This window comes from Odontesthes bonariensis, chromosome 9 (genome assembly GCF_027942865.1).
Source record: "Odontesthes bonariensis isolate fOdoBon6 chromosome 9, fOdoBon6.hap1, whole genome shotgun sequence".
NCBI lineage: Eukaryota > Metazoa > Chordata > Actinopteri > Atheriniformes > Atherinopsidae > Odontesthes > Odontesthes bonariensis.
Genome location: NC_134514.1, coordinates 34,134,699 through 34,389,277, shown reverse-complemented (window position 1 = coordinate 34,389,277; position 254,579 = coordinate 34,134,699). Strand labels below are relative to the sequence as shown.

At 41.3% G+C, this 254,579-nt stretch overlaps 2 protein-coding genes across 9 annotated transcripts; both read right to left on the bottom strand.

Moving 5' to 3' along the window:
• Positions 1-14,306: 14,306 nt before the first annotated feature.
• On the bottom strand, positions 14,307-217,772 carry LOC142388626 (chloride channel protein 2-like). 8 transcript variants are annotated; one of them, XM_075474102.1, is made up of 27 exons: positions 217,045-217,772; positions 128,449-128,599; positions 115,210-115,260; positions 100,441-100,572; positions 99,330-99,458; positions 98,935-99,068; positions 96,220-96,297; positions 87,893-87,916; positions 86,505-86,583; positions 85,160-85,285; positions 83,570-83,654; positions 80,267-80,368; positions 79,427-79,511; positions 77,832-77,987; positions 60,402-60,471; positions 59,941-60,051; positions 53,735-53,948; positions 46,861-46,994; positions 40,527-40,717; positions 38,270-38,381; positions 36,642-36,703; positions 36,108-36,182; positions 34,637-34,669; positions 26,032-26,070; positions 23,900-24,004; positions 22,483-22,569; positions 14,307-19,156 (listed from the first exon to the last, which is right to left on the bottom strand). In XM_075474102.1, the coding sequence occupies exons 1-27, from the start codon at positions 217,045-217,047 to the stop codon at positions 18,962-18,964; spliced, it is 2,763 nt and encodes a 920-aa protein (XP_075330217.1). In that variant the 5' UTR covers positions 217,048-217,772; the 3' UTR covers positions 14,307-18,961. The 8 variants fall into 8 exon arrangements, with proteins under 8 accessions (XP_075330217.1, XP_075330214.1, XP_075330216.1 ...); XM_075474099.1 differs by lacking the exon at positions 217,045-217,772 and adding an exon at positions 180,620-180,964; XM_075474101.1 differs by lacking the exons at positions 34,637-34,669; positions 217,045-217,772 and adding an exon at positions 180,620-180,964.
• Positions 217,773-228,209: 10,437 nt separating this feature from the next.
• On the bottom strand, positions 228,210-243,733 carry chrd (chordin). Its single transcript, XM_075474503.1, has 21 exons — positions 243,335-243,733; positions 241,202-241,305; positions 240,981-241,107; positions 239,373-239,519; positions 239,086-239,203; positions 238,769-238,856; positions 237,662-237,803; positions 237,337-237,474; positions 237,042-237,124; positions 235,470-235,617; positions 234,200-234,306; positions 232,769-233,048; positions 232,415-232,656; positions 232,207-232,320; positions 231,261-231,446; positions 230,985-231,078; positions 230,757-230,813; positions 230,503-230,606; positions 230,065-230,328; positions 229,543-229,636; positions 228,210-229,156 (listed from the first exon to the last, which is right to left on the bottom strand). The coding sequence occupies exons 1-21, from the start codon at positions 243,477-243,479 to the stop codon at positions 229,092-229,094; spliced, it is 2,847 nt and encodes a 948-aa protein (XP_075330618.1). The 5' UTR covers positions 243,480-243,733; the 3' UTR covers positions 228,210-229,091.
• Between the last annotated feature and the right edge of the window lie 10,846 nt (positions 243,734-254,579).

Here is a 254,579-nt window from a genome sequence, read left to right as displayed (position 1 = left end):
GTCTGGCATAGCAAGGAATCAAACTGCTGATCTTTCACCTGGCAGACAACTTCTCATCCTCCTAAGCTACTGCACAGCAACCTCATTAGCTGAGGATTACAATTGGGATCAGGTTTAAGAGGTCCCAAATCAATGCCGATCCTTCTGTTGATTCTGCCTCTTTATGCAGTTTCAACCAGTTAGAAATTTAGTCTGACAGAGTTCTGTCTCCCACATGGACTTCTCCTGCACTCCAAATATCATCTCTCTTGTAAGAAGCTTAAGGAGGTATTCTTTTATAGTCAATGCAGCACAGTTTCAACACAGTTCATTTGTTACGTGAAGAATGATTGTATTTCTTTTAACAATTTCCTGCTTTCAGAGTACAGAGACTGCACTTGTCAAGACTCCTTATGAACTGCGGCTGACTACAGAGGAAGGGGACTGCTTGGTTTGAGTTACTTTAGATTTCAGTGATTCCTTTAATACAGTAGATCACAGTGTTCTGTTACAGCTGTTAGAAGGAATCAAGATTATACCAAACCCGTACATTTGCGTTCTCATCACAGAATGTGAAATATCAACCTTGGTCCCCTGCACAAAACATTGCCATTTCACAATAGAGTCTCAGAAAATCTACCATTACTATGTTGTGCTTTGTCTGTTCTCAATAAATCAGGCCTAAACTTGGAATTTCAGCATATTGCTCTTATACATCTTTATACGTGCCAGTGTTAACTTAGCTATAAATACTCACACAGAGGAAGAAGGAGATGATGCTAATCAGTGGACCTTTGTGACAAATTCATGCTTCATGATTTCCCATCTGTGATGTCAGTGCTGCGGATAGAGATGGATTACCATCTTCCAATTTACAACCATGGACTATGCATTGGACAAGTGCACAAATGCAGGCATTACACAATTCTGGCGAGACTGGACAACACTGTAACTTCTTTGATGCCTCAGCTGAATTGTGGTGATGGACTGGCGACCTGTCCAGGACGTACCCCGCTTCTCGGCCAATGGCAGCTGGGACAGGCTCCAGCTCCACTGCAACCCTGAGTTGGATTAAGCAGGTATAGAAAATGGATTGATGATTGCCTGTTGGCCAGCTTATTCAAAATAATAATTTACAGTGATACTTTATTATTGATAGCACACAATTAAAAAATCCACATGACCTAGCAGCTCAGCAGCTTGTTACTTCCAGGGTGTTCAAAATTTCTTTGAACTGAACCTCAATATGCTTTAGGTCGTTCTATTTGCTTTCTCAAATTCAGTCAATTCTGTTAGTGTTAATCTTTTTAGTCCATCGACCATCAAGAAGACTGCAAGAAATTTTTTGTGCAATTAACCCCAATCATATGAAAACAAAATGGGCCAAAAAGATAGCATAACTGGAACAATGATTTCAAACAAAATTTTTCTTGCAATTTCCTAAACACTGTAAAGCAAATCACAGAGGAAACTGAAGCATTGTGGGGGAAAAGGGCCATGAAAGGGTGAACAGAGAACAGAGACCAATCTTCCTTTTTTGTCGAAAGTTCTCAAAAAAAATAGTTGCAACTTTGTGATCGTTTACACAGAAATAGTCTGTTTGAAGAGTTTCAGTCAGGATTCAGAGTGCATCATAGCACAAAAACAGCACTGGTGAAAGTTACCAATGATCTCCTCTTAGCCTCTGATAGCGGACTCGTGTCTGTGCTTGTCCTGTTGGATCTCAGTGCTGCATCTGATACGGTCGATCACAGCATTATGTTACAGAGACTTCAACATGTTATTGGGATTAAAGGAACTGCTTCAGCCTGGTTTAAGTCATATTTATCTGATAGATTTCAGTTTGTTCTTATAAATGAAGAATCTGCCACGGTCTTGGTCAGACTACAAGCATGTCTTAAAGACATAAACACTTGGATGACTCAGAACTATCTGCTTCTAAATTGTTGTTATCTTTGTATAGCTATATAGTTACTATGGTATTTCCTTAGCTTCTAGTAGGCTACTACAGTGAGGAACCTTGGAGTTATTTTTTGACAGAATTTATCATTTGACGCACAAATAAAACAGGTTTCTAGGACTGCTTTCTTTCACCTTCGTAATATTGTTAAAATCAGGAACATCTTGTCTCAGAGTGATGCAGAAAAACTAATTCATGCATTTGTTACTTCAAGATTGGACTACTGTAATTCTTTATTATTGGGCTGTCCCACATATTCTCTGAAAAGCCTTCAGTTGATCCAAAATGCTGCAGCCAGAGTTTTGATGAGAACTAACAGGAGAGATCATATTTCTCCAGTTTTAGCTTCTCTTCATTGGCTCCCTGCTAAATTCAGAATAGAATTTAAGATTCTTCTCCTTACATATAAACCTCTTAATGACCGAGCTCCATCATATCTTAAAGATCTCATTATAAGATATTTTCCTAACAGAGCACTCCGTTCCCAAACTGCAGGTTTACTTGAGGTTCCCAGAGTTTCTAAAAGTAGAATGGGAGGCAGAGCCTTCAGTTATCAGGCCCCTGTAGTGTAGAACCAGCTGCCAGTAAATGTCCGGGAAGCAGACACCCTCTCTATCTTTAAGACTAGACTTTAAGGCTTAAAACTTTCCTTTTTGATAAAGCTTATAGTTAGGGATGGCTCAGGTGATCCTGAAACATCCCATAGTTAAGCTGCTATAGGCCTAGCCTGCTGGGGGTCCTCTTATGTTACACCGTTCCTCATTTTGCTCTCTTTTTTTCCCCGTTTAAATCTCAAATGATATTATGTACATTTGGTATTAATTTGGTATTAACTTGTGTTTCCCTGTTCCAACAGGTATCCGTTGTATGGTGTTACAGTGTTTGTTGTCCCCTCTTTTCTGTCTTCTCAAACCCCAGCTGGTGAAGGCGGATGGCCACCCTTTCTGAGTCTGGTTCTGCCAGAGGTTTCGCCTCAGGCACGCTCAGGACGGGAGACTGGACTGATGACAAGTTTCGGTGCAATCTGTTGGTTTCCTTAGTTAGGAAATTGTTTTTGAATTGGCTCTGTACGTATGAATTGGATTATTTTTTTTATTCATTGGGTTTAATTGTATTATGATAACAATGAATTGAAATCCAATTGTCTTGTATTGGACTACATTATTGAAGTGCCTTGAGATGACATTTGTTGTAATTTGTCGCTAAATCAAATAAACTGAATTGAATTGACTTGAATTAAAAGCTGCTTGTTGACTGTGTAATGTCTTTGCATTTGTATTATAAAAAATGTATTTGTATTATGGGATAATTATTTATATTTATATTATAAAAAATAAACCCAGTATGATCACATCTGTTGTATTCACTGTACCTAAAGTTAGATGAAGTTGCAACTTCAAAATGCATAATTTCTTACTTATGTTTGATTCTCAATGAGGGGAAGAAGAAGATGCCTGCCTACAGGTTGATTTTCTATTTGCAATTTTGTTGTGAGTTACTGGCTAGGATATATGACTTCAGGTGGTCTACAGATGTTCGAAGTAAATTGACCCCACTCTAGATTCAATTTTTAACTAAACTAAATTCATACAATGAATTATTCATTATAAGGCCATGAAACTGAAACAGTGTCCTCCAAAAGAAAGACAGGGGAAGGGGAAAAAAGAAGAAAGAAGGAAGATAACAGTGTGGTGACAGTTGGTGATATCTGAGCTTTTTGAAGTTATTTTCTTATGTCTTACTGGGTTGTGGCTGGAGGTCATGAATATAAAACATTTAGTTATTTTATCTAAAAGTTGCCATCTGACAGGCCAAGATTTCCATTCATACAGTTCACAATATATCGAGTATTACATTTAGAAGCAATTTTGCCGGAATTATGCACAAATTCTCAGAACAAACAGCTACAATTAAGAAGTTCTACGGTCTGCAACAGAGTTACAGCATTAAAAATACATTGGCATAAGACACAGGTTGATTTGACAATGATTCAGTGAAAGCCATCTCTGGCTTCTAGGTGTACTCCTTGACTCATTAACACCATCATTTTATCTCCTCTAAATTCAGCGACTGCATATCCACTGAAGGTTCACCATCTGTTAGAGGTAAGGACAGACTCCAGCGTCCATAATGTGCCATGAGGGAGTAAAAGTATTCCCTTTGGTGATACTGGATCTCGAGTGAGGGAGCCTATTACGTAAATTCCTCCACTGCTGACATTGTGGAGCTGAGGAAGATAGCAGAGTATATGAGCAGTTGTATTTCACCCAACAAAATATGATTTTATGTTATTTGCGTGGGATACTCTTCTATTAAGGGGAAAACAGCACCGCTGAGTGACAGAAAACAATGGTCACAAAGAAAATAAGCATGCTCACCTATCAAGCAAGATAAATTACTTACATGTGGCCGTGATAAGAAGTTTTCTAGATGCTATTCTGGTTGACTCATTGACATAAATCCTGAATAACCTCCAAATGCTAGCCTTGTAGCATCAAAAACAATAAGGAACAATTTCCCCATATGTCATCCCATATGTCATAATCACACAAATAATGTGATTAGTTTATTAATCAAATTAAGCTATCATTTATTTAATAATTAGGAAATTTGACAAATACTGACCAATGTATGTATTCCTGATTGAAATGCAAAAAAAACTCCAGTTGAAGTAAACATACTTTTTAAATAATCAGGTTGACTTTCTCCGAGCCTGTGATTGGTTGGAATTGTGGAACACTGTTCCATGTTGAACGAGCGCGTGGAGGTAACTGAGTAGAAACTTTCCAGAGCGCGCGTGTGTGAAGGCGTGAGCAAGCTTCTGAATAAAACTGAAAGGAAATTATATCGTTATGTGTCCTCAGACAGAGGTGCAAACACGAAGATGAATTTTATGTACTCAGAATGACTTTTCTTTGCTCAAATTAAGTTATTCTTTGTGTGAAAATATTTTCTGCTCACACTGCAGAAGATGCGCTTTGTCAGTCTCCCACTGCTCATGCAGGAAAGAGGCACAAATAGTCATACCACACATTATTATGTTATACTTTTCAAGCTTTATAAAGTGGTCATGGCATGATCATTTCCAGTCATTTCATTCTCAACCTCTGGTATCTCTAGCTTAATTTTGCACAATTCAAATCTCCATTTAGTTCAGAGAGGGAGAGCTTTTTCTAAGGGGAAGCGTCCTATTGAGATCAAGAGGATCTGGCTAAAGTGTCTTGTGTTTGGTCGAATTCCCAAGGTTCGCAAATGATTTTTTACACGATGATGGAGGGACTGCCATGTTGATGCATGCTGCTTGTGAGAACTAAATGTTCCTGTAATGACTGGGGCTTGAAGGATTAAATAAAATGCAGCTGAATGCAATTTTTCATATCAGGAAGGTAAACACACGCATGCAATAAATGTATTGATGGGACAGTCTTGAATGTCATGTTGTTGTGTTGCCCAGTTAGAAAAACAACTGTGCCGTCAGCAGGTAAATGTCACAACAATTAAAGGATACATGAAGGTTAACAACGGGTGTGTTTTTGTTGGCTTTTGTCACAGGAAAATGAAAATATGAAATCATTCAGAACATTGCTATCTTGTCCTGGATTCTGTCCCTAGAGAAAGTACTCTTCGTTTCTGATTTGCACTGCAGAGCATAGCCGTTACTCCAAAAGCAGATTGGAAGAATGTAAAACGGCAGTTTTATAAAGCTTCACATTGTGTGCAGGGTCAGTCTAACGGCCAGCCTGACCTCTCAAGTAGTTTGCTATTTTTGACTACATGCCAGAACCATCTCCAAGAGCTCCCATCACTGTTATCTGAATGTGTGGGTGTCCATGTGTGCGTATGTGTGTAAATAAGAAGGGGTCTCCACTCCTTATCAGTTAGTCCGTTATATTCCTGGTCCAAGTGGTTAGATAAATTGCCATTTATGGCTGAATGTAGAATGTGATAGAGAATAGCTCCCGCTTTGCTCCACAGACCCATAATGCATCAGGGCTTTATAAAACTCCCCGGCAAAGCCCACAGGATGGTGAGTAAGAGGTTCTAGCTTCTGGTAACTAAGTTCTTTGTAAGTGTTTGATGAAAACTTGCATTTGAGGATACCTGGCCTGAGGTTTCGTTCATCAGGAGCAGAAGTTTGTCTTCTACACCACTACGTCACTTTGAAAGGCTACAACAAATCTTCAGCTATGGCGTCGCTGACTTCTTCCAGCCGCAGATCTTCCTCATCATACCGCTCCTCATCACACTACAGCACTACCAGCCTCTATCGATCAGAAGGATCACTGAATGGATCATCTGACTCTCTTGATGCACTTTTTGAGCCTTTTCTTGATTCTGCCAATTGTTCCAATCTGTTTCGAGATGAGGACCTTGGGGGACCCAACTGTCTGGCCCCCTTCAACAAGGCCAACAGACCCCCATATGGACACGAAGGTAAGGAAATCAAGCATTCACTTATCCTTGTGCTCATTTCTTACTGTTAATATACATGTAAAACATTTATAATGTCTAGAGTTTTAGTGTTTAGTATTGGTCAAATTAAACCATCTTCATTACAACATGTTAAAGTAGAATCTGACAATCTATTCTGACCTGTTTTAAATATCATATGGTGTGATTATAGTTCCTATCTTATAATCTGATTATGTTGTTCTGTAAAAAGTCAATTATGTTGCCTTTACGTGAAACCACCTGTGCTTAATTATGGTTGCTATGCTGCTACTGGACAGTGGTTAAGAGAGAAGTGATTTTACAATCACCATCAGTGATTAATCAAATGTATTAATCAAACCATTTCAGGGTCATTGTATAACCTGATAAATGTTTATCTATTTGATCTTTACTTCAAGATACTTAGCTTTTTTTTTTGAGTGGGTGTCCACAAGCAGGAAAGAGGTATTTGTTCCGTACATTATAGAGTTGGCTAATTGGAAGAAAAACGATGCAGAGAAGAAAAGAGTTGAGGCTCGGAAACAGAAATGAGCTAAACTCATGAGAGCGTCTGTGTTCAGTGAGACAGTCTGCATGGCTGCAGACGTCGTCTGCTGGGTGTCATAAAGAACTTGTAGCGAGGAGAAACATTACAGCGAGGGCTGAGTGCCAAGATAAAACACTGACTTCACACCATGTGTTAAAGCGCTGCAGTAATGACCAGAATAAAAAAAGGTTTATGATGTTACAGGCAGATTAAAATACAATCAATAATCAGCCTTTAAATGTGACTTCACTAAATATTTCATCATCTTTAGTAGTCATTTGAGGATGTTTCTCCCAATATTACAGAACGTTGAATCAAATAAAAAAGAATTTCAAGGCTCCTGCTGAGTGTCGTGGTTGAGATGGCAGCTGAAAAAAACCCAACAACTTTACATTAATATTGATCACATGAGGCATTATGAATAATGAGGATAAACTGTGTAGAACTGAGAAATGAACTGATCTGTAAAACTATTTTATCTTCTGCAGTCTCACAGAATTTTTTTCAACTTTCACGACGACCCGACTTGTTATACATTATTATACTGACTCTTGGTCAGGAGTCTGCTGTACCCGTTTTGAATGTTCATAGAATCATTTCTTTTTAACATAGTGGTGAGGTAATAGTTGTTTTTTTTATTTGTTTCCGTGGCAACATGGAAAATGCTGACAAAGCTTTCTGCAATGAGAGTTTAAGATATGAATGTTTGTCATGTGTGTTTTATACTATCCCTTGATGCAATCCTAACCTTAGCCTAGTTATTTTCTTGTGTAATGAAGTAGAGCAGTAGTAGAGGGAATGCATCATTTACTAATTTAGAAACCTTGCCTTTTTACACTTTTCTCTATGACATTCATCATGACAAAAATCCCCTTAACTGACATTTAAAGTATATTGTTATGTTACGCTACTCCACATTTCCTATTTTCATTTGCGTTTACATGTATATGTGTTAAAAGTTTGACCAACCACGCAGACATACCTTTTCTTTACTCAGCATGTTACTCAGCATATACATTCTGATTCCTGGTAACCCTTCTCTGTTCTGGATCTGCAGCTCCTGTAGATGGCACTGTGTTGGGCCGGCAGACCGGTACAGGCAGTGTGGTGCGATGTCTGGGTGACACCTATCATATGTCAGCTGATGTGAGCCAGTTTGAACCACATGATATAGTTGTGATGGCCTACAATCATCATGTTGTCATTCATGCTCAGAAGGTGAGTTAAAAAAAATGAGCAGAGGAGTGCGAGTGGGAATTAAAAGTGCATGTGAACATGGAACGTGTTTTATAATCATAGTTACCGTATTCATGTTTGAGCCCCCCAATTTCAAGTAGCAATAATAAAATTATTCATATAAAAAAAAGTCCCTAAAACTGCAGTAAATGTACTTGCTCACATTTCCCATCAGATGTCAAGTGATCTAAGTCAAAATGGCTGTGAGCTTTTGAATTAGTCAGTAATGACAACAATGATTAGTTGCAGCCCTCATGTGCGTAACACTGCAGATGTTGAGGCAATCGTAGGGCCTTAAAAACCAGCACATACTGACTGATTCCACAATCAGTCTACAGAGTATGTTGTATTATATGAGTCATGTCAGACTCAGCTGATCTGCAGACATGATATAGCCTGCTGTCGGTCCTGTCTCCTCCGTCTTCCCTTCTAGTCTGACGTTTGTCCTATTTGAAAGGTAGAAAAGTAGGAAGAGTCCCTGCAGTACAGGAGCGTGATTTTAACAGGGGTAGCTGACAAACAGGCCAAGACAAAAAATTCACAAGTCTTTTCGAAGGTCTGAAGCAGGGATTACGTGTCTTAAGAGAAAACTACTCCGGGTTAGTTTCTTCTCTTTTCCCTTGCTGAGCAGCGCTGACCTCTCGGCTTTTGTTTCTTTCACTGGTTCTCACCCTCTTTTCTCATCCTTGGGCCTCTCGTGGCCTCGTTGCTCTTCTCACTTTCTCCCTCCTTCAGATTCTGGCAGATGGTAATGTCAGTGACACTTTCACCCACAAATCCCTGTTTCCAGAGGATATGGATCCTCTGACAGTCAGTGCGACCCTTGATCCTGACGGCATCCTGTTGGTGACTGTTCGACGGAGCACAGCACAGGATGGGCCGGAGCCTCCGGGTGTCCCCACCTACTGAGTGAAACTCACTTTTGACTTGTGATGGCATCTCAACTATAATCGTTATAATTTTCTAAAAATCTTTTGTATTGGCATTTTATTATTGTTTGATGATACTTCTTTACAGCAGTGATTTTGGTGGGGCCCTGGCTCCTTTTTCCCATTCAATTGAATGGCATCTTTAGGTAAACTATCAAAGTCAAAGCTGTACAATTGTGTCAAGTGGCTAATTATAGTGCCGCCATTTGCATTTTTAAGATGTGAAATCAACGTTTTTGTAAAAATACATACTGAGGAAGCAGTGACATGCATTACTTCACATGCTGCAAATATTAAAAGCTTTACTAAACGTTTTCTGCCCTTTTTTCACAAGCAGACACACTTCCCTGAGGGAAACGTCTGTGACATGCTCTGGTCAAAATATGAATGAATGTGAAGAGAGACTCACCCTTTATAAAGAGTCGTTTTACACCTCTTTTCACAGCAACATGTTTTAGAGCTTGGACAGAGAAACTTTACACACGCTCAGATTCAGTTAAATTAATTGATCTGAATTCATTTAACAATTGTCTCATAATATTCAGTAGTTACAACTATAAAATGGCTACAAACTACACTTATTAACCCATGTTATTAGTGTTTCAGCGAGCATTCCGTAACTAGCCTGAGAGCTAATACTGACCAATCATCAGAGCACTTCATCAAACCTCACATTTCCTCCCGCTGCAGTCTGACCACAAACAGTTGTACTGATTTCTCTTTTAGGCACAGTCTGTTGTAGTAGTGAGTAATATGTTGAACTGGGCCAGGTTATTTAAACACCGCACTGCAGTAAAGAATGGTAGAAGTAAAGTACGGTTGATAGGCAGCTAAATAATTCCTCTCACAAACATGAATAATATTAATGTCAATATTGGCTCCATAAACCTCAGCTTTCCTGCATCTCATTCCTTTGTGTTTGTTTAAGTTTTTGGAGGCTAACATTAGGAAATGCATTTTGGGCTACTTTTTACCAAGGTTTGTACTGAGCTCCTCATACGGTGCATTCACAAAAATGCATATCAATATTTCTAGTTTCCAACTAGGAAAAAAAAAGAAAGAAAGAATGCCTGTTAGAAGGTGGAACTCTAAGTCTGGATAAAACGCATTGCACTAAATATTGAGTATTTTCAGCTAATTTCTTCTTGCTGATGAGACAAAATGACATTTTCAGACCTTGGCACAGAGACGGTGTTGTATTTTTTCTGAGATTTTGAGTTGTTCATTACTTCAGAGACCCAAATATGTGCTCTCAAACACAGAGAAAAAGAAATACTTTCATAACTTGACTCCCATTTCATGTGTGACTGTCTTATATATTTGATTCTAAGTACTGTTCCCATTGAAACTCAGCTTTGGTCGTCATCAACTTCTGACTGTGATATTCTGTCTCTATAAGACTAACAACAAACCTGGAACCAAGCTTTATTCAAACATTTTGCTCAGCTCAAGAAACATTTTATCATAAAATAAATGTTTTTTCATAGTAATAGTATGTAGCTACTGTACACTGGTCTAACCAGCAATTCATAGAACAAGAAAGTCCAATAATACAAAATCCTGTATTTCTAGAGTGAGTGAGATTATTGAGGAGCAGAGCCCCCCCCCCCGCCGTCTGCTTCATTAACATCAATCTCATAAAGTCCAAATGGGATCATCAGGATTTTTCAAAGTGAAATGATATATTTCATTTTGCATCAAGTAAAATGGAAGTGTTTGGGAAATCCTCCCATCAGCCACAGGCGGTCTGTGAAGGTAATGAAATAAAAATGTGTGGTTGATGTGAGGCCACTGTATATAATTGGTGCAAATGTCTGCCTTTTTATAAGGCTGGATGAAGGTGTTGAAAAGTATGAAATGTTCTCATCTGTGACATCTGCTTGACTTATTTAGTGCCATCATTTTCATTTCAGCATTAAGAAAATGACAGCTATTTTCCAAAAAGTCTCTTCCTGTAAATAGCACCTGAGTGGTGAAAATGGGAAAGTTCTTTCAGATCTACTTTTATCTGGAAGTGTGTGCCTCTGTGCTCCTTCTGAGAAAGGTTCAGCTGTGCTGTAATACAGAACGGGGACAGGAGAAGGACAAATTTTTAGTCCCCTAACACAATTCAAACCTCAAATATCTAATAAACAGTTAATATTAGTATCTAATAACAGTTCACAGTTGTCACTGTTCTCAACCAACAGTTGTTCAGGGAGCAACGCTGTTTCACAACATGGTCCAAGTCCTTCTAACTCTGATGCAGTATTGATGTCACACTGTGCCACAATTAAAGATGCCCACTGATCACTTCAGCATTTGGCCAAATCAAAGTGAAATGAACTGATTCTATCACAGCGAAAGCTGGGCTGACTCACAAACTGGACTCAAGAGCAGATGCAGACTGAGAGAGACTTGAGTAAAGACTTGGTTTATTTAAAAGGTAGATGCAGCGATGAGCCAATGAGTGAAGGTTTTTCCTTACTGAATCCAAGAGGTTTCCAGAGTGGAGGGGAGGGTCCTGGCTGTGGTGAAGAAGGGACTGAGTCAATGGTGGGGCAGGTGGTGAGAAGGCAGGTGTCTTGGAATCCATAGTAGAGAGCTCGATCCTTTAGCTTGGAAACCCAGAGTGCAACAAGCAGCAAGAGGAACAGACACTAGGAGCATAAGAGAACAAGTATCATATCAAGTACGCAGAGGGTTTCACTTGGAAAGAAGCACAGAAGTCAGCCAGATTACCACCAGAGCTGTGAGAACAATCTGGCAAAGACTGGTTGCTCCTGCCTTATGAAGGCGCCTTGACGAGCGCAGATGGAAAAACAGGTGCGAGTGCAGGAGCTGAACCAGACACTGCCCCCGGCTTCCTGGAAAAACCTGCTCAACCCTGCTAAGACCCATAAACCAAACAAACACCACAGCCAAGCATGATCATGACAAATTCAGCTGATTGAGCATTCTCTGTGATACCAGTGAACTAAAAACTCTGGCCTCACCTCTCGGAACCATTAATCTTGCTTAATTGTACATCCATGTAGAGCTGGTTCATCAGAGCTGTCACACACTGCTGCTGATACTGACAGAGTGAGGGGCTGTGTCTTTGATGTATCTGTTCTGGCAGTGACACATGTACATAATAAATGTCCATCCATCTATAATATCTTAATCAACTCCGGGTCACTGGAGCCTATCTCAGCCGTCATTGGGCAAAAAAGCAAGGTACACCAGTCCATCACACCACCAGTGGCATACACGGACACAAACTTCACTCACTCCCAGGGTCTGTCGAGAGTTGAAGCAGCTGGGAGACGGAGGCTCTAACCAACACACCACCGTGGAGCCAACAATGAATGTCACATGCAATACATGCAGCTACTTGTATGGTTGTGTTAGCTAGATGTTGAACAGACTAGTTGGTGCAACTCACCAACTAGTCATATGGATGATGGGGAATGAGTAATCCAGAAGAAATGTTGCACCTAAGACTTAAATAGTTTTGTGAGCATTAATGAAGAGATTGCATACACTTATTTTGTTCAAACAGTTTTAATGTTCTGTCAGTCCCGCCATGCCAACATAAACATATGCGACTTCATTGGATGCAGGTATCACATGTACAGTATGTGTCATGCGAAAGAGAAAGTTCACTCTTTTTCACTTTTAAAGTTACATATATTTTTTTTTAATTTTTTTTTAAAATCATGTGGTCCCAACGAGGTCCATAAATGAGGTCAATCCAACCTCAGATAAACAACAGAACTTGACATATTACACTGTGTCATTATTTATTGAACAAAAACTGAGACAAAACACAAGAGCAGTGTGTGAAGCCCATCCAATGAGCCAACAGCTTGTAGAACCACCTTTAGCAGCAATAACTTGAAGTAATGGTTTTCTCTATGATGTCATCAGTCTCTCACATGGTTATGGAGGAATTGTGTCCCACTCTTCTTTCCAACGTTGCCTCAGTTCATTGAGGTTTGCAGCATTGGTTTATGCACAGCTCTCTTAAGGTCCCACCACAGCATTTAAATCAGGTTGAGATCTGGGCTTTGACTGGACCATTTCAACACCTCGATTCTTTTCTTTTTCAGAAATTCTGTTGTAGATTTGCTGCTGTGTTTGGGATCACTGTCCTGTTGATGACCCAGTCTCAGCCATTTATCTGTCAGACAGATGGCCTCACATTTGACTCTAGAATACTTTGGTATCCAGAGGAGTTGATGGTGGACTCAATGACTGCAAGGTGCCCAAGTCCTGTGGCTGCAGAACAAGCCCAAATCATCAGCCCTCCACCACCGTGCTTGATAGTATGTGGTGTTTGGTTTTAAACTCAACTTTAGGTAATAAAAGAAATGGCAAAAAAATAACTGGCAATGACCAGATGATCTTTCATTATTTCCTGACATGTACAACCTTGGAATTGAAAGAGGGTGTAATTTGTTTTCTCATACCTGTATACAAAATAATATATAGTACAACATATGTGGGGATATAAAGTTCTTCAATGTCACCAAAGTGAGTGAAGTCTGATCAATGCCTACAGGAGTCAGTAAAACTCCTTTCTTTTTTTTTGGCAGAAAGAGACTTCCTTTTTGTTAAAAAGGAAATCATTGCAAGTGTACTCATTCATGCTGGGCTCTGATGGGGAGGTCTGCATCACTGAGATCAATAAGCTCATTAGAAACACTGGCTCAGTGATTGGTTTAACCTCACACACACTCACAAGAGATTATTGTCCATCCATCCCTGCTTCAGCCTATTTACAGCATCACTAACTGTAACACTGAGCCCACAACCCAAAAGACCTAATCCCAATGGCCCGGTACAAAACACTCAGAGGTACTGTTGCAACGTCCTGATGGCTGCAGTGGTATTGAAGTGTTGGCTAATCCAATGAAAGAGAAATGCTAAATTGTTAGAAGTTTTATTCTCTCATGCACCGAGGCATATTATGCCAGGTTGGATTTTTGGGTATAAACAGACAAGACTACAATGAGTAACCATCAAGGTCCTTTTGTTCTATTAAAAGTGGAACAAATGTTTAAAAAAAATGCATTTGACTCTTGGGACAAAATGAACTAATCTGAATGTTTTTGCAGTACTTTGTGTGCCTCTCCACAGAGAATATCTGTGAAAGACAATGCTCCAGGTGCTCTCCAGCTGTTCCTGAAGAGAAAGACGAGGGCAGACAGGAGTAAAGCACAGCTGCAGAAAGACAAAAAGCACTCCATGACAAAATTAGTCTTTGTTAAAATCGTATTTATTCATCATCGATGTACAAAAACAATGTTTCAATTTTCGCAGTGAAAAATAGCACTGGATTTTGTTCAGCTCTCTATGGTTTGGCCCTCAGGGTTCGTAGTAATGTACATTCCATATGGAGTGGATAAAAGATGAGCAGCTGGTGTGAGACTCTAGTCTTATGAAAGCCCCTCCGACTGAAGGAGAGGACGGAGGAGAACAACAAAAACAGACTGAGATACAGTGCTTACAAATTAGGGGGGCACTGTATTAGAGTGCCAGCTACGGTCCATGCAGCAGATTCACCGTACAGTCTTTTAAGGAGGTTCCCCACATGCCAAAATGTCAAATTCATTTTGCCTCTTGAACCAATAGGAGTAGGAGTGCAAACAGTGATTTTAATGTTTTGATACTGGTTCTAGTGAACTTTTGTGGAGGCTTTCAGTAAACCCTCCCCTCTCCCCCTCATTCACTTCATCACACTTCTAGTTAATCATCTTTTCAGCCATCTTTCCAAAATATGGATATCTTGCATTCGTGTTATCAATGTAAATGGGGTTACAAAGTGTGATGAACAAGTTATTGCACAACTGATTACACATAAAAAGATCATCAATAAAATGAGAAAAAAAAAAAAATGTACATCATCTATTCTGATAAATCTACCTCACTCTGTGTCTCTCTGTTAGCAAATGAGATGAAGCTCTGAAATGTCTGTAAAGTGAGGGGATCGGGCAGAACAATTAAAAAAAAAAAAAAAAAAAAAAAAAAAAAAAAAAAAAAAAAAAAAAAAAAATCGATGAAATGCACAAACACATTAATCACACCAAATCAGTATTATCACAGTCGGTCTCCGGAGCGAGTCTATGCACAGGATGCTATAGTGACAACTGCACGCCGCTCGGAAACATCATCCACGCCACTTACAGTGAATGTGTGCGAAAAGTGCCTCATCTACATGCATATGACCAGAGAAACCAGCTGCAAACACTTAGAAATAAATTACTTATTCCAACTGATTTAGAGGAGTAGGCACTTGTGGAATGAAAAGTCAACAACAGACCACAACCTGGTGCCTTAAACAAAATTTCCCTGACTTCATTATCACATTTCTTATGCTTTGCCATCAGAGAGCCATTGGAAGCCTTCACCCTGTTAGTGTTACTTTTATTTTACATAAAATCTAATAATGGAAATGTTTCAGACAGCACGTTAAATATATCAAACAAAAAAAACCCATTAAGGACAGCATGAAAATCAACTTTTAAAATCATCAAATGTGATAAAAATATAACAAATATTATAAAACAATCCCAAACTCTCTTCCAGAAAGAGAACAGTCAGCAATTAAGGATTGGTTAAGACATTAAATTAGGATTTTATATTACAGGAATAATATTAAATATATTAATCTGTAAGTTTCCGAACCCAAGGATCCCTTTCCCAGTTCAAAATCAGGCATTGAATAAAGCTCAATGGATAAGTGGAAAATGTCAGAAAATACAGGCACAAAATGGCAAACATGCAACATTGTCCTCTCATCCCTTATTCAAATCTGGCAAGCAGTTGTTTTTGGTACATTTTGATTATATAAAAACAAAAGCTACATGCACTCTCTCATGCGAGGCCATGCTTCTTCAGTGCACAGCATTCTAAGTTCAGTGGATCAAAACAAGCAACATAATTCAATCCACTGCATCCGGTGAGTGGATTTATAATAGAGGTGTGCAAATTTATCAATTCTCAGATGCATCTTTATGTGGAAGTGAATGATTATACATTTATGCAGGGACAAAGCATTATCAAAGGTTGGCAGCCTACCAAGGTTTCAAATAAACAGTCACTAATTAGTCATTTATTGACGCAAGCAACAAGGTTGAGGAAGTTCAAGAAGATGTAGGTAGGCAGGATTAAGATGGACTTGATGCATTAAAGCTTGACAGCTGGAAGCGACAAACACGTATGAGATCCAACATGTGATCAGTCAGGCGATTTGATCGGCTTGTGCCTGCTCTGCTGCTTGAAAAGAAAGAGTAACTTTTCTTAAGATATGCTGACAAAGTAAAGCGATGGACCCAGAATTCAGTTCGACATCACCCTACTAAAAGTGAAAGAGAAGTAGGACCACTGAAGCCAAAAACAAACAATGCCATGGTAGTTTTAAAGTGATATGTTGGGTAAATCTTTTTCAATCACTACATATAGTGATATAAAAAAAAAGTGCTTATAAAGAGGGAAAAAGATCACACTTAAGATTTTTCTGAACTCCCGTGGGAAAGCACAAACTAGATGAGACGTATGTGGTATATAAACTCTCCCTTGCAAAGATGAAATAAGTTGGTACGATAGTGGTTTCACTCTGACCAAGCATCGGAAACCACAGGGAACACAGCCAGCCCAACCAATAAGGCAAAAAATTAAGACATCGTAAAACTTTGAGGAGTAGCCTTTAACTGCAACCTGTGGGAAAGTGGGGTTGAACCGTCTAAGTATTCAGAGTAAAAGAGTTCAGAGTTTGTTGAGTTGTAGGGAAACCTGCTGTCAAAGACCTGGGGGCCGCACTACAATTTGCTTCTATCCCAACTTCCCTTCATAGAAACGGCTTTACCTGCACTCTGCAGCCAAATTACAGCCTGGGTGAAGGACTCTGTGAGTAATGCTAATCGATCAGCCATTACCTGTGATGTGGGGGGCCTTGAATGTAACATACAGTATATACTTTATTGGGGTTGGTCACTCAGAAAGATGCATCTTTTTAATAATCAAGACAACTGTCTGACTTGAAAGCACAAAATAAAAAATAAATCAAGGTTGATCTGACTGTATTTATTTATGAGTCAGTTCGTACAAGTGGCCGATTAGAAATTTGAGGATGCATGTCATAAATATGCATCTTCAGTTACATTGGACACTTTACATCAAAAACATGATAAAATCTAATCATGAGGCCAGCAAAGATTCAAACCTCAATTACTTCAGTGATCAAAACTGGTGCAAAATATGCAGGGAGTAATGGGCTTCCTCGATTGCTTTTAAATCAAGTACACGGGGGGTGGGGGGCTAACATATAAAAAAAAGGATGCATCTAGGCTGGCCGATGCAAGTTCAAAAACAGGAGGTAGAAAGGACAACGAAAGATGGAGGGCTGGAGGAGATGGAAATCAAGTCAATATATGAAAGAGCAGAGAATGCGCTGACAAAGAAAAGTAAAAATTATTTTATGTTATCTTTCATGTCAAAAATCAGAAACCACAATGCTGTTAAAACATTAATGCCTCAACATCCTGGCTGAATGGGTTGAGGATTTAATCTAGTGGCTGGTAAACTGGCTGGTATTAATAAATTACATCCTCAAACTCTACCTGTCGGTTATTCATGATTTCTTGAAGTTGTTTTACGCCACTATATCCGACAGGACGATTTTTCAATTCACTCAAATGACTGGTCTACATCAATCCACTCACACATCATCATTGAGAACTATATATGTTACCAGTGTGGTCTACTCCACCATTAAATCATAACTGTATATGTTTGGCTTGTGTCTCTGAGAAATGGTAATGAAGATTAGTTATCATGGTGATCAAAGAAAGATGGATGAGCGGGCCCACGGCAGCTGTTTGGGTAATGATGTCTTCATTCTTTCGGCCTTCCATTTGCTTTCTGCTCTCTGCATACACTTCAGATAAACAGAAAACATCCATTCTAGGAGTGTTATGTGCGTTTCCATGCATTTGCCTTGCATTATGTAAGGTAGTAGCTACAGTATGAGAGGAGTGTACATTATTAAAAGGGCAACAAGTGCCGCCAACACTGCTAACAGGCATGTCTACTGGCATAGGCTGCACTGTCAACCTGACCATTAAGACTCGCAGTAAAGGGATGAGCATGCGGAGGAAAACAGTGGTGGAAAGAGTCCCCGTATGAATTCGATGCTTGTCAGCAGGACGACCTGTGTCATTTCCAGTCAAACGCACACCCCCTGATCAGTCCGGAACAAAACGAGTTACACAAGAAAATAAAGACTGAAACGTTTTCTAAAGGTAGTAAAAAAAGTCTCACAAGATAAAGTCATTTGCTACCTCTTCTCGTCATGCACACTCACATTTTCTCATTTCATTCTTTCGCATTTCCAGTACACGCATACAGTACAGTAGGCTCCATTGCCATCACTGCAGAATTTCTTTACTAAGGTGGAAGACTCGTTCAAAAGATAACTTTCGCAGGTTGACCCAGACTAAAGATACACAAGAAAAACAGAGTCGACTAAAAAAACATCCCTTTTTAACAAAATTTCAATTCACCCCCAGCTTTGGACTCAATTAATGTGTTCTGTTGTGGGATCCCAAGGGTAAATGGAGAGCAGGGCACACTTGTGTTCCACTCATCCTGTGGAGTGTCTGGCTGCGTCAGTGCAAAGCTCCTGGTTATGCACTGGCTGGGCCATGAAGCAAGGAAGGTGGCTTTGGAGGAGGTAGAGGAGCAGATAAGGACAGAGGTGAGAAGGAGGCTGGCGTAGCAGTAGATCTCTTTTCATAACTAAATATTGATCCTTAGCCCTGAGGATTTTTACATGTTTGTAGCTTTGGCGGATAAAGACCTCTACACATGCTCTTCCTCCACCTGCTCTTCTTCCTCCTCGTTCTTGACCGTCCCTCATTGGGACTTCTCGTCGGACTCTGAAGGGATGTGTTCACGTGGCAGCGACACGCTCTTGTGGCGGTCCCACAGCTTGTGGAGCTCAGTGGCCTCATTCTCGCTGCTGCTGGTGCCACTGTCCCTGAAGCTTGCCAAAGGGGGACGCACCTTCACACCTTTCACAGTCACCGAGCCCTCAATGGCTTTGCGGAGCTGGATGAAGAAAGACAAGACAGTTAAAGAAGAAGGTACAAAGAGGCTACTCACACTTCAGATTTGCATGTCAACAACACTAACACAGTAAGGAGCTAACGGAGTAAGAGGTCAACTCCCCATTTCCACCCAAGTAGACAAATTTTACAACAAGCACATCTTTACAAGCTTTTTTGGAATACCGGGTTACAGTGTGAAGTTCATGTGTTCAGACATTTTTGGACAATAGGAACCTATTCATAGGCCTTAAAACTATTGAAGGAAGTCCCTCCTCTTATTTGCTTCTGCACTGCAGGAACTGTTGCTGATTGTAGTTCATAGAGCTTCTTTTTTGGAGTCTTCTATCATTTTTTATCTATCAACCAATCAGGTTTCACTCTGTCGAACAAAGTACATGTAACTCAGTGTCGAAAAACATATAATCTATTATTTACCAGACTGTTATTTTATTGATTTATATATATAGTAAATACAGTATTGGTCAAAAGTCTTGAGCCACCCCTAATTGTGTCTGTCTTTTGTTCCGTTCTCTGCCAAGATGTTCCCACACTGCTTCAGTAATGTTGAGGTCCGGGCTCTGGGGAAGATTCATCCCTCCATCAGACCTGCTGTCACTGATTTTCAGTCCACTTCTTGTGTCATTTGGCACAGCTCAGCCTTTTCTCCCTGTTTCCCTTCCTTACGAACGGCTTCCTGACAGCCAGCTTGGAGCCCATTTCTGATGAGGCTTGGGCCAACAGCAGATGGATCAACTGAAGGTCCAGATGCATCTCTCAGCTCTTGTGTCAGGTCTTTCCTGGATTTTTTCCTCTTTCTTAAGGATATCACTTTCAGATACTGTTCATCTGCTGTAGATAGTTTTATAGGCCTGCTACTTTCTTCTTTTGTCCTCCACTTGTCCAGTTTCCTCAAATGTTTTAAGGACACACTGCACACCATGCTGAGATATGCCAAGTTTTCAGCTAACAGCTCTTTGGGAATCACCTTGTTGCTGCAAAAATACTATTTTCTGTGTTATCTTTGGTGTTTTTCATAGATGCAACTGTATGCATTCATACATATGTTGTTTATATGGGGATATGTTTTTCCAATATTTACAAGTGTGTTTTTTTCCCCCTTTTTTTTTTTAAAAATGTTTTATGATAGAAACAGCCAATCTTTTTCTAAAAACTTCAAACGCAGAGTAATGAACCGACATTGAAGGATGGGGTTCACTGATCCATTACTAACAGCAATGGAGGAATTACAACGTATTTCAGAATCATCTATCAACCCCCAGTTGTCTGTTACACCACTTCAGAGTTTCAGATCTAATGCAATCAAAGAAACTCATGATGCTATGTTTTCATTCGGAACACTAACCACTCTCCTTAACCTCCAGCAAGGCCTTGATCTTTAGATCTGATGCAAAGGGACACAAAGGATTTTGTTTTCAGACTGGAATCCTTCCTGTAACATGTAATGGAGGAAGAGACCATAGTCAGAGGGTAGATGGCACTGAAGCGTGTGGTCAGTGACTCGGACTTTTGATTTGGTGAGTTGAAACATGTCACAGAAAATTGTTTGTGCTTTCCTTAAAGGGATAGTTCGCCTCTTTTGACATGAAGCTTCATATCAATGCGTACGGCCGCCTATAGCCACACCTGTCATGGTGTTTACTGCTCGGAAGCAGGGGACTGCTCGGTCTGCACTTCGGTCTGCATGGTTTACACAGCCCGTAGTGATAAGGTAGAGAGAAATAGCGCCAAGCGATTGTGAGGTCTGACTTTTTTTGTTATACATTTGCGTCACAAAATCGTTCTACTCTTTTGAACACATATTGTTTTGAGAAGCAAAACGCTTTATTTTCGTGACCCCAGCCAACTAGCCGGACTACCTTCGTCAACGCCAAAACGAGGCTGGAACTCGGCTCACAGGACGCAGCAGGGTGCAAGTCGAATTTAATAAATGATATTGCTAATATGGGATGTCAAAAGAGGCGAACTATGCCTTTAATCTCTGCAGGCTTCTTTGCCACATTCACATGGCAGGAATAGAAGAAAATGGAAAAAAAGGTCCTGTGCAATGCAAAGTTCAGAGCTGCTTCTGCCTCAGCACACGCTGTACTGCAGCCCGACTTATTGAGGAACACATGCCATTTATTACAGACAACCAATACATTATGTATAACCAGAGAGGTGTGGTCTGGTCTTTAGACTGTGAGTATTGTCTCCACACATTGTCTCACCAAAAAACTGCCACCTCTGAATTTGAGATATTACTTTTGGCTAACTATGTTTAGCTAACTTGAGTTGTATTTACATTTTTGATAACTATGATATTTATTGCCAACTAATTTTAACTATGTCTATTCAAAAACGAGAAGCGTTCAGTTAGAAAGCAAACGCTGAACATCTTAATTTCCTGAATGGGGAATACATTAACATATTTTTGGTGATACGAGTCCACTGGCTGTAAATGGCCTCAGTGTCTGACATTAGTCTGAGACTCGTGAACACATTGGAGCAGTGTCAAAGTGTGTCAGGACGCTTAAGTCACCTCCAGCCCCTCTCTCTGCTCAGAGCATCAACTAATATTCGGCTTGGTCAGGCCAAGTTTATTATTTGGCTGATGGGTGAAGGGTCTGGGTCTAACAGACCTTATGGTAGCAGTAAGAAGAACAGTCTGCCTGCTGTTGGGAAGAAATAATTCACTATAAGAATGCACACCAATGTGATTGTTACTTTTCCATATGGATCAGTGAGGCTGTGATACAACAGCATGCCTGTGTGCTAAAAATGTGCTTTATTTGCTTTTACCATTTAAAGAAAAAAAAAACGTGCTGCTCGTCTGCTGGTGGAAAAAAAAAAAAAAAAAAAAAGGATAAATGTCAGGGAAAGGCACGCAGCACTGCACTTAGCAGCAATCCTCTCTCCAGCTCCTGGCCAATTCACAAAGAGTAAGTGGTTTTCAGTTGTTTGTGAGGCAGGAGAGGTGGAGGGAGAGGGAGGTGGGCAGAGAACCGACAGAGACAATAGACAGAGACAGAATATTCAGCAGCCTTTTGTCTGTCGCAGTACATCACATGCAGAGGGAGGAGAAAACATTATTGACGACTGTGTACGTGTGTGCGCGCATGTACAGCACTGACAGCACACTCCTGATGATAGCGACAGTGATTTTATAATACAATGCAATAATGCTATGTCACAACTTTAATAAAAAAAATGGAACTGACAATGACAATAGAAGGTCAAAAGGCATGGAAGATTTAAAGATCTTATTAGGAGATTTTTACAGCTATGTCAAATACTACAAATTGCAGCCTCCCCCAAAAAGACTCTTACCTCTTTGAGGGACACCACCCCGATGAGGCGTCCAATGCTGGTGACATAGGCGTGGTCGAGGCCCAGCAGGGAGAAGATGGTATGAGTCTGCAGGAAGACGAGAAGCGAAACGCAGAATGAAATTTTAGAACAAACCCAAGGCAGCACTGTGACTTGAAACAAAATGGAGCTCAGAAATGGAAACGCAGCACACAACATATCCATTGAGCGATACCAATGTTCAGCTAAATGTGATGAGTGGGAAATGTGGCCCAGGGTTATACAGAGTGCTCTTTCTTGTAAAAACAAAAACAAAAAAAACATGCTACCACTGAACTGATGCTGAATCACAGCTGTTAAAGGTAGTCTGATCAAAGAGGAAAAACTTTTCTCTCCAAACCTAGTCTGTGGCAGTGCTAAGCAAAACAACAACTAAATTTCCCATAAATTGTAGGAACAAAGGAAATATCTTAATCCACACACAGATGCCAGGAAGTCGTTAATCTGCTGAAGGAGGTTGTGTGTGGTATAGGGTTGTGGCAGTGTGCAGTGGAGGGAAGGGAGCAAGATGGATTGGTGCAGGATCTCTCTCTTAAATGTTTAAAGAGTATTCACAGAGCCCTGAGGACAGTGGACAGAGGAGGTAGCGTTATGAATGGAGGACATTACGTGCTGCCACAGCTTTTTGTGCACGTATGCTTGGTGGGAAGTGAATGTCCCAACACTTAACTGTGTATGTGTGTGTGTGTGTGTGTGTGTGTGTGTGTGTGTGTGTGTGTGTGTGTGCTGAAGACAGAGCCTCCTCCCGGGTGTAAAAAAGTGCTGCAATAAGGAAACAAAATCAACACAAGTTCTGAAGAGCTACAGTTCATTTCTTTAAACAGAACTTTCACTTTCTCCTTCACTCAGTAGGGAGGAACTATGACTCGAGTGTGTGTGCTTTTTTTTTTTTTGCAAGTAACCTCGAGCCACTACACTCCACAGCAGCACTGAGAGAATATGGAGTATTGTGGTAGTTTATTTTCAAAGTGCTCCAGTCTTCACTGAAGGAATGAAGCTCGACTAAATATCATTAAGTCGGTTTGCTCATTGGGGAAAACAAAGCTTATGGTGATACCAGTGAGTTTCACTTACATTTCATTACACTTAAACCTGTCTCCTTGTAGTCAATTGGACTATTTCATTAAAAAAAAAAAAAAAAAGAAAAAAACCCAACTTTAATCTCCTCACTGAGACTGTGTGGGTGTGTTTTAACCAGATTTCAATGACAGTTTCAAACAGGTCAATAGTATTCTGACGTTGCATTGAGGCTGTAGAAAGTGCACAGTTCAAATCTGGAAATCTCAGATATAAGTGATCTAACTTTAGCAGAAAAAAAGTGTATATATGTCATTAGAGACACACAAAGGTTTAACAGGGATAATATCTACAATCAGACCTTATGCAGTGATGTACGTTCCACCAGCTGGAAGGGGGCGGGGTCGATCTTGCATGTGTTGAAGTTGACCTGCTCATCAAGCTGCCTCTCCTCCCACTCTGCAATCTGCAAATCAAACACATTTTGGGGATCACTAATGATAGAAGAGGGAGCAAAAAACGGAAGGGCTCTGCTACATTAAAGAACCTCAGTAACATTTGGTAGAGTATTAGAAATAAAAAAACATGGACCGACGGGGCATGCAGTGGATACTGTTGACAGATGTCTTTATGAGTGGAGTCAGCCACTAATTAGAAGACAAATAATTCAAGTGACATTCTGACAAATGCCATCCCTCCATAGACAATCAAAGAACCAGGAACGGCACAGAATGATATGATAAATCACATCAAACCTACAGTTCAGTGTGAGGCGTGTGCTACTGACAGAGAGGAAATGAGAGGTGCTGTTGATGGATGAATTATAAATGATGTCATATCCAAAAATATAAGACTCCAGGGTAATTGACCTATCTGGGTATATTGAGAAATCTGAAAAGCCAAGTCTGTCTGACTGATGTCATCAAGTGCAAACTGAGATTATGGCAAGATAAATGTAGATTTATGAAGGCCCATTTGACCAGATGACCTTGCAGAGCTACTTCTACTAACAGATACTCTGTACATCCAGAGCATGAAGTGAATTATTCTTCTGCCCCATCACCATTAAATAAAGCAATGAACAGGGTTTCATCCCCTTGTATAAATAGTCCCCAATAAAAAAATAAGTCACCTTTTCACTAAATAAACTACAGTGCCTTGCAGTAGGATGCTACTGAGCCTTTTTAGATATCCAAGCTACACTTTTCGTGACACATTTTAGTGCACATACTCAGCAGAAAACTTTTCAAATTAAACAGTCCGAACTGAGGCAGCAGAATCATTAATACCATACCCATAATGCTACGCTACAGCATCCAAGCTGGTTTAAAGATTCGGTAGAATGAATCTGCTCTGTGAGGAAGTACATCTGTCCCTCCTCCAAACTCTTCTTTTGGCCAGAATTTACATCTCAAAGTATACAGTATACAGCCTTTTCACACCTCACTGATGAATATAATCTGGGATTTATACTTAACATAAATCTTAATATTCTGACACCAGGTAGAGTGCTTCTGTCTATTATGATGAAGATGCTGAGCACTGAGCCTCACTGAGCAGGTTCCAACAATTCCTGTTGTAATTTATGCACTCGTGGGCCATAAATCTCAGATTAACTTAAACTGATGATATTATTAGACAACAGTGACATAAACCCAAGGATCATCATTTTCAAAAAGTCATTCTGGTCTCTGAAAACTCTCATCTCCAGATAAAGTTTTCATCATTTTCCAAAGGTACAAGAACAGCTGTGATCACTTATTCCTGAGCGGGATCACAGACTGTGTGGAACACTAGTTCATGTTTTCACTTTAAAATAACCACGAGGGAAATCATTTCCATAAAATCTAAACTTTGTTCTGAGATAAGCCCCAAATTTCCCCCAAAAGAGTAACATTTTATGAATAATTTCTGGAAAAGGTATTCTGCTATAGTCATCTGCAAGATCAAAACTGATCACAAGTTAGCCTAGTAACTGAAAGCCCATGTGAGTACTGCATCCTGAGCCGCCTGATCCGGACCCGACTGCCTCCTCCAAACAGACCGGAGCATACTATTGCACATGTCGCCTCGAGCATGCTCAGGACGAGAAGTTTTGATGGAATCTGTTGGTTTCCTTAGCTCGGCATCTTTTATCTTGAGATTGGCCTGTATGAAATGGAATGGACCAAACTAGATTCTAATTAACTTGATTTTATTTGGCTTGAATTGGAGTGTGGGCCTTGAGATGAGATTTGTTGTGATTTGGGCTAAAATATACTTCAGTGCCTTAAACTCTCACCCAGTTTATAATCCAAGTTTCCTGCTATAAAGCCCAAATTGAGATAACCTCATGGTATCACCATCACATGATCACATGTACTCCCAACAATGATTCAAGAGATTGTCTCGGTTTTGACTTAACAGCCTCTCCTCGACAGATTTGCTTTGTTCCCATTGGTTGTGAGATGCGCGTAAATATATAGTATACTTGTGTGACTGGCTAAACCTTACCTCCCTAAGGGTCATGTCATCCTCCACATCTCCGTCATCCTGTAGACGAGAGGCGACACATGAACAGTGAATACAGAAAAACTATTCAGTGTAAACAGTGCACACAATTAAAAAGAACATTACTGTGGGACAGACACAAGCACTGCTAAACACTCAGGCTACAGCACACAGTGGGTTATTGTCACAATGAACGTTTGTTTTTTTTCATTTTCAACTGCACCCTATTCACACATGTGTGCACGGAAGACATAATGACACATAAGTGCCCATGCATCACATCGGAAGTGTTATACTATGTTGCTGTCTTGTGACAGATGGACAAAAATGGGATGGGTGGCAAACTGAGCGACTACAGAACATTTAATGAGTGCGGGGGATGTGATGTATGGGATGTCAGAGCAGATGATCATTATAATGATGGATCTGCGGTGAGCTCTGAGGTCACTGCCCAGAACAGAGTTGATGCCACATACGCTTACACACTGTAGTTGAACCAGCAACCATAAGCTTTGGAGAGGGAAATACTGAGTGAGACGGAACTGGGTGGATGAGGATGCTACTGCAGGGTGTGTATGCATCCCTCTGTGTGTGTCTGACAGACTGTGAAACATGGGTGTTTAGTCATGTGTTGGAGTACCTGCACAGGACTGAATGAAGGAGAACATATGTGTGAGAGAGACAGAAGCAGGGGGAATGTGACCCAGGGGCTGATAGGAGCTTTAAGCTAATCTATCCTCATTTCTGTTATGGCCGACCTAGTGGTAACCGTAGCAACTGTTGACATGGGGCAGGAAGAGGTGCCCTACAGTAGCATTATGCAAGCATAGGCCAGATGTGCCCGGAGTTTAGGAGACAAAAACAAACAGGAACTCAAACACCTCAGAGCAGCCATCTCACTAAGCAGTCCACCTGACACAGAACACAAAGCAGCGTGAATGCACACACTGCTGTTCCAGCTGTAAAAGGGTATGGGTAAGGGCAGAGCTGGTGTGTGCGGGTGTGTGAGAGACACATTTGTGTGAGTGCTTATAGAACAAGCTGTCTTTTTCACAGAGTTAGGAACTATGAACGCAACATAAGTGTAAAGAGTAGAACAATTAGCTGCTTCACCGAGAGAGCAAACCTTAAACACAACTTAACGCAGAAGAATGTGTGCGTGTACACGTGTGTGTGTGTGTGTGTGAGTGAGACAGAGAGAGAGAGAGAGAGAAAAAACACACATGTGGAGACACATGTGAGGCAGTCAGACTCAGAGTGCTAACAATGGGCCAATGAAGCCGAGTTGCTTGACCAGATGACAAGGAGAACGGCTCTTCTTTCCTTCACTTTCACAGTGATACATCTTTACTCCCAAACAGTGGTTAGCCAATCAGTGGACACCTTCCATCACAGGGCAAGAGAGAAATGCTAATAAGTAGCTAAAAGAAGCAGTGCTAGGCCAATTTTCACAAATCACAATCTCAAAACTGTCTGTATGGCTGCTGGACCAACTCAGTCCAAAGGACAAGACTGATTGTTTCAACTATTTCATGGCGGAGGGAAACAGAAATGACCCCAAAAATGTCCAGTTGAAAAAGCTCAGCAAGATAAACCGTGGTCATCACGAGGTCCCCGCTACTCTGCCATCTGAACAGCAACTGCTGGCTGCACTAAAATGTGAGAGGAAAACATCACAGCAATTGTGTCTTTCCACTAAGTGCAACCAATCAGCTGCTGAGACCCGCTTTCCTTATTGGTTTTAAATTCCATGACTGCTTTATCCTTGTATCTGATGGCGAGGACAATAATGTTGCTGTATCAGAAGAGCTTTGGGAGTTGTGAGCGGTGAGAAGCAAATCTTGAGGATTCATTATGCCATGTTGGTCTGGTGGAGACGGATCTTATTGGTAGGTAAGCACACTTTGGGACTGTGCCACGGAAACTTGGAATATTGGGCTGAATCGCAAAGTTCTTTTAAAGTCGTGAATGACAAATTCAGCAAATGCCTGCAAAATGGCACAAAATTCCCTTTTCCTTAAAGTGTCCGATATCAAAATCAGGTCATCCTCAAAACGAGTTGAGCTTAGTCTGCAACACTCATTTTCTTCTGATGTCACAGTGTTCTCTGAAATTACACAAGAAATGGCTCCATCGTGTCCCCTGAACATTCTCCCTTTCAGATGCGTGAAGGACATTTTTAAAATGGGTCAGTGTCTTTGTAACAAGTATGAATCTGCTTCCATTGACTCTATGCTGACGGCAATAACACCTGGCTGTGATTCCTTTAAAGTCATACTTAGCAGATTATTCCCTCTCAGTAGTGTCTGATGACCCAGTAAAAGTTTGTGCTGAAGTAATTCTGTGCAGAAATGTAGACCTCTTATCATAATGCTCTTGTTTAGTCTTATTTTTCTGTGTTTAGGAGAAAGGACCTTCATGGGATTGCAAATGAGGACTGGGCAGAAATATCTGATTGTGCTTCTCTAAATCAACATTATTCGATCAATTCAGTTGATTTTCCCATGAGTCAACATGGCGACATTATCTAGATTCAATGTTTGCAATTGATGCACTTGTGGTCACTTTTAAATTAATTCAATAATACATTCATATAAGGAATGAGATTTGTTAATGTCCAATCATTTTTAAACTTTCTTCACCAGATATGGTCTCTGTGGTCAAGCTCCCAGAAAGCTCAAGATGCCAAATACCGAACGCAAGGTCACAAAATCACAGTTTATAAACCAATGGACACAATCAGGGTGGATGCAGCCAGGTGAGTTTGTATTGTATATTTAGTACATTTCGACTGAGCACACACTCTAATGAGGCAAAGTTACAACTAATGACACAACTGGGTCCTGAAGTCCAAACCATACCTTTGCTGACAGAACAAAATGAAATGTCAGCAGAGTTCTGAACCAAAGAAAGAAACAAAAAGTACTTTACAAACTCCTTTTCTTAATGGACGGTCCCATAGATAAAAAGATCATCTATGCCCCAATAAATAAATAAATTAATTGATAAATAAATAATACTGATTTGTGTAAAATGGCCAAAGCAGTTGGAAGCTCCAGATGTTACAGGAGCTGAGCTCTTCACCTCCCAGTTTTTTTTTCATCATGTTGGACAAAAAGGAGTAAAATCCTGCTTTCTTCAGGTTAATAGGGTGATTCTATGGAGTCTTTTGTGTTTTTCTTCGCTTTCAACTTTACTTCTTCTTTTTAACGTTTTATGCTGTGCTGCTCTGTGAAACAATTGAAGGATTTTATTTGTGATTGCTGTCAAAGACGACAAGCGATCTATTACACATCTATTATAAAACAGCAGTTTTATAATGTAAAGTGATAGTATATACAGCAATATAAAGTTTTAATCAGTCCAGTAATCATATTCCTTGTAGTCCACACACCTTGTTTAGTCTCTTTCCCAACTGACCCTGATGCAACCGTTGTGTACAGCTAAAAATCCATTGTCAATACCCTCTCAATCCAGTTCAGGGAGGGGGATGGAGCCTAGCTGTTATTGGGCAGAGGTAGGGTACACCCTCCACAGGTCGCCCGTCCATCACAGGGCCACAAAGAGACAAACAACCATCCACACTCACTCCTAGGGACAACTTAAGAGTCACCAATTAGCCTAACATGCATGTTTTTGGATGGTGGGAGGAATACAGCCAAACAACTACCCAGATTTCAATTTAGGAATGGAAACTACAAGAGGGTCAATTACACATATGTACACATAACAGTGTTAGGGTGACAAGCAAAGAGGAAACAATCCTCCACCGACATGTTCACGCAGTATGTAAAGAAAAAAAGTGCACATATTCATCATTGATCCAAATAATATGCTAAGAAAAAAAAAAAATTGGGGGAAGGTGAGGTGTCAAGAAATTACGGCCCACAACCCATCATAGATAAAGCATGGGGGACGAAAGTGTGGAGGAAAAATACTAAGAAAAACAGCAAGAAGGGGCCGGGCAGCATTATTTCTCTGCAACAGACTACTGATGTCATTTACCCTTCATCAATATTTCACGGCCTGGATAGAACGATGGAGAAGAGTGAGTGGTGTGAACCAATGATGGAGATAAAGAAACAGGAAGAGGGTCTGAGAGAAGTTGTAAATATGGACTTGAATGTGTGAAAGTGAACTGCAAAGAAAAAAAAAAACAACATAAAAACAACCAGAAATAAAAGGAATGAAAGAGCTGTGAGAGAGGAGCTGACGTAAGGAAAGAAGAGAAGTCATAACTTGATTGATCCTCTACAAGCAGGGCTGTGAACAAGGACAACGCATGGTGACGAGGGAAACAAGCACACGTACCATGTTTACTGTAAAAGCACACACATCTGTGTGTGCAACAAGGGCTCATTATAAATTGGCTCACTGCAAGGCATTAATGACCAACATGCTTCTTGGCCCACTTAACACATCCAAAATTCACTGTACTACTACAGCACCATCTGTTTCAGCACTGACTGTACAAAATGCTCCACACGGGTACACTTACCCAGTCACTGCACTCCTTTAAATCATATCAGGGGCAGATGCTCCACTTAACACTTTAGAAAACCATCAATCGCGCAAAAAATGTGACAGATGCTAAAAACCTGTCCGCTGAGGTCAAAGTAACTTTGGCGGTTTATACATCCTACATACATCCAAATGTCTGCACAATTTCCTATTTAAGCCACTTGCTTCCGTTTTAGCTCGAGACAAAAAACAGTTTGAACCGAGAGCCCTGGACTGGTTTCAGATGTGGCTCAGATGTCTTTGATAAATACAATATTTCTGCCATGACATACATTATTTGATCATTCCTAACATCGAAAAAAAAAAGATGGAATGTGCCTTTTTCTCTAAGTGTATGAAAAACAGGAGTTTGCTGTACATTTGTTTTCAACCCTGAGTGTCCACAAGATGCATCTCTGGGTTAAACAATGCGCATCAAATGATCAGCCGGTAGCTTATGTGGAGCATGTGTGAAAAAGAGTCCCTCTTCCTCAACAAGACAGGAATAAGAAAAAGATATTTTCTCAGATGAAAAGTTAAGTAGACCAACTTTAATCACTAAAAAGTCTGAAGTCTTTTTATGTCAAATAACTTTCCATTAGAACCTCCCGATGGGACCGTCGTGAGACAGGTTAGTTTTACCCTACCGGTGATGTGTTGCTGCAATATAATCCTATTTGATGCAGGAAACACTTTATTTGAAAATAAATGTATTGTTTTTGTGTGTCACTTCACAACTGTCATAATAATTCAAAAGTGCCTTTAAAATACAGAGAACATGGATCTCAGAGACAGCTGAAGTCCTGAATACAGCACTATCAGGTGCATGTAGTGAGCTTAATTTATTCTAACTTACTGGGGAAATTCCTTTGAGCTTTTAGTCCAGCAACCCACCCACACCCCCCTGTACTTTCCCAGTCTCTCATTTATTGCGGATAAACCAAAAGGATTATTTACCACTTGGATATGGATATGGACTGAGTGGAGTTATGGCTTTCAAAATCCTACCACAATAAAACTCACGCTATTTTATTCATTTAGAGCTCATAAACTGCACATTTCATCAACCATTTTTCACTTGACCAAGGGAATCACGTTAAGGGTACTTTTATTTATCGCCAGACCCACGTGTATTGTCCGCTGAACTTTCTGAGAATGTTCGGGGAACAAGGCGGAGCCCATTCATCTGGCGAGTGTCAAGTTAAATCAGTCTAAACGAAAGTTACAGTGTTAGATTCGGTTCTTTTAGTAGGAGGCTCAAGAACGGACCAAAGTAATTCAAGTGAAAATGAAGTGTTTATTCGTAGTCACACGTCAAAGCATATCAGCGCTGGGCTCAGTGGAACAGAGCTCCCGCAGGAAGTCTGTCAGACTGCGCCCTGATTTCCGGGTATCATGTTTATTTATAGTCTCATAGGTTGGACTCACATTCGACCGAGTATGATTGGACATGAGTAAGTTCAACATGCTTCGTCATATTCGCTGGATCAGCCCAAAACAATGTGTGTGTGTGAATCTGCCCTTGCTTTCCCAGGCTTTCCTAATTGTTTTGTCTTTCTACTCCTGGCTCACTTTAGGTCATAATGGAAAAGTACTGAGACTTATTTCATTCATACTGTCTAAGAACAAAGCCAATTTTAACACAGGCTACCCCAAAACGTCACGTTTATAACCCATTCGTTACATTCAACTCTATCTAAATGGCAATTTCACACATTGCCATGTCTACACTGGCTTATTTAAAAAAAAAAAAAAGGTTTTTTGGGGGGGGAGGCCCCCCCATTCCTGGGCCCGGGACAAAATACCCGTTTGTCCCCCCCTATCAGCGGCCCTGGTGACGCCTTTAGAAGGTTTACAGAAGTGTGACCTTTGAAGCAGCTCCTCATCAGGACAGTCACTGTGGAGAGCTGCGTTCTGTGCAGCCACTGCCTCAAAGAGAGACCGACTATGTAATGAGGGGTTCTCCTGTTGGTGTGCGACACAAATTTTGTTCCGATTAGTCGCTTTCATTGCAGCAGCTGAAAAATATGGTTTAATCATTTACCTCATTAGTGAAGTTCCTTATGGGCACAGCCTTCATGGCCTCATAGTGCAATGCGACTCAACAGGAGAACTGTGGTATTGTGTTGTGAAACACATGCCCCAGGGTTCACATTATACTTTACTAAATGAAAAAACAAACACTATCCAAGCGTGTCTTTGCTGTAACTAATTTTGTACTTTTCTGTAAGTTTCTTGAGGCAAGCTTCTTATGTAGTGTATGTGTGCATCATGGACCGCATATCGCCGCCAAAATATTGGACTTTAGGACCTATATGAAGGAGCAGAGTCGGATTGTAGATAATTTACAGTGGATACGGTGCAGGGAGAACACACTGCTAATCTGTGTTTTTCCTTACTTGTCAACAAAACTGCTCCATGATATTAATCAGTTTCATACCAGAGGTTTTACACACAGAGCCCGAGGTGATTGATGAAAAATGATTTGATACGGATATTCTTTTGCTAGACTGAAAATATGTACAGACTGCAATCACTGGACTAATGGAGTTCTTTCAACACTTCCAGTCATTAATCGTCCTAAAATAGTTACACCAACACAATAAGAGCTGAGAATCTGAAGGAAGAAAAGTTTGTTCTTTTATCATAACCAACTGATGTCAAGAAAAAGTAATAAGTTCCCTTAAAGCCTGGGGTTAAAAGGCAGGTCGTATAACTTTGATCCACTTTTTTTTCTTTTTTACAGTCACGAGGAAACAAAAGTACACAATCTGTCAATTCTACGGTTTTACACATTATGACACAATAAAAAACTAAATCATCTGGTCCTCACCAGGTCTTCATTAGGTCAGTCTCAGAACAACAACACACTGCGTCATTATTCATTCAACACAAACTGAGACAAAACACAGAAGCAGTGTGTGGAAAACTAAGTGAACCCCATGATCCAACAGCTTGTTGATCCATCTTTAGCAGCAATAACTTGAAATAATGGTTTTAACAATATTTCATGTGTTGTTGTTCATCTGAGGTTGGATTGACCTTAATTTAAGACCTGGTAAGGATCAGATCATTTTCATTGTATCCGGATTTGTAAATATTAAGGGTTCAATTATTATTTTTTTTATGAGACCACAAAGAACTTTCAATCAATCTAGTTATAGTTTTAGTTGACAAATTTTTTTTGGCAGGATGTGTTTTTATCATTTCTGCTACTAAACAGATGCTCAATGCTCTGAAACTGAAAGTTCATTTTCTATGCTATTTACAGACAGTGGAACAAAATGGTTTATGGCGAGATATAGTTTGTGCTGGGAAGATCACATAACCATGACAGGTGCAGCTGGACCCAGTGAGAGGTTAGTGGTGAGTAAATTGGAAAACAAATACATAATCATTATTTTGTGGTGTAACCTAACTAATAAGCAAAAGCAACTTAAGAGCAAATTTCAGGAAGCAGGAGTTCTGCTAAATGCAACCTTTATGGACATTTTCTTTGTTAGCATCCTCTGTTTCAACTTTAAAATGTTTCAACTTGACTGAAAGCTTCACAACAAGTATTATAACCAAACAAAGAAAAAGAGGGAAAATGAAAGTTGTACAACCACGTTCAACACGTGCTCGATCTGCTGCAGCGCAAGATAAAAAAAACATTAAAAAAAAGTCTATTTACTCTGAAACTGAGGTAGCGAGTTAAATCACTAACTTGTCAGATACTCTAGAACACTCTGCTCCAGATTCCCCACAACACACGTGCTCTTTTGAATCCTCCGTCTTTATTTTCTAAGGTATTCAATTTGTACATTACGAAAGAATAAATGATTCCACTAGTTTTCCGTACAGTCTTCAAAGTGTACAGCTGGTGCAGTACACTGGCTGATTATTTAGGATGGCTCACCTGAGTGGAAAAATGATACAACAACAGTGCAGTTGACAAACCTTTGTCGTACCAGGAAATCAGAGGACCTGTGGCGGCACTGAACAGCCATGACTGACATAATAAAAATAACTAATCCCAGATATCCACTGTGTATGTTAAGATGCTGCCTGTGCTTCGTCATGCAGGCTGAACTGAAACAGAAATGTTTTGAAGGGTAAATGTGCTCACCCCAGAGAAACTCTTTAGGCCAGGTGGTGGCTCCTGGTGAACAAGATGACATCATATGTGATGAGTGTAAAACAATATGAATGGATTTTGAATGAATTACGGATGTTAACAATCAGACAAATGTAAGCGTATTCTGACAGAATGCATGATCACGTGATGTGTAACGGGGTTTGATTTTCAGGAATACAGGCTGTTGTTCATGCAAAGCTGGGTGGTCTGCTACGGAGGAATCATTTGTCTTAATTCAGAATTAGACACTCATTTTACTGATTGACATGCATCACTGCTGAGATAATTGGACAGCAGCTTACATCCCAGTTTGAAATGACATTTTCTGATCTCTTCCAGCACTTCTCAAGCATCAGCATCTCATCTGAGCTGGCGCTGGAATGCTGTCGTTCAAATACCTGTCTGATCCTAATGAAGAGACACGATGATCCTGTCCCGATATTAAAGGCTCCCCCTAACGATCAAATACCTGGGCTACCAGATTTATTTCAGTAACGGCAGATGAAATCGGATTTCTGGGTCACTCCAGGAACAGGGTGGGCCTGCTCTGGGAGGTGGTCATTGATTGGACACCTCAGGTGACACAATTGATGATGGACAGCACAGCATGCTTGATTGAACAATGTCAACTCTTCAGAACACTTGACCACAACTCAACCACATCTCTGTTGTGTTATTAAAGCAAACCCAAAATTTCACCACATCAACGTGGCTTTCTGGTAAATATCTGCAAATCGGAGAAAACTCAAGTTTTGAAGCTTTTTGTGGGGAAAGATAAATGTTAGTAATCACACAAATAAAGACGGGAATGTATATTGTAATCATGTACTTAAAAGAATATCATGTAGATAAAAGCAACAGATTTCTGTTTATCCATTTATTTCAGACGGAAATAACTGAAATGTTTTTATTCACTTATCTCCATACAAATCTGTGTTTCTATGTTACTGTTGCATCAGCGTTAAATATTCATCCACGGCTGGTTCATCTTTGGCTTCATGTGATGCACAGGATGTCTTAGTAAATCAATGGCAGCACAATTAAAATGTGTCTTGCCACTATATGCTTGAAATATTTCAGGTAGAAAAAGCCTACATGAGGTCCCAAAGATGCTCTTTTTTCTACCAAGTCATCAGCGCACACAGTCGTGGTTTTTCAGTGGTCAAGTGTTCTGTATAACCTGACCAACAGACCAATGAAAACAGGTTAAATTGAATGGATCCAAGCCAATGCTCACGATATCAGCAACTAGAGGCAGTGGAAGGTCAGAGGTCAGGTTACAGGTTGAACAAGAGGGGTGTGTTTTTGGCACGATGGCACAGACGGGCTTTAGCTGAGCCTGGCCCAGGTCACAGTCCATCGGCTTTTGGGATTAGCCCTGAAATGGAATGGTCGATTGGCTGATGAACCTGTAGCAGAGCGGACTCCAGGCATTTGGGTCGCCCGGATTGGTGGCTCTTACCACAACAGATATCCGAACTCGTTTGGACGGCCTCCTGAGCTCAGGAGACACGGGGCTCTCCACATTGTTGTTTTTCTTCCAGGGTGACCAGAGACAAGCATACAGAGTTAACAACCGTACAGTCACTTTGACTTTGAAAATAAAGAAATAATTGAAAATTATTTGAAAAAAAAAAAAAAAAAGAAAAAAAAAAACTTCACTGCAGTGCTGCGGCAAAATAAATCTTAAATGCTATTATGATGAAACAAGCCATTAGCAGCGTGGTGCAGGTGGGAAGTGCTGCAGGAAGCAAGGCTGAGACAAAGGGAGGTTTTATTTTCTGCTGCTGGAGATACTGAGCGAGTGTGTTCTGTACACATGAGAGTGTGTGTTCCTGTTTGAGTGGGAGGTCCTGTACTGTAGAGCGTGAAGGACTATATGTGAGAGATAGCATAGGACTGTGTGGGTGCACCGAATGTGTGAACGACAGACGAGTGTGTGCGCGTGAGAAGGTGCTGCTGCCGTTGGTTATATTCGAGGACATGTTGCTCTCACCTCCAGGCCTTCCACGTCTGGACTGGCGCAGAACAAGTTCTTCAACGCAATGCCTGATGGGCCTGCAACAGAAACGGACAGATTAAAAACCTATTGGTTCGAACTGAGCAGAGCTCACAATGAAGGTGTGATTTCATTTTGTGAAATTTCGGTTTGAATAGAAACAGATTTGTAAAATAAATAAATAAATAAAAATGAGGAGCCGCCCTGTTTTATGTCATTGCAAAATTAGTGGCTTTGAGATTTGAACTGTTATTTGGAAAAAAAAACAAGACAAGTGGAATGGTCAAATAGTCTAAATAATGGTGTCCTATGGTTTTTTTAACCTTATTGGGAAACATCTTAACCTAAAACATCAAACATCACTGACACTCAGCTATGATGTTGCTCAGCAGCACTGAAACTACAGCTGTTAAACTATAGTGTTCAACCCAATACATTCTTATCACTACCTTCTATTGAGCTACATTAAATCAAGCAGGAGTTTTTTTTGGAAACGGGTTAATTATTTGCTCATTTTTTAACAATTATACAACTGAATGATGGGCATAAAAAAAAATGAACCCATCCAACTTCTTCTTTTTGTAATGTAATGTGCTTGTTTTTAAGGTACAGTGGTAAAGCAAAACCAAACTGGACCCAAAGCTCCAGAGAGCTCATGTCATAGAATTATTTTTTCTCCAAAACTACCAAACCACGTGGTCACAGAGCAACTTCACAGTCAATAGCTCAAAGATGCTCAAATAGTTCAAAGATGTTTAACATTCTTTATCCTCTAAAAGACAACTCAAACACATCAAGTCAAGTGAACACGTAAAACTACCATTGTAGGCGATTTCAGCAGGACTCTGCAGTCTAAAAGGAAATCCCTATGTAGCTCCTACACAGACCTCTGTAAGACTTTTTATTTGGTACTGCGATGAATCTCAAAGGATGATTCTTACAAAGGTGACTAATCTCCCCTCCCATCTCTGTGTTAGCACTTTCAAAATCGTGATGACAATTTAGACTGTGGAATAAGGGCATGTGCCAGCTACTCTAACCCCCAGCACTAAGGAGCACTTCCTTCAGGTTGCAAACTCCTCTAATGTAGTATCATCAAAAAATCAAAATGGAAACTTGACCAAGGTGGTATTTTAAGAAGCTAAACATGCTATTATTAACATATGGAAATAATGAGTCAACATGTTGGCACACTGAGGCTGTGCTGAGCCCAAGAACAGCTTCAAAAAGCTGTTTGAATGGTCACTGGTGCTCAGACTTGTTTTTGACTGAATTCTATTTATACTGAAATCTTCATAGAACCTGCTCTGGCATCAACCACACTTAATAATTCATTAGAGTCGTTATACTTTGGAATTTTACAGTGATCATTTGAAAATGGTGATTTGAGAAATGGCAAAAAAGCCGGTCGTGTTGAAATGGAGCAAAATTGGGTCCTAAAATAGCTCTGACATCATCTGAGGAGCAGAGGGAGAGAGAGGTGCTACAGTATCGGTGAGTTAAGAGACAAAGGGGCCATTACCTACGCTCCTCATAGAACTATTCAATTTCCTTTTCCTCTGTGTGGCCTGATGTGTTGTTTAAAAACTGTTGTCTGTGTGCCGTTTTGCAGGTGCATTTCTTACTGGTGGGAAGTTCAGTGGGTCTCTCCACCACAGAGGATCTCTTCAGTGCAGGTTTGAGGGGTTTCTGAGGTACTGGACGGGTGGGACTGAAGGAGGACTCTTCAGTAGAGATCTGTACACGCATACAGACACACAAAAGACACAGCTCTAAAACTCTCAGTCCTGCTTTGGAGACCTTCTCTCCGACATTCGACTCAATAGACAAATGGTTGTACTTTCTGCGGTGCGATGAGGTGGAGACGAAACAAAAGGTGGAAGGAGATGAAACGAGGAAATGAGTTGAAATGGGCACGACTGTCGGTTTTGATGTTAAATGTGTGATTCAATTCATTGAAAGTTCAGTAAAGTTGACTATTTGCAAATGTATTAACTTTCCCCACTGGGTTGACCTCAGCTTTTCAATCTAATGTTGAACTGCAATGTAGTAACAGCAGTGCATCTGTCTTTTCAAGCTGAATGAATCTTTATATTCCATCGTTTGCAAGTGAATTGGAAGATAAAAGTGTTTCTCACAACGTTTCCATTAAAGGGACACTGTGTAATTTCTTCCCCCATCTAGTGGTGCAATTTTATTTTGCAAAGTCGAATGAATTTGCTCTTTAGCGCCTTGCGTTTTCAAATGTGCGTTGAACTACGGCAGGCGGTATGTGTCAAGATTCAAGAAGCTCACGTTGCCTTTTCAATTCTCTTTTTCGCTTTTTTGGTGAAGAGGATCCCTTCTCCTGTGGCGTGGCATAACTATGGTCTTCCATTGCGAACAAAAGTGCAGGTCGTTCAGGCTGGTTTATACCAGAGAATGTCTAATGGCGTAGACTGGCTCTGTTTATACCTGCGTGCAAACGTGACGTCAAAATGGGGAAAAGGTGATAGAGCTTGCCCGCTCTATGTAGATACAGACAAGTTATTCTTCCCTCAGGAGGATAATTGAGATTTTTGACAGAGATAATTTTATACCAATGAGGACTAATTTATGAATGAATATATTAATTTGAGCTAATAAATGACTTAATATATTACATAGTGTCCCTTTAAGTAGACCATAGTGATGCCACTATGCCCTACAGAGTAATCACAAATAGAATTCTACTTTTTTTAACCCATTAAGTCCTGAGATGTTCCACAAACATGGAAGCAGGTAAACCCCCATGTTTAGTTGAGTGGGTCAGGTCTTGATGGGCTGAAGGAAAATGTTTTAAAATGCTGTTCCACCGGTTTTGTGGGAGAGCAGGGCCTTGACGCTGCTCGAACCATATATTGTTTGAACAGTCCGAGACTGGCGCCACATCTTTGCCATTATCTAGACAGAGTTCATCCTGACCTCAAACAATATATGGTCGAGGCCCTGCTCCCTCACAGTTTCTGCTGTGTCATCATATAGATACTAAATAGAATGACACTATAAGCTTATCTATTAAATTACTAGCCTTTCAAAGCTTGACACAAACAGTAGGACAAGGAGTGAGAAAGCATGAGGTCAGAGAAGTGAGGAAAGATGATGTAAATGAGCATGGTGCACCAACACACTCCTTCTTCCCATTTCCTTGCCTCGGGGTGTTTTACTCAGCCATTCACTACGAAGTGATGAAAGAGAATTAAAGGAGGAAGAAAAATGGATACACTGATAGTTTAGCTGGATTTAATTTAGAGATCTACATTAAACCTGGCTTAGAACACACAAACTGCCTCATACATATCCCTGTTTTTGATGGTTTAATAAGGGATTTTGTCGTAAAAAAACTGCCTTCACAAATTTTGTTTCACATGAAACAGAAAAGTAACTCCAAAGCAAGTTTGGGGTAATGAAGTTTCAAAGATAATCCATCCATTCATCCATTTTCTATACCAAGTGGGTGGGGGTGGCTTGTGCCTATCTCAGCTGTCTTTAGTGTACACCCTGAATAGATCCCAGTCCATCACGGGACCACAAAGAGGCCAACAAGACATACAACCATGCACGCTCACACTCACTCTTAGGGACAATATAGTCACCAGTAAACCTTTTGGACAGTGGGAGGAAGTACCCGGAGAGAACCCACTCACACAAACTGCTCCTTTTTTCCTTCTCTATATTCCTTCAGTGAAAAGTTTATTTCAAGATTAGCATCTTAAAATTTCATGGAATTTTTCAAACTACAGAAGATCTACATCTTTAACAGCTTGACTCAAACATTTCAGCTCTTTGACCCTCACAGGCCCACTTTCTGCTAATGATCAGGTATACATCCCTTCGATCTGTCCACTTCTCACAACTTCTCACCTGGAAACGGACCTCCTGGCTCGCCCGCGGGCCGGCATCCTCGCTCCCCGCATTTGACACCACAGACAGGCGTTTCTTCTCTGCGGCCGCTCGCTCCCTGATGTACTCCAGCCGCTTGGGGCGACCAAGTTGCTGGGAGAGCAGTGACTGGAGCTGGGCACGCTCGATGGAGCCCAAAAGGATCATCGACTCTGGGACAGGATACACAGACAGAGGGGAGAGGTTAGACGTAGAGAAAAAAAAACCAAGAGAATAAATCAGGTACGAGGAAGTTCTGTGGAGGAATGCTGAGCAAGCGAAGGAAAAATACAAGAAATGAACAGAGTGAGTGGAGGAGTGGGTGAGTAGAGTACAGGGGATTCCAAACACACATAGTAGTGTTGCAGAGAGCTCAGCTGAGCTGCATAACAAGAGGCCCAGATGCTGAAAATGTGCGTGCTTGCTTAAAGTAATTGCCTGTGTGACAGTACCTGCTAATTAGGCATTTGGTTAAATGCCGCAGCTAATTGTTCCTGCACAACTGCAAAGCTGCAACAGTGTTGGAATACCTCATTTGTACAGATTTATTAAGTTGTGGTCAGAATGGGTCTCCTATGTACAACAGTCACGGCCAGATTTCATGGAGTTAACAAATTGATAGATTTGGTTTTTGTGGTGGCGTTTTGTCTTTTTGTTTGTTTTATTTATTTTTTAATTCTTGGGATTCATTTGCTTTGTTTCAGTTTTTCTCATAATCTGATACACAGCTCTACTGTCTAAGGAAAAGGTTGCTCGGTCTCCGGTTTATTTTATTTAATATTTTACTTAATTGTTTAAAGAAACCCAGATGTTTTCAAAAGAAAAGAAAATGAAAAAAAAAAAAAAAAAAGAATACCTCATTTGCAGCTCAGTGAGGTGGCCACTGCTATCAGCAAGCCGTTTGTCAGTCAGTCAACAACTCATAATGACACCGCACCAAGGTCAGAGAAATTTGTGTTGTTTACTGAATGAAGGGGACACTTAGTCCAACAAGATCAAAGAAGGACATCCCTGACACATCAGACTACCGTCAACTCCTCAGATAAATATGCAGCTTTTCAAGCCGTTGTCCAAAACTCTACAGCGAGTTTTTCTGAAATACTGCTGTGTGCTATAATTGGAAACAAGAGTGACATGAACTCAGCTGTAGGACAAGACATTTGACTCGGTGAGCTTTTCATTCATAACACACAGAGCTGGAAGAGTGATTGTGAGGTTGCTCCTCACATTACACTGTTTTTGATCCAGTGTCAATATGACTAAGGGACAGATTTACAAGATATTTAAAGTGTTTTGTCGCAGTGCAGAAAGAGCATCAGTTCTGTGGGTCTAACTATGAACACACCATCACCAGCTATATTCAATAAAGACCAAAGCAGTCTGTCAGAGGCAGCAAAAGTAGTTCCAAACAAGAGAATCTGTAGACAATAAGGAACTAAACACAGGTGCAGCGGTTTTCTCCTACAGAAATGTTTAGTTGTTGAGCCTATTTCAGCTGGGTTATCTTATTAAAAAAGAAAATAAACTCACTTTAACACAAGTTTCAAAAGACTTACTTATTGACTAACTCAGTTTATATTGCACTTCATAAGCAGAGGTGCAACACAAAGTGCACGGAATAAAAACATAGAAAAGACTAAAAGACTAACAACTCATAAAAGCAACTTGTCAAATTTCAACATGAATAACAATAAAAGCAAAGTTTATAAAGTATATAAAAGTCCAAACTAAAAACCTAAGAATAAACACAAAAGACCAGCAAGTCAAATGGAAGCTCTTTAAAGAGGTATGTTTCAAAGTTAGTCTTAAAAGGACAGAGGGCATCTGTGACCCATACACAAACCTGCGGCTGGTTCCACAGGCGAGAAGCATGAAAACTCAAGGCTCTGCCGCCCCCAAGTTTCTCAGGATAACGTTGTAACAGGAGGCTCCTGGTTTTGGTAACATTCACCAAATAAAGGAGGACTGCTCTATAGAGGTGTTTGCGCATCAGACTTAAAAGACAGCTCCTGATAAAGAATTACTCTTAAGCTCCTCAAAGCCAAGGTAATGCCATCCAGAGTAACTATATGATTGGAAAGTATCTCCCTGTCCATGGGTTGTTCAGGAGTGAGATCATAATAAGGTTTTTAAAGCCTGATGTCATGTAATGTAACAAGTATAAGAAAAACCTATACCTATGAACCAGCTGTTAACACAAGTTACTCTCTGTAATAGGCTGCAATTTCACAAAATTAAGGAATGTAAACCTGAATGCTTGAACCTTCACTGCTTCAAAAAGATGGCTAGAACTGTGCATCGACTCGTCTTTTCAGCGAGCAGCTGAATGTCTCTCTTTTTGCTTGTCTCTTTAATCTTTTATCTTTCAAAAGAAAAGAGCATTAATTAATAATTAATTTGTCTTTTTTTTGTTTGTCTGTTTTTTTTTTCTTCCATCAAAAATGGTAATGAAGACTGACTATTTTCCAGAGTATTTGTATCAAGTTTGAAATGAAAATTTTGGGGCAACTCCAGGGTCTCCAGAACAGTCCCCAGCACGGAGCCAGCCTTCTTTATCAGTCTCTTTGAGTCTCTGGCTCTGATGCTGCTGCTCCAACAGCTGCAGCAAAGCAGTTTACACTCTCCACCAGAAGATATATAACATCTTGGTGCAGACATCGAAGGACCTAAACTTCCTCAAGAAGTACAGTCTGTTCTGTTCTTTCTTGTAGGCACCCTAAGTGTTGCATTTACAGTTCGGTCCGTTTGTCCAATCTGGTCAAATAGACTCCCAGATATCTGTAGTCCATCATCTTTGTTTTGTTCACATTCTAAATAACGTGACTGTTCCAACACCATGTCACAAAGTGATTGACCAATTCCCTGTCCTAAGTCTCTTATCCGTCACTGCTATACCCAACAACCGCTGAGTCACCCAAGTATTCCTGTAGATGACAGGACTCTGAGGCTCTGTTTACATTAATTAATTTCACCATTTCTTCGTGTCGGCGTCTTGCAAACTATTTACATTTACACACAAACGGGGATCGGCTGATTCGCTAGTCACATGACTAATCAGCCATCACATCACATGATCGCCCTTGCTTTATTATTTATTCTTCGGCGACAACAACTTGGTCCACAAAATTGTCCCACCATGCGCTGCTTCTTCCCGGTCTAACCCAAAAGCGGCGCTCCATGTACGGCTTGCGTTGCTGCAGTGGCTGGGTTCTCATCATAAAAGCTTGTTGAATCTGGTGCCTCCTTGCCACCTATTGTTGTGCACAGCGTACTACCAGCAGTAGGACATGGAGCAGGCTCCCATGCTGATCGTGGTTGTCCATGATTTCCATATTCTTCTCGATGACACGAATAGAAAGGAAGTGTGTAACTGAAGTGAAGCACGCCTGTTTGTTTTTAGTTTCCCAGCACTCAAGTCACATGACCAACGATACCAGCCTAGCGAATCAGGGAGGAGTACGTCCGCAGTAGCTAGAGCTCAGCACTGCGGATCCTCGTTTCTCCCCGTTTACAACTGCTAAAATCAGCATCGTATGCGAATGCTTACGTGGGCTCCGGCGTCTTTGAATCCTTCCACCTATGAAGTCGTATTCCAGTATTTTAATGTAAATGGACAGTGCATCCGCGATAGAAACGATATAGAAACAGATTAGTATAAATGGCACCTGAGTTGTACTAGAAGTCTGAGGTGTGCAGAGTGAAGAGAAACAGTGAGAGTACAGTCTGCTGTGGGGCTCCTGTGCTGCCGGCCACCTTCTCAGACACACAAGCCTTTAGTTTCACAAACTGTGGTCCGTTTGTCAGGTAGTCAATAACCCAGGCATTTGTGGAAGCATAAACCTGTATTTTCTGCTGCTTCTTACATAACAGAGATGCTTTAAAAGCACTGGGGAAAATCAAACAGGATCCACACTGCACTGCCTGCTTTGTCCAGGTGAGAGTGGGCTCACATACAGTTCTTGAGAACAAATTTTCAGAATGTATGGATGAACAAATTTGTTCTCAAGTCCTTCTTGCACAGTTGCACAGTGTTGATCTAATCTGAACCAACTGAAATACATATTCAGCTCACCGACTGTCCAGTCTTCCATCAGTCTGATCCCCTTTCACCTTAAAGCCTGTGATCCCCTTTCACCCCTGATCACACATCTCTCACATTATTTTGTTGGAGCTTTCTTTCTGTAAACCTCCTTGCTCTCTGTTTTCTTCTTTTTCAACATTTTTTGAACAGTCCTCAAAAACTCCCCATCTCCCTCCTGAAGGCTTTCTTTTTCATTCAATAGCTTTTTCAGGTCACTGGTGATCCAGGGTTTGTTTGTTTGTTTGTTTGTTTGTAAGGAAGCTCCTTACAGTCCTTATGGGACTAATACTCTCCACACATAAGTTAATGTAATCTGTCACACACTCAGTCATGGCATTGATATCATCTCCGTGTGTCTCACAGAAAGCATTCCAGTCTGTGGACTCAAAGCATCCCCACAGATATTATTCTACATCCTGAGACCATTTTTTTTAAATTTGAACTGTGACAGATTGCCATGGAACATTGGATATATATAGTAGGAGTTGAAGATAACCAGATTGTTGTCCGATTTTTCAAATGCTGGATGGGAAGAGGAGCTATGCATCTTTTACATTTACATACAATAAATCCAACTTTTTATTTTCTCTGGTGGAGCAGTTGACAAACCGTTGAAAGGTTGGAAGTTTAGTAAAGAGGAAAACGTGGTGGAAATCTCCAGAGATCACCTGGCAACAACTGAGCTGATGACATCACAGTCAGTTTAAGCTGCGGTGCAGGATAAGATATGCACTGCTACCCAAATAACACTGGTGAACTCGCTTCATAGATAATATGGACAGAAACTCACAGCTAAAAGTACAATGTCTTTGGCTCAATTCCTCTTCTTCGCAGTGTCCAGCATAATGCCATCTGTGCTTTTCCATGACATGAGAGGTATAGTATGGTATGGCTTGGATTTTTCTGGTTTTCGATTATGTAAATGTAAATGTATTTTATTTATACAGCCCTTTACAGACAATCCTTACGATGTACCAAAGTGCTTTACAGCAGGTAATAAATAAAGAGAAGAATAAGTAAAAACAAATAAAAACAATAAAAGAACAGTGAAAGCAATAGAATACAACAAAATCAAATAAGATAAAATAAGATAAAAGTGTCATCATATTACTGGGTATTAAAAGCAATCCTAAATAAGTAGGTTTTTAGCCTAGATTTGAAGAGGCCCAGGTCAGAAATAAGACGCAGCTCAATGGGGAGCTTATTCCAGAGCCTGGGGGCAGCGACACAAAAGGCTCGGTCACCCCAGGGTTTGTATTCTGACCTGGGCACTTCCAGCAAAAATTGATTTGTTGACCTCAGAGCTCTACCAGGACTGTTAAAAGCTCAAATAAATATGATGGGGCGAGGCCGGTAAGAGCTTTAAAAACAAATATAAGTAGAAACAGGTATCCGAGGCTAGCCAGTCGAGCTGATACTATAGGGTTACTTGGAAAATGAATGGTCAGAATGAATCCTAACCTGTGAGTGTCTGCATCTCTCTACAGCAGTGCACACACACACACACACACACACACACACACACACACACTGCATGAAGTTCAAAACATAAATCATGGACATCTTATTATTTATTTGTACTTACAGATTGAATACTGTATGTGTGACTTATGAATACCCAAGGATTTTTATTGACCACGAGTATGGATTTCAGCTTGGATTCGACTGCATCTTTCAACATGACATTTGTTGTGATTTGGTGTTATGTAAATAAAACTGAAGCAAAGTTTTTGTTTCTCTGCTGACCGGAGCTGAGATCCATAGCACCCAGTCGTTATCACTCCTAAAAGATATTCAAATCCTTCTGACCCAGAAGCATGTTCCAAACTCATTCAGTGCAATAACTAATCTATTCTTTCACTGGTATGTAGGGATGAGAATTTATAAGATTTTACTGAAACCAATGCCATTATCGATGCTACGCTACGTTATTTATTCCTGACTCAACTCATCAACTCAATGATGACACAAGTATATCACACATGTATTCAGCATCTGGACAGCTGCTTACTATCTGAAATCACAACTAAAAAAACACTGAACTTGGAGAGTGTCTTTGTCAAATCCATTCAGATAATGTGACTATAATATCAAGCTGATAAAATTATCAACAAGCAACTTAACAATTCCAAATTATTTTAGCCAGGTCCAGTCATGTGTGGTCTCTTGTACAGAAAGGTTAGTGATTAGCAACAGTTTGCTGTCCTCTGTGTGGTGTGTGTCTTTTTGTCTCACCGGCTGATTCCACCAGTGCCAGAGACTTGAGGTTGGCTGTCAGCAGGACGTTATGCAGGTCTCGATAGCAGCAGTTAAGCGTGATGTACCGCACATCCCGTACCATAATGTCCTCCACACGAATGTTATACTTCCTAGGTGACATAGGAGAGAAGACAAAAGTGAATGAAATGAGCAAGTGACAGCGGTTATTGTCAAGAGGTCATGGAGATGAGGTGATACAGGTGACTAAGATGGTGGTGCTGGATAATAAACTGGAGTGGTCTGCCAGCATAGAAGCAGTGTACGGGAGGGGCTGGAGCCTCTTCTTCCTGAGACGGCTCAGGTCCTTCAATGTCTGCGGTGATATGATGTGCATATTTTATCACACTATCATTGAGAGTGCACTGTTCTATGCTGTTGTCTGCTGGGGGAGTTGCATTACAGACAAAAGCTGTAGGCGCCTGGACAAACTGGTGAAAAAGGCTGGTTCTGTTGTAGGCAGAAGGCTGGACCCTCTCAGTGCTGTGGTGAAGCAACGGATGAGTAGGAAATTAGATTCTGTTTTGGAGAACAATAAACATCCTCTCCACAGCATCCTGACAGGACAGAGGAGCAGCTGCAGTGAGAGACTCATCTCTCTGCACTGCAGGACTGAGAGGTTCAGGAGGTCCTTTGTTCCCACAGCCACAAGGCTTTTTAACAGTGACTGCTGAGTTCTTCTCAAATTGATTGATTTTTTTTTTTATTAATTTAGTCATTTATTATGATCATTTTATTATTAACTTAATTAATTACTAGTATTTTTATTAGAATTGGTATTATTATTACTGTTGTTGTTAATATACAATCATTGTAAATATATATATATTTTTTTGAGCTACTTGACTAATTTGAATTTCCCCCATTGGGGGATGAATGAAGTATTTTTCTATTCTAAAAAAACAAAAAGGCTATTCGTTTCCCTGAATGGTCCGAACATGGTGCCTTCTAAAAATTTGGACTGAGTTTTTATTTCTCTCAGTCTGCTCGGTCAGAACAACTCATAAAAATGTATAACTTCATCTCTTTGCAGATGACATTGGCAGCACATCCTTTCAGCTGACAGGTCAATCCTGTAACAAGTCACACTGTCAACACATCATCTGAATGTTGGCGTATTGACGACATGACCGTGTATACTGCAGGTGGAAGTGGGTGACATTGTGTGAGCAGTCTATGCTCAGCAGAACTGTACACCCCAGCACACCAGTCATAAACACTCACATTTCTCTTCCTGCTGGAGGTTGCCAAAACCTGCAAACGCGACAGCAGACGCTCAGTGGTTTCTGCTGCCAAGCCCCACAGCCATGCCAGGGCACACACTCCTACCAAGCCTCCACTCTTTTGTGGTGACAACTCAATACACTGACCTCATTTGAAATACAAAGGTAAATTGATGACCATCAATCTCAACTCCAATTCAATACATATAAAATCCCAAAGCTAGTCCAGGATATCGCTTAGGAAAATGAAAGCCTCCTGTAAATACAGTTTTCAACGGTAAAGCTTTGAAGAACGTAATAAATAAATCCTCTCCAGCAACAGCTTTAAAGGGTCAGATCACCTACAATATTAAATAGAAGAATATTTATCCAAAAATAACAACTTTGATCCCGGAAGATTCTGCTAAATGTTGGGTAACTCTCTGCAAGCAGAGTATTTGCTGAATCATACTCACAAAAAGACCGTCTGTGGCGCCTTTTCTCCCTCAATGCATCACTGACACCAGCTTTAATCTATCACTGTAACCACCTCTCACAAGAGGAAAGATTTCCTTTGGAAAGAATTTGCAGAAACGCAACTGGACCTTTCAAGAACACGTCGTTGGGCATAGATCTTGCTGTTGAATGTTAAAACGTTTATTTGTCAATGTCCGGATCACAATAAACAGAATTCCGTTAAGCCCATTGACAAGAAGCGGAACGATTCCTCCACCACCCAGATACTTACAGCTGTAAACAAACTGTCCAGAATAACTTCATTAACTGGATCCAACTTGAAACATCACTACGTTCTATTAGTCTGTGACAGAAAGTAAAAAAAGAAACATGGGAGCAAAAAAACCCCAAAACATTTGAATAAAACCCCACCATCCTTAGATAAAGATTCTTCTCTCCTGTGCATTGGCAACGCTGCTCTCAATTTGTCAGTTGATCTGAGAGAATAATGTATATGCAGGCCTCTGGACCGGCTACAGCAGCTGCCAAGGCAAATTTCCACTAAGATATCAAAGGTAGAAGAAGAAATCTGATCAGTTTCCTCTTAATAGAACCTTCCTGCTCTGTTACTACTGAGCAAAGCATCTGATCAGGCATCTTGCATTGTTGTGAGGTGGGGCCTCTGTGGATTGGACTTGTTTCTAAAACTGTTCCTGAACAATGTATGCAGTGAGGAAGCTAATGTGGTCTGCAATGTTTAGGTAGGTGGAGCCTATGAGAGTTTACCTGACTCCCGCCCTCTGGTATTCGCATACCATCTGGGATGAGCCCACAACCGACATGATTTCAAATGGGGCTATTTTTTCTAAAACTCGTGCATGTGATTGGATGAAGAATCTGTCCGTCATCTTGACTGACACGCCACTTCAGCCACTCCCAATGACTCAACCCGTGACGTAGCTCAGAGCTTACCTGACTCCCGCCCTCTGGAGCATGAATGGGTGGCCATAACGCGGCCATAATGCCGCCTATTCATCCAAAGTCCCACCCAGCGATTAATGATTGGCTCTCATTATTTTCTAATCGGACGAAACACATATGACTCCCAGGCTCCTCAGATGGTTGTGTGAGGAAAGGGAACGCCCCCGCGTGTAGTTGGTGAACGCAGCCAGATGACGTGAGTCAGGTTATATGAGAGTAACATCTGCATAAATATGAGGATGCGGCGAAGCAAAATTTAGAAAAAATGCCTTGCCAGATATTAATATAGATGCATTCTCAATAAAACAGAGGGAGAAAATGTGGGATAGACCTTTTATATTTGCTGTTAAGTATGAGATGCACACAGAAAACATTTGATCCGTGTGTGTGTGTGTGTGTGTGTGTGTGTGTGTGTATCTGCAAAAGCTGCAAAGAAATAAAAGATTAAAAAAGAAAAATCCAATTTTCCCTCATGTCCGTGTGGGTGAATGAACATTATATGTGTGCGTGTGTGTGTGTGTGTCAAACCAAGCGTTACACAAGTGTTCCTGCATAATATGTGTAGCAGTGTGCGTGGGTGAATGTCTGCGTGGGTGTGAGATGGATCATTTCCAGTTTGAGTGGAAAACATATTCCGTTTGGTGGGGGCCTCAGTACCCACAGAGTCTCTTTCCTCCACTACCCCACCCAAACAGTGTGAGAGAGAGTGAGGGGGAAGGAGACAGGATGAGATTTTTCTGCAGACACTCAAGTTCATGCTACACACACGGATTACAGACAGTTTCTCAATCGTCTTTATGTTTCAGCAACATTTGAATTAGGTCATTGTCTCAAGATCCTTTGACATTTCTGATGACAGATGAGCCTGCCGTGCATTATTTTTACCGTGTCCATGCGCACACAATCAAACACAAGGGACATTCTGACACTTCAGAGACCATCTATGCCTTCACATCTTTTAACATTTTGAAACCTTACGTTCATCATTACATGTAAATAATTGCGGGTTTATTAATGATTATCTGCATCTCACCTTGCAGTAACTGTGCATCCACACGTTTCCAAGCACACTTAAGGTAAAACTGGTTTATAACAACTACAGTACTATTTTTCTTGTTCGGACAATCATAAAGCATTTATATTACAATATAAATAGAGTATAAGGATATGCAGTAGAAGTTTAGGAGTTACAGTTAAACCAAATGTCCTAAACTGCTGTTTTTGGAGATAAACCAATCAGTGAGTTGCACCTGAATTGCTGGTCATTCTGTGAGGAATTCAGTCTGATACAAACTTAGAGAGGATGAAATTGTAAAGATAATGGATGGACAAAAAAGAAAAACAAAGCAGCACCACAGCTATAAAAACAGATAAATGTGGTCTATGAGAAAATGATAGACTGGAAACTCTACTGGTGCTACTGAGCTGAGACCAGTGCAGCTCCACAAAAACTGCTGTTCCCAAAGTCGGAACCACTGACGTCACTGGCTTTGGGAGCCTGAGGCCAGAATTGCTCCACTGTCTTGATGATACGTGAGCAGTCCAGTAGGTAGTGATGACACACCCACATGCTGGCTACCAAACATCAGATATGTAATGTCATGTTTGTGCTCTCAAACCTGCAGCTCGTCAATGTGCTCACCAAATGTAGTTGCAGCAGGTGTTTCTGCTTGGCGGCCTCAGGAGGCACCTTTACTTTTGTAAAAAGAATCGGTATCAGTATCGACAAAATCACCTCGAGTTTTACTTGGTATTGGATCGGAATGAAATTTGTCGAATTGCACATCACTAGTTGCTGGTACTGAATGCAGAATAAATGAGGTTGTCAGAGTAAGTTTTAAAAATGGTTGACGTTTCAGCCTGACAACACAGTAGAAGGGCCTACTGGTTTGCTGCTGCTAAAGGTGGTTCTACAAGTTGTTGGATAATGGGATGGACTGGTTTTTTTCCACACACTGCTCCTGCATTTTAATCATTTTAATGACACAGTGTAATATGTCATGTGTTGTTGTTCATCTAAGGTTGGATTTACCCGATTTCAACACCTGCTGAGGAGCAGATGATTTTCATTATCTCCTGATATGTAAAAGTTTCGTTTTAATGTGACTATTTACAGTAAATTGCTGTAAATAGTAAATGTGTTTTTTTTTTTTTTTTACCTATACGGTCTGGTAACTCTTTGGTGATGTTGCTCTGTTTTAAGAGCTCATGAGTATGATATTATCAATACTTCTAGAACTGATAGTTCAATATGTTAAAAAAAAGAAGATCGAACAGATTCCTTCTCTACCACGCACAGAAACGCTAAATCCCATGCTTGCACACAAACACACACACTGAACAGGATGCGACAAAGAGGACATAAGGTTACAGTAAATAAGTGAAAGAGAGAGAGGGGAGGAGAGTGGCAGAGTGTGGGAAGTAAAGATAAGGAAGTGATAGACAGTGATGGTTAACTGAGCTGTTAGTATGGTAAGTGAAGGACTCGTGTAGCAGACAGAAAGCAGACTGCACTCGATGGCCCCTGAAAATGATCAAGGGTGAAATACAAATTACTCTCAATATTCTAAGTTTGCAAATGAAGCATCCGAACCATCTCCACCTAACGATTTGCAGACATCCATAAAAACAATCAGTTCCAAACAATTAAAAATAAAGTGCTTCATATGGATTGTTGGAGCTCTGAGGACACCCAGCACCTGATAAATCCAGTCAGTATTGTGTGATGGTCTAAATTATTAATAAGTGTGAAGGCAATTGCAAGTCATATAATTACTGATCCAGGCACCCTCACCTTCGTTTATCTTTGACAGTGTGGGCTATTTGGAGTTCAGACACTTTATCTAAATTAAAAGCAAGCTCTAAAACCATAACAGTTCACTCAGCTTCTGTTAACCAAAACGATGAAGACTGGCCATGCATACATAGAACCGAACCTATTGTGTGACTAAATTGACAGGCAAAATGAGCAAATAAACCCCTTTACAGCGAACTAACACGTACACCTTCCAGCACAGGAAAGAAAAAAGTTTTAATCCTCAACAACGATACAGGAAGGCAAATAATAAAAAGGTGTTAGCTGGATATTGGTGAATAAAGACCATTTGCTGACGATGGCGTCAGCAAAGCTGTGCCTTTTCTCCTCCATAAATGACTTAATTCCACGTCTTGCTTCACCTCTTATATTCCACTTTACCTCTTCACCTTGCTCTAATCCAAATGCAACAGGAGCCGCATTCACCAAGTGTTCTCTCGTCTTGTTGACCACTCAAAATGCTTTACAATACAGCGAGCATATATCCCTTCCATATATGCAATAGATTTAGAAGAGTCTGTTAAGAAGGTTAAATAAACAAATCAACTGCACTACCACATCTTGAGCACGACAAATTCTTTGTTATACCATTTAAAATCTCTCCTTGAAAGTTGAACTGATAAATCAGCAGGCAGAAGCTTTCCGTTTGTCAGGTGGATATGAGACATATCGTTAACAGAGAATGCCAAGTTGCCATCACATGTAGGTTTGTTGGGACGCCACATTGTGTTCTTGCTTGCTTTGACACTGTTTTTAGTGTTAACAAACTTCAGACTCTAAAATAATCTCAGTCCATTTATAACCGTCATATCCAAATGTTAAACATACATGTCTACTGCAAGTGAGAAAAAAAAAGAAGAAAGAATGATGTTAAACAAAGGCAATGAGAAGGAGCCTCACAAGATGTTGCAACGTTCCAGCATGCAACATGGCGTGAAGAAGCGTCACATTCTCTATAGTTTCTCTAAACAAACCCATTTCCTATCATCATGTCTTTACATTCACATACACCTGTAGGATCTACAAATGGTTTGATGCAGAAATATTGTCGTCCACTTTAAACAGAGAAAAAAAAAAAAAAAAAAAAAAAACTCAGCCTGGAACTGTTTCAGTGCACTGTGGATAATGAGCTTACAGCCTTATGGGGCCAATGACCCCCCCAAAAAATCTGTTCAATGTGTTCTTCCATATTTTCTCATAGTTTCTAACAAAACCTAATATATTAGGTTTAAAATATTTTTATAATCTTTTGTCATTTGAACATTGAATGATCTATTATTACCAGTTGCATTTTGTTTAATGGTTAAATTTTTCTTGTTGTAGCTAGAAAACCGAATACATGTGATATGTATGACAGTAGTGTTTTTTTTTTTTTTTTAGCATATTCTGCTGTACGTACTCATGGTGACCCCAGCCCAGCTCCGGGAGGTAAGGCAGCTTCTTGATCCTGATGATGGAGTCGTAGAGGGAGGGCTGCAAGGACTGGGCCACAGCGTTGGCCAGGATCACGGCTATCATCACAGGCAGGATGTGGGAGATCTGGCCAGTCAGCTCAAATACAATGACTGCAGTGGAAACTGTGTGGGTGACCGCTCCCGACAAGGCTGCTGCTCCTACAGGGGGTGGGTAAAGGACAGAGGGCTAAGCAAAACAACAGAGGATTTGTGTAGTGATGCGATTGTTCAGATCAGTTATTTTCAAGGTGGGGTTGATCTCCAGGGTCCTGAAAGGGAGTTGAAGGGCATCATAGATCAAATTTCAGTACCAGCGATTCATGATCATATCTAGTTGCCGACGTGTCAAATGTCATTTTCGGCCGAATTTTTGAAAACTAATTTCTTTTCTTTTTGACTTTTGTTTTTAAACCTTATATTTCACATCTATTTAATCAAAGGCCAAGAGATTAATAGAATTAGCTTTTTCTCAGAAGTCTTCCACGCTTTTCGATATTTGCGACTGAAACGTGGCACCCAACACTGTACTTGTCCTGCAACACTTCTGCAGAAATGATATAGGTGCAGTGTGGAAGATAGTTAGTTGAAAGGTGGCTTAAAGCAGTTGAAAATGTGGTATTTTAACAACAAAGTGTTAAATATTAACAGTTTTGAGATGATGTCAGAAGTCGATGTAATGTGTTGCAGAGGTAGCAACTGAAGTTAGCATTGTAACCAGCTATCCCAACCAGTAGCCTTGTGTGATACTACTGTAACCATATCAGGATGATCAAATGAGTCAGTACTGCATCTAGTCTGTTCCTCAGGCCAATATTAAAAGAAGAAGCCCCAATAATTATTGGGGCTTTATTCTTCTACACAGGCAACCATAAGGAGGGACAGGCAGCCAAAGACTTTCAGTAATTACAGGAAAGTCAGCCATCCAGTGACCACTGGAAAGACTCTTGTAGAGTTCGTGCTTCTGTTCAAACCATGTATGACGTCCCCATCCCTCAGAGATGAGCCAAAGGACTGTAGCCCGAGTCCCGCAGTGAGTTCAGAGCTGTTTATCAAGCAAGTCATCATGAAGGTTGGCTGTTGAAATTATTTCTATAACAACTGGTGTTTGATCTCTTGTCCATGTGCTGTAGAAATAAAAGAGGCCAATGCTCCTTACATGCCCTGCTCTGAATGGTCAGCTTACAGGTCATAAATAGTTGTGTGCAGCCTCGTCTTTGTTTCAGGTGTGCCAAACTGTAATGCTTAAAGTAACACTGAAGGGGACATATGATGGAAAAATCAATTATTGCTGTGCACATATTTGATTTTTCTAAGTCACTGCCAACTCAACTCATACAAACCCATGTATCTGAAAATGTGACATTCAGTGACCTGTTCATATGTTTGCAGATTCTACAGATGTTTACTTCAACTTTAGATGATTCACAGTCCCACAGAAGAGGGAAGTTGAAATGCTTTGGCTCTTTGCTTTTTATTTGAACATCAAACCTCATCATTATAAGTTATATAGTTCACTTGACTGAAGGAATAAATGAGCTAATAATACTTAATGTTTTATGACCCAACAAGCAATATACAATATATGTGACGTATGAATTATGATGCAAGTTGTCAAGGGTGTTGCTCCACCGCGAGTCCACTTCAAAGCATGTCACAGTCAGGAAACTTGTGACAAAAGGGCAGAATATGTCTCCTTGAAGTAACAGAAGAAAGTCGGGACAATTTACTGCCAAATACAACATATCAGAGAAATAATGACAATCCAAATGGCATAGCTATGATGGTCCACAATGCAAAATGACATTTTACAACTATGTTTTTTACACCTCTATATGTCATCATGTTGATGTTCAATGTCTTCATACATTCTTGATGATGCTTTGCTTGATATTTTCTCATGCCACACGTTCCATGCTGTTTATTTGGTGGCAAAGTTACACCATCTCCATGTAAGACAGCACAAGATTAATCTTGCACAAGGTTTTCAACTGTCCTTTCACTTTTCTATGTCCCTCTCACTCATTAATGGAACCTCATTCACTCAAGTGTTCACTGATGGGTGCCTGAAAAATGTTTTAAAGCACCTTAAGCATCATATTTCAATATGCATACTGTAGGAGGTTTTATGGTCGTCTTACACTGCTACCAACATAAAGCAAAAGAGTAGATCGTATCAATACGAGTTACATAATGTTCCTGATTCAGATCAGATGAACAATATTTGTATTTGTAGTGTCATTAATCCAAAACTCAGCCTTCAATATAAGATCCCTGAGTCACCCTCCTCTTATCAGACGTAGTGACCACCTCTAACAGGCTCTCAGGTCAGCTAAGCAAATTCACATATTCCTTACATAACTTATCTTTTATGCCCATCAGACAAAAATCAACTCACTCAACTGATTTGATAGAAAAAGGGAACCTCAGTATTTCCACCCCCCACCACACACACACTCTAAAACTAGCAACATAAAAGCTGAACATAAGCTGACAGAGCACCGTGGGGTGGAGTGAGCCTTCATACAGAGAGAAAATGGATGACTCCAATTCAAGGAGTTAGATGAAGTGAAAAACCCAAATAAAACAAAGAGAATGGGAACATTAAAATAAAGAGCAGAGCAGAGAGAACTAGATGGTGGTGAGAGTGTGTACACAGACAGCTTTCATTGTTCTTTCCTGTGACTTCATTAAGCCGCACATGTCTGCATTTCCCCCCTCAGATAAATGCTTCTGCTCCCTCTACCCGTCCTCACATTTAGTCCTTGGAGCGAGCTCCGCTGTGAGATGAAAGAGGCTCATCAGAGTGTCAGGCCTGTGAAGGGCTGAGTCATCAGCTATAGTGCTCCACATAAACAGCATCAGCAGACAGAAAAACTGCCTGCGCCAAGCCCAAATAGAAGAATAATCAGCACGGCTGTCAACAAGTAGCACAGTGGAAACACTGCATCTCAGTGGAAACTCTGCATCTCAGTGGAAACTCTGCATCTCAGTGGAAACTCTGCATCTCAGTGGAAACTCTGCATCTCAGTGGAAACACTGTAGCCTGGGCGAAAGCCGACTGTTGACTCTGTCAAACAGTCTGGGAAAACCCAAGAGGAATCCGTTTCCATGGAGGGCGGGACCTTACCCAGCAACTTAAATTCATTGGAGTAACGGAGTTCCCTTAACCAATCATAATGTTTAGAAATGACGTTGGTTATGCGCCGAGGTTCATGCTTACTCTCGCGAGGCTCTAGCTCGCGAATCACGCTTCCCACATCCGCTTTCATTATACCGGTACCATTTGATAAATCAAACTTTTCCCAAAGCCAGTTGGAAGGAGAGCTACGACATCCTTGCCACTAACAAAATTGACGAGGCATTCTCCTCTTGCTCTCGTTTTAATTGTGTAATGATCTCCAGAGTTGAGACAACTTCATGGATAGCTTCTAGCGTTCTTCCGTCGCCACGTTTATTTCCGCTGCGGTTGAACTACAATTATATGGACTACAATGGACTCCGCGCGTGAGTTCTGCGTCACCACTCGCAACTGTTTGCTGATTGGCAAAACACTGAGCGAACCGAGGTAGGGGGATTTGGCCAGACTATGTGCGGAGCCAAAATCTTTGGGCGGAAGTACGTAGGATGGCGTCGCCAGGCTAGAAACACTGCATCTCAGTGGAAACACTGCATCTCAGGGGAAACACTGCATCTCAGGGGAAACACTGCATCTCAGGGGGAACACTGCATCTCAGGGGGGACACTGCATCTCAGGGGGGACACTGCATCTCAGGGGGGACACTGCATCTCAGGGGAAACACTGCATCTCAGGGGAAACACTGCATCTCAGGGGAAACACTGCATCTCAGGGGAAACTCTGCATCTCAGGGGAAACTCTGCATCTCAGGGGAAACTCTGCATCTCAGTGGAAACTGCATCTCAGTGGAAACTCTGCATCTCAGTGGAAACTCTGCATCTCAGTGGAAACACTGCATCTCAGGGGACACTGCATCTCAGTGGAAACTCTGCATCTCAGTGGAAACTCTGCATCTCAGTGGAAACTCTGCATCTCAGGGGAAACACTGCATCTCAGGGGAAACACTGCATCTCAGGGGAAACTCTGCATCTCAGTGGAAACTCTGCATCTCAGTGGAAACTCTGCATCTCAGTGGAAACTCTGCATCTCAGGGGAAACTCTGCATCTCAGGGGAAACTCTGCATCTCAGGGGAAACTCTGCATCTCAGTGGAAACACTGCATCTCAGTGGAAACTCTGCATCTCAGTGGAAACTCTGCATCTCAGTGGAAACTCTGCATCTCAGTGGAAACACTGCATCTCAGTGGAAACACTGCATCTCAGTGGAAACTCTGCATCTCAGTGGAAACTCTGCATCTCAGTGGAAACACTGCATCTCAGTGGAAACTCTGCATCTCAGTGGAAACTCTGCATCTCAGGGGACACACTGCATCTCAGGGGAAACTCTGCATCTCAGGGGAAACTCTGCATCTCAGGGGAAACTCTGCATCTCAGGGGAAACTCTGCATCTCAGTGGAAACTCTGCATCTCAGTGGAAACTCTGCATCTCAGGGGAAACTCTGCATCTCAGGGGAAACTCTGCATCTCAGGGGAAACTCTGCATCTCAGTGGAAACTCTGCATCTCAGTGGAAACTCTGCATCTCAGGGGACACACGGCATCTCAGTGGAAACTCTGCATCTCAGTGGAAACTCTGCATCTCAGTGGAAACTCTGCATCTCAGGGGAAACTCTGCATCTCAGGGGAAACTCTGCATCTCAGGGGAAACTCTGCATCTCAGGGGAAACTCTGCATCTCAGTGGAAACACTGCATCTCAGTGGAAACACTGCATCTCAGTGGAAACTCTGCATCTCAGTGGAAACTCTGCATCTCAGTGGAAACTCTGCATCTCAGTGGAAACACTGCATCTCAGTGGAAACTCTGCATCTCAGTGGAAACTCTGCATCTCAGGGGACACACTGCATCTCAGGGGACACACGGTATCTCAGGGGACACTCTGCATCTCAGTGGAAACACTGCATCTCAGTGGAAACACTGCATCTCAGTGGAAACTCTGCATCTCAGTGGAAACTCTGCATCTCAGGGGACACACTGCATCTCAGGGGACACACGGTATCTCAGGGGAAACTCTGCATCTCAGGGGAAACTCTGCATCTCAGGGGAAACTCTGCATCTCAGGGGAAACTCTGCATCTCAGGGGAAACTCTGCATCTCAGTGGAAACTCTGCATCTCAGTGGAAACTCTGCATCTCAGTGGAAACTCTGCATCTCAGGAGAAACTCTGCATCTCAGTGGAAACTCTGCATCTCAGTGGAAACTCTGCATCTCAGGGGACACACGGCATCTCAGTGGAAACTCTGCATCTCAGTGGAAACTCTGCATCTCAGTGGAAACTCTGCATCTCAGTGGAAACTCTGCATCTCAGTGGAAACACTGCATCTCAGGGGACACACGGTATCTCAGGGGAAACTCTGCATCGCAGTGGAAACACTGCATCGCAGTGGAAACACTGCATCTCAGTGGAAACACTGCATCTCAGTGGAAACACTGCATCTCAGTGGAAACTCTGCATCTCAGTGGAAACTCTGCATCTCAGTGGAAACTCTGCATCTCAGTGGAAACTCTGCATCTCAGGGGAAACTCTGCATCTCAGTGGAAACTCTGCATCTCAGGGGAAACTCTGCATCTCAGGGGAAACTCTGCATCTCAGGGGAAACTCTGCATCTCAGGGGAAACTCTGCATCTCAGGGGAAACTCTGCATCTCAGTGGAAACTCTGCATCTCAGTGGAAACTCTGCATCTCAGTGGAAACACTGCATCTCAATGGAAACACTGCATCTCAGTGGAAACACTGCATCTCAGGGGACACACGGTATCTCAGGGGACACACTGCATCTCAGTGGAATCTCAGAAAGAATGTGAGTATTTTCTACGTCTGATCGTTGTTTGATAGATTTAAAATTTTGCACAAAAAGCAACAATTATTTCTACCACTTATTTATTTGTTTGTGCATCTGGATCTACAGGCAGAACAAAATGACAGATGACCAAATGACCACAAAGTTGACTTTCCTGTTGGTCCCGAAAAAGATGACATTACTGCATATACAACAGACATGACAGGACTCTAACATACCCACAACAGCGTAGCCTCCTGGTACTATGGGGTAGATGGTACCATCTGTGTTAATGCCATCTGGGAACCACGCTGCCATGCTTTCTCCAACCAGACGACCAAATGCAGCCCCTGAAATTTACAAACAAAGACACAGAAAAAACAACAGTCAGTAAAAGGTTTATTCGTAGGACACTATAAGGCAGCCCAATGGCCCCTGATGCTTCGGCTGATGGGTTAGATGACCACTTCTCCTGTTTTGCTTCTTTTTTTTTTTTTTTCATATGAACTATGACAAAACATGATTCTTATAGCTTATTTCCAAGATAGAGAATAGTCATTTTTCTTTTTCCTTTCCACTCTTGCAGACATTGAGTGGGTGTATTGTTTCCAAAAAAACAACAAACAAACATTTCAACCTAACCTCTTTCAAGCAGACAACTGCTCTCGCTTTTCTAATACAAACAAATATAGCTTATTACCAATGACAAACACAGGCATGAAGGCTCCGCAGGGCACTGGGATGGTGGTGGCAAGGGCAGACATCCAGAACTATGAGAGAAAAAAAACAGAAGCAGAAAGAGAAAGAGCAAAATGAAAGAACAGGATGGCATTTCAGTTAGCTTCAGAGCACCATCCGGTGTGCCCCCTGATGAAAACCGAGTTGAAGCAGCAGCGAGGGGGCGGCCATGTGCAGCTTACTGCTGGGGTTAGATTGAACTGTCACATTCACTTTTCATTTGATAAAGACCCTGAAATAAACCCTGGGTAATGAGCAGGCTCTGCCGATTGGCCAACCACGTCAGGAGAGGGCAAGAGACTGCTAATTAGGCCTGACAAACAAAAAAGGGAAATGTCAGCGCTGACAATGTGTGAGCATTACCGTCAGCAAGGAGCGCGAATGTGTGGATGCACCTATCTTTAGGAAGAAATGCGTCTGTAATAGTGTTTGAAAAGAAAAGGCTGCACTGAAACCGTTCAAAAACATCCAAGCTTGCTTCTTTGGTCTCAGATTAGACGTCTCAAAATTCCACTTGCCTTATCCAGTGAGTGCCGTCATGATCCGTTTACATATAGGGTTAGTTTTCAAACCTTCGACTGTGTGGGTGCAACACTACAACTGAGAAGATTTGAACAAACCAGTTTTAAGGCTGATGTTGCAACTGTGGTTCAGAACATGGATTGTTACCTTTGTACAAAATAAACCAGGAGCATGACTCAAGACATTATACAGCCGACAGTTTTGAGTTTATGTTGTATACACTGTACTAACTTATCAAATATGTATCTACATGTCCCTTTCTCAGCAGTTCATGATTTTGTTCTTTTTATTTATTTTTATCTTTTTTTTTTAAATGTACCATGAACATTTATTATATATATTATATATATTATATATATATTGCAGCCGTCTCTGTGACTTAAAAATTGTTACATAAAATTCAATAAGGTGTTTGTATACTGAATGAAAATTGAATTACTTGCCGCCACAGTATTGGCAGTACTGCTGCACACCTGTAAGGTTAATGAACCAGCAAATAAATCCAAACCGCATAAAAACACATCCAGAAGTCAAACTTATTGTTTGGATTTAAATGAACAAATGTGAAAAGAACATCATGCGCACAAACAAAAATCTTTTTTTTTTTTCCGATAATATGGAGCAGGCCATTCATCTATTCAGGCAAACACAGCTGAGACTATCATATTCAACTTTTCGCATGCATAAAGTAAGACGCGTGAATTAGAGCATTGTACAAGCCATTACACAACCCTCATTGCTGTAATAATCTCATGGTTTCAAATAGACTTTTTAATTACTCTCACTGCTTCATCTCCCTCTTCCCTCTGCTCCATCTATAGTTAGCTGTAATTAAGGCTGGCTGCCATGGTGACGTAATGAATTTCCTCCTGCAACCCCACAATGCTGCCGTTTTCACACCCTGAGCAAACACACATATGTGTGTAGGTGTTCACTCAGCCCCACGCACACACCATACCACAGACTCCGAGACAAGAATCAAACGCAAAAAAAATATTTAAATACACAACACAGCGTTGACGGGGGGGGGGGAGCAGTCCATCGTCTCGCCTTGTGTTTTTCTTTCCCTCTTTTCCAACCAGCCAGTAAGACGGTCATAAGAGCTATAAAGGTTGAATGGATCTGTGGACTAGCAAAAGCCTGAATTCAATACAAAAGCTGTAAAGTCTGAAGTAACGACTGCAAAAGTGTGTTAGTCCATGACAGTGTACGTGTTTGGACATTACTTAAAAATTGTCAAAGGCAAACTAAATGGAGAACAGTGCAATCTAATCCAATAGTAAAATTAGAGTCGGTCATGTATGGTCTCAGGATGAAAACTGCTCTTCCTGGTTCTGCTGGAGGTTTCTTCTTGTTAAAAGGGAGTTTTCCTCTCAACTGTCGCCTTATGCACCTTCAGGATGTGGGACTGAATCAAAAATCTGTTGGTTTTCTTAACAAAGCAACTTTTTTAAAATTTGGCAACTAATTTGGATTCTATGGGAATTCGATTTTATTGAATATTTACAACTGACTTGGATTGTCAATGGTTTGAATTGGACTGTATCTGTTGTTATTGCTGTTAGGTACAATATGAATAAAACTGAACTGAATTGAATGTAACACAGTAAGTGAAACCAGGTGACACCTGAAGTGTTTACAGAAAGCTCCTTGGTAAAGATCTGAACAAATTAATTTGCCTAATCCTTAAAGATTATTTTTCTAGTAGTTTCTTATCTATAGGCTGATAGTTTTTGTGTTTTTACATTGAAATATTTTGACTGCATACCTGCAGTCTTCCTCAGAAGTGTCACTTTATGTTGATGTGATGTTTGTAATGTATTTCAGCTGATGTGAGCAGGTTTGGTCGACCTACCTTGATTGACAGGATGACCATCTCTCTGCCCATCTGACCCTCTGTTTAGGACAGAATCCCAGGTGTGTGACAGCATGTATGCTCCCTCATCCTTGGTTTACTGTGCCTTGGGCATGTTTCTTAATTTCTTTGGCTTCCCTGATCCAGCGTAGGATTTTGGTTTTTTTTTCTGTCTCATGATTTTCTGTTTTGCTGTGATCTGAGATGGCCAATTTTAGATTTACACGTTCTGCCCCTTTCTTCGTTGCATGAGTGTGAACTTTGGATGTTTCCTTTTCACACTTATCTAATAATGCTAACGCAAGTCGAGAACGCTGCACGCCAATGCCAGAATGCTTTTATATGTGTGGGTCTGTGTTTTTTGCCCTTGGTCAGCCACTCAAAGTCTTCAAAGTGTTGTGGCATACCAGGGTTAGCCCTGCCTCTGCACTAAGATTAGAGTTTTTGTATGGAAGTTTTTCTGTGCCATCAGAGTTTGAATATGAATTTCTAATATTGAATTTTTACAGCATCAAAATCAGACTTTTAATTGAAAAAGCAACTAAATTTTACTAACACAAATGGCAACTGAATACACTGAATTTTTTGAAGTTATATATTTTTTTAGAAATAGATTTTTTTTTACACCGTTGGTTTTTAAAATCAAAGTCTGATTTTGATGTCTTCCTCATAGTTGCTCTGAGGTCTGCCTAGAATCACTCTGACGCCAAGACTTCTAGCTAGACATGAGCTACAAGAATAAACAATAATATCAGAAAATAATCATGTTGTCACTTGAACATAAGAAAATTAGCAGATTTTTAATCAATGCTTGTGACAAAGGCAGAGCCTGAGTGACATACCGACAATGATTCCTGACAAAAGCTGAACTTTTAAAAACAATCTTGAGCATGGATAACTCCACAAATCAGACTTTTTTTCTGTTTTGACACAATGGTTAAGTTATGGTTAACTGCTACATCTTAGTAAGACAAAAAAAAGAAGAATCGAGCTACTCTGTCAATAAGGGCAGCTTTGTTATAATGGCTACAATAATAACCATGTGGACGTCAGGAACAACTACACCAAAAAAACCACAGAGAAACAGGCAGACAACAGAGACTGAAATATGCCTATGACCCTCAGATTCGACCATTTTGGTTCTCAGGAACTTTTTCTGGAAATAACACTTTGCCGTGCATGTGAATAAGCAGGTGCCTACAGCTGTTATGCAGCACACAGCTGAAAAGAGCAGAGAGCACTTTATTTACTGTATGCAGACGGTGGTGTCATCTGAACCACCCACATGTTTATTCACGACAACACACTCACAAACCCTTGAAAGCAGGTGAGTGTGACAGGGGGCTGCCTGCAGTCTCTTCTCTGTCCTCACAGGACAGCAGCCTGAACCATGGCAACAGCACTGACGTTTACAGTTACACACGAGTAGCCCTCAGCTGGATCGGGGTTACCACAGAGCTGGAATAACGAAATTATCTTGTTTTGACTGTAAATGTGGGCCCGTGTCCATTTTTGCTAGTTGAAGAATCGCGTGCGGAGTGTACGAACAACAAGCAAACACCGCGTTGTACCGTCACATTATAGAAATAATACTTTTTTCCCTTCAGTGTATTAATCTCTCCTCAAATGAGGGTCTCACTTAAGGGTCTCTTGAAATGCATCTTTAGTTGAGGGAAATTGTTAAGGCATTTACTGCTTTTAAGGGGTTTTTAAATGGTAATAAAATTCTACAGTTTCTATGGAGACCTTTAGTTTTCATTCATACTTAACAGAAGCTGGAACTGTGTATCGTGTGACAAAAGAAGAACGCAAAAAAATTCAAAAGAAATGTCAACAGTAAAGATAACCAGAAAACCAAACTGGTTCTTTTATTTTGACGAGTCCAAACTAACTGGACATCGATTGAATGTCCATTCTTTCTGTCATATTACATAATATTATGCACAAACCTATTAAATTAACATATCAAAAGAATTATCTATTTCATATGGACAAAATGTGGTAACGGTCTGCTTGTACACATAAGACTATGTCACCATATTGACATTAAGTGTCACATGCCTCTAAATAAATAAAGCTGTAAATTCTTTTTTTTGTTTGTTTGTTTTTTAAACCTCCTGTTAACTGCAATGCCCCTGAATTCCATAACGTTTGATCCAATCCTCCCTGCCTTTTAATACAGGTGAGTGTGGAGCACTCAACATTTGAGCAGGAAGAAGATCCTTTAGAAAGATCCTTCCGAGCACAACTCACTTTCCTTTCAAGCACTCATATTGCTGCAACTACATTCTCGAAACATGCGTTTCAAAAGGATTAAAATAGCCGAGTCATCCATTAAAAAGGGTCTGAATGAGGACTGGAACAGCTATTTGTGGTGAAAATCATTACCTTGGAATACACAAATACTAACATGACCACCCTTGCTAAAGATGGTGACATCAACAAGCATTATGAAAGCCAATCATCTGAAGCATATGGCAAGTCACAAATTTGTAACTTTATTCAAAAGGAAATATATAATGTGAGGTCTGAAACTATGTGTGGCAACAAGCAAAACAGCGACCACAATAACTTAGGCCCCATCCACACGTAGCCGGGTATCTGCTAAAACGAATATATTTTTCTACGTTTGGACCTGTCATCCACATGAAAACGCATAAAAACGCATCGTAAACGAATGTTTTTAAAAACTCTGGGCAAAGTGAAGATTTTTGAAAACTCCGTTTATGCAGCTGCGTGTAGACAGAGATAACCGGAGTTTTGCGTTTTCGAACGTCACAATATGCGCCAAAACAACAACAAATCTGCTTTAAAGTCTAAAGTGCGACCTTTGTTTACTGAATAAGCATGGATGCCTTGAGAACTGTGGTGGTTATTATTGTGCAGGCGCTGTTTACTGCCTTGATTTTACACGCCCAAGTCGTACTCCCAGAGGAATGGCGTGACAATTTCGCATGTTCCGGTCCTCACTCCTCTCGCTGTCGGAATTATTACGTCCTCATATCGAGGGGCAGTCCACTGTCATGCGATCACCTGTCAGTGTGCTCAAAAAAGTTGCGTGCACACTTTATTATCTAGCTGACGAGGGCAGATTGCGCAAAACAGCAAATCCATTTGGGTTGTCAAGACAGGTGAAAACGCAGATGTTCGGTTATGTGTGGAAGGAGTTTTTTTCGAAAACGAGGTAATGTGGATACAAATTATTTTATAAACGGAGGGGGGGAAACATTCGGTTTTAAAAATACCCGGCTACGTGTGTACATAGCCTTAGAGGCTGGCATTTGACTGTGATGCGCAACACTCTGAACGCGAAGGGGTCTCTGCCTCTGCTGGACTGAGTGTCAGGCCATCATGGAGGAATCTAGCTGACGAGTAAGAGTAGAATGTTTTTTTTTTTTGTCAAAAGAATTCCCAACATTTATGCTCCATCTTAGCCAGAGAATTAGTTAGTCAGAAAAACAAAGGTGAATCCAACTTTGTCGGAACGGCTTTTATTTTAGTTAGCAGATGGGTCCACTTTTGGCACAGCACTTCCTTCTCACTCAATGGGGCTTGGACTTGTTCTTTTAGTCCCTCAATGCCTTGCTGTGTTCTTTGTAGTCATAATCTGTGGAGCTTCAGTTATCGGCAGCGCATTTCATTTAGAGATCCAACTGTACATTCTAACTCAGAGGACAAACCCACTAGAGCAGGTAGAAGAGGGAAGTGGGAATAAATGAGATGTCATTCACCCAATTACAACACAGTGAACAATAATTATGATTTAGAACAGTGAAGCTGTTCACTGAAATGTAAGATACTGTAGCTTTAACACAAGGTGAAAAACTGTGAGGAGCATCGAATGACCATACTGACATAACATGCATACAGTTGTCCTCGCATTCATATCTGACAATGTGTGTCATAATATCATAACAATCATTATTTCAAAACATGCATACAGTTCCTCAGACAAAAAATGCTAGATGCTAAAACTATGTTTCTACTTTGTTTGAAGTCATTCTTGGATTTTAAATGCTTTTTATACCAAAGCTCATTTGTCATCAACCACAACTTGAAACTAGCTTTTGATGCATGAACTATGATAGAAGGCAACAAAACGCACAAATTGACTTTGCTAAGAGAAACGCAAGTTTCTCCTCTGTGCAGGAAGAGGATAACCAAAAGAAAGAATTTTATCTTGCAGGTGGTCTCTCGGCGTGACATGATCGGTCGATGGGTGAAAACGGGAATCAGGAATAATGGCGGCTGCTTGCAAAATACTCTGTGCGAGGTGGCCACAAAGGCACTCTGTGGCAGTTTGAATGAAGCCATCTATATGAGTTGTAACGGTTAACTGCTTAATCTGAAAGAACAGATCAATCAGCTGATCCGGGTCGGCCTGCCTGAACTAACACGATCCTCAGTTTTTATGCCCCAACTACTGTTGTAATAGATTCTCTGCACCAGAAATGACTTCACTTCCCCTGGGAGGAATCATTAATTTTTCATTTAATCTAATAAAATCCACTGACTGTACATCTCACAGAGATAGTGCATGGCGATCAAAATGTACGAGGATCTCTGGCCTTAAATTGCAGAGACTTTGATAAACCCCTCGGGGGAAGCTGAAGCCCCAAAAAGCAGGAAAATAGCCAAGACTTGATTGGGTTGCTCGTTTAATTCCTAGAGCTCTCAAAAACAAGTGAGAGAAGGCAAAAAGTCTTACAGAGATCCTACATCAACATCTTATTAAATATTCTTAATGGACCACATGAATTTTACAGATGGTTTTAATGAGAATAGATCATTCACGAAGCTGCTTCAGGCCTATACTATTTTAGAAAAGAAAAACTAATAAACTCCAATTTTAGTGGATATTATTTAGTAAAGAGTTTGATCAACAACAATCTGTATATGTTTTTGGATGCAACTAGTTGCAAAAAAAAGAAATATCAAAACAGTTTGGACTCCACAGATCCACCGTCTGAAGGTGTTTAAACGGAAGGAATTCAAGAGCAGTGAAAATCTCCCCGTGAAGCCATCAACCACTTCAAGATGCGTCGACACCAAAATGTCATGAAAGACCTCTGAGCAACTAAAAGGTGAAGCAGCAAGATATCAACCTGAAGTCGTTCTACCAAAGAAAGATTGAAGACAAATAAAGTCAGTGTTGAAACAGAGAGCCCAATTAAAACTCCTGAGCATGAAAAGCCTTCAGGCATCCATTTCATTTTAGGTGGTGCTGCCAACATATTTAACCTCACAAAAAGAATTAGTCAGGAAAATGCTCAGTGTTAGTAGATCAACTGTTAAGGACTTAATAACAGACCCGAATTGCAGCAGATAAAATTTGATGGTTTGCAAAAGGACATTTTTTCCACATATTTACTAAGGCTATAGGTAATATATTGAGCATTATTAAGGATTAAGGTGGTTTCAGAGTTATCCACCTAAAGACAGACTAACAATTCGTTCAATTTAAAGTTGGTCATTTCTAACTAAAAACTAGTGGGTATCGTGAGTTAAATCTGTACAAAAATTCAGACTTTTCTTCTGCAGCTGCTGAGCAACACTGATACAAAAAGTGTTCAATAAACTGTAGAGACATGAGTTAGATCAAATAATATGATGAGTGAAATGCCTTTACATTTGCTGCTCATTTTCTAAGAAACTCTGGGACAGAAACCAGACAGAACATGACCCCTTTCATTACTCTCATTATGTATCAAAATCAGCCAGTCCATTCAATCTCAAGCCTGTGGTAGGAGAAGTCTTTCGACTTAACGCTCACTTAAATGCTGGAAATGACCTTTTTCATGATTTCTAAACATGTGATTTTACAGGTCATATAATCACTTACTGTAATCTTCTCTGTCAGAGTTGGTTTTCTTGTAACAGTGAGGGTGACTGAAACGATAATCTATATTAAAGCCAATAAGGGGGCTAATATAACCTAAATGTATCATGACCTGTGTAGCAGTCACAGTGCCGTGTGGATTAAGAGGCCTTCAGTCTCTGACGATACCAACATTCCTGTGGGGGATGTTTACGTATGTGGATAAAAAACAGATCTCCATTTTCTTTCCACAAAGGAAAAAGAGACAGAAACTGCCTAATTTACGTTAACCTTCTACCCTTTTGAGAGTTTTTGGGGAGTCGAACTCGCAACAGACGCTCTCCATAAATTGGGATAAACTCGAATGAACAAAGAACCTTTCTGTTGGAGATGTTGGAGACTTACTATCTTATCTTCACCATAAATCGAAATTGACACTTTAACACCCTTTCCCACCAGAGAACCGACCAGATGGCTACACACGAACTGAGAAGACTTCACTAAGACTCACTTAGTCGAACCTTAAAACTATATTAAATGTGTTTGATAACCGTATACAATTTCTTTCAGGTTTCCAGCTTGATCACAAGACGCATATAGAGACAATTTGTACGATTCTGGCTTAAATATTGACAAAGAACTGATTTTGGTGGAAAATGCCCAACCTGCCTGATGGAACCACATTGCCCCCTAGTGGTCTGCAGTGTTGATTAGTTGAACATTTAAATCCCAGACTCAGTAAAATGGACAAGATATATGCAACTATTAACTTCTAACGATGTCCCTTTGGTATCTATTTGGTATTTGTTTGGTATCCCCATTGTTAACACAGAAAATTAACATTGTGTGGTTCACTATTCATATGTCACGATTTCATAGATATTCATCTGAATTTTGAAAGTCATAATCATCAATTACGTTGTGTGTTATTTTGATGTCTTTATATTGCAAGTCTATGTTATATCTTTAATCTGCATATCTTAACAAGATGTGGTGTTTTCAGAATCACAGAGACAAATGTTCTATGAGACAGAGTAATGGAGAAATAAGAGTTTCTTTGTCTCATCCAGAAATCCCCATATAAAACAGATCATCTTACACAGACACCCAGGCAGACATTCACCACAGTTCAGGCATATCATTGGCTGAAAGAGTAGTGTAAGCTTACGTCACGCCCCGCCTCCGAGAGTCAAAACCCGGAGCCCGCGAAAAACACAGGCTTCTTGTTTTTCTTGCTTCTTGCCTCTTGTTCCAGAAGAGTTTCAACCCAGAGTTTCAGAAGGAGATTTGAGCAGAGAGCAGTTGCTCAGAGAGAGTTGGAGATGGTTTGAGAAGGAGAGAAGAGCTCACCAGAGTTTGGGAGTTTTCCCATAATCTCAGGAGAGAGCGGAAGGACGTGAGGATGAGCGATGCAGAGGACGACCGGAAGGAAGCCCTCCAGAACCCAGTGAGACCCCGGAGACGAGAAAGAAAGACCCTAACAAAGATAAGAACAGAATGAAGTTTTCCTACCCAGAAAGCCAACTCCAAGCAACCTTTTATTAATCTTCTGTGAACTTAAGTTCACTTCATCAGAGAAGCAACGGACCCACTGACACTCGGAAGATTCGATCATCTAACCACAGCCCTCGGCACCATCGTTCCCGTTTCCCGGTGAAAGAAGCAACTTGAGAAGTCCGCTAAAGTCAGCAACCACAACCAGGAAGGCCCAGAGAGCGGAAGAGAAATCCCCTCGGACCCCGCGTGGCCGCTGCCGTGTTCCGAGCTGACAAAGCATTACTTCAGCACAGTAAGACCGACCCGTTTTCACCTTAAAGTGGGTTTGATGGATGTCTCGAGGCTTTCACAGAATGATACATTAACACTAGAACTACCACAAGAGGGTCATTTGACCCTTTGGACCCCCTGCGGACACTCCTTTTGTTGTGGAAATGTGGGTTGAGTGCTGTATCTCTGCATCTTCGTTCCTTGGAGAGGAGCTTCTTTCACCACAAAATTCTTGAGGGAAATGAAGCAGTAGTCCACATGCACTGGTATTTATCCATCTAACAATTGCGATAGATAACCAATTGGGATAGATCAGCAAGGTACATTCATTTGAAAATTGTACTAAATGTAAGCTGATTGTGTTAACTGTAGGATACTTGTACATAGCCATTTGCAAGGATGTACTAAATGATTGAGACATATACAAAAGCATTTGAAATTTGATGAAAGCAATGATAAATGCCATTCTGTTGTGAGGAACTGCAAATTAGTTTTGGGATTTGTCCATGTTTTGAGAATGACATCTCAGTTTCAAGAAATGAGCCAAACCAATGGAGAAAAACTGTAACACACTGTCCGCCAAACTGTGCTATCTGTCTTTGCTGCTGATATCTTCATGCAAGTTGCTATTTACCTGTGGTGATTTTGGAGGCTGACAGCCCTTGGGAAGAAGCTGTCTGTCCCTGTTTGTCTTGGCTGTTACCACTGTAAGGTGTGACCCCCTCACCCCTCACCCCACACACCGCCCCTAACAGCCTCATTACCATAACAAAATGAGTGATTAGTGTATTCGGTAAAAGCCGCCGGGTCAAATGACCCCTCTCTGGTACTTCTAGGTAGGCAGAAAAATCCTGGTAGTTCTAGTGTTAATCCGAAATGTCAGTATTTAGCGTCAAATAGTCAGCCAACCTGAACTATTTGAATACATCCAGTATCTCCCCATTCCCCATATTTTATTTTCCATTCACTAAGTGTTTTATATAATCACCCATATTCAATGCATCTCCTGTTTGTTTTAAAGGTTCATGTTTTGGTCATATCATTTTAATAAATAGTTCATATATCTATATATATGTTATAATCACAGATTGCATCGTATGCTTTCTTTACGTAATGTCTGTCCAACCAAACGAGAACTTTCACGAAAGTAGCGAGATATGAGACTGATCATTAATTGATTATTAATTGATTATTAATTTAACATACCAGGATCGTAAGATTCTAACAGTTTTCCTCCCTGACTGTAACTTAAAGTGAAAATAACGGTAGGTGGTGCCCTAAATTCGAGGTTTAAGATAAATCCTTATATTTGATGCATATATAATTGCCCAAGAACGCTACACCTGCAAAAAATGCATAAAACAAATGTTTGTGGACCAGCTGTTAAGGGTCATATGAACTTATTTTACTTTGTGGAAATACTTGTAGAAGCTATTCATAACAGCTCAGAACTGACTTCCATTTAATAAGTGAAGACCTGATTTATTTCATACACACAAACCAAAAAAAAAACCTTGACGGCTACATACAGTATACAATGTCATTGAAAAACATGAGGACCAAAGCTGAGAGTCACAACTCCCATGCAGAGGTCACCAAAACACAACGCAAAGATGATGAGTCTGGATGGGGTTTGGCCGTCCGTCACTAAAACAAATAGGCTGTTCTCCATGCAGGGAAAAAAAGGCTACGTGTGGTTGTGCTTTCAAAGACTGAGCTTCGGTCACAGTATGAATGGTAATAATATTAAATAGGGGTTACTGTAGTTCAGTCTCAGACATGGCAACATTTGCAGTTGACATTGCAACAAATTCACACTTTTTCTTAATCCATCTTTCCTGCTGAATAATGTTTTTTAAACAACACTCTGCCTCATGAGTTTAAGTGAATGATCATTTCTCACACACACACACACACACACTAGTAATCTATCAGTCTATATAGATATAGTAATTTATCCATCACCATTCATCTGTTCTGGATGTGGATTTTGACTGAATTCTGTATGACAGACAGAAGCCCAGCAGAACAGAAGGCAGGCAGGGAGAAGTGAAGGATACTGATGTCAAGGGTATCACTTCTGACACGCTACCGCATACATTTATACTGTGATTTGTCATTCAGCTGGGAGCCCAGAGTGCTTATATGTGTGTGTCGTTTTCAGAGGACAGTGTATCGCCTGCGGGCCTCAGGGGCCCTTCTTATAATCCCACTCCAATTACTGCCCCACCGTTCGCCATCACTCAAAGAGAGGCGTGCGCACGCACACAGACACACACACACACACCCACACCTGTACTAATAAATGTATTTTTCTCTGAGAGCTGTTGATGTGTGAATAATCTCACACCACTAAAAATAGCATTCAACAACTAAACACAGCAAATTAGTTGGTAGGTGTGTGCATGTGTGATCGTGTCTTTGAGATTTCAGGTGGATTGAAAAGCACAAACAATCCAAACACAAACTTTCTCTCCACCACATCTTCCTCACACCAGGTGCAATAAACTTTCATACAACATGTCAGTGTCTTCATTATGGACAGTCTTGACTTATATCACAGCTTCACTTGGTGAAGCCGACAGCCGACACGAACAAGTCGATTCTAGGCACTGCACGTGCAACTTTCCTCTCAAAACTTCAGCAGATGGAATGATGGTCTTCCTGAAGTTTCAGCATGAAAAAAACAGCAACAAGACAAGATGGCTGCCAAGCAGAATAAAAGAACCATTCATTACCAAGAAGGCGGAGAAGTGAGAGCAATCTCGCCTTTGAAAATCACCAGGCAGAATGCAAGAAAACCAAAGGCTGTAATTAGACAGAGCCATTACAGCTTTACTTTGAATGCTCAGTGTGTGTCATGCAAGTTTCTGTGTGTGTGGGTGTGAGTGACAGCAGGAGAGACCGCGTGAGTTTGCGTGTGCCCACAGACCGATGTTGACAGGTGCTCAACGAGGTTATTGGAATTGTCCACTTCAGGTTAGACAAGCGTGTTGTACCTTATCTATAGGTCACATACAAGAAATGCCGCATCTGTTTTTAGTAACTTTAGTAATCACAAACACGCCGGACAAATATCACAATGAGAGGACTTATCCTGAGCGCTGCAAGAATATTTCTCTGAGGGAAAAGGAGGACGGAACTGAGAGGACAGATGGCTGCTTTTCTCAAAAAAGGTTTACCCAGACAATGGTAACAGACAAAAGGATGGATGAGACATTCCTTGATTGTCCTCGTTACGGAGTGAATCAGATGCTGTAAGACTGCAACACTGCACCATCACGCCCTCAGTCTCTGTTCCTCTTCTCTGTTCTTTACCCACATATTCCGTGGTATTACAATAGAAGCAGTTATGTCTTAGTGTGGGTATGCTTTTCTCATCTTATTTATAGCTATATTAAGCTTAGACACAGAGTGCCATTTACTGGCTTTATCAAATTGGTCCTGGGTCATCTCGTTTAAATTCTTAAGTTACTAAATGTAGGTTTCTCAAGGGGAGTAAACTTAAAACTGACTGTTGGAGGGGTACAGATACCTGGTGTTCAGCTCAAAAACAGACTGAACTGGGAATAAAATATCAAGGGTGACTACAACGATAAATTCTACATACTGTAATCATTTTGTAAAACTGTATATCCATTGCTCATCCAGCGTTCCCCCATGTCTCCCGCACTGAGAACAGCAATGAGCTTATTCATGTTCAGTCACCAAATCAGCCTTTTATCAACTTAAGAACATATCCAGAATTAAGGGTTTCATGTCCCAAACAGATCAGGAGAAGCTGATTCATGCTTTCATCTCCAGCAGACTTGACTACTGTAACGGTCTTCTGACTGGACTCCCCCAAAAGAGTCTCAAACAGCTGCAGCTCATTCAGAACGCTGCAGCCCGAGTTTTAACCAGAACAAAGAGATCACATCACATCACCCCAGTTCTCAAGTCTTTACATTGGCTCCCGGTCAGATACAGAATAGATTTTAAAGTTCTGCTACTCGTCTACAAATCACGGAATGGTTTAGGTCACATGAATGACATGCTAGTAGAGTATAAACCCAGTAGAGCTCTGAGATCTGCTGACTCAGGTCAGATAGTGGAGCCCAGAGTTCAAACTAGACACGGTGAAGCAGCTTTTAGCTGTTATGCTGCTCACAACTGGAACAAACTACCAGCAGATCTGAAATCAGCCACAACTGTAAGCACTTTTAAATCCAGGTTAAAAACATTTCTCTTTCGGTGTGCTTATGGTTGACTTCCTTTAAATAATTTTAAAGCATAGTGCTATAAATCCTCTTAATTGTTTTATATTTTTCTTTTTTCCCTCTTCTTTGATTGCTTTTAACTGTGTGTTTTAATTTTTATTCTATTTTTTTTAATTCTCTTTAAATTGCTTGTTTTTATGCTGCTTTATGCTGTTCTTTTAAATGCCTTGTCTTTATGTAAAGCACATTGAGTTGCCTGTGGTATGAAATGCGCTATTTAAATAAAGATGCCTTGCCTTGCCCTCCCAGACAGAGAAAAGATGTGAATATGCTTCTGCACTATGATCCAGTGACCTACATGTAGTGGAGTTTTAGTTCTAACCCCCTTATCAGAAAGAAAGACAACCCACTGGCCACCGGAGACAATACCAGTGAACTCGTAGACAGACTAGTAAAATCCCTGGTGCAGCAAAGCAGAGAGCAGATAATGGCAATTTCCAGGAAAGTAAAGGGCTCGGTTTCCTTCTCATACTCAATGTAGATTTTTTTTTTTCTTAAAAAACAAAACAAAAAAAAAAACTTAATTTAATTTAGTTTTTTTACTTTTTCTTTCTTAAAAGATCCACACCAAAATGTTGCAGGTTTATGTGCAGGGAACATATCTTTGTCTCACTCCATCAGTCTATTCATCTCTAATCATTTGTGCTTGTTTGTCAGGGTGACGGTGTGTTTTACTGATTTAACATTCAAAAGGTTTGAAATGAAATCCTACCGTTAACATCTTCCTCTGAGCGGATTTTTTGGGATGGAGCATTGTGGACATTTGATAAGTGTGTATATGATCTTGTCTTTTCCATCTATGTAGCTGACACAACCTGCATTGTGTGGATGTTACTTCAATGAAAATCATTTTTAAATTTCACGAACAGCAGCAGCTGCGGTTCAGAAAACCAGAATTCGAATCCTGCCCACAGCCTACTGCCCATGAGCACGCGATCACACAGAACCCCAAACCACTCTATTCTATTCTATTCTGCGCCCACTCACACCTTTGTGTACTTTACAGCTACACGTTAACACGTACACATACGCTCAGCTTTTTGTATTTTAGGTAAGTACATTTGCATATCATACAATCTAATCCTGATACACAGATGGGCAGCGGGGACACTGAGCTCATCTGGGACCCCAAACTTCTGTTGGGAGGACAGGGGGTCAAAGGGAAAAATCAGTATCGATTATGTGCTCAGCTTTTTTCCCCCACTAAGGTCAAGGATTCAGTAGCTTGATTCCAACACTCCTCCTCATGCTCAATGAGGAGAAGTAGTTTCAAAGCCAGGTACTGATACCTCTATGACATGTGTTTTCCACATGCCTCTCACCTGCCCAGAAATGTTGAGATCCAAATATTACTCAAGGATGGATTTTGCCGTTTAACGTACCTCAGACATACAGTCCTGAGCTTACGGAGTTTTCTCAACATTTGCTGTTAGTGGCTGCTGCAGCCACGATTAACGTTAACCTCTGGCTGTGCTCCGTCTTCTGCGTGCTTTTCAGTTTCACTCTCCACACCTGTCGTTGCTGATTAACTTGAAGACAGTGATCATACCACACCCCCTCCATAGCAGAGAGGCTGCTATCCTCCTGCCCATCTGTGTACAATCAGCAGTCAGTCACCTCCAACCAAACGGCCCCAACACGGACAACCTGTTCCCACTCTTCTGTAGTTTTAAAAGAGCATGTTTGGTGCACTCTAAACCCGAAGAGATTTAAAATCGATTACATTAAATCTTAAGATTATTTAATCATGAATATCTCTCTGAAGCTTTATGCTGAATTCCAACAACTTCTTTAGCTTTTTTTTCTCTCGTGCAGAAATGAATGTAACTGGGCTATGATGCCTTCTATGATTTGGATTAGGAAGCATTAAATTACATCAAAATCATATTGGATTCAGTTTACAACATTTACAAGTTACTTACAACTTCAGCTCTGTAATCAGCTTCTGTCCCCCCTGACCGCTCGGCTTAATGAACCAGAATCCAAATAATTTTGGCCAAGTTTGACCAGCCATGATCAGTGACTGGCAGACCAGGCTCACAGACAATGAATGAATCATGAGCAGTGTAAAACAGATGGCCACACACACACACACACACACACACACACACACAACAGTTTTCACCATTAGACAGGGAAAAACAACCTCCAAAATGTTAGGAACAACACGACTCCCGACTCTAAAAACACTGCTGCACGTGCTCAGTGTGATGAAACTTGAGCACACAGCCAGCAGCCTCTGCTGCCTTTCACTGACAACAGCAACGAGAGAAGTAAAGACATTCAAACGGAAATCATGGAATGCTTGTCATGTGATTTCTCTCAGTCCAGGATGAAGGTTTCAGAAAAAAGATATATCACCTGAACCCAATATACCCAACGCCAGTTAACGTGGACGCAAGTTAAACCGTAACACCGGCTGTCTCGCAATGATATGCGGACCTGTTCAAACGATGAGCCACTTCTTCTAAATTTTGGAAGACCAAAGGTTCAACTTCTGTGTCTGTGTGTGCAGCTAAAATAATCATTCTGTCAGTCACAGTGTCTACCCAAAACAATAAGAAGTCATCACTGACTGTATTAATCCGAGCTAAGTCAGCAATTTGCCTCAGTTCACCAGCAATCTCCTGATTGGCTGGATGATAAATGGCAAACAAAACCTTCTTGTATGTGTTACAAGACATATCATGAACAAAATCAACCATCAATGCTGTAGCAGGATTTCTATTTTGAAGCTGCAGGGCACCACCTTCAGTCTCAGGATGGATCCTCCAATGGAGGAACCAATCCTGAGCTGAACAGCTGTTTACCATGTGCCGAAAGAAAGAGCTGAAACCAGAAGCTCGTAAGCGACAGGTGAAGTTAGCTGGGGACTAAAGGAAGTTAACGGCCACTCAACCAGGCCAAGCAGCTGGATGCTGGTTACTGCTGGTGGCCAGAGATGTGGGCGGGGCCAGATTAGCATACTCACATATTCAAAGTCCTTACAAAGAAATTTCAAGGCAATGGATGAGTTTTTCATCGTAAACTAAGAGTTTTGAGCAGATTAATTACTGAGTGGGAATGCCACATTAAACAAGTCAGGAAGTAGCCAGCATAAGTTAAGTGTTACAAATCGAATTATAAGTTTCTTTAAAATCTCAGGCAGACTTCTTAGTTCTTCACTCTTACCTTCATGACGATGAAGAGGACCAGTGTGACGAATACATTGACTTGAGGGTGTTTCCAGGCTTGGGAGTGTCCAATGTAGTCAAATTCTTCAGCAATACCCTGTTTAGCCCATGTTCGGTTGTCCAGTAACGTCACCAGAGACTCCTTCTGAGTCAGCTACAAAGCGCAAAAAATGACATAGTTTAATACATATCAACAGCAGGAGGGGCCTTTCTTTGATGGTGTTAACCCCAAAACACGACTCACTGTAAAATATTCAGAGAAATCACATCAAAACCTGTGTGGATCTGAAATCTGATTCACAACCCAGGCATCAGCATGGGAAATCTAAGATTTGAGACATCAGGCAGGGAGCATAAGGAGATAAATTCATCTGCAGCTGCTCTGCAGACACTGGTGGTGAGGATGCTGCCTGCTGCCAAAGATATGATGATGAATACGTGAAGGGTAGGAGAGACGGATCACAGGCACAGAATTCTGAGTGTGCTCCAAAGAGAAGAGCTTTAAGAAGAGTGGGCCAGCGTGGGCAGAGCTTCAGAGGCCTGAATCACCCCTCATTAGGAGCCAAGACTGAGCAGGAGCTTGTGCACAAGAGCGCACGGCTGTGCAATGCATGTGTGTCTGAAGCCCAAGGATGGACAGACTATTCCTTTTCTAATTCTGATATTTAGATGGATGACAGGGGTACAATTAGAGGGTCACACACAGACACACACACACACACACACACACACACACACACAGAGAAGCACATTTGAGCCTTTGAAACAATCAAACACTGGCATGAATGGTGATCAGGCTGTTATGTTAACAACATCATCAACTTTATCATCAACTTAATGATCTCCAAAGCCGCTCGGCTGGATGAAAACCACAACGACAAAGTGCAACATGTACACCACGGGGACAGAAACCAATAGCATCACATTATTGTCAATCAAGACATTAAAATAAGTTGGTGAAGCTTGTTGGTTTCTTTGGAGGGAAATGCAAACATCTGGGCAAGATGACTTGCATTACTTCCGTGTAGTTCACACTTTTTCATTTCAATCATACATTTGCACATTTGCTTAATGTTTCTTTGTTACTGTACATCGTATTTATAAAAACAAGGCCTACACGTGTATGATAATTTCAGGGTGAATTAACGGTAAATGCATTGTTCAATCCACAAACAAACACAGGAATGAAGAGGTATTTATTTTCACAATACACTGAATATTTCAGGTTCGTATTGCTTCAACTATTCACTTAAGTGATGCCACATTGGGGCTATTTTAGTGTACAGTGTGCGTGGTCAGATTTTCAAATGAGGGGAAATAATTCTCTAAATCTCTATTCAGATGTGTAAGTTTTTTTAAAAATGTAAAACAGTTGTACATTAGTTCGAATTCTTTAGCAACGGCCTGTGGATTAGCCGGTGACAGGTTACAGCACAAACGCTTGTTTTTATCTGAAGATTATGCTTTTGTAGATATTTTCTCTCCAGTAAAAGACGAACAATATGATGCATACACGTACATTTCGGTAATGGTTGCAGTGTGGCTAAAGAATGGAAAATAACAGTACATGTCGAACAGGTGTGGGGAACCTACCTTTCCAGCCATAAACTGTCCAAAGCCAGGAGGAAATGTCAGCGTTGAAATGAGTAAAGTGACCAGTGCGGGATAGAGCAGACGTCTGGCAGGGAGAGACAGAGGAAAGGGAGGTGCATGAGGGAGAGTAATACACACAGTTTCTCCATCTTTACAGCTCATCATTCACCACAATGTGGCAGGCTGCACATTCAGTAAACGCCATGGAGTTAGATGAACCGAATCACTAATATCTCTGTGTGTGCCGTTTGTACAATGCCACGGCTTAAAGGGCCCTTCATCTCAACAGCACAGCCTTTTTCTTAGAGCACGAGCTGAACACACATATGAGAGCCCGTTAGAAGATACAATGTGAAAAAATACAGTGCACTTACAGAACATGGATTTATACCCGTGTGTGTGTGACAGAGAGAAAAATCACTTTTCACATCAGCTTCTTCCCCTGAGATAATGTGTAGAAATATACCGACACTCATTTCAAATTACACTTCCACAAGGAGATGGGATGATTTCCAGATTTCCAGTTTTCTTTACACAGGGTTTAACAGATTTGAAGTTTACTAGGACTCGTGACGAAGAAATGCAGCCAATTTGAAAAACGGATGCTGACAACGTTTCAATTTTTTAAGCATTAAATTAGAATTGGCTGAAAGTATTGTTATACAGTCATTGCTGATAATAATTTCGACAATAAAAGGATCCTATACAAGTTAGTCCTCCCAAAATAAGCCTCTCCTAAAATGAGTTTACTAAAATAAAAAAATAAAAACATATTCCAAAATTGTTGAGGGAATGTCTCTCAAATACAACTGAACCCGCTTTCATAATTGTTGAACCTACTTTTTCATGAGGAATCTGTTGATGGTCTTCTGCTTTCTGATGAACTGGACAATCAGCCGGTTCAGGTAGACAAACAAAGCTCCACCAAAACCACTGGCAATACTGCAGAGACAGAAACAGAGAGTCCGATCTATATTTTCCTACTTGGCATGAGAAAGTACTCTGTGTGATCAAAGCTAAACTAAATGGAATAAATTAGTTCGAGTGTAAACAAAACAACACATCAAGGGTGACGTTTTTCTCTCTTGAACCACCTCTACAGGCTGCCCCCAGTGCATTTGGCCAGAATAATAGCAACGTTAATGTAATGAGGGTCCAAGGTACTGGAAGCAGCAGTCTGTGATGTGATGCGGAGAAGTCGTAAAAAATGTGTACGGCAAGAAACAGAGACGTGTCAGTGAAGAGGAAAGATAGGAATGGAGGAACTGTATAATGTCATCACAAAGAAAACAAATTCATACAGCAACAGGAAACAAAGGCCAAAATGAAAGGATAAAATCACAGCTAAGAGCTAGGACAGAGGGTGCGAGCACAGCGTCAGATTGGGATGAGTGGGTGAGTTGGAGAAAAACGCAGTAAGACAGCTTTATATAAGTGCATTTAAAAACTCAGTGGGAGTGTTCTTTAAAGCAGCGAGAAGAGAAGAAACAGGGAAGAGGTGGGGAAGAAAAAAAAAAAAAAGACTCAGGCAGCTATGCAGGCAAACTAATCCTTAGAAATTTATCTTACTGCATTATTAATTCCATCAAATACCTTTAAATAAATAATGAACGGCATGATGAGGGAGTCTTTGCCCCCCAGTGCAGCAGGAAGAAAACACTGCACGTCTGCCTTTTTGTAATCACTGATGCTCCCTTTAAAAAGAAAAATCACCTTTTCCTCTCCCCGTGGGCAGCTCAGTAATACAGTTCCGGTTTATGATGAAGACTAAAGTGAAGGTTTGGGTAGTGCTTAAGAACAAGCAGGGTGAGCGGTGTGGTCCGGTAATACCTCCGCCTAAAGAGAAACACCAAAGAACTGCAGTGGGTGTGGCTCGCATGCTTTGTTTCACCATCACGAAGGTCCTCCTCAGGAACTTTTTGAAAAGGGGCGGGTCACCACCACTATCACCGTCTCAGCAGCCAGTCAGTAAATGTCAATCACCAATACTGACACCACAAACCCCAACGCTGCATTCTTTACATTACACCGATTGGTCTGAACTTTGGGGCTTTGGCTAAACTTGTAGTTTGGAGCCTGGCTAGATGGATTCTCTCATTAATGTGATCCAATAAAATCAGGCAATAATCAGGCTGCCTTGAAAGGTAACATATCAACACCAGAGATTAAATCAGCACGGTTACTTGCAGAGTTTGAATGGAGTTGACAAGGCAATTTAACTGGACCACACTTCTTGTTCCAGTACACCTGCACAGGAGCAGAATCCATTTATTGACTCAAGTACGTCTGACGCTGTGAACTGTTTGAGAAATTGTTCAAGACATTCTGCTGCTTCTACCTTCCTCAGTGGGAGATCACAGCACATGTGAGTACAGCTGAATTCACTGCACAGATGCTGTCTTTAAGCTACTTGAATGGTGACTTTGTCGGATGAGGCTGTGGTTACAAAAATCAGGATTTTATTAGAGCAGAGAGACAGTCTGGAAGTGCTTTAAATGACCGCCAGTTGACACGTGGTGTTAATGGGCTGATTTTCAGTCCCAGTTTGTGACAGAAGAAACAGAAAAATATGTTAATGAGAGCATCTTTATTGGGAATTCAGCTGGATTAATATATGCTAACTGTTTTTTACTAAAAGATGCAGTACAGGATGCTAGAGTTAATTAGAGTCTGTTTGAATCTGTACATGAAGACATCCTTCCTCAACCTCATCATCAGGGTGTGTTAGTCCAGCTTTGACAAGCTTCCTTTCTTTTGATTGCACTAAATAATTATTTTCAGTACTTCAGTGTTTTCAGATTAGTCTGACTTTGATTAATTAATTGAATATCTTGTCTGTTTAGAAAAAAAACACAACCCTGTTATTTTGTTTGGCACCACCTCAGTAAGAAAACCTTTCAATGATCTGTTTAAATCTGCAGGGTTCTGTTGTATTACAGGACCAGCTCAGGGTAGAATAGCCTCCACTTCTTCATCTGCACCCAATGCTTCACACCTCGGGAGCAAAATTAATTTTTTGTTCAAGTCCTTGTAAACATATGAATAGCTGAATGGATGAAAACTAAGAATTTACAGCTATTTTCTTTTGTCTTGTGTTGAACTGAGTGGTGCTTTTTTTTTAATGAAAACACTGATTATTTGAGGAGGTAAAAACAAATGTAATCGTAGACCTCACTGAGCAACTTTAAGTTGAAATGCATTTGTTTAAATGAGCAAAGTACAACAACAACAACAACAAAAAAAAAAAACGGTATCAGAGTGTTATATAACCGGTACAGATATGGACACAAGTGGTACATTATCCCTCATTTGTGTAATTGTACAGTGCTGCACGCATTTGCTTGTGTGCAGCAATGAGGCTGTATTTCACTCTGTGAATCTCTCCCTTCTGCAGCCTGAAGGTGTAATAAACACTTTGTAAAAAGTGAGCGGCTCTTCAAAGACGTGCCCTTGGCAGCATGTAGCCCAGAACAAACTCTTTCTGCCCTAGTTGAGTGAGACACTGACCGACTTTCCCTGCTTGTCAGCTAGTGGCAACGTGGGAAGATGGAAACTAGCTGAATGATACACACGCACAGATGAGCTGATGCATGAGCACACAGTAAGAGGGTAAAACGTGGAGTTGTGAGTTGTTGAGTGAAGTCAGAAGAAATGAAAAAGGACAATGACAGCTAAAGGATGAACAGGAGAAGATCTTATGAAAAGGCAGGGACTTCCATCTTAAAGAATGATGAAGAAAAGAGCTTCCTTCCTAGGTCTTTGTCCTCATTCACAGCCAGGGAAGAGCCCTGGAGCTAAAGCAGGAGAAAATAAGGCAGCTGTTGCCGGCTAAATTATCCATGTTAGGTGACTCACTCAGCCCCCCTAATGCAACACCTCCAAATGCTCGAGAAAGAGGAGCTCCTAAATAAAACCTCCATTCAAGCATCTGTCATAATCAGTGGAAATCCCTTTTAGAAGACTGGCAAAAAAATGACTGATTTGAAATTATTATTATTTTTATTATTCAAATGGCCAAACTCATATGAATGTCATGGAATGTGACATATTATGAACTTTAGGGACAAAAGGTTGTGAAAATCCTTTTGGATGGTGTTTTACCTTATTAGGACGGAGCTTTGGAAAACTTTACTTAAAGCTTACCCAATGACAGCGAAGGCAGGAAGCTCCTGGAGGTCAAATGGAAAGTCTAACCGGAAACGAGTTTTAAAAAGGGCTGTGATGGTCTCTGTGGAAAAAGACAAAGTACAGCAAGAGTTAGGAAACAGAGCAAGCCGCTGTCACATCAAACAATCATCTCAATCATAATGTGAGTTCTAAGGGAGGGTCTGAACGTGTAGTTTCTGATGAAAGGTAAGTGCTAATCAAGACTAAATTTCAGCTTATTCTGCAGGTGCTGACCAGAACTTCTGACCTCAAAGTGCCGGACAGTTGAAGAAAATTTGTAAAATAAAAAAAAATTAAAAAAAATAAAAAACATATTTTATGTAGGGCTGGGCAACAATTAAAATTTTGAATCTAATTAATCACATGATTTCCCTGATTAATCGCATTTGTACACAAAATCCAAAAATGAAAGTAGTGTATAGCTTTAAGCATTTAGTTTTATTTTAAATGTGCTGCCATATGAATGAAAGTGCCATAACATTTGTTGTGCAAACACACTTTTAACATCAGCATCTTTCTGTAGTTTTTATGTAGAAGCCTCGCTCCACTGTCTGTTTCCTTGAATGACTTGCTGCTATCAGTTGTGTGTTTTGCCTTTAAGTGACATTTTAGATTGGAACTACTACGCTGAGAAGACAATTCAACTTGGCAGTGTTTACAGATGACTTTGGTTCTGTCGACTCCGCCGTCTGGAAGAACTTTAAAATGAAAATGGCCGAGTAAAAGTTCCGTACCCTTCTCCATGTTTGGTGAATCCGCCAATTACTTTCTTTTCCGGTTCCGCAGCAGACAGCAACAGACTTTTACAATAATAAAATAAATAATAAAACCTGCGTTAATGCGCGATAAAATAGTTATTGGCGTTAAATAATTAACAAGTTAACGCGATAATAACGAGTTAACTCGCCCAGCCCTAATTTTATGTGAATGTGGCTTGTAGGGGAAAAGTGCTTGGAGTGGTCGACTAGACAAGAAAAGTGCTGGAAAATCCACTCCATTTATCATTAACACTGGCAACCATAGAGAAGCCTCAAGGAAGTATTCCACAATCAAGTACCTACAAAGAGTAAGGCAGGTGTTGAGGAGTCAGCTGAAAGGAAAGAATAAAGTCAAAGCCATGAAGATGTGTACCCTGCCAGTCATTAGATACCCTGCTGGCATGGTAACCTGGCCAATCTGAAAGAGGGGCAGCTCGGGGCTAGTGAGCATCAGAGCCACTATCCAGGATGAAACAGCAAATATTCAGGAATACATCAGGAATATGGTCCTCGGTGATGAACCGCTAAGTGAATGTCTCAGGCAGCGCAAACCCAGGGGAGGGGAGGAACCATCGTGGAAAGATAAGCCGCTGCTTACAGATTGACAAAAGTGGCTGATATTGATAAAATGCTGGTCCGAAAGACAGCAGAGAAGCACAAATCATGGCAGCTCAAGAACAAGCCCCGAGCACAAGAGCAACTGAGACCGGGGTCTACCACACCAGACAGGACCCCCGATGCAGGCTGTGCAAAGAGGCCCCTGAGACAGTCCAGCACATAGCATCAGCGTGTGAGATGCAGACCATACCTTCATCTCTGTTCCAAACAGCCAGTATTCTGAAGATGAAGGCACTGAAGGTTGCAGCAAAGAAACCTCTCCAATAGTTTCTCACAGCAAAGAATGTAGAGGTTACTTCAATACTGAACAAGACACCTGAAACACACAAACACCAGGATGCAAAAGCACTCTTAATGACAAAAGATGAATATAGAATACAGCACCCTGTATAAACAAACTGTCACTTCAGGACATGTAGAATTCTGTTGACCGCGTTGTACGTGTGGGATGACAACAGGTGACTTTTTTTTTTTTTAATCACCTGTTGTCATAGATGTTCACAGCTTGCTAGTATCTGCACTCCAATGTAACCTGCGTTGTTGGGAAGTCAAAGCTGGACTTCTGTCCCTTTCACCAGTTCACTGTTAACTAGATGAAGTCAAAGAGAGCTAAAGAGTAAATGATAAGAAAAAACTGCTTACAGCTAAACAGATAACGTCAGTCACACCGACATGTTGTGAGATCTGGGTTAGTTGTACGAAGACTCTAAAGCAGGGATGGGCAACTTCCATGATAAAGAGGGCCAACATTTTTTCAGCACTATCATTGGAGGGCCACATGACCACGCACTTCGAATAATTGGATATGAAAGACGCTACAAATGATTCTCAATAAGAACACATTTTATATGAATTTATATTTATGTTGACATACTTTTGATTTGAGGTCTGCTACTACAGCGGCTCTGGCAGCTCCAGTGTACTTCTCATATTTAACCTTATGCAAGGTGTTGCCATGGCGACTCAAGTTGTAATCTTTTAGGGCTGATAATGTCTCCAAGCAAACTAGTCACATTGGTTTTCCTTTGAATTCGGTGAAGAGGTACTCTTCTTCCCATTTTGGCTGAAAAATGCGATTTTCTCGGTCAAGTTTTCTCTTTTTGCCACTGCTAGTGGCCATGGCTCTTGACTTTCCTATTCGCTGTTGCGGAAAGCGGCCCGGGCCCCGCTATTGTTTGCGTATGACGCGCCCCCTCTATCGGTCAACAGTATTATTACAAGTTGTTTTTTGTTTTTTTAAGAATTAAATTATTATTGATCTATTTGCGGGCCGTACTGACTGAGGACGAGGGCCGTGTGTGCGGCCCCCGGGCCGCCAGTTGCCCATCCCTGCTCTAAAGGTAAACCAAAAGTCAAGTCAATTCCTTTCACTGTATGCTCTACTCTGAAATATCAATACAATTGCTCCGTGAACTTCAGTGACATAATATCCTTTAAATATTCTGTTATATGATGTAAAGTTAAGGTTATACGGTGTTTTTTTTTTTCTCTAGTTAGTTACAGTATGTGACCGACCTCTTTCCCTGCAGACTCACCTCCTATGGGGGCAGCAAAACAGCAGCCCACCCCCACTGCACAGGCTGCTGCCAGCATCTCAATGTTCCTTGACTCATTCTGAAATACACACACACATAGTTACAGGTGAGTCAGTCTGCCATTTAAGCATCTTTCAGAACAGCCAATACGGGCAGGACATTCATTAGTAATATTTGACTCTACAGTTTCTTAGCCGCACTGCTGAAATATATAATATATTCATCATTACAGACAGTAATGTAGGTGTAAGCAGATAATAGGGAACAGTGAGGGTTAACACTCTGGGGTCTAAAGCCCACCGGTGGGCATTTTTGACACATCTCCAAAAACACATCTGTAACTCTGTGAGTTTTTGTTATTCAAACATATAAGTGACACCATTAAAAACCTTGAAACTTCTAGTTATTTTAAAATAAATTATATAGCTGGCCCTTTTTAAAGAGAGTGAAGAGAAATCTTTGGATTTTCTGTAGTCTCAGACTGCAGCAGCTTCCTAGGCCACACCTATCGCTATTCACATGTAAAGTACCAGGTGATTGAGTGGCTATTCACAGGTGAGAACACGCCCCATTCAGCCAGCATGTGGGGGAAGGCAGCAATGTCCTGCCAGTGACAGACAATTATCACATGGAGAGTGACAGGGGGGTGGGGGGAATCATCTAATTTGTATTCAACTAACAGAGACACTGACTGGAGTTACAATTACTTTTTTACAGTTTGTGTGAAAACAAAAAAACATTTCTGACTGCACTTTTTACTTTTATGCAGCCAACACTTTTGTTTACAAGGTTCAACCTTCAAAAGTCTTGGCTAGATATATTTACAGTGTGTTTTCTTGCACTGTTTGAAGACCTCTAAAACTTTTTTTTTTGTACAGTTGTATTTCCCCTCAATTTAAATAAAACTTGTTTGTATTACATTCACTTCACTCTCATATTGTTTTTTGTTAGGCTTTTCCAAATACAACCATATATGTCCCTTTTGCATAGATGTTTACAGTTAGTTGAAATTCCTGAAAATGTCAAGGTGGTGACAACTGCCTCAAAGTCTCTGAAAAGGCCTTAGATCCAAGAGGGTTAACTATCTACATTTCTGACCTCATAAATACATTTTAGTCCCCGAGGGAACAGCAGGCATGCATGGGAGCAGTTGTAGCTTTGAACAAACACAGCAAATACAAGTAAAATGAATAATGTATTTTTAATGTATCATAATGTACATCCTTCAAGAAGCGTGGTGATAAAGAGGGGCAAGTGTGTAGTTTGTCATTGTGCTGTGGCTTATCCTGGTTTGGCATGCGGTACCATTTCTATCTGACAAGACACGAGCAGTGCAGGAGAGGGGTCAAGGAATGGGGAGCATACCGGGAACTGTGCGATTGGATTACCTTAACCCCTATAAGAACAGACTCCTTCAGGAAGCATGAGAATAAGAAAGAGACTTACACGAGCAGAAAACGTACCACAAAACTGTGTGTACATCAGCAAACTTTGCACACGATCAACTCGCATTCACAGATCTGATTAAAAACATTTCGATTATATCCGATCTGGAGTCAGCCCTTTTGAAAATAAAATGTGAGGCACTCATCCTTGTTTTTAAAAGTACAACCCACAGGCTACATTAGCACACTGTACTTAAAACTCTGGGGAGGGAGAGATATCACTGTCGTGGGACACTACACACACACACACACACACACACACACACACACACACACACGCTTCGTATTAATATGCTGTAAAATGCAGCACTCTTCAGAGAGGGCAGGGTGAGTGACAGAGGATTACAGAGAGACAACATAATATGGATGAGGATGGTTACAGAGGAGTGATGTGAAAGAAGATGGGCACATAAAGGAAAGGATGAGGGGAAAAAATATGGGCATTGAGGGACAGACTGTTAAGGAGGGTTGTAAACTAATAAATGTTGCTTTTCTATTTGTTTCGAACTACAGCAGCTGAAGTTTATTTACTCCAGCCATCCATCCATTTCCCATAGACACTAGCCCAGCTGCCAGATGGGTGAGAGGCAGGGTGCATTCTGGACAATTTGCCAGTCCATCACAGGGCCCCACAGAGACAGACAACCTCCTTATTGTCCTGATCAAAATGGTGGCGTGTAATACAGATGCAAACATTCTTGGTTTAAGGAGCCCTAACTAACCATCAGGCAGGTGTTTTGCAAATGTTTTCTGATGACAGAGACAAGTGAGGGAAGAAAAGTCTAGACTACACAGCCATGGGCTCCACAGAAAAAAATGGCAGTCTTTCTGGGGAAAACCTGGTCTGATTAGGAGAAAGCATCGATCCCACTTTGGAAGGGGCAGCTCTCATATCTAGAAATGTGGCTGAATTTATTAGGCATTCAAAATCATCCCCAAAACCACATAATGTCTGCTCCCCAACCACCCAAATTTAACAGATCCTGAAAAAATATTAGATCTCTCCTTTCCAAGTCTCTGTTAGTGAATGACTTGATTGGTGATCATCATATTGACATGTTTTGTCTTGCAGAAACCTGGCTGCAGCAGGAGGATGGTATAAACATTAATGAATCAACTCCCTCTGACTATTTAAATGTTCACATTCCTCGAACCACAGGCAGAGGAGGAGGAGTGGCAGCTATCTTCAGATCAGAGTTAATAATCAGTCCCAGAACCGAGACTAGTTTGAGCTCTTTTGAATCTCCGACTCTCAGCTTTTCTCACCCAAAGGTGGAAATCACAAAAACCTCTTCGATGCGTTGCTGTTCATCATCCACCTGGCCCTTATTCCGAGTTTCTGTCTGAATACAGAGAGCTTTTATCATAGAGTACAGATAAAGTCCTTGAAGTGGGTGACTTTAATATTTAGTTTAGTTTGTTTATTTAGAAAATGTATATTTTGAACATAATTTGGGCTGTTTTGATGTCAACCAAGCCCCTAAATTTGAGTGTTTTTTAATTCTTTTTTTTTAACAAAGTGATCAGATTCTTTAGTTAAACCGGTTTTGATCATGATTCTAATTGCTCTTTTTTACAATGTGTATTTGTTCTGTAGGTATTTTCTCACACGTCCCACAATGTGCCATATATGGACGGATAAAGGAACAGTTAAGAGTGTGCAATGATTTTTGGTGTATCTTTTAACTTAATTATATTATATATTACTATTGAGTATTGCAACTCATTATGATTTTTTATTTTGAATATAATTGACATGTGACTTCCAGCATAATCCATTCTGTATTCCCACTCCAAGGAAGCTTAAATATCAACTTATATTCTATATTAGATTCAATTGGATTTTCTCAAAGTGTGCATAGACCTACTCACTCTCTTAATCACACTCTTGAGCTTGTGCTGGCTTATGGAATTGAGAGTGAACAGTTAACAGTATTTCCTCACAACCCTGCCTTATCTGACCTGTTTTTGATAGCTTTAGAGTTTGTGAAGAACTTTATTCATAGTAGGTTTCTATCAGAGAATGCTGTAACCAAATTTAAAGAATGAATTCAATTGACTGCCATGTGCAACAATAGAGGACAGCTACCTAACTTCCACACAACTTTGATGTCTTGTTAACGACACTACAGCTTCAATGCGTACAACATTGGACAATGTTTCCCCTCTGAAAAAGAAGGAAATCCATCAGAAGAGGGTGGCTCCTTGGTATAATTCACAGCTGCATGCTTTAAAGCAGACTGCAAGAAAGTTGAAAAGAAAATGGTGCTCCACTTATTCAGAAAAATTGCACTTGGTCTAGAAAGATAGTTTAATAACATAAACAATAACAAAAGCCCTTTGCAAAGATAGAACTGCTTATTATTCATCATTGATAGACGAGAATAAGAACAATCCCAGGTTTCTTTTCAGCACTGTAGCCAGACTGATTAAGAGTCCTAGCCATATATTTCTTTAACTCTCAGTAGTGATAACTTCCCGAGATTCTTTATCAATAAAATTGTTTCTATCAGAGAGAAGATTCATGGAATCATTCCCACTATTATCATTGATGTATCCTCAAGTACAGCAGCTTTAGAAATATCTTTAGAGCCTGATTTTTATTTAGACCGTTTCTGTTGATCTCTCTGAGCTAACAACAGCAATAGTCTCATCTAAACCGTCAACATTTATTTTAGACCCAATCCCAACCAGACTGTTCAAGGAGGTTTTCCCCTTAATCGAGACTTCCATTTTGGATTTGATCGATCTGTCTTTGTTGACAGGATATGTACCGCAGAGTTTTAAAGGTTCCTGTAATTGAATCTTTACTTAAACAAAACTACTCTTGATCCAGCTAAGTATATCCAATCTTCCTTGTATGTCTAAAGTTATGGGAAAAAATTTTTGCAGCTTAACTTTGTGATAATTTTTTTGTGATCAAGATTGGACAACTGTAATTCTTTACTGTTGGGCTGTCCCAAACAATTCTCAGTAAAGTCTCTAGTTGATCCAAAATGCTGCAGCCAGAGTTCTGATGACTAGCAGGACAGATCATATTTCTCCATTTTTTTGCTTCTGTTCATTGGCGCCCTGTTAAATTCAGAAAAAAAAATAAAAAATTCTTCTCCTCACGTATAAAGCTCCAAATGACCAAGCTCCATCATATCTTAAAGATAGGGGTGGCACGGATCACAAAACTCACAGTTCGGTGTGTATCACGGTTTGAGGTCTACGGTTTAGTACGTTTTTTTGTTTTTTTTTACTTTTAGCCCCATAATACACACCATTACACCAGTGGAACACTGTAATAATCGCTGAAAAGATTTTACTACCAGAAAACTAGTATTTTGAGAGAGAAAGAGGGAAGACAATGGATGCTTTCACAAGCCTGATAGCTTTTCTGCTGCTAAAGCTGCGTCGACGTCACTTCAGGGAGCTGGGAGCTTCAAAGTAAGATGAGGGTTGATCTACTACTGTAGACAACAAAGTATATGCTATATTCTACATGGTTTTTTATGAATTTTTATGTTGTAGAGTTGTGAAATTATTTTATCAATGGAGAAATTGAGCAGCCTTGCTTTGTTGTCTACAGTAGTAGATCAACCCTCATCTTACTTTGAAGCTCCCAACTCCAGAAGTGACGTTGACGCAGCTTTAGCAGCAGAAAAGCTATCAGGCTTGTGTTGATAATAATAAACTCCTGGACTATTTTCAAACTTCCAAATGCATCGTTTTGTGAGTACAGACCATATTTGTACTACTGTAGAAGTTTGGTGTCATGGCATGTGACTTTAGTGTGGTAATTTTGGAGATACGGACCAGGTTCCATTAACCCTTGTACGAAGCTATTCGGGATAACTCAGTAACTCAGCTGATGTTCAGCCAATATCGAAAAAACTGTGGGTGGGCTACTTGGCTGGATATCACGGTTCAAATGACCCCAGCTTGAATCTACTCCGGAGTATCGCTTTCAGCCTCCACCACGCTATAGGGCTGCATGTCCTTCGCAATGAATAAACCAATGGCTTTGGAAATTGATTTTGCGGTGTCCTCTTTGGCTATGGCGTGATCTTTGTGCCACCAGGTTGAGCGTGCAGTGACACTGATTTGAGGGCACAGATCTATCTGAAGGAACAATAATTTTAAGCGTGTGCGTATGAATCTCACACACGCTCGCTCATAGGTGCTCGGACACGCGCTCAACTCTGACAAAACGCTCACGGCTCTGTCTCTGCGCTCGCAACTCTGTTAGTTATATGTAAATGAGCCCACGTGCTAACATGCGGGCTACAATGCGAACGTCGCACGTCTGGACACACAAAAAAAAAAAAAAAAAAAAAAAAAAAAAATTAAACCGTGGACCCCGTACGGTTTGCACACGCCCCGCCCCGTGAGAAGCAAACCGTACGGTTCGGAGCGTCCACCAAAACCGTACCATGCCTACTTAAAGATCTCATAGTTGAATATTTTCCCAACAGAGCATTTTGCTCTCAGACTGCAGGTTTACTTGTGGTTCCCAGAGTTTGTAAAAGTAGAATGGGAGGCAGAGCCTTCAGTTATCAAGGCCCTCACTGTGGAACCAGCTGCCAGTTTGGGTTCAGAAAGCAGACACCCTCTCTACCTTTAAGACTAGACTTAAAAGTGGTCCCGTCCTCTTTGGAGGCCTTTTTCGCACAGATGGGAAGACCGGTTCCTTCTAGGAACCCGGTGATGGCCTTTGTACAGGAGACCTGGTTTAGGGCACACCAACTTATTAATACCAATCCTTATCTTACATCTAAAGCCTCCATTTGGTATAATAAGAACATTCTAATTGGTAAGAAACCATGTTGGTGGGCTCTATGGTCCAGCTCTGGAATTAATCAGGTCGGGATTTGTTTGGACCAAATGTTATGAAATTGCAAGAATTTAATTTAGATCAAAGGCAGTTTTGGAAGTTCCTACAAATTAGACACTGCATCAAAGCTATCCTCAAGGATAACCCAGATCCCTCATCCAGTATTCAGGATATTTGTCTTATGCCTTGCGGTAGTAGTAGGGCATCAACATTTTATTGGGTTATTAGAGAGGCTCAGTCACCCCAGTTGGAGGGGTTGAGAAAGTGCTGGGAGAAGGATTTAGATACTCAAATTTTTAGGAGGATTGGGAGAAGCTTGTTGCCTCTTGGTATATCCGTTCAAGGGAAACACAGGCGCAGATGATTCAATACAAAATACTTAAAAGAAAATATTGGACCCCCAGTAAATTAGTCAAACTGAAATTAATGGATAGGGACTCCTGTTGGAAATGCCAGAAAGAAGTGGGCACCTTAGTTCACATGCTCTATGGCTGTGACAAAAATGATCAGCTTTGGTGTGGAATTATCAATATCTTGAATGATCTATTTCAACTTAACTTGTCTAAATGTATGTATGTATGTATTTGTATTTCGGGTGTGTTACCAGAGAACATTAGTCTATCTGGAAGACAGAGGCTTTAGATACGATTAGCAACCTTAACTGGATGTAGGATAATACTGAGGCATTGGAAGTCAGCTAACATCTGCTGTTTTAAGGAATGGACAGAGCTGATGACAAAAATGGCCTTATATGAGAGGGTAACCTTCAGTATTAGAGGGAGAGAAGATCTGTTCAATCAGGTTTGGGGGGTATTTTTGAATTATATAGAAGACATGACTAGATAAATGTGATATATGTGATATTCCTGTACCAATTTGATTTGCTCAGAAATCAAGGTTTGATATGTGGTATAATGTAGGCACTTTGTTTGTCTTTTTTTTTTTGTAGTTGTTGTTTGTTTGCTCTGTAGTTTGTATTGTGAGTTAATGTTCCTATGATATATTCAAAAGGGACAGAAAACTGGTGTACATCTATTATTTTCTTGATTTCACTGATTTGTATGTTTATCTGTCTGCCAAAAAGATTAATAATAAAAAAAAAAAAAAAAGACTAGGCTTAAAGCTTTGCTTTTTGATAAATCATATAGTTAGGGGTGGCTCCGGTGACCCTGAAACATCTCATAGTTATGCAGCTATAGGCCTAGACTGCTGGGGGTCCTCCCATGATGCACCTCTCTTCACTGCTCTCTCTTTACTCTCCATGTACATATGGCATTGTTGTCATTAACTTGTGTTTCTCTTTCTCAGCAGGTATCCCTGGCCTGGTGTCATGGTGTTTGTTGTCCCCTCTTTCCTGTCCTCTCAACCCCCCGCCGATGGAGGCTGATAGCCTCCATTCCCGGTTAGGGTTCTGATGGAGGTTTCTTCCTGTCAAAAGGGTTTTTTTCCTTCCAAAGTCGACTCGTGCACGCTTAGGACAGAAGATTGGATCGAAGAGAAGTTTTAATGCAATCTGTTGGTTTCTTTTGCGAGGCTACTTTTTTTAAATTGGATCTGTATGAACTGGACTAGTTTGGAATTTAATGAACTGGATTTGATTGGATCATGATTGGATTGCGGTGAATTGGACTGAAATTGGCTTGAATTGGATTGCATCTTTGAAGTGCCTTGAGATGACGTTTGTTGAGATTTGGTGCTATATAAATCAAATTGAACCGACTGTAAATAAGGTGTTTAAGTAATTTCAGGAACACTTGGTTCTGTGGTATGGATTTTGGGCAGTGCAGTTCTGCCGGCCTTCAGCATGCAAAAAAAAAAAAAACCTGTACAATAATATGAGCTGCATGATGTCACTGGGTGGTAATGACCTTTTTACCAATCACTTTATGTTGCAACATTCCTAAACAACATGTTCACTTATTTTTGTTTGAGCACATATTCCATTAGACATGGATTCAATGCTTTATGTAGTTTTTAGTTTTACCACGTACTCTGTACTGTTTTCTTTATAAGGCCATAGGTGATCCAACCTCTGTTTTTTTGTTGTTGTTTTTTTTAGTTTTCAGCTGTGTTTGTGAAAAAATGAAGTAAACGAAGACTAAACTGCTCATTGTTTTAATAAGCCCTGAACTAATTACAGAAAAACTTGTTCCAAGATAACAAAGCTTTTTTAGCACAACTTTGGTTGCTGTTGCAGAAGAGAAAACACTCATGTCTTTTCTCTGTATACAAAATACTGTTAAGTATGAGTCTTGCTGAATGCCATGTCAAAATTACACAATTTTTTCTTTTTCTTTTCATATTTTTGAGTATATGTTGACTTTCATTCATGAAACTCCATCCACTCAGCTAAAAGGCTATGTTAGGCTAATCCTAACAACAGAAATGATAACAATGAGGTCAGATACTTATGTAGTTTAACCTTAGCCTTTAAATTCCATAAAGGAACATTTAGAAGAACCCCTGTCAGCCGACCTATAAAGAAATGCATTTTCTGAAGTTTCTCAAACAAGGGGAAGTCTATGAGGCGAATACGGATGAATGGATGGAGGCTACAAAACATCACATTGTAGTGAGTTTGTGTCTGTCAGTTTTGTGCTTACATACATACAGTACATACAGTACATACAATGCAAAACAGTCTAAGGTCAATTGGGAGTGAATCACAGAAGAGATGAGAGACAATAGAATAAATGCAGTCTCTGTGTTTATTCTTTTTCTCATTGATTGTTAATCAGGCTGGCTGATTCATGGCTGGCATTTACTGCAGGCTGCCCAAAGAGGTCCAGTGATGAATTTGAAATTGACTTGAGGGGTAATTCACATGCGTTGGCTACAAGTTCTTTTTTTTTTTTTTTCAATCCCAGGGTTAACTCCTCTGCTCTGTGTATTGCTTACATTAAATATGAAATATTAGTGTAAAAATGTCATACTTAAAAAAAAGTTTGTTTCAACATTTTCTTTTTGTTTCTGTTCTATTTTAAATTACCATAATCATGCATTTTAAATAACTTATTGTTATTCCTTCCCTTTTTCCTTAGAAGTAGATGGAAACTGGACGACTGAATCAACACTAAAATATTATTGAGAAAATACAAAAAGCCAACAAAAATAACTAATTACATTCACTAATGAGGGCAGGTGGCATGTACTGTCTACATCCTGAGAGGTGAAGCTCAGGGTGAAAATACACAACTCATCACTTACTGCTGCGTCCTCTGGTCAAACACTAAAATCAAGATCTCCTTGATCACGTCTGGGTGATGGAGGCAGGACGTTTTTGATAGAAAATATACAGTAAATGGTTGAAGAATAATAAAAAGGAAAATCGATATTAAATGCACCTCTACACATTTTTCAAGAATCACCAGTAATACACAGTCAGAATAACTGAGTAATGGGGATGAAGTGAAAGAATACACAAGTCATTCAAAAAACAAAAATAACTCACCTCATAGATTCCTCCAAACAGAGACATGAACTTGCTGAGGAGTGCAGCACACAAACTGGCGATGTGTACAAAGGGACCCTGGCAGGAGGAGAAAATAAAGTTGTTAAACAGCTGCAGTCGCTTCAGGTTAAGCACCACTCAACTCCTGTTGATCGCTAGACACATTTGACGGCACATGGAAGCAGTTTGGAGACGCAACAACAAGAAATTCTGCAGAAAACATAAAAAAAAATGCACAGGATTGAGTTCAAAGTGGAACTAACAGGATCAAAAGTGAGCATAAGAGCGGTGATGCACAAGAGTAAGGAAGCAAGAGGCCTGTGGAGAATCTATGGACAATGCATACTGCTGGCTGCAGTGGGGCACAGCCAGAAAGGCCTGAGGTGTGTGCACCTACGATACATTTCACACATACAAGACCTCAGGATATGAACAACATGTGCTCAACAATCTCTCCATTTTTTCTGGGGATAAAAGAGATCAAATATCAAGTCCTGACTGTATTTTTTGTATTTTTTATTCCTCCCTGTCCCCCCATTTCTTCTTATCTCCAATTTTATTAATATTTTGGAATTCATGCAGCAGAGTTGAGGAGGCTGGAATGTGAATGAGCTTACTTATATTATATAGTTCACAGATGCAGTTCTTCAAGGTACAGCTGCAGTCAGAAAGCTCACTTGTTCTAACAGTATTCAGACAATTTGCTTCAGTCTGCATATCTCCAGGCCTTGCTGGGGACAGGGTGTGGTTTTCCAGTGAGCCCTGAACTTCTACAATCATCTGTCAGTGTCACACAGATCATTCAGGTCATTTGCCATTGTCTGCCTTCTGATAACAATGTTATAGGGTTTGGTGCAACCAGCGGATGACCAGACATCCCATATCAAAGCCAAGACTTCCTGTTCCATATGCGGCTCATTTCATGAATGCGAATAACGTTTAAAAACCTAACAGAAAAAAAAGGATTGTTTATCAGGAATAGCTTATAGCTTCCTACTTTTATTTGATGATGTCTTCTGTCTCTTTTGCTCTCCACCTGGACTCGTTAACTACATGTGACCAAAGTCTGCTTAAATGTGACTGGTCAACAGTATTCTTATCAATAATATTAATCAATTCTCCTTATTGTTAGATACTTGGTGACCCTGTTGGCATACTTTAAGCAACAAACAACCTAAATTAAGTAATGTGTTGGACAAACCAAGGCAAGACAAACGTATCTTTGTGTCGGAGAGGCTAAACTATCACCATGTAAAAACAGAAAAACAGAAGGAATCACGGTGGATGTGCATCACTTGAAAGATGCCAACTATGAGTGAAACTGTAACGTGAAACTTAATGTTGCATTTAAGTACATCATTTCAGTTCTGAAGTCGACACGACACCTTGTAAACTTGAAAATCTTTCCTGTAACGACAGTGATGGTTGTTTAGCTGTCAAATTTCTTTAAATTTTACTTTCCATCGTTGAAGTAAATACATACAGTAGTATTTACATCTTAAATGACATTTAAAACTGGTAAGTTGAGAAAATAAAAAAATAGAAAAGTCCAGGAACCAGCACCTGAATAAGCAATGGTTCAAATGTGAATAGTACCAAACCCTAACAGCTGTAAATATTTGTCGAAAAAGAGACATTTGTATTTGTTTCTCCAATACTGTCTGAAATACTGAGATGCAATTTATTGACTGTATTGCCTGGCCCGAGTCTTTGAGTGCTCCATGGGTAATAAAGGTTGCGATGGTACTCTTAGTAGGACAGACCTTATTACACGTACGTGTCTTTTTCAACACAACAAAGCACATACCGTTGCAGTCAAATGAACAGACAGGAACACGGCAGCAGTCCAACAGTGTGGACCAACCTTTTTTACGCTTCGTGGTCTTCTCTGCCTTTGTTAGCTGCAGTTTTGTCCATTGTGTATCTTACACAGCCACCTTACATTTGATTATTTTAACCTTTCGTGATAGTCTTACACTAAAAAAGCAAAAATTGTACCATGATTGTCTCTTTCACTGCTGACGGGTCAGGTAATGTAGCTGGAAGACTTCCTTTAATGCAAACATAATTGGAATATGAACAATCCGGACTACCATATTTATCTGAGATTTTAACAGTCCGCAATCCTGGTAGAGCTATGAGGTCAACAAATCAGTTTTTTCTGGAGGTGCCCAGGTCAGAATACAAACCCTGGGGTGGCCGAGCCTTTTGTGTCGCTGCCCCCAGGCTCTGGAATAAGCTCCCCGTCGAGCTGCGTCTTATTTCTGACCTGGGCCTCTTCAAATCTAGGCAAAAAATCTACTTATTTAGGATTGCTTTTAATACCCAGTAGTATGATGACACTTTTATCTTGTTTCATCTTATTCGATTTTGTTGTATTTTATTGCTTTGACTGTTCTTTTATTGTTTTTATTTGTCTTTACTTATTCTTCTCTTTATTTATTTATTTAAGGGCTGTATAAATAAAGTACATTTACATTTACCAAAGCCTTTCTTCAATACAGGGGTGAGCAGCCTGTAGACCTATGAGTCATGGAGTATAATGACAGACTCACGGACTGACAAAGTTCCAGCATTGTGCATCTTCCCATTCATGCTAACAGTTCCCTTCAAGATTTAATTTCTCTCACACTAACACACACTCACTACACGAAGGACTTCAGCAGGTGGAAGATTTAATCCATTTATGCGTCAGCGTATGTGTACGGGTGTTACCTCCTTTCCCAGGGGCATGCCGCTGCCCAGAGCACACGTGAGGCCGATGACTTTGGCCACAAACGTTTTGAAGGTGAGATATTCCTTCAGCACCACCCCTCTCAGGATGGTCTTCATCTCGGGAATACCAGAACCTACAGGAGAGAGCAGGAGGGGGCTTACAGCTGACTGTACAGCCTCACAACAAATTAACACTTGTTTTCTACAACTGTAAAAATCTCTATCCAAATAAACAAGAATTCAATTTAGTTGATGAGAGGTCAACAAAAAAGTTTAATTATGGTTCACTAGATTGTAATTCCAAGGTTCACTTTTAAAAGCTATCCCAGCTATCTCAAACCAAGAATGTCTCTTCTGTGCTGGCTAAAATGTGCAGGTGTGTGTGTGTCCCGTACCAACAGCCTGCGGGGCGAGGATCTGAGTGAAGCCGGCAGAAAAGGTGATGAGTACCACAGGGTAGGTGACCCAGGCCAGATACTGTAGGAACACATTACTGTCCAGACCGCCATACATCCACTTCTGTGCTGTGGGCATACAGGCGCGCGCGCACACACACACACACACACACACACACAAACACAAACACAAACACACACAAACACAAACAAAAAAAAAAAAAAAACACGGCAGACATGTGAGTAACAATCAAATTAGTGAAAAATCTGAGAAGCAAGAGACCGTGCATGTGAACCATGGATATATTATCTCCTTTACACACACACACACACACACACACACACACAAACACACACACACACACACAGTGAACATCAAATTTAGTTGACTTAAAGAATCCAAAGACACAAACAAAATGCAGTTGCGTGGGTGTTTTTCCCAGGACAGTCCTGTTCAGTTGCGCTCTGGATTAAAATCAAAAAAAGTGTACATCTTAACTGGAGCTGACAAGTCGAGGTTCGCTTCCCCTTTGGAATGAAGCACAACATGCACACAACAATACACACATCCTGTGAGATTTGCTTTTTATGAGAGCTGTTCAGATCAGGCCTGTCTGTCTTCAGTTTTACACCTTATTTCTTCCTCCACTCTAAGTTTCCTGAATCCTCTTTGCAGTTTGTCGGCTGATGCCGTAAGAAGCTATCCACCCATCCAAACTCTTCTTATCACTCTTGTCATGTAATTAGGACTCATTAGTTTTGGCCAGGCTTTGAGAGAACATCATGTCAAGTTCAAGTGAGTGAGTTGGACATTTATTCTTTCTACTTTACAGAAGGTCAGGCTTCTCCCTCCCACTGAACTCCTCATCAATAAACTGTGGAAACAGAATACGCCTGGTGTAGGCTTCCTTTAAATTGCTCTGCATCAGACAGTAAATTAAATCAAAGTCTTTCCAGCTGTTTGTACAGTCTCAACCTTTTTGATCACACGGCATGAAATATTAAGAGGGCTTTATTGTCATTTCCCCCAAAGCACCAACCAATTTTAAACCAACCTTTTTTTAAGCACTTTTTTTGTGAAACCCTGCGCTGCCATTCCTCCCTCCCTCACCTTGTAGACAGATGGCGATGCAGAAGTCCACCACCCAGCTGACCATGGCCATGAAGAGTCCGAGCAGGATGAGGAAGATCCAGTCCTCCCCGACTCGGGAGATCAGAAACTTCTGACAGCGGACTGTGCAGACTGCAGGGACAGCAGGAAGACATAACGTGAGCAGAACCACACGAACAAGTTCATGGCTGAGTTTCCATCCCACTTTTGAAACACTTAGAAAAAAATCCATGAAAAACAATCCGATTCATTTTAACAACTCACTCATGGACAACCCACAGAGGCCTACAAAGAAACTACAGGTTTGATCTGACCTTTGTTTTTTTTCCAGTTCCGTTATTTCTGTAAAAGGTTGCTGGTAAGAACCGAGAGTGGGAGACAGGTGTGAGAATATTAGTTGAGTTGGTTCTTTAAGGAATTCACAACAAGGTTTATCTGCTTAATGACTGAGCAGTTTAAATCTTTCAGAGATGTGTGCAAACTTACTTTCAACTTCCAACTAAGGTGCTGTTTACACATACCCGGGTATTTTGATAAACGAAGACCTTTCCCTTCGTTTTTGCCTTTCGTTTATACACAAACAGAGTTTTTTCCTACGAAAACGAGGCATAAAAAAAACTCCGGCAAAAGTGGAGATTTTTTAAAAACTCCGTTTAGCGTTTGTGTGTAAACTGGTTGAAAGAGACAAAAACGGAGTTTTGGGCAATATCCGCGGTAAAAGACCGACGTCCATTGTTTATCTGGCAAGCATGGAGGTACTAGCAGCATTTCTGTTTTTAAGAGCTATACTCGCTTGTGTGCTTTTGAAAATTAAAGACGTATTAGGGCAGCAATTGCGGAGCTTCTTTTGGCAGACAGAGCCCGGCCATACCACCGCCAGCGACGGCGATTCTGGGTTAGACCCGGACGGACTGCGTATTTATGCTGATCAATGTAGACGTTTTTTTTTGTTTTTAAAACGGGGCTGTGTGCACCTAGTTATTTTTGCAAAAGAAGGTTAGAAAATATGCATTTATCAAAATACCCGGGTATGTGTAAACAGCACCTAAGCTTGTGATGGATTTGAAGCGACACACAAGTTTCTTTAATGGGTGCAGTAGCTCGGTGGAGAATAGATCCGAGGTGTACACTAATAATACTGTCCATCTGTAATGGGGAGCAGTTTCTTTGATGTAAATGTAAATGTATTTTCTTTATACAGCCCTTTACAGACAATCCTTACGATGTACCAAAGTGCTTTACAGCAGGTTATAAATAAAGAGAAGAATAAGTAAAAACAAATAAAAACAATAAAAGAACAGTGAAAGCAATAAAATACAACAAAATCAAATAAGTTAAAATAAGATAAAAGTGTCATGATAATACTGGGTATTAAAAGCAATCCTAAATAAGTAGGTTTTTAGCCTAGATTTGAAGAGGCCCAGGTCAGAAATAAGACGATGTAGTGTGGATTTGTTTGGTTTTAGTTTTGGGTTTTGTCCTTCTTCAGTTTGCTTTTTTTCCTTTGTTATTTTGAAAAGTTCTTCTCTACTTAAACCAGATCGCTTTGCTTCCTCTCTCATTTGCTGTGCATCTGTGTTTGCTTAATTGATTTCCCATCACCTGTTGTTTATCTGCGACTACTCACCCATTCTTCCCTGCTCAGTCTTCCTTTACATGGCATCTGCCTCAGAGTTACTGACAAGATTTCTCAAATAACATTTTAAGACCGAGGCGCCTTAAATCTCTTAAGTACTTCAACACTACCTGTTGATTTCTAAAAAGGTACAGTTCATGCATTTACACTCAACATACCAAACATGTCCATGAATTAAGTAACGGTGAGGTTCAGCATTTAATAATAGAGAATGTCATTTTGGATTAAAGCTGGGATGGAAACTCAGCCAACTGTTATACAAAGACCAAGAGCCAGCAACACAGGGGAGAAAAGTTTGTGACTCTCACAGGGCCAACTAAAACTAGGAGTAGGAGAGGTTATGGCAAAACGTGTTATTACCAAGTGTTGCAAGTACACAACGTATGACACTGAAAACGAAATGCACAACGTTGAGCTACAACAGAGATGAATTTGGATTGAATACAGGCACAAATAAGCAAAACATACACACAGGCAAACATAAAGAAAGATCTGCCATACTCACCTCAAGGCACCAGGAAACTAATTCATAATGCTGATAAACTCTACAACACTTAATGTTATCATGGCTACTGTTGGAACCGAACATCGGTTTGATGGGGACTCGTTCCAATGTGCTCATGCACATAAATGTTCATACTGCCTGTTGTCACACCACATGACCCACTTCCACCTCTTCCTCCAAGCCCGTCCTTGTATCCCTTAATACTCTCAAGGTTGCCGTTTTTGGTCTGTGTTGGGGTTTTTGTCATGGATGCTGAGGCTGATATGGACTGTCAGAGCACCAATGCACGCCATGCCGAGCACTTACTTTTCTCTTTTTCAATTCAAGGTTGTGAAAATATTGAATTCTGCATAGTGTCATTTTAAGGAGTGCCAGTGTCATTTTAATGCTGATAGAATGAGTCGCCCATCGCTTCCCATTGAAGGAACAAAATCCCAACGGCTCAGATATTCTCCAAAATCTTTCTGTTAATACTAACTTTGAATCACATTTTCTAGTACATCAGCTAAGAGGCTATAGAGGAGAAATTGCTTTCAAACAACAGAAAAGCATCAGAAAAGAAACATCTTCAAAGTTGAGGTCAACATTTCTGTTTGACAGACAGACGGGGCGGACAACGAAAGGAAAGTACAGCATAAGAGGGCAGGAGGTGAAAGAGAAACCCTGCAGGGATGGAAGGTTCTCATACATACAGTCATCTGGAGAACAGCCAAAGCTACGTGAGGATGCTCTTTGTGTTGAACACTGAGCTGTAGTTCACGATCATTGCAGACATCTTAACCAGCAAACTGCTCCATCTACAGGCTCCCCCCAGGGCCGTGTGCTGAGCCCCCTACTGTACGCCATGTACATCTATGACTGTACTCCAACCCACCCAACCGTCGCCATCATCAAATGTGCTAAATGGTCGGACTCATCTCATACAGGCAAGAGACAGCATACAAGGCTGAGGTAGAGGAAATGTCCTTCTGGTGCTCAGCAAACAAAATAACTTATCATGGACTACAGGACAGATAGGCAAGACCACATTCCCCCTCTTCATAAACGGAGAGCGTGTGGAAACTGTCATTGCCTTCAGGTTTCTGGGCACCCACGTCTCCGGCGACCTCACCACATCAAGACCCTGGTGAAGAAGGCTCTGCAGTGGCTGCACTTCCAGCGCGTCCTCAAGAAGAACAACCTGGACAAGAAGCTGTTGTGATGGAAGGCCATTCCATCACTCCTCTGAGGAAAGTGTACTCGCATACGGTGTGGGTGTGAGGTGCATTGGCTCCACAGCTGAGGACAGGAAGTCTATGCAGAGGATCATCAACACCGCCCAAAAAAAAAAAAAAAAAATCATCAGGTTCCCTCTTGCCTTCTCTGGGTGACATCGTCCAGATGCCGCTGCCTGAAGAAAACTAGGGCCATCACAGGAGACCCCTCCCACTCTGCCCATCACTTGTTTGACCGGCTGAGCTCTGGACGGTGCTTCAGGTCAATTAAGTCTCACACCAGCAGATTCACAAACAGCTTCTTCCCGCGGGCCATACAGACTGCAAATAATCACGGGCATGTCCCTGCTCACCCACCCACAAGTTTTGGTTTTTTTCTTGACTGTGCGACTGTAAATACAGGTGTGTGTACAGATGTGCATATGTACGTCTATATGTGTATGTATGTATATCAAGGTGTATATATAAATATGTACATATGCTTGTGCGCGCATAGACATGTATATACAATACGTATACACATCTGTATCATTTTTTTACTCTTTATTTTGTTCTATTTTATTTTGTTTATTCAGTGCACATGCCTATGTGGAGCACCCACAATTTCATTGTACCCTGGTGTGCAATGACAATAAAGTTACATACCTTCTCCAATTAACACCCAGAGGGGCTTTCTGACACACATGGCAGCAAAAACTGTGACAAAGGCTTTCACGAGTGCACACACTGAGATTTGCCTTTGCTTTCCATCACTCCACAGACACTTATGTGACGAGCCAGAGAGAAAGAGTTTTGCATGTGTATATTTAGTTGTATGTGTCCCGTTATGTGAGCATGTGTGTGTGCTTGTGCGTCATCTCACCCACGGGCCGTCTGTGTTCTTGGACCCCTTCTGTCATCAAGACACTAGTCAACATAAATGAGCGCTTCTGTGTGTGTACAAGTGTGTGTGTGCGTGTTTGTGCGTGTCGTCTCTTTGGATATGTAATTTAGTTAGCTCAGTCTGTGCCGGTATTGCTTAATAGCTTTTTCTGTAAGTGCACAGACACACACACACACACACAGCTCCTACAGACTAGTTGCTGCCTTTATTATTTGTGGTGTGCAATAAGCAGCAGGCTAGCTCCCAGTCACTCTCATTGCCTTCTGAGTCACCACTTGCATCGCCCTGCTCCCCCTCCCTCACCTCCGTTTTCTTCTAATCACATTCAACCTCTGACTTCCCCTCTAATCTCCTCTTCTCCCTCTCGGCCTTATCAGCAGCCCTCCACTCCTCCTTTCCACACTCATTTCTATCCTTGCGCTCTCTCCTTCTGTTCCTTTTCATTCTTGCATACCCACTTGCTCGCACTCTCCTCACATAATGCCCACATACCTGCTGAGACCAATTTAGGTTGCCTTGGATATGCAGCCCATCTAGCTCCTTGGCCTGGCATCTGTGAATGTGGGTACATGTGTGCTTGTGTAAAAAAAAAAAAAAAAATGCTACTAAGATTCAAGGCTTCCTGAAGATAAAACGGTTTCCACCGGCTGATTAGCACCTACATCTGCATCCTGATTGGAGCATCACACAAGCTGGATTTTTGGGGCCAATGCTGATACAAACTTTATGGAATAAATGGTCTGACTGATAAAACTTGAAGCAACTGATTATTGCTGAAAATATAACATCTAGCTATACTGTATGTACTCATTTGCATCAAATTAGAACATTCCCAACATCTGCTGTGCTCCTTTAAGTGAAACTTGTAGGTTGTATAAATCAGATTGAGTAAAACGTTCATAAAGTGTGACAAATTACTGATCAATAAAAAAAACTTTTAATGAGACATAACTGACATATATATATATATATATATATATATATATAAATATATAATAAAATTCACTCTCACCAGCCACTCAAGACAAAGAATTTCTTTGACCCAATAGAGCCAACTTTCCTGCCTGGATTCACTGTGTGCAGGTAAAAAGATGGAACTGCGCTGATGCTTCTATAACCAACAAGGAGACCATGTGTGACACCAATTTAAGACTGTAGGATCTTTTTACCTGGAGACTTTAAGGGAGTTCCAGATGGGATGGAGAATGTTGTGATATTGTACGCTCCCAGACACGTAAGCAAGTCTTTGTTTCTAATTTGATTTGATAATTCAAAAGTTTGTCTTTAATTTATCACCCGATTTACCTCTCCCACTCAGACACCTTTAGTAGTGACCGTAAAACACAGCTTGCTTTGTTAAACAGTGTGTATAATGTGGCAGATAGCCACCAGCTGGACTTTAAGTTCTGTTTTGTCCTTTTTAATTCTCCAGCAGTAAATGACCACCTCTAGTTTAGTAAAACTAACACGTAATGGCCAACTTTACAGTACTGTGAAAACATTGTTGCCAATACAACGTTGCTAACTCAGCACACCAGCTCACTTCTTCACATGTTCTTACATTCTCTGTGATGGATAATATTTCTCCTGATCCTCATCCTTCCTGGTCTCTCAGATGTCTATCAGGATCATCATTAAATGGCTGTGGTCTATCATGTTGTCTTCAGCATCAAACCACAAGTGTGGATCCGCACAAGTTTCATAGTGTTAAACTTGTCCTCGCTTGGCTGTTAAATCTTCTGCTACGAGATACTGAGTTGTCTGATACGATAACAGCTGTATATGTTGTTGTTGGGCAGATATAGACATATTTCTTCAAACGAACTTACATCTTGTTACATGTTGCTACTTAAAGTAAACTGAGTTAGTTAACCTGTGAGTTGCTCTTTCAGAATAATGCTTCTAGACTCATAATTGATCTTTATAATATGAATCCACCATTTAATGAATTACATTTAGACATGTCACAGACAGAAAAGAGGTTGATCTGTTGATCTTTTATATATAAAAACAGGTAATCAATCCATACCCGTCATCTCCGATGGAACAGAAGAAACAAATCTAAATAAAACACTGGACCCCCCCTCAAGGTGTGATTATACAGTAAAAATTAGACCAGGAGAGAGCCAAAGACAACACACACACACACACACACACACACACACACACACACACACCTTTAAGTAAAACCACTACCGGTGCAGATTCTCTGCCAACAGTCGCACAAAACACAGTTTTTGAAATCACCTCCTCATTTGTTATGCAAAGTGAGAGCTATTTATGGGAGGAAATGGGAAAGAGCCGACCACTAATGCATTCTCTGCACTGCCATGGCTATGAGGCCTGGCCTCTTTATGGATGTATGTGCCTTTACATTCATTATGCAGCTTCATGCAAATAGGAGCAGTTCCATTGGAAATGCTTTGAGTTTAGGACAACCCACTTTATTAGATGAATACAACAGGAACCATTCTACAAAAATTAAAAGAAGAAGAAAAAAATAAATAAAATCAGATTCACTTGTTGCATAGTTACCCCGTCTACGCAACAGTCTGCAGATTATCACAGTGTCACATCTCTCATCATTACATCAGCTACCCTCCCATGAGGCTTTTGCCTCAGCTGTGTGCAAGTTTAAGAGTAGCTCTTCAAAAACCCAGAGTGGAGATAAACCGAGCATCTCCAAAGCTGAATGTAAGATACAGTGGGTGAAATAAATCATGTCAAAGCAGCGGGCAGTGACTTTACACCTGAGAATCCAATAAATAACATGATTTATAAATTATATTTTGAAATTTCTCTGACTTTGGCCTGCATCCTACCAAGGTGGGTTTAATGTTAACACAAGTAGCAGAATGTGCTGCAGAAGGCACCGACAGTGTTCCTGTGGAGGAGCGACTCAGCAGGTCAGGGCTATTCTGACAGCAGCAGCATATCAGAGAGGTGCTCATACTGTAGACTTTTAGGCTTTTGGTTTCCTCAAAGCTTCATGAAGACCTACCTTGCCTCTGTGATTTCAGTGAAAACAACAGATTTGGGAAAACGAGTGGATGGACCAGTTGGAGAACAGGAGAAAACTAAAAAGGCAGCTGGGGGAGAATGGAGATAAATGCGTGAAGGAAAACGCAGAAGCCAACACAACAAATTGGCCCCTAAAGACAGAAAATAACTGTTGTTGGAGAAATAAAACAACAACACATCTGTAAATGTTTGCTCTGGGACTTAATGAGACCTCTCAGAATGCGCCAACTGTAACATCGCTGTGCCCCCCCCTTCCCCCTTTCTCCACATTATCTATTCAATAAACTGTCTATCCATTCCTCCTCCACTCCCTCCTTCATGCTGATGTGTTATGTATGCTAATGAGATGTAAAGGGAGGTGATGCTTATGTAAATGTTCTGTAACAGCCTCTGTATCAGTCTCTGGCGAGCAGGCATAGCTTTTCTTCTCCCAATCATGAGTGAGTAATGATGCGTTCTCCACTCTTAGCTTCTCTTCATTGATTCTGTTAAATTCAGAAAATTTAAAAAAATTTTCCTCACAGCCCTTAAAGTTCTTAATAACCAAGCTCCATCATATCTTAAAGATATTATAGTTGGATATTTTCCCAACAGAGCACTTTGCTCTCAGACTGCGGGTGTACTTGTGGTTCACAGAGTAGAATGGGAGGCAGAGCCTTCGGTTATCAGGCCCCTCTCTGTGGAACCAGCCGCCAGTTTGGGTTCAGGAAGCAGACACCCTGTCTACCGTTAAGATTAGGCCTAAAACTTTCCTTTTTGACAAAGCTTACAGTTGGGAGTGGCTCAGGTGACCCTGAAACATCCCATAATTATGCAGCTATAGGCCTAGAACTGCTGGGGGACCTCCCACGATGCACCTCTCCTCACTCCGCTCCCTTTACTCTCCGTGTTCATATGACATCGATGTTGTCATTAACTTGTGTTTCTCTTTCTCAGCAGGTATCCCTGGCCTGGTGTCATGGCGTTTGTTGTCCCCTCTTTCCTGTCCTCTCAACCCCCAGCTGGGCGAGGCGGATGGCCACCCTTCCTGGTTCTGATGGAGGTTTCTTCCTGTTAAAAAGGGAGGTTTTTTTTTTTCTTTCCACAGTTGCCTCCTGCACACTCAGGAAGGGGGATTGGATTGGATTGAAGTTTCCGTGCAATCTATTGGTTTCCTTAGCTAGGAAATTGTTTTTGAAATTTTTCATCTCCAAGTATTGATATACATATTTAGTATTGTCTTATTCAATAGTGGGTGCTATAAATAAGCACAGTAAAGCCCACAGTCAGGTGTCAGGACGGCTGTTCTGGCGGCGTTGGAAAACCTCACAAATGAGAGGCACCAGCTTTTAGAGATTGTTTTGTGGCACAATATGAAAATGCTCCAGGTTTCATGGGGTGGTTTTTCTTGTGATGTGAGAAGATGTTCTAGAATGCGCTGCTGAGGGTGGCAGCATGTTGGAGTAGCTCTGTACCTCACATTGAGATTTTTCTTTTTTTTCTAAATTTCATTCCTGTTATTTCTTGGAAGAAATTGCATTTTTTGGACAACTGTTCCTTCCTGCCTTGGATGCTGTGCAACTGGATTAATTTTTCCCAATACTTTTGTATATTTTACTCTTTTGTCATGATGCATCACCATAGCAACAAGGTGGTTTACAACAGGGAGCAGCTGAATAACATTGGAAAAGCAGAAATAATTTGACAACTGAAGCCAGAAATCCCACTGGAATTGAAAAGGAGGCGTCGTGGATGCAGAGCAGGAGCAAAGAGGAGAGAAAGAAAGAAGAAGTTCAAACCATCTCTGCCATCCTGCATCATGGGAAATGTAAGATCGTTAGCTAACAAGTTGGATGAACTTTTAGCCTTGATAAGGACTCAGCAAGAATATCGGGAATGTAGCATTATGTGTTTTACTGAGACATGGCTACAGGATCATATACCCGACTCCAGCGTCTCTCTGCCGGGCTTCCTGACTGTACGAGCAGATCGAGATATAAAGAGTAGCAGGAAAAGGAAAGGGGGTGGATTGGCAGTGCTTGTCAACAACAGATGGTGTCACCCAGGACATGTTACTGTGAAGAGTCGTCTCTGCAGTCCTGACATTGAGCTATTGGCAGTAAGTTTCCGTCCATATTATTTGCCAAGAGAGTTCACCAGTGTTGTTTTGGTGGCTGTTTACATTCCACCCTCAGCTGTTGCCGACACTGCATGTGATGTCATCAGTTCCGTTGTTGCTAAGATACAGACTCAACACCCCAATTCTTTTGTGGCAATATCTGGGGATTTTAATCATGCCTCACTCTCTGCTACACTGCCAACTTTTCAACAGTTTGTCAGCTGCTCTACCAGAGAAAACAAGACATTGGATTTGTTTTACACAAATGTCAAGGATTCACACATTTCCAAATCAAGACCTCCCCTGGGAAAATCAGATCACAACCTTGTTTTTCTCTGTTCAGCATATAAACCCCTTGTCCAGAGACTACCTGTCACAAAAAGGACTGTTAGAAAGTGGTCAGAGGAAGCTGAAGAAGCCTGACAGGGTTGTTTTGATGCAACCGATTGGATTTCTCTTTCTAAGCCACATGGAGAGGACATTAATGCCATGACTGAGTGTGTGACTGACTATATAAACTTCTGTGTGGACAACACCATCCCCACCAGAACAGTGAGATGCTTCCCTAATAACAACCCTTGATCACCAGTGAGCTAAAGGAACTATTGAACAGGAAAAAAAGAGCCTTTAGGGAGCGAGACAGGGAGTTACTGAGGAGTATACAGAAGCAGCTCAAAGTCAAGATCAGAGAGAGCAAGGAGGTGTATAGAAAGAAGCTTGAGAGTAAACTGCAGAGGAACAATATCAGAGATGTGTGGTCAGGAATGAAGAAGATCACAGGCCTCAAGCAGAGGGAGGATCGGATGGATGGAAGTCTGGACAGAGCAAATGAGCTGAACACATTCTTCAACAGGTTCAGTTCAGGAACAAGCTCACCATCCTCCCCTCCTGTTCCCAACCAAAGAGACATCCCACCCTCCTCTGACCCACAGCTTTCCTGTAACATCTCCACCTCCACCTCAGTCATGGATTCTTCTGCTTCCACTAGTTTGTCATCAACCCAATCAGGAGATGCTGCTGTCCCCTTTGCCTCCCCCTCCCACTTTTCTGTTTCTAGAAGTCAGGTGAAGAGGCAGTTGGAGAGACTGAACCGGAACAAGGCTGCAGGTCCAGATGGTGTCAGCCCCCGAGTCCTGAAGGCCTGTGCAGAGCAGCTCTGTGGGATTCTGCAACACCTTTTCAACCTTAGCTTGACCCAAGAGAAGGTACCACTGTTGTGGAAGACATCCTGTCTGGTTCCGGTACCAAAGAAAACTCACCCTTCAGATATCAATGACTACAGACCTGTTGCACTGACATCCCACATCATGAAGGTCCTGGAGAGACTCCTGTTGACCCACCTGTGTAAGCAAACCAGCACATATCAGGACCCCCTGCAGTTTGCTTATCGCCATGGAGTTGGAGTTGAAGACGCTATCATACACCTGCTTCAACAAACCCACTGTCATCTGGATAAAGCAGGCAGCACTGTGAGGATCATGTTCTTTGATTTCTCCAGTGCATTTAACACAATCCAGCCTGATCTGCTTCGTCTGAAACTCCAGAAGACTCAGGTGGAGGCCTCAACAATCACCTGGATTAATGACTACCTGACAAACAGACCACAGTTTGTCAGACTGAAGAATTGTGTGTCTAACCAAGTGATCAGCAGCACAGGAGCACCACAGGGGAGTGTACTTTCACCATTCCTTTTCACTCTGTACACTTCAGACTTCCAGTACAAGTCAGACTCCTGTCATCTACAGAAATATTCAGATGACTCTGCAGTTGTCGGGTGTATCAGAGATGGACAAGAAGCTGAGTACAGAGAGCTGGTGGACCGCTTTGTGGCATGGTGTGGGAACAATCATCTCATCTTGAATGTTAACAAAACAAAGGAGATGATTGTAGATTTCAGGAGAAACAGGGTCAGATCAAACCCTGTTTCCATCATGGGAGAAGAAGTGGAGGTGGTTGAGGAATATAAATACCTTGGTGTTCATGTGGACAACAGACTGGACTGGAGACACAACAGTGAAGCCATCTACAAGAAAGGACAGAGCAGACTGTACTTCTTGAGGAAGCTAAGATCCTTCAAGGTTTGCAACAAGATGTTGCAGATCTTCTACAAGTCTGTTGTTGAGAGCGTCATTTCCTCTTGCGTCATCTGTTGGGGCAGCAGCATCAGAACCAGGGACCTAAAAAGACTCAACAACCTGATAAAGAAGGCTGGTTCTGTTCTGGGGACGACTGTGGAACCTCTGGAGACAATAATGCAAAGAAGGATTTTGCATAAAATCAAGAGAATTATGGACAACCCTGAACATCCTCTCCATGACACTGTTATCAGAAAACAGAGTCTCTTCAGTCAAAGGCTTCTTCAGTTTGGATGCAAAACGGACCGCTACAGGAAATCTTTCCTGCCCACAGCCATCAGCATCTATAATAACTCTTTGATTTAATTGAGCTACATCAACATTTAATTTCCCTCTGGGATAAATAAAGTATTTTTGAATTTGAATTGAATTGAATTGAAGAACTGGCTCCAATGGATTCAAGATGCTCTCCTTGTGTGATCTTGTGCCTTTTTTTTTTTTGCCTCTTTGTAATCCAACCATTTCTTTTGTTGAAAGAAATCTGCACGATATCTTTTAATTTATCTGGACTGTTGCTTGTTTTTAAATTAATTTAAATCATTTTATTTGTTTCTCTTTATATTCTTTCATGTATTTTTAATGCTTCTTACACTCCCTGCTGCAATGCTTTTATTTTATGTGAAGCACTTTGAATTGTTTTGTACATGAAATGTGCTATACAAATAAATTTGATTCGATTCGATCTGATTTGATCTAACTTTACAGAGTTGATCTATTCTGTTATTTTCCCATTCAGCTGCTGACAACTGAGTCACTAGATAAAAAGCCATGTATTGTTTTTGATGTTTTCTATGCTGCTATGCTGTGAATAAAATATTGGATTATTTTTGTTTACATGTTACACAGGATCCAGTCCCAAAGTCAGCTTTGAACCCCTTCATTGCAGGCAATCTGTGCTTGGTTCTTTTCTGGAGCTCTGGATTTGTCTCATCACTCCATCTCCTTTATTAACAGTTCCCTTCAGCTATGAACCCGCTGATCAACAACATTTCCCATCTTCAACCCCACACACTTACCAAGATCAATACAACAACCCTTGCATTATCCTTAATACAATTATTTTTCTTCCTACAAAATATCAAGACTGGTAAAAATTGTTGTCATACGTTTCACAATCAAAATCTAAAGTTGGCCACGAAGCATAACCCCGTTACTTCTGGGAGAACTGAGAAGTCACCACAGCTTATCACAGAGACAGTCTGCTTAGCTCATAAAACCCTTTCATGAGCAACAAAGCTAAGACGTGTTAGCAAACAATATTGCGGAGAGTGAACCAATGTGACGAGCAAACTGTCAAACCATGTCATCATATACTGAATCGCTGAAGACTTTTCATGAACACATGTCAACGTGTGTGCAGTTGGCTGCAGCCTGAAGCAGAGAGTTGGGATCTAAGATGATTACTTAAGTCAATATGTTGAAAGGGGGCGTGCCCATTTGTAGATAAAGTGTCCCGAAGATGACTTACTCAGTGTTTGTAAACCATGGGTATGGTTAAGGTAATGTAGAGGGATGAACATGCAGCTCCTAAATTCTTAATAAGAAATAAATAGACACGCTGCAGCCAATCAGAACTGAGTTTTCATACAGATTATGGTTGAAAATGTGAATCAGCTTCCATGCACTAATGCACGTATTTACATATTATCTGTCACTAATTAGTATTTTATGGTTCTCACCAAAACAGTGAAGCACTGATGATGATGAGGAAGTTTAGCCCAGCACGTGCACAGACGCTGGGGGGAGGAGGATGAGGAAGTGGCACATTGATTTCTACAGAGCCAAGGCAGACAGACACACAGTGGGACTGAGAAGCACGATAACAGTCCATCAGTTTCGTTAAATGTGTGTGGCCAAAATGCATTGGAGAAACGTGCTCCGCACTTTGTGTGCGCGCGTCTTTCAGCCGATCATACGGAGGAGCGGTGAGTCCTTTCATCTCCTGGATGGCAGCCTGGTGAACCACAGGCTACAGGATGTGCTCCACACTAATTCTCTGAGTCTCACTCTGCCTCTCTGTTTCTGTCTCCATCTCCTTCATCCATCCCCGCTCCAGACCTTTGCCATCAACTCCCCCTTCATCTCTTTCTGCCGTTTCTCATGTTGACTTTTCCTTCTCCTTCAACTGAAAATATTCTTTCCATTTATGCTCAGCATCCGCACGCTTCTTCTGCTTTCAATTTCGCTATAGACTTCCCCCATAGTACCACACCCCTAACACACACGCACACACACACACACGCGCGCACGCACACACATCATGCTCTGCCACTGCAGAGTCAGCACTTCCGTTCTGCAGTGCTCTGCAGACGTACCAGTGTGCTGATTTACACTTTTATACCCTGCCGTAACCAGCTCCAGAGCATTTTCATAGCACATGTAGTACCTACGCTATCCTTCAACACTGACACTTAAATTCACACTATATATGCACATATTTGCACGCAGGCTGTATGAAGGCATGCAGGCATGCCTTCATACATATGAGAAATAAAGCAAATACACCATTAGCAGCACTGAAAGGAACAAAGTATTTAAAGTTGCAAGCAAAGACACAATACAGAAAAGCGCACACACACACACACAGTCAGTGAATAAAAGACGCAGCCTATAAACACCGTACATGGACATACACAACAGAAATAAGAAACATTGATCATAACACCTTTCTGCAACTTGTACCACCTAATCAGAGAGATTCATCTCTCCTTTGTCACATACACACAAAACGCACAATGAAAATGTTCAGAGCTCTTTATTACATTCCATTAAGGCTTGAGGCGAGCAGCAATAAGGCCAGGCTGGTGGAGGAGTTAGTCTTTTACAACACAGAGACACAGCAGAATGGCAATACTATGCACACACGGGTATTTTTTAATGTTGGATGGCGACAAATAACTCAGAAACTCAGTGTGTGTATTAGGGTGGGTGTGTGCGTGTGTGTGCTCCTGGATGCGAATTTGCAAACTACGTGATCCCTAGACTTTTTTTTTTTTTTTTTCCCCAAGACAAACACTTCTGGCTAAATGTGCAGAGGCCAACCATGTGATTTAATTGAAGATAATGACAGCATTAATAGACTGCAAAGCAAGGGAGATGGTTCTTCAGCATGATAACACTGCAGCAACACTTAATGACCACTTAGTAAAGATTAATGATGGAGAAGCAGTGCAGCTGTAGTACTGCAAGGTTGAGTTTGAGGAGGCCTAGTTGGTAGCTTGGGGGGGGGGGGTTGTCAAACTGGAAATGCTGATGCATTTGTTGTTTGTTTGTTTACCAGAGAAAAAGTCCCGGGCGGGAGCCTCCAGAACATACGGGTACCCTGACCCTAGGGGACAAACAGACCATATGACACTGTTACAAAATACACAAGCAGTGCTCCACTGTGCGTGTGCAAGTTTCTTTCCTCACAATGATCCATCATTGAAAAAAAAAACAAAAAAAAACAACAAAAAACAAACTTTCCATCAGGAAAGATACACATACATTTTCTACATAACATCATTATTTTGTGATTGATGGGAGTGCTGTTCAAACTCAGCAGCACAACAAATGAACAAGGAGGAGAGGAAAGTGGGGGGAGAGGGACAAAGGAGTGATGTGAGACTGTAAACCCAGAGGCAGAGAAGTATATGTGCTGGAAGAGGAGGGAGAGATGGTGATAAACAAAGGGAGAAGAAGAGATAACAGTTTAATAAGAGTAACAAAGGTTATGGCATGATCAAATGGGGGGGGGGTATTCATCCATCCATTTTCTATACTCTGGATAGGTCACCAGTGCATCAAAGGGCAGGCTGTATTCAATTATTACATTATATTCATTTTTCAAATGAACCGTTTGCCAAACATCAGCTAAGAACAGTGATGTCTGATCAGAGCTTCACGGCTGTGACTTGGCACGGCTGGCCTGTTAAGCTCCGGATTCTGGATGCTTCGGTACAGAAAACAGCAACAACATGACAGCTCCCCAGGAGTGAAGCCACATCTTGATCCCCCCCTGCTGGCTGACTGCAAATTAGGACTGTCGCAATACCAGATCATTTTCAAAAGGATTCCAAAAGAACTACAACGAGACAATATGTCTGAAAGGTTTGAGAAACAACAATAATATTACCAACTGGCCTTAGAATTAATCTGTTACTTCACTCGTGTGTTGTGTTCGGCCTCTTTTTCAGGACACAACAGTGTGAGTCTTTGATACAACGCTCGCAAACACAAAAGCGCAACATTATGTGCACTTTTAACTTCGATGTTCTTTAATATCACCGTCACTGCGACACCCTGGCAGGAGCAGAATGTGCCCCACAGACTGAGCTTGCTCCAAACTAGAAAAATTTACATTTTTCTTCTGCATTCTGTATAGTTTATGACATATTGAATACCGTTATCTTTACGTTTGTTCAAACCTTAGTATTTCTGATCAGTTAAAAGGAGGCGCAGTATCATGATTGGCAGCTGTTCTGAATGAAGTCGTCATGGAAGGCACCTGCAGACCCTTTTTTCCTTCATTCGTAAATATAAACCTTTAAATAACTGTGTCTCTCCTCGACCGTTTGGTTAAGTGCCGTATGTGTAACACATAATGGGTCATTATGCGGGAAACTGTGCTAATGAGTACACTGAGGTGTGTCCCTAAAACTCAATATTTTATAGTCTGTTTGCAAATGACAACAGCACAAGACTTTAAATATAGTCGGACTGCACTTGTTAGTGGAAGGAAATAGTGAAGCAACAACATTTTTTTTTTTTAAGCCATCTGTCAGTCATTAGGAAATGAGCTTATCTGGAGTTGCAGGGTGACAGAGAAATGACTGTTGAGCACATCGGGACCCACAGGAGCAATAGCGGCAGAATGCAGATTAAATACTGGTCCAGGTCTTTCGATACGTCTACTCCACTGAGTCGACCATTTAGCCGGGCACCGTGACATTAAACAGCAGCACTCCAACAGTCCAGTGTTGACGTAGATGTAACAAGTAGCCAATCAGCAGCACAGGCTGGACCGACGCCGTTGTTGAGCGTTGTAAAACTGCGCGCCGTTTCCGGGATGTTCTAAATGAGGCGTCGCGAGTGCAGACAATGTGCGAATAGTGCTGGAAGTTTAAAAAAAAAAAATTCAGGTGCTAACAGGCAAAACATGTTTCAGATCTGAGGGTTAAAAAAAAAAACAACACACACCATCAAAGCAGTGCTTCCTGAAGCATGTGGCGCAGTGCACCAGTGTGCCCAGAGAAAATCCCAGACGTTCCACGGGTTCTTCTGATAGCCATCCCTCAGGACCGCAAATAATCCAGGTTCTAGGCCCAGTCCCAATTCTCTCCTTTTACATTACAGTCTGCATTTCCCTGCATAGGGTATGGTGCTTCGCTTCCCTTGAATTACGGGTAAGTCATCATCAGAAAAAGTGCCTGTGAAAAAAAATTGCGATCTGAACATCTCTGGCGTTCGCAGTCACGCAACAGATCAAAAGCGCAGTTCTTCATTGGTGGCCGACATCCAGGGCTAGGACTGCATTCAAGACTGATTTAAAAGGGAACAGAAGTGTAAAAAAAAGAAAAAGAAAAAAAAAAAAAAAAAGGAGCGCTCAAGGCTCCATATGGACTTCAAGTATCTAACAGTCGAACACTAGTTGGTTGAGGAACTGCTTATTCTTTACTGTGTGCCTTGAGACTTTGACTTTACTTTGAACACGCCTTAGGCTCAAAACTTTAAAAAAAACAAAAAAAAAAAACATTAAATTACTGCATGCCCCACACTGTGCATACTGGGTGACTTGGACAACATCGACATGGAAATTAAATCTGCACACATGGTCCTCACAGTGCTATGTATCGCAAAGAAAACTATTCTCATGAACTGGAAAGCAGAGAACAATCTGTGTATTAACCAGTTTAGAAATTTTCTTTCAGATCAAATTAGCATGGAAACAATGTCTGCCTCCTCAAAAGATCAACTGGCTGAATTTCATTCTCTCTGGTCTCCGCTGATTAGCTTTATCACATAGTGGGGGTGGTGTGTTGCTGTCCCGCTGCTCTGGGCGGTTGGTTGTGTGCTGGGGGGGGGGCTGTGTGGCTTCGGGTTTCTGGTGGTCTCTCGGGTCGTGGGGGCCGGGTTGATCATTGTTGGCAGTTTGGGGGACTTGTGGGTGGAGCTGTCTTGCGGTGTTGGGCGTGGTCTCTTGGTGGGCATGGGGGGGTGGTCGCTGGCTCTGGGTCGGGTGGCCACGCCGCTCTGGCGTGGGGTGTAGTGCTGGGCCTGGGCCCTGGTCTCTGGGCGCTGCCTTGCGCCCTGGGGGGTGCCCTGCCTGTGCCCGGGGGGATCTGGTTGCCCTGGGCACGCCGCCGTGAAAGTGGGTCGGTGCGGGTCCTGGTGTCGGGCTGGTTGCTCTGGGATCTCTGATGTGTCTGCAGGCTGTTCGTGTGGTTAGGGTGGGGGTGGCATGCGGTGGGGTGTGGCGGTGCTTCTCTCCTGGTTGGGGGCGGCTTGGGGGGTCTCAGGCCTGGGGTGCTCTCTGGCGGCTGGGGGTGGCGGCTTGACGGAGTGATTGTGTGGTTTGTTTGTTGTTTATTTGTTTTTGTTCATTTTGTTCTGTTTTGTTTGTTTTGTTTTGTTCTTTTCTTTATTTGTAGGGGCCGTCTGGGGTGGGGCGGGTGGGTGCCTTCGAGTTGCCAAGTGGCTCCCCGAGCGGGCCCCGGACCTGGTGAGCATCGAACCCTCCTGCTCTGTGGCGGATCCCAGGAAACAGGGGTGCCTATTGCAGCCATTCCTTGGCTGCCCTCTCCGGGGGAGAGAGGCTCCCACGGTCTTCTAGATCCCCATACCCCTTTCCCTTCTGGCTCCTGTACACAGCACACATGTATGGTTTGAGGGTGGGTGTGTTCTGTGGGGGGCAGCGGATGGGTCCACGTAGGTGGTCCCCTTTGCTGCACTCTGCAGCCCCCCGCCCTTGTTTTAATTACACCTTAGACATTACTAATCATGAGACACACACACACACACATTAGGTTTTGGGGGGTGATAGCACTGAGTGGTATCTGGTGGGCGGGGCTCTTTGGGTATGTAGGCTGCCCGGAGGGCCACGCTCCCAGTTCCACAAGGTTGCTTGCCCCTCAGTTTTAAATGCTCACTATTAGAAAATATCAAAGAGCCAGAGGGGAGAGGGGAGGGGTCTTCCCGCACCCCTGTTGCCTGGTTGCTGCCTGGGGGGGGGGGCAGGAGGAGGAGTTGTCCTGCTGGTTCGGGGTCTGTGGTGGCTCGGGGGCTGCTGGCCCCCGGATGTGCCCACTGCGCCACACTCCAGCGGAGTTGGGGGATGGATGCATATGCTGTGCGAGTGTGTGTGGATGTGTTGTTGTTGTTTTTTTTTAGAGATTATATATATATATATATATATATATATATATATATATATATACATTTTTTTTTTTTTCTTATATGATCTATGGGGTGACTGGATCTGGGTCTGGGTCCTGCTATCCTCTGGCCTGCTTGTGCTGTTCCTGATGGGGGGGGGGGGCATTGCTTCTCCCCGCTGCTCGCGGCCTCACCCACCTGTGGGCGCGTCTTGACTCCCGGGGCGCTTGCCCAGGGGCACTGGCCCACTCCGCTTGTCTCTCAAATGTGAAAAGTATGACAAATCTCTGTGTGTTGTGGCAGGACCCTGGACTCACTGATGATTAGAAGGTAATAACTCAGATGATGGCTTTCAGATGGATGCAGAGGAAGGCACACATGGACACTCACACTTTAAATAGCACCGAGCAGAGAAGAGGGAGAGGAAGAAGGGGTGAAGGATGGATGACCAAGAGGGAAGTGAAGAGAGCCGAGAGGTAAGAACGAACAGAGAAGAGGCGGATGGAGGAGGAAAGATGACACAGAGGAAAAGAAGATGAAATACAGGTCAGAAGGTCAAGGAAGAAAATATGTTGAGAGGAAAAAAAGAAGTATAAAGAATGATGGATTAGCAGCAAGAAGTTTATATATATATAAATAAAAATATAATGGTAGACAAGATTTAACTAAATAAACAAATCATAAGAGACACAATCAGCATGGCTCTGTTGTGCATTTCATTGTAAAACCTGAGGACAATCCAACCCACCACTGAATCAGCTCCTATCCAGGTGACCGAATTAAAGAACGAGCAGATTTCCTGCTGCAACACACATCATGATTTGGACTGCTGCCATCTTGGGACAGGCGTATGAATATTAACTATGACGTCACCATCTTATTTCTCCTTGCTCGTGAGGTTATGGGTGTCGTCTCTGCTCAACCTTCCATTCCTTAGATGGCAAAAAAAATAAAAAATAAATCAGTGTAAGCCAACAATGCAGCCGGTGACTTCCCTGTTTGCTAACACACATGCTTGGGCCTGCGCCACAACCTCTATGGTAGAATTACTGAACAACAGCAGCTCAAGATCTTTCTTTTCTCTTTCACGTAAACGCGCGCACACACACACACACACACACACACACACACACACACACAATTTGCTCGAGTGGCAGAGAATCAAATACTGATCAGGAACCTAAGTCTCTCTGGTTACCTGATACATTAAAGTGAAAGTTCTATCCCTCTGCATCTAGCACACACACGCACACACACACACACACACACACACACAAGCAGTTAAACACTGCAGGTTTGTCAGTGTGTGCGTCTCACTTCTTGGACTTGGCTGATGGCTGGATGTGAATGACGTCTGAACGCCTCCACAATGTGTCAGCATAGTGCCCAACACCCACCCACATGAGCAGGGCACCAATGTGGCTCATGTATGTATTTAAACAGATGAGCGCATGCATGTGGTCGGAACAGCTTGTATTCTTTTGGTGACTGGTGGGGTTGATGCTGATCAGCTGTGTCTCAACAATAACAACTAAGCATCTGGCACATTTTATTTAATCAATCACTGCATCAATCAGAAAGTTTCGAAATGGCGATGCATTGAGAATATGAAAGAAGCAGAAGTCTGTGGCAGGGACATTTTACGACCCCAAATCTGAAAAAGCTGTGATGGTATGCAAAAATCCAATTCTAAAGAAAAAGCTGAAACGCCTTGATCCGTTTTTACATTTGGTTCCACAAACAGCTGGGACAGTAAACCTTTTCCCACTTTGTAACGTTCCATCTGTTCCTCCTCCCAACACTTAAGACGTTCTGACATTGAGGCTACCAGGTGATGAAGAGTCTTAAGGTGTTATTTTGTCCAATTCTTCCTGCAACACGCCTTAAGGTGTGCAACAGTGCGGGGTGGCGGTTGTTTCAAAATTCTCAAACACTCAGTCCAGTACCTGTAGCGGTTTACTTTTTTTATGGACAATAAATTACTGTCAACAGCTCTCTGGTTGCACCAAATGTTTGTCTGAATGATGAGATCAAGAACACTGAGGGGAAGATTTTGCATTTCAGTGCAAGTCTTGGCTTGGTGTGTTGCATGTCCAGTCGGTGTGTGCACCCCGTCCCCACTGTCAGACACAGTCCGTGTTTTTTTTTTGTTTTGTTTTGTTTTTTTAGCTTGCAGAATCGCCCCTGTGGATGTGTGTGAAAGAGCAAACTCTGATCAGCTGTTCAGCGTAGCAAATAAGTGCAGCTAAAGGCTAACTTAACATATCAAACACAATATCTACCAGTTGCTCATTTCTCCATAACAAGCAAGACTTTGACAACATGTTGAGGAAAGAAACTGAGAACCAGCTGATGACTCGTGACTCAGCAGAGACAAGTTCTGTCTCACACAAAAACACAAAGCCCACCCTTTTCATTTTTCAAATCTGCACGGTCTTCAGATTCCTATTATTGTATAATGTACGCGTCATTGCCCCCTTCTGCACCCTTATGACCTCTTCAACAGGTGCAGATTGCTCGTCCGGGCTGGCAGTTGCAAGTCTTATTTGCTTTGTGCTCATGTGCCGTTTAGTTTGTCAGATGCTAACTTCTGGAGACCCAAACATGTCAGTTTGGTGTGCAGGAGCAGTAACAGGTCTCAAACTGAGACCAAACAAATGTGCCTGAGCTATGTTCAACACTGGCAGTTCAAAGTTTAATTCAAATTCTTCTTACACAACATGTCAAAGGCAACTAAGACGCTTGACAAAAGAAAAAAAAAAAACGTTGCTGTAAGTTGGTCTATTCAGTTGTGGTGTGTGAACCTGCATCCCCATGGTGGTCACCGATGTCACTAGTTACTAATTACTGGTTAGTACTGGTTTATGGAAGGATAAGTGAAGGGATGTAGGCAGGAGGAGAAGACGGAGCGAAGAAAGAATGATGAATGAAGAGAAAAGAGAACATAGCAGGAAGATGGAATGGAAAGCAACAGAAAATGAAAAAAAAACGGAAACAAGAGCCTGTGAGCAACTGTTGGTCGCTAGGCGCCTGCCGGTCACTATGGTAACATGTGGCGCCATGCTGAGGTCCTGCTGACATCACACCTGTTGAAGCAAAAATGTGTGTGTGTGTGCGTGGGTGTGAGTGTTTGTGTGAGCGCGCGATGTCACTTCTGGCATACTGGGTGCCCATAAGGGAGTCTGTGACATCAGCAGTGAAAGGTGAGTGTAGATCTGTGTTCACACACACACACACACACAAAGTGTAATGACATAAAATGCCATTTTATCACCTTAACATTTTTACTCATCTCAAGAAAACTAATATATGTTCAACTTTCTTTTACAGCAGTTAAAACTGAAAGAACAGAAATGGAGAAAACAATAACCAAGAGAAAAGCTGAGAGGAGGAAAGAACTGAATGTAGATTTGTTCTGGCAAGTTCCACATCACCAAGTCCCATCTGTGGATAAATAAAGCTTGACTGGGAATTGAACTGGTTTATCACAAGTGAGTTACCTTCTACTGCTGCACGGTGTGTGTGTGTGTGTGTGTGTGTGTGTGTGAACGTGTGCATGAGGGTGTGTGTGCCCGGGTAAGTCCCTCTCGTCACCTGAATATTTCACGTCCATTCTCATGGCTGAGCTCTTCGTAAAATTTGTTACACTGCATGGAAGCCCACAGGCTTAATGCGCGCACACACACACACACACACACACACACACAGCTGCAGTAATATAATCAGTGCTTGTGTAATCCTCGCCTTCTAACCCGATCTGTTGCAGGGATCCAGTTTAAATTTTCACTTTCTCATTAGACACAGTATCTTTACACCATGAACCTGCACAGTTTATTCAAATTTCTCACGATTATGAAGTAGAATAAAGAAAACAAAGAAATTGGGACTAACTTTACTCCAACATATAGAATAATTTGCTAAGTAGGGGATAGGAAAACGTACACAATGCATATGGTGCATTTGTGTTGTTGAAGTAGTGTGAGCAAGCGACTGGCTGAGGTTGAAAAGATGCTTCCTGATGTCCAGAGTCCACTCCTCAGCACAAACACAGAAAGCACACCCGCAGAGGAAGAGAGGCATGTCTGCCTGCCAACACACACACACACACACACACACACGCACACACTTACTTCTGCCTTCATCTGAATGCAACAGTCTGAAGTTCAATGCTGCACCCTGCTGGCCAACAGCAGAAAAAGAAAAAAGGATTTTCCCCCAAAGATGGCACTAGATGGTTAAACAGCCAACTGTCAGTGAAAATACCATATGCTCACTCTTGTGCCACTCGTTTCTGCTTAATGGTCTCCAAATACAGGCAGTGTGGGTAGGAACAATGTTCAGCTTTGCTGCTTTGCTCGAGTTCTTCCCATAATGAACTCACAGCATGGAAATTATGCAAAAGCTAAACTGGAGGTGCGAGTGTAAATATTACTGTGAAATAATCCCAGCACGTTTAGAAAACTAAAGCAGATCCAAAATCCCATCAGTACTATGGGTTCAAATGAGAAATACTGCACATTTGACACTTTTTAAGAAGATCACACACTCAAAGAAAATGTTAAAATGAAGTTTTATTACACAGAAAATGCACTCAAACTCAGGCTCATTCTTAAGGATGATGATGCATCTCTCCACAGAGCAAAGAGGGTTCAAACGTTTCTTCAGGAAAGACATTTGCTCAGTGGCATGGCCAGCAAATAGTCCCAATCTAAAAAATGACAAGGCTCCATCCTACAGAGCTCATCTGTTGACTGCTGTACAAGAAAGTTGGAACCTGACTGATGAAGAATGTTGTTTTCCATCAGTGAAATCCTCAAGAGAATTCAAGATGACACAAAAGACAGAGGAGCTGGAACTAAGGACTAATTAGGCCTTTTTGGATTTTATGATTTCATCATATTTTTGTGTGGTTCATCTGGAGAATATCTTTACAAATTTAAATTATTTTAGATAGGTTTAAAAAAATTTAAAAAACTGAATGTTCAGACTGTTCTGTTTTGATAGACGACCAAAGACGACCTGGATATGAGGAAGGTGTGGAGAGAAGTTTGGCTCACCAGTGATGCGGTAGAACTTATAACAACAGAAAAAGGATTTCCACTACGCATACAACTGTTTATAACATAGACCGTAACCAATCCAAATGAAATAGAGATTCTTTGACAGCGTCATAAATTATAGTGCCAGTTTACCATCAGCTGTATTTATGCATAATGATTTGACAACTCGTTTCTCCTTATCACAACAATCTATGGTCTCACGTTGCGAAGGCTCTTTCCGTGAATCCCACGATATGAAAACTGGAAAAGAGATGAAAAGTAGAATGGTTATCTTTATACTCAGAGCCCTGAACAGCAGCTGTTTTCTGATGCCTGGACTCCCATAGACTACCCACCTCTGTCGTGTTCTGTAATGTAACGTATCAAGAGGAACATGCAGATTTCCATGTAAGCCTTTAATGCATCAGCTGCAGTTAAAGAAAAACTGATATCAAAATTTATGGAAGCACTTTTACAGCACACTGGCTGTAAATGTCCATTTTCTTTATAGTGATTTAGAAATATTTACTCCGTTTGATCTCGAGCAACGTACAGCCCCTTAAAAATAAAGACCGACTCAGCTTTTCTGATAGCCTGAAAAGGGGCAAGGGTCCTACTGCTAATGTAAGACTGGATGATGGAGTATAGCTAATAGGGCAGAGGTAGTCAAGTCCAGGTTCAGAATCTGAGCACAGCTGCAGTTCTTCGGAGAAGGTGAAAGGAATCCAAGCTAAAACACGAGGTTCAAAGTGAGCTTAGTGACATGACAAATGATCCTTTAACCCAGCGCTAATAAAGGCACCATCTTCAGGTGTAAAGCATCTTCACATTTTGTTTCTTTGCGTCTCAGTATTTGCTGCGGTACACCTACATGGTTGGTGTGAGGCACAGTGGAAACTGTAAAATCCCTCTACTCTTGCCTCGGAGCAGACAGTAGTCTACAAGCATTGTATAATCACCCAAATTTGAAGTCGGATAAAATAAAAACAAACCTAAAATAACATAAATGAAATAGAAGCCATCCTTCTAAGGACATATTCTGGCAGAAAGTTATTTTATTCTGTACTGATAAAAAGGTTTTGCCTCAAGATGTAGTTAGATGTGTGAATGTTGAGTTTCCAGGGCAGTGTGCCCCCCCCAAAACACTGACACTGTTTACATATCAACAGGTTACAGTTAATAATACAGTGGAGTGAATAGCCGGCAGGATCTTAGAACTCAAACACACACGCTGCTGCACCGCTGGCTATAATGACTGAGGTGACACCTGTTGCTCAAGCTGCTCCACTCTCATTACATTTCAACATGAACAATGTCTGAAGCATCTGGGAGAGCCTGGCAACCGTGGGATGCTGCATCACACACACACACACACACACACACACACACACACACACACCTGATGACAGTTCCTGTGGGGCCAAAGAATTCAGATGATAGGCCGGAGACTGATGCTCATTGCAGCATTCAGCTACATTACTGTAGCAGCATTCTGAGCCAGTCACTTTTTCTTTGCCTCAATCTGAGTGATTATATTTGTGTTTTTCTCCTGCAAAGATAAAAGTGCGCGCATGCCTGTGGTGTTCTCCAAACAGCATCTCTCATAGTTCAAGCTACATGCAGGGGCACTGATCGATTCAACCAATCTGCATTTCGGAGTCCTTGTCCATGAGAGGAGGTGGAAGAGATGGACATTAAAACACTAAAACTCACTAGTGAGACGAGAGCACAGGACCCGTGCACGAAACTCCACCCGTCCATTTTCTATGGAGCTTGTCCCAGCTGTCATTGGGTGAGAGGCAGGGTACATCCTGGACAGGTTGCCAGTCCGTTACAGGGACCACACAGAGACAAAGGGGACAAACAACCATGCACGCTCACACTCACTCCCAGAGCTGATGATACAAACATTTTTAGTTCAGGAGATAATTTAAAGAAGTTACAGGATGATGTTATGACTGAAATTAGTAAATTGAAAGTTTGGTTTGATTATAATAAATTATCCTTAAACTTAGCAAAGACAAAATTTATGTTGTTTGGAAACTGTAAACGGGACACAGATGCATGTATTTCAATTGAAGGGGTGAACATTGAGAGAGTTTTTGAAATAAAATTTCTTGGAGTCATAATTGATGATAAAATAAGTTGGAAACCACATATCAAATACCTACAAAGCAAGATATCAAGGAGTATTTCAGTAATAAATAAAGCCAAAATGTTTTTAGATTTTGATTCACTCTATATTCTGTACTGTTCTTTAGTTCTGCCTTATTTAATGTACTGTGTGGAAGTATGGGGCAATAATTACAAAAGTTCATTGAATTCTATAGTTGTTCTTCAAAAAAGAGCAATTCGTGTTATTCATAAGGTAAGATATGTGGACCATACTCATTCACTTTTTTTGCAGTCAAAGATCTTAAAATTTGTTGATATGGTAAAATATCAAACAATGCAATTTATGTACAAGGCAAAAAATAATAAGCTACCTGGTAACATTCAACAATTGTTTAGTCTGGGAGATGTACATTATAATTTAAGAAGGACATTTAATTTCAAAAGAACCAGGAATAGAACGACAATGAGAGGTTTCAGTTTATCAATATGTGGAGTAAGGATGTGGAATGCTCTGAAGGTGGAGTTAAAAAATGTCAAAGTTTGTATCAATTCAAGAAAATGTATAAACAGACCATTTTTCAGAGATACATGAGTGAAAACATGCTGTGATTTTATTTTTGTTTTTCCCTCTATCTCTCTTTCTTTTTTGTATTATTTGGATATGCATGTATAACATTTATGGTATAGTTTTGATTTTACATGGAGGTGCGTACAAGTAATATGTGTTATATTTTGAATGTGTAGGGGTGGGATTCAATAAGCTATGCTTCTTCCCACTCCTTTTCAGGTGTGTTAAGTGGGATTTTGCTTATATGATTTTGTTCTGTTGACTTGGAGGTTGTTGATCTCCCTAGAACATCTGAAATAAATCAAATCAAAAAGAGTCAATTTACAATAATTGACCTAACATGTTTGTTTTTTGGGCGGTGGGAGGTAGCTTCCTCTTGCTGTGAGCAGACGTGTTAACCACCACACACCACCAATGCACGAAACTCATGGAACACCTCACTGTGTGTCACTGGTGCTGGGTGCAATTATTAACAAAAAACAGTAGAGGGCCCTCCATTTACACAGAACCAGCAGCCGCACTGAACTGAACTGGTTTTTATGCTCAACAGCACTTCAGCAATGACAGTCATTAAATGGGATCTCATTAAATAGAAAAGACATTTCAATACCCCTGATATCATTCTACATCCCTGCAATACAGACAGCAACCAATCAGATCACTGCGGTTATGTTGCTGCTGTTCTTTATCGTACATACTCAACGTTGTGAGCTGGCAGAAATATGCCGTGTCATGAAACTATATCTGTGTTAAGATGAAATGATTATGTGTTAGGTATAAGTAATGCTCAATGATGTAAATAAAAAAATAAATAAAATCACAAAACAAAGCAGACACGACATGTACTGTATGTACAAAGATAACAAAATGCAGTGTTGATGTGAAAAGTAGAAGAAGAACTAGTAAAAGGAGAAGTAGAAGAAGAACAAAAACAAGAGCTAATAAGCTAATCATACCAGTTGGTTCATTTCTAGACAAATGGTCAACCTGGCAGAAACTCAAGCAAAACAGGTCGGTGCCGAGCGGTTTGGGGCTGAGATTCAACTTGCACAGTGACAGAGAAACATTAGCCAGACTGCAGAAAAAGTTTGGATAGAGACATGTTTTAAGAGATCGATGCCTTTTCTCATCTTCCATATGGATAACAAAGATTTTCCCCACTTTGCTTACATTCTGTTTTATCCTGTTATGTGAGCTGTACAAAATCTTATCTAATCTCATTATTATCTGCCTCAGACACACCCCCCCACACGCAGTTGTTATTATCCCCACCGACAGAACTGAGAGGAAGGCGGTGGGGGGGGGGGTTACCACTTACCCCTTTCTTTCTTTTTCTAAAACACAATCTTGATGTCTCACTAAGACCAGGGCTGCTGTAAATTGCATAAAAATACCATATCTGCAGTTGCTTGCTTATCAGCTGCTGAGGCTTCACACTTACTGCGACACTTGGCACAGCGACCCTTTTCGTATTCCAGCAGGTCGAGGGTCCGGCTTCGCTCAGTGACCGACCGCCTCTGTCCGCTCTCCCTCAGCCGAGCAGCCTCCTCTTTAGCGTACACCCCAAGTTCCTGGGTGTAACGCCCATACATCTGGAGAGAAACAAAGGGACACATTAGCCTTCAAAGCACAGGTATATCCAACAAGCACAGTCCAACACCTTAATGACTGTACTTGTGAATGCAAAGTTGAGAAAAAAAAAGAGAGACGTGAAGCACAAAAATAGGCGTCGTATTGAACATCATAAGCTTTTTGCCTAAACAGTGCAACCAAAATGGTCTTCCTGATTTTATGTATTCTCAAAAGCTGCCAGACTCAGTCTTAGCAGTACGCACAGGAATATTATTGGCTTTAAACTGCCCAAATCTCAACATTAAGTCAGACTCAAGTATGATGATCCACACATAAAAACTCTAGCCAAGAACTACATAACACACACAGACACACACACACACACACACACACACACACACACACACACACACAGGAGATGTCAAGTCAGCAGTACAAAAGACAGGAAGCAGAGAGTTTTGTTAACCACTCAGGCAGCAGCTCCACCTCCCATAATGCTCTTGGATGGCGGACAGGAACAGAGAAACTAATGATTTCCTCTTGCCCTCAACAAGGTTCCTAAACTAACCCAACAGGTCAGTCAGGGCCATGGAGGCCGATGTCAGCAGGAGAGAGATGCTGGTTTGCTCCATTTATGATAACAGTAACTACACAATAATACAACATTTATGATTCTGAAACCCTTCGTATTCATTTCCTTTCACTGGTTTAAAGACGTGGCCCTGTGATGGACTGGCGGCCTGTCCAGGGTGTACCCCGCCTCTCGCCCATTGACTGCTGGGATAGGCTCCAGCCCCCCCGTGACCCGACCTACGGATTCAGCGGTATAGAAAATGAATGGATGGATGGATGGTTTAAAGACCAAAACATTTTTTTTTTTTTTCTAAATTGGCCACCATCCTGAATTCAAAGCTAAATATTTGATATTTTTCAGAGCTGATCCAATGCTCAGAAAATATTACTCCCAAAATACTTGGACCACATGCACCTTGCATTAAAATCCTGTGGTGCACAGCTAAGGGGCAAAATCTAAGTGCTACAATGTCCAACTTTGTTTGAGACCATCTACTTTCTGTGTGCGATCGACTGCATTTAGTCATAATGGACCTGCAGTTTTCAGGTGGAAAACCGTAGATGGATTTTCAGTTGCAGGGTTTTATTGCAGTGTTTTCTCATTTTAAATGTTTAAGTCTTTAAAATTCCGTTTTACTGCTTTGTTGATGGTAGGGATGATGGAGTTCATGGTGGTATCGGCATTGTACCAAACAGCTGATTGAATAGTCACATTGTTGATTAATAATAATAATAACAACAACAATAACAGGAACTTTTCAGAGAGCAAGATAAAAAGTCAAAGACTAAAAATATATCAACTAAAATGCATAATAAATGATGAGAACATCACCCGTTGAAAAATCATTTTTATCTTCTGAACACCATGAATGTTTGAATGAATAATTAAAAGGAATAAATAGATAAGTTCATAAAGTTTATCAAGAGTTGAGTGGTGTTGGGATTGAAATACACTTTTAAAGTTTTCTTAGATGATTTTCACAGCTCATCCTAAAAAGGCGTCTGCTCTGTTTATCGGGACAACAATGAAAAAAGGCAGAACGCACACTTCCGATTTCACAATAAGGGCACTTCCCTCCTTACTTCATCAGCTTCTTCTATTTTCCTGCTCAGGTGTCCATATCTTATATTTCCATGTATATCAGGGTGAACCAGATACAGGAGGCAGGTGGGTGTTTCTTGGAATACGAATGATATTACCTGACAGAAGAGACTGTTTAGATAACATACAGGTATGAACATGCACGCACAGCCGCCCGCCCGCCCACACACACACAGCTGAACTTGTAAAACACGGTCTGCTATGATCACAAAGGCTTGCTGGCTATTTTCAGCACCGCACACACACACACACGCCTGTAAAGTTTGTATGAACAACAAAGACAGTTTAGTTGTGTTTCTTTGGGTCAGTGATCAGAGCACGTTGACTGACAGCAGCACAGGATTTTAAAATTGCAGAACTGTCAGTCGAAACAGGAGATCAAGGACATTTATGCAGTTCAATAAAGGCAATTCAAGTGACAGGGCAAAAGGATTAGAGTCATACTTCAGAGGGGCTAAAATCAAACTGTGTGAAATCGGGTTTGGTAGAATCTTATTGCACCTATTTGTGAAAAGGGGGGGCATTTTTCCCAGCACTGCAATCACATCTTGTACAAGTCCTGTCAATATTAAGTATGCTTAGTATTATGCTTGTCACTAAGGCCAATGAAGTTCCAGCAGTCTCAATCGCTGGTGTTAAAGCTAATATCAGTCCCCATACTGTATTCGATTTGGCATTGGACAGTCAACAGTGTCTCGTTGTCAATATTAAATTATAACAATATGCTTAAAAACTCTGAAAGCCTGGAAACAATGTGGGGAAATGCTTTTACCTTTGCTAAATTGTTGTTTTTAAAAGCTAAAGCTGATTCACATTCAAACCCACTCTGTAATACCAGATCTGACTTGTTCAAAAAGATTAATAGACTGAAAAGCAAAATGTAAAGGTTCCATATGGGAGTAGAGAAGGAATGACCTCAAACGGTGGGCAATGGAGGAAAAAATAAAAAAATAGAAAAAATAAAATCAAGAATGGAAACATTTGGGGAGTGATTTGGGGTTTCTGGCATCAAATGCCAACCACTGTTCACCCAAGATGCCATTCTGCATGGCATTCTCAGCCACATCCATGATGGTCCACCCTAAGTTTTAACTAAATAAGGAGACTTCAAAAGCGACGGAAACTTGAAGAACCCAAAAACAAGAGGGCAGAAATAGGCTTTCTCAGATGCACCCCCATTGAAACATGCATCTAACCAGAGGAAGAAAACAAACAGACCCATCCAGAACAAAGGCATTATTGCTTGAAAGCCTGTCATTATGTTGAGCATAGTCGAAAAAGGGTGCTTTGGCTGAGCCTGCCTGCCCGCTTTGGTTAATTGATCCCAGATGAATGGGTCGTCTTGCACTCACTGTTCATGCCATAGGGGCAAGGGAGAGGGCACGGGTGACAAATTGTGCCCGTTGAATCTCAAGTTTGCTAGAGGTCAATGGAGAACTCAGTTCATCTTGCTCTTCCTGACTCAAGCCTGCATCTATCAAATACTTTAATTTTGCCAAAGAAAAACCCAGAGATTCTGCAAAAGAAAGAGAAATAAAACAAACATTAAGTTTGCCATAGTCCTGAACAGAAATCCCAAGAAACTCAGGAAACAAAGAGCAACGAACCAACCAGGAACAGGGAGGGTGACGCCAACAAGGATCTGCAACGCACAAAGGGAACCACAGAGAGTTCAAATGCTCGGCGAACTACTGACAAATGTAAGGCAGGTGTGTGGCAGTCAGCGAAACAAGACCAGGTCGAGTAAGACAGATGGGAAGGGAAACTGAACAGAATCCCAAGACAACAAGCGCTTCCTAAATGAAACAGGAATCCTGCAGGATTTCTGGGGACGATCACGATGGCTGCAAACAGGATCGTCTGATGCAGATACCCATCACATGTTGTATTTGAAGTAGGCCTGGGCAATGATGACATTTTTTTATCTAATTAATCACATGATTTCCCTGATTAATCGCATTTGTACACAAAATCCAAAAATGAATTCAAAAGTATTGTATAGTTTTTAGCATTTAGTTTTATTTTAAATGTACTGTCATGAATGAAAGTGCCATAACATTTGATGTGCAAACACACTTTTACCATCAGCATTTTTATGTAGAAGCCTCGCTCCACTCTCCACTGTTGAATGACTTGCTGCTATCAGTTGTGTGTTTTGCCTTGAAGTGATATTTTAGACTGGAACTACTACCGTGAGAAGACAATTAAACTTGGCTGTAAATGCAAGAGGTTTTTTTAAATTTATTTTGAAATACGTGCTTTTATGTTGAAACAAGTAAAACAGGAAGTAGCGCCGGTTAGCTCCGTGAGCTTCACACAGAGATCGAGGAGCACCTGTAGCGGTGATGTTACCTGCTAGTTTATTTTAATGCATAAATGCGCGATAAAATATTTATCGGCGTTAAATAATTAAAGAAATAATATTAAGAAATAATACTTGCTTGCTTTAAATTCCAGTTCTGAGACCTAATGTTGCCCTCTAAAAGGCTTTGGTTGCAATAACAGCTCTCCTCTCCATTTAAAATGATATAACTTCCCTTTGGGATAAATCAAGTGTTTCTTCATTTAATTTATTTAAAAAATAAAAATGATCAGCAATCCTTTTCAGATTTTCCATTTTAACGACAACAAATCACATTTTTCAGGAGAAATATCAGCCCGTAAAAGGTGGACACTAAACCTATTGGATCACCCTTAGAAGGTAAGCCTGACCGGAGACAATTATACGGAAGCAAGAACGTTCCAAAAAACAAACAACACAAGAAAAAGCAAAAGCAACCAAAGGAAGCCAGAAGATCTTAACAAACACCAAGCTGACAAAAGCAGAAGGAAACCAAATTTCAAAGACAAGTAGTAAAGGAGACGAAAATACATGGCATGGAAATTCAAAGAATGAGATGGGCAATAAAACAGGGAACACAACAAACCCAAAAGACCAGATTAACTCCGAAACAAGGACACAGCATAACAGACCTACGAGACCATGGCGTCCAGATATAAAATGGTACGAGTAACTGGGAACAAACAGTTCATTCTGAAACTAGATACCTTGTAAATGGCTATTTGATGCAAGCCCAGAAATCCTGTCTGTTTCACAGCTTCAAGAGTACAGAAGTGAATCTCTTTTGCTGCAGTCTATATTTTTACTTAAATCTCTGGCTCCAACAGACACCAACATAGTTTACAGCCCCTTCAGTTCCACCTGTGACCAGGGCAGATATTGGCCCCTGTTCACTGCGATCATTTGACACGATTCTGTAACTTATCTTATCCCACAGAAAAGCATTTAATGCTGAGGTCTTGCTACAAGTTTTGACACTATCCATTAATCTTCAGCAAGACACGATGAAAGAACAGAGCCAAAATAATCTAAAAGCAAAGTGCCACACTCAGCACATTTAGAGCAAAACAACCAAATCTGACTGTACTGCAAACTACTGATTCATGTTAAAGGTAGGGTAGGAGATCCTGGATTTTGAGTCCAGCGAAGCTGCATTTTGAAAATACACAGGTCCAAAGTCCCAACCCTTTTCTTCACTTTCCCCCCGAAGGCACGCCTCTAGAGTACATGAACGCGCACGAGCACGAAGGTGCACGAGCGCTGTTCTGACAGCAAGCATCGATCGTTGCCGTATTTAGTATTTAGTATTTAGTTTATGCTAACTATACGTTTAATAATGCTAGGTGCTAGCCAAGCTGGGTCTAGTTTAGCTTCCTGCCAAGCTTCTGGACGTGTAATTCGTTCACGGAGCAGGGTACGCGCACAGGGGGGAGGAGGGGGAGGGAGGAGCAGATTGCAGTTTGATAGACGGCATCAGTATCCATTCATTGTGAATGGTCCGTTCACAATGATTGGATACTGTTTTTCCAAGATTGTACGTTCTAGAGGCCACTAAAACTTTTCATATTTGTGTCGAAACTTTTAATTAATTGGTTGCAATGGGGGTGTGAAGAGTATTTCAAGCAATATGTAAAAAAATGTTCCAGAAAAAGATCCCCTACCCCGCCTTTAAGTCAGTTTGAACCAAGAGACCAAGACGGAACTGTTTGTGCCGTGGAATTCAAAGCAGGACATGTCAGCAGATCTAACCTGAGAAATGTTGACGATCGCCTGAAAACCAAGTTCTCCACAGCAGATGACTTCAGCGGCACGGCAGCAAAAAAAAAAAAGTTTATTGTAAAATTAAACTTGAGACATCTACAATTTAACTTCATAATTAAACACAGTAGCTCGTAGGACAAGTTGCTGTTGAATATAAATGCACGTTTTTCCTAGAGTTGAGACTGATCCTATCCATTACTGTTATCAGGCCCAGATACTGACATCGTTCGCAGATCGGACATCAAACTAATACTGTTGCAGTATTAATGATTGGTTATCCATCATTTAAATAAATTCTTTTTTAGTTTAAACATTCTGCTCAGATGAAGGTGGAGCTCGCCACCATGAACCCGCTGCCAGAAACGCACATCCTGCTACAGAGTAGGCAGTCTACAAACTCAGCGTGTCCTTTACTCTGAGACATTTTAGTGTAGAAACAGAGAAACCTTCTTATGCGTGAGGTTAACGTGCCGCGGAGGAAGTTGTATGCAGCAGACACTCCGATGCTTTCCAGAGAAGCGATGAACTTCAGCAGACTGCAGAAAGGCTAAATGAAAACAGAAACGTTTCTCTCATTCGTCATTATGAGCAATCGACCAACTTTTGAGGAATATTCTGGATTTTACAGGCAGTTGGAAACCTTCCAGCCAGGTTAGATTTTATTCACTATCCAGAAAAACAGGGCAGCCTGCTGGATCTGAACAACCTTCAATGCAACCGTTATTACAGCTAGAAAAATTACAGCGGCATATCCGACAGTGCCAAGTGGTTTACTACAGCCTCATGTATGCTTACAAGATACCATTACCAACAAAAACAGCCATAAAAAGACTATGCACTAACTGTTCAGCCAAATGTACATTTTTAACTACTGTTATTATTGATCACTTATCTTTTATTTCCTTTGCTTGATTCTCGGTTATGATTGTCTTTTTTGTTTTTTTCCAATTTCTACATGACTTTGTTAAGCTTATACTTTTATCCAGGACAAAATGAAGGCTGAGCTTATTCTAATATTTTAGTTCAAGTAAATGAGCTCCCGCTCTCAATATCAGCACATGCATAAAATTCACGTGTAAGAGCTGGATCAGGACCCGAAAATTGTGGAGCATTTCTACGTTTGCCTTGCTTTGTATGAGCTTTGCATCATTTCTAGCATGAGCCAACACGACCACCACAGTGATGGAGGTTGTTCCAACACGGTTAGCAGCCATGGTTTGTGGGTCTGCTGACCCACAAAAAAAACAAAAAAGACCCACAACTCATCTTTTTCATTTTCACCTTCTGGATGCCGTGCTAACGTGTTGCTGTTTTTGGTGAGGTTTTATATCACGATCGTTGCTCTGCTTCGGCTTTAAGAATAAGCCATCTAAAGTGTTGTTGCCATGCCAGCTCACTTCCATACAGACAGAACACCAAAGGAGCTCTGAAGTGGTTGGTGTGCATCTGTGGCTGTTGAATTTGAGCATTACTCACTCAGCCAACAACTGAAGACATAACTATACAAAGACACATATTTCTCTAACACTTGTACAACTGAATCCTGTCAAAGACAACATGGAAGCACCGAGTGAGACAGCGGCCTGTATGACAGTGTGGCTCCGTTGGACACGGCATGGTTCAGTGCCAGTTACACACAAACCAGGCACAGCAAAGTGGGGACCCCAGGTGAGGGAATAAGAGCCTAAAACTTACATGAATGGAACATGGGAGCTGAAGGCACAAATAAACGCACAGCTCTCTACAACTCGCTTCAGCTAATCAGCTCCCTGACAGTGTGTGCAGATGAGCTGGTGTTCTCTCTTGATGATCAACCTTCCCTTTGAAAACATCCATCCATACCATAACAGGTACAAGCAGCAAGTCAACAATGGGCTGTTTTCTTTTTAAGCGCAAGTTTCAGTGAGTCGACAAATTTATGAGGGGTGGAAGGAAAGAGGAGATTTAAAAGAATCAATTAATCTAAAGGACAGATTGTGTGCAGGTAGTAAAGGGAGAGAGATGCAGAAGTGGGAATATGTGGGAAGGAGGAAGGGACTTAACTGGGTAACGCTTTGCCTTAACAAGGACAATTTGGTGGGAAAACACCATAAGCTGTTAAGATTTAAGTATTCGAGGAATGTCATGAACACAGCAGCACTTTTGTCCTTCTTCAAATGTGGCTTTCGCATTTTCAGATGTGGGCATAAAGAAAATTTTGCACTGTGTAAACTTCACAATGTCACTCTCAGGAACACTCTCATTGAATGTTATGGCTTAATAAACAAAATGGCGATCTGAATCCTGATCTAAATAAAATAAAAAAAATGAATAAGCACCGGCAGATTTACAGAGGTATACATCCAGTTGAATCATCTGGTCCTGACCAGGTCTTACTAAAGGAACTCCAACCTCAGATGAACAACCGCACATGACATATTACGCTGTGCCATTATTTATTGAACGAAAGCTGAGACAAAAACACAGAAGCAGTGTGTGAAAAACTAGGGCTGGGCGAGTTAACGCGATATAACGAGTTAACTTGTTAATCTTTTAACGCCGATAAATATTTTATCGCGCATTAACGCAGGTTTTATTATTGTAAAAGTCTGTTGCTTTCTGCTGCGGAACCCCCAAACATGGAGAAGGGTACGGAACTTTTACTCGGCCATTTTCATTTTAAAGTTGGACATCACCGCTACAGGTGCTCCTCGGTCCGTGTGTGAAGCTCACGGAGCTAACCGGCGCTAGTTCCTGTTTTACTTGTTTCAACATAAAAGCCTGCATTTCAAAATAAATTTAAAAAACTCCTGCATTTTAGAGATGCTTAACTCGAATCTTTTGGGCAATCCGGGCTGATCGGATCATTTCGAGGAGGGGATTCGAGTTGGACGGATCACTTGAATCACTTATTTAAAAAAAAAAAAAAAAAAAAAAAAAAAAAAAAAAAAACCTTTCTGCCGTTTAGTGGCTATGCGCCTCGCCTTTTTTTGTCCCATTTATCAATTCATTTTGATAAATCAAAGAGCAGCCTACGGCTACAAGTTCATTCATTTATTTTTGTCAAGTAATAATTCAGTGCCATTTTATCTGAAAGCCAGACACAACAGCTAGTGTGTGCATTTACACAGCGACAAATGTGGTAGCATTAGGTGAGGCAATGCTGAGTTTAGACCTACAAGTAAACAACATGGAATGATCTTGCCCTCCCTATATCACTGAATGATTATTTTTCAACGACTGTACAAGATGCATGAAGCCACGCTAACCGAGCCTGTAGCTGCCTGTAGCGAGGTACAGAGGCTTCAGCAGTCAGATGGGTCGACAATCCTTGCTGCCGGCAGAATCGAAACTTAAAAAGATCCGAGTTGGCATGGATCCGCTACTTGCCCGTCTGACCACTGAATCGCTGGCTCTGGGTGACTCAGCCAACTCGGATCTTTTTAAGTTTCGATTCTGTCTCGTGACTTGACGAGCGAGCGCCCGGTCGCGGCAGCAAGGATTTTCGCTGTCGGGCCGTGAGTCACCCAGGTGGTACGAGTCAGCGGGGATTCGTCCCTCACTGTAAGTAACGGACGGATCGCAAGTCAGGACGGATCAGTAGGGGGCATGGCTCACTCACGGGCTCGTGACAAACGGGGCGGGAGTTAGGTTTCTATTCACTCAGTGTGTGACTGTGTGTGACTGAACACCATGCTAAAGAATGACTGTAGCCTAGTAGGCAACTAAAGAGGGATATATATTCCGGTTTCATCATTTCTCTCACGACTAAGGTGCAAGAGCGCTGTAACTGCCATTTGTTGACATAATGAAATGCCGTCTGGCTCGACTTGGGCGGATCTTTTTTTTTTTTTTTTTTTTTTTTTTTTTTTTTTTAAGGCGGATCAAATGCATGCCACCATCCGGTCTGCCCGGGTGACGTATTTATCCGGGTTGAAAACCGGATAACCCGGATTTTGTTACAGCTCTACTGCATTTACAGCCAAGTTGAATTGTCTTATCACTGTAGTAGATCCCAGGGCCGTATTAAGTCAATGTGGTGCCCCTGGGCACTAAACCTCAAGTGCCCCTAGGCTACATTTTCAAACGTATTCATTCAAAATCAGTAACAATTAAAGCAGCATCCATCTATATACAGTATGTAGGATTATTCAAATATCTCCATTTAAAACCAATCAATTCAATTCACTATCAATCCAAACAGCATCCATATATTAAAATGTACAGATTCAAAATGTGTATCAATTCGAAGAGCATTTGTCTATATTGAAATATATTATCAATTCAAAGAGCATCCACCTATGCAGCACTAACAACACTCCTATTATCCAGGGGGACGTCATTGCCACAGCCGTCCCAGAGCACCATAAGTTGTCTCCCCGGAATGCCAAACCACGCACACTTAAAAACTTAATCAGGGTGCTTGCTCTTTTTCCAAATCAAAATTCCAGACTTTTTTAAAACTGATACTTTTTTCCCCCAAGACCTTAACTTTATGTACTTGTAACTTGTGTGCCTACTGCCTACTTCAGATTGTACCAACTGTGTTTATTAGAAATGTTAATTTTTATAGGCTAGTATTCAATGAACAAATGCATTATTCACAGTAAATTATGCTTTTACTGATGAAAACGTTTCAAAACATGAAAATCACAAGTACATGAATTTCACATCAAACAAGAGTCACAAAAACTATCTATAAAAATGAATGGATGGATGGATGAATGTATGTAGAATTCAGTCTCTTCACTCACATCTCATCCCATTAGGCTAATACAGTACGTGACCAGTTAGTAAAATTATAGTTTTATAGCCCACCTTCCTATTTCTCATTTCACAATGCCTTTGAGCATACAGTAACATTGTACCATACATTTATTTTCCATACTTTATTAAGACTTTCACACAAAATCCAAGACTTTTCAAGGTCTGGAAAACAGTGCTTCAAAATTCCATACTTATTAAGACTTTCAAGACTTGCGCAAGCACCCTGTTCATCATGGCCACAATGCGTCGCAACACCTCTCTCCAATACTTCGCCGCATCCTCTTTTTGTTGTCTGAGAACGACATCAACCGTACCGCATTCCGTGACCTCCTGAGAAGTGAGAGCAGACACTCGCGGTGGCTTGCGCTCTTCTCGTGGGCTGTGACTCTGTCCGGGTGTTTCCAGTCACTGTACCCCTCGGTGAAAGCATTTTGCTGCCCGGCCAGGCATTTACACGCAAAACAATACACCATGCCGGTTGAAGGGGAATAGATTAGCCAATCTCTAGACACTGACTGTTTGTTCGGCAGCTGGCATTGGAAGAGATCATTTGTAAGAAACCTGGTTTTCTTACCGTCGTGCCGTGCTGATGCTGCATATTTAGCCGCCCGGTTGTGGTAGATTGTGGGACCGTTAGCAATAGCCAGCTGGTTGTCAGCAGTTGTCGATGTTTTTATAAAGAAACGATCTAACACTGGAACATTTTTAATTGCCGCTAAACGCCTGGAGTCTTTTTATTTTTCTCTTCGCACAACCACTCAATTGATGTCTATCCATTTATTTTTATTTTTACCGCGTTTTTTAAAAAACATGATGCATTTCACCATAGGTGGACTGGCTCAACTGACAGGTTGAGGGAGGGGGGTTAATGTTCACATTAGGCCACTATTGCTCAGAATTATGATATATCGTTGCTGTTCTTATCACATTAGTTTTAATAATGAATTTTATATGAATATTTATGTCAAGTGTCAAGTGTAATCATTTTAAGTGTACAAACATTCATGAAAAAACTATTTTTAAAGTTTGTCGTGTGGTGCCCCCCCACTGGCTGTGAATGGTTGGTGCCCCTGGGCACTGTGCCGCAGGCCCATATAGTTAATCCGGCCTTGGTAGATCCAGTCTAAAATATCACTTAAAGGCAAAACACACAACTGATAGCAGCAAAGTCATTCAAGGAAACAGACAGTGGAGCGAGGCTTCTACATAAAAACTACATAAAGATGCTGATGTTAAAAGTGTGTTTGCACAACAAATGTTATGGCACTTTCATTCAGATGGCAGCACATTTAAAATAAAACTAAATGCTAAAAGCTATACACTACTTTTGAATAAATGTTTGGATTTTGCGTACAAATGCGATTAATCAGGGAAATCATGTGATTAATTAGATAAAAAATCTTAATCGTTGCCTATGAAAAACTAAATGATCCCTTACTGCTTCCACAAGAATTCAGAGGGTAAGTGGCAGCCAGGTGCTGCTGATCAATGCACTGATTAATTGATCATCAGTAGGTGTGAGCACCTCTATAAATGAATGATTGAATGAATAGCATTTATTGTCATTACACCTTACAGCATAACGAATAAAAGCAGAAGTTTGCTGGTCTGGAGCATTCAGGTGTGCGTTAACACGATGCCAAGGAGGAAAGACATCAGCAATGATCTTAGGGAAGCAATTGTTGCTGCCCATCAATCAGGGAAGGGTAAATTTCCAAACTATTTGGAGTCCATCGTTCCACAGAAATAAAGATTATTCATAAGTGGAAAACATTCAAGACAGCTGTCAATCGTCCCAGGAGTGGACGTCCCATAGCCTAGCAAGCCAGACCCGTACAGCAAAAAGCTGTACAGGGGTCTAGTGACGCTGGATAGCAGTGTGGGCGGGATAAACGGCTGTCTGTCAAGTTCAACGCCACGCAATAGGATGGCGCAATAACCAATCAGAGCGATGAAGAAGTTTTACGTAGTCAACGCGACGGAATGTACATTGTGGTCAGTAGTCTATGGCCTGAAAAGCTGATTTCTCTTAAGCTCTAAACTCTGTAAACTTTAGCAACATTTGAAACATTTTCAGGCGAGAAAGTAGTCGTTTAGATCCCCAAGGTGTTGAAAATCTGACAAAATACAGGCTATTTACAATTTTGTTCCCACGAATTCGGCGCTGCTAAAGCTAGCCGCAGTGAGCAACACACTTCCGGTTTGCCGTTTTGACTACTCTCGTCCCGTTAACGGAATTTGACCGTTCAAATGCCTTACCGGAGAGTTTTGTCAGCTCTGAGACGAAGATCGGCCCGCCGTCTTTGGTACATCATGCTCGCAATTGACTGGGGATTGCTCTCAGATGTAAGTTTACTTCGTTTCCCTATAAATCTAAAGAGAGTTTTTTTTTAACCCCTCTCTGGAACTACACACTGAAACGTCGCACCTCTGTCGTCACTAGGTAGACCGGCCTCCGACCCCGCTCCTCACGATTTGATTGGCTCGATTAAGTTTTGATTTGGAACCTTGCAAAACGACCACAAGTGACTAGACTAGCCCCGGAGCAAATTCCATTTGCGGCCGCTAGGGGCGTCTAGATTTCTAGGCTAGACGTCCCAGCAAGTTCAACTGCAAAAAAAAAACAAAGAGCTACATCTCAGACTCGACATGCCTCAGTTAACATGTTAGACGTTAAAGTGTTAGGAAGGTGTTAGGAAGACCAGCAATAGAATTAAAATCGAGAGAACCTGCACATGTGTTGGTACAGAGTTGAACCGTCCACAGTGCTGGCTCCAAATGATTGCAAAAGTCCATTACAACAGCTCTTGGTAGCCGCAAGCTTCCAAATAGGTACTCATCACTGTCTGCAAATAAATCTTCATGGTGAAGAAAGATTTGTTCCCCTCTGTGGGCACGACTGCAGCAACAGTAAATATGCCATTCTGTGAGCAGGCCTATTTATAGGCCACTTTGGCGTATAAAAAGGGTGGAACCACCTTGATTAATTGACTTAATGTAAATCAAAGGGCTGCTTTGTAAATTGCCAAAAGTTATTAAAAATATGACAAAAATATTACTGTAATTGCATTATTGTGTTTTAATGACCTGCCCAACAGAAGACAACACAAGCTCTTACTCTGTTCAAACTTGTCAGCACTTAAATGTGCGTAAGAGTACTCAGAGCATTTTTTCTAGCCCAAGAACAAAGAAGAAAGTGTGGAGGAGAAGGATGAAAGGAATCTACAGTAAATAAAGGTTTCTTATTCCTCCCGTGGGGCATCCCAGGAGGCAGCCAGAGTCTTGTGTGCTTGTGCCAGGCTGCCATGCCAACCCTGTGGGTCTTTCTCACACGGACCCAGAACTGCACAAACAGAAGGAAGAAAGGAAGGAAGGATGGATGGCCATATGATCAATATGCAGGGAAGCTGTAGGAGGTGTTTGAGAGAAGCAGCGTTGCAGTGATGGACAGACTAGAAGAAAGGTAAAGGGAGAAAAGAGGGGGGGGTCAGTGTGTGTGGATGGGAGGGTTTGGCACTGTACACTGAAACCGTCCCACAATGTGAGCTGAATTTAGATTTCAACTGTGCATTTAGTTGGAAAGAAAAAGAAAAAAAAAAAAAAAAGTGCAGCTGTGAACACTGGAGGAACGACCACTGATTGATGCGAGGGGCCTCACACCTGTCTGATGTCAGAGCATCGGATGTAGTAAACTACAGCGCACACAACTGTGCTTCAGTAATCAGTTCGAAACAGCAGAGTTGCAGCTGCACATTGGCATTAGTGCCACGTCTTCAGCAGAGAAACAAGGAAATCCACAGAAACTGCAAAGCTCTGATATTCACATGTGGACCGATTGCCTGTATATGTGTGTGTGAGGGTGTGTGTGGGTGTGCATGCGAGCAGCAGGTGCACTCTCCAAATCCATATTTACTTGGGCACACTCAGCACTACTGGCAAACTGCACTCCTGCTCCTTCCAATTACTTCACTTCATTCAACCTTTGTCCCTCCTTCCAAAGTTTAAAGCCACATTCGGCTTTGTTTTGAAAGCCCAAGCTGCCCACTTCCAAGTAATTTCACTAAGACCGCAACAGACCGATAACAAGATGGTACACAACCAAAACAATGACGACACTGTTTATGTGATCCAACTTTATTGCCCTTTCCCTGTAGAGGAAAAAAAAATGTTGAAAGTCCATCTGAATGTCGGAGCTTCACGATGGACTGCAAGTCTGTCAGTCATGGACATTTAAAGAACTTGCACTGTTTTCAGCTGCAAAAATCTAAACTGTCAAACATGAGTGAAACATTCCTCCCCCTCCCTTACTTGGATGAAAAACAAGAAATAGACATTAAACTAGAGGGAACCTAACTTTAGGCTGATTGGTCAACAATCGACTGATTGGGCAGGTTTGGTTAGCGCCTCTGCATGATGATGAGTTGAACTGAGGGGTTGCCTACAGTTTCCAGCTAAAGTGATTAAAGTCACTGTAAGCACGACCTTTAACGGTGGGAGAAAAAGGGCCTAACAGGAAAGAAACGGTGAACAGATCTGGTAGTTAAATCCTTTCTGCACACTTTGTCCCTCCATTTGTTCTCCTTCACGTAACTTCTGCCATGGTGTTAAATATTTGCTTTGTTTTGTCTGAGAGTAAACTTAACTGAGCTAATCTCATCTCGCGTGATAAAGCTGAGGAAGTTAAGCCCTTAAAAAGGCCTAAAAGTAATTTTGTGTGTGTGAACATGTGACCTTCTCTGTGCTTTCGTACCGACTGCATTTCTGCCGGAGCGACGAGGCGGAGCCCTCATCTGTAAGACTCAGTTAAAACTTCCTATAAACAATCTTTTCTGTGTGACCATAATTCATTAAAAGGCTTCTGTCCATCCCCAATATTGATTGAAACAGTATTTGTAACTATAAACTTAAAAGTATTTGTACCTTCTACCTTACGAGCCCTTCTTTGTTTCCTTTCCACCATTCCACCCGTCTTATCCTCCTTTTTCCTGTTCCCAGAGCTTCGTTTTCATAGATATTTTTCTGTTCTCCCATCTTCTTTAGCCTTGTTCGTCTTTCCTTCCCTTCTTCTAAAGCTCTTCTCCTTCATTTCAAACTTTATTTTATCTATATTATTTCCGTCTCCATCTTCCGCCATTATCGTTTTCTTGCCATACAATATCCTAATCTTTATTTAAAAATCACAGAATACAACTGAAAATATAGATGCCTTGTGCTGTATTTCTGATAGGTTGCCTGCTTGGCTCCTCATTTTATTGTTCTGTACCAATAAAACTTAAGACGGCTGATGTTGACATGCACCGTGTGTGAGTTTTCCCAAACTAGCTTACCTGCCATCAGTAACCCACGTCACTGACACCAGATTCATAATGGGTTTATCAACATAAATAACCAACCAGAGGAAACTGCTTAGGTCTGCTCATCTTTGCTTTTAAATCAGTTCACACTGGTTGGGAGGATCTCATTGCACTTATACTGACAGAGTGAGTTACAAATCAAAATGTTTCTTGTTCATATTCTGAGCTCACAGCAGTTTGAAGTGGCCTGGTTATGCAGCACTAAATAACACGATCAACTCTGCAGTAGGAGGAATAGCTCAGCTAGGGAGAGATTACATTCTGAGAAAACTCGGGGAACTCATTTCAACTTTATACTCATCATAATACTAGTACCCTAACTACGAGCTGTGTGGGATTTTAGGAGCATATGAGCTCAGCTTTAATAAGCAAAGTGAAAGGAGTGTTATTAAAGTGATGGGTTCGGGGTTGAGCTGGAGGTGTTGTGTGGTTTCGGTGTTCTGCTGATGGCTGCACCTTTGTCTCTACCACATACAAACCAGCTGATTGGATATGGTCTCAGTCAGCCTTTATTTCATTACAGATATTGACACAAAACTGGCCTGCCTCACAGTGAACAGTGTCCCTCCTCCCCCTGCACATCAAGCTGTGTGTGAACGTGTGTGTGTGTGTGTGTGTGTGTGTGTGTGAGAAAGACTCTGCAGCTGGCCGATTCTGAGCCCTCAGTGAGCCCTTGTTGTTCATCCTCTCACCTGGGTCTGTGTCCGACTTTCCCACGTGATGTTTTTCACCCCCCTTTCTCACACTCTGTGGAGTCCTGTTTATGTTATGACTCTCACATTTCAGCTGTATAGTGTCTTCTCATGATCTCTCAAACGCTGAAGGATCCCATTAACGTGCTGAATCAAGCTTTGTTGCCTTCTCTTTTGTCCGTGTCATGGATCTCAGCAGCTTGGTTTCCTTCTCGCCTACACTCTTACTTTGTGCCTCTGTCGCCCCTTTCCTCTTAAGATCCTTTAGTTTCTTCACTTTTTAACAGTTCTTGTGCATCACTCTCTCAGTACAGTTATTGTCACAGCTGTGTTTTCCTCCGTCAGACATCAGCGATGAGTCTGCTGGACAGTGTGTCCTGAGCTGTGTGCGTTTCTGTGAGATGGGCCCCGTACAGGGCAGTGCCACAGCAGCGTCTTCCCACGTCCCGACTGAGCACATGTGACTGGCAGAGTGGAGGAGAGAAGGAAACACAGGGTGTCATTGTGTATAAATGTTTTCTCCCTCCTTTCCTCCCTTTGCTTCACCCCTTTCTCACTGCCACTCGATTGTGTTTTCATACATCATTTCACCTTCAGTTCAGTGCTGCCATCTTAACAGGGAGATTCTGTGGTGACACAGTGGTACAACTTTACTGATGACACTGAATGGTGCCATAGGTAATATCAATAAGACCTGAGTTAGCCCCACTTACTCATATCAATCCTTCCTCTGCAGACCAGTTTAATATTTTATACCATTCTTGTATCTGAATTTGATAGATCACAGAACAATGGTAAAATATCAAATGTAACAGAACATTTTTGAGGATTTCAAATTCAACATCCGCATGTTGAAAAGATTAATGAGCCTGTAGCCAACAGGATTGATCTGCTTTTCTGTAAAAAAAAGCCTTTATCTGTTTTTTTTCCAGGTGTGATTTTAAGTGCCGTTTAGCATAAAAATGTGAACAACTCAAACTAACAGACCTTTTGTGAGAATGTAAAGGATACTTCTGAGAACTGGAACATTGCACAACTTCTTTGGATTACCTGTCCATTGCTTATTTAGCCTCTTGAAACAGTTTTATGGAGCTCAGACTGGGTTAAATGTTGCTTCAGGGCCAGATAAGAGAGCCTGAGCAGAGGATTTTCTTCCCCGTGCATCTTTACTCAGCTGAACTATTCTCCTAATGGAAATCTGTCAACCAGAACTTGTCCTGTACAGAAATGCCGGCTGTGGTGCCCTCATCCACACTCCTGAGTGTCCTGTGTCAGGGATGAATAGATAAAAATAGGACTGGTTTGGCTGAAGGGGAACATACTGTTATCAACATCGGGTTTAGATTTGAAAACTCCACATATTCCGGATCAAAATTTCCTGACAACTGGGTGGAGGGTTTTTTTTTGGGCCATTTAAAACTTCTTATTAACTTTGTTAGGGTTATCGCATAAGGCAAAAAATGACAATAACTGAACCATTAAAAGAGGACATATTGTATGATTGTTATATCATACAAGTGAAAAAGAAATGTCCTCATTTGACAAAAGTCATGATCTGTAATGGTACTTGATGTCATTTAATATAGTGCCTGACTACTATCAGAAATATAGTAGCATGTTCACGGAGAGAACATGCAAACTCCACACAGAGGGGCCGCAGCTGGGAACCCTCTTTGGTGTGTTGGTTTCCAGCGTCGCATCACAGCACAGTAGAGCCTCACTCTTCAAACCTCACTGCATAACTGATTACAAACACAAAACTGACAACTCACTATTTTCCTCCGAGTATGATTACTTCATCCATTTAAGAATTAATGACACTGAAGTTGTAGGGTTGAAGTTTTTGTTGTTTTTTCACCAACTGTTCAGGATGCACTTTGCTGGAGAGAGAGTTATTTTTGGCCGTCCTTGATTCACTCTGACCTTTGCAACACTTGAAGAGGTTTTTAAACCTCTTCAAGTGTTGCAAATGACTATTCCCCCCCCGCATCTGGCAAATAGTCACAGGGCTGAAGCACTTTACATGACAGGAAGATTGCTTCACACTGGTCTCATGGTAAAACAGTTAACCGACAGCTACCTCTGCGCTTTTTGAGAGGACAAATGGATGCTGAAAAAAGTAATGTAACGAGAAGTAAGCAGCAATGCAACGTGACACATTTCCCTTAAAAACACACCTGCATAGAGAATATATAGATCTAGGATTTTAAATGTGTAAAACTGTTCAACTCAATGAAAACGCCACAATTTCTGGCGATTATAAAAAAATAAGTATCTGGTAGCAGTGTCCATTAGTAGGTTTTCTGCCAAAGAAAATGACCAAAAATGTAAATAAATTCCAACATTATTTCATGTAAAAGAAAAATGCAGGCAAGCTGAATCATGATCACGGTCCGACTTCTTGACTTTGATTTAAAAAAAAACAAAAACAAGCATAACACTAAAGTAAAGGACAACTTATCAAGAGAGTGACCCGAGGAGGACGACAGAATTCATCTTTGTCAGTGTCACAGTTCCCAGTCTGTTGTTGTAGACTGTAGTCGTGATCAAACTGCCAACACGACACTGGCCAGTTACTTCTTTCCAACATGTGACCGGACTGGTCCCAGATCGGAGTTCGTGGTCAACAACAACAACAACAGGGTCAGAGTTCTGCAGCTGTCATTTGGGACAGATTTATAAGGGCGGTAATATTACCGTCTTAGTCATAAACTGTAACGGAGACGGACTCAAAGTGCAGTCTTTTGTCAAAGCGTAAGGCGAAGGGGTGAGCTGCAGGGATCGCGTCGCTGCTACTCAGAGATCTGAGATTTATTTATTTTTCAGACATTTACCATTTTCTGCAGAATCTGTTCAGACTTGCCGACAGTAGTCAGATATAGAGAGAGCTGAACCAATTGAAGGTGCATGCTGCAGGATCTTGTCTGCACAGGATTTCATGGTTTTAGGCAGGGATGTCCCGATCCAATCACGTGATCGGAAATCGGGGGCGATCATGTGGTTTCTGCCTCAACCGGTATCGGACTTTTCATCCCGAACAGTGATCAGATATGTAGCCTATCTATATATGTATATTTATTCTCATTATTTATTTATTTTTTTAAATCAGAACTATATATATATATATATATATATATATATATATATATATATATATATTTTTTTATTTATTTATTTATTTTTTTTTAAATTGGAAAAAATAACAGCTTAGTATTTACTGTTATGTGGTACAGAGTCAGACCGTCTCAACCATAGACATAATATACGTAGACGCCTCAGACTGACGCTGTCTATTGGAGCTGACGTATCAGCGCGGTTGCCATCTTGGATGGGTCTCCAATGCCTCCACATTACATTAATTTCGACTGAGGAAGGTGTATATCCCCAACTACAATAATCATAACTCCCCGAATTGTTATGTCTGTGGTCTTAATTACCAACAGAAACAGGGCACGCGGCATGACGTCACTTTGCTGCGTGCCGTAAAGCAAAGCAGAACACGGCGGCAGCTTGCAGCTGGGGGCCGAATGTCTGTGGTGTGGAGGTATTTTAAAGTGGATGACAAAAACGTTGTGATTGCAAACTGTGAGATATGCAAAACTTGGGATTTCAAAAGGTGGCAAGGACATCACTAACATCCTTGATGAGAACAGGAACAGGCTCAAACCTGACAAGGTTGATGTTTGAGATGTTGGTTTTTAATTTAAAAAAAAAAAAAAAAACTTACATTTCCTTCTCTGAAGCCAGAGGAGGAGAGTAAGAATTAGGAGTGCAGTTCCGAAAAGCGCATTACTGGCCTTACTTTATAACACTGTGCCACTTTTATTTGCTTATTTGTTTACATGCCTGCCAGGTATTTCAAGTTGAGCTGCTGCTCGTTTTTATATTAGACATTGTTGCACTAAACTCCAATGTGAAGAATTTGTTTATTACTTGATTACTTTTGTTGTTCAAGCTACCTCACAGAAGTGCTCTGTTTATAAGTGTTAAATGATAAAATAAGTGAATAATATGAAAAGAAATTAATTTAAAATAAATAAAAAAATAAAAATCAGGGACATCCTGGATCCGTTTCTTCGCCGTTCTTCATTTTTTTTTAATGTACTGTAGAAGTATCGGATTGGGACTCGGTATCGGCAGATTTTTAAAAATCAAATGACTCTGACTCAAAAAATCCTCATCCCTAGTTTTAGGCCACAGTGAGAAGACTGTTCGTCCTCTGAACACATGGAGCAGAGTTACCTTCACCCCTGCACCTTTATTGGAACACGCTCAAATTTACAGAGATACGCGGTGGGATCCCATCAAAATGCACCATAAGTAGTTCACTGATCCAGGTGAATAACAGTCATTAAAGTGTGCCAAACACACACACACACACACACACCTCAACCCCCCAAAAGCTTGAAGCTCTGCTTTTCATGAAAGTATTGTCAATAAGAATGATGGAAAAACGTGAGCCAACTCTGAGGAGGTGGACACACGCAGCTTAACTGTCCACTTTAACAAAAATTTGTCAGCACAGTTCACATCAATACAGATTTCCACCTCTAATCTCTTCTAACCCTTTCATGCCTCCTAAATATGATGAGTGTGATTAACTGTGAAACAAAATGTGGGAACCTGGTTGTACCCTCACTGCATTACACAGGTTTAACTGGAACACCCGTTTCTGCCACCGCATTGATCCGTCTTAATGGCAGCTCCAACAGGTGGCTACACCTGAATACGTCTCAACTGGGAAAGAACCTTTAAAAAAAAAATTAAAAAAACAACAAGGGGTGTAACAGGGACATAGTTGTGCTGTAATAAATATATAAAGATGACGATGCCAGTAAGTTTGTGTCCGTAGTGAAAGTGCGCACACAGACAACTCATCGAATCGATCTTCTTTGATTTAGCCAACCTGCGCCCCATCAGACAGGCTGTGGTTACTGTGTGCTGCTGACTGCTGCAGATACTCCTGAGGAGGGCTGTAGCGATACACTAATCTCACGATACAATACGATGCACGATATTCAGCCAACGATACGATTCGATACACTGGCATCATTTTCTGGGAGAAAAAAAAAAGGGACAGTGTGATTTGACATGAATCGTCACTGATTGGACTGGTGGTCCAACCTTTGAACCGAAAGGACAACACAGCCAGACAAACAGAAACAAACGAACATGTCACATGAGAGCTATGCACTTTATACAACATTTTTATGAACCAATTTATCACCGTTTTGTATAATGTGACCCCCTGGCATTGTATTGTATTACCTTAATGTTCTGCATTTTCACTAAATGTAACAACTTTTCAATAAAGTTTGCTTTTTAAAAAAAATGAATAAATAAAAAAAATAACAATAATGAAAAAAGAAAAAATTATAAAATGATACTCGCAGCAGAAGAAAAAACAAACAAAAAAAAACAATACTTTACCAGGAAACATCAATATATATCGCAGTATCGATAAAATTGCTCACCCCTACTCCTGAGGTGTACACGGTTCTTGCTGCTTGGAGTAGTGTGGTTACAGGCTGTACATGAAGGGAGTTCACATTCATATTTCTGTGATTAGTAAAAAGAGAGAGACACAAAACAGCTGCATATTTAATTTCCCTGCATCTATGCATGTGCATGTGTGCTGTACTTCTTGGAGGTCTACAGACACTTCATAGAGTCATCTTGTACTCGCGGATACCTGAGGCAATCAGTGAGGTTCACAAACACCTGTCACTAACACCCCAATCTATACACACTCACACACACAAACCCTTCGATCCAGTGTAAATAAGACCTCTACTCTGGCTGACAAGATAATAAGCAGAGAGGTGCTAGCTAATGAAACTCAAGCTTGCTGGGTCAAAGGAAGTTTTTTGGTCTTCTTTTATTGAGTACAAAAGGTTATGCGTGTAAAGAACCAACACATTTTTAAATCAGCAGACAAAGCACGGTTGCACCATTTGTCCCCATCTCTTTACGAACTTGTAAATAATCATCCGTCTTCTTTCCAACTCATTATGAACTCATCTATTGTTACACTGAGCCAAACTGTGTGTGAGGCGGAAACATTTGTATGCAGAAGTGTCTATAGTGTAACCATTGGTTTCATGCAAGCCAAAATTAGCTCAACCCCCGAATACTGACAATCCCACAATAACCAAGTCAGACTGATACTTTCAACTGAGCACGTGCAGAAAAATAAAAACGCAACCTACAATTCCTTCTCATTCAAAAGAAGGTGAGTCATAACTTGGATGTTAGGTAAGAACAGTTTAAAAAAAAAAAAAAGCTTTTCAATTTCTGTTTAACTGCAGTGTATGGAACTTCGATGCCAGTCCAGTCTTTATTTCAGCGACAGGTTCAAAACAGCACAGAGTCGATCTGAATGTCTTATAAAGTATTAGCACACTTTTTGACCAGAATTTATCATTTGACTCGCATATAAAACAGGTTTCCAGGACTGCTTTCTTTCATCTTCGTAATATTGTTAGAATCAGGAACATCTTGTCTCAGAGTGATGCAGAAAAACTAGTTCATGCATTTGTTACATCAAGATTGGACTACTGTAATTCTTTATTATTGGGCTGTCCCACATATTCTCTGAAAAGCCTTCAGTTGATCCAAAATGCTGCAGCCAGAGTTTTGATGAGAACTAACAGGAGAGATCATATTTCTCCAGTTTTAGCTTCTCTTCATTGGCTCCCTGTTAAATTCAGAATAGAATTTAAGATTCTTCTCCTTACATATAAAGCTCTTAATGACCGAGCTCCATCATATCTTAAAGATCTCATTATAAGATATTTTCCTAACAGAGCACTTCATTCCCAAACTGCAGGTTTACTTGAGGTTCCCAGAGTTTCTAAAAGTAGAATGGGAGGCAGAGCCTTCAGTTATCAGGCCGCTCTCTTGTGGAATAAGCTGCCAGTAAATGTCCGGGAAGCAGACACCCTTTCCACTTTTAAGACCAGGCTTAAAACTTTCCTTTCTGATAAAGCTTATAGTTAGGGATGGCTCAGGTGATCCTGAAACATCCCATAGTTAAGCTGTTATAGGCCTAGACTGCTGGGGGAGCTCATCTGTCACACCTTTCCTCACTTTACTCTCTTTTTCCCCCCCGTTTAATTTCTCAAATGATATTATGTACATGTGACATTATTGTGGTCATTAACTCGTGTTTCCCTGTTCCAACATATATCCTTTGAATGGTGTTACAGTGGTTTTTTCCCCCCCTTTCTGTCTTCTCAAACCCCAGCTGGTCGAGGCGGATGGCCACCCTGTCTGAGTCTGGTTCTGCCAGAGGTTTCTTCCTGTTAAAAGGGAGTCGTTCTTTTCCACAGTCGCCTCAGGCACGCTCAGGACGGGAGATTGGACTGAAGACAAGTTTTGGTGCAATCTGTTGGTTTCCTTAGCTAGGAAACTAATTTTGGATTGGCTCTATATGAATGAATTGGATTATTTTATAATTAATTATGATTACAATTAATTGAATTCCGATTGGCTTGAATTTGACTTTATTATTTAAGTGCCTTGAGATGACATTTGTTGTATTTGGCGCTATATAAATAAAACTGAATTGAACTCATCAGTTCATCAGAGATGAAACTAATGACATCTGATTTTACTCACTTCTTTATATCCTGCCATCTTTTCATAATCCAACTGAAACGGCTTACAGATAACCTGCAGAGCCACTGGATTACAACTTAACCTGCATGTGTGTCAATATCAAATTCAATCTTTAACAACTCTTCAACTGCTAAATGATCTATGGACACACATGTAAACAGCAAGGACTGTCTGCTCCTCCAAGGTTAAAAGGACTAAAGCTCTGAAATATATTACTTGTGATCTAAACTACATGTCTTCTGTTTTCTTGTTCTTACTTTAGATTAAATTGTGTTGCTTTCCTCTAGTTCCTTTGAACTATTTACAGTGTTAAAAAAAAAAAGGCCACATCTGAGACAAATCAGTGATTTGACAGATCGATGGCTGCACAGTAATGACCCAGTCTGAATATTTTGCATGTTTTATAGTTCAAGGAGTTGGCAGGAGAAAAATTGTAGCGAGAGAAGCTCCAGCCAACCAGAGCATAAGAGGTGAGGTCAGGTGACCCAAACAAACATCCAACCAGCATGATGGAGAGCACAGTGAAGAAGCTACACTCACCTCAGGAAACTGGATAGGACTGGGGTAAACACTGGCGAAAAGATTACCGGATTTTTCCAGCATGGAATATCACTACAGACTCAATAGAAACTTAAAAAAAAAAAAAAAAAAAAAAGCTAGTAGTTTGTAACCCCCTCCGTCACAGGTCAGCCATGTAGTTTGAACACAACTACTTCAAGAGTAACCCTGAACCTGGAGTGAATGCTCATCTCTTTGAGCTGCATCAGTGTTTGTCTTTCTTTCAGTTGCTCCCCTCTCTCATTTCCATGGCATGTTCAATTTAAACATCTATTATTAGAAAACACAAACAGTGTGCCATTAAGCAAGTCTTCTTATTCCTGACTTCTTCTTTGTTTGTTCAACTTTTGCCCTTTAACTTTGCACACTATATTCACCTTTTTTCTTTCGCATTTTTGAGCTGTGTTTTGTGAGCCATCGTAATTCAGTCGTTTTTAGTGTATTCTAGTTAAGCTTTTACCTCTTACACAGCCTTTTGGTGGTTTTTAACCAACATCTACAGTCAGTAGACGATGATAGAACAAATGGATTAACGCAGCATGTGCACTGTACCACTCGTCAAATTTTGTAGTCGGCGGTCTTTGACAAAGTACTCTGAAGCAAAACTGCAGCATGACAGATGCACACATGACGACAGCAGCCCAGTATCTCCACAGAGTCACACAAGGCTGTACCAGAACCAAAGACACACTTAACATGGTAGGGAAGGTATGCCACTACAGTCCAACATCTAGACCTGTGCCTGACTATGAAACCAATCAGTTGGTTAAACTACAGCCATGTCTTAAAGACACAAAGACCTGGATGACTCAGAACTTCAGACAAAACTGAAGTTGTTGTATTTGGACCTGGGCGCTTCAGGAAGAAACTATCTCACTATATAGTTACTCCAGATGGCATTTCCTTGGCTTCTATTCGATAGCTCATAAAGGCTGATATTGTACTCTAGTAGGACTAGTTGCTGATGCTCATAAACACTACACTGATACTCTGACATTTATTTTGGGGAGACTCATTCGGTTGTTAAGTCAGAGCAATAAAAACATCATCATTTATAAACTGAAGCACAAATAAAAACATAAAAGTATGACAGACTGACAGAACTGTCAGTTAACGCAGCTGAAGCTGATGCCCGGGTTTTACTGGCAGTTCATGCTCAGAACCTTTAAGCTCAGTGTAAAAGATGCAGGGCTGAAATAATCTTTTTGCTCCAGGAAAAAAAAAAAAAAAAGAAAAGCTGGGCTGGGCTGGGCTGTTTGAGTTCTGGTGCCGTTGGCTAAAATGCATCTTCTGACTCGGGACAGTTTTATGGCGGTTAGCGCTAGGGGTGTGCAAAATAATCGTCATGACGATGCATCGCGATTCTAATTTTCGCAATCTACTGCATCGATTCTGGACGCCAAGTATCGATTATTTAAAAAAAGAAAAAAAAAAATTTAATTTTTTTTTTCTTATGCCTTTAATGATAGGACACATGTAATTGATACATTTCGCTGCAAGGGATGTTTGCAATATATATATATATATATATATATATATATATATAGTTATAGTTTTATAAAGCCTATGCACTTTTTTTGTCTGTACTGATCATCCCTATTTTGTTATTTTAAGTTTTCACATCGTGATAGAATCGCATCGTGGCATGTGAATCGTGACTCAAATCGAATCGTGACTTCTTTGCCAATACCCACCCCTAGTTAGCGCAGAGAACCATGAGACTCTGAAGTTAAACTCCAGGTTTTAAGTCCACACAGCACGTCTATAAAATCAACATGGCCAGCTCACGCATAGTCACTAAAGCTAATTAAATGGTGTGTGCAGGTTTAAATGTGTGAGTGTAAATGAATCAATTGTTGGGCATTAAACACTTTCCCTGCTGAAGCAATTCAGGTCCTGTGCGATTATCCACGTAAAGGCCCTGTACCACTGTTGCGTATGAGAGAAGCGTATGAGTTGCGTATGAAAATTAATAATATAATTTTCATACGCACGAAAAGTCCTTGAAAATAAAGAATGACTAGCGTATGAGTAGCATATGAACTGCGCATGCCCAGCGTACGTTTCAACGCGCCTATATCAGCAGCCTTTCCACATTGCTCCATTATTGCAGTAGACAACGCGCTATCAACATCTCTCGAGACATTCATCTCGATCATGCCTCCCAAGAAGCAATCGTCGTTTGCCCGGGCCCTGGCCGAGGAAAAGGCAAAAAAACACAAGAATCATTCTCACCCAAACCTGCTGAAATGCCTGATGCACCTGCGGCTGATGAGTTACATGCTTCTGAGCGATCAAGATCCCCAACTCCTCCTCCTGACCGCTCCCGTGAATCGTCGGTTGTCTGCCGCCTCCATCTCCGCCCGTCTTGCGGAGATGGAGGCGGCAGACGGGCGGAGGCTATAAATACGCTAGCTGTACGGTACACCTTCATGCCAACATATGGCAATTTATGTCCAGCGTTCTCGACCTATCAGTAACGTACCTATATCGTACCTCTAGCCGTATGCCTATTGTATGCTTAGCGTATTAACCATACGCACAAAAGTTTTGAGCATGTTCAAAAATTTATTTCTGCCTCAGCGTATGCCAACGTGCTTGAAACGTATGCAACCTATGCCTAACGTTCCCCTGGCGTATGTCAGCGTATACCAGCGTATGAGTGATCATTTTCATACGCAACTCATATGCTTCTCTCATACGCAACAGTGTGACAGGGCCTTAAGTATGTCACACAGCAGTAAAATGCATTCTGAGGATGCAAAATCCTGGAATGGTTTCAAATAAAAAAAGTAGAATGGGAGGCAGAGCCTTCAGTTATCAGGCCCCTCTCTTGTAGAATTACCTGCCAGTAAATGTCCAGGAAGCAGACACCCTTTCCACTTTTAAGAGGCTTAAAACTTTCCTTTCTGATAAAGCTTATAGTTGGGGATGGCTCAGGTGATCCTGAAACATCCCATAGTTAAGCTGCTATAGGCCCAGACTGCTGGGGGAGCTCATCTGTCACACCTTTCCTCACTTTGCTCCCCCCCCCCGGTTTAATTTCTCAAATGATATCATGTACATGTTACATTATTGTGGTCATTAACTTGTGTTTCCCTGTTCCAACAGATATCTTTTGGTGTTACAGTGTTTCTTGTCCCCTCTTTTCTGTCTTCTCAAACCCCAGCTGGTCGAGGCGGATGGCCACCCTGTCTGAGTCTGGTTCTGCCAGAGGTTTCTTCCTGTTAAAAGGGAGTCATTCCTCTCCACAGTCGCCTCATGCACGCTTCAGGACGGGAGATTGGACTGAAGACAAGTTTCGGTGCAATCTGTTGGTTTCCTTTGTTAGGAAATTGTTTTTTAAGTGGCTCTATATGAATGAATTGGATTATTTTGAAATTAATTATGATTAAAATGAATTTAACTCCAATTGGACTATATTATTTAAGTGCTTTGAGATGACATTTGTTGTAATTTGGCACTAAGATATATATATATAAATAAACTGAATTGAAATAAAGTGTCACTCATGTTGAGGTTTTCTTGTTCAGGGTGTTGGATATCGCTTCTCGTTACACAGCTTTAAAAGTTTCTGATGGTAGAATACATCTCTGCAGATGACTGTTATGCAGTGTTGTTTTCGTCAACGATGACGATGACGAAATCATTTCGTTGACGCCACTTTTTTTCATGACGATAACGAGACGGTGACGAGATAAACATAGCTCTCTGATGACGAAAACATGACGAGACTTGTGAGTTTTCGTTGACGAGACGAGAATGGACGAAAATGTTAGTGGGTGATCTGTCAGACGTTTAAAATGCATGACATTTCTGCTCATTGTGTGTGTCAATTAAAACCTAAAAAGTATCTGCTGCAGCACCTTAAGGCTCGCCATAGGGATATTTTTTCGAAGGTAAGTTACAAATGCTGTTAACATAATCGATAATATTTCATAGTAAGCTAATACATAGTACGTTTTCCACATACTCCTGGCGCAAATGGGCTGCTAACTTCAGGCTAAAGTTAGCTTTTGTTACGCTAACGTCAATTCATTATGTGTGTGTTACTTTAGCAGCATGTTTAGCCATGTTTACATTCAGTGACGGTGTGGTTATCTCTTTGTGTGTACGTTCTGTCAGCACGTAACTTGATATGTTAAACAGGTCGAGTTACTGTTATACATAGAGTCTGCTAGCTTTAGCCTAAAAGCCACAAGTGACGTTGTGCAGCCCTAACCAGGACCTTTGAGTAGCCCCTGACTGCAGACCGCAGATCGGGGCGGAGCTCAACGTTGAGGGGGCGGAACGTTGAGGGGGCGGAGCTCAATGACTCCTTTGCGGGTGCCATCTGGTGGCGGTGCTCAACGTTGATGCTCAACATAGAACAACACATTGAACCGCAGAAGAAGACTGTGTGGAGGGGAAGAAGTAGATTTGTTTTTTAATGTGCTAGTTTGCAATATTTGTGACAGACAAGGAAGAAAGTAACATTTTTTTCATTTTAAAATATGCTATGCTCTCTGTGACGATACACTGTGTTCTTAGTTATTAGCTTAGTTATTATCTTACACCACGGAGACCACTGAGAAACTCCAAGAGAGTCTGGCTGCAGACCTGCACTGTCAGGACCCACAGATCAACAGCATGTGGTGACTTCCGGTTTTCAAAAATAAACGAGAACTGTCAATTTTTTATTTAAAAAAAAGAAAGCGAGGCGTGTGTCTCATAAAGCAAGTTATAGTACTATGCCCCTACACTCGTTTTTTTTTTAAATAAATAACACCGAAGCTTCGAAGCATGCTTCAAACTCCCTGGAGAAATTGTCTTAAAAAAAAAAGAAAGAAACCGTTTGAGCCCTTCTACTGTGCAAAAACTACTTTTCTTGAATAAAAACACGTGAAGCAACACAAGCACCCTCTTTATTACACCAAGCACACTCCCAGAGAAAATATGAAAGACAAACCAAAATTTTTCACATTGTTTTTAAATTATTGTGTTATTATATACAGAAGAGATGTATCATATTTGCTTTATTTGGTGCAACAATCGCTACTGCCAGTATATGTAACCCAAGGGAATTGAATGAAGCTTCGGGTAGTGAACCACTTTATGAGACAATGGTTCAAAATGATTCAATTTCCATCACCAGCTGCAGGTTTTCGTCCCAAACAGGCAACAGTACGACAGTCTTGACTCAGATAATCAGCTGATCTCAGTCTGCAGATAGTTGATTGGTCAAACTGTGTGCTTATATATATGTATAATTATCTATCAAATATATATAATTATTTCATATACATATAATTATATATCTAATATATATTATTATAATTGTTTTATATACAGTTATAATTGATTCCTTATTTTAGGCAACTCGGTGCTGCTTGCTGTTTGTGAATGTGCTGCATGGTCTCCGCCACCAGATGGCACCCGCAAAGGAGTCATTGAGCTCCGCCCCCTCAACGTTGAGCCCCGCCCCGATCTGCGGTCTGCAGTCAGGGGTACTTGGGACCTGTGCGTTTAGTGCGCTTACAGTAAAGTTGGGACACGCACAGTACAGAATGAAAAATCAGAAAGCTTTAGTACAGGGTCAGTTAATAAGCTATGTATTTTTGTTCTGCTTGTTTGATAGTTAAGACTATACTATTTTCTTAACACGGTAGACTATACTTATTTTTTCTTTTTTTTGACTAAAACTAGACTAAAACCCTTTTGACTTTTCGTCGACTAAAACTGGACTAAAACTATCACATATAGAAGTGACTAAAATGTGACTAAAACTAATAAGCATTTTAGTCCAAAAGACTAAGACTAAAGGCTGATTCTTACTCGGCGCAACCTCGCTCTTACTAGCTGGTCGCAAATGGCGCAAACGGTCACGTGACCCAAAATTCCGCCACGCCCCCCATCGCAAGCTAGAAAATCCTCGCGCGGCGCAAGGGCGCGCACACAACTTTTTTTCTGACTTCGCGCGCGCTCAACCGGAAACAGCTGACCAAGAAAAAGAAAAAATGAACACTGCAGAGACCGCGGTGACCGAGAGGATGCGCCTCTACAAACATCTGTACGACACGTCTATGAAGTTACACTGGGACAACGTTTGACAAAGTTCGTCTTGTTGCAAAGGACGAACATTCCACCTTCTCTTCTGTTTTTGCCGCAGCCGCTTAGCTCTGAGATACATATACAGTTCTACACCCAGAGTAAATTCATTCCGCATCAGATGTGCCAGCCTCTGCTGACGTGACACCACAGGTGGCATTGTGTATGCTTTCTTCGTATGCTTTTCAGCTTGTTTCCTCAACAGTGACGCCCGCTGGTCTAGAGAGAACTGCAAATGTGACGCATACTCGGCGCAAACTGCGCTTATGAGCTGAAGGAACTGTGAAGGGGCTGGCGCTTTCGATGACGTCATTAATGGTTCTCGAGCCAGAACAGTTGCACGTTTGCGCCGAGTAAGAATCAGGCTATAGACTAAATCTAAGATGGTTGTCAAAAACAACACTGCTGTTATGTAAAGAGAAAACAATTGATTCTTCTTCTCAATCAAGTCCACATAAAAAAAAATTTTTAAAAGTCACCAGTTATGAGTCATCAGGTCTCTGGACACAGATATAAATAAATGAACAACAGTGTGACGTGACACTCCAGGAGTTTTACGTATCAGGGATTGTGCTTGATGAGTGAACTTTTTTTTTTTTTTTTAGACGACAGTTAAAAATGGATGCATCTGAAGCTAAAACACTTCCAGTTTGAAAACATTCACGGTTGGAATTTGAACGGTAGCCGTTTGTGACGCTTTTGTTCATAGGGCGAAGTAAATCTGCACCAATGTGTCCAATTAGCAACATAGCTGAACTGACTGAATATTCATTTTCCTCTTTAATAAAAAGTTGCAAAAACAAAAACCCAAAAATGAGACAAAGTGGCAGTGAGTAGGAAACTGAGCCAAGGAGAGAGATAAGAGAGATGCTTCAATGACCCAGAGCCAGTTTCACTGAGATATTTTCATCTCGAATTTAGATAAATCTAACACAAGCTGGACAGTTACACAACAAGAGAGGGCGACCGACAGAGCTCAGTGAAGGACGATGAGGGATATGGTTAGTTGCCGTAACTTCATATCACATTTACCAATTACACATTACCTGACAAAAAGGCCTTCTGTGACTGAACCTCTTTAATGCCAGGTGCAACTGCAACACTCTGACCATGTTGGCCACAGAAATAAAAGGTTAAAAGGAAATCTATGAATCACAATCGGTTTTACAGGCAACAACATCCTGGGTTGGAACTCTACTTTTCTGTTAATGAAACGCCAAACAATCCATATATGAGGCAGGCATGCTCTCAATATTCTGTGTTCGTATAGCCTGGGAATTCCCATGCTGCTTTGCGCTCGATTTCATTCTCACTGCAAAGTCAGCCTGGAAACCACCGCCCTTATTTTTGCCAGAGTTTGGGAACCAATCACAGAACGGGGGGGGGGGGGCGGCGGCAGCAAGACGATGACGACGTCTATGCGCTACACCGAAGCTTGTAGAGTGTTAATTCAACATGACAGCGGACACAACGTTACCGTTCAATGCAGCCTTAGAAAGTGTTTCGGAGTAGATTCACCCTAGGGTCATTTGAACCGTGACATCCAGCCAAGTAGCCCACCCGAAGTTTTTCCGATATTGGCTGAACATCAGCTGAGTTACTGAGTTATCCCGAATAGCTTAGTACAAGCGCTAACGGACCCTGGCAGTATCTCCAAAATTACCACACTAAAATCACATGTCATGAAACCAAACTTCTACAGTAGTACAAATATGGTCTGTACTCACAAAACGATGCATTTGGAAGTTTGTACATAGTCCAGGAGTTTATTATTATCATCAACACAAGCCTGATAGCTTTTCTGCTGCTAAAGCTACGTCGACGTCACTTCTGGGAGCTGGGAGCTTCAAAGTAAGATGAGGGTTGAGCTACTACTGTAGACAACAAAGCAAGGCTGCTCAATTTCTCCATTATTAAAATAAATTCACAACTCTACAACATAAAAATTCATGTAGAATATAGCATATAGGCCTACTTTGTTGTCAATTTAAGTAGCTTAGAGCGCAAGTTTACTTTTATTTTCCATTTTTTTCTTCTTCCTCGTCGAATTTCTGTCGTCATCTGGTATAAGTGATACAATTGGCTATGAATCGCACGCAAAGCAGCATGGGAAATACCTGACGTCATTTGATAGACATTCGTAGCGCCCAATAAACGGCTCTAGGCATTCGTAAACCACGCCTCAAATACGAGAAAATGCACACCTAGTTCCCAGACCACCATCTCATCGAGATTGTGGACGCGTCAGCCAGGCTAGTGTTCGTATGCAAGTCGGCCAGAAATCCATTCATTCCAATGTTGAGCTCCATATTCAGGACAAGTGTAGAAAAGCGGCGCCATCTTTTTTTCCTCTCTGCAGTATATTAGGGGGTTTGGCTGTGACTCCTACAGTCTGTGCGACTGTCTACAAAGAACTCTTCCAGTTTAACGGGCCTCTCCCGACTGCCACGCCAACCTCCCTGCGTGAAGTCACTGCCCAGGTAGAAATATTAACACCGGCAAATCTCTATCAGTCAAAACACCATCACAAAAGGTGATACAGTGACCAATGTCCACATTCATATCGGAGTGTGTTCGCATGATAGTGAACATAGAAATATTGCATCATCAGAAAGGTGCCTCCAAGGTTGTGGGTTCTCCATTTGTTCCAAAAAGGAACAACACAGCCAATACATTTTCAATTAAGACCACATTTACCTTAATACTGCGATGTCCTGACTTTCTTCATGTTGTATTTGTAGTTTGTTGTTGTAATCATAGTGAGATATTCAAGATGAGCATGGTGTTTGTGCTGGTTTTTGCCCTTTTTTAATTAAAAACCGATCCATTGTGCCTGCATCTCGCGCTCTGCGGTCAAGTGTGACGGTGGTTTAAGCGGGCTGCGTTGCCAGGTTTAACAGTACCCCCTTTAGGAAACACCATTAAGCCTTAATCAATACTTAATAAAAATACTTAAAACTACAAAAACACAAAATTAATTAAAAAAAAAACCTAATACTGTGCAGTAGTTGCTGTATATTATTTGAAAAAAATTATTGTTACCATATTGTTATAAGCTACTATGCGAGTGCGAGCCATCAATTAAAGCTTGAGGGGCCGCATGTGGCTTGCGAGCCACACAATGAGTATCTCTGCATTAGATAAACTTTGTGTGTGTGTGTGTTTGTGTGATCCATGCAGCTGTGGTGTATCAGCCACAGTTCCCACATGCATAAACCCAGTGCAGTGCACCACAGCAATGCCCTGCTGCTCTTTATAGGAGCTAAACCCAACAGGTTTTCCTCCCTCGCCAGAGGAGGGTGGGGGAGGGGGAGAGGTGTGCAGAACTGCTGAGGTACGGGCCAACCTATTAAAGTGAGATCAATGAGTGGACTCCCAACACTGGCAGCAGGATATGGAAGGATAAGACAACACACACACACACTTTAATGTAAGGGTGGAAGAAAATGAGAGATTAAGGTGAAGATATCGAAGCGGGAGGATGGGGGAGGTGGTGAAACATCTACAGATTTTATTAACATGAAAAATAGAACTCAAGCATCCCGACACACACACGTCCAAATAACTACTGCATAACATCAGTTGAACACGTACTGTAGGGGCAACATGTAGATGCACAGATGCTATAAGCTCCGTGTACCTGCGCAGACTGAGCCATCACTCACACAGGGTGCAGCGGTATAGGGGAGCAGCTATCGAAGAATGAGCAGAGCTGTATGTGCCGTACTTACAAAGAGCAAACGCCCACCTGCAGTAGAAATAACATGGTGAGATATTTCTGCTACCGTGGAAGCACAGAGATGGAGACAGCGGAACAAGAAGTGCAGAGCAGAGCTGGGTGGGCATCAGGGGCGGTCCTGTGTTGCGGATGATGTCAATTTGGTTTGTGATCCATTTGTCAGAGGAAGTGTACAGAAAAAAAAATAACAATTCTACTCACATACAACGTGATGGTAAATAAAATAGCTCTCCAAAAGCATGTTTGAACCTCCAACTGTGTTTATGCTGAGCACTGACACAGTTTTCCCTGCACACACGTCGCTAGTCTGGTTAACTAGTGTCGTTTTAAAGCAGTTTGAACACTCACTGTAACATCTTCATTCTGCCATAATGCACCTGTTCCATGGGAAAACGAGGAGAGAGAGTATTACATTAATGTGTCATGTAAACACCAGTGATTACCCAGAACCCGAGTACCAGCGGCACTGAGTGACTGGTTCTCACACCTGTCCCCGTTTTCTAGGGAAAAGGGAAGCAAACGACCTTAGGATGAAAGAAATAACCCCTGATTCACCCCTCACTGAAGGGCAGTTCAATGGAAAAATCCATCTTGTACTTTGACTAACCCCAACCCCTGATACAGCACTGATTATTGCCGCTTTTGGACTGAGGAGTTCCAGGGGCTCTCCGAGGGTAAAAGGAAGCTCTCTGAAGTACAACAGATCCGAGGGCTTTTTCTCTGGCAGGACTCAGAAAGGCCCACAGAAGTGACGTAATAGCCAGGATGAGAGTTATACAACTCTGTAATCCTATAGACTCTAGGTTTGATGAACCATAAAAACTTTTAGAAAAAATTGCATTTACACTGTGTAACATTAATTAAAAGAAATGATTGAAATTGAAAAGAGGAGCCATAGGAAGAAGAGGGTGGAAAACTAAGAGTGAAAAAGAAAGGAGGAAGAACCTAAGAGTGCGGAGGGTGAAAGACAGATCAGCAGCAGAACCAACCAGTTAACAAAACAGTCACACACTCAGCTCTAACTGGAACCCAATGGCCAGCCCCTCAGAAAACATGGTGTGTATTTTTATTGTGCATCTTTCATGTGTGTGTGTGTGTTGTACAGATTCTGCAGGGTGTTCTCGCATGCGTTGTGTGTGTGTGTGTGTGTGGGAGGACTAATCGTATGTTGTGGGGAGAATGGAGGAGCATTCAAAGGCACTCTCAGAAGGAGGGAAGAATGTTGTGAAATCTGTTTGCAGACACAAGAAAACAACAACAGTTGCCAACCAAATGCACAAAGTAGTTGGAGGGGAAAAAAAAAATATATATATATATATATATATATATATATATAAAAAATAAACTTACTGTGGGCAGAAGAAAAAACAAGAGCAAAAAAGGTGGACCACAAACTTCAAGTAAGGGGCAGTGCGACTCGCAAACCACAGAACGTGGAAGTTAAAGTAAATAGGAGCATCACACAGGGCTCGAAATTCACTTTTTTTCTTTGTGTCCCCCAGTGGTCCCGAATTCTGTGTTGTATAGTCCCGAATGCAAGCAATAGTGTCCCCATTTTTCTCTTGTCTGAAATTGAGCGGAGTGGTTAAGAATCATCTGAATATTGTATTAGGCCTATATTTGTAACTGCAATGTTACAATAAAAGTTACAAAACGCAAATGACATGTCCTGTCATATACAATATCTTCTTCAAAATAAGACTTATTCCATTTCCAGTTTTTTAAACTTTGGTGACCGCACTGAATAGACACCTGTTTATTTAAAGGAGCCAAGCAGCTCATTTAGAAAATGTTTCATCTCACAACATCTGCACTACACTATAGTTGAAAACAACACCCCTTTCATGTTCATTTCATCTACTTTTACCATCAATATTTGATGCTACTAAAGCTAGCCGCAGTGAGTAACGCACTTCCGGTTTTACCGTTTTGACTGCTCTCATCCCGTTAACGGAAAAGAGCTACTGTAAAGCAGATATCAGAAATGCACTGCTGATAAAGAGTTGTGTTGCATGAATTGTGACAACGACAAACCCTTTAAAAGCAGCTTCAGAGCGGCGTTCTGAGAGGTTATTCAATTTCAGCTTTCAGAATTCGGCGCTACTAAAGCTAGCCGCAGTGAGTAACGCACTTCCGGTTTTGCCGTTTTGACTGCTCGTCACGGCCCGTTTTAACCACCTTAACATTTTCAGTCTTCAGCTCTTGTCACGCGTGTGAGAATGATTTGATTCTGTAAACTGTGTCTTGCACGTAGTAGACCTAGTACTAACGTTAGTTCTAGCTCTAGCAAGTGAGGGCATACTTGGGCCAAAGATTCTAGAACAGAATGCGCTGCTCTGTACTGATGCACCGACATGCATGAACATCAATGTATTTTTCGCTGTTAGCTTTTTAAACAATTAAAATGGACAGAGGGGGCTTATAATAAGTAACTAATAATAATAATAATAATAATAATAATGACTCAAGTTTTTTTTTTTAAAGTTTTTTTCCCATTGTCCCGCGATTGTCCCAGATATGATAATGTTGTGTCCCTGACTCCCTGTGTAATTTTTTATGGTCCCCGGGACGTCGGGACACCGTTAATTTTGAGCGCTGGCATCACAGTTAAAGCTTTTCTTGTTATGAATGCCAGGAGGATAAAGAAATTCAGGGATGATCCATCTGGAAATCAATATTAAAAGAAAGTGTTGAAACACATTAGTTGGCAGCTGACGATTAAAGGGGAACTCCGGGGCATTTGAATTGTTGTAATGTTTTAAATACTTGAACGCAGTTTTTCTAGAGAAGATAATTGTTTTGTATATGAGAGTATCGTCCATCGACTCTTTTGGGCTTTCACATGCGCGAGCCTACAACCAACCGGTGAGTTACATGCTGTTTATAAAGTTGTTTTGTAACGTCCCCATGCCAGTAATGTGAGAACCATGCATTTGGTTTTGATGGTAAGGCTTGTGACTTTATTGTCGGATGGTTTATAAAGTGGTGTGACGTTTCTGCAGTGTGCAAGTTGTTGTTTTACGTGGAAGGGTTAGCAGTTGCCCCTTAGCCACCACGTATTAGCCTCGCATGACACGCTGTGCGAACAGCGCGATCTCCACACAGGGAGCGCAGATTTGCACCTCTCTGTGTCCTACTATCAGTATTTGACAACCTCTAGCAATGGAAACGCGCTTCAAATGCCCCGGAGTTCCCCTTTAACATCAATCAAAGAGGATTTGTTTGGTTTACAGTTCAGAGAATAAAGAGTGACGAGGTCTGTCTGTGGGACACAGCTCATTGGAAGAGCTTTTTTGAGTCCCCACAAAAAACACTGGACCCCACAAGTATGGTGGGCTCCTACTTTTTCAACCTTAAAACACACACACACACACACGTGCGTGCGCATGTCAAATATCCCTCGTGTAAATCAGGGAAGTGGATGTTTCTTTTAAACTTCTACTGCATCATACAGACACACATGACCATTGGGCACTTCCTGCCTGATTTCAGAGCATAATATTTGAACTGTGACTAACGATACATAGGATCAATTCCACTCTGAACCTGGCACAAAGCTTTGATTGGGGCTGCTCAATAATCAGTCAGCCTTTGCAGGTCTACTGGTTCAAACAGGTTGAGAAAGATTGAATTAAAACAAACCCGTCAGAGAAAGCATTCTTGGTTCTTAAATGCTTAATCCTTTATGAACTCTTTATGAACAGCAAACAGAGGCTACAGCCCACCGTGTCCAGTGAAACTGTCCATCTGCACCGTAGATTTTGTTTCTACTGCTAACAAATTAACAGGTTATGTCTATCAGACTGAAATTGGAACACTGCAGTACTGCTGGTTTACTGACCACAAATGCAGTAAGGAAGACAATATGGAGATTACGCAGTCATTTTAAAAATTATTGGGGGGGGCTATACTTGAAAAACATTTTCCAATAGTCATCTTTGAACCTTTTTCATTCTAGGTATAATTTCATTTTAGATTAAGGACTTTCCAAACATGTGACAACAATACCTTTCTTATTTAACTTGTGATGTGACGCGTGTTAAGAGCTGAAGCAGCTAAGGACAGCTGTTGGTTTCTGTGGGACAGTGTGATAGGGAAGTGGAGGCAACAGGGGTTGTTGGCCCCTTGAGTGCAGAGGACCGACTCCACAGAACAGTACAAAGGCTGCCTCTTAAGACAATGGCGGCAAATCCTGAGTCGGTGTGGAAATTTCTGCACATACTGATGCGCAAACAATGTAATGGATAAGTATCAAGAGTAAGAGTAAGTATAGATAAGTATCCTTTCTGCAGCCACCCAAAACGGCACGAATGTGCAAACTGTACAGTAAGCTTATACCAATGTGGGTAGGCACCAGAAGTTCTTATTTGTGTTCACCGGGATGGAAATGATCAGGCACATTTCAAGTGAACGTACTATTTGAAATCACAGGGGAATCATTCTGCATTGAGTAAGTTGCTTTGAATATAAAGGCTATATCAGTGTAAGCAAACACACACACAGACAGACACCATCTCTGCGTCACCACAGCTTCACACACACTGATGAGAAACAGCTGATCCTGCCCACATCCAAAGGATACGGTTTGGAATGGAAAAACGAAGCAGAGAAGAGGCGGACAGACTCAAGTCGTACTGTATTATAACTTGTCATGGAAAAACACTTTAACTGAAGAAATTAGTCAGAAAAGCAGTTCCAACTGCGGGTTTCAAAGCCCAGGTGAGTCCATTAAATCCTTCCCATGTCATTACAGGTGGAAACGGTTATTAATTCTGATAGAGCAGCACACTAAAACTGCTCCGTCTTTGTGGGGGCATAACATGATAAAACAAAGACCAAAGAACAACAACTGAAAAAGTCAATCAATCTGAGGCACAGCATGGGGCACAGTGGATAGCATGCTGCCTCACAGTGAGAATGTTCTGGGTTTCAACCTGCTGCTCAGCCTGGCTTTGTTTGTGTTCTTACTTCGACGGACGAGGAGAAAGCTGTGACCCGCTACAGCAAAAAGCTGGACAGGCTATCAGATGGAGACTAAACTTCATTAGCACTGAACATTATGGTTTCACATCTTATCAGTCAATCCCATCATTCAGACAAGGTCAAGGCCTTTAACAGCCCTGGAAAATGTGACAGATTGCCATCTGGGTCTCCAACAAGAACACCTATATCAAAAAAAAAAAAAAAGATGTTTAGGGTAAAAGCAACTCGGGACACGGAAAACCAACAGACATACGTACAGTCCCACGCAGCCGATAATGTCTGTTGATGCATCAACACGGATTTATCGTGGCAAGCAGTCGCCTCACAGTGATTTGGCTGAATTTTTTTCCAGACTTCCCACTTCTTTGAGCCGGCTGAGCTCAGATCCAAAGAGAGGGTCACAGGGAGCAGGGTGGCAGCTGAGGGGAACGTTTGGACAAGTCGCTTTTTTCCTGCAAAGAACTTATCTAGCATTGAACAAATAATGATGAACACAAGAAAGAAGAGAAACTTCCTGTATCCTGTCAGCATCTGAGAAAGTGTGAAACAAAGCGAACAGTTTCCCCAAGTGGGAGAAATAGACTTCTTAACTGGTCTTACTGGACATTCTTTAATCACAGGGTCACAGCGAAAGGACTAACAAAGGACAAACACAAAATACACTTCTGACGTACGTATTCTACCTGCTGACTGTGAGCCTCGAGTTTTTAGAACTTCCTAATCTTTCTTTAACGAAACATACAGTCATAATGCGATTATTTTTATTTCAAAGATTTTTTTCCTCATTTCATTTGCCATCTATTTGGGAATCTAGTCAGTGAACAACAGATTTCCTTGTCTGCTGCTTCTGTCTCACTGGGCCAGCGCAGCTCTGGCAGAGTCACAATGATCAGTTGTTGTCCCTCCTCAGTGAAACGCACGCCATCGGTTTTCATGGCGCTCTCTTACCGTCCCTGTAGTCACAACCACATGAGGCAACGACACATTTCGAATCCAACGTGCTCGTGGGCGGTTCAAAGCAACTTTACCTTCAATCGAACGGAAAGATTTACCTACTTAAGTAAAAAGACGTCATGAGTTGAAATGCAAACCGTAAAGTTTAAGACTCATCTGGTTGAGTTTGTGGTTTATTGGGTTTTTTCCAGAATTCATTTAATTTTAGAGGTATGATTTACAAAGCCAGAAAGTTAAATGTGTGCACATCACTCCTGTTCTTAACTCCCTCCATTGGCTTCCTGTCCTTTATAGAATTGATTTTTAACTTTTAATGTTTGTTTTTAAAGCTCTTAACGGCCTCGCCCCATCATATTTATCTGAGCTTTTAACAGTCCGCAATCCTGGTAGAGCTCTGAGGTCAACAAATCAGTTTCTGCTGGAAGTGCCCAGGTCAGAATACAAACCCTGGGGTGACCGAGCCTTTTCCGTCGCTTCCCCCAGGCTCTGGAATAACCTCCCCATCGAGCTGCGTCGTATTTCTGACCTGGGCCTCTTCAAATCTAGGCAAAAAACCTACTTATGTAGGATTGCTTTTAATACCCAGTAGTATGATGACACTTTTATCTTATTCGATTTTGTTGTATTTTATTGCTTTCACTGTTCTTTTATTGTTTTTACTAATTCTTCTCTTAATTTATTACCTGCTGTAAAGCACTTTGGTACATCGTAACGATTGTCTGTAAAGGGCTGTATAAATAAAGCACATTTACATTTAAATAAGGTTACTGGGTAATCAGTGTACAGAATCAAATAGCTGACGGAACATCCTCCACGTCTGGTGACTCCATCAGAATGCCAGGGTTCGGTCGGTCTATGGGCCCGAGCAGTCCAAGGTTTGGAGTTTTGTTACTTTGGTCCTGTGACGCTTCTGTCCTCAGGCTGCACAGCAAATAAATAAGATTCCTTCAAACTGCTTCAGGACAGTGCAGTCAAACACCCCTACAAAATTACCAGTTTTCCTTGCAGATTCTTTTTGTTTCAAACCATAACTACTTTGGTTATACTAAATCAAAATCAAATTTATTTGTACAGCACATTTCATGTACAAAAGTGCTTCACATAAAATAAAAGCATTGCAGCAGGGGGTGGAAGAAGCATTAAAAATATGTAAAAGAATATAAAGAGAAACAAATAAAATAATTTAAATGAATTTAAAAACAAGCAACAGTCTAGATAAATTCAAAGATACCTTGCAGATTTCATGCATAGACACATGAGAAAAGAAATGTTTTTAACCTGGATTTAAAAATGTCTACATTTGGTGAAAGTTTAATCTCCACTGGCAGTTTGTTCCACTTGTTTGCAGCGTAACAGCTAAATGCTGCTTCTCCAAGTTTAGTCTGGACTCTGGACTGGACCAGCTGACCTGAGTCCTTGGATCTAAGAGCTCTGCTGGCTTTATATTCTCTGAACATATCACAGATGTATTTTGGGCCTAAACCGTTCTGGGATTTGTAAACCATCAGCAGGCTTTTAAACGGATAATCCGGAGTAAAATGCACTTTAGATACATTTACGGGATGTTGGGAGTACATACGTTGAGTTGACATCAAAATCATGTCATTCGGATGTGTTTTGAGAATTTCGATTTGACCGTTTTTAGCCAAAAGTCGTTAGCCTGGAAGTGATGAGGGCATATCATGTCACCGCTACAAAACGCTATTTTTATACCTCTTCTACAGCTCCAAACAACATAACATTTACGTGGTAGTGAGTAGAGGGTCCTTAAAGCCAAACCGAAGTGTCCCGAGGTCTTCATGTGGTCGGATATAGAGTCCAGAATTAATTTAATCAAGCCAGTACCTTTCCGGAAATGTGTCTGCTGCAGCTGCCGCTTAAGACCGTGGTGAAGTTGGTTTGATATTGGTTTGAAAAAAAAAAAAGACACCTTATTTCCTTATTGTGAATATCTGTCGAATATCCAATATCAAACCAACTTCACCACGGTCTGTAGCGGCAGCTGCAGCAGACACATTTCCGGAAAGGTACTGGCTTGATTAAATTCATTCTGGACTCTATATCCGACCACATGAAGACCTCGGGACACTTCGGTTTGGCTTTAGGGACCCTCTACTCACTACCACGTAAGTGTTATGTTGTTTGGAGCTGTAGAAGAGGTATAAAAATAGCGTTTTGTAGCGGTGACATGATATGCCCTCATCACTTCCAGGCTAACGACTTTTGGCTAAAAACGGTCAAATCGAAATTCTCAAAAAACATCCGAATGACATGATTTTGATGTCAACTCAACATATGTACTCCCAACATCCTGTAAATGTATCTAAAGTGCATTTCACTCCGGATTATCCCTTTAAAATCTATTCTGTGACTGACTGGAAGCCAATGTAAAGATTTCAAAACTGGTGTGATGTGTTCAGATCTCTTAGTCCTGGTTAAAACTCTAGCAGCAGCGTTCTGGATGAGCTGCAGATGTTTAATGCTCTTTTTGGGAAGTCCAGTTAAAAGACCATTACAGTAATGCTACATCTATCTGGACAGTTATCTCTGGGAACCAAACACTGATTGACAGATGGTTTTCTGCTAATAAACAACCCAACAGCATATGGATGAAGTTTGCAGAAACAGAATTGAGAAAGTCATGCCTTTAAAATCAATGTGTTGGTGATAGAAAGGTTTTACTTTATAATGCACTAATGCCACACCTTCATGGCAGAAAGATTTAGTGCAGGAGATCTGTATCAGACCACATTCATTTCACTGGGTGTGCCTAATAAACTGCCAAGCGAAGATAAAAACACTGTTTTTTTCTTTAAGGAAGAGATTCCCAGGTTTCAACATTCAATTCAGCAGTGACGAAAAGCAGGAAAGTAAAAATTCTGGTGAATATTTAATTGAGAGTTGACATAACTACACTTAAGCTGCACATTTGATGCCCTTTTCCATTTATAAAGGACTTTTTTCCCCCTGCAGTTAAGCTAAAGACTGGCCTTGCTGTGCTGATGTTTACCGATTCACTCAGGACTGCAGATGGTTATCACCAAACTAGCATCTGTTTGCTAGATCCTTGTTTTCTATCCATTCTCTATCCCTGCTTCGTTAAAGATTGAGAGAGGAAAGAAACAACTCTGCCACACTGATCACGGGACACACCTCAACACCTGAAACTTTCCTCTCATCATTGATCTACTGACCCATTGAGACTATGCTCTCACTCCCTCCCCTTCTCTTCTCTTGGTGATTAATGATCAACACCACCCAGCCTGCCTGATCAATGCATTTCCAACACACACCTCTGTTTTACCTGATAAAGGCATCAACGTTTGTTTGGCTTTGTGCACAACACTGCGCAAACTGAACAGCTGCTCATTATGAGGCTTACATACTTTTTGCTTTGTGAAAATGTTTGACCTCAAGATTCCTCCACACAATGAGGAATCCATCAGGACTTTGTGCACAGGGTCATTTTTCCTTCGTAGAAGAAAAAAAAAAAAAGGGGGGGGAGCAAGGGTTGATCTTTTGTAACAAAGAGTGAGATCTTGTTAAAGGCTTTTGATTCTTATCTGCAACTAGAGCCGCTCTAAATTACGCAAACACCTCTCAACACACTCAATACCAAGGGTCAAGTAGTTGTTGACCCGTCTTGCCAAAACAAAAAACAAAAAACGTTACCGAGAGGTATAATGAAGTGCAGAGCTGAAGTAAAGGGAAATTTCCACTCTGCATCTATTAAAACAGATATCAAACACAGGCGGCCGAGGCTGCTAAAAGCCTGATAACCACAACACTGAAAAAGTTACAAATGACCCTGTCACAGCATGACAGATGGACAAAACACACTCACAGGGAAACATGCACTCACGCATTATTAGTTCCAATGCGTCCCTGCCGTTTGTTCAACAGTACTTATTTCTGTCATGATTACAATATGAAAAACACTCCCCAACATAAACCAGAGGGACTGTCACCAAATCTGCCTCATCAGAACTTTCCCATTAACAGCTTAACAAAAGCACCTGCTCACCAGCCTGAAGCAATGATCTAACTCTGCGCTTAGACATGTGAAAAAGTCTGAGACCTTCGATCAGACAAGTAAAATAAATGGGAATTTCTTTCCATATTCGTCAACCACCTTGTAATCATCATTGTCATTGACCAACCCTCAGCCATCTACGATGCTTGGGCAGTCCGACTACCAATCACAGGCATAAAAAAAATAAATAAATAAAAATAAAAACTGCACCGACCGAAAGATCTGAAAGCAACAGAAAGAGAGGGAAAAAAAGATCTACTGCAAGGATTTGATAATCAGGTTTAAAAATCTGATTTGGGACTTTCTAACTCTTCATGAATACAAAAAAAAAAAAAGCCAATTCTTGAATTAATTATTAAGTACATATGAGCAACAATCGGAAACACAACAAATACTTTGTTTTCCCCCCTAATTCTGCCTTCTGATAGAGTCCGCGAGAAGGTGGTGACGAGCAGCCATGAAGGAGTTTCTCTCTCAAACTTATGGAAATTAATTTGCTGGTGTGAGGAGGCGTTCCTTTAAAAATAATTGTGCTATCAGAGCGATCAAAGTTCAAATGTCATTAATAGTTGACACGATAAATGGGGCGCACAAAAACTTATCAACAAATCATTTGCTGGTTAATGTGCAGCCTGGGAGGAAACCATTCCATGACTTTCTTCTGCCACTTCATACTACCTCGTTTCATGGCATCCAAACAGTTCTGCTGTGTTTGTACCAAACTTATGATGGTGGTGCACACCGCTTGTGCTGCCTGATCTGGGCAGGGCATCGGGAGCATGTGCCACCTGATACAGCGTTAAATGGAGTGAATGAAGCCTTGGTTTGTCACAAGCCGCTAAAGACACACATCTCACACAGCTGGTGTGGACGCTTAGATGGAAATCATCACGTTCCCGCACATGGCACACAGTGTAAGTTTCATCATGTCCTCTATAAGTCTGTGGTGGAGAGCACAATCTGCTTCGCAGAATCTGTTGGAGCAGCAGCATCAGAGCCAGAGACTCGAAGAAACTGAACAAAAGCAGTTTTCCATCCCATTAAAGTGCGAGTGAAGACTGCAGCGCTGGATTTATCAGTGAAAGCAAAACATCATGCCGACATTTGCACGGTGGTCGACTCTTTAAACAACATGCAGCAAAATTTGAATACTTTACAAATTACTTTCGGACTGTAGGAACCTTTAGCAGTTCTAATAACCTTTTAATCCGCGGGGCCGTTTTCTCCCGTGTTCGGACATACAGGAACTCGGGGCTATCTCCCTCAGTTCCTATAACTATTTAGCTCCTTCTCCGTGGTCGGGTCTTTTCTAGGGATGTCGAAATTTAAAAAAAGTCTTGACCGACCACTGAGCCTCATTAGTCGATTAAAGTCGGTCACCGAAAATTCTATAAGTGCCATTTATGATATCTGTGTCCTGTCGCGCGTCTTTCTCTGCCGACTGGTTAGGCTCCCACCACACAATTAATGTTGGTTCGTGCCCTTGGTATTATACATTTTCCCCAATCATTGACCACTAGTTCTAGGCATACTTGTGGAGGAATAAGGGTTTTGGGTAGAAAAATAATTGCTGTGCCTGCGCAGACACGCACAGCCACACATTACGCGCAACGGCGCCCTTCCAGTCACTGTACTTTTTAAACACAAATCAAACGCGGCACCGAACTCAGGCTGTTAAAAGCCCCCGTTACAAAGTCACAAACAGAGAACGGTGCATTTGGCGATGTTACAGGAAAGTAGGTTAACCAATGACTTCGTTTTAAAAAAAAAAAAAAAAAAAAAAAAAAAAAAAAACTTACCGAATGCCAACAGTAGCTAGATGCTGCACAAAATCCTTTGCAATAAGTTCCTGTCGTCTTGCTATTTAAGTACAGATGAATATATCACAACAAGTAGGCTAAGTTAGTCTTGTGTCTTTTGCCATTACAGTGTTACAATTATTATTATGTTGTAGTCCACACGCAGCCACATTGGCTTTATTTAGGTTAATAGTGGCGATTTTTTTTTTTTAACTGCGCAGACAGGACCCGTCATGTACGGCGTACAAGTTGCAACCGGTGTAAGAGAGGACCTCTGAGGAGGGCTCTACGTGAGCTCTGATGCGGTTGTTCTTCCATTGTGGGATGGCTCAAGCTAACATAACATTTCTAAAGATATAGTGAGTTTTTTTTTTTTTGTTTTGTTTTTTTTTTAAACCGACGGCAGAAAAAAAATCTAACCGGACGACGTTGATTCGGTCAACCATCGGTCATACGGTCATCGGTTAACATCCCTAGTCTTTTCATAGTTCTTATAGAACGAATCTTACGGAGGTGTGTGGTGGTCGGTAGCTACGCCCCATGTCATGCTATCACGGCTGAATGTTTCCTCAGACACAGACACAACCGGCGGATGTTTAATAAGTTAAACTTACACTGGTCTCATTTGTCTGCAGCGCTCTGCTTTCCTTTCTTCCTTCATGAAATGAAAAAGCATCGTCTCCTGACTCTCTCTGTGAGCTCTTCCAGCCTCGATATTAGACGCCTGATGTGATTGTCCATGATTAATATCACCATCATGCAGACCATAAACACGGTGGCCTCCCCGCTCTCCATATTAGCTTCGTGGTGGTGTTTTTTCTACTCTCCTTACTTTTACCGTTTTGTTTTGTGTTTGAATGTAGCGCTAAACGGCTAACGGCTAACACGTCACTGAAGCAGACGGCTGCGCGCGGCGCATCAGTCCCTATCAGGTCCCGACTCATGTGCGAATGCAGACTGAAACAGTTCCGCTGGGGAAGGATAGTTATCAGAACGAAATTCGAGGAGGGTAGTTCTGATAACTACTTTCTTAGAACGGTCTGTCCAAAAGCGGCTATTATTAGCGGAGTACCACAGTATGACTGAATCACTAAAACAAGGGTTTAATAGAGCTCTGTTGGGCTTTAGAAACATGTCATACATAATGAGTAATTAAACAGATCTAAAATTGTTAGGATTATTGCCAGTAGTGTAGTACCATTGTTGGCTGCTGCCCGCTCCCTCCCTGGAATACATCTTTATCATTTTAACTGCACTTAAAAGAAAAAATAAATAAATAAAAAACAGATGTTCCGTTTGATTTAATGAGACATTTTCGAAAGGAACTTTCTGCTGAGAAATCTGACTGCAGTTTTTCTCATGACCACTAAGTCATGTGTAGTCTGTGACGTCCCCTTTGAAGAAGATGCTCACATTTCATTTGCAAGCTGCATTTGGCACCAACATGTTCAGCAGTTTAATTGTAAAAATCTACTCCTAGTTTTGATATTAAATTGAATCAACGCACACATAAAGTATTGCCTTTTATTGCCACTTTTCATAACACATAAAATGTCAGCAGTTAACCAGTGTTCGAATTATCCACCGGGCTTCGGGGGGGGTCGGACTTTTTGCGGATCAATTGATGACGTCACCCCCCCCCCAAAAAAAAAAAAATCATGATAATATCATGATATGCAAACACAACAATACGTTATCATTTGCAAACTCCCTGCTAGAGCCTCAGATGAATCAAGTGACCACGTTCGCGGGAAGATCACATCAAAGCACTCGTCTCCGTAAACTCCGTGTTGCCAGATTGGGCTGTTTTGGATGACCGTCTGCGGGTAAAAATGGGTATTGGGCGAGTTTTTCTGTATCTGTATATGGCTCTATGGCCATAGAAATAAATAGAATTCAGTTTAGACTGGTTTAGTCTAGATTTAGTGCCTCCAGGCGGGGTTTGAGCATGTTTGGAAATCATCTGGCAACCCTGCAAAATCCGCGCTGCGCAGGTGAATTCAGCTCAAATCTGCACGCAGCACTGTCAAGTTCAACCACCTAGCCAAAGTTTGTCTCACACACGTTGCTGCAGCAGGACGTTGCTAACTTTCCAGTTAGCAACAAGCACAGCAGCAGAACCAACACATGCAGAATAATACATATATTAAACCTAGCAACGACCCAACTTCAAACAGCTATATGGCTTACCAAAAGCCCACTAGCAAACTAGCAACTAGCCTACATTATGTAGTGCCCATGAGACGCAATCAAGAAATGTCAATCAGCAAAGTGAACCCAATGACGCATACAGAATCAAGCTGTAAATTATCAGACTACAACTGCCAAATTCAACATGGCTTGTAATGTCCGCTGTAAACAGTGTGCGCTTTTCTTGAGATTGAAAAGTGCTATCAGACAGCCCCGTGGTGCTAGTCATGGTACACTGCTAGCTGCTACATGAAATGGCTTCAAACAGAGTCAAAATTATGATTAATCCTATATTTGACATACGGTAAGGAATCCCATTTTTCCTACCTCTTTGTGGGCATGCTATCCTTTTTGCCTCCTTGCTAGACACAGCTATCCTTGCTTCTTGCTTGGTGGAGTCACACTATCCATTTGCCTTCTTCTAACTTAGTTAAATGATATTATTCCAATTGTGCTTTAAACACATGATAAGCCTTGTACTTTATTTTCTGACATCAAGTATGTTGGTTGGTGTATTCTGGATTAGAGCAGTCCGCCTCTGTCTTTGAACTGAGACTACTTGTGCATGTTGACTCGATGGAATTCCTCTGATGTAGTCCTAGGCTAACTTTTTTCTCATGGGAGAAAGGGAAGGGCGGTCACCTGTCTTGAGTGTTTGTAAGTTCAGTGCTTTAAAGTTGAAATAATATTAGTCTGATTTGTTAGTTTCATTTAACAAATCACGGGAAACCTCCACCTTGACACCTTAAATCCACGCGCTCGCATCTCAAACATCATTTTAACGGGCATCAAAACCCTGCATCTCAGTGCTGCCGATGTTTTGGACTATGCGCGAGCTGCGTGCGAACACGTGAAACGCCCGCTGGTGGTACAGTCCATTGAAGGGGTGTTCCAAAACGCATTTTATTTGGTTATTCATAGTACACATTGAAAAATACTAAGTAACAAGATATTTTCAACACCTGATTTTAATAATAGATCCATTTTTTCAGTACCCCCCAAAAGTGTAATTTAGTCCCATTTGGGGGGTATCAAGTCTCAATCGGGGGGGGGTCAGACCCCCCGTAATTCGAACACTGCAGTTAACCTCATGCTTGATGCCATTGTACAACGTCTAATAAACTTTACCTTTGATCGCATGAAACCATGAAATGGCCAACCTAATATCACCATAAAACATATATGATTATCAATTTTCGCATGTTTCTTCAAGTGACAGAACAAATGGCCGTGAGAGGTTTCCACCTGAAATTAAAAAACAGAATCTTACCAATTCAGAATATCTGATGTTAACACACAATATGTTGAGGGTGCTTTTACTTTGCAACCCCACCAGCATTTCTGTACAGCCGGCTTTTCATTCTCCCTCGCGACCAAACTACACTGGCCTCTTTGAGCATCCACTGCCCACAACAAAAAAAAACCCACACAACCATCCCGATTGCCAATACCACACAAAGACACCATGTTACAACAACCCACGGTGAGGAGAGCGGAGCGCAGAGAGAACTCTTTTCTATGAAAGGAGGTTATTCTCGCACTGCTACTATTTTCATTTGATTTCCACTTAGATGCTTACGCTATTTTTTTTTTTTTTTTTTTTTCTTGTAACAATCGTCCAAGCCATGCTGAGTTTAACATAAAAAGGTGGCGGTGGAGGGATTTTCTTCTCTTTTAAGAGAGCCGGAGGGCCGAGCACGAGAACTGCCAAGGTGACGGAGTGTCCAGTGCTGAATCAGCAAGTTGTGTAATCACTCACACAAACACGCACAGATTAGCAGCACACAGAGAGGGGTGCTCTTTACAAAGAAACGTTTGCATGGAAAGGAAACTGAGGCCCAAAGAAGAGCTACAGTTGTGGCTCCACTTCATTTAAAGCCTCAGAGTGACAAACACATAAAAGGAATCTATGCAAGGAGGGCATTCGTTAGGCTTAACAGAGGCTTTGTCAAGAAAAGTTTCACAACACACACACACACTATATGAGGACTTTCAATCCAGATCCCAGCCTTTAACTTTCTGAGGAGCGTACTGCAAATATGTGCTCCCAAAGACTGATCTTACAACTCAGAAATGTCACTTACGATCAATAAAATAATGAATAGCTTTGTTCATCTAGACAAGAATCCCCTATACCTGATAGAAAATGTACCGTACAGGGATATAACGCAATCATAAAGTGGAAAGTCTGCAGACCCTGATGTGGACCTGTCTGATGCGTTTCACACAGCATTTAACATCAATGATTCACCTTCTGAGCTACTTGCAGATCTTCCATAATCTCAACAACTGTCTGCTTGTTATGCAACATAAGTCGAGCTACAGGAAATGGCACGAAGGTTAATGTGCGTTTAGTAACTTAGGATCCCAAAAACATTGTTGGTGCTGACATAACGCCATACATCTGCAAAACTGTCTGCTGCATCTCAGCTTACAGCACATTATGTTCACACAGCTACTGAACAACAATGGGCCCGTCTGTGGTTGCGGGGGACACAACTCACTGGAGTTCCTGACACAGTGACCCCCACGACCACGGGACTGCAGGTGTGAGTGTCCTACAGACACTTGATTCAAGCAGCAACACATCTAAATGACTCAGTTTTTTTTTTTTGGTTGTTTTTTTTAAACAAACACCGTTTTCAGAACTGACCAGGAGAATTTTATCATTACGAATAGTCTCCAAATTATTCTAAGGCTGTTAAAGTCAGTAAATGTATAAAGCATCATAATGCACTCAGTTTCATACAGTAATAAGAGTGAAAAAAAAAGAAAATAATTAATCTGCCTCAGTGGAAAAGTTATTTTTTTCTTATCAATAAATTAACATTTTGATTTAATCAACCAGATTGCATTAACTAATTTTTTATTTTAAATCACAGCCAATAACTGCCTTTAAGTCATATTCATGGATTCATTTGTGAGGTCAAACAACTCTCGTTGTTCCGCCTGCATCCAAATCCATGTTATGACAATAAGCACCGACACTTCCTGTGCCGAGCCGTCACAGACACCAAATGTGTCGTGATCAGCGCTTCAGAAACGCTTTCTAAGATCATTGTGCCACTTCACATGTGCACGTGTCTGGGGTGTCAGAAACAGGGGGACACGCGAGCCTTGCACAGCGGCTTCCAACGCTGCAACACTCGGCTACGTCCACGTGAGAGTACGGAGGTTGAACTTCCATTCAAATCTGATCAATTATACTTGACCCTTGGTTTCCCCAAAAGTCATACCCTTCATTAAAGACTTTTCAAATAAAAAGAGGCACGCTGTTTAATTCGGCATATGCCAATTACCCAACAACGCATTCCTTTCACTTTTTTCCAACTTTTGACCAGTTTTACACACAGCTTGCCGAAGCTGTTTGCACCAGAAAGTGAACGCTCAGCCAACCTTAAACTGAAGGGACTGGTGTGCTCATTCTGGCGTTCTTTTTCATGTCTGAGAAAAGTACGAAATGAGAAACTCGCGGACAAAGTTCAGACTGGCAACAAGTGACACTTACCAGAGTTTGTTCATACTGCAGCGCCCGCTGGTCCGAGCCGTCCCCGGCCATGGTTCCGAGCGTCCCGACCCAGGAACGGGATCAAAGGTTTACAGCGTGGAAGTGACAGGAAACCAGACAGCGATGTCTCTCTCTGCGTCCTCGGTGACTAAAGCATTGGGCTGACTTTAGTGTCTGTGCTGGAGTTCACAAAGGGAACTCTAACTACAGAGTGCCTCTCGGTCCCAGTAAAATCCTTCATTTTATAGCTTTAAGTCCCAGAAAGAAACACACATCGAGGCGGGACTTTGTGTGGATTGAAGTAGAATCGACCCTCCCAGCGGAGGTAGTGTCAATCAAGCTTGAAGAAACTGGCTCTCGGGGTTAATCACATGTATACATAAATAGAAAAAATTATGGAAGCCTATGTCTGCCGGATTTTTTTTTTTTTTTTTTTTTTTAAGAAAGAGTTCGACAAAGTCAACAATTAGTTTGTATCTCAAAACTCAATTCTGAGTTTGTCTCTCAAAGTCAGAAATCTCAAAGTATCATCATCATCATCATCATCATCATCATCATCATCAACTTTATTTATATAGCCTTTTAACACAGCCTTGGCTGAAACAAAGCGCTGTACAACACAAAATAAAACAAGGCATAAAACACAAGAACAATGTAAAAACAAACATTATTAAAATAATAAAAACAATAAAACAATAACAGAAACAGAGTCTCATGCTGGGTTAAAAGCCAGGGAATAAAAATGGGTTTTAAGATGACTTTTAAAAATTGGCAGTGAAGGGGCTTGTCTGATTTAAAATGGGCAGTGGCAAAGTACACACATTTGTTACTTAAGTAGAAGTATAGATACTGCAGTTTAAAAACACTCTGGTAAAAGTTGAAGTATCAACTTGACCTCTTTACTCAAGTAAAAGTGAAAAAGTATGCGCTCCAAAACCTACTTAAAGTATAAAAGTATAAAGTAACCTTTAAATTAAAAAAAATAATAAATAAAATAAAAAAACACACACAAAAAGGTAGATGCCACTATATGAATTGCAAGCTTAATTTGAAAACTGATTCGTTCTACATGTGGCCCAGGACAACAATCATAAAACCATTACTGTCAAAGACAAAGTCACTCAAGGAACATGTTCTTTCTCAAACTTTATTGGAATTTAATTACACGTGAGGTAGTATTCAAGAGGTAGGTCGTGAGGTATTCATGTTCGTCCCATCAAAAAAACTAAAAAAAAAGTCTTACTGCCTGAAAAATTCAAAGAAAAAAGATATACACACGCATGTTCCCCCCTTTGTCATAGCTGACAGTCAAGACAAAAACTGAAACGAAAATGAGCTCTTTATCACTACATACAGAGCACCTAAAACGGTCTGAAAATGGCACGGAGTAGGAGAGTGCAACAATTTTGCATACACACTAAGATTATGTTAGTCCCATCAAAAAAGAAAATCCTACTGTATAAAAACAAGCTTTCCCCATGTCATAACTGACGATCAAGACCAAAATTGAAACTTAAAAAGACTATATACAAAATCCTAAATCGCATCACATGTACCCTCCGTAATGAATTGTTCTTGACTGCTTCATAAGACTTTTATTCCCAGGGTATGTCAGGTCAGTGTCTGGTAACTTCTGAGAAAAAAAAAACACAATGGAAGCCAAAGTCCCCAGCTAGTGAGTTGCATTTAACGTATTCCTCTTAATTGCATCCTTGAGTCTGCTATTGAGCCCTCGGAATTTATAAATGAATTACACATCCTTTACCCTCACCTTTTAGCAACACCTTTGAGAGGGTGTGTGTGTGTTATTGATATGCATCAATTTAAAAAAAAAACTGAAGCCAAGAGTAACGAGGCTGTTTGTTTTGAAAATGTAAGGAATAGAAAGTACAGATACTTGTGTGAAAATGTAATGAGTAGAAGCACAGCCATTATAACGAACAGCCTTGCCACTTACTATTAAGCCCCATTGTACCGGCTTTTTGGCTGCAGTTCCACCAGAATTCCACTGGGCGCGTCGGTGGAGACCAGAATGAATTGGGCCCAATAGAGCTAGAGGCTACAAATGGTCAGTTTCACCTAAGTCTCCTCAAGAGCGCTCAGATTTGAATGTAGTTTCTGAGAGCTCAACATGGGTTTCAAGTCAAAAATCTACTGAACGAGTACATATATCCCTTTGATTTCTTACAGGTTGGCTTCTTGTTGTCCACAACGCGCTAGCATTGTGCTAATGACAGCTGGTCGACCGGCGAAAGAATGAATTACGACCAGAGGCACCGCTTGACGGCTGGCTCCATACCAAGCGACAACAGAATTAACACATTGACTCCCATGTCACGTAAAACTACGTTTTTACTGCCCATGCGTTGGATCCCACATGGTAAAAATACATTTTTAACGGTTTTTTTTATGGATTCTGAATCTATACATTCTAATGCACATTCTGTGTGATTTTTGTAATTATGTGATGAACAGAACTGACATAGATGGCAGTCAAAAACTGGTGTCATCATCTGGACATTTTGATCATTACGCCAATGGCTTTGCGTCAACTCAAGAACAATTTTGATAACGCTGCATTGATTGTTGTGCATTTCTGCATTTTGTCCAATCGTACGTGTCGGTTTCCAGAGGGTGACGGTAAAGTAACATAAACAAACAACAAGAAGGAGAGGAAGACACGCGACAAGTCTAAGGAGGCGGTCTTATGAACAGGTTAGCTTTGCAACATGCGACACGACGCAAATCCTCTGACCCGGATATGTATCTAAAGTGCGACAGGCTGAAAGAGCGCACGTTTCACAACAAAAGCCCCAATATCTCAGTTTGTTGTTGATTTTGGTGGATACCCGCCTTGGTTTAGCTAAGGATAGCTCGCTAATGGTGGCACCTAGAGACACGCAGTTTTGACCCACAAAGAGTTTGAAGTCTCAGCTTTCAAACGAGCCATAACATGTTTCAGTGGCCCTATCACATAATATGCTGTGACTGTACAAAAAACGTCAAAAAATGGTTTAGAACGCTGGGATTCTACGACATAATTCTGTAAAAACCGCCGGTATTCAATGTGTTAAGATGGACTTTTTCCACAGTTTCTTTCTTACTACAGCTCTTCCTTGAAAACGCTGCTGCCTTTGAGACCAACCACAGATTCTATAATACTAGATAGGCTGTGGACCAACAACAAGCAGGATTGTTGCCATAAAGCGGCATCTCCGGTCGTAAGCTATGTATGACATCATATACACTTAAAATCCTTTTTTTAAGCAAATGAGTGGCTCTAAAAATCTAAAACTCAGCCATGGGTATTTTCTAAACATCCTCTTTCGAACACAACATTCGAATTACTAGAGAAAAAATTATATCTTGAGATGAGGGCACGCTAGGGCGTATAGCTCCATAGGACTCCATTAATTCTGGTCTCCAAAATTGAGTGCCCCACGTGGAAAGAGGGTGGAACTGCAACCAAAATTGCCTCGTTGGAAACCAGAAATGCACCGTGAGTTGCGAATCTGTAGTATTATAGAATCTGTGATAGAAGTCAGAAGTAGGCAGAAAAATAAGTAATGGAGTTAAGTACAGATACCTAAAAAGTGTACTTAAGTACAGTAACAAAGTATTTGTACTTCGTTACTTGACACCTCTGAAAATGGGAGGTCATTCCAAAGTTTCGGACCGGCAGCGGATTTAAGATTCAAAAATACTTTATCATTCCAAACCATGCAGGGACTGAAGTCTCCAAGACGATGCAATAATGTAAGAGCAAAACACTTCAAAGAAAGGCAGTAGTAAAAGTGCGCAAAAAAGGGGACGGTTCAGATAAAAAAGCGTGTAAAGTAGCGGAATTGAAGGAGAGCAGCTGTATAGCAGTCTGACTGCCTTTAAAAAAAACAAAAAACTTGTAGTTCTGGTTTAAATGTCCTGACACTGTTCGCCAGATGGCAGACGAGCAAAGAAGGTGTGGAGGAGGGTAAAGGGGTCTTTAATGATGTCCTGTGCTCTCTGAATGCATCAGCTCTGGAACAGGCCCTGGTAAGGTGTAGGGAAACCCCAGTGATAGTCTCTGTTCCTCTGATCACCTTCTGTAAAGTTTAACTGTCTGTAACACAACAGCTGGCCATCCAGGATGAGATTTACAAAGTCAGCCCGCTCTCAACCACACCTCTGCAGAATTCTGATGATGGAGGTAATTGATGTGCACTTTAGCTTCCTTGGAAAATGCAGTCCCTGCTGGGCCTGTTTCACCATTCTGAGGGTGTTAAAACCTAGACCAGTGAAACGTTTGGACATCTGTACTCTGAAGAACTTGGTGTTGTTCACTCTCTTAACCGTAGAACCACAGATGCCGATTGTGTTCATCTCCTTTGCTGTTATTACATTCAGCATCAGGTTATTGTCTCCACACCAGCTAACCCTAACCCTGCTCAGCTCCATCATTGTGGTGTCATCAGATATTAGATATCAGATTCAGGTAGAATCAGGTTCTGTGGCTGTACAGTCACAACTTAATAGTGTGAACAGCAGTGGGCTGAGCACACATCCTAATGCTCAGTGTGATGGTGTCAGAGCCTGACAGTCAGAGTCAGCCCAAAGCTATGTTGACTTTCAACATAGAATCTCTTAGAAATAACATCCCAATAACTTAAAGAGAACCTTACACAGCAGACACCGGGAAAATGGGCCTCATGCAACAACGAGTGATTTAAGAGAATTTGCGCATTCACCAATCTTTTCTTATTTTACGTTTTCTTTCAGGTACGAACAGAATTTACGAGTGATCCAGACCTGTCGTAGGAGTTTCGTAAAATAGTCTGCTGTTATTCAAATCAAGTTTGCTTGACTAATGGATTGTATATTTAATTACTTTGAAGCAAACATAAATAAATATATACATTATACTCCATAATGATGCTGACATTATTCTGTTTGACTTAAATGATGCACTAATTGAAGGTTAATTTGACTCTGTATATGTAACCGTTGTCTGCATTGTGTTAAGCTTTTTTGAAGAAGGACCGACACTCTTAACTTCAGGACTGGACTTTTATTCCCTGAATAATGATAAAGCATACGACTGGTCAGCTCACGGTCAAGCACAGCACTCGTTCGGCACAGCTTAATGAGAGAAAGTTAGCAAGTTTAGCTTAGCCTTCGAGCCAAGATCGCTAACAAACATTACATTACAAGATAAAAACACATTTAGCCAAATGCAATGTTGTCGCCATCTTGCTGAGCATGATATACAAATAATAATAATGCTAACTGCATTATTACATTAAATACAGTTTCCATATAACGCTGTGCTTTGTGTAACAACCTTACCATGGGCTCAATCCTCGTGCACTGTCACTGCGCATGTATCACAGCCCATATTTATGTACTAAGGAGAGCCCTCCCGACCAGTGAGCATCCAAGATACATGAACAACAGCAAATATGATTGGCAGTCACTGTGGAAGTGGAATCAACACTTTCACCCGTTACATATATAACAAGATCAATGGGAAGTGTAACCAGCCTCACCACCCTTGGATTTTTGGCCACTGGAACCTTTCAGAGCGAGATTGGAGACAGATCGGGTGTGTCCCAGTCCTCTGTGAGTCGTGTACTCCCCTTGGTCATCAAAGCTCTCACCAGTTTATCACCGATGATACATAAAATTCCCATACACCGCTGTCCAACAAGTACAAATTAATAGGGACTTTCATGCCGTGGCTGGACTGCCAAACATAATCGGAGCACTAGATTAAACACATATACGCATCAAAGCACCCGTGCCGTAGGTGGGTGTGTCTCGATACAGGGGGGGGGGGGCAAACTGCACTACAGCCCAGAGAAGGCATGCCAGATTTGCACAATATTGCCATGAACAAGGGTCTCCTACTACCTGAACCAGCCCAGGTAGACCAGAAGGTGTGGTGCCAGAAGACCCCCCTCATTAACCGCCCCATCAAAGAGCCATCATGATGAGGTAACAACTGATTGCACAGCTTTTGTTGCAGTCATTGAGCGCCTGGCCATGACGAGACATTTTTTTTAAGCCATTTTCATCCATCATCCATACCGCTGAATCCGTCAGGTCACGGTGGGGCTGGAGCCTATCCCAGCAGTCAATGGGCGAGAGGCAGGGTACACCCTGGACAGGCCGCCAGTCCATCACAGGGCCACACAGAGACAAACAACCATACACACTCACACTCACTCCTAAGGACAATTTTAGAGACACCAATTAATCTAACATGCATGTTCTTGGACAGTGGGAGGAAGCCGGAGTACCCAGAGAGAACCCACGCATACACGGGGAGAACATGCAAACTCCACACAGAAACGCCCCAGGCGGGAGTTGAACCTGGAACATTCTTGCTGTGAGGTGACGGTGCTAACCACCACACCACCATGCAGCCCAAGCCATTTTCATATCAAACCATTTCTTTTTTATTTCGGTGACATTACGAACTACAGTGACACACCTTATAAACAGCGCTCGTAATTGCTTCCCATTTCTTCGCTTTAGCAGGTCCCGTAATTCCACTGATGACACTGCTAAAAATGACAGATTTTCCTTTTTGGATCTCTGAAAGCAGAACTTCAGTCTCAGAGCCCGTAAAGTTGTTCTTTTTGCGCCTTGATGCCATTCTCATGAATCAACACTTCCTGGCAGAGAAGAGAGGAAGTGTTGCTTTATATTGTATTATTTTGGGCGTGGAGTATGAAAATCTACAACCTCGTGCACGTGGACTTAAATACGCACGGGTGGGATTTATCATTTGCGCAGGTCGTTTACACACTTTTTCAGAAGTTAAGAGCGTTTGTTGAATCTGACGTGGCGTGTTCATACGAGACCTTCGTACGAAAAAAGTAAGAGAAATTTTGAATTAAAATACGAAAATGTTCTTGCATGAGGCCCATTGTTTGTTTGCTGGGTTAGTCTTTCCAAGCAAGGATGGATCATTGCTTACCACTTTGTGTCAAACTCTGTTAGAGAATCATCAGTAAGTTTAAAGAATATTTCTCAAAAAGAATAGACTTTATTGTCATTGCACACCAGGGTACAACGGAAATGTGACTGTAAGACTGTAAAGAACTTGGGTCTTTCAACACCTACAGAGAAGAACATTGGGCTCAAGATTACCTTGAAAAAACATTTTCACTCAACACAGTCCATGGCTGCATCCAGAAATGTTACCTGAAACTGTATTACACATGGAGGAAGCCAAATATCAACTCTGTGCAGAAACACGGCCAAGTTCTCTGGACATGAGCTTATCTCAGATGGACAGGAAGACATGTGTTCTGTGGTCAGATGAGTCCATGTTTCAGCTGCTTTTGGGAAAAACTGACATCTGCTTCCATGTGCCAAAGACAAGAAAGACCAACCAGGCTGTTATCAGGGAAAGGTGCTGTCATGGGGAAAATTCCCTCCTCTGTTGTCACTGGTCTGAGTAGCTGACAGCTTGGCTCACCCATCACAAATCCTCCTTGATTCTCCAAACTGAGGGTGGACTGGCTGCTGTCTACTGCAGATAAGACACTGAGGGTGCTTTCACCCTGGCGCTGTTTGGTCCTCTGAGAGTCCGCCTGAACTCTGGTGCGGACCAAACAAGCGAACTCTGGTCCACCTGAAAACGTGGGTCTTGGTTCACTTGCAAGTGAACCCCACAGATTATCCAGCGAACCAAAGAGGGGAAGTAATAGAGTAGACTATTCTAGTGTGAAAGCGCCCTTAGTACTCATCAGTCCTTCACACAGCCCCACTTCAAAAAGAACAAAATATTTATTTTAGATAAAAGATAAAAGTCCAACAGGTATTAATCCCACATTAGATCAGATCAGTGAGCAGAAAACTTCAAATGGCTGGATGGACAGATTTTCCAGTTGTCATATTAGGTGCTGACTAGTTGAGCAAAGGAGAGCTTTTCTTGAGGTCAAACTTGTGTTTGATTTACTTTGTCCTTAGAAACAGAAACACTGAGAAATGAAAGTGTTTGATGTACTTTTGCTGTGATGTGAAACAAATACAGAGTGCTTATTCATGCTGTCCTATTCACGGAACTCTACAAAAATACACACTCAAGCTCACACGCACACAAAAAGTGTATGTGTGTGTTGGTTAATCATTGAAGTGGCATTGCTTTGTGGGAATCTTGTTTGAGAGTGATGACCTTTGTGGCTTTAAGTCCTAATAAAATTAAATTGGATGTTAAAATATTTGCATACTGCATCCCTCTCCCTCTACTTCACCAGCACACCAGTATGTGGCCCAATGGCTGTAGGTATGTTTTGCAGTTGTTTTTAATGGCATTTTGGTGTTTATAAGTTTCTAGGAAGCAATTTCAACATGTATAAAATTTGTCCTACAGTCAATGGTTAATGCAAATGTTTCAGCTACTAAAATGCTGGTTATAAATTTCAAATATCAGTAGAGCTGATTCAAAATGGAGCCCAAAGTCTGACGGGAACACTGCAGCCAACCACTCAGCAGATACTGGGATTACTGGGAAAGAGACAGCTTCCTTAACTTTCATGGAAAACATACTAAAATCACTGTGTTATCAATTTCACAGACTTGAAGCTCGTCTCTTGCACTGCTGCTGTTTCTGAAGTTATGCAAGAGTTCTCAGAAACACATAACACAAAATGGAAAATGACTGGAGGTATGATACAAAGAGAGATATTGATAGTCAACAATAGCCATTCATCCATTTCCACCTCTTATCTGGATTTAGATCATGATAGCAGGATCATAAAAAGATTAAATATATGTCACTGGATTTGTCTTATTTTCTCTATCCCTTTCTGAATAAGGACAAAATACTTTTGCAAAGAGGTGATAGCCCAGTGTCACAGAGAAGGAGTGACAGGTATGTTTGTCTACATGTCCCAAACACAGTAGTAGGATTCAAATGATGAGATGTACATGTATGTTTAGGCTATTGTCGTTTGTAGGGGGCATCCATGTGACATTACTATAATGACAATCAATGAGCATTAAAAGGGGACTGGATAGTTTAGTGGCAATCTTACCACCTTTTATGTAGGTGACCTGGGTTCAAATCCCCTGCATGAAAGGTATTACCTCCAGTTGGGGTCCTTAGGCAAGACCCCCTTACCCTACCTGCCTACCTGTAAGTCGCTTTGGATAAAAGTGTCTGCCAAATGCATGAACAATGCAAACAACAACAATGCATAAACATTAAAACGTTTAAGCCCTAACAATCTATTTTGTAATATGTAAACCTTTCATACTAACCCTAACCATTGGTGAGGGACTAGAAAATAGGAAGCGAAGGAATCGTGAATGAGTGCAAAGTAGAGAAATGAAAGAACTTTAGAAAAGTTGTGTCATAGTTTTTGGGTGGATCACATGGTCTCTTGAAGATCAGCAAGATGGGTTAACATCCAACCCCCATCCCTCCTCCTCTTTGTGTGCAACTAAATCAACAGTGTACATATATGCGTTGTCATGTCAAGATATCGCCATGCAACAGCACAACAAACAAACAAACAAAAAATCCAATTAAATTTCTTTTTTGAGCAATACATTCTAAAAAGTTAGGACAGGAGCAATAAAACTGATGGTTAAAAAAATTGTTTTTTTAAAAAAAAGAATCATGAGAGAGGCTGAAAACCATCACCATTCAACACAAAATTTGTACAACATCCACCACTGCAAGTAAAATCCATGAGAAATGCAATCGGTCATGCTCTTCCCAGCAGCCATCCTATTTCCTGTGGCATCTCTGTCTACTGTCTTTTAAAGATGTCTGTGTAAGTCATATTGCACTGCGCGGCAATAACAGACACATGGCATGCGTTGCTGGAACAGTATAACCTTTCAACCTCTTAATCCAACTCTACATGTGAACGAGAACATGACTATTTGGGCCAGATCTTTGCTCACATGCTACATTACGCCATCTTCTGGTATGAAGTCAAATATCTTTAGTTTGGTAAATGCTGACTGATTCCTCATTCTTTTAGTCAACTACAAATCACTCTATACATCATTGTCTATACTCTATACAACTTTCATTCTCTCCATATTACTTGTGAAGTGATCCTCCTGGGGACTACACCAATAAAAACAAAATTATTAAGAGCTATTGAGTAACACATGACGTGTGCAGAGTCACAGAACGTTTAAAGAGTTTGGAGGTTTATCTTTTTATCTTATTTCTTTGTCATTTCCACAAACAAATGATCATATTATTCAATTGTTGAGGCAACACAATCTCAGTATTCAAACATATTTTTATACAGATTATTAATTTACAAAGTACAAACCTAGTAAAGTGAAAACTTAATTTATATTGCCAAAAAATAAACATAGTTGCACCCACGATTAGGAATTTTGTGCAAACATTTGCTCCCAAGCTAGAGCACACCATCCATTGTATTCTGGCAGAATGATTATTGTGACCTCCAACCTACTCACACCCAATGCTTGAAATGAGCCCTCTGAAAATAAGAGGTGACTTCTCAGAGACTAGCAATGCAATATTACTGAGCATGAGAACACTCTGGGTTTTTTTGATCAAGTGAGATCACAAAGGACTTAAATCATAAAATCCGCACCAGATTCCAGAGCCTATCGTGGAAGCATTTAATAATTTTCCTTTTCTGTCACTCTACATTCTCTCCTGGACCAATATCGCTGTATTATCACTGCTCCCTCTAACCACGGCTGCTTGTTAATCAATTCATTTGACAGTGTGTTGTGTATCAAGCTGCGGCCAGGCTTTGTGCTTTTGCTCTGATGGTACCTGTTCAGAATGATCATATTTTGGATTGGGTTCAACAATCATCTTGTTTTTTTGATTGAGTCACTCAGATTCGGGTTGTCTCAAATGAAAAGAGATGAGAGAAAGAAGAGATGGAAAATTACTTGAGGTTAGACGAGTGCTGTGAATTAAAGGCTGAGGTACTGAAACCCATAGGCAAATAAGGTCAACAAAGCTCCGCTATCCCTTTGTTTTTGTTCTCTTTTCTCTTTCTGTCTAATTCATAAAACTGTGTTTGTCATCAGGATAATGCAATCACTCAGCAGTCCTCATACCAAAGCTAACAACTTTATTTGACTGCGGGACAACTTGTTTGCTGGACAGCAACGAGTGTGATGGATCAGGGTGTGAGGGGTAAACACACTTAGTGATAAATGAATAATATAATATAATATATATATAATATAATATCTAATCCTCTTTTGACCCGTCTGATATAAAAAAAGAAAAAAAATGAAAATCAAACAGTTTAAAGTACATCTTTAAAACATGTGCATTTCCAATTCCCCATTCTCATTCTGAGCCAAAGAGAAATGTACTGTAAAACAGCATGTTCAGAGGTGTTTTAAAACATTTCAAGGGACAGTTTTATATCTACTTTGTTCTGGGGCTGGAGTCTATCACAGCTACCATCAGTTGAGAGGCAGGGTTCACCCTAGACAGGTCACCGGTCCATCAACAAGACAAATAACTACGCACAATCACACACTCAATTTAAAATCACAAATCAGCCTATCTGATGTAAAAAGACACCAAACTGAGTATTTTGAAAGAGATGAAAGACAATTACATCCACACATCCAACATATCCACCAGTCACACACACTTTCCCATGCTTTAACCACCTCTGTCTTTCTTTAAATTTTCAACGCTGCAGCTAAGTCTGATTATTTTACACTGATAACATCCTGCCACTCTCCCTGAGGTCATTAAAAACATTCATGAGCCATCTTCTGCTACAGCCAACACTTCAGCAAAACACAGTGTAGAGTGATGAAACATTATTCTTCAAGGCTGGCAGCACATCCATTATCGCAATGCTTTTATCTGTTTTACAAAGTAAATAAACTTTAATTCTCTGATCCTTACATACACAGCTCGTTGACATATTTGACCAGTTGGAGGCTGAACATAGTAGGTTTATGTGTAACATTACAGTGTTAGGGCTCCTATACACCAAACCAAGAACCAGGGACCCAAACAGAAATTTTGAATAAATCGTCTGTGGCACTTCTACATTTGTTCATTTATCTATCTTTGAATTTTCACATTGATCTAGCTAATTACCTGCAAAGTAAAAAGTCATAAATCCAACTCCTCCATCAGGATTCCCAGCTCCACCTGCAACAATGCTGCTGCTGTACTATGACTCAGGATTTTGTGTTCAAAGAGCGAGTGTCTGACTCATTCCACAAAATAAGGTCTCCTATAAAATTAACCAGGAAAGTTCCAAAATCAATCCCCCAGTCTGGTTTATAACATGTATTTCAGGTTATTGTATACAAGTTGGTAACCTCGGAGTGTTGATAGACTCAGATCTGACTTTCAGCAGCCACATCAAAGCTGTCACCAAGGCAGCTTTTTACCATCTCAGAAACATCAACAGAATTAAAGGTTTCCTCTCCCAAAAAGACCAGGAGAAACTCATCCATGCATTCATCTCCAGTAGACTCGATTACTGTAATGCTCTTTTAACTGGACTTCCCAAAAAGAGTATTAAACATCTGCAGCTCATCCAGAACGCTGCTGCTAGAGTTTTAACCCGGTCTAAGAGATCTGAACACATCACACCAGTTTTGAAATCTTTACACTGGCTTCCAGTCAGTCACAGAATAGATTTTAAAAGCCTGCTGATGGTTTACAAATCCCAGAACGGTTTAGGCCCAAAATACATCTGTGATATGTTCAGAGAATATAAACCCAGCAGAGCTCTTAGATCCAAGGACTCAGGTCAGCTGGTCCAGTCCAGAGTCCAGACTAACATGGAGAAGCAGCATTTAACTGTTATGCTGCAAACAAGTGGAACAAACTGCCAGTGGAGATTAAACTTTCACCAAATGTAGACATTTTTAAATCCAGGTTAAAGACATTTCTGTTCTCATGTGTCTATGCATGAAATATCTTTTAACTTATCTAGACTGTTGCTTGTTTTTAAATTCATTTAAATTATTTTATTTGTTTCTCTTTATATTCTTTTATGTATTTTTAATGCTTCTTACACTCCCTGCTGCAATGCTTTTATTTTATGTAAAGCACTTTGAACTGTTTGTACATGAAATGTGCTATATAAATAAATTTGATTTGATTTGATTTGATTTATTGTCAGTATAGCTACAAATCTGGCAAAACATTTCTTTATGACACTATCAGCTATTGTGTCCAAAATATTAAAATGTTTTTAGATGCTTTTAGTCTTCACTCGGACATCAAAAACAGCTCAACAGCTTTTAAATGAGGGTGTGCATCAAACCTTATTGTGTGCATAATCTATTCAGATGTACAAATTGACTACAGACGTTTTCACGCATGAGCACCAGAGATGTTTTAGAGAAAGAGCATAACATTTGGTCTGGTCTTTTTCTGCAGTCATTGTTCACAAAATCACATCTGAGTGGGAGACTTTCTGCTGAAGATGAACTCTTACAGCTGGAAATGCAAGGGAGGGGGATGCGGTGTGTGTCTATCCTGCGAGCTGAGGAGGTAAAATGTGATGTAAAAATACAGTGTGGACAACATTGTGTTCTCTTTACAACACAGTGAAAGTAGCAAGTGATGATCCTTGATGACAAATGCTCCCAACATTTGTGTTCTCACTTGCCGTTGCACCAGAACATATCGAGAAGATTTGAAGACACCAGTGTGTGTGTGTGTGTAATCATTTTGAATTATAGCATTTCTGTGAAGACACTGGCCCTCATTCATCAAGGTGATGTCTCTGTGATCTGACCACATCAAACTAAACAAGGTTTGCCTTTTAACTACAAATAAAGCTGAAGTGACTGGTTTAAGAGCTCAGATTATGATAAATACTCATACTCTTGACCACATAAATGCCACAAATAAATGTGTAGCAGTCACAGTGCCGTGTGGATTAAGAGTTTTCAAACTTTGACAAAACCAACATTCCTGTGGGGGATGTTTACGTATGTGGATAAAAAACAGATCTTCATTTTCTTTCCACAAAGGAAAAAGAGACAGAAACTGCCTAATTTACGTTCACCTTCTACCCTCTTAAGAGCTTTTGGGAGTGAAAAATAAGCAACAGACACTTGCCATAAAAATTGGAAAACTCGAATGAACAAAGGACCTTTCTGTTGGAGATGTTGGAGACCTCACTATCTTATCTTCACCATGAATCGAATTGACATGTTAACACCCTCTTCCCCCAGAGAAAGAGACCAGATGGCTACATACGAACTGAGAAGACTTCACTAAGACTCACTTTTAGTCGAATCTTAAAACTATATTAAATGTGTTTGATAACCGTATACAATTTCTTTCAGGTTTCCAGCTTGATCACAAGACGCATATAGAGACAATTTGTACGATTCTGGCTTAAATATTGACAAAGAACTGATTTTGGTGGAAAATGCCCAACCTGCCTGATGGAACCACATTGCCCCCTAGTGGTCTGCAGTGTTGATTAGTTGAACATTTAAATCCCAGAGGACTCAGTAAAATGGACAAGATATATGCAACTATTAACTTCTAACGATGTCCCTTCGATATCTATTTGGTATTTGTTTGGTATCCCCATTGTTAACACAGAAAATTAACATTGTGTGGTTCACTATTCATATGTCACGATTTCATAGATATTCATCTGAATTTTGAAAGTCATAATCATCAATTACGTTGTGTGTTATTTTGATGTCTTTATATTGCAAGTCTATGTTATATCTTTAATCTGCATATCTTAACAAGATGTAGTGTTTTCAGAATCACAGAGACAAATGTTCTATGAGACGGAGAAATGGAGAAATAAGCGTTTCTTTGTCTAATCCAGAAATCCCCATATAGCACAGATCACCTTACACAGACACCCAGGCAGACATGCACACAGTTCAAGCATATCATTGGCTGAAAGAGTAGTGTAAGCTTACGTCATGCCCCGCCTCCGAGAATCAAAACCCGGAGCCCGCGAAAAACACTCGCTCTCTAGTTCTCTCGTTTTCTGGCTCTCGCTTCAGGCGTCTTGTTTCTGGCTTCATGCCACTTGTTCCAGAAGAGTTCCAACCCAGAGTTTCAGAAGGAGATTTGAGCAGAGAACAGCTGCTCAGAGAGTTTTGGAGATGGTTTGAGCAGAAGAGAAGAGCTCACCAGAGTTTGGGAGTTTTCCCATAATCTCAGGAGAGAGCGGAAGGACGTGAGGATAACGATGCAGCGGACGACCGGAGGAAACCCTCCAGAACCCAGTGAGACCCCGGAGACGAGAAAGAAAGACCCGAACAAAGATAAGAACAGAATGAAGTTTTCCTACCCAGAAAGCCAACTCCAAGCAACCTTTTATTAATCTTCTGTGAACTTAAGTTCACTTCATCAGAGAAGCAACGGACCCACTGACACTCGGAAGATTCGATCATCTAACCACAGCCCTCGGCACCATCGTTCCCGTTTCCCGGTGAAAAGAAGCAACTGAGAAGTCCGCTAAAGTCAGCAACCACAACCAGGAAGGCCCAGAGAGCGGAAGAGAAATCCCCTCGGACCCCGCGTGCCCACTGCCGTGTTCCGAGCTGACTAAGCAGAACTTCAGCACAGTAAGACCGACCCGTTTTCACCTTAAAGCTGCAGTCTGCAACTCTTTTTCAAGCATAATGCCTGGAACTGTCCGGGGATTCTGAAAGTAGTACATTAAATACCCCAATACAAAAAAAAATGAGTTCTCTAGGTCCCCTATATGTCCCGCTAGGTCCCTCCAAAGCCAGCAGGTTTGTTTACAAAATTGCAGACCAGACCGGTAAAAGGTAACCAATCAGGTTTACGAGCTGGGCTCTGTTGCCTGTCAATCACCGATTGTGCACGCGCGATATAAGGTAGGCTCGTCCCCACGCTTATTTATCTAGACTATTGAACTTCATTACGGGCTAGTCTACTTACTGTGTCTTCCATGATCGCAAATGAGAGGTGAGTTGATGAATGAGGAGTCGTGTAGGCGCATCTGGCGTGCACGTCTACGTGCACGAGTTCTCATGTGTTTTGATGGGGCGGGACAGGAAGTTGAATAACTTTTTATTTTTCGGTTAAAAAATAAGCATTTCTTGCATTTTGCGACTACGGAGGTCACCGTTTTCAACTTCAAGCGTTCTGATAGATCATGTAAACTCTTAAAATGCCAAAAAGTAGGACTTTACGTATGACAACAACAAATCTTGCAGACTGCAGCTTTAAAGTGGGTTTGATGGATGTCTCGAGGCTTTCACAGAATGATACATTAATCCGAAATGTCAGTATTTAGCGTCAAATAGTCAGCCAACCTCAACTATTTGAATACATCCAGTATCTCCCCATTCCCCATATTTTATTTTCCATTCACTAAGTGTTTTATATAATCACCCATATTCAATGCATCTCCTGTTTGTTTTAAAGGTTCATGTTTTGGTCATATCATTTTAATAAACAGTTCACATATCTATATATATATGTTGTAATCACAGATTGTGTCGTATGCTTTCTTTACGTAATGTCTGTCCAACCAAACGAGAACTTCACGAAAGTAGCGAGATATGAGACTGATTATTAATTGATTATTAATTGATTATTAACTGATTATTAATTTAACATACCAGGATCGTAATATTCCAACAGTTTTCCTACCTGACTGTAACGTAAAGTTAAGATATCGGTAGGTGGTGCCCTTAATTCGAGGTTTAAGATAAATCCTTATATTTGATATATATAATTGCCCCGGTAACGCTACACCTGCCACATCATATAAAGGTAATCACTGTCATAAAGTATTCACAGTGGGTGTGTAAATACAGTTTGAAATGGGAAGCGCTAATCAGAGGCCTTTATTTGGAACTTCAATAAACATTGGATGTACCATATAAGGCTGGCTGTCTCCTGTGCCAGGAAGTGTTGAGTCATGAAAATGGCATTAAGGCGCAAAAAGAACAAAAATAACAACACAAAAGAACAATACTTAAATTATGCACTTATTGAAGGTTAATATGACTCTGTATATAACAAGGTCAATGGAAAGCGTAACCAGCGGCTGACTTGCTACTTTTGGATGCCTTTGCGTGCCAGGCTCTTGGAAGAGACCGTGTAGATAACCTTGCAGAGACAGACGAATGGCTGATGTCGCGATTTAGATTTCCAGGGACTGTGCTGCTGCAAAAATGAAGCTTGCTAGAGCCACAACTCCAGAGAGAAACATGCCGATCAAACCCAATTCCACCCAATTGCACACATATACCCATCAAAGGAGCCGTGCCATTGTGGAGCGAACGAGTACGCTGAAGGCCAGGTGTGTGTGTCTCAATACAGCGGGGGGGCAAACTGCTCTATAGCCCAGATAAATCTGGCATGCTGCATTTTGCACAATATTGCCAAGAACGAGGGTCTCCCACTACCTGAACCAGCCCAGGCAGACCAGAAGGTGTGGTGCCAGAAGACCCCTCTCATGGACGGCCCCATCAAAGTGCCATCACGATGAGGCAACAACTGATTGCACGGCTTTAGTTGCAGTCATCAAGCTTTTTAAGCCATTTTCATACCAAACCATTTCTTCTTTATTTCGGTGACATTACAAACTACAGGTGACACGGAATTAACAGCACTCGTAATAACTTCCCATTTCTTCGCTTTACCAGGTCCCGTAATTCCACTGCTGACACTGCTAAAAATGACAGATTTTCCTTTTTGGATCTCTGAAAGCAGAACTTCAATCTCAGAGCCCGTAAAGTTGTTCCTCTTGCGCCTTATGCCATTCTCATGACTCAACACTTCCTGGCACAGGAGAGAGGAAGCGTAGCCTTATATGGTATAAATTTGGGCGTGGAGTATGCAAATTTACTATCATTGTGCACGCGCACTTAAATACGCACGGGTGGCATTCATCATTTACGCAGGTTGTTTACACACTTTTTCCGAAGTTAGGAGCGTTTGTTGAATCTGACGTGGCGTGTTCGTACGAGACCTTCGTATGAAAAAAGTGAGAGAAATTTAGAATAAAAATATGAAAATGTTGTTGCATGAGGCCAAATGTCAGCATCATTATGAGGTATAATGCAGGGGTTTTCAACGTTTTTCAGCCCAGGGACCCCCAAACTGATGGAGAGTTGGAGCAGGGACCCCCTTATTATTTATATGGCATACAATTGTGTTTTATATTTTACGGGGCCTAGTGCCGTGTATAAACATAGCTACTCTGTTATTGTACATTCAATACTAAGCTATTCAAATAATACACAGGTTAATATATTCATGTTTTTATTTTAAACATGTGCAAGGTACAGGGTGGCCATGCCACTGCCATTTATAAACAAACATCTTGCATACAACACTGAGCTATTCAAATAATCCACAGATTTCAACTTTAAACATGCATGTAGATGGGACAATGAATCCTCAAACAATCTATGGATGGCACACGTTTGCACACAATTTGTGAGAAAAAACTGTTTGAAAAAAAAGAAAAAAAAAAAGTTAAAAATTGTCTAATCAACCAAAGATTTCGCGACGCCCCTGCAGTACCCCCGCGGACCTAGCCTGGCGACGCCATCCTACGTACTTCCGCCCAAAGATTTTGGCTCCGCACATAGTCTGGCCAAATCCCCCTACCTCGGTTCGCTCAGTGTTTTGCCAATCAGCAAACAGTTGCGAGTGGTGACGCAGAACTCACGCGCGGAGTCCATTGTAGTCCATATAATTGTAGTTCAACCGCAGCGGAAATAAACATGGCGACGGAAGAACGCTAGAAGCTATCCATGAAGTTGTCTCAACTCTGGAGATCATTACACAATTAAAACGAGAGCAAGAGGAATGCCTCGTCAATTTTTTTAGTGGCAAGGATGTCGTAGCTCTCCTTCCAACTGGCTTTGGGAAAAGTTTGATTTATCAAATGGTACCGGTATAATGAAAGCGGATGTGGGAAGCGTGATTCGCGAGCTAGAGCCTCGCGAGAGTAAGCTGAACCTCGGGGCATAACCAGCGTCATTTCTAAACATTATGATTGGTTAAGGGAACTCCGTTACTCCAATGAATTTAAGTTGCTGGGTAAGGTCCCGCCCTCCATGGAAACGGATTCCTCTTGGGTTTTCCCAGACTGTTTGACAGAGTCAACAGTCGGCTTTCGCCCAGGCTACCGCAGACCCCCTGGGGGTCGCGGACCCCCTGTTGAAGACCTCTGGTATAATGTATTTACTTATTCATGTTTGTTTCAAAGTAATTAAATATACAATCCATTAGTCAAGCACACTTGATTGGAATAACAGCAGACTATTTTACTAAACTCATACGACAGATCTGGATCACTCGTAAATTCTGTTCGTACCTGAAAGAAAAACAAAAAAATTGGTGAATGCGCAAATTCTCTTAAATCACTCGTACGCACGATTTAAGAACAAGTCTGATCGCACAAACGGTTGTTGCATAAGGCCCATTGATTTAAGTTGTAATATATGAGAGCAGCTGTCTTTCTTAAAACCTTCAAAACCAACTACAGACTTCTCAGGGTCTGAAAAAACAACACGTTTATGATTTATTTATTATGCAGTAAGAACCGCATGCTCACTGGCAGCCAATGCCCAACAGTAAACTTATCCTAAAACCCAGCACACTGTATAACTGTTATTCCTTATATTGCATGCCTCACATACATTTGGAAACCCAATGCAAATAGTCCGCACAAACTCTTGAGTAATACGTTTTTTTGTCACAATGAGTGGTCCAGTTTTGTCTTATGATTTGTCCAAACTGGTAACTGTATATCAGGGTGCAAATGAGCCTCCTCTCCCTATGTTCAAGCAGCAGTTCTGTTCAGCTATATATACTTTACTTCTTTTCCCATCAGTTGAGCTGTGCTGAGTAAATCATCCGACAAACCCCCGGGGCCAGATGGGGCCACAGCATTCTCCACCCTCCTGTCACCAGTTTTGCAGGAAATGTGCAATGGCACATACACAGGAGAGGTAGATATGTTGGATGCAGTGTGTACAATTTTGTACCACTGGTGTTATGGTTTGCGGATGGTGGAGAGATGAGGACCCAAATGCAGATCAAGTGACTGGAAGCAGAAGGAAAGCTGACTGTAAGCCTCCTTGCTCTGTAATATTACTGTGATTTAGGTATTACTCAGAATAAAAAGCTGAGAATGTAGGCAGACAGGAGCCACAGGAAACCTGAGAAGAGGAAGCAGACAAGCTGAGGAGTAGCAAGTGATAGTGACGCCTTATTTTTAATGTGAGATTCTATTTCCCTTTCATCTGAGGCCACTGTCAAATCAGACTAGTCTTTGTGTAAAATGCCTGTTTGAGTTCCAGCGGCTTCCATCTTTTCATCCTCACTCTCTTTGCCTGCAGACAAAAACTGAAAAGAAGCACGTCCTCCAAATCAGAGCTGAGGTGGTAAGTGGAAAAAAAGAAGAATGAGAGGCAGAACGAGTCCTGGCTAGAGTTGCCACATTCTAGTGAGCATGTTAAATTTTTAAACATCATCAACTCCTGAACCAATCCCACCTGCATACTGTGAATGTTTTAATTAGTGTAAATCTGTAGCCTGAGGCTCAGTGTGTGTAGAAGGCTTTTTTGTATATCCTCCATCAACCTACAGGATGTAAGTAAGTTGAGGAGTCCTCATGTGCAGAAGTCATTACTCAGATGGGATTTTGAAAGCCAAGCACAAGGATTTATGGATAAAACAAAAAAGCAACCATCCAGCATATAAATGTGTTTCTTGCAAGCATCCACGCAGGTGTAGCTGATGAATGAATCTTTCTTTCATCTGGAAAAAAACCTTTTCATGAGCAGGTCACTGCGGGTAAACGTGAACACAATACAGATACAAACACACAAGGCAGTCATAAAAGACATGCTCTCTCTCTCTCTCTCTCTCACACACACACACACAGATATACATACTTTTATAGATTAGATACTTCTTATTTCTTGCATCTGAATCACGGGAGAGTTTTTAATCCCAGCACAGCCTGGTCAGCACCCACAACCAAGGCCACAGTCTGATGAACATAAGCAAAATGCTCAACAAACACAGATTCCATGTGCTCACCTCTTTCATGCACTCAGCAGTCACCTGTTTCCACTGGTGCCCAGAATGTCAAGACATATTTTCAGTATCAGCAAGTCACAGCAGATTGAAGTCTTTGTTCCACTATGTCCTTGCCAATAACTTTGATGAAGATTTTGCTGACACATATTTGTGACGGTTTGACTGATGGTCAAATTGCTTAAGTAGATTGAGTCTCAAAGGAAACAATGAGGCTGCGGAAAACAGAGGAACACTGCTTCAGGCTTCACAGCCACATACAGTGAAATCTTTACACCGGAATCAGCAACAATTACTTTGCTGTTTAAATCCTGTTTCTTCATGATAAACTATAACATTTTGAGAAGCTTATGAAATCTTCTAAGCTTCTAAACCTCAAAATATCTTAATTGCTGTGTCAAGAACCTGAAAAACCATAACACTACAGAATGCCATGATATCGATATCAGCTGAATTTTTTTACACCAGAAGCAGCAACTGTGTACAGAAGTTTTTAAAAGTATCTTAAAATCCTCTGAAAGATGTTTATCTCAGCTGCTGTTGCAGATTTAACTACTGATTATGTAGGTTAGTGGCCAAATCAAAGGCCATTCCACAATAACTAACTTTCAGCTGTTTACACAATAACCAGCATGTACCTAATGTACCATCGCTTCATCTCATTGGGCCTCATGCAACAACCGTTCGTATGCGCAGATTTGTTCTTAAATCGTGCGTACGAGTGATTTAAGAGAATTTGCGCATTCACCAATTTGTTCGTATTTTACGTTTTCTTTCAGGTACAAACAGAATTTACGAGTGATCCAGTCGCACCTTTGTAGGAGTTTAGTAAAATAGTCCGCTGTTATTCGAATCAAGTTTGCTTGACTAATGGATTGTATATTTAATTACTTTGAAGCAAACATAAATAAATATATACATTATACCCCATAATGATGCTGACATTATTCTGTTTGACTTAAATTATGCACTAATTGAAGGTTAATCTGACTCTGTATAGAACAAGGTCAATGGGAAGCGTAACCAGTGGCTGACTTGCTGCTACAAATCTTGCCTTGCCTTGCCTTGCCTTGCCTTGCCTTGCCTTGCCTTGCCTTGCCTTGCCTTGCCTTGCCTTGCCTTGCCTTGCCTTGCCTTGCCTTGCCTTGCCTTGCCTTGCCTTGCCTAAAATAAGTTACTTGCTAACAACAGGGCCTCTTCCTTCAAACACGAACATGACAATATATACATATATTTATATAAATATATAGCATATATAAGTCTGAAACCAGAACTTAGTGTAGGGGTACTTTTTGTATGTGTCTTGTACATAGCCTACATGTATTATATACAACTGTTGCTGATGTAACATGTGAATTTCCCCCAATGTGGAATAGATAAAGTCTGTCTTGTCTTATCTTATATCTAAATGATATTTTGAAATGATGCTCCGAAGCAAGGTTATCTAATTTTGGTAAATGCTCACCTCTTCTGTCCCTATCTCATTTCCTTCAGCAAGAGATGAGTTTACGATTGAATGTGGAAAATGTGAAGCAACCAATAAAAGTGAAGTCTCAGGTCACCATTGTTTTTCTCTGGACAATTTATGGGGGGCATCGCTGCCACAATCCTGCATCATTTTATACTTCAGCTGAAGCAGATGAACAAAGAATATTTGGATCTGGGTCCAAAGGTCAGTTGCTTCAAAGAGTCCCTTGTACCTAAAGACTGTAAGCTTTGAAAAAAAAAAAAAAAAAAAAAAAAACTCTCTGGTCTTGAATGGATGAATGAAAGTGCTGCGCGTTACATCCAGCTTCCTCCTTATGAGGACTTTTGGCTTCTTAAAAGCAACACTTGAGGAAGACGTTTGCTCTCGTGTGGAAACATTTCTGGGTTGTACTTCCCTCACTGCTTGAGGTCCAGTACTTTAATGAATAATGTCATGGTTGCATTCTCCAACAGTCAGAATTGTGGTCACCTGTCAGAAAACTGTTGCTCCTCGTCCTGTTAGCTCAATCAGTTACAGACCTTGGATATTAGCCCTCAAGGTGGCGAATTGCCTTTTTACCTCAATTAGCTACAGTTTACAACAGCAGGACAATTAAAAGAACAATTTCAACTGTCATAAACATAAACAATACAGATATATGACAATTCAAAACTTGAGCAACTGCCACAAAATAAAAGTGAATAATATATGACTTATAACCATAAAATGAAGTATCATATGAAATAAATCCCATTTCTTTTTTATTCACTGAAAGAGCTGATGATTATCCTATGTGTGGGATAATCCAGTCCAGATTTGAGCAGTCTATTGTCATTGTCTAGGAGTTTTTGTGTTTTTTGGTTTCTTGGTTTAGTTTTTCGCTCTTTAATTTCCTTGTTTCTTATTTCATTTTGAACTGTCTGTGTCTATACCAACATCCTGTTTAGATTTCCTCCTGTGTGAGTACCTCTCCTCCATTATTGATTTTGCCTATGTCTAATTGTCTCCCTCTCCTCATGTATTTAAGCCGTATTCCCCTTCCCTTCTGTGCCAGATCATTGCATGTATGTATGTATGTATGTAGTTCTGTTTCATGAGAATTTTCCATTGTAGTTTCATGCCTTAGTTTTATCTGTTAAAGCTTTAAAGATCTTCACTGCCTGTTTTGCGTGCTCCTCTGGAAGTCTTGCATTTGTGTCCTTTTTCTCCATGTACCCTAACATCTATGTATTTTGGTTTTTGAACAAGATGAAGTCAATGATTTCTGAATTCCTGAATCAGAAGCTACAAAATCAGAAGCCGGCTACAACATCATCTGAAATGAGATGATTAAAACCTTCTCCATTACCTGTAGTAGTACGTTTAGCATCAGTGTTGTAAGACTTTAGTGCAACTTTACTGTTTAAGTACACTGATCAACCATAACATTATGACCACCTGCCTAATACAGAGTGTGCTGCCAAAATAGCTCTGACCAGTCAAGGTGTGGTCAAAGACCATCTGAAGGTGTCCTGTAGTGTCTCATACCAGGACCTTAGCAAAGAATCCTTTGGACTCTGTGTGGTTGTGGGGAAGGTCTTAAGGGCGCTTTCATCGGGCGGGAAAATTTCATACCTTCATTTAGTTTGGTTCACTTTCACACTGCACTTTTGAAAGCGGACCAAACCATCACGCAGTTAAAACAGCTGCTCGATTGGAAGAGCATTGCAGAACATTGCAGAACCAGCAGAACATTGCATTGGATCAAGATGAGAAGTTTTGCCCATTTTACCTGTCAGTAGTCATAATGTTATCGCCGATTGGTGTATACCTTTATCACCCAAGGTACAAGCGTGTTACTGAGATAACATGTATTAACATAACATGTAACATGTAAGTATTCCACTCTATCCTGCAGGCTGTGTTCCTCATATTCACAACTCTCTGAGATAATAGGACTGGTTTGCTAGTTTTGATTGTACCTTGGATGTCAGCTCCACACAGCAGAACTGAAAATAAGCTTCCAGCTGTCTTGACAACTAACTTTTTTTTAAAAATAAGAAAAATAAAAAAGAATTGACTTACTCTCTCCTTGTCTATAAGTTGCTGCTGTGAGGTTCAGATGTTAGGATCGATAAATGTGTATTTCTGTCAGGGATGTGTGAGCTTTGGCCACTTTTGTAGTACCGACCACAGTAACTTCATGGAGAATTAGGTGTGCACCGAGTTGTTACCACTGATGATAAGCCAAGCCAGAGTCAATGAAAATCCTCACCTCTGCACGCTCAATTGATGCAAGACTGAAAGCCACCTAAAGACTTTCACACCGCACTCAAAGCCAGATGTTAGATGTGAATGGGTTTTTGATCAGTATAACAAGGGTCAACAGTGACAACAGAGTGCAAAATATTTCCTCAGTTTTACTGTACTCTTCTGTTTCCTGTTTCTTGTGTTGCCTTCCACAGTCCCATCATGTTCTTAATAAAGGATCTTAAGGTCCTGTTGATGTTGTAGAGTTCCAAGCATTCCATTATCCACGTGTGCGGCATCGAGTCATAGGTTTTCTTGTAGTCAGTCTTGGTGGTGCACAGATTTGAATGCCTGACCTTACAGTCTTGAGTCACAGTTCTGTCGATCAGTAGCTGGTGTTTAGCTTCTCGGGTGTTAAAGAGGGATGTCCCGATCAGGTTTTTTTGCGTCCGAGTCCAAGGCATTTGATTTTGAGTATCTGCCTATACCGAATCCCGATCCGATACTTCTACAGTACATTAAAAAAATGAAGGACAGTGAAAAAACAGATACAGGATGTCCCTGATTTTTTTTAAATACCTCCACACCGCAGACATTCGTGCCCCCAACTTCAAGCTGCTGCCGTGTTCTGCTTTGTTTTATGGCACGCAAGCAAAGTGACGTCATGCCGCATGTGTTGTTTCTGTGTGGAGTTGAGACGGCCTGACTCTGTACCACCACATAACAGTAAATACTAAGCTGTTATTTTTTCCTATTTGTTTTAAAATATTATAGTTCTGATTAAAATAAAATAATTAGAATAAATATACATATATTGATATATATCCGGGATGTAACGTCCGATCGAGTCTGAAACCACGTGATCGACCCCGATTTGCGATCACGTGATCGGATCGAGACATCCCTAGTGTTAAAACCAATTCACCCCTGGGCCCTGCTCATGTCTTGAGCCATGAGTCTAATTGTGTTATTCTATATTATGCCTGACAGAAGCTTCATGTTGTACTTCTACAGGTTATTGGCTAGTAGTTGGCTGGAATTGCCCCTTTTTTGGGATCTTTCATGACCAGAACTGTCCAGCCTTGGATGAACCAATCTGATACTGGCTCACTGAAGCTCCAATCTTTTTGTCGCCAGATCGTTGGTCATCCATACATGGTACAACTCCGTCCTACACTCGGAGCGGCACCGGAAAACGACAGTCACCTCGCCTGGAAAAGGGAAACCGGGGCACCCCCCTGCAGCCAGGCCTGGTGGCCGAGCCTCCTAGGGCTAGGTCGGGGTCAGCCCGAAGAAGAGTCAGGAAGCCACCTCCACGTGGGCCCACCACTCGCAGGGAGGAAATTCGAGGTCGGGTGCTGCCTGAGGTGGGAGGCAGTCGAATGTGGGCGCCTGTGTGTGCTGATCCCTGGCATTGCAAACTGGCTCTTGGTTATGTTATTGGATCATTGTCAAATGCAGAACTGTAATTGCAGATTTTATGTTTTCTACTCTGTAGACCACACACATACACACAAATATCTGTATCCAGAAACTGACCAATCACAGATGCATCTCCTTGTACAAGTGCCTGATTTCTTCAATAAAGTTCTGTCTTCTGTGTCCTGACCATCAACAAACAGAGACAGTGTTTGTCATTGTCCGTGTTTTTCTGTCTTGGTTTATTAGCTCCTTTGTTTATGTTTCCTGTCAGTTATTTATCTTAATGTAGATTAGTTTCCTTACTTCCTGTTTTATTGTGTTGAGCTTCGCCTCTGTGTATTCTGTTGAGTTTTGCTTCCTTTCCGTGTCACACCTGGTCTCCATTTCTAATTAGCAATCACCTGCCTTTCATTCCCTCATCACTTCCTCAGTATATTTACCCCTGGATTTCATTTCAGGTTGCTGTTTCAGTAACTCATATCCAGTCCACTGTCTTGTTGGCTCCTTGTTGTCCTCTTTACTGTATGCTGCTGCAACAAAACAATTTCCCAAATTGGGATTAATAAAGTATTTATCTATCTATCTCTAAATTTTCTGTTTGTTTCTCCACACTTCTTAGTCTAAGTTTGAGTTTAAGTCCTTTTCTTGCAGCATTTTTTGGTTTTAGTTCAACAAACCTTTTGTCCTTTTCTTTATTCATCCATCTTCGCCTCTTTTTTTGATAGTTCTTGCGTTTGGGTCCTCAACCTCCAGTTCCTCCTTGTTCCTTCACAGTGTTTTTGTATATCTCTATATAATTTCAGTCCCAGCACTTGATGTTCTCATTCTCTGTCTTTCAGTCTGTCTTCAGCAAATTGCTTTACAACATCTTGGTATGTTCTTTTTCTAAGACATTAAATTTAAATTTATCAAATATATAAAAATATAGCTTACAGTCACACTGGAGAATTTGGAGAGAATGTTTTGCTCTTGGCTGCCCCTACGGTTTTGAGATGTAACACCACTGTCATAAAAACAGGTCTCCATGTGAGCCCTGCAAAAACACTGAAGCCATCAAACCCCCACAAAAATGTTACGGGACCATAAAGAAAAACAGTGTGGTGCAGGGCTGGAAACCAGAGTTGTGAGCTGCGGTAACTCAGCCCCTGCTGCTCCTGGGCAGTTTCAGGCCTGGCTTTGTGACTGACAAAAGTCTATGTACTTTATAACAAGTCAAAAGCTCATAGTTTACGGTTCACAAACTTCTCATCATCATTGAAAATAAAATGAATCTGTAAACTGCTTTTCATTTACTTACACAGATTGTCTTGAAGTACATAGACATTTGGAAGCAGTTTTCATTCATTTGTTCGTCTATTTGATTGTTTGTTTGTTTATTCATTCATTCATTAATTCTTTCTTTTCTGTCCAAGTTTTATCCAATTCAGGGTCGCGGGATCTGGAGCCTACGTATCTCAGCTGCTATTGGGCTTACAAAGGGTAGTAATGTAACTGCTGACAGTTACATCGAATTAAATATTTTCATCATTTGGTGAAACTGTGTCACATAATTCAAAACTCGACCTGATGGCACAACAATTTTGGGTTTCAGCTATGTTCTTTGTTTTAGTTTTGTTCTTATCTTTTGGATTTCTGTGTTATTATTAGCTTTTCTTCCTTTTTATAGTTTTGAAAGTGTTTCTTGCGTGTATTTTCTTCAGTTTTGCCTCCTACTTTTGTTTCACACCAGGTTCAGTTTGCTGATTGCTTGTGTTTAGTTTTGTCACTATTGTCATTTGTTTCCAGAACATGTTTTTTTCAGTCTCCCTGCCATTAGAGTTTTGTTTTTGAGCCTTATTTGGACCGTTTGTTGATTTCCTGCCTTTGCAGCATGTTTTGCTGCTTTGCCCATAAGTTTCTTCAGGGATCTTTTGTTCTTAACCCACCTATCTCCTGCTGGTATATTTTTCTGCATAGGAGACCTCCACAAACTGACACTATGAGTGATTAAATGGGGTAAAAAGTGCTTTTTCTTAACCCTGACATCTCATGACTGTTGTCTGTTGACGGGCTAGTTAGACTTAAACGCAATGCTACACCACAAGTGCTTGGATATTTTTTTTTTTTTAATTTAATCTTTTTTTTTAGCTTTTTTTAATTTGTTCTAGTTGGTATCTGTTCAAAAGTGTTTTAATTCCTTAATCAATTTCTTTGAGAGCATTTTTTTTTTAGTTCTGTGACCTTCCCTCCCTCTCATAATCTGTATGCAGCGTGTCATTACACCATCGGCGTCCCCTCAGGAGACAAAGAACTGTGATTTGCACAGCATTACAAGCCATCCAAGTGGCACCCCAGTGGGTGTTCAAGCAATCAAGACAAACAATTATCCAGCACAAATTGAACAAGTAGGCTATGTCCAACACACACACGCAGCAACATTTCCATGGACATACATGTGACTAACTTGGTTCTCTTCAGAAATCTCAATTAAGCCCACATTTCCAAAGCCCCATCCCTGAGACCGTTATGGAGGAACTTCATTAAAAGTGCCATTCCATTAGGAAAAGTAATTAAATTAAACTAAACTACTTCTTCATGCAGTAACACACTTTGGCTTAGTATTTCAGACCTTCAAAGTGGAAGCTAGTTTCAAAGATCAATACAGAATACTAGGGGCCATCAAATTGCTCTCTGATACTCTATCTCCTACCCTTGTGCCACCACCTCACGATTTCCTCTCAGCCCATCTTAACAAGTCTGATGCTGCCCCTTAGGTAATAAACTTTAAACAGAGATCCATCACAGTTGATGCTTCATCTAACTGTTTCACACTCAAAATAACACTAGAAAATGTGGCATTTTCTTTTCTTTTGCAGATGACTGCTCTTCTTCCTCAGCTACGGCTGCCTCAAACAGCCTGAAAGAGCAGGATTTCCCTTCACCCCCCAGTGGATATTCCCCCTCACCGTATATGGGGTTCAATGGGCCCTCTTTTGCTGCCTCCACTCTGCCCTGCTGTGTCCAAGACACATTTTTCATCCACTAAGAGGGCTAAAGAACACTCAAGTTCACGTACCCGCACTAAGACCTTCCTGTTCAATTCACCTCTTGTTCTAGTGACATTCTGACCATGCCTTGGCAATCTGCATGTTGTTCATGGAAACACGCTGGTGCTGTAGGTCACTCTCAGCCAGCAGTTGGGTGTCAGTCTGGACCTCAACCTTCCTCCACTGCTAAGGCTTCAATTGCTGCTGGAGTCAATCATGCCAACTTTCCCCATGTGCTTGTTGTTGAATCATCCATGGTTTGTCCAGTAAAGATCAACAGGTGCTACACCTCATGCTACCCAGGTTCCCTTGTCAGAATATAATAGAATAGAAGAAAAAATACTATATTCATCCCCCAGTGAGGGAAATTCAAAAAAGAAAGTTAAAGACGTCACAAACTCTGCCCTTCAGCTGCTGCGTCAACATTCCCCAGTCTCTACTGTTATGGTGTATGCTGGCACCAATGACTATAGACTGCAGTCAGAAAATCTTAAACACTGGCAAACAATGTGTAATTTCTGGACCACTACCCTCCCCCCCTGCTTTGGTTCACCAGAAAAGGGCATTTTCACATCTGGCTAAAGGGCTACTGCAGCTCAAGAGGCATCCTATGTGGATAATTTCATCACTTTCCACAATAGAAGAGCTCCACCCAGAAACTCCACCCAAACCATGGGATAACACATTCTATCAATGAACATAATCTGACAGTCCTGCACAGCCTTCACAATTTGACATCATGAAAAATCCACATGATGTTTCAGCAAAGCAATAATCAGCAACAGACCTGAGACCGGTAACAAGTCAGTAAGTAAGCCTCATATGTTCACTAGATTTCGTTGAAGTTAATAAACTCTCTTTGCTTCAACTTTCTAAGACCAATATATTTCCCAGCACATTAAAATTGCACTATTCAATGTTAAATTATTGGAAAATAAGACTTTCATCAATGACATAATGCTTAGCCATAAACTGGACTTCATGCATCTAACTGCAACCAGGCTTGATAACACTGAGTTAATTGAAACAGCACCTGCTTATTATAGTTTTGAACACTGCTCCCGTACAAATAGAACGGGGGTGGGATTGCTGTTGTGTATAAAAGCATCTATAGTTGTAAATCTGTTTCTTTTGATAATTACCAGAGGTTTTAATATTTAGGTTTAGTCCTTAATTCCATATCCCCTTTTTTATTACTTCTTATCATCAATCATCCTCACAAAAATGAGAGAATGTGTACTGGAAGAAATAAGCGACATTTTATATAGCCTAATCAAAGTAAGCAATGCTCTGCAGATCAACAGTGACTAACAGAAAGCTTTTGTTCTAGTCCTGCTTGACCTCTATGCTTCCTTCAAAACTGTTGATCATGAGATTTTGATTCCAATGCTTCACGATTCAGTCGGTCTCACAGACCAGGTTCTTAACTGGTTTTCATAGTATCTAAGAAACAGTTGTTACATTTCAATATGTGGTTTTATATCAACAGAAAAAAATAATTCGATACAGAATCAATAGTATATATAATATGCTGATCACAGCTTTACTCATCATGACTGCTCTCTAATCTAATGATCTGACTTCTAGTTACAATCCGTGTCAATGATTTTAAATGATGGATGTCAGAAAACTTTTTGATACTGAATGGAGGCAAAACTGAAATTCTCGTTGTTGGTCCAAACAGTCAGAGGCAGTTCTCACTGTCTCTAAAATACAGTAAGCCAGACAGAGACCTTGGTGTTATTTTGAACAATGACCTGAGGTTTGATAATCATATCAACCTCAGCAGAACTGCTTTCTACCACTTAGAAATACTGTACATGTAAAGTTAGAATATATATATAGATATATCTATATCTATATATATATAGATATATATATCTATATATATATATGTATATATATATATTTCTATCTCAACTTGAGCATTCACGCATTCATATCAAGCAAATGGGACTACTGTAGCAGTTTATGTACAGGATTATCCAAACAATCAGTAGGATGACTTGAACTCATTCAGAATGCAGCAGTCAGAGTTCATACACTGAACCCCATGTTGCCCACTCATGCGTCCATTGCTGTTTTACTTTGTGTGTGAATAAGTGAGAGTGGTTTGTTGTGTAAAAGCGCTTTGAGTGCTCAGCTAGACTAGAAAAGAGCTATATAAGTACAGTACACGACTGTGTGTTCAAAACCAAACTCAAAACGTTTTGTTCTCTCAAGCATACAATTAATAACTGTGAACAGGAACCTGTGATGTATTTTCCTGAGTAATTTTGTTAGGTGTGTAAATCACACCTATGTTTACATGTAATAAAATGTGCTATGAAAAGACAACAAGCCATCAGTTATTGCCATTGCTTTGCTTGTTAGCTGTTTTCTCTTCAACTCACCTGGATTTGGGGCTTTATTGCAGACATTACTTGGGCTTTGGAGAGTTTACTCAGTTGCTCCCATTTGCAAGCAACGTTTCATCAGCATGGTTACATGGTGCTATTTCCGAGTGGTTCTTTTAAATTCCCTATGAGTAGAGGGTATATATGGTGGCAATATGTCAGACAGAAAAATCCTTGCAAAGAAGAGTCCATTAATGGGACCAGATCAATCTGACAATATTCACAAAATCCTATTCATAATATGATGACCACGAAGCCAAAACAGTTTGTTAAAATGAAAATTACCCACAGTCTATCTTCAAGGTGACAGAAGAGCATAGAGATGCTTAATTGTCTGTCTGAACGAACCATCACAAGAGTCCCACCAAAAATTGTTCCTTAATAAAACCTTCGATTGACCCCACAACAGGGCAGCCCATACACAACGCTGTGATTTTCATTGTTGCTGATGAACTGTGTCACACACTGACCTCCTCAGTTGTCAAAACTGTGTTGAGCTTATTCAGCTGTCAAAGAGGGCAAATGTTCTCCGTTTATCACTCATGGTGAATGCATTGAGAAAAAAAAAAATATATATATTTGGACAAATAGGCTTCCAGTCTTTTTTGCCATTTTTAGAATGACTGATCAAGGGGATCTTTTAAAAAGCGGCCTCGCCCCATCATATTTATCTGAGCTTTTGACAGTGTGCCATCCTGGTAGAGCTATGAGGTCAACAAATCAATTTTTGCTGGAAGTGCCCAGGTCAAAATACAAACACTGAGGTGACCGAGCCTTTTCTGCCGCTGCCCCCAGGCTCTGGAATAAGCTCCCCGTCGAGCTGCGTCTTATTTCTGACCTGGGCCTCTTCAAATCTAGGCTAAAAACCTACTTATTTAGGATTGCTTTTAATACCCAGTAGTATGATGACACTTTTATCTTGTTTCATCTTATTCGATTTTGTTGTATTTTATTGCTTTCACTGTTCTTTTATTGTTTTTACTTATTCTTCTCTTTATTTATTACCTGCTGTAAAGCACTTTGGTACACCGTAAGGTTTTTCTGTAAAGGGCTGTATAAATAAAGTACATTTACATTTACATTTACATTTGTATATAGTGCAGTAAAAAGTAAAAGAGCACCCGGCAGTGGCTACATGCTTGTAGAAGGAGGCTATATCCCTCCTGAAGCCATCAATTGATCTAACTATTGATAAGCCTGCACTGGTAACTGAGCGGCCATTCTTGTGTCTAACGCTATTCTTTTGGACGTGCGTTAGCACTGGAGAAGCTACCAACTACCTTCTGCTGGTGACCCACTGGATTAGACACTGCTTTGGCAGGGAGCTTGAAGAGGGTGGGCATTTACAGGGAGAGACTGGCAATCATTATACCGAAGCTGACAACCTACTAAATGATCTACTGCTTTGGACTAGCATACTAATGTGAATAAGATTTGCTGCTCTGTAAGCTTCTCTTTATTCTGGTTTAGTGGTAGATTGTGTGGTACCTGTGCTGCCACCACCTCTTCACTTGGTTGTTTCAGTAGTTTGTGGTTCCCACCATAAACTAGAAAAATGATTGCCACAAGGTCTTTTGCAAAAGATGCATTTGACCTCAGCTGGACTTTCTGGTAAAATAATCAAACAAAAAATTATGTAGCTGCAATGTTTTCACATGCTGGTGAGTGTCTCTTAGGTGTGTCGGGTTCATGTAAAATGCTGAGCATGTAAAAACACGTGCTTTCATTGGCACAGGTGAAAATGACATTTGCTCAGAAAACTATGACTGGGCAGATTTTATATTTAAAAGTTACTTTAACTATGTGTTTTTACATGAGTAGAACATGTTAGATTCAGTTCTTATAGTTGGAAGCTCAAGAACGGACCGGAGTAATTCAAGTGAAAATGAAGTCTTTATTTGTAGTCACACGTCAAAGCATATCAGCGCTGGGCTCAGTGGGAAAGAGTTCCCGCAGGAAGTCTGTCAGGCTGCGCCCTGATTTCCGGGTATCATTTGTATTTATAGCCTCATAGGTTGGACTCACATTCGACCGAGTATGATTGGACATGAGTAGGTTCAACATGCTTCGTCATATTCTCTGGATCAGCCCAAAACAATGTGTGTGTGTGAATCTGCCCTTGCTTTCCCAGGCTTTCCCAATTGTTTTGTCTTCCTACTCCTGGATCACTTTAGGTCATAATGGAAAAGTACTGAGACTTATTTCATTCATAATGTCTAAGAACAAAGCCAATTTTAACAAACATCTCACCTTTAATTATGAATTACATCCTAACATAACACAGCTTTTCTGACTGAAACTGAAACTATTTGATTTTATAAATCAAGGATCTTCCATCACAAAGTAGATTAGTCTTTTTTTCTTTTCTTTTTTTTTTTGTAGTGTGTAATTTTATTGTCTGAGGTCTTCCAAAATAAACTGAGTTTTAAGTAACTTGAATTTAAAGTTGTACTTTTACTTCTATTTAGGTGAAACGTCTACAAAGAAAGATGCTCCAGTAGGTGGTAGACAGGTTTATGATGCCACCTACAGACAGTTAAACAAAACTGCAGCTTACAAACAGTCAGATGCATTCTTAATAGCATGTGTGCAGCTGGAAGTGTCCCAGATTTTTCTTAGAGATGATCAGTTGGAGTAAATATTTATATCTATCACATCCACAAAAGGAAAACGCAACTTGACAGTTGTACCTCAGAGAAAACTAACTCGGGTCAGCTTAAGATACTAGAACAGCCTAGTATTCCATATAATCTAAAATAAGTGAAAGTCGATGGCCACTCAACCTGGACTGTTATGTAAGTAGCTCCAGAAAATACACTAGGATGCCACCACAACCACCTGGATTATTGACTACCTGACAAAGAGACCACAACTTCTGAAACTGAAGGGTTGTGTGTCTGAGAAGGTGGTCAGCAGCACAGGAGCACCACAGGGGACTGTACTCTCATTGTTTCTCTTGACTCTTGTACACCTTAGACTGCAATTAAAACTCGGAGTCCTGTCATCTACAGAAATACTCTAATGACTGCGGTTGTTGGGTGTTGCTGGTCAATCACTTTGTGGAATAGTGTGGAAATAGTCACCTCCTCTTAAACCAAAGCAAAACAAAAGAGATGATTGCGGGATTTAGGAGGACCAGGAGTAAGCCAAACTCTGTCTGCATCCTGGGAGAAGAGGTGGTTGAGGAACACAGATACCTGGGAGTATATTTAGATGATAGACTATCTTCAAGAAAGAACAGAAGAAACTTTGTGAGGAGAGTCCTTCAGAGTCTGCACCAAAGTGTTGTATATCTTCTATATGGAGAGTACAGTCTGCTTTGTAGCCATCTGTTGGGGCAGCAGCATCAGAGCCAGGTATGCCCCAACCCATCAGGTCCCTCTGAGCACTTTTATTTTTGTTGCTGTTCTGACAGCTTTAATCTACAGATAGGTCACGGCCAAATAATCTAACTGACATCGAAATAAATACCCAACACTGACATTAGATATTCTGTGCTTTAACAGGTGTGTTCAAATGAAGTTGTACTTCTGCATTAGCTCTGAATTGGAATTGGATCTAAATAAATCAATTGTGAAAGGATTGTTTTAGTTTTGAGAATTGTATGAACAGTGAATCAAAAACAGCGGGATTATCAGTGTCTCTGTCTCTGTCTGGCTCTTCATCAGTTCAGTTTTTATTTTTCAGTTTTTTAATTTTTCTGTTTCTACTCCTCTTTCATAATAGCCCCTTTCACACTGCCGAATAACCCGCGTTTAATTCGCGAATTTAGCGTGTCCGCTGTTGTGTTCACACTGCCGACCCGGGCTGCCGCGTCAACTCGACTCGCCTTTCGACCCGCGTCGGACCCTAGTCTTTTTGCCGAGCCGAGTTTGATGTGAACACAATCGACGCGGGTCGGACGTGGGCGTGACGTGAGGAGTTTAAAAGACAGAATGGACAACTGATTCAGAACAACAGCGACAGGTGAGGACACGTTTTACTCTGTTTTAGCCTACATCAAGTTGGAGATATTTTTTAATATGGCGAACTGGTGACACAAGGAGGTCCGCGAGCTCCTCAGCCCCCGAGCAGAGGACGTTATTTTCCACATGTCGGGGACGGTGAAAGATGGACCTCTGCTGGAAGGGCTGGCGAGAAAGATGGGAGAGCGCGGTTTCCCACGCAGCAAGACGCACTGTAAAGTAACATCTCCATGAACTGCATTGCAAAAATGAGTTCTCAAGGTGTCCCGCCATCGTTTGTTTGAAAAATTTAATGCAGACAGGTATTTAACCCTACCTCCGACTCATGGCTTGTGGCTACGTCATTGTACACGCCCAGCATTGTATGTGTTTGGTGTGACGCTCTGCCACTAGGCAACGCCCCCTGAACTCGGCTTCAGGCGACACGGGTCACCCTGACACGCCAAGCGTTCACATTGCTCGACGCGGGTCGAAGGTGCAATTTGGACCCGCTAAGATAGCGGGTCGCAGTGTGAAAGGGGCTACTGTTTCATCTTTGGTTTGCACTTAAAGTCATCAAACAGCTCTGACACGGAGGAGTGAAGGTTAAAATCCACGTTTCACAGTGAGAGCATATGGGTGAACATTAAAACGAGGACTGATCAACACGTGATACTCAGACTTAATCGGTCCATAGCCAACAATTTTCTATTTAAACAGTCAAGAATGCAGCCTTAAATGTCTGTATGTGCTAATCGAACAGCGGATCCTCCAACTTTGTGACAGTAGCCTACAGCTGCCACACTTTGTGTAACCATCCTGACTACCAAAGAAACACCGGGATGATATCAAATGCCCAAATCTGGGCTGGCTGTGCCCCCCCCCCCTTTTTTTTTTTTTTTTTTGCAGACGCACATTGCGCAGACTACTCACCATCCTCCTCCGGGACCCCTGGGTGTCCCCAGTATGTCCTGCAAATCCCCCGTAGAGCGTCCTCAATCGGCGGTGAGCGGTCAGTCACCCGCCGCTCTCCATCCCTCTCACCCTCTGAGGGGGGAGGAGGGGGCGCTGCGGAGGAGACAGCTCAAAATCCTACAAGTTGAGAGACAAAGTTGATTCAAGGCAACACAAGAACTTGGTCGGTTCTGTGCCACGGAATTCCGGCCGCCATCAACTGGACCAGATCCCGTTATCTCAGCACCACCAGTGACAGCGTGGACCCAAATCTCGTTGGCTGCCACAGCCTCAACTTCCAGGACGAAATTAAAATCGATAAACACCCACTCTGTCTTATCCTTTCCGGAGAAGTGTTTCAAAATGACACACTCTGTTTCCACGTCATTCATGAGAACATAAAGAGAACATTAAAAAAGATGCTCCTCAGGCATTCAACAGCCGCTTCTCAGCATGGTTACTGTGTGTTGCATTGCGGGTGCTGCCGCAGCAACAACCGCCTGATCCCGTCTCTCTTTTTCTCTCTCTCCCTATCACACACACACACACACGCACACGCACGAACACACCGTGTCACGAACTCACGAGTCCTCCCTGCTCCAGATGCGCAAACCGGGGTTTGAAAAGCAGACTGCGATGCGATGGCGTTCGAGCGCGTGTTGTAGTGTGGGCAGTGCACGCGGCGCCAGATAACAGAGGTGGCTACCTGTGGGAGGCTGCTGTGAATGAAGTTGAGATGCTAACAGAAACGGGATCTGGCAGATGAGAGGAAGATCTGTCTGATGACTGCGCCGTGCCTTTCCACGGTGTGCCAACAGTCAGCTGGACCAGGCCGACAGACTCAAAGATTAAAAATCCATGATGGAAGGAAGGATGGAAGGATGGAAGTGGGCTATTATCTTCCTGTTTTAGTCTGATAAAGTTTTACAACAAAAGTGAAATTAAATGGTCATTTTTGACTGACCACAAAGGACCTGTCATGTTGGAATTTACATTGAGTTTTATAGAATAAACAGAAAAAAAGAAAGAAAGAAATCTTTGCATGAAATCTCTCCACTTAATATTTCCCTCTGTGATTTTGGAATTAGATACAGCTTTGACAGGAGAGCAGGAATTTGATCAGCTCTGACTTTGGGATTGTCAGCCTTTAAACTTTTTTTTTTGGATAAATCTGGACATTTAAGGCATTTCTTTGGAGCTTTGTTTTTTTTACAATTGGCCACTGACTTCCTCAAGAACAATCATTTTGAATTCCTTGCTGGCTCCATCAAAGTCACATCCAGAATTTATCTTTATTTTAATTGTTTTAATCTCCCAACCCGCCCTGGATCTTACTGCTAAGAGGTGAAGTCACACAGTATGATGCTGCCATCACCATACATCACACCGAGAATGATGTGTTAATGATGTATACTGTTCATGCTTTTTTCTTATGATTCCACCGGCCGGGTGATTTCAGAGTTCATAGTTTTTTTATTTCTATTTTTTCTGGCGCTAGATGCCTTTATTTGAGAGTAAGTATAAGGGGGCAGAGAGAGTCGGGGAAGATATGCAGCAAGGGGCCTCAAGTTAGGACCCAAACCTGGGCTGGCTGCAATCCAGGAACTACAGCCAATGTGCATGGGATGGCAACTGAGCTATATGACACCCCAAGAGTTGATTGTCTTTATCTTTGCTGCTCTTCCATAAAGCTGCTACTGGTGAGGCATCAGGTGAGGCATCAGGTCGACTGTTTTTGTTAAATGAGTTGGACTGTTTGAGACGACAGTTTATTGAAATGTTGGGAGTTTAAAATTGAGATAAGTATACGAGACGAGTCTTAGTTTTTAGATGACTTTGACAGTCATCTGAGGTTGGACAAACAAATTAACAATGTAGTCAGGACTAGTTTTTTCCAGTTGCGTCTCCTGGCCAAAGTTAAAATGTTTTTAAGTCGTCATGACCTTGAGAAAGCCATCCATGCCCTAATAAGTTCAAGGTTAGACTATTGCAATGCACTTTATGTTGGCGTCTCCCAGTCTCCTCTCAGTCGCCTTCAGCTTGTGCCAAACGCTGCTGCCCGTCTTTTAACCAACACTAACAGACGTGTGCACATCACTCCTGTGCTTAACTCCCTCCATTGGCTTCCTGTCCTTTATAGAACTGATTTTAAACTTTTAACATTTGTTTTTAAAGCTCTTAACGACCTCGCCCCATCATATTTATCTGAGCTTTTAACAGTCCGCAATCCTGTTTGAGCTCAATAAATCAAATTTTGCTGGAAGTGCCCAGGTCAGAATACAAACCCTGGGGTGACCGAGCCTTTTCCGTCGCTGCCCCCAGGCTCTGGAATATTTTATTTGCTTTCACTGTTCTTTTATTGTTTTTATTTGTTTTATTTTTCTCTTTATTTATTACCTGTAAAGCACTTTGGTACATCGTAATGATTGTCTGTAAAGGGCTGTATAAATAAAGTACTTTTACATTTACAAGTACATTAGTTGTGTTTGTGCAGTTTTCAACAAGCTGTAATGTTGCAGCCTGGAATCTTTAGTTCCTGGCCTGCTTCTTGCTCTGACACTAATTGCCTCAATGATATTCACCTGTGCCTGATTAACGTTTGCTCTCTCCCACTCTGCACTCCGCCTATATCAACTCCTTCCTGCCAGAGATCCCTGCCAGATTATCGCAAGCCTCACAGCCAGCAGATGTCTAGCCTCACCTCTCTACTTTGTATTCCTGATTTCCTGTTCCGACCTTTACCTGAATCAGCTTTGTGGATTATAACCCTCTGCTTCCAGAAGACCTCCCTGGATCCTCAGGATCATACCAACCTTGGATTACCCCTGACTGTCATCTCTGGCCCTGTTCTCCATACCCTGGAGCGGACTCTGACCATCACGGATCCACATCCTTATTGGAGGATTATCTGGACTCCAACTACCTTCAACTCCTACCAGCACCTTAGATCCAATAAACCTTTTACCACTAAACTTGTGTCTGGTTGAATTATCGGGTTTTCTGATCTGGTCATTACACAAGCTGTTTATTTGCGGTTTAATTCAATTAAAATTGTACAGTACATATAGGCCGTTGATGCTTCATAAAGAATTTCAACTTCACCTGTAATGGATTCACACCTGGGGCGACAGAGCCTTCTCTGCAGCTGCCCCCTCCCTCTGGAACTCTCCCCAAACACATCTGTGACTGTACTGACTTGTCCACCTTAAAATCTCTGACAAAAACACACCTTTTAAAAATTGCTTTTAATGTTTAACCTCAGTCTAATGTGTTTTTAGTGTACTATTTCACATTGTTTTGCTGATTGTATGTTGTTTTTATGTGAAGTGTCTTTGAGTATTTAGAAAACTGCTTTTTAAATAAAATTTATTATTATTTAGGAAAATCCAAAATCTGGTTCTTTTCTAAATGAATCACGAACATTCTGATTCTGGATCAGAAAACCTTTTTCAGAGGTTGTTTCTTATTGAATCGTCTCTCCAGCACAAGGGAGGGAAAACACAAGATCTATTGTGTAAGTGGGGTACAAAACACCTAAACATAGGTAGTTTTAAATCAGTACGGTATAGAGGTTTCATATTTCATAATCTGACATTTTGCTTTTGGCAATCTGGTCCAAAGTAACGTCTCAGCAGGGCATTTGAAAAACTGAAGAAAAGGATGGATGGAACTGTGAATTGAAGGAAAAATGATATCCAAATGATTTAGACCTGCTCTGTGCCCCACTGCTTCTCTTTCTCCCAGCACAAGAAGCAGGTTGACTTTGTATTTTGGTATTGACATATTTTTTAAACATAAGACAATAATAAGAATGCATACATGCATTAGTAAGACAGAAGTTAATGGGTTACTGAGTCACTGAGATGATTTCCTCAAGATCGAGCTCAAGATATACTTTATTATCCCAGAGGGGCAATTTTCAAACAAACACACACACACACACGCCAACACACACACACACGCAAGGTAATAGAACACTAGTATTTGAGTTCAAAAGGTCAATGGTGGTAGGAACAAATGAGAACTTAAATCTATGTGTTCTGCATTGGAGCAGAGAATACCTAATCCCTGAAGGCTGCAGCTAATATTATGAAAACGGGTGTGTGCAATCTTTGTTGCCTTCTGCATAGCCCTAACTTTATACAAGGGAGCAAGTTTATTTAAGTTCATACCAGCAGTTTTGCTGCACAGTTTTACAATATGATCCAACTTCTTCCTATTCTTTAGACTAAGGATGCTCAAACCAGCAAATGAAGGAAAAAGTTCAAACAGACTCAATAAAACAAGAATAAAACATTTTGATAAAACAATTGTCTACATTAAAAATCTTAAGTCTACGAAAAAAAAAGCACATCCGCTGGTGAGCCTAGGCACAAATGGCATCTGTGTTTGCTTCAAATGACAATTTGTCATTGATTATTGCACCCGGGTATTTATATTTATCCACAACTGCTTGGCGATGGACACAAACAGGATGAACAGGTCAGGCTGTCTGATGGAAGTCAGTGTTAATTTCTTTTGTCATAGATACACTGACTTCTAGAAAAGAATGTTTGAACCAGTCTGTGAAAACTTTGACCACTGGGCCATGATCACAGTCCGCATCATGGAGGAGAGAGACTATTACTGTGTCATCCTCTAACTTAAAGGTAGGGTAGGAGATCCTGGATTTTGAGTCCAGCGAAGCTGCATTTTGAAAATACACAGGTCAAAAGTCCCAACCCCTTTCTTCAGACTTCCCCCCGAAGCCACGCCTCTAGAGTACATGAACGAGCAATGCTTGTTCACGAGCACGAAGGTGCACGAGCGCTGTTCTGACAGCAGGCATCGATTGGTTTGGCTAACTTTTGCTAACTTTTTCTCATGGCGGATTCACAGGTAAAAAAATACCTTTCAACATCATGATGAACCGTTTAATAATGCTAGGTACTAGGAGCTGGCTCTAGTTTAACTTCCTGCCAAGCGTAATTCGTTCACGAAGAAGGGTACGCGCACAGGGGGAAGGAGGGGGAGGGAGGAGCAGATTGCAGTTTGATAGACGCATCAGAATCCAATCATCGTTAACGGTCCGTTCAGTATGATTGGACAGTGTTTTTCCTGGATTGTTCGTTCTAGAGGCCACTAAAACTTTTCAATTTTGTGTCAAAACTTTTTAATTAATTGGTTGCAATGGGGGTGTGAAGAGTATTTCAAGCAATATGTAAAAAAATGCTCCAGAAAAAGAACCCCTACCTCACCTTTAATTATGTGTCTGTCCTGTTGGCAGCTCTGACACACGTTTGTAGAAAGAACAAATAAGAGTGGCGAGAGGACACACCCCTGGGGGGAGCTGGTGGAGGATAAAGGAATATCTGAAAAAGCACCATTAACTCTCACTTTCTGAGGTCTGCCTGTTGAAAATCAGTTAGCCAAGAAATAAGGCCAGAGTCAAGGTTATGTATGCTGGAGAGACAATATGCTAAAATATGAGGTCGTACAGAGTCAAAAAGCAGAAAACATCCACAGCACTCAAGGTAATTTTGTTGATGACTTGAATATCCTTGATATTCAAGTCATCAACTTGAATATTCACTTGACTTGAATATCCTTGATATTCAAGTCAAGTGATAACTTTTCTGCATGTCTTAGTACATTAGGGTAACACTGGTGTGAGCTTCTGGCTTGTGCTATCACAATTATGAAATCTTAGTTCACAAATGACTGTAATACAAATATTTGCAATCAATGCTTACATCACAATTATGGCATAAGATGATTTAATGATTCATACAACCCCTATAATAGCAGAATAGCAGACATGTATTGAGAGTGAATGTCGAAATGTTAATTAAAAAACTATTTGGTCACTTAACAGCATGATCTGTGATTTTTTTTTTTGTGTTCTGTTCATGACCGAGTCATTTAATTTTTGGTTCTATGTTCTCAGTTTGCTTTTGCTCAATGTTTTTCTGTCCTGTGTTTAGATTCTGGTTATTCTTAGTTTCCTCAGTTCCCTCCTCTTCTGGTTCTCAGCTCCATTTCCACATGTTTCCTTCCAGCTGCAGTCACTTCCTCATCAGGTTCCCTCAGTATATATTCCCCTTGGTTTCCTTGGCACCTCAGGCCAAAGGTCGATGATCAACTTTGTAGTTGTGTCATCAGACCTGCGGCTATATGTTTGGACACTCGGGTGAATAGAGGGGCAGGGCTGTCAACCATCACCACCTGGTGGTGAGTTGGATCCAATGGCAGGGAAGACTACCGGAGAGACCTAGTAAGCCTGAATGGGTAGTGAGGATGAACCAGGAACGTTGGAATTAACTTTTCTTTTTTTGGAGTCTGCTAACATTTACTGGGCAGCATATTTCATGTCTTTGGACTAAGATTAATAATTTAATTATTGACAAGTTACTTCCAGTGATGACTACACAAAGTTTTCATTTGTTATATAACCTGTACAGCTGCTGGGGATCTGTATTATAATACTGTTGTTTATAACATTTTAAAATGTTGGGAAATGGACATTGGGTGTTAAGGAAAGTAAACAAGGACAGTTGAACAAATGGGCATCGAAACAGAGATGTAAATGCAGGGGAAAGTGTGAATGTTCATCTAATGTTTTATTACCTTGTAATAAAATGAGAGGAAATACAGGCAGAGAAAATGCTTCATTCCTCTGCCTGCTTCATTGATGTTCTTCAGAGAATCGAAAGACACTGAACCACAATCTTTTGTTACTGTGGTACTAGCCTTTCTGGGACTCACAACACCAACACAGAGACAAACAAACTTGCACACTCACACTCAATCCCCCAGTTAACGTAACATGAATGTTTATGGATAGTAGGAGGAAGCCAGAGAATTCGGAGAAAACCCATCAGTGCAACGGGGGAGAACAATATGGAGGACATGCAAACTTCTCACAGAAACCTCCCTGTTGACTGACGGACTGAACTATATTAAAAGCAGTAAAAAGTAATCAAAGAACATGATCCTCGCTGCCTGCCTGCCTGCTTTGTCCAGCAAACTGTAGTGAGTCCTGAAAGGTGTTCACTTGGTTATTTAGGTGAGCCAATAACAGTCTTTCTTGGACTTTCATGGCATGTGATGTTAGGGCAACTGGTCTGTAGTCACTGAAGGCAAGTGCCCAAGATTTTTTAGGGACAGGAACAGAGCAAGATGTCTTCTCCAGCACTGGAACTTTCTCCTGAGTCAGGTTAAGGTTGAAGAGGTGCTGTAGAATCCCACATAGCTGTTCTGGACAGGTCTTCAGGACCCTGGGGCTGACACCATCTGTACCTGCAGCCTTGAACTCGACTGTCAAATATCAGAGAGCTGCGAAATGTGCAAAAACAAGATGTCCAGTAACAGTCACAAGCCCCAGGTTCTTTTTAACATTCTTGATCGCCTCATTTATCCTTGTGAGTCCACAAGTTTTTTTCACCGACTAGATTGCTGCCCTTAATCCTTATCTTCTGCCTCTTATTGGATCCTGCTGTGTCACCTGTGTGCTCAGCTGTTTTAGAGCAGTTTGAGCCTGTGTTACTCTTTGAACTTTCAAAGCTGGTTCTTTCTAAAGCTTTCATATTGCCCTCTTGATAGTATTTACCCCACACTGATTAGAAGTGTTTTCAGCTCTATTGGGCCTGTTATTATGACTTTGATAAACACCTGTCTGACTTCAGGCTGTGTCCCAACCGCTTTTAAACATGCTATCGTGCAGCCTCCTATAAAGAAACCCATTCTAGAGCTTTCAGTTCTTTCTAACTACAGGCCTATTTCTAAACTTCCCTTTCTTTCAAAAGTGTTGGACAAAATTGTGTAGATGCAATTGCAGGCTCATCCGGTCATCCCATAGAACTGAAACAGCACTTTTAAGAGTTGTTAAAACTCAGAATCGACTGTTGATTCTGGATACTCTGCTGTCCTGGTGCTTGTAGACCTCACTGGTTTGACACTGGTGATCACCAGTTCCATCTGGCAGGTTTGGAGCTGTGTGTATAGGCATCAGAGGCAGTAAACTGGTTTCGGTCTTAACTATCAGACTGGACATTTTCTGTTCATCTTGACCAGTACTCCTCAGCAGCAGCCCCTCTCAGTGGTGGTGTCCATTTTAGGTCCGCTCATGTTATCTCTCTATACGTTGCCTCTGGGGTCAATATTCAGAAAGCATGGCATTTCTAACCACTACTTTGCAGAAGATGTTCACATTATGTCCCTTTAAAATCAAAAGGTGATTCTTTAACTAAACTGCAGAGTTGTCTAGTCTACTCTATATATACACTCCACTGCATTACCACGCACAGCTCCAACAGCCTGATCAAGTTTGCAGATGACACAACCACTGTGGGACTGATCACTAACCAAACGAGGCAGGCTACAGGGAGGAGGTCCACACTCCGGCAGTCTAGTGTAAGGATAATGACCTGATCCTGAACACTAAGAAGACAAAGCAAAATGGTCATCGATTTCAGGAAAAACAGGACAAATTATCTGGGACAGAGCATAAATGGTGAGGAGGTAGAAAGGGTCACAAGCTTCAAGCTCTTGGGTGTCCAGATCACTGAAGACATCACTTGGAGCCCGGATGTCCCACATCTCACAAAGAAGGCCCCTCCCAATAAAAGGATAATTTTCTTGAGAACCCAACATCGCTGCAGGCTGCCTAAACAGTTGCTGATTAACTTCTACCGCTGCCCTGTAGACCACCTTGTGGTACTGCTGCAGTGTGGTTTTCCAGTTGCACTGCTACAGAGAGGAAGAACCTGCTGCGGGTAGTCAAAACAGCACAGCGGATCATAAGATCTCCTTCTCCCAGGCTTGACAACATCCACGCAACCCGCCTACAGAGACATGCAGCAGCCATCGTCAAAGACCCAACCCACCCTGGTAAAAAAAACTGTTAACTTTACAGTAAAAGGTGATTAAAACAAGAAACTGCATGTTTTGTGTCACGTCTTTGACAACATGCAGACACACAAATGCAAACAATGGAGTAGACAAAAATCCTTATCAGGTCACAGAATTTGTATTTCAGAGAAAGAGGCAGTGGCGGAAAATAAACTGGCAGGAGCATTCCATTTTCACTTATCTTCAATTACGGTTGAGGCAGAACACGAGGGATCTTCCTGACTTAACTTGTGCTTCATAAGAGAGGCCAGTTATTTTTCAGGATGAGCTTTGGAGTCTCATCCAGGATTTGATATATTCTGGGTATGGTGATCACATGGAATATGAGAATCTCGGTTATTGAAATACAAGTATACATCTTCATTTTTGTATACTGGGGACTGGATACTGTAGTGGTAAGATTGACACCTTTCATGTAGGTGACCTGAGTTCAAATCCCCTGCATGAAGGGTAAGGTACTACTTCCAGTAGGGGTCCTTGGGCAAGACCCCCTTATCCCTACCTGTAAGTTGCTTTGGGTAAAAGCATCTGCTAAATGCATAAACATAAACATATCCACATTTCTGATCTGTGTGTATTATTGTGTCCAGTTTCCCATGATCTCAGTCTGTCTGGTGACCGGGAACAATCAGAAAACTGGAAGAGGCTTTTACACGCCACACCATTCTGGTTCTGTCAGAGTGGTCCAGGTAGCATCTCCAGGTTTTTCAAAACCAAGACAAGCCTTATCCAGATTGAAACAAAAAAAGGATACTTCAAATATTCAATCTTAATAAGGATGTTTCGAAACAACAGATAACTCATATTAAAAACCCCCGCTGAAGTTCAAACCAGGAAACTAAAATGAAGTAAAGAGCCATAATTCACTGAGAATGATATGCAAGAAAAAACTGTTACAGTGTCGGTGTTACAAGTTGAATGATACTGAATAAATACTCAAATGATAGAAAACTAATACATAAGCAGGTAGGAGGGTTTATAAAATATTTTCCAACCAGACATCAAGGAAAGGTGGAGAGGTTTCACATTACTTTGGGGAGCTGATTCATGTTGAATGTTTTTGTCTTTGCATATCTCTGTCTGTCTGTTTTGGGTTGTTTTTTTTTGGCATTATTGGCCTTTGTGTGAAAGGTAGACAGGGAAGGGGACAGGGGGAGTGGGGGAAGACATACAAAAAAAGAGCCGAACGCCGGGCTCAAACCCAGGCCGGCTCAGCTGAGCTCTACGACACTCTGGTCAAATGTTTTCTATCTCTGAAAGACTAAACGACTATCTAAACAGGTGGACTTTGGAGAAATCATGTACCGTGAAATATTAGTCATTCACTTGCACCAATTTGTATGATTTATGGATTTACTTTCACCTGCCACATACAGGTGTACGTGTGCAGGTGCAGGGCTGGTCTGCATCTCATTTTCATCACAGGTTGACACAGACCACAGCTAGGGATGCTTAACCTTTGACCACCACCTGCGACCTCTGACGACCCTCTGCACTTTTTCCAGCTGGAAAACACACACAAATACACAGCAACACACACACACATGCTGGAGTTCAGCTGGTGCCATCAGCCAGCTGCTTTTTAATGGCCACTAACAGTGCAATAATGCATTTCGTCCAGCAGAGTTCAGTAACAGATTTATGTGTGTATTGGAAAGAACTGTGCTTGCCCTTTGGCAAGGTGTGTGTTCCCATTTTAGGAGTTTGTACGTGTGCACATCTGTGAATATGTGTTTATGTTTCAGTCTGTCCTCACTCTGTTTGTGTGTGTGTGCATGTGTGCACATGTGGCGGCATATAAGGAACAAAATATTACACAGCACATGTGCTGACTTAGTAAGAAAGCAGGAAAGGAAATTAAAAGAAGGACAGAAAGCCAAACAGAAAAAGGAGGAATAAAAAAAGGAAAGGAATTCAAAGAAAAGTGTTGACGAAGGACAGTAAAAAAGGAGCAAGGAAATGTCAGCAAAAGAATTTTAAGAAGGAAAAGAAAACAGGAGAGAGATGCGTGAAAACTGAGGCAGATGCTGGAAAGGCAAACTACTGGAGGAAGAAAAAGAGGAAGGATAAAGTGAGGTCAGTCTGGCTTATCGCCCCTCTGATCACAGCTCCACATGTGGAAAAACTGCAAAGAGACAGGAGAGTCAGAAAGCAGCAAAACTGGAATAATAAAATCAAAATCAAGACAAAAAAAATAGGAGAGAAATAAATAAAAGAGAAATAGAGAACTTTTGGGACAAGCAAACTCACAGGCATTCCAAAAACAGCTTTCTTTAATTTTGTTTCCACACTATTCAATAAATACAAAATACAAACCAGCTTCGTTTCCAACAATGACTGAAAATCTTATTAAAAAACGACTAAATTCCTAATAGAAACAGGGACAACCATAGCAGAGGAGAAATGAGGCGTTTCTCCCAGAGAAACAGAAACGATCCCGACAGCTTCAGGAGTGATAATGTGTGGAAATTTATTCTTACAACGAATGAAAGCTGCAGAAGAGACACGAAGTGACACTTTTTCCAGGTTTTCACTGTTCTGGCATCCGTACTGCTGGTTAGCCGTACTCTTTATCAAAATACAAAATAAAGAAATAAAAATAACTAAACACACACACACATATACCTGCACTCACACATTCACGCTGATTTAAGCAACACTTTGGTCACTGTGTCCAGTGACACCAGTAACTATGGCTTTACTTCAAAAAGAAGCTCTGTCTGTGAAATACAGCTCAGGCAGTCTTACTGACGTTCAAATCCAGCTGGATTTCTGTCCTGTTGAACCGCTGTGTTGGATTCACAGCTTCAACATTTGTCCCATTGAGCTGTTTTGAGAAAACGAGCAACACAGAAAGCAGAAGGCAGCAGGTGATTAAAGTTTGGTCGGTCCTCTCCATAGTTTCAATCCTTCATTTGAGTCTTTTATTTTCACTATTACTACATTTATAGTCTCCATTCTCCTCATTACAATCTTAAAGCTGAAAGCAGGGTGGGTGTCAGGTGAGGGCTGAGTGGGGTGGGGGGGGCCCAGTGCGCAGCTATGGGATTAGGTCCATGTGGGAGGAGGAGGAGGAGGAGGAGGAGGGTGAAGATGAAGGGTTTGGGGTTGTTTTGGAGCGTGTGCATCCCAGTGAGTCAGTGCCTCCATGTTCTCCTTTTTTCTAACGTTTTCAACATCAGGTCCTCTTCCTCTCTGTGATCTGTGGAGAGCAGAAAACTCATTTTAAAGTAACACTAGAGAATCTTTGGCTCCCCCTAAAGTTCTGAGATGTAACACCCTGGGAATGTGCATAACAAAAGTCAGTCCGTGTCCAAAAAAAAAAATTGTTTTAAGGTTCTCTGTTGCTTTAAGTACGGCTGTACGATCTTCACGTTTTGCTTTGTTACGAGCAGTAACTATATTTAAATAAACCAGACATCCGGAAACAAACGACAATATATACAAAGGATTTCTTCGCTGAGGTGTACAGTTACTGCATTTTTATACTGCCTCAGGATACACAACAGACTGTATGCATGTAATACTTGGTAAAAATATGCAGATTCTGTTTGTCAGAGGGTGTGTGGGAGTGTGTTTATTGCTCACCAGCACATTCGGGACAGCATGAGCCCTCTGAACGTGTGATGTTGGAGCAGGTCAGCAATGGACATTGTTTCCTCTGACACTTCGTCACACCGTGCTGCAGAGAATACCAGAAGAAGACCAGGGATTAGTAAAAAAAACAGATTACGTTGAAGTGTGAAATGAAAAGCAGTTTTGCGGCTTTTTTCTTTCTCGTTTAGTTAATCTCACATTGGCACATTTTGTTGTTGACCAGCTTTAACAAATCCCAATCTCTCTCCATTCACTGTCCTTTTGACCTCAACCAACACCAGAGGACATTGTGTCCACACATGTTTTCTCATGTGATCATTCCGATCAGCGCACTTGTTTTCTTTTATTGACAAAGGATTTATTTTGAACGAGTAACTAGGATTTAGATATTTTCTTAGTACCGTAGATCTCAAAAATCCTTAATCTTGTTGACCTGTCCATGTTTTATGAGCTCATTTCCGATTGGTTTGCTCCTATTTGAGTGCATTTCTGTGGGTCATGTTTCTTGCTTACATCACACCAGCAGTTGATACACTTCATCTCGCCAACCAGCGGCACCCGGGGATGCCAGCTGTCACTGTTCTGGTAAAAGTTCTTTCCAAATTTGCAGTGTCGTGGGCCGTCAGCTTGCATCATGTCTCTGTGCTCCAGGCCTGCAGCAGTCCTCTCCTCCTCGGGACACTCCTTACAGCAGTCTGAAGGACTTCGTCTCACCGGGTGACTGCAGGTCAACACAGGACACGTCACCTTCTCACAGTGAACCTCCCCTGTAGATCCCTGTGGATTGAATACGCATTACCAGCAAATTAGAAACATGTCTTCATTTCCAGCTATTAAAAAAAAAAACATCTTAGTTGACGACACATTTGTAACACAGCATATGTGATCCTTTGGGAGTCTCTGGAAAGTAAATCCAGACACATGTGAGTTGGTTTATTGGGGTTGATTTACCTTACAAGTGCAGATAGCACACTTAATGTATCCAAAGGGAGGAACAAACGGGTGCCAAGTGGTTCCTGGGGCATGCAGCCTCTGGTCTCCTTCAAAGTAACAACCTGAGAGACAAAAAACAGGGCAGGGCAGTAAGGTGAAGAGCTCCCAAGTGACTCAGAGTTAATCTACTTCCATACATTCTACAAATGAAATGCAGTACAGAAGAGCCATGCAGACCGAAAACATACAATAAAAGATAAATAAAACATTACCCTCAGGGTGTTCATCTACTCTCTCTGACGCTTTCATGTCCTTGGGCTCTGTTCTCTCTTTACATGAGGAAAATGAAAGCACAAGAACTCCATTGGTTTCAATCTTTCTGACAGCTGCACAGAACGCTTTGGAACGACACCCAAAGAATAAAATTGCCCTGAAGCCAAACTTGCGTATATCTCCTATAAGAACGGACAACATTTCTAACACCAAGTAATCTGTCTCACCTTCACAGATCGGGCAGCACTTGTCTTCAGGCTGAATGGTTCTGGAGCAAGTCAGCACCGGACAGATGACTGGGTCACAGATCACAGTTCGCTTCTGCAGAACAGCAGGATGACAGGTTTCATTTGGGATCATAGATGACACATCATATTCACTCTACATAATCCCTCTAACTCTCTTTAAATGCTTCAAACACAACAGAGAAAATCCTACGTCTTGTTCATAAAACAATCAAAGACTCCTTTTCATTGCAGCATCTGTGTTTTTGTCCTCCTCACCTGGCAGCTGCAGGAGAAACAGTTGTCATAGTTGGGCGTCCAGTGGGAACCATGAGCATGGTGCCGATTCTCAAAAAAACAGGTATGGGGGTCTTTCTTCAGCTCCTCGGGGTCCTTGACAAAAAGGTCGTCAAACTCCTCCACCTCCCCTCCGGCCCCAAACCTACAGGTGTTTGGAACATGGACCTGGAAAACAGAAATGCGTGAATGGAAAAGAAAAGAAGGCGATCAACGGAGGTCGAGGACATGAAAGAAAAGAAGAAGAGAGCGTGGAATGTGTTAAGATTGAAGGACGGGTGAGAGCCAAGCAGAGAAAAAGAATAAGGGGTGTTTAGGACATAAAATTAGTTGACGGCTAAAAGCTGCTTCTCAAGTTGACTAGTTAAGTTTTTTCTGTCCTCCAGCCCCAGACACATGTTTGTGTTTGACCTGATATTTATCAAAATGGCTCAATTTGACTGAATGAAAGAGTGTGTGTGTGTGTGTGTGTGTGTGTGTGTGTGTGTGTGTGTGTTTGATCACTTGTCTTTTACTTTCTGGCAGCAAACAAGAACCATTCACACAATAAATTCACCTGCAACGTTTATGGACAACTGTGGTGGCTTTGTATCTTTGTCTCCAGGGGGTCACCACCCAATCATTCAGACACAGAAAGGAGCCCACTAACCGAGAACTCCCCTTTCCTCTGTTAAATGTGTGAACCGGAAACAACAAAATGCCCAAGCCAGAACACCTCAGACATTTTAATAAATTCAGTTCACTGTTCTTCTTCACCGTTCAAGGCAGAAGTCTTCTTTATCACAATCATGTGTCAAAATCATTTTCTAACAAATGACTAAAATACGCAAAGAAAGAGAAATCAGTCGGATGGTTGTAGATACTATAAGCGTCTGTGGATTAACGTGCGTGTAAAGGTTACGACTCTTGAGGCTTTTCTTTTACATACCCGTCCTCGTATTTCTCCTTGGGGGTTCAGCTTGGTGCTAACTTGAATGAAGGCCGTTCCCTGGTCCAGGTGTTGCAGCAGTTCAACACCGGTGTCTTTTAAAACTCCTTGAGCCTGAGGACAGAGGAAAAAACAGTGTTTCGGTGCGTTTCTTTCTCACGAGTTTTATGCAAGTCATTTGATTGTGTCTGCTTGCAAACAGATGTACCTGTGAGCCGTAGAAGCCTGTCAGCAGTCTCTTGTGTGTGGTGCTGCTGTCGTCTAGCTCTCCGATCTCGGCCAGTCCATGTAAGTGGGCATTCACAGTCAGGTCCTCTGTCTTACTGAGACCTGCAACTATTATCTCAAAGTGCAGGTGGCATTGTTTGTCTACCGACACCCAGGCATGTCCAGAAGCGCCAGTTCTTACTGGTGGGGACACAAAGTGGCCAGCTAGAGGGGTGGGCAACTCTGTTGGGAGCAGAAAAGGGTTTAATGAGCTTGATAAATGAAGGGACGTGCGTACAGTACCTTTTGAAGTTAGTCAGAGTATAACCCCAAGTCACTACACATGGGTCCATACCATGTCTGGGCAGCTCCAGGCCACTATAAGGCAGGGCCTTGATCTGTCCTCTAAGCTCCCCCTCCGGGTTGTGTATTGTGGCCACATTGATGAAGAGTTCATTCTGCAGCAGCATGTGGATGTGTCGAGCCTCCAGACGACTCCAGCTGCCCACTGCCTGCTCCGTTTCCCTGCTGAACTCCGGCGTTAAATCATAAAGGACAGAGCGCTTGTTTCGACGTCGTGGCTTCAGCTCAATCGCGAGGCCAACAACGGTGCTGGTGAGACCTGCGACCTGAACCTGGTGGAAGGAAAAGAGGGAGAAAGGATTCAATTCCCCCTCTACTGAAGTCACAAACAGAACAGAACCTTCAGCAAATGACTTTTATTGGGTGTCTAACGATTAGGAGTTCCTCGCTGCATGTTTGTCGTAGTTCTGGTTGAAAAGTTCACATGCATCATCAATAATTTTAATGGGTTGTTTCCTGGCTTGTTGTCTTTAACATGTTCATCATTCATTTTAGTGAGGAACAGACCATTAAAAACATTTACAGAAACATTTTATAGTGGATGTCCTCCCTCTTAACCTGGCCAGGTGTGACTCAAAACACTTGTCTCCATAGCAAAGCAAGTTAAACCACTGCAGAGGGGCCAGATTTAGTGTGTTACAAAAACAGCTGCAAAAATCCTGTAAAAACAAGTGAAGATGATCACAATAATAAAGAATTCATAATAATAATGTAAATGTAAATGTATTTTATTTATACAGCCCTTTACAGACAATCCTTACGATGTACCAAAGTGCTTTACAGCAGGTAATAAATAAAGAGAAGAATAGGTAAAAACAAATAAAAACAATAAAAGAACAGTGAAAGCAATAAAATACAACAAAATCAAATAAGATCAAATTAGATAAAAGTGTCATCATACTACTGGGTATTAAAAGCAATCCTAAATAAGTAGGTTTTTAGCCTAGATTTGAAGAGGCCCCGATCAGAAATAAAATGCAGCTCGACGGAGAGCTTATTCCAGAGCCTGGGGGCAGCGACACAAAAGGCTCGGTCACCCCAGGGTTTGTATTCTGACCTGGGCACTTCCAGCAAAAATTGATTTGTTGACCTCAGAGCTCTACCAGGATTGCAGACTGTTAAAAGCTCAGATAAATATGATGGGGCGAGGCCGTTAAGAGCTTTAAAAACGAACATTAAAAGTTTAATATCAATTCTATAAAGGACAGGAAGGCAGTGGAGTGAGTTAAGAACAGGAGTGATGTGCACACGTCTGTTAGTGTTGGTTACAAGACGGGCAGCAGCGTTTTTCACAAGTTGAAAGCGACTGAGATATGGTCTCATATATAATATGAGATATGATATAATATGGTCCCAATATAATAACGACTAAATGTAAGAATAAAGACTCAAATTTGCCTTGAAAGAGTGAACAGATCCATACCTGATAGTCCAGTGTTCCGTTGTCATGGAGGTTAAAGACAGCAGATCCCACACCTCCTGTCTTCCCTGGGGTTAGTGCATCTCCGCTGGACATCACACTCTGAATGGCTGAGCCAGACAAAAAGGAAAGGATTGGCATCAAAAACAGATTCCTGATCACTCTGCTTAAAGTATCAATTCTCCACTCGTACTTCCCCCCCGTCAAACCATAGTGAGACCTGACCGCAGGCAAGAGGAGGCAGTGACTGTGTCGTGTTCAAATGTTCTTGTTGGCTTAGAGGGGGAAAGGGGGCATGATATTTTCCCTCACATTCCGCAGCTACACACAGAAACACATATCTTAGCAATGTAGCTTCTCTTTACTAAGAGTCATCAAATGGGCAGATTCAGTGTAATCACCATCAGACTGCGTGTCTGCTCAAGCTATTGTGTGTGAAACCAGAAAGTACATTTTGCTGCAAACCCACACATGCGCATAAAAAAAAAAAAACTCCAACCGAGGTTAAGCCTCAGAATGAGGTAACCGTTGCTGCAGGTTTGAAAAGACCGAGCTGAGGGAACAGGAGGGAACGAGCAGGCAGAGGAGGAGGAGAAAAGTGCAGAGACAGTTTTGAAAATGGCACGCAGACAGATGACAAATAACACCGAAACTGGGGGCTAAAGGTAAAGAAAGAGCGACAGAGAGAGAAAAAAGTGCGCCGGGCCAGAATTCTTCATACATTACGTCAAGCTGTTAATCACAGCACTGCAACACCAGCACGGAGAGTCGGGTTCAGCACGCTGTCATCTTGGCAGCACCAGTGTATGTATGTGCTGGTGTCTGTGTAAACATTTTACAAACAAGCATCTTTGTGTGTATCTGTGATGATATCTGCGTGTGCAATGATGAGTGTTTCATGGTGCTGTTCCTATACGTGTCCCATGGTAAGACCAAGTGTGCATTCTTTAATGCTTTCAGACAACTGGGCTGTCCTCAACATTTCTAAAACCGCTATCTGTCACACACACGCACACACACACACACGCATGCAAAGTCTCGGTGGGCCACCAAGTCAAACATAAGATCTATAAACAGGCTTTTCCCCTGGCGATAAGACTTGAAAGAATGGAGACAGAAAGAAAGAGCATTTATAGAGGAGAATGACAAAAGCAGCCACAGCAGAAACAACTGTGAGACAGACCACAATGTTAACAGCCTCAGTTGTTGTTGTGTCTACACTGCCGGGCACCAGCTCACACGAGGTGGAAAATCAGTCATCAGAGACACGTACTGTCACAAGATTTTCTGCCAGTGATGAAGCCGGAGATTTCTCTGTGATGGTGACCTTCGGTTGCCACAGCAATCTCGAGCTGACCACGAGATAACCAGAACAGTTCTCGGCCATTCAGGTCTGTCAGCACCTCAGCAAAGTCTGGATCCTGCACACATTGAGATAGTGAGCACTTTTGAGTCAACGAGTAGATAAATGTGATCCACATTCTACTGTACACAAATGGGAGAAATGTCACATCATCGTGTCAGAGCATGTTGACATGATGTTGATGCAACACTGACATGTTACCGAAGTAACCCCCTCAAACTTATTTCAATGAGAGATGGGCTGGTGATTTGTTTCGAACTCCATTTTGTTTTAGTTTCCTCCAAACAAAGAAAAAACAGAGAGCACAGCAATAAAAGCTGCTCGAGGGTAAATAAACACAACAGTCACAAAGGCATGACAAAGTAAGAACCCATTAAGGACCCAAACAGTTCTGTCACACAGGAACACATGACCCTTTCATCACCCCACTCACAGGCCCACACTTCGACATGAAGCAAAACTATGGGCTGCGTTGCCTTAACAGGTTTCATACTGGAAGAGGTTTCATTTCGGGCAGACAGTCTCCAAAAATATGTTGAGAAATGTTGAATTAATAGGACAGATGTATGAGTGTATTAAAGAAATGTTACTTTTATGATCCTGAGGACTCAGTTCAATATAAATATACATGAGGCATAAATCCACCAAGCGAGCAGCCAACACAGCTCGGGAACAGACAAGGGGCTGGACACAGGGAGGGGGGTTACTTTTTGAGCATAAATGGACAGACTAATAAGTGGGGGGAGTAAGGTGCAGAGGGATATAATGTGGTGTTGTGTGAATCAGGCAGAACAGTAACACCAAGAGGATTAGTTAATGTTAAACAGCACAAAAATAATGGCAACAAACAATTTGTGCTGTGCTGTTTATGTTCTTCTACTGCTTTGTTCTACCAGAAATATTCAGCATCTAACTCAGGGACAGTTTAAAGGCTCACAAGCCAGCCTCTGAGCTCAAACCTTCCACATTTCTTTATGGACGGTCTCTCCCACCACTCGGCTCGACGGCGGCCCTTCATGCAGTTCCTGGCAGAATTAAAAACAGACCCACCTTTCATCACCACCCCTTCATCTCAGCCCACAGAACACTAACCACTGACATGTGTGAGGAGTGTGTAAGCACCGAGCAGTGCATCCTCTTCGCCCCCCTGCCCTCTTCCTCCGTGCCTCATCTCTTGCTCACATCTGTCTCCTGGCTCCGCTCGCACACTTTCTCTCGTCTTTTGTGTCCCTCTCCATCACTCTTGTCATGTATCAGTCGGTTAGCTGTAATCAGAGCAGCGGTGACACCACTCGGATGTGGCGACAAAACCACATCCGTTTCCAAGACGAGGAGATGGAAGAGGGGCTGGAGTGTGGCTGTCGCTGTGTCATGTTTCCGACCAAAGTACCTAACTGCCTCTTCAGTCCGTGCCAGAGAACAGCATGTTCACATATTTTCACTCTAAAAGCTCATTTCTGACAGTAGATAATGACTACTCACATGAGAAGTGATGTTGGCTCGGATCTCTCTCAGGACATGATGGCGGTACACCAGTTGGACTCGAATGGGCACCAAAAGGGGTTCTGAGGAGAGACAAGACTGTTTACTCTGTGTCCCTGTTGGCATTCATTCCATTCAGAGGTTCACCGACTTGAGCAAAGATAGTTGTGGGAAATGATCCTTAGAAGTTTTTATTGTTTCCTTCATGATTAACTGAGTGAACTTAAATCATTATATGATCCCTGTTTTCACTTTCACTGCTGCCTCAGCCCACCGCATGCTTCTCTCCTCTCACCTTTATCTTTGTGTTTGATGAGACCTTGCAGGATCAGGATGAAGTGCAGGTTGTTCTCTGTGTCACTCAGTGTCAACATAGCAATGCCTCCCATGCCTGAGTTCTCCTCCTCTGACGTCAGCACTGAACTGAATGTTTCTGCACATAACAGACATGGACATTAGTAAATAGTGTCTGGATAGCGTTAGAAGACTTCTACACACCGAAGAAAGCCCAAAAAATGAAACCATACAAATTTATACAAGTCTTAAAAGATTACAGGTGAAGATACACAGATCCGCGGCTTTGAAAAAGACAGCAACATACAGCTGCTCAGCACGCTCACCAGCAAACAGCGCTCTGTGTTTGATGATCTTTCCCTCCACTTCTTCTCGTCTGCTTGTAGACATGATCAAGCTGATGCGCATTTGCTCAGATTGCAGCTGTCGCAACAGAGGTTTCGCCACATTCTTCCAGACTCCGCAGATCTGCAAACACAGGCAGGTGCCACTGGGCATGAACATTGAACCTAAAAGTGTTGTCATTTCTCTGCTACTCAAAACACATTTAGAGAGAAATCACATTCGTGTCTGCTTAATGCATTGAATTATGTGATTGTGCTCTCAACTCTTGGCTCCGAAGCTTCAACATAAAACCACAAGTTCTCTCTCAGAGCGGAGGGAAGAAATGTGGCAGTATGCCGACACCTCATAACTCAGAGTTCAGGGGTAATCTCCATTTTAATTAGCAATACTCTCTGTCCCCCTGCTAGGCAGTGATGTAATATGTGAAAAATTCTTTCTCTCTCCAAAAGTTCTGCTTCAGCAAACCCCCTCCTCCTTACTTTTGTGCACCAGATTGTTTCCTATGAGGTCGTCTGCTGCCTGTTGCTGTCATTTCTCTAAAAATAATAACAGGCCAATTTCTGGGACCTGTAGTAAAGGGGCTCCTGCCTCACTGAACTGAGCGCTCAGGTCTGAAATGGAATGTGGAGATGTGTATATTTTGGCTGGAAATTATGTGTAGTGATATAATCAGACCTGAGGGAGTAGGTGGACACGCATGTATGGTTACTACTCTTACACCAACATATCCCTTTACTGATTTATCAAGATAAAATTGGCCTGAATTCTGATGTTAGTTTTTGGTGTGAGTGAGCAAGTGACTGCATGTTGATAATCATCCAGAGTTTGTGATGTTTAGAAAGAGCCAGTGAAGCGTAAAGGAAGTGTCACTGCGTGTATATGTGTGTGTGTGTTTACAGTTTATTATTGCAAAGCGAGTTATGAGAAAAGAAGTCAACGTTTGAACACAACGTCCTGAGGGTGAGAGCATTCATCGTGACCACACTTCATTCCTCTCCCTTTCAGGAAACAGACACACATCCATATGTGACCAATACAATACTGATGGAAGCCAGAGGAGATGCTTTTCTGTTCTTGCAATGTCTTACCGTGTCTGACTGTCCCCTGGGGACTTTGTATTCAAAAGCAGTGGTTCCATCTGAGTCCAGGAAGATTATTTTACTGGGGCGGCCCATTCTGGAAAGTACGGGTGAAATATCAGCGAGATACAGGCAAGACAGGGACAAAAAGTGAATTATATGGAAATGATACATTCAGGGCTAATCTTTTATCTAGTCTTCTCTTCCATAATGCTGACTGTCACAGCAAAAAGCTATGGTTTAAACAACTGGAATGTCTCTAAAGACTAAATCTGCAAAAAAACCCAAAAGAGTGATTTTTCACTGCGACACGCATTACGTTTTACCTCTGGTATGTGATGGAGAAGGCCAAGCTGGTTCTGGTCAGAGTACAGCGAACTCTGGCAATTCCACTCGAGCTGGGTAGCCATGAGTCTGTCACTCCTGTCAGCAACGCTACGAAATCTGCAGAGGCAGAGAAAAGGGCCAAGTGAATTTCACTACCCTGTTTGTAGATGTGGCCTGAAGGAGAGTCCTGAAAACTGAATTCTTGGGATGATTTTTAGAGCTGATAAAGTGTGGGTGTTTTCCGTTGTGCTTGTTCGAAGCACCACATTATGTGCTCAACACCTACCGGTGCGGCTCTCCCCTCGGCTCGTGTCCTCAGAGCTCAGGTAGGATCTGTCGTTGTAAGATTTGTGGAGGTCATCCTCTTTGCCCTTCTCGTGGAAATACTCAAAGCTGTCCAGCAAAGAGTCTGCCTGTTTTTTATCATCCATACCTATAGACAAAAAACAACACAAAAACAGCTTTCATATGTTGCTATATCTGATGAATGGCTGTGCGTTCCTTTATCATTACTGCTATAAAAATGTGAGGTTTGACAATTGGGCTACAGTAACATTAAGCTTTCTCACTGTACCGAGTTGCTCTGATCATGTAAAAATATTCATCGATTTCCTAATTGCTTACTTGAGCAAACCTTGGTTAAATCAATGGCATTATGGTGTTGAAAAGGCTTTTTGTGTAACAGAGCTACAACAAGACACAGCAAGACAGGATTGTCTGGAAGGTTCAATCTGTTGGTCCTGAAGAGCTACCCGGCACCGAAGGCTGAAGGAGAACTGGGTGCGACACCGGCGTATAATTCAAACAATGACTCTGTGTTCCACACAAACTGCTGCGCATCCTGATGTCATATGTAGGCCTCACGGCTCCACAGACTCGCACAGCGGCACATGAAGAGTTGCTCTTTTGGCCAATCACAGCCCTTTTGATATGTTCTGGAGAAAGAAAACCACACACTGCCTCTTAGTAACCCTAACCTTATTCACGGCTATTTTCTGAGGAGCTCCGTTGGACTGTCTGCTTTCTTACTTTGTGTGTTATTCCCGTGCGCACACACCCACACACATACACCTCATCATTCCTCCCCCTGTCCATTGCTCCACTGGGCATGCTTAAAGACTTCTGGGTAGTGTCATTCTCACTTCTTCCTACTTAACTTAAGCAATACTGTATCCTCAGGTGCACTAAGTTATGAGACAAATACACACACATAAATACACAAACACACACCATTTTCCATCAGTTACACTAATATACCAGGTGCCAAAGCTAAAACAAACACACTCAACCTTTTCCTTAAAACCTGACTACAACACATGCATGCACGCACACACATACATACATACGCTCACACGCAGACACACACAGCAAAACATTGTCCCTGCAGTGCTTTACCTTTACTTTCCATTCCATTACCAGAGACACAGCACAGAAAAACACCCAATCTGCTGAATAACAGAGCAGGATTAGGACCCACCCTGTGTGTGTGTGTGTGTGTGTGTGCAGCGGTGTCTAGGTATGGTAGGTGGCTGTGTGTGAGTGGAGCTAAACACATGGGTGGTACTTTCACTTGAGGTCTAGTTGAGAAAATGTGCATCTAATGCAACTGAGTGGAAAATCAATTAACTTGCTGGTTGTGTCAAACATCTGTTCTGAAGGATAACTGACTGACCTTGAGAAGAGGGGAAAAAAAGGGTCTAGATAGAAGAAGAAGAGGAAAAATAGAGGAATGAATCACAGAGAGAAAACACGGAAATAATGGAGGACAGGTCATTTCTGGAGCGCAACAGAGAGCGATGGTTTTGTTCCCGTTTATCTATGATGTAGTTAGAACAGCTCAAACCTGGATGGTCTGTGAGCTGAAGGAGGCGAGTCTCTGCAAGTGGATTATTACCTTTTGGACAGGTTTTACAGCAATGCCCTGGAAGCAGGATGGGGTCTTCACAGTCTGGGTCCGGACAGTCCTGCTTGATGTTCTTGCAGTTCACCTTCCCAAACACCTTCCCACGACGGCTCTTTTGCTGTCAGAGAAACACACAGCAGTCAGCTGACTGTTTCGACCTGCTCATTGCACGGACACAGAGTAAAGTAGGAAAGTAATGAGATGACACTCACAGGCTCACAGTAGCACTGGACACAGTGCATGACACCGAAGGGCTCTCCCAGATCTGGGTGCCACATGTCTTCCAGAGAGTAAAATCGCCCTCCAAATGAGCATCCTGTAACACAAACACTGCTGCTGTCAGGTTCAGTCACTGTGATCCCTGTTCTTTGCTTCTTTGGAAAGCAGACTCCATCTTGATTAGGAAGTTAGTAAAAAAGACATTAGCATATATAAGCTTTGTAAGCTAATGCAGCAGTTATTTATGCAAAGATAGTAAAGTTGGCGCATTTGATACGAGCTGGACTGTGGTTCCTGATATTTTTGACAAAGAAAAAGTACAAGTTTAGGTCTTGTATTAACTAGGCATATCAGTTTATACCCCCATAATGACAAACTACACAAACTAGACAGATTTCATATAAGACACCAAATCAAATCAAAATAATGCTTGCATAGTTCTGTGCCCAGACATGCCGGAGTTGACAGAAACTCCCTGAACGCCTTGTGAGTTTTGGTTTTCAGCCTTGAATCTAAATGATTCGAGAGCGGGCATGGGAGAGGCAGGAACAAATTTTTCAAAAGGATGATCCAACAAAGATTTTAGAAGCAATTTAAAAATCAAAACTTTCAAAAAGTAAACCAAAGGATTTCCTAAATACTAGCAAGTGTATGTGAATCACATAAGAACTGACACTGATTACAGTGCTGACGTTACGTTTACACCCGCATCAGATGAATCATGCACAGCGTAAAACACGTAAAACTGCTTTTCTACGATCCTTCTCGGAAACAAAAAGACTCACAATTCCCTCAATATTTACCCAAAGTGGTTGTGGACACTCTAAAAGACTCTCTAAGCTAAAGGTCATCCTATCCAATTTGGTGTTTCACTTTAATTCCAGTATGTTAAATACAGTCATAGCTATAAAACACAACCCTGTCCTAATGTGTAGGCAGAGGGCTGAAGTGATGTTACAGCAGGGGAAAGCAGCATTTAGAGGTATTATTGCTGTACTACAAGCATAATTGAGTGTTGCTCACACTGAGACCCTCCAGCAGTATTACAGTTATTTCTGTTTAGGAGTACTGTCTACAAGCAGTGTGTGTGTGTGTGTGTGTGTGTGTGTGTCATACACACAACCTTGAGACGGTGTAATGGCTCTCCTTGCTCACTGCTACCAACCTGGTTCACATTATTCTTTCATTAAAGAGACTTCACACTTTAAAAAGCCCCGTTGGGTTAAAAAAAGAGCCAAACTTCTTGCTTTGCCTGCCACTCTCTGCTCAAATAAATCATCTCCCAGGAGCCAACGCTTGTAATGGAAAGTCGATTGATTACAGTTTCCAGCATTGAATTACATGGTAGAAGACGGTGGTTAACATGGAGTTGCCACTCCTCTGAACTCTTACCTTATAAAAACCGCAGTGAGAGCTCTGTATGTAGGGGCTTTCACACATGAATCAAAAGGCATTCACTGCGGTTATGACTCAGGGGTTTGGGCCGAAACACGAAGCAAACTGGAGCTGAGGAATATTAGCAGGGAACTAACGGAGGCAGGCTCCGTGTGGGAGACGTTATCACGACTTTTTATGTTAGCTTGACTTTGGTTGGCTTTGCTGCTTCACCTTGGCGCGTGCGGCTCCCAGGAAGATGAGCTCTTGGTCAAACCTGCACGCGAACTTCATGTAAAAACTCGATAATTGTAACAACAATAATAATAATAATATTCCAGAAAAACGTAGTTCACTGGTAGACTGAAAACAATAGCAACAACAGTGCACTCAATATAACACGGCGAAACTTGAATAAAAAAGGTCAAGAAAATGTGGAGTTTTTCATATTTTCACGCGACTGGATCCTCGCGACTGCCCCCTTCAGTCAGATATACTGCAACTATAACAATGCATTGCTAAATTATTTTAACGTTCTAAATATTTAAATATAATATAGAAGAAGATTATTTTTCTCTTTTTTTGTCCACTGCAAGGTGTAGCCACTTCGCAGAAAGAGTTGAACGTAGCCATCAGTGTTCACGCTGAAAAGAACGGAGCTGTGCTGTCTCCTCTCTGTGCGACGCTGCAGCCCAACACTACACATTTTAACCACAGGAAGCTAACCCCCACTGGACGTGTTAGTGTGTTACCTGACAAGCCTTTGGAGGGCAGCGGTTCTCTCTCGGACTGGATGGGCAGAGCAGGAGACTTGAGCCGCGAAGCTGCTCCAGTGCGAAGCCACCACGCGCAACTCAGTACGCACAACAAGGAGCGGAGCGCGCGGGGAACCAGCATCACAAACCTCCACGAAATAGTTCCCCCAAAACTCCAATTGCTTGTATTTTACGAGGCAACTTAACACAATTAATGACACACTCTGACAAACGATGCCAGTTCCTTCTTCACAGCCCACTGTCCGTTGTCATTAGGTCGAAAGTACCCTGTTAAAAATGATCCGAGTATCAGTCAGACAGAGGTTTTCCGCAGGCGGGACCTAACCAACTGTACAGTGACTCTTTCCCCAAAATCAGCAGCCTCCTCAGAGCCGTCCCTCTCGGTTTTATAGCCTGCTGAGCTGACAGCTTGAAGCAGCCACCGACCGGGAGGAGGGGAGAGGAAGATGAAGGATGGGATGGGTGATGAGTGGGGGGTGGGTGATGGAAAGGGAAATCGACGCCTCAATCAATTCTCTAAAGCTTAACATATGGAAACGAGTCGGAGATTTTTTTGTATCGAATCTTTCTTCATGCACGGTTTATAAGAAGTTCCAGAGACAGAGGAGATGTGTTTTTCATTAATATCATGATGTCCACAATCCATTTATGATTTTTCCCCTTTTTTAAAAAAAAGCTTTATTATATGGAGATTTAATTAGATCCAGGGTTTGGTGTCCTGGTAAGCTGATTTTCTCTGCCCGCTTTTCTCGCTGTGGTACTCACTGTTGATTGTTGCTGATCGTGGGGATGATGATTGGCACCAAATGCTCCCTTATCTGGTGGATTGTTTGTGATTTGCTCTCCTCGTAAATGTATATTTGCTCCGATTTTCACACTCTGTAGCAATAGAAGCTTTAAAAAAAACACAAAAAAAAACCTGAACAGTGTGTTGAGAAGCCCACTTAAAGTCATCTGACACCCACACACAGCAGAGCGCTCCTGTGGAGAGAGAGAGAGAGTGAATCTCCAGATCATGTACAGTAAGGAATGTGTGTCTGCTGCTGTGGCTGGTTTTATTTTTTCAAGTGTGTTTGGTGCTGAGACCTAAGTGACTTAACAGAAACAAATGAAAATAGTTGGAATACTTTCAGGAAGATTTCTCCCGGCTTTCTGCTCCCCTTTAGACCTTGCACTCAAGCCTACCTGGATAAGTCTACTTAAATCTTATTTGTTGTGATTTTGTTCAACGTGGAGGCCCTCTTGCATGCATGCAGGTACCAGAAGTTAATTAACTTCGACGGTTGAAAGTTCACTGCTGCCAATGTGGTGCTTCACAACATAAACAGCAAGAGACATTTATTAGGGCCTATTTAGATCTGGGAAATGTTCCCATCAAACAAAAACCGAATGGTTGAGTAACAGTCCAGCTCCTCACAGTGGTCCCGGCAGGGGCAGTACAAAAGGTTTAAGTTTACATCACTATGGTACTGCTCATGTGTGATTTATATCCTCAGTAATGATGGGGCTTATTATATGCCTGAGATGTTTGGCATAAAGGATTGATTCGGGATTTTTTTAGACAAATAATAACTTGGAATGATTCTGGCCCTATTTGCCAAGCTCACTACACAAACTTGTTGTGTTGCTGTCTCGATTGCAAGGAGACAACTCAAGACTAAGACCACCGACAAACATGTGTACAAAATGTAAATCCATCTATGACCTTTCACCACAAACAAACCACCGGTGACGTACGACAGAGCTGTTGGGAAAAAAACACCTAATCAAATTGGCTTTGTGCCAAAGGCGCAGGTAAAGGTGAGAGCGCAAGGTGTTACTTTCATGCATGAGTTCCATTATGTTGCCTGTGGGAGCCACTTCCATCCGGGTGTGAGAATTCGCGCGTCCCCACCCACCACCACCTCCACAGCCAGCGTCCCACCCAGCAATTTCAATCGATGATGGGCTGTTTGCTCTCCATCATTGGGTGATAAGCGACGCTTTTCTTGTGCACTGCACACGGTGATTCATTAAGCAGACTGGATGGTAAATTGTCTGTTGAAGCGAACAAAAAAGGAGCGTTTGTCCTTTGGTTTGGTGTGTATTGGAGGCGTCCAGCACCAAATCGAGTCTCTGGGAAGGTTCAAAAGGTGATCAAAAATAAGATGTTAGGCCGACAAAACCCTTGCTGCAACTCAGTCCATTTTCGGAAGAATACCGAGTTACAAAGCTAACTACTCCAAGCATAAAACCGTTCTATTCAAAAGATTTGCAGAAGATGACATATTTTAGAAAAACCTTTGAATTTGCTTTGACTTAAAGGGTTGAATAGTCAGATTTCCAAATGAAATCTACTTTTGCAAATTCTAGAAAAAAAAATCAGTAGTCTTGCGTTGACCCTCACTTCTTGCACATTAACAAATTATTTACACTTCTGTAGGTACTGTATTTGTTATTATTTTGTTATTACATGTTTATACAGCCTGGCGTGCTTTAGTCAGATCATTTGCAATCACTTCAACAGGAAATATATAATGTCTTTTCCTGTCATTTATGCGTGTATTTTGGCCTCAGATCGTTGGACTTCGCTCAATTTACAGGGTAATATCATGCTCAATTAATATCATTTTATTGGTCTTGGACTGATCTGCGCGGTCTTCAAGTTAAGTGTACGAGTAAAGAGCCAAGACTGGGAGTGAATTCTGAAGTCATCTCTAATAAGCCACGAAGCATTACAGCCCAATAAAATCGATTAACAGCGGGTATGGATGCTTGCAGCTTTATGAGTCTTTTACGATTCCGATCAGAACTTAATTAGAAGCAGACTCACTGCTCCCCCTTTTTTATTTTCTTCTCCAGGGATATATCCGAGGAAAGCGCACTAACCTGATATGAATTCACTGCTGACAGGGAAGGAACATGCAGATATTTGCAGATGTGACATCATTAAAATGACATTAAAGCTGCTGTGAGAGAAAGCCTGGGAGCGTGTGTGTGCATGCGCACGGAGTTACAGGCTGTAAATCACACATAGGCCTACTGCTGGGTGGACGCCCATTTTCATTCACCCATCACTGCGTGTGTATTTGCTCTTTTTTCTGTCAGACGCTACGGCTTGCAGGTCATAAATGCGAGTTGTTAAACAACGCCTCTCCCCATACTCAGCTTCTCCCTCCCCCTTAAAATCTGGCTGTGCCTGACTACACAGCGCACACTCAGGGGACCGCATCCTGTTTGCTGCTCTGACTGGGAGGTGTGAGTGTTCCGCAACTGAGCCATTGACAGCCTGGCAGATGTGCGTTTCAGTCACACATGGTGTACGTCAGCTGTTCCTCATCACATAGGCCTACAGACTCCCTATACCGATAAGCATGTTTGCCTTTACAATGACACCTCCTCAATTTGTCTGAAAATGTGCACATTTTCTGCACCCACGTGACAATGAATGTTTGCCACACTTGGCTAAAAGGGCTCTAATGTGCTGTTTACTAAGTGTGACCTTCCTGCCCTGTATGATTTCACTTGAAATAAATCTGATTCATTCTCAGCTGTAGTTGTGCCTTTTCCGTTGGATTCATGCCAAAGATGCGCATTCGAGTTTAGATGTGTCCATCAAGGTGTTAACAGACATGTTTAAGGATGCAACTCATCTAAAGATGCTGGAAAATCATCCTTAGATAATCAGAACCAATCCAGATCAAGATGACCCGGACTAAACCACGTTTCCTTTTGTCCTTCCACCACAGGAGCTCCAATCTTCACCCATCACCGGATCATTGCACATCAGGATGTAACTCAGGGCGAGCTGTAAAAAAATAAAAACCCGCATGAGTTGGTCCTAAATCGCAAAAAGCAACAAAACAAGGAGCCCACCATGCTATTTCCAGCCACTGTCATGCTGATGCTGATAATGATGGTAATAAGAGGCAGCTCGCTCAGTTGTAAAGCTAATTTTGTGCTGCCGGCGTGGCAACGGAGAAAAAAGAGGGGAAAGGGCTTTTCCTCATACAATATGCAAATGGGGAAGTCTTTAAGAGTCAATGTTTATTCATACAAACTGCATCCATTTGCAATTACGAGAATTTGGAGAGAAAGACGCATTTATTTTCTTCTTATCCGAGCTCAGATGTTATGGAACAGCGTGGTATAATAATCACTGGGAGCAATTAGCGAGCTGAGGCTGTATCCCACTGTAGAGAGGATGTGCGTGTGAGGGGCTGCTTGGTTTATTTTGACACCTCAGAGAGAAGACGTGTAGTTCTAACGTTTAGAGCACACACGGCGCCAAACAGTCGATGCTCCGCGTTTCTGTGTTTTATACCGTAAAAACACTCTACATCAGTAACAAAACACATCTGTAAGAAGCCTTCTTTTTTTTTCAGAATCAGAATCGCTTTTTATTGCCAGGTATGTGGACACACACGAGGAATTTGACTCCGGTTACACCTCACTCTCTTTAGTGCAACAATTACAAAAAAATAGACAAAAAAAAAAAAATTTGATGCAATACTTTGAAATAATAATTAAAAAAAATCCCCCAAACACGTTATTAAGGCTACATTAATCATTAACTAATGCTTAATGGGGTGGAGATAGATCATGGGGAGCATCAGGAACAGCAGCAGTGCCACAAAAATACTTGATTACAAGTAGCCTAATGTAATGAATAACTGAGTAAGACTACACAGCTTTTATCCAACAGGTCTTCTCTGAGGGGCTAAAGGAAACAGTTATGACAGAACTAGCAGGCTGTGGTGGTCACAGAAGTCAAAACAAGTCATCTAATTATCATATTGTTTTAGAACAATGACCTACCAAAACAGCATGTCCTGATTCCTTCCTTTTATTCTTTTAAGTGTTATTCATGTCTGCCATGGAAATTATGTGTCTGATGCAGTTTGCCACTTTAAGATTTCTCAAAACGTTACCGATGAGTTCAACCTTTGAAAGAAAATTCAGCAGTGGCTGGCATGTCCCAGCTTCAAGGCTACTGATACTGAAGTTGATCTGGATCATTGTATGCTCAGCCTTCTCTGAGTGCCCTTGCTCAACATGTTACCAAAACATTTTCAATAAAGATTTAACCGGTCTTTACTTGCTAATGGAAGAGTCCAGCCTACTGTATGCAAATATATGCTTTGTAGTCAGTGTAAACCCTGTTTGTGTGTCATTTATATCTAATATTTGAAAGCATTTCTTTTGATGCTGCAACACTTGCAGTAATGTTCACACTTTAACATACTTCTCAGGTTTCATCTTTCAGGCTAACTTCTTTGTCTTTTGGTCCTTTGACACAAATAAGAAAGCCCAGACACTTTGTCAATCACTTTAGATCATTCAGGGAAGCTGAACCTTTATTAGTCTCTTCTGTGTACATCACTGTCTTGATCTCATTAGAAGAAAACAAAAAAAAAGAATAATTATGAGGACAGATTACTCTGCAGGCTTATAAAGTTGATCAGAATGTAGGGTAAAGTGAGGCAACATGCCCCAATGTTTCCAGAAAGTTACCCCACAGCTTACTATTTGAATAAAACATTTTGCACAGGGGCCCAGATACGCAGTCACAATAATTTCATGGCCTTGTTTTGTAGGTTAAGTCAACACGTGACCATTTTCATTGTACTTAGATACAAGCCTGAGTATTTATTGGTGGTTTGCTCACCATTCTCTTTTATATTTGTAATTATGGATGGACTGAGCTATGTGAACTGTTGCTGCTTCCTTAAATTGTGGTCGCCTAGTGATAGTTTCTTTGAAGTATGGCTGAAGTATTGTCTTCATCTGAAAAGAGAGAAAGAGAAGTACAGCATAGTACAAGAGTAAATGTAGCTGCTTATTCCACCACTGAGAGGGTCTTGACTGCCACTGACATATAGTTCAAAATACAAATTCGAGGTGTATTTGGCCAACATTTCGATTAGGCCTACAGCAATTCAGTTGGAAGTGACATGTACACACTACACACACAGCATTGAAGACAAAAAGAGGGAATTAAAAAAAGATGTTAGTAATTAAATAAAATTAGGCAGATTAAACGGGAGAATAGTTTAATGCAAAGCGCAAAACAGAAGTCCAAGTCGGATATTTGTTGTTCTTAGCTCCAGCACATAAGCTCCCTGCAGCCTCTATTCAGCACTGCATCTTTCCATGGTTCACGTTCAGAAAGTGGGAATCTACCCAACAGAAGCTGCCAAATACACTCACACGCGCGCGCTCTCCATCCTTCCGGGCAGACCCCCACACCCCACCTCCCGACTGTCAGCTCTTTGAAATCTGCATCACTCTGTTCTCATTTCTGTTTACAAGAGTCAAATTGCTTCCACACACTTTATTTATAAGAGCCGACAAATCCACACAGAGAGGGATCTGGGCCCAAAGCAGTCACTGCACGCGCTTTTTTCTTTCTTTTTTCTTTTAACTCTCGCGGTAAATACTTCCACCCTTAAACACGAACACAGTCATCGTGCTGAGTATTCCGAGAGGCGACAGTCTAACAAGCTTCTCCCTGACTCATCGCTTACCGAGTCTGACCTGCTGCTTATCTGATTCCACGCATCCAGATGAGTGACGCTCAAAGACCCAAACTCCTCAAACGGGGAAACGGCACCCTTTGACCGGTACTGTAACACCATTCAAAGGATATCTGTTGGAACAGGGAAACACGAGTTAATGACCACAATAATGTCACATATACATAAAGAGAGTAAAGTGAGGAAAGGTGTGACAGATGAGCTCCCCCAGCAGTCTAGGCCTATAGCAGCTTAACTATGGGATGTTTCAGGATCACCTGAGCCATCCCTAACTATAAGCTTTATCAAAAAGGAAAGTTTTAAGCCTGGTTTTAAAAGTGGAAAGGGTGTCTGCTTCCCGGACATTTACTGGCAGCTTATTCCACAAGAGAGGGGCCTGATGACTGAAGGCTCTGCCTCCCATTCTACTTTTAGAAACTCTGGGAACCTCAAGTAAACCTGCAGTTTGGGAACGAAGTGCTCTGTTAGGAAATCATCATTATTTGTATGATTATATTATAAATAGTAGCAGTAGTAGTTGTGTTTCAAATTCCAACCATGAAGTTACGTTTGGGTGATCTGAGTAAATTCTTCGAGATAAAAGGACTAACGCAATCCCTGAGACGTGGAGGCAGAATAAGGGACTTTACTTATTCATTAGTCATTTGGTCACAGGCGGAATGAATGAGAGTAAATAGCCGTCGGCACCAGTGGTTCTTCAGATGAGGCTTGGCCTGAAAATCGAGGAGAAAATTGTGAAATGTTATTATTTCACAAGTTCCCCAGCCAAACTCAGTAATGGAATCCGTAAGCTACCAAACGTGCAAACTCTGGCGTGTGAGGAGAAAAGCCAGTGAAGATGAAACCGAGAAGAAACGCGCGATACAAAATGTTGGCACCTAGACTTTTAATCATTTTTATTCGTACACTAAACAATGATATGACACATTCATCACAACAAAATGTCATTCAAATAATTTAACGCAACAAGATAGCCTTTGTTTCCATGTTAAATCAGAACCAGAGTGGTGGGGATCTTACCGGACTGTGTGTAATGGAAGGCAGGGCCCTATAACCTGACCAACTGTTATTCTTAATCTGTCAATGTCGAGAAAAAAAATATCTACAAAATTGTTTCAGTTATTTCTGCTGCATAGAAAAAGCTTGTCAGATTACATTTAAATGAGACATTCCACCCTTTTTTTTCACAAGCTGACATGGTTTCTTGAGGTCTTAATGAATTGTTCATTCAGGGACAGTACAGCAGCTCCCTTACAATTTGAGCAAAAGTTGGAGTGAACCCCTGAACTCCACTTTGACCCTCTCTTTCCTCAAGGTTTTCCTTTATAACCCTCAGAGCACCTTATTAGAGCACACAGTGAATAATAAAACAAACTGATAGAAAAATACTTGACTGGCAGTTGTATTCTTAGATATTCATTTCCCTCCTCTTACCACGGACAGCTGGTAGACTACTGATCTCTCTATTAGGTGCAGTGTCCTCACAAGTCTTATGTTGGACTGGTCAAAGTTGTTAAAACAGGTACCAAGTGCTGCTGGCCAGTTAAAACCACCACTGAGTGCCCACATCATAATTCCTTCATCCCAGAATAAACTCTGGACCTCACTATTCATTGCAAGTTTTTATTTAGCGGCTAACAGTAAGAATGGTTGCTTATATGGCCAATATTTCACCTATGTTTGCTTTTGTAACGGCTGTTTAAGATTCTGTACTGGTGGTGGATTCAATGACAAACGGGAAATAAAATATTCTAACTTCTGTCAGGCTAAAAAAAAAGTCAGATTTCCTCGTCTGGAAATGTTTAGACACTAAACAAAGTCCTGGATAAGCATTGTTAGCTCATTTATGTCTTCAGTTAAGTTAACAAAATAACTAATGATGAGGTTTGACATTAAAATCAAGCAAAGAGTGTAGAGTGAATGCAGCATCATCTGAGGTTGAAGTTAGATGGAGGTACAGAGGGAGGAGGCTGGATGACCTTGTAAAATGACACAGGTTTCCCCTGGAAATCTGAGCAGCTCACTGGATGTCACCTTTTCAGATACATGGGGCCCAGAAGGGTTGTTCTCTTTCATCTGAGTTTTTAAGTTGGTACTGACTTAGACAGTTCATAATTTCTCCGCTTATTACGGCCTCTCGAGGCACCTCCATTGATCACCTCCTGCTGAAGCCTTTTATGGTCTATTCCCTCTGCACAAAAAAAAAAAAAAAACTCTCAGCAAGTGTGTGTGATTATTATACTGATTCTGGGGACTTTAGGTGAACTTTAAAGCAATTATGTCATAAAAGAGCACATGCTTCTCCAAGGCCAATGATGTATTTCGATTTAGCCAAAATTGATTCCAATGTGCACCAAAGTTAAATAGGTTCTTCTTTTGGCGAAATTCCAACTCGTCATCAAACATCGCATGAAGTTCACCTTAGTCATTTTTGTTACCTTGCCAACAAAAAGACAAGAGGCAACTATCACAGAGGAAAATCTGAATGAAAAACAACACAAATCTGAAGGGATTTTTTGAAAAACTATAAAATAGAAATGTGAGACATGGAGCCTATCCCAGCTGTCGTCAGGCGAGAGGCGGGGTACCTTGTACCAACCTGGATGGGTCAACTCTCCATCACAGGGCCAAACTTTCCTTCAGTATTACAATCATACTGCCACCCTCTGCTGACATTCTGCAACCTAATCTCTCTGACTGGCTCCCCTGGCTTATCCTGTGATTGTTTACGTGAGCAAAGGAGATGTGGGTTGGGGGTTCTGTCTGAAGAAGATCCCCTAGAGTGTACCTGAAAAAAGGAAGAGTAGGAAGATGGAAGAGTGGATGAATAGATTAATTATATGACGCAGGATGAGAAAGGGTAGAGATAAAATAAGGGACGGTTATGAGGAACATCGATGGCAGAGGAGCAATGGAGTGGAGAGAAAGAGACAAGCAATACTGAATGGGTCAACCATATAAAAGAAGACTTCTCAGGTATTTAAAGGAGAGGTTGAAGTGTGGCCCTGCTCACAGAGCAAAGTTAACAGGTCTGCTGACAGAAGCTTCACAACATAAAATGGGCAAACATGAGTGTGTCCACCTGGGTGTCACGATTCATGACTGCTGTTTGGAGCTGGTGCCAGTCAATGTTTTTTTGACACAATGTGTTTAGGAAAAAATGGGACAGGGGGATGTTTGTGCTGCTTCACCTCATTACCATCACTCTGTGGGAACTCAGGAGCAGGATTGGTCTAAGTTTTCACTGGGTGACATTTCTCGACTGACAACAGGCCAATAGTCTCTTTTACTACAGAGCATTGCTTTTATAATGTGTGCACACAGGGGTTTGGCTTTGTGGTGCTGAAATGAGCAACATCTTGCTTCAAATTATTCCTGTCCTTTTTTTAAACTGGAAAGACTGACACTCATTTTACAAAGTGATTGCACTTCTGTATATTGGGAGAAAAATCAAATGTCCTTACTAAGCTGCTGCTGTTCGCCTTTACTTGTTCATACAGACCAACAGAGATATTGCAGTGCTGTATCAGGGTGTGCTATCAAATTGCTTGGTGGAATCAACCAACTATCCCATACACACCTGTTGATTCATTTCTGTGACTGGCTCCACTGCAGGCTTAGATATGCATCAACTTTGACCCCCACATTGTACCTCAGTACCTTCCAAACAGAACAGCGATGTGCAACTAAAGCCCCACAGCCCCACTTTGAACTGACTTTAGCCTCTTTATGATTAAACCCAGTCATGATATTTACCTGTTGTCAGCTTGCTTCATAAATTGGGAGTTTGTCCAACAGTTGTTTATTTAAGATCAATTAAATCTATCTATCTATCTACAGTATACAGATATATTTCAGAAGATCACAAAACTTTTCAGTTTAAACATTTGTTTTCCTCATACTATTCTTAATTACATAGTTGTATATAAGGCCAATTAATTGTAAAATTAATTCTGAGAAGCTGCGTTAGTTGATCCATTATAACTTTTTGACATGAAAGCTATTTGGGATCCTTTTCCAGCTTATTCCCTTTTAGTAATTCATCACCTGCTGTCATGCATGCTGGTTTCTCTTTCTCGTTTTCAGTTCTCCTGCTGTGTCTTACCCCTTTTGAAGTCTTTAGGGTTCCTGGGGTTTTCAAAGGGTCACAAAGGGCAGCCCTACTGTTCTATCGAAGACAGAATGTGAGATAATGTATGTTACCACCTGTCCTCGCTGCTCTGTGTCAACACTGCTGGTGTCGCTGCACTCGCTCCTCATCTTGCCCCATGTCACTTGTACATTGTTTTCTCTTGCTCACACACACCCACACACACAGACACACACACACACACACACCCTCACCCACACTTAAATTCGCCAGTGAGCAAAAGCTCAAAGTAGAAACTTGTATTTCTATAGTGTAGAGCCCCTACTGTCCGACAACCGTCACACAGAGCCAAATCAAGGCGTCCAGCTGCTACAAGCCCACCCTTTCCTCACACTTCACAGAGCAAATGCTCCTTCTGGCCCAGGCACAAACTAGTGGGGGTTGTTCAGCTGAGAAAGGGAGCTGTATCACGGGGAGAGAGTCAATTGCAGGGTCGGGTTCAAGCAGAGAGTGGAAAGAGGCAGCCAAAGACCTTCAAAATGAAAAATTTGCCTTTAAATGAGAGCCAAAGATCAAACCACTCAGGGGAGTTGTGAGTGTGTTTTTAATGATCCCA

Excerpts from the sequence above, each read along its gene's own strand:
- LOC142388626 (XM_075474099.1), bottom strand. The coding sequence starts at position 180,670 with ATGGCCGGGGACGGCTCGGACCAGCGGGCGCTGCAGTATGAACAAACT. Across the intron at positions 80,369-83,569 it reads CCTGCCTTCGCTGTCATTGG|TATTGCCAGTGGTTTTGGTG; the intron begins GTAAGCTTTAAG and ends CTGTCTCTGCAG. Across the intron at positions 38,382-40,526 it reads GCCAGGAGGTCCGTTTCCAG|ATCTCTACTGAAGAGTCCTC; the intron begins GTGAGAAGTTGT and ends ATGCGTGTACAG.
- chrd (XM_075474503.1), bottom strand. The coding sequence starts at position 243,479 with ATGCTGGTTCCCCGCGCGCTCCGCTCCTTGTTGTGCGTACTGAGTTGC. Across the intron at positions 235,618-237,041 it reads GAGCCAACATCACTTCTCAT|GATCCAGACTTTGCTGAGGT; the intron begins GTGAGTAGTCAT and ends CAATGTGTGCAG. Across the intron at positions 231,079-231,260 it reads GTTTCTCCTGCAGCTGCCAG|AAGCGAACTGTGATCTGTGA; the intron begins GTGAGGAGGACA and ends GCTGTTCTGCAG.